Raw genomic sequence first — 281,443 nt, 5'->3', positions numbered from 1 at the left:
GGCACACACACACCGGGTTATTATTATATTTTCCCTTTAAAGAAAAAAAATATATTTGCTTGTTCTGACAATCCCCTTGGAAAGGGGGTTCCTGCTGTAGTGGGGTGGGGGAAGGAACTGAGCCAGCCCGGAGTACACGGAAGGGGAGAGGGGAGTTTGCTCTGGGAGTGTGTTGGTGCTTGGGGCAGGCACTGCGCAGGCAAACACCAGGGGGAGAAGAAAAAAGAGAAAAAAAATCCCTGTTAATGAGGCAAAAAAAGAGAGGAAGAGTACTTTTTCCCACGTATCTTCTAAAATGACATCCCTATCCGCATGCGTGTTCGTGTTCGTGGAGGGCTTCTCTCTTAACTGTGTAACTAATTACTGTTTTCCCTAGAATCAACTAGTTTTTACTTCAAAGTGACTTGGCAGATTTCTATCAGTCGTCATATTCGTGACGGAGGAGGGGAGCGCAACAGCTACGTGTAGCAAAACCTGTTTTTTGGGACAGTGGGTTGTGTTTGTGTTGAGGCAACCCATTGCAAACTTTCTGATCTCAGTTGCTTTGCATTAAGCTGCTGAGCTAATTATTCATTATAGAGCTAGAGTGCGAAAGATGTACTTCAGGGCTGGGGTGGCTGACTGTTTTTCTGTGTTCTGTTTATGTTCTCAGGACAATCCAGTTTTCCAGTTTTTTTTACTTACAGAGGGAAAAATGGAATCTGAGAAGAAACATGCTTTAAACTTCCTTAGTTACGTGATAACCCTGCAAAATATAGTCAAACTTGTTTTCAGTATTTATAATCCCCTACAAGTCAATATTATGACATGCATTAGTCAAAATCTTGTTTTATTTAGCCTTTAGCGTGTCAAAATACAAATTGGTATCTAATACGTGGTACTTATAGCTTAAATGGAGGAAAAAAATATACATGGGCTGTGGAAGAAAAAAAATTACAAGTGAGGTAAGAAGGTGTCCCGGACAAATATAAATCAAGTGTTATGAGGAAGAATGAAAATAAAATCTCATTAGCAAAATTACCACTTTAGCTAACTTTTTTTTTAATATGGAGCATCCTTTGTAACCTGCACACCATCTGTGTGCTGCAGCGGTTTGGGTGTTTTATTCTGAAATCTAATGGTAGTGATGTGTTCATCATGGCTTGAAAAAACAGCTGGAAATAAATAATATTCCATTGTAATCAATCTCTTCTCACTTCCTCTTTTCACAGCCCAGGCTTGTAAAGCAGAACAGGATTGTTTCAAAATTATTTGTCGTCTCACGGAAAACATCAGTTTTTCCAAATACATGCTAAAAATGCTCTCCCCCCCCCTTTTTTTTTTTTCTTAAGCAGGTTACCAGTCTGAAAATAGTTGGATTCCTGAATTTGGCCAACCTGAAATATGTGGGAGCACATGATTGCATATAGGGAAACATTTTGGCTGGCTGAATTTGGTCTTCAGTTCCCAGTGTATATTCATGAAGATTGAAGAAAGTGTATAAACAACAGTTACAGTACTTACCTCTCCTGCATATGGACATGAGACCACCTTTGATGGGATTTTTCTTTACTGAAATTCTCTGTCCATATGTATGCCTTACAGTTTTGCACGTAAAATTTGATAAACGGCGTTTTCTGTTTGGAGGCATGTTTATAGACTGATAACTAGGAAACAGTCCTTTGATATTTTACATACACATATAATATATGTGTAGGTATATATATTTTAGGAGCATAGCTCTGACTGCTTAGGAGTAGCTGTTTATTGGTGGTGAGGGTTCTTGTTCGTAATCCTAATCAAAATGATGAGGTCAAATTTATGGTTTGGTAAAGGGTGATTTTTCTGATGCAAAAACAGGGACAATCGCATTGCTCATGTATCACAGGAAACATTCGGCATATGTAGTTGCTTGGTAATGGGAAGCGTTGGTCGATTTAGCTGTTAGTCAGATGAACCTAGCTGTAAAAAACGCCTTGGGTGTCTGGTGATAGCCAGATGTCAATTGTTAGGCTTCTGGAATGGTAATATACTATCCCTCCTAAGGCTTTCTTAAAAATCTAGATAGCGATGGAAACTGCAGGGGGCAGAAAGTGTCCATTCCTCCTGCTTTACTTACACTGCTGCATTATGCTTTGGAAGACCATTTTAACGCTGCTTGCTGTTTGCTGTTCCTTTTTAATACGTACCTTTTCTGCAAATAAGCTTTTATGAGCTCCGGCTCTCGGTTCAGTACGCTTTACACCCAGAGTTTTGATAGAATGGCTGTGAAGCACAGTTTATAGTTGGATAGCTGTCTCCTGAACGTGTATTTGAATTCTCAGTCAGAAGTGAGAGGTAATTGTGTATGTACCTTTGTAGGTGCTGGAATTCTGGTGAAGGTTTTAGAAGTACGTTCGCTTCTGAAGTGGCGTACACCGGCATTTGAGCTGTCGTCATGGTGCATCTTTGTACCTTCAGGAAGGAGCAAGGCCGTGGCTGGCCTTACCTCGCTGCGTCTTGGCCAAGGTAGTAAAGTGCAGGAGTTGTAGTATGTGCTGTTCTAGGCAAAGGCTCTGCCGTGGTGTAAACACATTGCTGATGGTAAAGCCTAAGTGAAGGCAAAACCTGTCTGTCACCTTGTTTGAAGAGTGGAACAGGAAAAGGGGTAGAAGGAGAAGTCTGAAAAATGGCTCTTGAAATTGTAATAATTGTGATTAAAAGTTGGAACTAGATTTTGGGGCTTAAGATGTATGTGAAGTGGCTTAAAATTAAGGTTGACCGTCTTGGATTAGGACCGTGATCTGTAACTCTTGATTTTTAATTTGTGACAGTTAGAATCTGTTTAATAAGCTGATGACAAAGCTTGTGTTTCTGTAGGTCATGGACTTTACCTTAAATATTTTGATGTGGAAATTACCTCACACTTAATTAAGCAACACTGTATGAGAGGTCCTTAATATCAACATGGCTACCTCCCATTCAGGAATTACAGAACAGATAAAAAGTCCCACTGCCGGCCCTTCGTGTCAGCTTTTTCCATTTTTCTGTAGGCTCGCGCTTGAAACACTTTGCTTATTCCTTCAGAGCTACAGATGGGAAAAATCTGTTTTGCAGTGCTGAATGTAGTTTTTGGTCCCCGTCCGTGAGCAATTAAACACGTAGATGCATCTTTGCGTCTGGGAGTTGGTAAGTAACGGTTTCGGTGCTTGAAGGGCAACTGAATTTACAATTAAATCCTGTCTTACTGGACTATACGCCTCGGAGGAAGACTGCCTTTCTCATTCTGAATGGTTCTTATTATCACTGCTCTGAAAAGGTTCTCGATGATAAAAGTAAACTGCTCATCATGACCACAGTCATGATATGCACAAGGTCCTATCTGGAATTTCAGAATGTTTGTTCTGTACTTCTGCCAGTAGATCAAAGAATAATTGTCGGTCAGGGGTTGTAAGCTGTCACTGATGGCGGGTGCGTTCTAGCATATTTCTTCCTGTCGGAGAGCTGCTGTTGTTTCTTCCATTATTCTCTCTTTACATGGACCCTCCAGACTGATTGATGCTTTCAGATATGAAGAGCATTTTCTTCTGTAGGTGATGACCTCTCCACAGGTATCCTCCTCCCCACGTACTTCTGACTTCAGTCCTTTGCGCCTTCTAATATTTGACAGATAATTGAATCCTAGATGCTTAAAACTGAAAGTACCTTGGTTCATTTCCTAACTTGCAAAGTAGAAAAAGCTTAATATCTTGGCAAATAAATGCCATGTCATGTTTTCAGTAGCAAGTATAGTGGTTCACAGTGTAAAGTTGTTGCTAAAATGACCTTGCAGTCACAGGGTGAGCTAATGGAGGAACTTCTCATCGAATGCCTGTTGAGGCATGCTTGCTCGCTTGCTTTCTCCCTTACAGCCTTGCCTGTATACCTGTCCAGGATCAGGGAGGTGTTGCTTAGGCAATTTGCTTCGAACCATAACAGATGAGCAAGGAACCTTACCCGGCTGTGCCGCCTTCTCAGGCTCAGTGTTTTGATTGCTTAAGTTAATAAGAAAATCTTAGCTTGTTTTTCTTTAACATTTTTAGCATATGCACCAAGCTTCTGGATTACAAATCCTGTGGAGAATTTGAAAGAGGAGTCCAGGATTCAAGAAGCATGTCTCTTTTTCAGCTGCATACTCTGCCTTGCCTATGTGAACTGTCTGATTCACTCAGGAAGGATGTTGTTCTTTGCTGTGCGTTATGGGGACTGCCTTTTTCCTGAACGCCCATAAGAAGTGTCAAAATCAACTGCAAGCTTCGTTGTTCAGGAGGTCTTCAGTTTCATAACTGAACAATCTTCCTTAGCTCTTAACCTCTACGGAGTAGAAAGGTCCTTAGACCCACGGAAGGTAATGTTCTGTTTCCTCTTGGTGTGAAGACATGATCTTTGGTGTGAGAGAGAGCCAGGCGTGACATTTTAACTCCATGCACAGCGGAGCCTTGCGTATGTGGGAGAAGCCAGATGGAAAATGCTCCACTGAGCTTACGTCGCCTTTGCCGAAGAAGAATATGGTACAATGCCTTCCTCTTCCTAGTGGTGTTAATCCCTGTTTTGTATCCTCTGCCATGTCTTTTTTAAATGGTTGGTTTCTAGGCCAAAGGTTAGGAATTAGTCTTGTGCCATGAACTCTACGGTGGTGAACAGCAATTCTTGAGTTGTGGGATCTGAACCATGAGGACTTACCCGAACACTTGCTCGTGTCTCTCAAGTCAACACTTACAGTCTGATTTAACAGTTGCACAGGTCTCTGTCACTGAGGCTGACTCACAAATAGTAGTTGTATTGGAGCAGTTTCCTTCTTTTTTTTAAATATGGATGGAGGGAGAAATGAGCACAATAAATGCAGTTTCCTCCATGCTTTTGTTTGTTGCCTGTTGCAGAGAAAGAAGATGGATCTGCATAAGCTGACAAAGGAAAAAAATAGGGATATGCTCAACAAGAAGGCTTCTTTTTTTCTGTAGTGTTACCAGCAGTCAAGGCGGTCAAGCCAGGCTGTTTGTCAGTAGTTGTAGCATCTCTTAAATTTTGTCTGCAGTCAACGACCTTATTTGCTAAATGTTGAAAGCTTCCAACATAGAACGACAGCTAGTAGTGTGAAGGTGAGCAGCGTAGAATGGCTTTGTTTGATTTGTTGGGCTATCTGTTGAGCTTTATTTTAAGCCAGCAAAGCTTTAAACCCCAAACAAAGGCTAGCTGATATCCTCCTTTTTGTTTCAGGCCTTAATCTGTAGTGTTAACATGAAACTGGAGCTGCAAATCAGTTTCAAACCTTCCACTCTCCTTCTTTCATTTGAGGATTTTCTGTCTTAGTAACTGGAGTAACAAATCAGCAGGTAAATGCTACTGCCTGATAGTGGAAGTCGCCCGCTGGTGAATTGCTGACTCCCCTTCTCTTGACTTAATACAACTTGAGTCTGGGGAAAAAAGTGTGTTTTCCTTCGGGACATACTCCATACTCTGAGGATCCTGCATCATAACAAATGCTGTTGCAAACATTAGTTTGATTCCCCACGGTGGCTGTGGTGGCTGGTTTGTTTTAAACCAGAAAAAGATTAACTCTATTTAAAAGCTTGTGTTTCTCACCTTAAACCTAGCACACGTGTTTTTTCCTGTTTATGTGCGATTGACTTGGAACTACGGTTTCTTGGTGGCTTTTCCCTGGTAGGTGTAGGGCTTTTCTATCAGCATACCTTTCCCTTTCCTTTGGCTGATAAATCCAACACTTTCAAGTAGCTGGGTTCTTTTAATTCTTGTATTCCCGTGGCTCTCCAAGTACTTGTAAGGTGTCTGTAGCACGTGGCAGCATCTAAGGTGAGGAGATACGTAGGTACTCCTCCTTCTGTGTCAATTGCAGTGGCATCACAAGAAAGGCAATCTGAAGGGGACCTGCATGCATTTTTCTGGATTTATTAGAACTGTCTTTTAAAAATGTAATATTTTTTCTTTTTTAACTATGCAAAGAGTCATCGTGTTATGGCCCTTCTAGACTCAGACAGAAAGAGCGGCCTAGAGCAGCTATCTCCACTCTCTGGTTAACCTATGGGCAACGGAGCTGAGTGAGTGAAACGCTATGGTGACATTACAGTTTATTATGTTATCCTGGACTGTGTTGTCAGCAAGCAGTGCTGAAGTGTAGGGAGAGCCATATGTTATCCCAGAGGCCTGAGTTGGGAACCGTTTCTTAGCAGAAGCAGTTCTAGAAGCTGATAGATCTGTTCTGACTTGGATGCGAGCTCTGTCTTGGTAGTTGTATTCTTTTACATATTGATTTGGCAGTCCTTTATACACACTTTGCTTAATTCAAGATCAGAACTTTGCTGCATTGGCTAGTGATACAATCAATGTTGTAAAGAGTTACTCATTGCAAAATTAACCTGCCTTCTGTTTCCTTCAAAACATATGCAACTTGCATAGCAACTCCGAAATGATCTGTGGTTTACTTCAGTGCTAGGACAGCTTCTACCATGTCAATACCTCTCATTTAAGAAAAATTATAACTTTATCTATTTTAAGACCTATTTGATGATCAGTAAAGTGGACTGTTACCAGACAGCGGTTGACTCAAAGCAACCTGAGATTCACTTCATCAGTGGGTAACTGATTAGCAGTGTCTGACTTGTCACGTTCTTTTGTGTGTGAAATACAGCAAATACTCGACTTTTTTTTCAGTTCTCTACTTAGATAGAATGTTACTCAAGGTGGTTTTTTTATTTTAAAACTTCCCAGTTATATGTAACACTCATTCAAATTTTTTTCTGTCTCTGCTGCTTTTCCAAGTTGGTAAAGATTACTTTTTCCCCTTCTCCTTCCTTTCCTGTGTTTAATGGAGCTTGAAATTAACATGGCTCTTCTGGTCTACCTTTTGCATAGGATCACTGTGATGTCAGCATATCCCTAGGAAATATTTCTGTGAAGGTCTACAGTTTGTTAAATTTGTCATTGAATTAAAAAATCGGGAGTTAGACAAGGTGAAACTAAAAAAAAAAAAGTAGATGTGGTAACGAAAGTTGTTTTCAACACACTTCAAGAATGTAGTGTCTTTTCAGCATAAATATCGGGGCCAGTGTAAGTTCTGATGCCCAGGAACAAATTCTGACATTAAACATGTCAAGTATATTAAAAAGCCTTGTATGAAAAAGGAGTAGTGAGAAGCAGCTCGCTAAATGTGGCACCGCCTGAGTAGTAACTCTGAAAAGAGAACCTAGGTTTAGCTACGCTTACACGGTCTTGTTCTTATATCAGGCTGTTTTTGCGGTGTGACAGTTTGCACGCGCAGCCGAGCTCTTCTGCACATACATGTAAGATATAAAAATATAACTATTCATAAATTCAGGGAGTTGTATTTATGTAGAATTAAATCGTAGAGATGATTGATCTACATATCAGTTAGAATATCTCTCTTTCATTAGAGTCTTAATCTGGAGTTCTGTGGTGCAACCCTTACCCTAGTATATTAAACCAAGTTGTTTTCATCTGTGTGTGTGTATATATATACACACATATATCTGTGTGTGTTAATCCACAGCTTAAGTAGTGTGTCTAAATCTGAAAAAGTTACTACTAATTTTGTAATTTTTACTTATTTTTGTCTAAACACATGAAGGACCAAAGGACCCTGTAGTACTTGAATATAGGTAAGTGATGGGGGTGATGGAGTATCAAACAGGGATGTGACACTGAGTTCCATCTGTGGTGATAGCTTTGCTCGTCACTTGTTCATGCACCTAAGTAGCACTTTTTAAATAGGATTTGACTTTGGATTCATCTTACTGAATTGACTGCCAGGGCTTTTTTATGTATGTTTTGCTTCTGATTTTAAAGGACTTTTGCTTTGCATAAAGTACAGACTTGAATTCTGTTACTTCAGTGTGTGTTACCACAAAGAGAGAAAACAGCAGCTATAAACTTTATTCCCACCCCTCATTGGTCTTTTGGTGGTGGGTTTTTTTCCTTGGCGATTAATCTTCCCCTCCTTGTGCCTTCGAACCATCTAATGTTATTTTACAAAGTTTGTCTGATTATAATTTGGGCTTCTGTCCTGTGCATTCAGGCTTGTTATTGCATGCAAGTCAGACTTTAGAGACATTCTTTAGAATATACTTGGTAAATAAAGGGAAGATTTATTGCACAGCAGATGTATGATGACTTCATAAGTGAAGACAGCTGAGATAGCTGTCTGATTTCAGTACCTCATTTATGTTAGGTGAGGTTTTGTGACCCTGTGCCCTCCAGTGACAAATGCAAAATTTGTCTTAAGGTTTTATGTTTTTCTTTGCTGCGCTTTATCTTCATATTACTGCCCAGTTTTCTTCTTAAACTGGTTCGCTGCCCTGCTTGGCAGCTGGTAACCAGAGTGAAATTCTCATATAATCTTGTTTTCTGTACATGGCTGACTTTTGTCGTGCTCTCTTAGCAAGCATCCTCTCCCAAAAGCTAATTAATGGCTATGTTTATCTGAACAGTTTACACACAATTCTTTGGTCATTTGTGACTACCTTTGTGGCTTTGGTTGTGGGACGATCTTAATGATGTGGAGAACAGAATGAGGAAGGCAGTGAAAACAGTTTCAGGAGTTATTGCAATTATGTGCATAAAGAGGAGCAAGGCTCTCCTCTCATTATGAGGCTGTTCCCTGATGAAATTGATCTCACACTTTGTCCAGTGTAACTTTAGCTGACTGCCCTTAGTGGTGTGTTTCCTTGTCATATAGTAATTCTGCTTCTTATAACTTTTCTTGACATTTAAGTTCCAGTGTTACCTAAATAAATTTCTTCTCTGCATCTCTTCATAATTATTCCGCATTGAATCAGTTACCAGAATTGATTCAAAGTTGCACATGTAAAAGAGATGCTGTCAACCACTTGTTTGCTGACTGAAGGGATCTCAGTCAAAGTGCAATGGAATCATCCCAAAGTTCATAATTACATGGAGTATATCACTGTGTATCTGTGAAGTAGTGCCAAGTTTAAAAATGAAAAATATACATGGAGCATTAGAGAAATTGCTTTATAATGCTAAGTAAATCTTTTGTTCATCCATGCGGTTAAGTATTTCACGAGAAGGAAACTTGAGGGGAGAGATCTTGGTACATCTGGGGTCACAGGGACATCTTGTAATTGGAATGCAAGTTTTCAGGCCCTTATTGAAAGATTTTGGGCAGTAGGGGGTGGAGGTTTTTTTCTGTCTTAGACGGCGCATTGCAAAAGTCTGACTGTAGAATAATAGAACTCCAATTTAGTGGCAACCTACTTTATTAGAGCAATTCTCTATAAAACAAGCAATTTGATTCTGTAAGCACGTTGTACCTGTAGGTTGAAGCTGTTTTGCAGATGAGTTGCTTTAAGCAATGGAAAAAAAGAACACAAAATTACTTTAAGGAGGAAAAGGCAAGTTAGCAAATCTGTCAAATTTTAAAAGCTTGAATTAAAATTTTTAAACTAGCTATGTATGTGGGTACTAGTGAGACACAAGTATATGATGGAACTGGCAAACTGTGTATGACAGAGATGCCATGCAGACACAGGACAGGGCGATATTTGGCTTACTAGAGGAGAGCAAGACATGTGAAATGTGGACCTTTCTGTGCATTAGTGCTGAAGACTAGTGAGTGGGGAACATGAAATCCAGCCTTTCAGCTCTGGGTGTATGCATATCTTTCCTTAATGGTCTAAGGAATTACCAACTCTTGGCTGCATGTTCTTGCTGTTGTACCATTTGCTGCATTGTGTTGGAGTGATTGTGCTGTGAACCAGAAAGAACAGATAAGGATGAAAAAGCTTTTTGTCTCCTCTTAATAATATTTCACCTGAACTGGCTCTATGTTACGTGTCAACGGAGGGTTAACAAACAGCTGTAGCATTGGTAGCTTGAGGGGAGGAGTGCCTGGGTGATGGCAGAGGACCTGAGTGGTGATGCTTGGAGGCTGTGTAAGGCAGTTTGAGTAACAACTGCTGCCAGCGTGCAACGGCTGCCTTCCTCTGGACTTCGCCGCTGACAGATTGACTGTGTTTGAACATTCTCCATGTACTAATGGCTTCTTCTGTAAAGTGTGGCTAATGCTAATTTCATGTGAAAGGTTCTTTGAAGGTAGACCTCTGTTCCTGCTGCAGTTGTGTGATTGTACCTGCTATTGCAAGTGTTGCATACTTTCGCAGAGGTACTAGTGTGTGCTGAGCCTGATATGTGAAACTCGTCTTGTGTTTGCAGTCATTAGAACTTGTTCCTCTATGCAAATAATTTGCTTCTATTCCAGTTTCCTTGTGAAAAATAAATGAACCAGGCAGTGTAGAATGCCTGTAATCTGTGATCAGGTATTACAGAAAATCCACTTTTCACATTACATTTAATTTAATGAATAGTGTTTTTCTAAGTAATCACGTTATGAGCCAGTTGTTTCCCCTCTTTAAACAGGCCTGTCTCTAAGTTAAGATTTCTGTCTGCTATAATGAAACTCTGTTAAGATGTTTTAACTTTTTTTGTTGTTGTTGGTTTAAAGCATCTGGTCACGGAGCATGTGCCTAGATCATTCTCATGCTGCATATAGTCGAGGATGATGGGATAATGGGATTGTAAATTAGCTATTTATGGTATTGGTTTTCCTCTGGCCTGCTTCCTTGTGTAGTCTAGAGCAGCCCCAAGGCTGTTCTGAGCTGTGCCAGCTGGCTGTAGCCCTGCGGGACTGGTGTGCCAGATGGAGACAGCCGGAGAATTGCAGCACTCCAGTAAAACCCTAACGTGCTTCCTAGGGTCGAGAAGAGGTGCTAGTTCTGCAACCGTATCGGGTGTCCTTGGGCAAGTGGTTGTGCTGGTACTCGGTTACTCTTGTACTGGTGTGGCCATGGAAAGGACTGGAGTAGGGCATGTGAGGGTGATTTGTTTTTATTTTTGAGGCAATGCATAATACAGGATTCAGCTTTTAAAACACTTTGTGTGTTGTTAGCATCTCCTTTTTCCTAGCTTTTTGCTTCCGTACTGTATCTATGAAATGTTAAATTCCATAGCTTTTACAGATAATCAAATAGGAGAAAAAATCTATCTTAATATTAGGTGTGCTGTTTCCTGATGTGTTGTCGTGTTTTTTTGCTGACTACTCAAAAATGCTGTTATTTATAAGATATCCAGACAAGAAAAAGCTTGTCAATGCTGATGGTTTTTTGTTTTTTTATTATTAAAATGAAACAAACCCTCAAACCCTTCATTTTATTATCTGAGAATGACAACTTTAAATATGCTCAAAATGAAAGATAACAGAAGTTTTAATCTGCTGGGTGAGCTGGCTTTATAGTTTTTACTGAAAGAAATTTATTTCTGAGAATACCAGTGAAATCTGTTGTTGGTATTACTGCATTATAGTCAGGTAGGCCTGCTGGTCCACCTCAACCCTGTGGCCTTCTTTGTATTCAAGAACAAGCTTAATCAAGGTAGTCTTCCAGCAGCAGCAGAACAGCCTCATCTGCAAAAGAGGTACCTCGCAAAAACTGTGCATTTGAAAATCTCCATCTTATGGAGATGAGGGCAGTAAATGGGTGAAACTCCTTGAAGAATTGTATTACCTGATGGCTGCTCAAACAGTAGACGTTTTCTAGAGGAGCTGAGATACACCAACTTACCCGGTGTTTCATCACTCTCTTGCCACAGAAGCCTTTGTTTTCATTGCCCCATTAATGCAGCTAACACTTCTAATCCAGCAGCCCAAAATAGCTGCCAAGCCTGGATTTTACTCTGGTGGCATTTGCTACACAGATAGTTGATATAACCCAATGTGCTGAACTGTAGCTGGGGGAAAAAAAAACCCCAACTGAGGCGCATAAGCCTATTTTGGTCAGATATTTCAAGTGTCTTATTTAAATAACCTAATAAACTCAACATGATATTATGTAAAAAGGCCCCTCTCCTTGGAAGAACAATTTACTTTCTTTGAGACAAACACCCGCCCCCATCGCCTTCCAGAACTGAATGGATGCCAGTGGGAATAAGCAAGGAAGGATGTACCCTGTAGCCTCCTTGCTCCATGGTTATCTGTGCTGAAGGAGTGAACTAGGAGGATGGACCACAGAAAGCGGTGGCATTCATATTCCAACCTAAATAGTATCCATCTCTGCTCTTGAAGACAGAATGTGGTGGTTTTGTGATCCTGTAGGACATTATGTAGATTTGGGAGTCATCATTTTGTCTTTACTAACAAAGATTAGTGACTAAGGCTGTCTATCATGAAAGATAGGCTAATTTGGGGTAACGAAGTACTGGGAAGAAAAGTATGGTTAGAAATTACAAGCTGCTCTGGGGGAATGAAAACCAGAATTTTTTACTACATCCCCCTTGTAGTTTTGTGGGAGTTGGGGGGTAATGTATTTTTGTTAGGATTGATTTGGTTTGGTTTTTGTTTTCCTGAGTGATCAACCATAGATGGCAGCAGTAAGTGCAATCTCTATGAATAGTATTAATTAATTAGTGTTTCAGAGCAGTCCAGTGGAGCTTAAGTGATAGGACTCTGTCCCGGAAGACTGGAGTCAGGCCTCAGGACACTTCGCGCTAAACTATGCCCCTTGAATGATGGTTGATCTTCCCAGCCAATACAGCATTCATTTCACCATTACAAGCCAGTATTAAAGAGCTTTAGATGTGCTTCCCTGATTTCTTTACAAAGTAGTTTTTTCCAAACTGACTTAAGTTACAGGATCTGCTTCAACATAGTGTTTACTCCTCTTTCTAGGCAATGTTTTTGTTACCTTTTTACTTCCAGAGAAGCTTCTAATCTCAGGGAGTTGGAGCCAGTTTCCTAGCAAGACAGTAGATGAACTGTAATCACTTCCTTACAAAATTCTCAACTCATATTGTTCTTCTAATTCTCTCTCATGCTGTCATATTTGAGAGTTTGGAGGTATGTTATATCTACTTAAAGTTGTGTTTGAAATAAGGCTTTTCAAGGAAATTGTAAAATTTTCCTTTTGTCACGCAGAAAGCTATGTTCTATGTAAAACCGTGCTGATTGTGGTGCTCACTAGACTGTTCCTGTCACTTTAACATACTTTTATATCCAGCCACTATGGTTCATGATTTAGATGTCTTTTTTTTTGAGATTAAATCCTTTTGTCCTGGTTTTCCTCAGTGCTGAATCCCTAAGCCACGCGTATTCATACGCTTCAACTCAGCCTGCTTAACTTCTTAAAGTCCTCTCGAGTTAAGATCTTAAAAGTAGAACACATAATCTGTGAAATCAATTCTATCAGCATTAATATTATACATTTCTTCTGGTTCATGAAGCAAAGTATATTTGCATTAGAGGTGAAGCTGATGATTGGTGGAATCTCCTAATTGCATTTATAGAAAAACTTCTAGCAAAACAGATTGAAGAGCAGAAGTCATGCTTTACAGTCCTATCCTGCAAAGCGAAAGAAGGGCCGAGTATGTTGAGTGTTCAAGCAGGAAGGAGATTCCACCATGTTTTCTTCAGCTTCATGGCTTTCTTCACTTCCCCCTGCAGTTTTTTGTTTTGAGAAACTTGTGGTAAGGAGCTTTGTTTTCAGGTTTCTTCTTTTTGTGGTCAGTTAGCTGGAAAAGTGGAACGGATGACCATAAATCTGCCAGGCAGATCTCCTTGTAGAGTTGGTTTTGATGTAATGTCATCTCTGACCTTCCCATGAGGCCAAAGCTGGTTTTGAATCTGCACTTCACTCACAGGTAATGGCATGTACTGTCATAGAACACAAGAGATTTGACAAACTCTGTAACTTGGCGTGAGTAACGTCCTAAGCTGGACTGAGTGGTGGATTTTTTTTTTCTACACCCAGTTTTCAGAGTAGCTTATTTCATGTCTGGTTGATTTGACTGGATACTTTAATTTTTTTTTGTGTTAAACAGGAGAAATCTGGTGGGCTGTTTTCTAATTTTTGGTTTTGTTCTGTAACTGTTGTTTGGAGCATGTTGTCTTTCATAAGCCATACCTTGTTTCCAATGGCTGCTTTTCTTCTTTCTCTTCCATACCTCAAGCCTCCCTTGGTGTTCCCACTTCTTTGGCTGTACACTGCCTTTTTCCCCTAGAAATTATCTGTTTGTTTACAGTTTAGGCAAATGTCTGCATTTCTGTGCTCTTAATTTCTTAATGTGAGCCCACCCTTTCGAGTCTGATGATGGAGCACTACTCCTGACACACTATCTGAGCAGACTGCTCTTCATGCCAAGGTTGTAAGTGTTAATCTTGCTGCAGACCCGGGTGATAATTCATTGCTGTCACAGCAACACATGCTTAAAGTTGCTTCTTGCCAGATTTGTTGGCTATATGCTACACTAGAGAAAATTATTTCAAGAGTCTTATTGCATAGCCAGATGCTGTAGAACTAGTGCAATCAACCTCCCCTCCCCCCTTTTTTATGACTGTTCTGACTTGAGGGAGGAAAAACTTAATATAGTGAAACACATTCCTGTGGAGCACTAGTGAAGAGGTAGATGAACTTCTGATCATGGCTAATTTTTCTGGTTTTGCTTGTAGCGAAGTTCTGTTTTGTGTTCTGGTTAGAAAGGAAGGAAGGCTTTTAAAGTAGGGTGAGGGGAATTTAAAAGAATTGAATGGTGTCCCCTTGCTGTTGTAGTTGTGTGCTCTGCAGTAGTTGGGTGCTGTGGAAGTGTTACATTTTCTTTAAGAATATGCATGAATGACTAGATCAGCTTGATTCTGGAGAACTGTAACTTCTGCCATCTGTGTTCTTATGATCCTTCAAAAGGAGGAGAAACTTTGTGAACTTTTGTTTGCTAAAGGCCAGTATACCTAGGCACTAGCCTGTAAGATGCTGTTTGTTTAGTTACAACTACATTACCTAGCTTAGGTGGTTAGACTTTTCTCTCACTTGGAATTTTTATTCTATGCTGCTCTAAATGCCCAAGGATACATATCCTGTTCCTGGAGTTTATGGTTGTTACTTACAAACTCCTTGTTATTTGGGCTCACTGGAAGCTGATACTGTAAGCCAGATCACAGAGAACAGGTCACCACTGTTAGTTGGTCACATCTGTCCCGTGTAAGGCTTCTCCAAGCCCTTACATCAGTAGCTGTTCTGCCTCTGAGACCTTGCAGAGCTCTGAAGAGGAAAACTGGTGGCTTTTTGGTACAGGATCTGAGGTCCCCCAGAACAACACAATGTTTGCCCTCATATGTGCTGTAGAAAAAAATGCAAGTTATTTAACGGATAGCTTCTGAAAAAACTGCAGTTTGTATATGGTGGTGTTTGAATACCAGCGAAGTGAGATTTACTGATTGTTTAGGCAGAAATAAACTTGCTAGTACACTCTTCCCAGTGTATTTCCAGCATAAATCTCCGAACGTCCAGGGCTAGGCATTGTGTCACCAGTAACTTTACCTATAACTCTCCTATATTTTAAGAGAAGTTGTTGTACAAGTTACATTATTATGAATGTGTTCCCATAGGTTAAGATCCAGGCAAAAATGTGGTGTCAGAAAGCTTGCTCTAATATCACCCAAATTGTGCATCATGCAGCCTTCGCTACTCTTCATTCTTTGTGCCTCAACTATTTATGCTACCAGATTATAGGAAATGCTATCTTGAAAGTCAGAACTAGGAAGGACTTCTTTTAGACCTGAGTAAACCACCTCTTTATTTGGCAGTGGTAGCTTTTAAGCAACTTGATATTCTCAAGAAGGTCTGAAGCGGTACTCTCAAATTCTTTTTTAATCACACTGTAAAGCATAAACTGTGTATTTGTTCAGAAAACAATGCACATGTTTATAATCATAGAAACAAAGCAGGAGATCAGAACTAGAAATCTGTATGGGATCTCATGTAATACTTCTGCCTTATTCTATGTGAGGCTACTGGTGATTTGCAACTGACATATTTTCCTCAAGAACCCCCTGGTTTTGCTTCAAGCTCTTAACTGGTTTTTCAAGTGAGGTATGTCAAGGCAGTTCTGGTTTTTGCTCAGGTAAAAGACTTACTAATTTACTTTCTCCCTCACTGCCATATTTTCCCTTGTCACCCCCATCCCAATGCTGTGGTTTGTGCATATATATTAGCCTTTCATTTTTCAGTGTACAGGGGCTTTAAGAGCCTGGACAACTTTATCCTGCTGCGGGGGTAGCCTGCACAGCTCTTTGGAGCTTACGAGAGAAAGGTTCTCTGTCGTATTTCTGGCCTCCACTGACACGTCTGAGTTAATGATAGATTGAGGCTGAATCTGTCTTGCCGTATGCGTTATAAATGTTGAATTTATTACTGGTACCATTTCTGTGAATGCAGAAACAGGGATTTGTTTAGAACAAATTGCAAGATGAGTTCTCTGTTCCTACCAAAATGCAAATTGCACTGTGGTTATTTTTAATAGCAAATACAACTTTACTCTTTGTGTGTTTGTTTGTGTTTTTAAACAATGCAAAGCATGTGCAAACTTCTGCTATTGTGTTAACTTTGGAAAGGGGTCTGGCTCTTTAATCAGCTGTTATTATACCCAATAATCACTAACCAGCAGAAAGTGTTGGTAAGTCTGTCTTAGTTTTGGAAACAGGGACGACCTAGATCAACGGAAGAGCTTACTAAAAAGTATGCCTCATTAAGAAATATGCTTTGGCAAGTATGTTGGGAACAATAAATAAGTAAGAGTTTCTGAAAACTGTTCATGTTCCTGTAGTATGAGGAAGAACAAGGAAAGCAAATAATGATGAATACCCTAGTTCTCTTTTTTTTCCCCAGTGAGACTGCAGTTTCAGATCTTCAAGTCCAAAGCAGCTGTTCCCCCCCTCTCAAATTCAGTTGTTCAGCTGGGAGACGAGAAGTATTAATCTTATCTATTTGCTTGAACTGATTGATTTCAGACCTCAGTCATTTGCAGCTCTGGGGCAGAGCTTGTGGAGTCCTACCTTTTGATGATGTTTCCCTCTTGGAATGCAATGTGGTAACTTCTGAGATTGTATCAGATAGATTCCCTGCTTAAGGGGAAGCTGTGGATACCAGCAGGCCATCCGTGTTGATTTGAGGAGGGAACTGAAATTCAGAAGGGAAGGCAGGACATGTAGAACCCGTGCCGTCTGTCCTTTGGCTCGTTCAGGCTTCTCTGCAATTCAGTCTTCCACTTATATCCACTTGATACAAATATCACCTTCTAGCACAACAAAAAAACCTTTTGGTTTCTGTGTGGGAAGTAAGTAAACACAAAATATTGAGAGATGGAAGCTCATGCAACATCTAATACAAAGTGAGGGAAGGTAGAGGAGTTGGAAGCAAAGCCTCTTGTTTTGGGTAGGGAGATGATGGGGGAAGAGACTGTCGTAGTATGGACGGTTCAGGAAACCCCTGGTGTAAGCAGTGAGGATACACCAGGGAAGTAACTCCAGTGACTAGCTACTGGAGCAGCGTAGAACAAGCCAGAGTGCTGTTTGGATGTAACTGTCCCTCTGTATCTCCAAGGTGAAATATGATTTTGGCTTGATTCTGTCAGGGTGGGTTTTGGTGGTATAGCTGATTTTTGTCCATCCCAGCAATGTGTTCTCTCATACAAGATTGCTAACGTGAGGCCTTGGAGCAGACCCTGTTGGCCAACTTTCATGCCCTGAAGGATGTTACAATGTCAGCAGAAATTATCGTGTAGACTTAACCTCCCTGTTTGCATGAACACAGCTTTTTTTGAATGGATGGGCCTTCTCATTTTTTTAAATATCTTTTAAATGCTTAAATTCTGTGCAAAGTCTGTGTAGTTGCATGTTAAACATAACTGATAACTTTCTCTGCATGCGTGAGTTGAAATTCAAATTTAAAACCACTCAAGAAAAGAGAATTTTCCTATCAGTCTGAAAAACAAGAACCTGTCACTTTTGTGCTGTGGTAGCATATAAGATTTTGTGCTTCTACCACCATTCCTTGTTTTGCAAGAGACACTTGCAGTACCATTTTACTGGCTGCTGAGAAGCCAGTTGGAAATCGTATCTTTTTTTTTTAATTGGAAAACCAAATGAGTATACTCTTGCATCCCTCAAAAGCACTGCTCATGGTATCAAATGTCTGTTAATAATTTCTTTGGAGAAATTATGGAAATACTACTCGATGTACTAATTTTCTACAGCTTTTCTAATTACTCCGTTGGTTTTTGAAGCATAGATTTGTGCCAGGGTACACTGGGGTATATTTGAAGAAAATACAGAACAATAAAACTGTAATTGTAATTCATGTGTGATCAGGAAACAAAGCATTAATTTTATTAGTTTTGCTAGCAGCCTCAGTTTGAAGTGTGTGGTTGGTTCGTTCTTAAGCCTGTGCTTCATTAAACTTTTTGCACCGTTCTGTCTTGTCCATCAGGAGTGTCTCGCATTGAATTGGTGTTTTGTATGTAGATGTATGTGTATCTGTAGGTAATTTAAAAAATGAAAAGTAAAAAAATGTATGTAAAGGCTGATTTAGTGGTTACCTTTAAAGATTTCCCTTTCTCCATGGTATTATCTTAACCATAAAAGACGAAAAATGCCACTTAGGTTGTTGCAGTCAGTTTATGTTCAGTGTACCAGTGCTTAATAACTGAACAGTTGCTGTTCTGTGTATTAGTATCAATCATACAGTGACTTCATCTGTATTGTTTTACTAAAACTGCAAATATTTATTGTAAATACTTTTAAAATTTATTTCAGTTTAATGCCGGCGTCTCATGGAAGACTCCTGTTGAACTTTTTCTCATATCATGAGAGTCCAGAGCTGTGTGATGAGAAGATGTATTTTGGTGTTTAGAAGCCTATAAGAACACAGTTTGGTTTTGGTTTTTTTTGTGATGTTGCTGTTGGGTAGAGCTCAGGGGTGTGGTTTTGGCCAATATAAAAGTGTTTCCAAATCTTAACTTTTTAAAGTCTCAATTTGAATTTTGAGGTGTTAATACTTCATTGCACAGAATATCATTGCCATGGATATTTTACTTTAATTGTGGTTTTTGTGTGTATATTAAAAAATACATATATAGTCAATGATTTACTTAACCTTGGGAAGGAAAAGTGGAGAATGGTAATATGAGATACTTCAAGGTGTGTGGTATCCAGTATAGTACAGAATCTGTTTCTTCTCTGCCTTTCTAAGGATCAGATTCACTAATTTAACAATCAATTAAAGAGGATTCAAGGTCTGCTGTGTTTTGTCAGAGCAGCACAGCTAGACCACATGTGTAACTTGGGTTTTTTTCCCCCCTTGATCGTTTTTTGGGAATTTCTTTGGATGTGCATGACTGTCAGTGTTCCTCTTTCCTCTTGTTTGATTACAAGAGGAATTTAGTATTTCTTTTAATTACATACAATATTAATGGTTACTCTGAGTTTTTTCCCCCCATTTCCTAAGAGAATACTTGGCAGCAAAAGGGCTGCATAAAACCTTTGGAATAAAGAACTGCTATCCTTTGAAATAGCTGCTGTTTCTGGCTTTTTTTCCTCAGTAGAAGCAAAATCTAGCAGCCCAAGGGGAGAGAGTATCTTGCTGTAAAGATGGAAAGATGAAACTGCCACAAAGAACAGGTGAATGGAGGCGGTAGTGTTCCTGTAAATGCATACACCATTCCTCTGCTCCCTCCCCAAGCATCATATTCGTGAAGAACAGTGAAAATAGTGGCCACTTTGAAAGAGACTGAAGAACAGCACTCCACAGCGGTGACAATCTTTCCAAAGACATGTTGTGAAAAAACCAAAGGAGCTGGGCAATCTTTCCAGGCCTGTTCTTGTAATATTTTAGTCAACTTTAAGTTTGCAAAATTTTCATTATTATGCTGGCTGTTAGAGGTGGAGTCTGGCCAGTATGTACAATATGAAAGGACCCACCTTTTTAGTTAATTTGTAACTAAAATAATGGAGGATTTGTTTTAAATTCTCCAAACCCCTGTATCTGCAGTGCAGTGGCTGTGGGGATGGACTGCATGCTGAATATTTATCAAACATAACAAATCTGTATTTTAAGGTGTTGCAGCTGACCATCTTGTAATGCTTGCAAATCCTGGGTAGTAATAATCCCTTCTCTGAAGAACTGCAGAAAGATTTCTTATCTCTAAATGGACTTCTGGTTATTTCAACTCATTATCTGCCTGCCCAGCAGTCTTAAGTAACTGGAATTCATCTGTATAGGACTGCTTTCTTCCTCCTCTGCTTTTCCTAGCACCCTCTACCACCCCCCTTGCAAAGAAACAGGATTTCGCTTACCTCTTTTGTTTACATACTGACCTGTGAGCTTGAACTTCTGATGTTCAAAGAGCTGTGCCTGAGGGAGAAGTGTTGAGCTAGTCCAGGAATAATTTTTATATGAACTGTAAAAGCCCTTCTGTTTCAGGTGACCTCCTTGCATTCTAAATCAAATAACAGAGCAACTTGTTTGCATGGTGGATTGTGAGGCTTTGCAGCTACTGCTTTCTTTCAGGTAACGGTTTTTGGGGGTGTTTTTTTGAGAATTTAAAAGATCTGCTGTTCTGGTTTTCAGTTCAGTCTTTTAATAACATCTAATGTTGTGGGCAGTCTTACACTGGTACGCAGAATAGTTACACTGATGTTGGTGTAACTTACTCCACACATGCACAAGCCCCATGTTTTAGGATTATTATCAAGATGTTAGTATTTTCTACCATAGACACGGCAGTCATATTTTTCCAAGTACGTGAATGCTGGAGCCTTCTTTTCCCATCTGTTTTGGAGCATTATTTCAAATCTGAAGCTGTACTTGGAAGGGTGCTTGGATGTTGCCTTCCTGTCCTGTTTTCAGACTCAAGCAGGTATTTCCTAAACAGCTCCGAGTAAGCTCTGCTGTCCTTGAGCAAGTGTCCTGAGGAACAGTGGGGTCTGCTTCATTGTTAGACCCTGGGATTTTAGCTGGCAACAAGGAGACTTCCTCTTCTCGTAGCTTGTTTGAATCGAGGCAGCCATGTTAAAGTGAGATTCCATTAAACAGAATTAGGAGGTCACTGACTACGGCCCGGTCTGGCTTTGTAGATATCAGCGACACCCAATCTCTGTTTGGATGATAAAAAAATGATGGTTTGGTTTTGTCACAATTGCTGTCTGCAAATAGCTCAGTCGTGTCTGCCATAGGAGTTAAAAAGCAATTTGTTCCACCAATGCACGTTCCAATTTTGAGTTGTGTCTTTTTTTTTTAGTTGGCAGTCCTCAGATCTATGACTTTTCCGTTCCAAATAGATAATTTCAATCACACGATTGTTATATTTATGCAACTGAAGTTCTCTGCTGTGTTCTGCTTTACATGAAGATGCATGTGCACCCAAGTACCCTTAAACTCTTCTGATAAGATAAACTGTAAATTATATCTGAGTAATTTTTTTCTGAAAGGAGTCTGCAGCTTACTGTACAGATGCTCCCCATGTAAATTAAACACTACTTGTCTTAATTACTAGTGTTAATGGACATGCTGTGGGCCCAGTGTTTGCTAATGTCAGGTAGAATCTAAGTTATGTCTTTTTTTGCTTGACAAATGTGACAGTAACTGTAGTTCTGACCATCTTGTCTGAATGAATCAATGGCACATGTGTGAGTAGTTGCTGGCAATCACCTGTAAAGCATAAGCAGACTATCTTCTTCCCTTCCTTCAAGCATCTTCTGCAGGCACTGTTATTACTAAAATGCCACATGCTACTAATTTGTGAGGTGCGTGTGCTCTGGAACGCTCTTTGTAATGGATTAATGTCTTGTAGTTTCTCCTTGTGCATTTATCTCTTTTTAAAGGCCTCTCTGATCTTACAGAAGCTGATATGCTTCTGTCCAAGTGTGTGATGCTAACTACTGAATGTCTATGGCATAATATAGGTAGACATAAATAGAGCAAAGCCTCTACAAAAAAAAGATATCTTTTCCCATCATACAAACTGTACCTGTGTTCAGGTATCATTTTGGGATAGAAAATTTGCAGTGACTTCCTGGAGCTCAGTATGTACTCGATAGTAAGGGTCCATAAAGTACATACTGAAACCATCTTTACAGGAAATTGAGATTCAAATTCCCTTTTTTCTTCTGAGTAGAATGGTTACACTTTAACGTGTGTGTGTGTGTCTGTATGTATATGTACATAAGCTCTATTTTCATTTGATAAGGAAGATTCATGTGTGGGACAGTTCTTTTCAAAAGCCAAAGTTTCCCAAGGGCCAGTGGAGGAAAAGCGAGACATGAATGAAGTGGGCTTGAAACAATTTTGATCTTACTTGCAATACTCCTGTTTTGCAAGGTGTAGAGAGGAAAATCATATTTGTTTTCTTCTGGAAGCATAAAAACTGAGCTGGTTTACAGAATTTGAGGGGATATGTACGAATAACTATTCCAGCTTATTTGTTATCTTGGAAGTTATTTGGGGATTACTGTCTGTTTTCGTGAACCAGTTTAAAGTTTGGAGGACGAGCTGTATGTCTTATATAAAACTGAAGATGAATCTTTACATGAATGGTGAAATGAACTTTTAGCTGCACTAAATGCTTGAGTATTTAAACATTCTAGTAGCTGGACACTGCAGAGAACAGTATCTACATGTACTTCATGTTTCTTGTACCGAGTGCTAAAGGAGTTGCCTGCGATAGTGATACCTAAGAAGCTGTCACATTCACAAGAGTTCTGTTCACCCCCTTTCTTCGTAGCACCCGACCCGTCCACTATGGGATTTTTCTCCTGTCTCTTTTTAGTGCCATCATTTGACTTTTCTTTAGCCAAACTCTATAGTGATGAGTTTGCTGTGCAAAAACACTTGTCCAAAGGGTCACATGGAGTATGAATATATCTGATAAATCTTTTCTTCATTTTTCTTAGGTGTTAAGTTTTACCTGGGCTGGGTGAACTGTGGAGTGCCAATGCAGATCTTGGGCTAAGTGCGTGTAGGTAGTACTGTTCCCCGACCTCCCTCATCAGTTACTGCTGCTATCACTTGATTACCAGAAACAGAATGTCAGGGAATCCTGCTCTGATTAAGTCTTGTGGCACTTTAATTCCAAGAATTATTTCATTACTGAGAAAGAAATGCCCAGGTATGGGTTTGCTGTACTGATGAAAGGCACTTGAACTTGCCTTCAAACTTTCAGAAAAATTTCCCCTTTCTTAGAGAACCTTTTTCTGTGCATTCTTAATTTGTGTGATTAATCAAAGAACAACTGGAGTAATTCATTAACTTGGACAGGCAAATTGTCTTCTACATCAAAGTACTGTTCATCTAGCTCTCTGGCAGTGGACAAAATTAAATCTTTAATAGAAATCTTAATGTCTTCACTGAAAAAGTGGAAAATGTTATGTATTATGTAGTATGTTACTTTTTCTTGCTTACAGGGCACAGACTAACAGCTAGTAGAGCATCTGAAAGGTGAGCGTATTGTTTTGAATACTTCCACTGGTCTGATGCGTAGTAGAACCGGCAGGAGTTAAAACTGCTGAAGGTGAATCCATTTGCGTTTCTTTTTAAAATCAGGTCTTTGTCTTTCACTGAGATTCATAAGCTTTTTTCTTTTGATATAGTTTTAAGATGTTCTTTGACACCTTTAAACGTTTTCCTTTGCTGTCTCATAACTTGAGTTCCAGTATTTTAACTTAGAGTGTTCCGTTGTGAGAGTGTGAAGCAACGCGCGTATTATGCGTTCTGAAGTATTGTCAAAAAGATGCACCGTGGAGTGAAACAATGGTGTTGTGTGGAAAGCATTCCGTCCTGACAGTTCCTGTTCTGCAGAACCCTGAATAGTTTCAAGAACTGCAATAGTTCTAGTGTTTGTTTTTTTTTCAAGCTGTTAGCCTCTGCTTTTCAATTATTTAAGTACAAGCTGCGTTCCTTTCAAAAGGTTGCTGACAATTGTTTGGAGCTGGCTACCACGAATGGTTCTCAGAACTCCCCAATTGTTTTGTAAGATATGTTTTTACCCCATAAAAATGTGGTGGTGGTGTTAAGTTTTCTTTTTGTTCATTTTGGCGTGTGTGGTGGTTGGGGGGGTGGGTTGTTTTCGGTTGTTTTTGTTTTTCACTCTCTTCTGAAGGTCCTTAAATGGAGGCATAGAATTTGTCATATCTGGTAGCATGAGAATGATTTGGGTTTTATCTCACTGGGGTCGGGCAGCTCTTTGGCTGAAAAGTCTTCTTCCTTTCTATCTTTCTTAGTTTAATAGAGGTATTAGAATTTTATGAAACCTAATTAATTGAGAGAAAAACTGGTGTTTACACAGATTGTATAATGCTTATGGCTCTAGGTATGCTTTCATGCTTGATATCAAGGAAGGAGGGGATGTTTTAGGTCCTGAAATGAATGTTATCTGCACTTAATTATGTTTTCACCCTTTCTTCTGCAGCCTTTCCAACATCTTCCTTTGGAACAGTAGAGGGTAGGTGAAGCTTTCTAGAGATAGGCTTCTCTAAAACGTGGCTAACAAAATGGCAAAAGTGGAGATGCCTTGTTTTTGCTTTATTTTGTCCTTTAAAGAGCAAGGAAAATAGGAAGAAAGATCTGTTGTTGATATTATGAAATAGGCCTTCACTGTAATTAACAGTCTGGGAATTTTTCTGCTTGCTTTTCTTATCCCCGTGTTGCGAAAGCCTGCTGTCCTGCTGGGATTTCTTTTTGGAATGCAGAGGTGTGTTCTAGCTAAAAGCATGTGCTTTGCCTAATAAGCTTTCCTAGCCATTGAGCCCAGCTGGCTGCTGCAGCCTGTATTTGTTTTGTCTTAACTAATTTTTATATCCATGCTTTAAATTAAACTAACACTTTTTGCATTAAATGACAAACCAAGCACAATGTCCATAAATGAAACCGAACACTCTAATCTACTAATTCTTATTTTCAATGTGCAGCATTATGTAATCAAGCAGCCTACTAAAAAGGAAGATGCAGAAATAATACTGGTGGCGTGTAAATGGTGCTAAACTAAAGTGATCAGCCTTTGTTGAAGGGAATGTTTATAGAGTTAAGGGTTTAGTACTTCCTCTGATGATTACAGAAGACAAGTGAAGGGAGCAGGATCTAGCTGGTCAGCACAAAATGTTCTTGTCAAATCTTCATATCTTTTGCTGGAGGAGATCACACGTGCCATCAACATGTAGCACTTAACTGGAGTTTGCTGATGGGTGAATCTTCAGGGTTGTGGCGGTGTGAAGTAGATAAAAGTTCCAGGTACTCAAACTCTTCAGAATTCAGCTGTGTCTTTCTGGTTTGGTCCGAATTATGAATGAACAGAAAAAATGTTGGAAGGCAAAGCATGGAATAGAAGTCTGTTTCAAATAGTCATGAATCACTTTTTACAAGTCTACAACAGTGACACTGGAATTGTTGCTGCAAGATTGCTCTTCATCTATCTGTGGAAATTAAACTTCTTTGTTCTTGTGCCCCTTTTTCTTCTTGCCTCTCAGTTTTTGTAGCTGTGAATGATGTGAGATGTTTTCTTGTTAGGAAGACATTTGCCAATGGGAAAGGAATACTTCTTTGTCTTGTGTGTTTGCTCAGATTTGGAGACAGTTGGATCATGCATCCTTATCCTTAGCTGTAGACAGACGGACTTACTGTGGCTGATACCTGTAATAGATGTGTTATTGTAATGTGGGCTTCAGTCTCAAGGGATGCAGAGCCTTAGCTACAAGGCTAGCGCTACATATTCGGTGCTTTTTTAGGTAGTGCTGCTTCTCCACTTCTGCTGCTCTGGCCTTGTGGGTCACAGCGAGCAATTGTGTCACAGTTTGGGTTCTGGCACGGTTCCCCTCAGCTCCTTTCACTGTGGGTTTGGGTTGTTCTCCCTTCTTCCTTTTCTCTCTTCCAGACTCTCCGTGCCTGCCCTGGTTTACAGCTGCAGTTGCCACACGTAGTGCAATCATAGGCATGGATGAGAGGCGTAGGCTTGCCTCTTCTGTGGCTTGATTGCAGAATATGAAAATTTTTCATGTAGTACCAGTCAAATATACAAAGCTCTGGCCACTTCCCACTCTGTGGTTAGGTGCCAGAGGACTGGGGTTTTTTGTTTTATTTTTCTTTTTGTAATAAGATGCAGCAGTTGCTTGGAAGTTAAATAACAAAAACCCACAACAACAATAATAAAAACCACCACTGACAAAAATACCTATCTTTAACCCTGTTTGGGTATTTATTCTCACAGTAGTGAGACTAAAGGACAGACTTTTTTTCTTCTAGTGAATTAATGTAGTTTAAAGCTGCCATGAGTAGAAGCTTCTCCCTTTGCTGCTAGGGTGAGTGGCATCTGACCTGCACACAAATGCTCTCCTGTTCTCATATTCACTGTAGGCAAGCAGTCTGAGCTGGGTCAAGATGAAGATTTGAATCTATTTGATGGTTTCCCATGTTGGTTTTCAAAGAATTGTGTTGCAGTGAGGCTCTAGACCTTTTTTTTTCTTTACACAAATGGCAGTGGACACATTTAGGGCCTGGATGTCAGCTCCATTCACTTACAGGTTTGCCTCATGTTTATTAAACTCTAACTGATCATGATCAAAGTAAACTTCCAGAACTCGAAACTACTGATGATGACACATCAAAAAGATACAAATAATTGCATTTGTAATTACACTATTAAAGAAGGGCAAACTTTTGCATGTGACTAAATTAAATAAAAAATCTACCAACCTTTTTTTCCTAATAGCATTCCTTCTAGTAGTGTACAGAATAGACTATTAAAAATAGCAGGATGGATTTCTCTACACTTGCTTAAAAAAACTCAATTCAGGAATTTGTCTGTTTAGGTCTTCTGAACAAAGCAATGACACTAATACATGAATTGTAATCTGTTAATGGCTTACAGGCGTCTGTGAGAAGGGAATATATGGATTTTTGCTTAATGCTAGTGTTTGGTACGTTAAAAAAACCTAACAAAATCTCTTTAGTTGTAGTCAACAAATTAAAAAGAGGAAAGAAATGAGAACTACTCCTGCAAGGTTCTCATCTTGCACTTCAAGAGAAGATTTCAGCATTGTAACTGAAACTTTGTTAAAAGAAATAGTAAAAAAGGTAGTGTCTTTAACAGTCCTGACAGCAGTGATAGAAAATTCAGAAAGTACTCCACTGCCACTGTGACCTTTACAGTACTAAACCTGTGCAAGGATTGCTGTCCCAGCTTCTCAGTAGCACTCTGAAACCATCAAGAAATGGTGTCCTTGCTTTTTTTGAATTTGCTGCCAGTGCATATTTGAAGTTGTAGAGTATGGGAGGAGCAGAGACTTCAACCACAAAATACAAAGATTCTATATTATACTAGACATTCAGTTGAAACACAACTAGGTAAGGTTAGAGATGCTTCGTGTGTAATGAACTTAAAATGCTCTTTCCTGTCTTAATGGAACTTTGGCTTTGAGATAACAAAGTGCTGGGTAGCATCTGGGGTGGGGGAAGGAGCAGGCAGCTGAAACTTTGTAGCTTCTACACAAAAGGCAAGCATTTATTATGGCAGCATTTTTTTTCTTAACATGTGGACAAGATGCTCTAAACTCAGTTTCAAGAACTGAATCTTACTAGTGAAGTGCCAAATTGAGACTGTATCGCGATGTATTTTTTTTGTGTTGGATTTGGGGGGGGGGGGGGGGGGGGCAGGTTGGAGGGGTTTTTTGTTGCTTCTTGATTGCATTTAGGCCATTCCAAATTTCTTTACTTGGAAACCACCCGTTCCCGAGGCCCTCCTGAACAGCAGGAGTGAGAATTCCGTGTGCCCTGATCTTGAGAGGCAGTAACAATTTAAGCGTACCCCTCCTCCCAGTTCACTCCTTTGAGAGGCAAGGAAAATGAGCTTGTTTTGCAAAACAAGTTAATGTTCCAAATGCAGCATGAAGTGTTATAATAATTGGCTGTACATCCTCCGTAAGAAGACAGAAGCTCTTCGTTAAGAAACTATCATCCACCTTCCTACACATACTGTGATTGATTATTCTGTGGGACCCCAGCAATTTGCAAACTCTAAATGGATAAAGGAATTAATTTTTGTCATGAGAATGCTTATTTTTCAGTTTTTTTTCTGAAGATGCTTTCATTTATTCTACCGATTTTAGTGTGAGAAATCCAAACTCTTTTCCAAAAGATATATTGTGTGTGTCCATATTGCTTTTATAACAGTTTTTCTAAGCTGACTTGCTTGTCTGTAGAGTTCAGAAGATCCATCTGTCAAAATCTTAACTCTTCTAAAGAGTGAATTGCAGTTCTGACCACCTCTGTCTTATCTCCATAACTTCAGGTTTGCAAATTTGTATGAAAGTTTTGTAGTGAATGAAAGATCTCTTATTTTGCTCTAGTAAAATGAATTATTAATCTGTTTTGTACTGAGATATGAGGAAATTGTAAGCTTCAACTTCCTAGATATCAAAGCTTGTTCTGTGCAAGCATATTAAGAATTTGCTTTCATTCTCTGGATGCTTCTAGGCAGTAGTGTGCTAGTTGGCGTAGAGTATTCCTGTACGTAAACAGCTGGGTGAACGTAAATATGTCCTCAGATGCTGATGATTTAATATCATGAGTGGAACTAGACAAGCAAAATTTTTGTTGGTCCACTATAGTTCCATTTTATGCTTCATGCTGGAGAAAGCACTGTTGTTTGAGACCCTGTGAATGTTCTGTCTTATTTTCTCCAAAAGACTATGTGGTTTTAGAGGATGCGCTTGTTCTCTGATGAAGGCTATTTAGTGTGTATGGGTTAATGGTCTTTTCTGTGTCAGCACATTTTTCTGGCATGTTTTTAAAGGGGAATGTGCTTCTTGGGAATGGTTTGCAGTGCTTTGGGCAAACCGGTCTTTGGAAGGAGAATCAGCAAATGTTCTGTATAGCTCTTGTAAAACCAAAAGGGAAGTTTGTTTTATTGTTTTGTAATGGGTTTTTCTTGTAGGCACTGTGAGGGGACTAAACTTGTCTTCAGCTCCTATTAGACAAAGAGGAAGTTTTATTCTTATGGCAAGACGAGAGTTTGGCTTGTATGCCGTATTTGTTTGTTATATGTATCATTGAAACCCACAATTGTCAGAAAAGTTGAAGCAATGGGGTTAATTTCTGTACTACCAGTTGGCTCACTTTGCTACCGTAAATATAAAAATGTCATGTATAATAACTCTTAAAGTCTTGACACAATGGTGTATAACTCATAAGAAGCTTTTAAAAGCAGAAATGTTTTCTGTCAGACTAATGCTTTTTGGTTAGGCTCAACAATGGATCTACCCTATTCAGTGTGGCATTAGCATTGTCTTTTTTTTTTAGTAAAACAAATAGTCGCTAATAGATGCGCTCTGTCACTCTGCTGCTGCTCATTTTCTACTAGACTTCTTTTTTTGCTGAGAATATTTGTCTCATAAATAAGTCATGGCACAGAGAATCTGTGCTGTAGCATCTTCCCATCCATCTTTCCTACTAGCAGAACTGCTTTGACTTTGATGTGGACTAATTAAGTTCACATATTTTTATGGACATCTTAGAGGAGTTAAAGAAAAGATAGCTGAGATATCTGTGCTTTTCTAAATGAGGCTGTAGGACTCATTAGGGCTTTGATCCTGCGTATCCTGAAGTGTCTTTTTTCTTTTCTTTCTGAAAGGATGCTATGTAGTGAATTTCCATCAAAGTAGTATGGCAGCCTTCCCGAGAGCATACCCGTTTTCATATGAAGAATCTGATTTCTTAGTTCTATGCAGGGCAAAATACAACCTCTGCAGCATGGGCAGGGTTTAGTAAGACTCTGCACAGCATCAGGCAGGTTTGTCTGTTTAGCTGGCTTCTTGAATTGCTCCCCAAGTCACATGCTCACAGATTAGATCAATACACTACCTAATAAGACATTTAAAAACATTTCCATGATTTGCTGACATGAGGGAATGGTGAGGTAAAGTAATAGATTCTGTACTATATCCTAGAATACACTACTGCGGTATTGGCAGGCCCCTTGTTCTCGTGTGAAATTCGCTACTGCAGTGGTGCATTGCAGGAAATAGATAAAAATCAACACACAGAATGTATCCATGCATCATATATTCGGGGAAAGAGACATGCAGTTGAACCTTAGCAGCTTACGTATTTTCACAAGGCAAATATGCTTTCCACTTTTAAAAGAATCTTACTATGGAAGGACATGTGATTTAATTTGAACAAGATCCATTATTTAAATGGTTTAAAAACACAATAGGCTCTTAAATGCATCTTTTATAGAGTACTTGAGAAATCATTTAGATTTGTAAATGCCTAGTAGTGGAGATGAGCACCTACCAAAGGAGAAGCAAATAAGCAATTTCAGCGTAGTCATTTGAATTCTGGAATATTGCTTTGTTCTTGTTGAAATACAGCTCTTTACTACTGTGACTCTATATAGGAAAACCAAAACTACATCTTTAGAGCATCCTCTTATTTTCTCCTCTAGCTTGTGCTGTCTGTCTTATAAATTGTGCAACTCTTTTTTTTTTTTTTTCCCCTCCCAAGTTTCATTTCAGCCTTGTACCTTCTGTGGAATTTTGTGTGAAACAAATTGGAAAAAGCTGGTCCTTTAAAAAAAAAAACAAACCACCACTAAAAACCAAAACTGTGATTTAACCTCTAGCTCTTGGCATCATCCAGAGCAAGGAGAGCAGAAAAAATCTCTATGTAGAGGTTAAATGATAACTAGTCAGATCTCTGCTTCACCCCCAATTGTAATACTAAATTTCATCAAAGTTCTCAAGTTTCAGATAGACTTGCACAGCTCCCTTGGGAAGAGCCCTTGAACCAAAGCTGTGTTTTTGGAGCTTGGCTAGAGTTTGGCTGCAACATTGTTCTCACTTAAGAACATGTCTTCCTTGCAGAGTTGATTCAGAAAAATGTGTTTTCTCTCTTGTGAGTATTCTCCATACATATAATCCCTTACCTTCAGCGTGATGGAGCTTTAACTAATTCCCTTCAGCGTACAAACACTCCAAGCTGAAGACAGCAGAGATTGTCAGTAGAAGTAACTCCCAGCTGCATAGCCTAATTGTTTTAGAGCAAGAAGGTGTGATTACTGCACAAACAGCTGCAATTGCTCTAAATGTATGTCACTGCCCCTCGTTGGGAGATGGTTCCACCTACAGCTGAGCCAGTGGAACAAATAATGTGTGTGCTCCTCATCAGTGTGAAGTCACCTGTCTTAGCTGAGAAAAATATGTTAGGTGCAAATTGTAAGAGATGAAGCAGAACGGTTTTAAACCAGCCCCTTCCAGTAGGAAGGGGACAAATAAGCTGTTTACTGATGTTTTCCGTCCTGCCGTTTAATGCAGAGCCTTTCTGGAGCTTTGATCTTATTGAATGAAAGACCACGGTAAAAGCGAGTCATTCTTCTTGTTCTGAATCCTTGAGGAAAAATTGCATGAAGTAGCTCACTTGGGAATGGGAAAGGTCCCTTTAGGGTAGGGTGATCCTAGCATATAATGGCATATGATGTTGGCAACTACTATATCAAGTTTAGTAGATGAGCACTAAAGTATCTGTCCTCAAGGTCTGGTCCTTAATGGAAGGAAGGCCCTAGGTAGGCTTTTCTGACCCCTCTAGACCAATCTTTGTATGCATTAATCCAGTAGTTGTGGATGAGGAAGGGGGGGTGGTGGTGGAAGGAGGTTGTCTTTCCTGAAATAACTTTTTTTGTGGTTTTGTTTTTTGTTTGTTTTTCTGTGTCTCTCCCCCTTTACTGGTCTCAGAGCAGCTGTAGTATGTTTGGGCACAGTGGAAAATGGTTTTTAACAATATTCTCTAAATTATTGCACTCAAGAATTCAGAAAAGCATGTGGAGTCATAAAACCTACTATATTATCTGGTACTGTTTAGAAGCATTTTTGAAGCTTTTTATGTGGAACCTGTCAGTCGTTTGGTGGTGGAGTTTTTTTTTTCTTTTCTTAATGGACTCAAAACTGTTTCAAACTTGCTTCTTGCAGTTCAGATCAGTGAGTCTCCTTATTTTATACTGCACCTTTTCCCAACTGCTGCTTAGTAAAAAGTTACCCATATTTTCCTTAATCGGGACTAGGGCAGGAACAGTGCTGCCATGCAAATGAGTTGTTAATGCAAGTACTCACTGTGCTCTAGAACTGCTCAGTAGTGTCTACTCCTGTTTTGTGGTACAGTCTGGGGAAGGAAAGTGGATGGTCCAGCTATTGATTTGTAAGTTAGTGGACACTTTGTGAAAGTTTCTTGGGTAACTTAATCCAGATTTTTCATCCTTCAGCATGATGGATAGTGTTATTTCCAAAGGTGTTTGGGGTCCTTTCAGGTTGCTTCCAGCTGACATGTCTAGAAGATGCTTTCATAGATGCGTCCTTTTCTCACATATTATGGAACAGCCCCTCTGTATTGCTTGTGCCCTGCGAGCTTGGAGGGTTTACCTGGGTGTTTGTCTTGTGTCGTGTCTTTGGATCAGCATTCGTTCTTTGGTTCTAACAATTCACTTTTGTACAGAGCGTTTTTCTGGTGTTCGGCTAACTCTGGAAAGCGTGGTACCTTTCGTCATCTTCCCACCCTTTGAGCAGAGAATAAAAATAATTGTTTACTATGTCCACAGGCACAGAACAAAATACTGTCAGGCTTCCACAGTCATTTTTGTGGTTAATTTTACACTTGAGAAGACCTGTTCAGGAACTGGAAACAACCAAATTGGTTGGGTTTTTTCTCTCTTCTTTTTTTGGCTCTCTTTTTCCTCTGTCTTCTTTCTTTTTTTCCTTTTTTCTTTTTTCCTTTTTTAAAAAAACACCTTGATTCTACCATCATTATTTCTCAGGATGAGAATCCTGGTCCAATCAAAATATTTGGCCAGCTGTGCTTTGATTCCCGATGGGTTAGCCACGCTGCTGTTGTGGCAAGCCGTCACTCCTGCAGAAGGTAGCTCAGGCTGCTTTATTAGGATAAACTTCCGTTCTCCCCAGCCTCCAGAGAATTTGTCAGCCTGGCGTCAGAGCACCACAGAACACTTAAAAGAGGCTTGTCATTGCCAGATGAGGAAATTGAGATAATTTGTCAGAACCAAAAGATACAATTGAAAAAGGAATAGGATTAGTGTGCTTTTAAAACTTTCAGACCAAAAAGTGCTAATCAAGCAGATAATTAAAAATATTCTGATATTGGCCTCAAAAACTGTAAGTCTTGTTTCCCTTGTGTGGTTTGCTAGTGTCTTCCATGAAGATAGGAGGGAGGGAAAAGAAAAAGTGAAAAAAAAATAGAGGTGGGGGAAACTGCCTGCAGAATTTGAATTGCTGAAAATATTTAATCATTATTTCTCTAGCAGTAGGTACTGTGCAGCTGTTTTTTTCAAAATCAGGGTTAAATTAAGATAAAACGATCCTGAGGCTCGAACAGGTGACCGTAATGTACATGTTACTTTGCCTTATCAAAAGATAAGTAGCTGGTGCCCTTGCTGGGATGCAGTGTCTTCAATAAGGTGTAATGGAAAAGTTTCCTCAGCTTGGAAGGAAACAAAAAAGCTTCATCAAGTTGCCTTGTAGCATCTTTTGTAGTATGTTCAGTACTTTCACAGTTGCTTTTTTTAATTATAGGCAGAAGTAGGGTTTGTTGGAATTAGCCACAGGTTAATCTAATCTACAGAGGATACTGAGCTGCTCAGGTGGTCATAATGGCATATTTTTATTTACACTTAGTTTGAGAACTGTGATGTTGTTTAACAACTTAGGCTATTTCATCTTTAATTATAAATTGTGATATCGTTATCTTCAGACTTGTGCTTCGATGGTCAGAGCCAAACATCCCATTCCCAGACTAGGGAAGCTGCGTAGACGTCTTCCCTCTGCCACACCCGATGGCAATATGGGAGCCAGCAAATACACCAGTGCAGAGCAACCGCCTTAGATTTAATGTTTGCTGTTGAACAGCACTGAAATACTTCACTGTCTTTTTCTGCTGCTGTCTAAACATTTAGAATAACCCAGTTTAAGAAGTTGCCTGTACTTGGCTTTTTTATTTAAGGTGACTTTCTGAACACTTACCAAGCCACAAAAGTCTGTGGCCAGCGTACAGTTTTGCTAGTATTAATAAAACATTTGCTAGTACCCCTCACGCTACTGGGGATACTTTTTTTTTAAAAAAATACATTTCTAATGTGGCAATATCATAATTAAGACTTGGTTGCAGGAAGTGGGTGAACAATACTTAAGTTGATTTTTTTTTTTTTCCTAAAGCTGATGTGTCAGGAATGTGTGCTGACTCAGAGTAATTCTGAATCATCCGATCAGCATGTGGAGGAGTGATTTATATGCCATACTATGGAGGACTGTAGAATCAATTGCCTCTTTTTGTTTCTTGAAAACTAAGAACATGGTTTTGAAGTTTTAAGTATTTAAATTTATGAAATATCTCAGCCACTATACTAATGCATGATGGGTCTGTGGCATGTCTGCCTTAGGAAAGCAGTACAGTGAATCTTGAAGTAAATGTAGACTAAGAAGTGATAGAAACATCATGAGGCAGACTTGACCTAAATTTGTTACTCTTGAGGTGCAAAGGCTACTCGAGAGTAATAAATCTTGTCAGCTGTGGTTTAATATTGGCTTTCTCCTCCCACAAGGCAGTAGAAAAGCTGCTGTTGGAATAGCCGTAGGGTCTCCATCTTCAGCAAAGAAAGCAGCGGTGGCTGGTTATATGACCTTTTGTGATTATCTGTCCTTTTTTCTTTCAAAAAAAAAAAAAAGGGCTAAGGGATGCATGCCGTTCATCACTCACCATACGCTGCTGTGTCTACATTACATTTGGGCAAGAACTGGTTGCAACATGGATGGATAAGAATAAAAATCAAAATCTGTGCCCAGGCTATGGTCTAGACGTGGCAAAGGTGAATAGGAGAGGCAAAAATTGACAGAGAGGCTTGACTGTACCTAAAATGTGCATATTGGGACCATGAACTCTTACGGGAAATTTAAACATTTCCTTACATATTCAGAGTCTTGATCTGTGGCCCAGTGAGGGCATTTGCACTTCATATCTGAAAGGTTTCAGTGGAAAGTCTGACTTTTCTGGGTGGTTTTTTTTTTTCTTCCTTTCCCCCATTCTGCTGTTAAACTAATGAACACTGCAAACTTTAAACCCGCGTCTTCCCCTTTGTTCATGTGTCTGTAAGGGATTAAGAATTCAAGAAAGCAGGGTTTTATTGTGGGAGCTGTCACAGGTTCCTGAGGCTCTGGGCAAGCGGACCCTCATTTGTTGCTTTCTCCTGCTTGACTCTCCCACCAGTGTGTGGAAGCATCACTGGGAAAAGGGGATGGGACTTGAAAGGATGCGTGTGTATGTATGTGTGTGGTTGTTACAAGGTTAACTTTGGAATAAGTTCCTCAGGTTCTCACAGAAATCCTACTTGAGAATTCAACAGCCATGAGTGGGACTCCTCAGTGCCTCCTTGTGCCTGGAGTTCACCTTCTTGCAAGTCCACTTAAGTACTGCCTTGTAAGGAATAGTTTGGTCTGAAGTAATGCTTCTGGAGCACCAATGCTTCTGCTTGGGAACAAAGCAGCAAAGTCACAAACTTAGGCATGGAGGGAAAGTACCCCACATTCGCCTAATTCTGTAGAGAGGCATGTTTAGATCTCCACAGCAAACACCTTAATCTGTGTAGACTGAGATCAAAGTTCTTTTTTGAAGAATGAAGCTTGGCTTTGGGCTGGAAAGTGAAGCGTACCCCTCCGAAGACTTTCAATAAAGCTGATAATGTATTAGAAAATGAAATACTTTGTCGTCTTATTTCTGAAGTGTCTTAATGTTATGTCTGTTTCACACAAAAACTTACTTTAAAAGGTGTGGAAATAGAAGTAGATTTGTACTGGGAAACTTTTACTTGCCTAATACTAAGAATTTGGACACGATCAAACACTTGCAGGGATCCATAGCTAGTGTATTTGCTTTAAGAATACCTTAAGAATCTGCTTCTTTGAGTTACTTGTGAACACGTACAGTGTGGCAACACCTTCCTTATGATCTTTTAACCTCCCAAGCCTCCCACTGCCTTGTTAGTGTTACCTAGTTCATCTTTTCCCATGAACCTTTGTGGTGAATATGGTTTGCAGACTGTGAAAGGTAGGTGGTCTTTGGCTTGTAAGCTTGTAACTGAAAACAGCTCTATTCTGAAAGTGCTTTGATATATTTAGTATGAGCGTAAGACTCCTTAAGTATGCCAATAGAAAACTTCTTGAAAAAGATATTTTCCTCTCATTAAATAAGAACTGAGCTTCTAAAGCTACTTCTGAAACAGCTGAATATAGGGAAGGGTGATTTGCAGTAGCTGAGGTATGTCTCTTGCTTTCCCCACAGTTTGCTTTGCAGGGATAGGGTATTGCCACTTGAAATTGCTGTTCATTGATCTGAGGAGCCAAAATTACGTGAAGTTGAAACAGGTTTGTGGATTTTCGGAAGAACTGATGCTACCTGCCCAGCGTGACCTTCTTGCTTTAGGTGGAGCCAGAGCTGGCCGGGGATAGGAGAGCAGGAATGAGAACTGTCAGACAGAGAACTGCTAGAGAAAATTAATGCATCCAGCTGGCACTGGTTTTTTGCCCTATCACCGTTTAGATGGTAGGACTGTAAACTGATAATAAGCTATTCTGACAATTTGGGAAGACAAAGTGTCAGCAGTGTAGTTTATTTGACCTACTAAGGCCTGCTGCTTTCTTTTTAACTCACTTCATGTTGTAGCTCTTAATAACCAAGAGCAGGTAGCCTTCTAGAGATGAAACTACTGACCTGTGTTACAGGTCATTACAACCACGTCCCCCTTGTGTGTGGTGCACTAGACTTCACATCCCCACCCTCTAGGCTGTTAAAACCTCCTTTCAGGAGGGAAGAGAACCGTCGCTGGGGGTCTGCGTGTGTGTTACCACCATCCTAGTAGCAATAAAGCAGATTAATAGAGGAAAAAACACTGAAGAGGGAATTGGGCTATCTAATGTTGCTCACCCCTGCAGCCTTGTCACAAGCGTTGTCAGTTACTGTGTATGTGTGCACACACCGTTTGTATTGTGCAAGACCATTCTTTCCAGTTTTCTCTCATTAAAAAAACTGCTTATAATCTGCCAGAAAGAAAATGCTCAGTGCCTCTCCTGGTTTCTGTGTGCAGTTTGTTAGCATATCAAAGCAAACTTAAAGGGGATGGATGGACAGAGCTTTGGTGTGGACTGAAAGAAGACTGGCTGGGGACATAAGATGAGGGACCGAGTGTGTGGGGAGAGAGAATAGGGTTAAAGATGGAGAGTGGAGTGCTTGAGGGTGAGGAGGATAAGGGAGAGAAGTAAGTAGGCACAGAATAAAATGATGTGGGAGCAGAATAATAATGGGAGGGGGTGTGGAGCACTGGGAATACTCTACATTTATGTCTTAGGATGAGGAAGGGGTGTTCTTGTACCTAGGAGGACCTACCAGAGGAAAGGGGAAGTGACAGGTTGATTCTGCAGCAAGAGTGCTGGTTGACTTCCCTAAAGCATCTGCACCATAAGCCAGACCTAACTTGCTTTTCAAAAAAGCTGAGTCGTGTCTTAAAGCAAGCTTGTAACTGTATGGATCCGACTGACACTGATTACTCATTTGCTGTATTCTGTTTCGTCTTAGACTGTAGCCTCAAGAGATGTGAGCAGGGGTGGGAGTATTATGAAACAAACTAATTTCATTATTTGGGGTGGGGCGGGAGGGTGGCAGCTTTGTTTTAGCGTAGCAAATTGTTTAAAAGCACCGGCAGATGAAAAGGAGACAGCTAATCTAGTTAAGAATAGCCACTGTGGGTTTTTTTATATTGATTTCTTTCTTTGCTCTGTTGTCTTTTAACCTTGTTTTCTTACAATTTTAGAAAAACCATCTTGAGCTATTCTGAACAAATAGAGGATATGGATAAATAGCTTCCTTTAAGTGATTGAATGTCTCTTAACTTACCACTAATTTTTTTTTTACGTTCTCAGATTTCTCTTAATTTTCATTGAAATAAAAACTCTTAGGGTATGAATTTTCTGCCTCTAGCCTAAAATGATTGGGGTTTACATGCTTGTTATGTCATCTGTTTACAATACATTTAATGCTAAAAGATTTATTTTTAGCTGGCTAAGTAAAATAGCTAGTTGCTAGAGTTGTTGTCATAGCAGCAGTCTTAACAGATAGGCTGATCCTATTTAGCTTTTGCAGCCAAAGAGCAAGCGTTAGGCAACAGTTTGACAGTTCTGCAGTCTTTTTCTAAAGATGGAAATTGTGCTGGTGGTGGTGAATTTTTTTGGTCCTACTTTAAAATATTTCTTTCTGTAGGTGTGTGGAGTTTGGTTCAGCCAATCTATTTTCAACTAACAGAACTTAGGAGAACTTTGAATACACAACATGTGAGAGTCAGGATTTAAGTCAATTTGTGGAAGCTTGAAAATAAATTACACGGTGCAGCATGCTAGAAGCTTCTTTGGTTATTTTATTTTTTTTTAACAGCCATAAGTATTCTGAAAGAAAAATGCCAGACTAGAGAGCAGGATCGTTCATCATTTCTTCAGCACTAATTTTAAGTTGTGGCAGGCTGGGCAAATATTACTGAAGAACTTTGGGGGTTGGTTTTGATGAAATGCATTGCCTGGGTTAGATGATAGCTTAGTATTTTAGTCATTTCAACTCTTATTTTTTTTAACACGAAGAAAAAAGGGTGCTTCTATATTGACAAGCAAAGGAATAGTATTTTCAGATTAGTCTGTAAAATAAGGCGTACCTCTGTAAGTGATCTCTAGCTCTGAGCTGTTACAAATTTCAGTTAAACACGTGTCTGAACGCAGTTGCTGTTGTCAGAGATGAAAAGTGAATTTACTGTGAGGAATTTCTCCTGTCTGTATCTTGCAATCAGTTGGTATTGGACCTGAATTGTTTTCAGTGTTGTTGAGCTAAAGACTTACCCCTCAAACTCTCTTAAGTCTCTTACTAGGCATAGTAATTTTTCAAAAGATTTGTTGAACTACCTGAGTTTAATGCTGAAAGTGTTGGGTGTTGCTGGCTTAAAGAGTGCTTGAAATATGATTGAGAGTCAAAAAGTCTACTTAACCTTCTAATTGCCCTTTTTTCTTTTCCTCCAGGCCTGCTTGTTAAAATGTATTGTTATCATAGGAATGCAAACCATCATGTCAGGCGTACATGCTTATTAATGTCCAACGTATCATGGTAACTTCCATTGCATATGTCCCCATTCTGGGTCGCTCCAGGGAATAGTCAGCACATCGCTTCCCAAACTTGATTCAAAGCCAGTCTGAGAGTGGCAAAAGTGACATCTGTAACTCTCTGACTGGTATGGATTTGCTGTTGCACTACTCTTTTGTGGGCTGGTACCAAGAAATCTAATGAATGAACCTGGCAGAATCTCCCAGCAGAGAAATGAAATGCCATATACCCACAAGCATTTTAATGTTAAAGTTATATTAGAGCTCCTGAGTGGATCAAGGAGTTTGGTGCTGTGGAACAGCAGAGTTCTTGCTGTGGTCCCACCACCCAAAACTCCTGCCTCTTCACCCCTTTTACCTCCCTGCTGGGCATCTGCTTTCCCTGAGCTCTGATGTTCATCTGAGTCTACTCCGTCTCCCCTCATCTCCCCAAACTTAATAACCTGACAAAAGATTATTTTTAGTCTAGCTTCAGCTTCCAGGGTAGCAAGCTGAACTGGCTTAGCAAAGGGGCTGTTGAGCAGCAAAGCCTGTTGCTTTGAGGTAGGGACTGTGGGTGGGGGATGATTCTGAAGAACTGAACAAGAACAGGCGCATCAAGCCCTCCTTCCCCTGGTGATCGGCATCTGTGCTGCTGTAATGTTGAGCCCGTGCTGTGCTAGCCATAATGCCCAAAGGTTTTGCACCAGCAATGAGTGTTTACATGGCTCATAGTGAGCTGGATGGCGGAACTGATGCAGGTTAATCCGGGGGGAGTGGTAGGTTCATTTCAAACATGTCTGTCTCCCAGCTGGAGCACGTGGCTGTGATGGCTGTGCAGGTCATCCTGCTGGTACCTGGTTGGAATAGAAATGCACAGGTGGAGTGAGAGAGTGGTAGGACTGTGATATTCTGGCAGCAGTGCCTGCTTACCCTGGTGTGAAATGTTCATTAAGCTGCAGGCTGGGAGTTGTAAATGGGTTGACTGTTGTCTGCTCTGTACTTAGATGACACCTGGTCTCTATCAAGACTCTGAAATGTATTGGGTGAATGGAAGAGTTTTCTCCATTACTATGTCTAACTGGTGTTTTTGGCGTGAGGGCAGAACTCCCGTTTCCCCTGATGGTTTGCAGCACCGAGTAACGGGGAAAGCTAGCAGTTACATCTATGCCCGTTTGGCTGGCCTCGGAGATGTGTTTGTCACTCAGTATTCTTTGTCTGCTTCTCTATTTCAGGCAAAGTCGTGCATTTGTCATATGTGTGGTGCCCACCTGAACAGACTCCACTCTTGCCTCTACTGTGTCTTCTTTGGCTGTTTTACAAAGAAACATATTCACGAGCACGCAAAGACAAAGCGACACAATTTAGGTAAGCTGTCATCCTGATATACTCGCTGGTTCTTTTTACCTCGCTGTGTTATCCCTGTCAGTTCCAGGCCAGTAATGTGATATTTTCTTGTAGCTACCTAATTAGACAGGGAGATTAGTTTTACTTGTATTTTTTTTTGTTTTGTGTTAGTTTAGTGGCATTATTTTAAACTTACTGCTTAAGATTCTGTTGCATTATAGATAAGTGTTTTGCCTATGACTTAAAATTTGAATTATTACTGTTTAGTATCTTAGTATTTATGAATGAATGTCATAGGGGAAAAATAATAAATGTGTGTAGACAGAGTTTTTGTCGTGGTGGTTTTGGTTGGTTTTCTTGTTTGCTTGGTTTTTTTTTTATTTTTTGCTAATTGTGAAAAATGGTGGGTTTACTGCCTTGAACTAGAACATTTATTTCAGTAAACTTTTTTCAGGAGATCATGTTCACTTTTTTGTTGTTCTTAAGGAAAAAAAATCATTCCTGTCATAAAGAAAACTAATCAAGTGATAATCAGAATTCTTTAAACTTTTAGAGTTTGGTTTGGTCTTCCCCCCCACCAGGTGTTGGCTTCTTATTTCCAGTGGAGTTAATAACCTAGGTAATAGGAAAACAGTTTAACTGATACGGAGTATCTTTCCCTCAACTGCCTCAAAAATGTTGGTAGCAAGTTCTATTCTGTCAGCTTTGGTGCTACATAATGTTCAAAAGCATTTTAAATGCAATTTAAATTGCATATTGCTTATAGTTTAGAACATTTTAGAGTTATAACACAAAATCCTGATTGTTTTATATTAAAATTCTGGTTGTGTCAAAATGGGTGTATACAGTTTTGCTTGGTGTACACACACGTAATTTTTTCTTCAAATGAAGATATGTTCTTGGAGTGATACAAGAAACAGCAAAAAAAAGCATTATTTCATGGAATAAATTTTCTCTTGGCCAGTGTGGGCACCATTCTCATTTAATCTACCCTAAGTGCTTATGGCACAAGCTGTCTTTATCTTCCATGAAGACAAAGATGTTCCAGAGGGCCAACAGTGCTGTGTATTCCTGTGCTTAAGAAACTGGTGTGTAAGCTTACTATTTATGGAAAAGATTATCTAAAACAGCAAATTATTATAGTTTCTTTCTCCATATGTGTCAAAGTTAAATATTTAGGCTCCATTGTGGTATAGCTTAAGTTTGTAAATGTCTTGAAAAATAGAACACTGGAAAATAGTACTGAATATCCATAATGTTTATGAAATTGCTAGCCTTTGAGAGTGACACGGTTGTAATTCTTGATGTCAAAGTAAGCAGCAGTATTCAGTATAAACTGTATAGATAACTGTGTAGAGATAACTGTACTTTAAAATAAGTTCAGGGGGAAAAAAAAGAAATGTACTAGACATTGGAAATTGGTAAGTGCTGATAAGGCCACATCTGGAATCCTGTGTCCAGTTTGGGGCTACACATTAGGGGGAGAGAGATTGGAGCTACTGGAGAGTGTGTAGCCAAGGGCCACAGAGAGGGTGGAGGTCCAGGAACACCTCTTAGGAGGAAAGGCTGAGAGCACTGTGACTCCATAGCTTACAGGAGAGATGGCTCAGGGCAGTCGCATCAGTGTGTGCAAATATCTGAAAGAATGGTTAAAAAAATGTGGAGCCAGGCTCTTTTCAGTGGTGTCCAGTGACTGTACAAGCAGCAGTGAGCACAAAATGAAACACAGGAGGTTCTGTCTGATCGTCAGGGAACACGTTTTTACTGTGAGGGTGACTGAGGACTGGAGCAGGTTGGCCTGGGAGGTTGTGGAGTGTCTATCCTTGGAGGTATCCAAAAGCTGTCTGGACACGGTCCTGGGCAACCTGCTCTAGACGGCCCCGCTTGAGCAGGAGAGTTGGACAAGGTGACCTCCAGAGGTCCCTGCCAACTTCAACTGTTCTTTGAAAATGGAAAAAACCAAACCAACCCAACCCTGGATGAAAATTCTTTCCTTGCTTTTTACAGGGTGTAATCTCAAAGAGCTTTTGAAGTCAGTTCATTAGATGAAATTATTTGGGAACCTTTACCAACATAGAAGTAGAAATTACTCTAGGTAAACTCTATTTAAGGATTTCTGGTAAAGTGTGTGGGTATATATATAATTATTATTACATATACTATATTTATATATAATTATATGTTACAAATAAATAAAAATAAAGAACCATTTGTGGCCAGGTTTAAAAAATGACAGTGCTAAATTGAGACTGTAGACAGTATTTGCCTGTTTATCTGTGGATACCGTGTAAACGCTGTAACATTTTTACCATTAAACTTACCATATTTACAGAGGACCTTTTTAAAAAAGGTAGATAAAACAGCAGATCACAACATATGCAATTATAAAGCTCTATCTGGGAAGCCTAAATTCTTAAAGTTAATTTTTGCGCAAGGTAGAATTTGCTGGTGTCTGCTGTAGTGAAATATCATCTGTTTCCTTAAAGGAAAGATAAAACTGGGCGGAGGGGGGAGGTGCTTTGAGGATGCGCTCACTCTTGCTTTAAGATTGTGGTATTTATTGTCATGGTACTAGACAAGAGTGTGCAAGGTAAGGTACTTCCCAAAAGGACTAGCCTTTAGATAAAAAGGGCAAGAGTTAATTATACAAGCCAAAATACAGAATACAGTATTGTATCATCCCCAAAAGTATTATTTTGCAGTTAAATGTAATGTACTCGGAGCACAAATCCACGTAATGGGAAGATTGTACAACTGACTCCTTGATTTCTAGTTTTGGAGATTCCTTGTTTCTTTTTTTAATGTCTGTTTTGGTGTTTAATTTCCAGCTGCATGTGAAATGAGCTGTAAAATATTTTTGTGGTTCTACTGGTGCTTTTGCTTGCTTTTACTGCTGCAATTTTCGTTGGGGAAATAACATGTGATAGGCAAAAACGAGTTAAGTGCTTTGAAATTTCAAAACGAACAGGAATTATTTTAAAACACTTGGTGACTTTTTGCTGAGCCAACATCAGTCTCCATGGAGACTAGCAGGAACTGCACACTTAATCACAGTTCTAAGAAATATTATAGATTTCAGCTGTAACAGCTGTCTGAGCACTGGAAGCAATGTTTTTGCAGCTAACTGCTCTATGTTTCGGGAGGCTTCAGGATCATAGTCCAGAGTTCTTAAAATCCATCCCTTGTTATCTCTGCTTCCCTGAGCAATATAAATTAGGCACTCACACTCTGACCTTATAGTGATACCTGTGCTCTTGCATCTGCTTGCCTATTCAGTGTATGTTAATAATACTGTACTTACTTTCATATATTCCTGGAGTTGTAGATGCGGGTGACAGGTAGGTGAAGTAAGATCCAGCTATATGAGCTGCCTTTTTTTTTTTGTTAAATCTCTGCATTGCACAGTCTCTGTTAGTCAGTCACCACAGTAGGCTGATACTGCCACTGTGTTGGGAATTGTTAATGCAATGTAAAATTTTTATACGGGTGTGAAAACCTTTAGAAAGAGGTAGGTAAGACTGACCTTTCCAGGACCTTGAAGACTTGGGACTATTCAAATTAGCCTTTTCCTGTTCTGTTTCAGTGCTGTTTTCTTACTGCATAGGCATCCCTCATCCCCCCCAAATAACTGATACCATTTTCATGTATACCCATGGGTATGTCCTAGGACCGCTCAGACATGGTCTGTGTCAAAATATGTAGTATGCGAAGGAGTTGTCAGGAGCAGATAAGCCTGGGCTGTCTGTCCATACTCTCCTTGAGAATTGTAAGGTACGTAATCAAAGTCACTGTGATAGACATCTGATTATAGATGCTACAGGGCTGAAATCCAGCAGCTTAAGCAAAGCAGTATCTTAGTCTGTGGACCTTGTTACTTCAGGAAGTAGTTTCTGCTGTTGAAATTTTAATAATACAGATTCCTTAATATTTCCTTTTTTTTCTTCTTCTCCCAATTCCATAAAATGTCTTGCTTCTTTGTGGCTGTACTGGCTGATGCTGTATCATAAATATGCAGCCTTCTGCCTGGTAGTGGTCAACAGAAGTAGCTTAGAGGGTAGGCAGGAGTATAGTTATTAAGCACTTCCCTTGTCATACTCTCCCTTTTTCTACTGCTCAGCTCATCAAAAACTCTGAACAGGGACTGCTTCTGGGTGCTTGTGTTCCAGTAGCTGCCAGTAGCCTGTCCAGTGTTAAAGCCTGCTTCCTTTCTGGCACCCACAACATGCAAAGGCAGCGAGTTCCACCGTTTCTCTGAGCCATACGAAAAATGCACGTGTCTTTCCAGTTTGCTTTGTAATGGATCTTGTAAGTTTGCTCTGTATTGCTTTTGTGAGGAATTGAGAAATGGTGAGTAAAAAGTCCTCATTAATCTCTTCTGGGATTCTTAATCTTTCTGATATTGTCAGATGTTTCCTTTTCCCAATCTATTGAATCCTGAACTGTTCTTAGCTTTTGTTATGAAATCACTGTATGATTCTTGATGTACTCACCATACTTTTTTTAGTTATAATGTGTCCATCTGTGGTGACAACTCTTTGGATTAATACATATCTAAGAATACAAGTCATTAGTATAATACTTCCATGACTTCTATTTTGTGTTTCTTCATATGCTGTTCAACACTGAGCTGATGTTATTCAGGAGTTACACCCAGTGACTCGGAGTCTTCTTTCCTAAGCAGTAATTGTTACTCATCTGCTACCTTACTGGTAGTGATTAGAGTTTCACTCTTGGTGGTATCACCTGCTTGCTAAGTATCTTGAAATCCTTCTGGAGCTTTCCTCCAAGCTTCAGATTTGATTATCCTAAATGAATGCGTGCCATCAGCATACTTTTGTCACGTTCCTGTATAATCTTTCCAAATTGGGTTCCAGCACCTGGGGAATCTGCTGGTGGTTTCTGTCCTTGTCAAAACTGATGGTTCCTTCCTTATCTCTTCCACAGTTGCTCAGTGAAGGAAAAGACATAGTAAATTAGTCCCCGAGTAGCAGGAATGGGAAGATGACTCTGAACAGTAGCTCTAAAAAAAGAGGGGTTGGTGCTGTAGAGAGAGTTCATCTCAAAACTGTAACAGTGATCCAACCAAGAAACTGATAAAAGGGACTGAAAAATCCAAGGCAGAGAGCAACTGAAGTTTTAATATTCTTTCTGAGTATTTTCTATTGCATCGTGATTAAAACTTTTTCAGGGGGATATCATACGGGAAAACAAAAATTATGATTTTTGAGAGCGCGGTATTTATGTTAACCTTCCTTGGAGTTTTCCCCTACGTACTTTTTATATATATATATATGAGTATATATAAAAATTGTGTGTGTGTTTTATATATATAGGCACACATCACTTAGCTGCAAGAAAAAAATCACTGGTATGAGGCTTAGGAAAGTCTGTGGCAGATAACCATTCTGAGTTAGATTAATTCAATTATGGTATCAAAGCTCTGTGTAGACCTATTTAAACTCCTTGGTAAGGAGCCAACTCGTGCATTTCCATGCTGTGCTTGTGTCTGTTAGATGCACTTTTAGCACATGGATAGTACCCCTGAAACAGCACATGATGCAGTTTTTGGATGAAGTCTTGGTCTGCTTTAAGGCCCTGTTCTGGAGTGAAATAAAAAGGTGAGTGAAATAGCAGGGCTGAGGTTCAGTGGTTAAAAGACTAAACGAGAAACAGTTGGAAGATGGAAGTACCATTCGGTTTCTAAAGAGATTGGCAAACAATTGATTTCAGAATTAGTCCTGTTAGAGTACCTTTATTATTTATTAGATCACAAACTGTTGAGGAACTGTTTTTTCAAAGTGTACACTGATCTAAGGTTCAGTCCCATAAATACATTTGTGGTGAGAGGAACTGGGTGGGTGAGCATAATAATAATGCTCATAGATTAAGTTGAGGATTTTTTGGTAGAGTTCAAAAAACTTCTACTTCTAGAAAACAAATAACTAGGGGTTTTTTAATCTGATTTCAGAGGAAACAAGACAAAAAGCTGGTTTCTGTAATTGAAGTCAGTCAAAGGAACAAATCTGGTTACTCCTGTTAATACATACCTGTCTGTTGAAATTTAATATGTAGAAACAGAGAACACTTATGTAAAGGAATGACAATAAAAGTTACTTGACTTTCATTTGAGCTGGAAGGATTTGACTGTAGTGTTAACTCTACTGCCATCACGCAGAATTGAGTTCTTTTGTAAACAGCCAAGACTTTCATTATACTCTGGGTGGAAGGGGCAATTAAAGCACTTCCCTTGCAGTGTGTTGCAGTGCTAGAGTAGCAGTTGGGTTTCTCCTTTTCCATCTAGGCTCAGAAAGAGGTAGAAAAGGTCATCTGGGCATTCTACCAGCCTCTTGATTTGAATTCTGTTCTAGTGTTTTGCTTAGTGTGGGTGTTGAAAATAGTCTGTTAAGGAGACGAAGGCAAATAGAAAACAGGATACAGTGTGTTTTAGTTCTGTCAGAGATAGATCATGTCAGACTAATGTATTTTTCATAATATAACTGATTTTTCTTAGGAAAAAGAAATATGCTGGACCAAATTTGTCTGGATCAAGTGAAGAATTTGCCATTTTGCCCTCTTGGAAATTATTATTTGAGGTAGACATGACAGGGATTAACATAAGAATTGTGGTGCATATGAGGCCGGACAAAGGGAGACTGATGACGAATAAACTGACAGCAGAGTGCTGATGCCCAGACTTTCCTAGGAAAGCCAGTCCTGGTTTACGGTTTTCTAGTAATTGAAGATAGGGAACTATATCTGTGTATGAAATTCATGATTGTCACAAAGTGCAGCGGTATTGCTTATACTGAGGAGGACTGGGTAGTCCTGTGATAAGAATTAAATAGCTGCATTTACTACGGTAATAAAAGTGAGATGAAATTTGATAGTAGAAAGTACAAACTCTTTATACTTCAACCTAATAATATTCTTGTGATGCCGACCAGATGATCATTGATTGGAAGTGGTGGAGGAAGAAGAAAGCACTCTGTATATACAGGTCAGCCATAGCACATGGCTTTGAGCCTCCAATATTCCTCATAGCAATTAAAAATATCCGCTGTTCTAGGATGTATTGTGCAAGTATTACAGGCAAATTCTCATTTGCTGATGCGATGCATATTCCAGCATGGCATTCCTATAGCTTAGCTCAAATTTTCAACCAGCCTAACTTATAAGAAGACAGCAGGCATTTACTGATTATTGATTATAGTTGTCTTCTGCTAGGAGCTGCTCTGGTAAGTGAAGGCAGTTACGAGCTCCTGCAAGCCATCTCTCAAAAGTTCCTCTTGGTATCAGAAATGACTCCTGAGGAGTTCTCTGTACACCTAGAATATTCTTAGCCCTCAAAGCCAGCCTCCTGGATATTGCCAGCTCTGCGTGCATCTGCGTGCCTCAGACCCAGCTCAGAACTTCTGTGCAGTTCTGGATCTTACTACTGCTTTTATTGAAATTAGTGCTTTGAGGTAACTCTCCACTGATTAAATGAGAATATGCAGATGATATAAGCAGTTTGCATCGTGTCGTATGGAGCAACACAAATATTTAAATGTTTAAATATTTCTCTGCTTTAAACCTGAATAGTATTTCTGTGGGATCAAGAAAAGGTGCTTTAGCCAGGAGGATTTAATCCTTTTCACTTTTCAAAGGTTTGCTACAAACAAGGGAACTGTTAAAGTTAGTAGGGTCAGAGAAGGGAAGGGAGAAGACTGACGAAAGGCAAAACATCTTTTATAACAGGAAGTGCAGGGCAACTTAAGTATAGGCATGCTGCGTACTCCCCAGTATACTGGGTGCAGGCACATATGTGTAAGTAGCATGTGTGTGTATGATGTGTGTTTCTGAATGGGGAGCTGAAGTTATCATAATTAATTAACAAAATGTTTTGACAGACTGGTTCCTCTAAATCAACAGTTAAAAACATTTTTTGGTATCTAGATCCCACAAGGATACTATGACATTTTTCTTTCATCAGAACATCTTATCTTTCCTAGCTTGAATTCACATGCTGATGTAGGATGATGATACTCTAAACTGTCAGAGGCAAGCGTACAGCACAGAGGTTGGACATTTGGCACCTGGTTTTCTTTGAGAGGTTTGCAGTGTACTGGTGGGTACTTGCCATGTTTGGATTGCAGGCAAATCTGTCCCTTTAAACATTAAAATTCTAGATCCTTACAGGGCCAGTAGGCATCTTGGAGACTTCAGAGCACAGCCCACAAAAACACTTAGCTGTGGGCTGCTGGTTTAAAAGAAGAAAAAAAAGTATTTAAAGAACGGAATGGTTTTACCTTAAGTATTAGGAGAAGAAAATACCATTTCCCTTAAATATTGAATGTGGGAGGGAACGATAATGCTTGACTGTTTTTAATTGTTTTAATGAATATTAAAAGGTTGGGTATCTGACACTGCATTTTTAGCAACAAAAGGAAGTTTGGGGTTCCGCTTCCTCCCTGCTTCAAGTGAGTACCTGCGACTCTCAATTATTTTGGTGGAAGCTAGCTTGGATCACCATTTAGCAGGACTAGCCTTTTTTTAGATATATGAATATAAAAAATAAGTATACTTGTTTTGTGACTTGTAGAGCTGATAAGGCTGTGATTGCCTTGATAGAGGCTGAAATGATAAGTGAAAAGTGTGAATATTTTTTAATGTGTCTGCTCACTAGTTTCTGGCAACAAACTGAAATATGTAAGTTGATGGATGCCTCAGATGAGTCTGCTAGTGTGTTTTGGCTTTTTTTTTTTTCATTTCTAGGTCAGTAGTTCCCAAATGTTTTTATGGATTTGCGATCTGTTTCTGTTACTTTTGTGACCCCAAATACCAATGCAAATGAAATTTGTTACACGTGCATTCTCATACTTTACTATCATAGTGTTTTTTACTTAATTTTCTGGTCAAGTGGCTCAGTTTGGAGTAAAGCTTCACAGCAATTTAGTTTGGGGAGATTAAAAAAAAAGGTGTCAGCCTGTTGGTAACAACGAGGTGAAATTTCTGTTTTTCCCCTTCCCACACGCGGCCCCCCCCCCCCCCCCCCCAAAAAAAAAAAAAAAAGAAAAACAACCCTTGAAGGAGAAAGTTTATATAAAATATTGTCCTTTTGGTGTGGTGTAACTTCAGTTAGTGCTAATGAATTGCTTGTTTTGGAAGGATTTCTGTCAGTAAGACAGTCCCTTCAGTGGTTCCTTCATCGGGGACCCTCAGCCTGCTCCTGCCAGGTCCCGCAGGCCGGCTCCACAGGCACGGTCGCCTCATCAGAGTGACTTGGTAGTGGATGTTTTGCACTTTGCCCTAAAGGAAACATGCGTTTTCACCTCAAGAAGACCAGAATAATAAGGTTACAGTATATTTCAAGGGAAAAATTTCAATTACACTGATTTGAAGCAATTAACTTAACAAACTTCACTAGTGGACTCTTTTCTTAGGATCCTGAAACTGAGCAGTCGTGTTTTGGCTTTCATGCGAAACTCCTGCGCTGCCTTTGTGCTGTAACCAGGCCTGTATGGCCGCCTTGTCACTGGTGCTTGAGGTAATTTGTCCAAAACCTATTGCAGCCTTTTTAATGACATTGAAAGTGTTGGCATATATACAACTGTGTTGTTCACATAAGTATGCTGGAGAGAGGACGTTTTCTCAAGAGTCCTTAATCAGGCACTGGACAATTACAGCTTTTACTCTCCCAGTGTTTCTGTTAAACTTTCTGAGTCTTTAGACCAGAAATTCATTCTGCTTTGAACAAGTCGTTTGTGTAAGGTCGTCTCTTGTTGGTTTTGATCTTGACATCTATACTTTATCACTCATGCACATAAATCTAGAAAGCTGAGGAAAGCAAAGAATCCTCTGAGCACAACATATGCTTACCCATTCTGATGGTAGACTGAAAGTATTAGTGCTCACAGAGGGTCCTGTTTATTTAATATTCTGCCAGCTCTGTTCGGAGGGGGAGAGGGAGCTGTTTGTGGAATTTTTTATAAAAATATTTGGAGAGCAATATTTGATTTTCTGTTTTGAGACCAATACTTTGGATCTTCAACTATTCTTTGTTTGTTTTTGTTGTTTTTCTTTGAAAACTGTGCGTAATTGGTAGTGAGATAGATAATGGAGTAAATATTATACAGCTCTAATAATCTGTAGCTTAGTTGCGATTGTTTTATTTTGTTCCCCCATGGCACAGTGTTTTGTTACTGATCTCCACTGCAACTAAGCGTCTTATCCCCTTTTGTGATAATTTGCTAAAGGACTTTACCAAGTCCTCCAGGCACCGGGGTAAAAATTCTGGTGTTCAGATGTTGCACAAGGTGATGCAAGGAGTTCTTATCCTCTTCTGCAAACTGGTTGTGGTCCAAATAGACAAAAGAATAAAATAATGAAGCACATAAGTAAGACGACAGCCAATAGATGTTATGCAAACTTGTTTAAAGTAATTGTTCTATTATTTCTCCTATTACATAATAAAATGATTTGACATAATAATTGAAAAAGTTATTTTGGAGGAGGAGGAAGAAAGGGCATGCAGGACTAAAGGAGAGGGGTAGCAGGTTGTGAGAAGCATAGAGACTGTGAAGGATGGGTGAGATGTGGTTAGAAAGAAGCCTTACCAAGCTTACCAGCTTACCGACTGGCCCACTAACGGGGGAGAGCACAAAGACTTTGCCTTTGCCTGATGAGAGCGACAGCAGAATTCCTGTTGCGTGGCGTGTGGTTTGGCTTATTTATGACTTCAGAGTAGTTCAGTGCTGTTTGCAGGCCACCTAATGGGGTAATGGTTTCCTTTGTTTAAAACAAGTTTCCACTGTTGCGAGAGGTTATTTTTTTTTAAATAATGCTATTTATCTGGAAATAAAAGGAATTTGGAAATAAAATAAGTGGAGGATACACTCTTCAGGGAGAAGTGATGTCTTTTTCAGCTGTCTGCTAGATGCAGATTGTATTTTAGTAGCTGGCTAAGAATTTGTTAGTGCCCACTGAATTTTTTTTTTCTGTCTGTTGTGGTTTTTTCATATCCGCATACTGAAAAATCAGCAATTTGGTGTGATTAGTTTGCACTTCCTTGGTATATGTTTAAACAAAACGTCACTTCCTAGCTGCTGATTTATTTCATTTCTTGGCTTTCTTTTGTTTAGAGGTGTGTAAGAAAAATATTTTTAACATTGGTCAGCATTCATATGTCCACTCTAAAAGGGCATGTGAAACAAAAGAAACTGAGAGACATGTAACCTGTGGAAAAACTACTCTGGAAAATCATTCCCCTGGACAAGTATCTTTGAGCTTTCAGTGCTGCCTTCTATGTGAGTCTTCATTTGGATAGGTGCTTTCCAATTATTTTAATGGCTTTGCCCAGAAATTACTGAAGTCTTAGAAAAAGACAATTCAAACTTACATATCAAATCTTACGGCACTAGTTCTGCATGTATTTTAGTCACTGTAATTATTCCTTTTGGTTACTTATGTCTTTGAAAGGTATATTGTGCATTACAAACAACTTGAAGGCAGTTAATGCTTTGTTGTCTTGCACAGTTTTCTTGCTGTGCCAGAAGCAATTGAATAACTCATATTGTAACTGGAAAAATGTCCCTGTGTTGTTCCCCCCCCCGATTCTAAGGTACAGATTTCACTTTCTGTGGACTGCTAAGAAGAAAGACTGCCTGACTTGGAAGCCTGCTTTAAAATGTCTTCTAGTTTATGAACTCACGTCTTTTTTTTTTTTTCCTCCTCCCCAACTTCCCTTCTGTTTTGCAGCCATAGACCTTTTGTATGGGGGTATATACTGCTTTATGTGTCAAGATTACATATACGACAAAGACATGGAACAAATTGCCAAAGAAGAACAACGAAAAGCTTGGAAATTACAAGGTTTGGTTTTCCTGCCTGAATTTCTTGTTTCTGTTTTTAATCATACCTGTCCCTCCAATTTGTCAATGGCAAAAAACAGTAAGGGGAAGAAAGAGCTCTTTAGAGATAGTAGCGCAGGCCTTGGGAGAGAGCGATGTCTCGCTATTATTTTCCAGGAGTTAGACTGTTAGTTTAACATGTGCGCCACACCTAATTGTAGCAAAAATAGTTTATTTTTAATTGCAAAAAATATCTAACATTAATCCTGCAAAACTTGCTTAACAAAAGTCAGATCTGTATTAGGTAGAAAATGTAACAGTCTGCTCCTTTAGGCGAATTTAGGTGATACAGGCAATAAATCTGTTCCCCTCACATGAAATGCCACCCTTGTGTGTGATTTTTTTTTTTTTAATAGAACGTGCCAGCTTACTTACACACCTGTGCTTTCATGGTACACGCACAGTATCTATGTAGAAATATTTACACACAAATATGTACACACATTTGTTTTATTCAGTTTGCTTTCCCTAATTTTTTCTTTTTTAGCCTTCACCCCAACAGTGGTTTCTCACTACCAGTGTACAATGACAGGTAAGAGGCGTGGGCTGGCGACGCACTTCACTAACAAGCGTCCCTTTGCTGATTATCCTGCCATTTTAGACATGAATCACAGTTAAGAATGCCAGTTTTATCGTGCAAATTGTTTTCCTCTTGTTTGGATATGTTCCAATGATTGAATAATTACAGCAGACTTTATTTCATATGCCCTTTCCTTGATAGAACTACTCCAAAACAAACCTTTTCTCCTTTTTTTGGAAAGGAAGTAGCATTTACCTTTAACTGAATAGTTTTTAAGCATCAGTTATAAAAGCTTGTCATCTTCCATTTCCAGTGGCCTCTAGGGGGTATGTTTTCTTAAAGTGGGAAAGTCTGTATTTGAAAACAGATGACTTCTGTCTAGTAACGTCTCTTACCGAATCCATGGCATCCTGTTTCAATGTGACAGCCTTAGTCAGGGCTGATATGACTTCAAACCATTCTTAACCTCGTTTCCAATTTTAAAAATAGCAGCTATCAGCGTATTAACTAGAGCTTTTCTGATGGCGTATCAAAAGTATAGCTGCTTTTACTTGGTTCCATTCTACTTTCTGCGTGTTCCCCATTTTGAGGGAGTTGAGTCAGGGGAAGGGAGGATAGTGAGATTGCCAGTGAGTCCTAGGACAAGAAAATACAACTTAAAATGCTTTAGCACAAAGCACCAGTGTTCAAAGCAAGACAAAGTGGAAAAGTATTTTTAAACCTTTCATTTAGGCTATGCACCTCTCTGTAAAACTCCTTCAAACCCTTCTAAATTGTGGTGTTTGGGCACCAAATTAATTGACTACAACGTAACACTTCTTCATGATGCTGCGGAAGAAGGCGGCCCCCAGTTTCTTACTTTTGAATATGTAAATTCAAAGAGTGATTTCTTAATTGTGTTGTCCTTACCAAATCATACATTTGTGCCTTCTGGACTGAGATGCAGCCAGTTTGCCTGTTCTCCAGTGGACATCAGGCTGATATAGATTATATTCAAGGGTAATTAACAGCTACAAGATTGTTCATCTTATCATCTTGGACCACAAAGTTATGTGGTGAAGGGACGAATCACTGAGAAGAACTGCCAGGCAGAAAACCTTCTGTGTGCTGGTTAACTGACTGAGCGGCTTATTAAATATATATATGAATGCATATTTATGTGAATATGCACACTGCATCTTCTGTCCCTGGAGAACAAATCTGTAATGGCCAATGAAGATGTAAAATGAAGGAATAGACAACAATACACTTCAATTTACTGGAGTACACAGTATAGACATTTTTTTCTTTAAAGTTGTGGCATGGGATCTTTTTGTTCTATGGCTTGTCATCATGAAACCGTGTGTGTTTCCCCACAAATTTATCTAAGGAATAAGAGAGGGAGATACATGGGAGAAATAATGGAGAATGTCTTCCTTTTTCATTCTTTCTCCATTGATTCAATCCCTCCCCTTCTTTCCATAGTGATTCATGTTATCTGAAAGATTTTAAAGGGGGAGGGAACACTTCTTCCAAACTGATTGTCAAGATTAGTACAAACCCCAAACTTGTCGTCTTGGTTTTATATTTCTGCCACAGAGTTAGTTTACCTCAGATAGTGTTGCCAACCGAAAGAACTTAAGTGAATCCAGTCTGCAAAAACTGAGATTGGCTGAAAAATTCAAGTGTCAGTGTTGTATATTTTCAAACTTCTATCCGCAGTGCTTGAAGGGTATTAGCATACACTTCAATGGATGCTCACATAACAACATGATGCCTGGAGAAAAAAACTTTAAGAAAAACCCCAAAGATAATGAGAGTCATTTCATACTCCTGTAAAATTAACTCTCAGTGTGATAAGTTCCCATGTCCAGCTGTAGTTCAGGGTTATACGATATAACTCTGAACAAGTTGCAACTCTACCATTTTTTTTCCTCTACTATTGAATATTCTTTAATAACGAGGGAGGTGAGAATACATGGAGCCCTTCATTCTAATTAATGTTTGGATTTTTGGGGGAGGGCAAATGGGGATTTGCTGAAGTACAGCAGAGTAAACAATCTATACTAATGATTACTTGCAAAGTTGTGACTTCTGTGAACTAGAGCCTTCATCGCCTTTTCCTTCACTCATCCATATGTCCCTGATAGTCTCTGAAAAATGACAGTTTATGTATTTGACCTAATAAAATTAATTCTTGGATGGAGATTTCACATGCTGACTTGAATCTCTGGCTATTTTATAGCATTGTTTTTAAAATGGCGAATTTTCAGTCCTGTAATGCTATTTTCCTTTAATTGTCAATGGTAACCTGTGCATGTTTTGCAGATCTTTAAAGGTAGTTTATATTGGAGGTTTTGGTATGTTTTGGGTGTTACTAAACCATTTATTGAAACTTTTTACTTTTCTCTTTCTTTTGTTGTTATTTTTTGGGTTTTTAAAATTTTAAACACTGAACCATTCCTAACAAATGGTTCTGTCTTCTTTCCAAATTTTCAAAAGTAATAAAACCTCAATATTTTTGATAAATCATATAGCTGGAACAGAACACTTCTTGATTTCTGTTTCTGACTTAACTTGTGCTCTTTCTAATGAAAGGCTTCTGTAAGAAAGTTTTCTCTTTGCTCTGTTTTTTTATGGCATTAACTGTACATGATTTTCTGTTTGGTTTAATTTCTTTTTAATTGAACAATATTTGATTCACCCAGAATCCTGCAGAGTAATCCAGTCTGTCATGCTTAACTTTAATAGTAGAGTTGCTCTTGTGAAATGCTTTGGTCTGCATCCTCTACAAGCATTGAAGCTATATAATTATATATATATACACACAAATATATATGAATAGTCCCTCTGGCATATGAGGAACTCTTGCATGCCTCAAGTTGAGTGCACATGTGTTTTCAGGTGTGAATTTTGTTATATTTGATTTAAACCAGGATTTGAACATATCAAAGTTTTGGGGGTTTGTTTTCTGTTTTGTTGGGGTTTTTTGCTTAGGTGTTTGTTTTGGTTTGGTTTTGGGTTTTTTTTTACTCTGAGATTTCACCCCGTTGTTAGATTATACTAACTGGGTTTGGCCATATTTAAACTACAGCCAACCCAAATGCAAGAGTTCAAGTTTACAGCTGGCCAGTGCAGTAGCTGGTACTAACACGGTGCTGAAAATTGTTTTTAGCTTTTTTACAAACCAATTTATATAAAATCCAAAGGGAGTATTACAAATATGACAAGGGTTGGTGAAGACATCTAATATAAAACTTGTTGCAAGCCAATGTTCTGTCATATGTGAACTGTCCATATGTGCGTCTCTAAAGTTGCTTCATTCGTTTGCCTATGCATACTGTATAGTGTATTCAAAGCATTGCAGCTGTTTTATCTCATCAATCTGTTACACAGTAATTAGTTTCCTTTTCTGTTTTCCTGGGTGTGTAGCTTGATGCTGAACCTTGGATAAAGGAAAGGGACTATATGATTCTGGTATTCTTTCCTATGCTTCTTGCATAATCTGTTGTTGAATCAAATCAAGTGAGAGATGGGTGCGTCCATGTAAATAAGAATTTTGTAGTCCTCAAGAATCTGGAAATGAGACCTTTTATTACTAGAACCTGGAGGGTCAGTAGTAACTGTGAATTGAACATTTTTGGGTGGGTAGCATCTGACAAGCATAGCTATTTCTGAAAATGAAGATCAAAGAGCTATTAAAATTTAATGTATATTATGCAGAGTGTGTAAGCCTCTAGCTATATTTTCTACTCTCCTTCTTTCCTATGTATGATTTATAATTTATTTTCTGTAGCACAGCACTGTTTCTGCTCCATGCATTCTGTGAAAAATAACTCTTAATTGACTTTAATCCTCAGTTTTAGAATAGATTGCTTGTCATCTTATTCTTTATTTCTAACGCCAAGATGCTTTTGTGATTCACTATAATTGACCTTGCATAGTAATTTCTCTGTGTTACAAGGAATGCTGCAGCGGTACGTAGCTGGTCAGCACATGAGTATTCACTGTTGTGTTTTTCTTGTACCAGATTTACACTGACCACAACTCTGTGCTTACTTCAGATCTATTCTCTGTACTGCTTACCTGACTCATTTCTACTGTGCTTTCCCTTGAACAAATGTGTTGGAAATACAGAGTTGATGTTTAACGAGAATAATGACAGATTTTAGCTGCAGCTCATGAGAAAGGGTAGTTAAGTATTTGGGGAGTTTTGGTCGGTTGGTAGGGGGAGAGGGTTATGCTTAAACCTACTACTAATTGTGTTTTTAGGTAATGTTAAAGATACGTCAGTAAGGTGCATCTCCAGTATTAGAACTACTGGATAACCTAATATCAGTGGTTATAAGGAGAGGCCACACTCTAATGCTATATACTAAGACATGCAGTAACTGTTCAGTGTATCGAATTACTAAATTCTGCTGTTCATCTGTAAAGATTACGCCTGTATCTGTCCATTAAGTTGGGTCAGTTTCGATTTATTTAATAACTTGTCAAAGCTCAGTGATGAGATTTCATGGTTATCCTATATCTTCTAAAATCATATGGTGGTTCTGTCATTTGACCTCTGAGCACAAAGAAATGCATTTTTTAGTAGTAGTGGATTTATTCTTGTGCTGGAATTTCTTTAACTGAAAGAAGGATTATAATCCAGTAGTGGAAAACTTATTTGGGCTAGGTGTTCTCTATGAGGAAAGAAGTGCTATTCTTCTAGTTCTTATTTATTGGAAGATTTGTTGATACCCTTCTGAACAATATTTTTGCGGGGTAGGCATAAAAAAATTTGTACGTAGATTGAATCTAACTTAATGGACAGCACGTTGAAAAGTTTTTACTTAAACAGAGTGTTTAATCCTTTTACTAAACAATTTCCTGAAACTTTCTTTTCGTCCGCTTAGGCATTGGAGAGAAGTATTCAACATGGGAGCCAACCAAACGAGAGTTAGAATTGCTACGACACAACCCCAAGCGGAGAAAAATAACCACAAACTGCACCATAGGTAAGTTCTAGAAATCCTTTCCAAAGCTAATTCTCAGCCGCTTGTACGTTCAAAGTTCTGTGGTGTTCTCAGGGTAAAAATATTCATGGAAGTTGTAGTGGAGTTCCTTAACTCTTGTGATAACAAAATAAGTTCATTTTACACTACCTTTTTCTCACTTGCAGAAGGATATCTGCTCTGTCGCTTCAGGTGCTGCTGCTGATTGTGTAACAGCTACAAAACAGAACTTTTTTTTGACAATATGCATTTAAAGAGTTTAGCAGAAATCAGTGACGTTATCTCAACTCAGTCTTCGTCAGAGATCCCACGCAGGTGTCCAAAGGGAAATCCTGTAGTTAAGATGTATCCTTAACTGCAGCAATCTATTGGTAAATCTGTTTTTAGCAGACAGAATAAGCACAGTGGTGTCTTTCTACTTTGTTCTGAAGCCTAAGTGGGATCGCTTCAATTTCATATTGACTCTGAAAAGATGTAATTTGTTCTCCAGTGTGTGTCAAATAGCAGTTTTGAAATGCATATCAAATGTTTAATGTTTAGAGTTCAGCAGTCTAGAGCAAAGAACTCTGAAATGCAGACCTCTCTGCTTATGGCTGGAGAGTGTTTGGGTAAAGGCGGTGAAAATGAACAGCGCTTTCCTTTTTTTTTTTTTTTCTTCTGTCTTTAGTTTGGGGAAGTAGGGGGTTAAAACCAGCTTCCTGACAAGCTCTGATGAAGATGATTGGGCATTTTCCTATACTGCTAAATGCACAGTAACACTTTAAGAGTGAAGGTACAAGATAGGAGATGTAGCTGTAGACATTGGAAGCAGAAGACTGAGAAGTTTTTTCCTAGTTTTTAAGCGACTTACTGTTTTATGAGAACGCGTCACGCTTTCAGAACACCTGCTTTTGTCAAAATACACTGAACATAATTGCTAAAACTTTATAGTGTCATGTTTCTAATACAGTAAGTCATATTCAATCCAAAATATGTGTATATTTATTTGGAAAAATGGACCAAGAAGCACAGAGTAAATTTTAGAAAGTTGAAAATGCATACAAAATGGTAATTCTAAAGAAGGGACCTATGCATTTGCAGTAGTGGAACAAGACAGACAGTTGGGAAAATATCCGGACTTCAAGCAGCCTAGGAAAAAATAACTAGGCTAAGATTGCTTGCATCATGTTCACACTGGGATTTTGTGTTTTATGAAACTCCAGTATATTTTGTAAAGACTATTACAAATTAAGATAATAGAATTGCACAGGGCAAAAAAGAAGTTTGATAGAATTCTGAAGGTGAACGTGACCTTTCTGAAGAGTTGAAGCACATTTCTGTGTTTCCCTTTCCAATCTGAAGGAACGCTATGCCTACTCTTAAAGGATTTTAAATTTTTCAGTCTGTTTTAAAAGGACATGTCTTGTTGCATGAAATCTCATACAACGCTGCATGGGCGGGGGAGCACTCACGAAACACAGGGGATAAGGGAAATGACTGATCTCTTTACTTCTGCAGGCATGCTTTTAATAATTTCTCCTACTGAGCCCTGGAGCTGTCTGTGTGCTGAGATTTAGAAAGAGGAAAAAAAAATCAAAGCACCCAGGAGACATAATGCAGTTTTGGGCTACAGTTAAAAGCAAAAGACTAGCTTTCTTTCACAAAAATACATTGGGGGTTTAGCTGAAGGAAGAAAAGACCTGCCATTGTCCTTGAGCCTTTTCTCTCCATCTAACCTGCTGCTAAATATATATCTGCTTCAGAGTCTTTCCCTTCACTTTCCTCACATTGACTTGTCTGTTTGCAGTTTCAGATCAGTGAAGAGCCTATATGCAGACTGAAATGCTGCAATTATCTGGACATTCCCATTTCTCTCTTTTTCTAATACTCAATTCTTTTGACATCAAGTTTTTATCAGTCCCATAGCAGATATTAGTGAATCCAGTTTATCTTCTGAGGTAGGTAAATGGATCAGAGAACAGGCGTAATGTCCAGTTTTATTGGTTCTGAAAATGAAGATTATGCTGATAACAATCTATAAGCATTGCACATCTGTTGATCAGTTCTGTTTACAAAAGAGTCTGTTAAAGCGTAACCAGCTGCCTTTTATGTATAAAATGCTCTCTGCAAAGCTATTTTAGGAGGGATGCTAGGGTTTTTTGCTGCTTTCTGTCTTACCTTGAGAGATACACTGATGTCAGTTGGGAGACGGTGTGTTTAACTGCTCTGCGATGACCTTCTGAAATGGTTATTATGCCAGTGCCTGTTTCAGCATTTGTGGGAGACAAGTGTATTAGTGTTACAATAAAATAAGTGGGACAATACTGTGAAGCCCAGACACGCATGGTCTTGAAAGGATGTACTTAACTTGTATGTGAAGGGTTTGCATCTCGTTTTTAGCCCTAATAATAAAATACATTAAAATGGATATTATTAATATCTAGAACACACTTAGGTGGTAAAATATGTTTTGTTGTAGTTTCCTGTTACACATATTGTTTACATGACACTCATTTAGGTGAATATTTTACTCTATGTCAGAACCGTCTTCATACATAAAGGGATTTTTTTTAATTCCAGATTTGTAGCAATCTCATGAGGCATCTCAAACAGCTGGATGTCTTCTACTTTTTCTGAGCTGTTTGAACTTTTGTACAACTTGCAGGATCCTTTGTCTTTCATTGGCACCATAAATTAAATCTGAAGAACACTCAGTCATGAAATGGATGTGTTATAATGGAGGATTGAACTGTAGTTCATTAGAGGAAATACTCTGCAGAACTCCTAGCTTTTGATTGAGCGAAATGAAATGATGTTTCCGCTTGTGCAACCATTTGAAACCCACTGAAGAAGGAACTTCTTGTTCACATCCTCAAAACATAAAAAACACAACCAAACCCGCCAACAAAACAAACCTCAAAACAAAAAACTCAACAAAAGCCCAACTTAACAAAAACCCATAGATTTTGCTTGATTCTTTTGTGTGTGTTTCCGTCTCACAGATATTTCTTCCAGCTAGTAAGAAGATAGAGTAGGTAACTTTGCTTGAATCACTATTTTTGCCTTTGAGCAAATTGCTCTTCAAATGAAAACTCATGTCGGGCAATGCTGCAGGCTGTAGAAACTGTGCTGATTCCTGTCTTTTGGGATATAAACAAAGGGCTGCTCCCAATGTTGCACGTAAGCATCTTCAAAGTGAGTTGGAACACACTGTTAACCAAGTGGAAACATTGAGCTATTTACATGCAAGAAGCCGTGGTGAAAAATCCTCACATGTGCATTTTATGTGGGGCATTTCATATCCTGATGTCCTAGCACACTTGAAATGTTGATGGAGTTTCTGTAGTTCAAGACATTCAAGAAGAGTGTGTAGCGTACTCGGGCCATAAATATGTGCTCTTTGGTATTAATATCAGCTGAAGGCGTTCTCAGACCTTGTGTGCCCCCAGATGCCATAGCATGCTGGCACAGCTGTGTTCAGGGGAACTGGATCAGGCTGAAGGGATGGCATATTGCAGGGAATGCGGTGTGGGGTGGAAAGTAAAAAAATTTTGTTAAGTTTATTGTATGTTGTTCTCAGCAGCAGTACTGAATCGTGGCCTGGATTATCCAATTCATAGAATATTTCTATTCATAGAAATGCTCATCTCGATTTGGGTTGAAGCTGGTATTTCAAGCATCCTATAAACGCCAAAACTTTTATATGGAAAATTAAGTAAGACTTAAACTTAACAATTATTAAACTAAATTCTAATTTTTGAGCCTCTTGTCTGTGAAGCGGCTGGCCTCAGCAAGTGAGGGTGATGGCCAAGCTCCAAGTTCGTAAGCAGGTTTTTTTAATTACTGGGGTGTAGTAGAAGTGATGCAGTATCTTTCAGGAACTATTTTCCAAAGCTTGTCTTGCTCTGCTATCATTAATACTCCCAGCAGATCAGTTCTTCTGAGTACATGAAGTATTAGCTTGGGATCAGCTGGTCTCTTATTAGCATATGAAGCGACTTTGTGGCTAAAGATTGGTATATTAACAATAGGAAGAATTAGACTCCCAAAGCACATGGATAATTAGCAGGAGCCACCTGGGATTCCCATTTGCAGAGTTGCAAAAAGGCAGAGGGGATAGCCTTTATAGGAGAGTGAGCAAATCCTTCTCGGAAAGAATGATGAGGTGTGGGGGAGGTGGCAAAAACAATAGCTACATGGGAGTAGCAGGTGGTTTTTGCAGCTGTGCAGTGCTAAACAGTGTGAGGTGACAAAGAGCAGCATGAGCGGAATAAATATTGCAGCAGAGCTCCGATGTAAAGGTGGCAAGGGAAAAGGAACGGTGGCCTGGAAAATATTTCTGGTTCTCTAGACAAGCTACCAGGAGCATTGCTTCTGTAGAAGTAGAGTTAACTTGAAGGCGTTGAAGACCACATTGGTACTTGGAAGGTTTATGTGTGAATGTACCAGCTTTCTGGTGTACTTTTTCTAGGTGAAGGCTACTTAAGGTAGCTCAAATGGAAAAGTGGAATGAAAAATGTGGTTTGGTACAGCACCAAATTTTTAGCTCTAACTTAAATTTAAAAGTTATTGATTTGTAAGCAGTAATACTTTTGTATTTGAAATCTTGACCACATAAAGTACAGCTTGACTAGAAGTCGCTTTGGTTCTTAAATTTTTTTTAGACTTTTGTGTGATGAAGGAAAGGAAAACCATCTTTAAGACTTCTCAAGTGAATGTTTCCTCTGACTATTTTTTTTGTCTGACTTCATAATTAGAGCAGTTATCTGGTTGGAAAACTGTTTCCTAAAAAGTTGGATTAGTTAAAAAAAGCTACCCTTCTATCAGGGAGATATTTCTGTTCTTGTTTTACCTTGTCGTGAGCTCTGACCATAGGGCTGAATTATGTAATATTTTTCCTAGGCCTAAAATTGATAAACCTGACAGTAAAAAATAGATTTAAAAAAACCCTTTCCTCTCAAAGCTACCAGGAAATTTTAAGAAAAATCAGAGGGGCATGAATCTTTTAAGAATTCTAAAACATAAGCTGTGATTTACTTGCTGAAGTGTATGGAGATTTGCTTTCAGAAGGTCTCGCTAGACTTCCGAAGTTTACCTCTTTAGCAATATAAAATATAAAGCTTTCCTCTGCAAAAGACATTTTGAAAAGAAATTCCAGATTTGCCATTTCAGTAGCCTTTTTGTGTATTGATTGTCGTCTGAGAGCATGTCACCTCGTTTTTTCCAAAGCTAGTGCCAGAAAGCCATTTGCATCACTGCTGTAATGTCACTTTGTATGGTTTATCTTCACAGCAGTCATTGATTGAGTTATCTATGATTTAATTGCTCCTGGGTAAGATTAGGGGTGACCACATGATCACTGAGGTCCCTGCAGTGTTTACCTGCTTGGAGTGAACGAACTTGTGTTATAGAAACTTTCATTACAGAAAATCACATTTGAAGAGTTTACTAAGGAGCATCTGAAGAGATACTTAATTTGATCCCAGGCGAGCCTCACTGAGGAACAAGGGGCTTTTTCTGCTCCTACTACCTCAATATTCGTTTGAATATTTAGGCCCTCTTTCAGAAAGACCGTAAGCTGATGTCTTTCAGTATGAGTTTTTCTGCTTATGTTTTAATTTCCTGTCATAGTTTGGGCGTACTCTGTGATGTACATTAAGAGAACCAAACTCTAAAAAGCATTTCTGATGGAAGTAATAAGACTTTACTCTTTCCCTCTCCTCTTCCTCCATGTGGATGCTATGCTTTAAGCAAAAGAACTAGCAGTATACTTAATACCTGCTAAGGGTGAAGACACATGCTACAACTGAGGTGGACAGCTTTCTTCCATCAGGGGACAATCCTTTTTTCCTCTTCACCCTTGTGTACGCTTCCCCTTAATTCCAGCCACGTGGTCCCACCCTCTCCCGGGCATTCACTCTTGTGCTGTCAGGTTGATTGCAGAGTCTGTTCAGTTCATTAACCTGGCAGAAAATATTGTGCTTTGTGGTGGTGGTTTTGCAAGAGCAATGGTCTCCTGTGTTACAGCACTCAACAGCTCGACAAAGGTTCTGACGCGTGCACAAAGCTGGCGTGAGAGGGTGGCGGCACAGGAACGGCATGCGGGGCTGGGGGTTAGGGGGAACCTCCTTTTGCTGACAGCAAGGCACACGGCATCTGAGCTCCTAGTTTCGTTTGCCTACAGCAAAGCCAGCAAAGATTAACTACTTTTGGATTGTCACCTTAGTAAGGCTTGAAATTAGAGTAAGCCAGGAAGTCAGTTTTAAACAGAGAACAAACTTTTCTGGCTTTTTAGGATCCCATGTGAAGACGACAAATCCTTTGAGAAGCTGGCAACAGTGATAATGTGGCCTATATTGTTGCATATTTAGCTTAATATATTTAAGTAAATATTATGTTAACTCCTTCTTCTAAGATTCTAAGTCAGTTATCTTGTATTTATCAATTTAATTCTCTTTTAAAATCAGTCAGTAGTGAGGCTGAAATCTAAATGACCTTCTTGGCTTATGCCACTTACTGTTCCTGCTGTAGTCTAGACGGATAACCTTCAAGTTCATGGCTCTTCCTTTTCAGCCTTTGTACGTGGTCCCCTTCCCCAAGAGGGGGAAAAGGTCTTTGGAAGTCAAACATTTTGTATTAGTTACTATCTTTTGCTTGGTGACTGAAGAATAGTTGAAACTTGCAGGGTATGTTTTTCAGCTTGTAAAGATTAATGAAAGGAGGATACAGATTCCCTTTACAAAGAACTTTTTCTCCCCAAGGGTTTAGTCCTGTTTTCAAGTTAAAATGTTGTAACAAGTTGAAGTATAAAACAGTTAGCATCTTTTCTCCAAGAGATTATCAGGCAATAGTAGTGGGATAGCTTGGAAAAAACAACTATGTATTCAAGGAAATCATGGCTAGTTTTGGCCCTTGTCAGGCCTCCCAGTATTTTTCAGTTGACCTTCTTGCAGTAGTGTATGGATTGTTGAAGAAACCCCTAGATCAAACTTCTGTAGATCAGCAGTATTCTTAGCAGCTCTGAGAAATACTATACTTTGGTTTTTTGCACTATCTGTGTACAAAATAAATCCCATGCCTTTGCTTTGTTTCCAGTAAAAATTAACAAAATGTCAAAAACAATTTTGAGGAGAAGTTACCTTGAAGCTTGAGCTTGGTGGTAGCTTTTGCAGTGACATGCTAAGCGTGATCTGGAGGAGATTTTTAGGTTCAGGGGTCTGCCTGAAGGTTTTCAATTGCATGGCTTTACGTGGGAGCAGTCTAATTTAAAACAATAGTAAGCTGAGTAGAACTTTTGGGTGTATTTGCTGTCTGAAGAGTAGTGGGTTTTCATACAGGTTTTAAAACCTGTATTTTAAAGCCTGTATCGTTCTTTAAAACGATATATAAAAAATTGTGAATGGTTTAACTTTTTTCCTTCCCTGCAAAGCTGGTTTTGCATGTTTTATTAGCGGGGAGATAAGAGTAGATAGAGAGACCAATGTATGGGCACATGCGTAGCTGCCATAATATAAAATGTTGCATATGAAGAAATGTTGACACAAGCATCAAAGTATGTAAAGCCAGAATTCTAATCTCCAGCGATACTTACCTGAAATACAACCCCTGCAGACAGTACAAAGCTAAAAGTATTTGTATGTGGAATAAGCAGATTGCAGTTGGGGTTGAATTTTTCTGTTACCCTGTCTTGGAAAATTGCCATTCATATTACTTGCATAGAAAACACTTTAATTTTGAAACTCTAGGTGGCTCTTGGGGATTTGAGACAAAGGAAGACATGCTGCGTGTTTTCACAATGTGAAATTCCTTAGAAGACAGGGTTCTTAATCCAGGGCTTGGATCACATTCCAAACTTCTAACTCAAACCTGATTTTCTTCCTCTGGACTTTTAAAAAGTGGATCCATGGCCGTTACTGATCCATACACAACACTCTTAGTTTACAGGCAGTGTTTCAATTTGACTTTTCTAAAATGGTGTCCTGCACTTGTTCGGGTGAAACTTCTTCATTTGGATCCAGCAGCACAAAAAAGCCTTCCCCCCCCCCCCCCCAGATGCTGATTCAACTTTCAAATGTAAAATGTTTGCTGACTCAGTTATTTGTCTTGCCCATCTCTCTAATGGCAGTTAATATTTTTCCTGTGCTGTGCTTTCTTCGCTAAGTCGTTACATAACTCCACTATGCAGTCAAAACACTAGGCTTTTACCATGAAAAATGCAGTAAATGTTAGTCACTTGTCATCATCTGCCTGAGCAGGTTTTTATGGGAATGGGAGGTTTCTTATCAAGAAAAACCCAACAGCGATATATAGCCAGAACTTGATTCTAGCCCTCTAAGCAAGATACCTTCATTTAGATAAAGTATTTTTTGTTTGTTTGAAAATTAAAGAAAATTTAACAGCACACTTCTTTAAAGCAGTGTTTGTCTGGCTTAAAAAAAAAACCCTCATGGATGCTTACAGAAAAACCGACTTGGCCTTCTGCGTCTGTCAGAAGGGTAAGGTCTGTTTGTTCTTCGACTGCAAGCCCTGAGGTCAGCAGGCGTGTCTCCTGTTTTCTTGACCACACTACGCCAAGCTACAGATTATTGCTCTTTTTGTCAATATCATGCAGCGATCATCTAAAACCCAAAGCCTTTCCTGAAATGGAGGGTATATTTTTGTTGTATGGTGGTGCCGTCAATGCAAGGATACTTTTATTAATCTCTAAATCAAGAGCCAGATAAGGAAGTTCAGAATTAGCCCATGCCAGCTACACTGATTACAGTCTTAACGTGTGCCTGTCATGGGAAGACACATACTCTTAGCATGAGAAAGTTCTTTTTCTATTAAAAAAAACCCAAACCCAAGAAACAAAGTTTGATTTACCACTGTGTTTTAACCTGATTAACTTTGTGTCATTACAGAGCGCGTGGCATTTTCAACAAGGCCAATAATCTCATCTCAGTTTTGTTCTTTTGTGGATCACTTTTGGATTATATTTACTGTGACCTTCCGTTCTGCTCTTTCATATCTGCTTCTAGAGTTGGGCTTTGTGTGGACAGAAGGTAGATACAGTATATACTGAAACTAGGAATATGCATAAACAGCATGTGGCGTGGTTTGTGTGTTGTGGATTGTTGGAATAGATCTGTGCCAATTCATCAACAATAATTTGTGCATATTAATATATTTGGATGCATTTAATTTCGTTGGCAGTTAGCCTACTCCTTAAGTTATTAATTTGTGAAATCTGTTTTGAGGAAGGGTAAAAACTTGTCGGCAGCATATGGTGTGATATTGGGGGGAAAGGACGGCTGCGGGTGTGAATTTTATTTTGTCAGTTTAGTGGGAGTACCTCTTGTTCTTTAAAGATGCCATCTGCACAGGATTCTCACTGTAAGTCTTATGCTTCTGTGCAGATCATGCAAGATCTCACTGAGCTTTTAAGTTTGGCTGCTCTGGGGGAGGGCAAAGAGAATATTTTATTCTGTGCCACCTTTTGAAGTATTTTGTTTTGTATAAAGACTTTTTTTTTCTTTGCCATCAAGTTGCCATATAAAAACACCTTGAAGGGTCTACAACTTAACTGGCTTTGAAAGGCTACTTGTCATAATGCTCTGTATCGATCATTCGGTTGTTTTGACACACAGAATTCCAGTTCTTTGCCTACTACTGTTCTTTTTTGACATGGGGTGTCTTCTGCTGTCCTCCCTGACCTTCCTCCAGTTATCAGATTGTTGTTGTCACGCTCTGGTTCATAGGACTTTAATGTCTTGAACCTTGCTGTGTAGGGTGTGTGAGACAGTTACGAGGTTGCTTTAGGAGCTTCTCCATACCTTTATTCAACTTCTTTAAATTCATTCAGCTCTGTCTATCCGAGCGTACGATGAGCAGCACAGTGGTAACGGGTCTGGCTTCGTTGTTAAACCTAAGGCATTTTGAGCAATGCATGTACTGATAGGCGGCATTTCATGTCATGTTTTCTGCTGTGCAGAAATAGGCGCCACCTTGTTTCTCTGGCTCTTGATGTGACGTGTGCTTGGAGTGCGTCATGTTTCATCTTTCTCCTCCAGCTGATTGAACTTCAGGTATTACAGGGATCAGATAATCAAATCTATTGCTGAGTATTAAAGCATTATGTGATTATTTCCAGTGTTGTATATGAAAGATGTTCTTCTATTGCGTGTTCTGAAAATTTGAGATCCAGATTGTCTGTATGCGTTCCCCAATGTGTTCACTCACTGCTACGAGATCCTGACGGAGATTGGATCAGGTTGAAGCACAACAGACAAAATTTGTTCAGTGGGTCTTGATATGCCAAGATAGGAATTCAGAGAAGTTTGGAACAAGTTCTGCTGCAGAACTTAATGTCTCTTTCAGTCTTACTCATTTCAGCTGAGAGAATTGAATGGAGAGAGATTATTGCCATGGATGATTACATGCTGTATAGCTTTCTGTTTTTGAGAACACGATGCATTCATTTCTTCTTGAGACACCTGAGAGAGAGAAAAACAATTTCACGATGCAGATGGTCAGTAAAATTGCTGAAGATAAGAAATTATGGATATAAAAATCTTCCATACTCCTGAAGGGGGGTGGGCAGGGAAAGGAAATGCCTTTGTTTGCAGAGTGCTTGTGGGTCCTCCTCTTGCTAGGTGACTTACCAAAAGGTTCAAAACTCATGTTGCATATTGCAGAGATCCTTGGCTTTAGCACCCCTTTTCCTTCCCGTAACACATTTATTTTAAACTTAAGCTTGGCTATGGGATACAGTAAATTAATATAGATGCCAATTACATTTCTAAACATTTTAAAATCAGTTTTAGCATGGATTTAACTATGTCACCTTAGTTTATGAAAAGGTCTTTCCCTGAATTTTGGTGGGGTTTTTTGGGGGTTTTGTTTTGTTTTTTAATTCAGGTTATTTACACTTCTAATACAAGGCAGCCAGCATTAACAGGAAGAACAATTCAACTTCACAACCTGGCCAGGGAAATTGCTCCTGGAATGTTTGTTTTATCCTACCTAGATGAAAACCCAACCGTTGTGGATTTGTCACATGAAGCTTTGTGTGGTTGTGTCAGGCTTGTTGTCATGCTCTGCAGCCACAAGACAGCAAAATATTTACTCTAAAGGGAAGTATTTTTCCTTGTATTCTGATCTGTTCCTTTTTACTGTAATTGTGATTAGCCAATATCTCCCCAGATTAGATTTGGCCCACAGAAGGCTTCTGTCTAGCTGTTACCTTCTCCTTTTTGTGGGGAAGCATATGGGGAAATAAAATGGCTCATGCCATACCCACTCAGGTGCATGGGAGTTCCTAGTGGAGAAAACAAGTGATACCACAGTATCTTGGACAAGTTGTCGCCTCCCTCGTCTTTGGAGCTTTTCTAAAGCTATTGGTATTTGAAGTATTTAAAAAATTTATTCTCATTCAGAAGCTCTAATACTACTAGGAGAGGAGCTTATCTGTGGATTTCATAGTGTATGAGTATCTTCCATATTAATGTTGTTGCAGTTCTTAAACTCTGCATTAATTTATTTAGTCAGATGACACTGGAACACTTCAGAATACAACTATATTGGGATATTGCAGGATCTCATCACAGAGAGTTTCAGGAGCAATTAAGGGAAACATTTGTCAGGAATAATATAGGTAGTGTTAATTCTGCTTTAAGGTAGAGGGCTAGACCAGGTGACTTCTCAAGATCATCTGCAGCTATGTTTCCTGTGATTTTAGTGGAAGAGTCAATGCACACTTCAGTGGTTTGGTCAAAAATACTTACTTTGTTTTGTTTTGAAACATGTTTCTTAATTTAAATTCACAGGAAAAAAGTACTTGCAGTGCCTTGTCTTGCTTGAAACAGCTTCTCTATTTACACAGGCTATATGAAAAATAAACCTTAAGAGGTTTGTTTGTTTGTATTGCCAGATATTTTAGGAATGCTGACTCATTTTACCAGGCTGAGGGTGTGCACACATGAACAAATTAGCATCAAATCAGAAGGATGAGAACTTAAAGGACATCAAGTGCCTCATCTGTGTGCTTAGTCTTAACCCAAGCATACAGTTACTGCAAAGTAAATGACAGGCTGTAACCTCACAGCCTGGCTTGGCGTGCCCACACCGTTAAGAGAGATCACTTGCCTTGTTTGAAGTGTCTTAAGCCTGGAGGAACAGAAATAAAAATAAGTGTAATTGCTCAGTACCCTTCTGGAGAATCAGGGGCACTTGGTGCGTGCACATTACTGAAGTCACAACGTATCTATAGGTAGATGAAATGACAGGGAGCGTGCCCCAAGGCAAAGAAATGAAACTCCTCTGGGCTTGAAATGGTTTGTGTTTTGGCACCATTATTTTGCAGATTGGTTCAAAGATGTACATATTGTAAGTATAGCGTAGAGAGTCCTTTCTGTGTCGGGCACACTGTGTACACCTGGGAATCGTCTGGTTTGTGGGTTTTGTTTCATCTGTGCAATAATAATTTGAAATGCTACACTTCTTATTTTGTTTTATCATATACTCAGTAACTTCTTTGATCCGTTTGCTCCAAGGCTGTGACTTGCCCGTAGGTTCTTCCAACAATACGTGCCCGAATGGCATGTGTGGAAAGGCTGATCTGTTGCTCTGAGGTAAAGTCTGTAGTAAAGCCTTCTTTGTGGCTGATTTCATAGAGATGAGCATTTTTTTCTCCCAAATCTGGCAAAGATAAGGGTAACCTTCCTTGAATCTTATCTCTGTTTGTTGCTGTTTCCTCCATATCATTACTAGAAGTTCTTTATTTAAATAAGCTACAAGCACATATCTCCTATGCTGAGCCTTTGGTCCGGTGTTGTTAAAATGTTATGTGATTGCTTTTAATTGAAGGAACAGCATGATAGAGGGACACTGCAGAGCTCCTCCACAATTGATAGATAGCACTGCCGGTAGCTCCAAACTTAAACTTTTCTTGACCAGCCTTAGCAGGTGTGACACAAAGGAAACAAATTGAAATACCAGATCCAGGCGATCTCTTTGCATTATCCTATGACTCTTTTGTGTGTTACTAAAGTGAATGCATGATGCATTGAGCCACAAATACAAAAGCACGTATGCAGAATGTTTGTCATCTAAAAATGACATCGAAGGTAGTTAGCAGCCCTGCTTCTAGCAGTAGCTGTTACCTGTCCTCCATCCCTTCCTGAGTGGCAGTGGAAGAGTTGATTTTATTTTCCAGAGCCGTGTGATTAGGGATACAGGCATTAGGGCTGTGGCTGTTTTTGCTACCCAGCTTGTGGCTTTTAGACAACTGCCTGCACTGGAAGTTTGTTACGGTAGAGGGGATACGAGGGCTGGCTGGCTGAGACCAACGGTTCCTGCATCCCTCCCTCACTCTGGCACTGGCCTTTTGTCCTGACCCACGGTGAGCTGTGTGGCCCTGCACAAACGGGTCAAAGACTCATCATTGTTTGCAAGTGATGAGTTCATCCCCTCAAGGTCAGACTGCTTCTTCTGTCAGGCAAGGTGAACCACTTCACCGTGGAGTCAAGCAGATATGAGCTCGGTGCAAGGGGAACATCCCTTGTGGCATCAGTGAGCTGTTCGATGGGCTTAGCTGTCGTGTGAAAATGCCCTCACCTTCCCCCTCCCTGTCAAAACTGGTTCCTGTGTTTTGTATCGAGCCGTAATATTAATCTGGATGTGTGAACAGTCACGGGATGAAAAAGTGGAGGGGGCGTTACACATCATCTGAGTCAGGGTCAATGTACGGGGCCATTCCTGATGGCTGACAGAGCTGCTTTTGGAACCACGCCAACAACTGGGAGTCCCAAACTCCCCTGTTGCGATGTTTTCTAACTGTGAGACAATTATTTTTAATATCTAATTAAATTTCACTTCTTGTGAGCTCAGTCTTTTTTTTATTATTATTATAGCTTTGGTAGGCCACAAGAGTTAATTACAGTCCTCTTTGCAGTGGCCTGTAACATACTTAAATTGTCAGCCTGGCTGTTCCTCCATCAGCACTATCTTTTTTAATTAATTAACCCAACCAGTGGGTTTTTCAGGTTTTTTTTCTCCAGTCTCAAATATTAATTTCATGCAAATTTTCACTTACATTCTTGACTTCTCCCTGGTTTGCATAGATCTCTTACAATGGGTGTTCAATTCCAGATATCGGCCAGCTGGGGTTTTCTTGTCACCAGGGCAGAATAATTACTTCCCAAGCCTTCTCATATTCCTGTTAAGTTTCAAAATACCATTTGTCTCAGAACTACAGCATGGTATTAAGTTATTTAGGTCGAGTTGCTATAGCCATTGCTCCTTATTTTATGCTTGTCCACTTAATTTTTCTTGTTTCCTACTTTACAATTGTTTTTATTGAATTTAATTGATTTCAGATAGGTTCTTCCATTTAACAAGTTGCTCTTGAATTATTATTCTGTTTTCCAATTACGTTTGCACTATCTTGATGTAGTCGGTCCCTTCTGTAAGTATCTATTATGTGATGTCACTGAAGCTATTGAATAAAAGTAGTGTATGCAATCAATTCCCCGTTAACTAAGAGGGGTGGGGACAGACTAAATGCTGGAAAAACATTATTGGTGTCTCGATCCATACTAAGTCAATGCAAATTCAGCTTGGGCTCAGAGCGGTGTGAATGTGCGCAGTGTCAGCGTGGGTCTGTAAACAGTATGAACACATTCACGTGGCGCTGTGCCCAAGGTAACGAGCCTTCCAAGAAGGACCAGGGAATGCAGTGCAGAGGCGCTAAATCTGGTTGCATAAAGAATGTGACCACATTTACTTGGTCTGGACTACTTAATCTTGCCTGTACAGAACCAGTGCTGCTGTTTTTACATTGTGGTGTGAATGAACTAGATCATCCTCATAGAGAGGCTAGAAAGTATGTTAATCTTTGCTGCTCTGTACAGATGCTACAAACATTGCCCTGCATGTATCTTGGCAATTTAATGTAGGTAGGTTGTTATCTACTGGTAACTTCTAATGGTTTTGGGGTATTTTTATTAAAATAACCGATGACTTTTGAATGGCAATCCTGACACAACAGAAAAAAGGATAAAACTGAAGAGTCTTCCATGAATGTTGAGGTCCTTCCAGACTGCCCAGCTGCACACAAATATCCCAGAAATTACTGGGGCAGGGAGGGGAAAGGACTTTGCGTTGTCGTGTGAACCTGAATGAAGTACTGGAGCATGCATTTGTGTTGAATTTAAATCATAACACTAAATGTGAGATTTTTCTTTCAAACAGCAAAACTGGGAAATATGAACTGATGTTTTTGGGTTTTTTTGAACCATTCAGTAACCTGAAAGGTGGAGATTTGACTCTCTTCTAAAAGCAAAATCACCCTTGGCCAGTGATGAGTACCTTAAGAAAAATAAGTGAATGCAGAGCATCTAGTTAAGGTCACAACTTGCATTCAGTGTATGGGATATATTTCCTGGTGTTTTTTTGTCAGTTACTCAGCTATAGAGCAAATTGTGTCTGGTTTATTTCTTTACATGGACCGAGCAGCCCATCTTTGCCCCTGGGTGAGGTTGTGTTAATATGTGTTAAGAGATCATTGATGAGGATGAATTCCACTTACTCTGTACAGCAGTGACATACCGAAGGGTGATTCACCCATCAAAATAGGCTTTGTCTTCTGGTGCTGGTGATACATGCAAAGAGGAACACTTGCTATATTCTGGTTCTTTCAACAGTTAATGATTTTGCTATGCATGTGCCACCTATGGCACATACTTCTTTCCTCCAGTGTGCCGTCTTTTGTAGCTGGACTCCAGGATTTTCAACTGGAAACAAACTCAAGGGCAGTTTCCTTTTGTACACATAAGCAAACTTTTTTCTATTGAGTAATCTGTTATTTCAATAGTAATGGAAAAAATGCAGTGATCCAGAATCCTTTTGCCAGAAATTGGAAGGTTAAAGATGGGTTTTCATTTAGAATGCAAATATTTTTTTCCTAAGATGCAAATTTTTTTCCATCCAGAAAGTCTTTTCTGATGTGTTTGCATTTCTGTCTGTGGAGGGGCGGTGAACTTGCAGTTTGTGGGCACAATGCATAATGCAGTGTATCTAAAATAGTCCTGTAATCTATTTTCTCTGTATTAACAGGAGTTGTTCTTCATAGTCTTACACTGACTGGTTCTGTTTTCAGTGTCTTCCATGTTTAAAATTAGTTTTCTTATGCACCTTGGGTCTTACGTCAGAGTTTCCCGGAAGGGAGTGGTGGTGGGCAGAAACATGCCAACATTAGGTCAATATGTGTAAGGAGAAAACCCCACCTTGTTCTTCCTGTGTGTTTGGCTATGGTAAGCAGTGGCAATAAATACAGATAGATTTACTTTCTGTTCTAATGCCAGTACCCTACAGAATGGACTTAACTTATGGATCCCCCAAATGGTGTGTGCACAGGTCAGATATTTAATCTAAAGAATGTGTCCTCCAGCTGCACCGGAGTCCATGTGTGTGTGTCTGTTAGGGCTTCTGTTTGGAAGGGGCTGGCTTTTGATTTGACTCCTGTCAGTGCCAAATGAAAATACTTGTTTGTAATTAAAATGGGAAGAAGCAATCAAAATTTGCATGGCAATGTTATCTAAACACAACGTACTCTGTCATCGTCCCAGCCTCCCAAAACTGCAGGATTCAATGTGGCCTATGAATCTTCATATACACACACATATATATACACATGATATTTAATAGGTATTTTTAGATAATGGAATAATATAATACAGAAAATATATCAATGTATAGAATACAACATATATAGAAAATTGAAAACCTGTATCACAAATATCTTTATAACTTAAGAAATACTTATTAAGAAATACTAGAACTCCCTTCTGACTTGTGATTTAAAAGACTTCGCTTAAAAGTCAGGTAGAACAGAGGAGCAAGTGAAGTTCTGCAGGTTGTGCCTCTTGGGGATTGAATAGCTTGAGGGGGCTGGGAGAGTGGGTGGGTGGTGGTAGTGGTACCGCTCAAGAAAGGTGGTTTGTTTTGGAAGGGATTTACAGTGGTTCAAAATGAGTAATGACTAATCTAGTAACCTTGAATAACTGGAGAAAAGGAGCCAAGTCAGAAAATAAACACAGGGGAACTTCAACACATTTTTACCTGGTTCAGCAGTAACCCAGAGGAAAGATCATTGCCCTGAGTGTTCATCTTAATTTCTTTGATCGATCTCTCATGTAATCCCTTGCTAACGGTTCCTGTGAAAAATACTCTGTTTAAAAAATATTTACTGATTAACCAATATGAATCAATGTCTGGAGAGCACTTGCTAGAGCAGTTGCCCCAACTTCTCTGCTGGGGATCCGTAAGTACCAAGGAAAAGGGTGGTAATAAACAGTCTAGATTGTAACCTCCTTATGCTGATCAGCTGCAGGACAGAGCAGCGTGCGTTTGGTGAGGAAGAGCCCGTGGTGACTTGGGAAGGTGGTTTTGGTGGGAGGTCGAGATAAGCCTGCTGTGTGAGAGGGGGTCAGGGCAATGAGGAGATGCAATGGTAAGAAGCTTGGAGCTGCAGCCTCGTTGTCCCTGGTCTTGCTGCTCAGCACTGCTCGAGGGGGGTGGTCCCGTCATCTTTGTGGTGTTCTGTAATGTTACTGGTTTGCTCTTGTTACGGGAGCTCCTAGAACATTTTTGTGGTTCCTTCATTATTTTTATGTATCTGGATCTTGCCACATCTTTTTCAGTCATTTAACTGAATCGTTTTAGTCTAGTCTTCCAAAGCCACATATCCATTTTCCCTTTCTAGTACCTTTTCTGTTTAATGAGGGGTTTTTCTGTGTCTTGGGTGATTATATAAAACTGAGAAAGGTTCAACATAGGGATGCATGATGTTTTTAAGCTTAGCCTCTTGCAAATGTCTGTCATCATGCTTGCAACTCAGCAGTTTATAACTTCACAGTGTCTTGAATGTTTCATTATTTTAGCATAATGCGTTCTCTTTCGAAGTTTCTTCTGCGTTTTGTATCTCCTAAATTTTTACCCTTTTTGGAAATCCTTTTGGATTGACAGAATAGTTTTGCTGTTGTGCAGGCTTTTTCTTGAACGTAAGCTACGTTAACCAGCACTGCAGTAGTTTACTCCTGTTGTAGGTATTTGGCAGGCCTGCTACTAACTGGCTTTCATTTTTTTGTGGGGTGGGGGAGTGGTGTCAAAAGTTTATCATAATAAAAATCTACCATCTGACAAAGATGACTATTGACTTATTGAAGGAACCCTTCAGGGTTTAATGTCAGTGTCTGAAGTGTCCTCTCACCCACAGTAAGGCTGCAAGTCCACCTATGACTGCCTAAGAGGCTCACCTCAAAGCTTGAAAGTTGTCCTGTGTTGCTGCTGCTGACTGTATGGTGTTAGACCTGGGGTCATGAGACCACCTTCATTCCCCTTGAACAGCAAATTGTGTGCAAGTATGTAACTTGCTGCGAAATCATTGCCCTGTAGAGATGGCCTTTAACTTGCTTCTAGGCAGATCGTATTCATTTCAGGGTTATTTTTAGTAAGTTTTGACCATACTCTGAATTTTATAGATGTTGCAAAGTTCGTACTTGCAGAACACTTTTGTTTAAATTCCTTTCTCAAACTCACTACAGAAAGCTCAACATGGGTGAACAGTGGCTGCTGCGGCCAAAAAGGCCACCGGGATGCTGGGTTGCATCAAAAAGGGCGTCGCCAGCAGAGATAAAGTCGTCATCCCGCTCTACTCAGCACTTGTCAGGCCACACCTGGAGCGCTGTGTGCAGCTCTGGTCCCCGCTATACAAAAAGGATGTGGACAGGCTGGAAGGGGTCCAGAGAAGGGCCACCAAGATGATCAAAGGACTGGGAAGCTGCCATATGAGGATAGGCTGGGAGAGCTGGGTTTGTTCAGCCTTGAGAAAAGGAGGCTTAGAGGGGATCTCATCCCTGTGTACCAGTACTTAAGGGGTAGCTACAAAGGAGATGGAGACTCCCTTTTCACAAGGAGTCACATGGGGAGGACAAGGGGGGATGGACACAAGTTGCTTTTGGGGAGATTCCCTTTGGACGCGAGAGGGAAACTTTTCACACTGAGGACAGTCACCACTGGAATAATCTCCCCAGGGAAGGGGTTGACTCGGCCACGTTGGACACCTTCAAGAGTCGTCTGGGCAGGGTGCTGGGCCATCTTGTCTAGGCTGTTCTCTTCCTAGAAAGGTTGGGCTAGACGATCCCTGGGGTCCCTTCCAACCTGGGATTCTGTGATTCCTGAAGTGGTACTGCTGATGCAGCCTAAAAACCAGCAGAATATTGTGTGGGCATTTTTATTAACTCTTGAAATATATGTGAAAGGGGGTGTGGAAATCCTCAAACATTTCATACACCTGCTGTCTATGCTTCTCTAACAGCCACTGGAACCAAAGCCCGTAGCAAAGCCCTCCCGGTTGCTGCAGGCTTCCTCCTAGCAAAGCATTACAGTGCAGTCACTGGCAGGTGTTTCGGTTCAGCCATGTACCAGGTCACATACGTGTCTTCCATCCTTCTGTGTTCCTCACCAAAACCGTTTGGGGTCTGTGTTATTTTTGAATATTTTGGAACATTATTTTTGCGGTGTTTAAAAATCAGCCAAACAAAAAGCCCAGTTTCTGTCTTGGTACCTTTCTGCAATACAGAGAAGGCATAATACCTACATGTGGTGGCTCATTACTGAAGGACTAAATTCACGCGTTTGCCTTGTATCTTAGAAGTGGTGGAAAAAGTACAAGACGTGGTTGGCAGGCAGAACTCAGGTGAATTTCAAGAGAATTTCTGAGAATTTTATGTTCAAAGCTTCCTTTTAAAGTATGAACTTAACATGGTCAAACACTTTGCTTGTACCCTTTAGCAATAAAGAAAGGAAAAGAAAATAATTCTTCACAAATTCTAAAGCAAAGCTATGAAACTGTTTGAATTTAAAGAATACAACTTACACATTTTTGGAAATTCAAATTGTGCTCAAACACCTTTTCTCTTCCTGCCTTCCCCAGTTATTTTTCCTTTTATGGTAGATTGCATGCCGTGTGTTTGCTGGTGGTAGAGATGTTAAATTCTTAAGCTTTTAAGATCATGGGGTTGCAATTCTTTTCATTTTAGCTTGGCTGCAGCAAAAGTTTATGTAGCTTTTTCTTAAACTCTTGTCAGAATAATTTAATACATGAGCGTGTCATCGGTAAGTTTGTCAAAAATGTTCTGTAAAGACCTCTGAAAAAACCTTCTCTAATACATTCGACTCAGTATTTCTGCTTCTGCAGTTACATGTGGGTTTCATGCAGACACAGAGAAAGGATGCTGCAGCTGAAGTTGTGTGGAATAAATTCACCAAAACTGCATGGTTCTTTTTTTTGATAACGCACGCGATCACTGGTGTCACAGAACATTGTGCTTTTTCCTGCGTAGACTTGTAATTTCATGTATCTGCATACTGCTACGTTCTGAAATGAGTAGATTTTGGTTTTCTTTCTTTCCAAAAAGGATTGTTGTTTGAGAATAATTGCTGTCACTAACCCTATTAGCAAAACTGTGCTGCTTCTGGCACACAAGTGGAACAGGAGTGTATGGTCCTGGCTGGGGCTGGTGCTTGTAACAGATATATTCTGGTAATGTATGGCATGGTCTGCACCTGAAACTTGAGAGCTGAGATAGAATTTGGTTTTAGTTTTGGGTGCTAAGAAGTAGGGCAGTTCTTCCTTAAAATACATTGTCAGAAAGATGCGCTTAAATGATGTTGCAATTCCCATGATGAGCATAGGATGAAACCCCAAAATTGTTCTAGAAATCATCATTGCTGTGCTACGTGGTTTGTTTCCAAGGGTTATGGTGAACTCTCTTTAAATATTTCAGTGAGCACTTCCTCAGCTTGCGCTGACTTCTGATACTGTCTGATGGAGCTTCAGGGAAACAGCAACACCAGATGGTGAACTGGGAGGGCTGGGGGAAGGGGACAAAAAAAATTGCTCTAAGGTGTTGCCAACCTGTGTTTAATGTAAAAAAGATCTCAAGCCAGCTGTGCTTTAGTGCATCTGAATGATTTTCTGATTGTCTCACAAAGTCTCATTATACAGTGACCTATGTTCTTATTTCCAGAACCTTCATTCAAATAAATCACAGTTTCTGTGTGGGAACATTTGTTCAGACTGGTTTCTCTGCTGTCTTTCCTATCCCAGCACAAAGCCTAGTTCTGGAGACAGAGCCTCTTCCAAGAGAGCAACGTGGGCACCTGATTGGTTTTTCTGTACTTTGTATTCATGTGTGGTCCTCTCATTTCCCTGCTTCCCCACCTTTAATAGCTGTACAGTTGCATTTCACAGAGAAGTGGAATTTCCTTATCTTGTTTTGGTTTTTTCACCTCGCCTGCGTGGGTGGACTTGCAGAACCAGTGTTCTAGGTCTCCCTGCATCACAACAGGCGTTGCTGCCCAGTATTGCAGATCCGGTACTTTGAGCATTTGAAAAAACAGAACCCGTTACTGGAAGAAGACTGAAGAACTGAAGCTGACAAAGGTAAGCCAGCTGCTTAGAACCTAGTTTTGAGACTAAATGTAAAAAGAATTTCCTGGATGGGTTTACCTGTGCGCAAGGCATTGCACAAGTAGATTTCTTGCTGCTTTGCTTATGCCCTGCCTGTCCAGCATGTGACAGGATGAGAGCAGTGGTCGTATACCATGCATGATGATTAGAGAGTATTTTTTATGATGATACCAAACCTGACAACTTTGTCTTGACAGCAATATTAATTTATGCCAATATTTACACTTACATCAGCAAGGTTCAGAAGTACAACAGTGCTTTTCTGTTAACTACACTTATCACAAGGGCACACATTGGTGTGCAGAATATATTAAGTATCTCGCTGGTTGCTCTTGCTCGCTTTAGAAAACAGTTCATAAGAAACAGAAATAAAGATGACCCTATGAAGTGCAGCAGAAGCCTGCAAAATACCACAGCTTTATTCCTAGAGGTTGGATCCTGTTGGCAGTCCTTAGACAGTTAGCCCACTCCTCTGTACAAGTACTGTTCACTGATTAGATGCTAGTGGGGACGACTGATGCTAGCAAAAGGGGACTGCTGCAGTTGAGGTTTTGGCACGTTATTTTTCTGTTTATTTATGACCCACATGTTGTAATGGTTGACTACTCCAGTTAAATATTTGCCAGGCATTATTAATGGGGAAGGAATAGGTGTGGCAGGCACAAGTCTTTACATTCGTAGTACTTTATTGACCAGAACGCTGTATAGGCTGTAATTTTTAGCTAGTTTTCTTTCCAAAAAACTCATTTTTTCCCATAAAAGTTAAGCACAAGAGGGCACGGTGTTCTGAGTTCTGTCAGCTCTTTAGTTTATGTACATCAAATTTTGATGTTTTCCAAGATGCTGCAATTAGTTACGCAGTATCTTAGCTGTAGTTCAGTCTGTCATACCTGTTCCATTTCAAACGTCAGTTTAAGAGACAGTATAGCAGCTGCAGTCATTGCTGCCTCGGGTAAGGGTGATGTATGCTCCTTTACATTTGTCCCTTTTCAGCCAAGTAAGTTCTCATGTCTTGCTACATTCACCATTTTCTTATTTTTATTAGCGTTTGGAGTATTCACATTTCAGCCTTGTCTGTTTTGCAGGTTACTTTGTCTCGGTTCATTGAAGTGAAGCCATAGCGTATGAAGCACTCCGCTTAGACCTATGAAAAACTGACACCAAAAGACCAAGCAAGTAGAGTAAACCGAGGGAGCCTTCTGAGTTTGATGCCTGTAACTAGTCTTCTGGTGGCAACTTTGCGGAAGATTTGATTCTTGTCACAGGGAAAGAAGGTCCAGCCACAGGCATGTAATAAATGATGCTTAATAAATGATTCCAAAAAGCTGCCTTTATGTGTTTGCTTTTACTTGTGATTGCTCGATTAGATATCGAAATGAAAAGCGATAGGGTGAGTCTCTAGATGTACTACCGGTTTTCCACTAGTCTCCTGTGCTGTGCAGGCCAACTTTGAATTCTGGTGCTAACCAGAGGGACTGAGTTTTCCAGAGAGAAACAGGGAAAGACTCTTCTGCTTCTCAGAATACCCTGGTGCATCATGTCCAGGGAGCCTTAGAGGCTTCTGTTTGCACACCCTGATTTTAAATAAACCCAGTAAGTTTTAAATGGAAAATATAGAGGAGAGGTAGGCAGGAGGTGCGGACCAAACGTTTCTCCACTTGCACAGCATGAACACCTTGCTGTTGTGACGTTGTTTGCGGAGTCGTGTAGCCGGGGCATTGAAACAGGATTGTGTACAGAGCTGAAGCATCACGCCGTATTTTCAAGCCGCTACAAATTAACTATTTAACACTTCACTAATGTTGTGCGTACACTTGTTGCCTCCCAGCATGAAAAATAAAGCGAATAATTGCAATAAGCTTTCTGCCCAGTAGAAGTTACTGTAATATAATGAGAAATTTCCCTGCACTTTGAGGAAACAGAAGGAACAGGAAACTGTTGGAAGGAGGACGGTGTTGCATTAGATACAGGAAAGAAAATTTAAGAGGGCTCTGCGTCCATCGCCTACAGCTGAGTACGCAGTTCAAGCTGATGTAGTGCCATTTCTCTCTGGTAACATAGCAACTGGACCACACCTCCTCCTGCTGAAAGATGCTAAAGAGCCCTTTGAGCACTATCTGGTGTACTGCAAGGGAACTGCACCTTTTTTAATTACCACAGCATTGCCAGCCGGTACTTTTTCTTTTTTTTCCAGTGGAATGGCAAGAAAATTCTTTGTTCTCTGTCAATAATCCTGTTTTTTCATTCACCGTTTCTGTAGTAATCCCATTTATATTGCAGAAGAGGACTATGTTAATTTTAATTAATGCCAGAATTGTATCTATTGGTGCATTTTATCTTGTTTCAAAGTAAGTTTTTGATTAAAAATAAGCATTCTTGTCCACCTGATGCTCTTGTCGTTTAGCACTCCTGTATGGTGGTTTTATGTTAATATTTTGGAAGAGTACTCAAGGATTTGAGCATGTTTTTCTTCTCGCTTAGACTTCGCAAATGACTGAAAAGCTTTCCCCACTCCTAACCTCTCTTCTGTTGTGCAACAAAAGAGCTTTCCTTTAAGCATCTTGGTTTCCAAGCACAAGAAATCGTCTCTGGGCATTACTGAATGTTTGACTTAAGGTGTGATGAATCCTCTTATGCCAAGTTGAATTTTTTGATGTATACTGTAGATTAATGTTTAACTTAGCTAAAACAAGCGTGGAGCTAGTATTGTTCAGAGTTTCTTTTTAAGGTTGTCTTGTTTGGATCTTGGGTTTTGTACAAAAAAAGGATATGCTGAGCCTGCATTGGATGATGTAGCCTGACGTTGTTTCGTCAAGGCTGTTTCCTTTGCTGCCTGTCGTACATGACTGTTGCATTATAGCAGTACAAAAACCTTAGTCTGGCTGTATGACCTGCATGAGGGAAGGCCTTTTAAACTATCTGAAAACTTCTTTATTGATTTATTTAAATGTATTAGTTTGTACTGTAGTGACTTAACCAGTTATTGTCATTGCAGTTTGGTATCAGTTTGGGGAGGGGGCGTGTGTTGGTGATGTTTGGCAAAACAGCCATTGCAAAATAATGCTATTGGTGTTGCTGTACTTTGAGGCTTCCTTTTTTCTGAGAATTTTAAATAAATAAAAAAAAGATCCCTGTGTAGGTCAGAAAGCTTGGGGCAGCTTGTGCTGTGAGTACATCAAAACCAATAGCCTACCTAAAACAATATAAAATCTGTGTACTTGGAGCTGTGCATTTACAGTAAATCGGTGGCAATATTGTGAAAACTATATAAAAATGCAAATATACCCTTTTGGTAACTTTATAATGCTTATGCGTCCCCTCCCCCTTCTGTCTTTATAGGTCTACGAGGGCTAATCAATCTTGGGAACACATGTTTTATGAACTGTATTGTCCAGGCACTTACCCACACTCCACTGCTGCGAGATTTCTTCCTCTCCGACAGGCACAAATGTGAAATGCAAAGCCCCAGCTCATGTCTGGTCTGTGAAATGTCTACGCTTTTTCAGGAGGTGAGTGCTGTTTGCCACAATAGCATTGCCTGTCCACAGATGCTGGCTGTCCCTTACCCCAAAAGGGTTGTGTTCTGTTTGCAAATATAAAGGAAATGCAAAGTATGTTTCCCCTCACAGTGTGGCAAAACAAAGCCGTAAAGACTGAGCGAGACCCCACTGTCAAAAATACCCAACTGCTGAAAAAGAAACTACTGGCCTTTTAAGTCCTATTCTTAAGTCACCCTTGTTTGGGCAAAGCTGGTATTGGAAATAATTACAGTGCTGCCTTCTCTTCTGAGACCGATCTGCAAGTCTTTAGCCTTAAAGTTGAATGTGTGCTTAATTAAAGGTGCAAGTTGTAACTGGAAAATACGTCACAGGCTCTTTGGGTAATAATGGGAGTAAGAATAAAGCAATAGTATATAGCCTTGTGGGTTAAGGCAGTGGATTATGTAGGCCTGTATACTTTAAAAATATCGATTCAGTGCTTTCTAACAGGGAGAAACATCCTTATTATCATCTCTTATGTGGAACCCGTTAATGGCCAGGGGGATATAGAAGAGTGAATGTGTTGGTACGGTTTGTACCTTCCATGTATGAGCTACTCTTCGTTGCCTTTCTCACTCAGGTGACTGGCTTTGCAGTGTGCCTTTCTCTGCAGGTCCAACCTGTGCTGTATGAGACAGGCACAGTGTTTTCCTTAATAAATAGCCAAAGAGCTTTATTAACTTAGTTCCACATCAGTAATGTAAGGATTATGGCTAGACATGGGCTTCTACTTTTAAGGTGGGTCTTTAAAAACAAACAATTCTAGTCCTGTGCCTTTTCCTCAGTGATAAATCTGCTTTCTTGGTAAGTAAAAAAAAAAAACAAGCCAAAAGCAGCCAAACCCCTCAAAAAAGCTGTAGTACATGCTGTCACAGAGCATTTAAGATAACTGGAGATGTCTGTACGCAGAGCACATCTTTGTGTATATGCTGTCATGGAAGTTCATTCAAACTGATATCAACCTAAAATATCTTTACCTTTTATCTTGTGATTTTGAATTTGATTTTACTTCTGTACCTTTTTCACCAGAGATTATTCTTTTTGGTTATGGCAGGTGAGTTAAACATATGTGGAAGGTAAAGCCTCCCTTAGCCTTTCCAAGTACAAAGTTTTCTTCTCATACTCAGCACTCACGTGAATTTGCAACTTCTCCTGCTGCTTATCAGTCATTAGTTGTAAGTTATACTTCTTATTTTTTGATTTATTTTTCAATTATTCCTGAGCCTATCAGGAAGGGAGGTAAAAACAAAAGGCAGGCATACGAGTAGGTAGCAGCTGCAGGATTATTGAAACCAGATGTGCAGTTAAATGGGGAAATATCACTCTGTCTAGATAAAAAAAATCAGTCATGGTATAGAAATACCAGTTTCTGTACACTGTTAATATAGAAACCTATTTGCTTATTTTAAAAAAGGTACTAGTATAATCTTGATCTCTTTTCATCAAACTGTGGTATAAAGTCTCATTCCGATGACTATTGCCACATTCTGTTTACACACATGCATTTTTTTTTTTCCTGTAAAAATCCTTTGGGAAAGGGGAAATGAGTATTACGTTACAGATTGGGGGGCTGGAGAAAAGATCAAGACTGTCTAAGTAATGATTTTTCTTTCCACTTTTGTACATGGAGCCCTGTTGATGGCCTAAGATGCCTTTTGCTAGGCAATGTACAATCACGTAACAAAGAACAGGCTGTTATCCAAAATGGGGCTTAAATGTAGCTTTTGCATTAGTTTCAACTGTAATCGAGTTTAATTTCACACACAACTTTGGGAATCTCAGCCTTTATTTTCCCTGGTCAAAATGCATGCCTACACTTGCATTAGTTCTGATAATTAATGTTATGTGACGTGAGGGTATATGAATGAGGGAAGAGCCATATCTCTGAATATCAGACTGTGAAGGTAGCAGTTCAGTAGTCGGCGTCCTTATTTCATGTTGAAATACTGCAGCTGTGTGTTGTGGAAGGCCAACAAAAAGTGACTCAACCACCTTGAGGTAAAACTAGAGCTTTGTCCTCCACAGGTAAAACTGCAGCATCTGTAACCAGCTCAGTATCTTTTAACTTGCAGTAAATAGCATGTTATCTTTATAGCTCTGTCAGCACTCACTGTAAAATTCTGTTTCCCACTGAGTTTTAATTCCTCTACATTCAGAATTAAAACCAAAATCTTGCAGTTTTGCAGCAAACTGGTTGTCTTTCACGTTACCAACTGTATGCGGTGGTTATAATGGAGATTCCTACGCTGTCTTTGCAGAGATGAGGTCTGAATGAAGGAAAGCTAACCAGCAGAGATTTCAGTGCTATGGTTAAGAATTCCTTTATAATTGAATTACTGAGGAAACTTTGGTTCAGGTTCCGTCTTGTTTTTACGAAGCTTTCCCACCGGGATTAACTGATGTAGTTACCCAAGGCGTTTTACCCGGTGACAAATGATCAGGGCAAGGGTTAACTTCATCTCCTCTCCACCCTTCTTTTCTGAAGGTGTGATCTTAGGCAAATGGAATGCCAGGGGATCTGGTGAATGCTGCCAGTAAGAACTCTCCAGGAGAAAGAGAGGCTGTTTTGAACATGAAATGAGACTACGTAAATAAGCAAGTTTTGCTATTTTGCTGCTTAAAGAGAAAACACTTGTCCCTTTTGTTTTTTAGAGATCATTTAGATATTATAGGTTGTGTGATTTCTCTGTGATAAACAGGAAGCTACAAAGTTGTTCTACCTTGAAGTAGGTTGATGGTGAGTAAGGAGTGTCAGATGGTTCTTTAGAACTGAGGGTTTTTTTCCTGGTAGATTTTCTTGCAAATACGCCAAGCATGGAATCTCTTTGTTTTAAAAATATCTGACTACATCAATTAACATTCTCATTTCTGCTACTTGAAACCTATTTATCAATAGAATCATGATGTAAATTACACTGCACAAGAAAAGGAATTAAAAGAATTTGGGAATAACAGATAGTGGTGAAACTGGACGGAGGGAAGATGGAACACACAGAATCTGTTCATTGAGCCTTTCAGCCAAAATGGTTTCTGCACTGCTTTTTACCTGCTGGTATTTGTGTTTTAGTCTTGCTTCAGCAATGAAAATTAATTTCAAGATGGTCCACACGCTAAGGTTTATCTAACTCCTTTGCAGAATGACCATTCAGGATGGTAGGATTAGGAGATCTGTATCTCGGTGTACTCTGTGACTGGAATAGCAAGAATACCTGGGAATAGAGCAGAATGCAGTGCATCTGCTCAGAGATGTGAAGAGCAAAGCCTTCTCTATTCCCATCATTACTCGTGCTCATGAGCCTATCAAAGTGCACAGCACAACTACATGGAGAGTTGAGAAGTGAGGACAAAAAAGGAAAAACAATGAGACGATTTATAGCTTTGATACCCTAAGACGGTATACTGTTGAAATGGCTTACATATAAAATAAGTTACAACAAAGGTCCAAGGGAGAAAAAGTAGTTAAGGCTCTTTACGTAGACAGAGACCTTGCATTTTGTAATGGCAAATACAGAGGCTGTGCCAATTTAGGAAAATTGTTTCTCTGAAATAAGTGTAGAACATCCAGAGTGTGTGCAGGCAAAATGGGTTTTCAGGCTCCTTGAACCCTCTTTGTTGGGAAACCTCCAGTAGGTGTTCTGTTATTTTGAAAGACGCATGTATTACCCTCTCCCTTTACCCATTGTAAATATTCAGTACGCTTGAAGTCTTAATTGAGAACCAGTTTCTAAGAGGAAGTTTTACCTTCTCAAATTGGACTGGCGCCTGGAACGGGATTTATGCCTATAAATTCTTGATTACAAAGCTCGGGGACTGTCTAGTTGATACATATGCAGGATAGAGCAAATGTATCTGTTTGTTCACATAATTGGAAAACTTCCATGCATGTGTTTTTGGCAGGAGGAGGAGAAAGACATGCAGATGTGTGCGGTGGTGTTCTGGGCTGTTTTTTTTTTAAAAACCTGACTGGCATCTGTATATTTTTGGTAACAATAATGCAAAATACAAAGCCTAGAATCCTCTAAATCCCCTATAGATTCTTCCTTTTAGAATCCAAAAGCAAATGTTTTAAGTGCAAAAAAAAAGAAAGTTAATGTTACTGGGGTTGTGTGTAAGAATGGAGGCTTTGAATCCTGGTTTGGTTTCTTTCTTCTTCCCTGGAACAGCAATTAAACAGTGCATTACCAAGCATTTTCAAAGTGCTTGAACTAGTTGTCTCCAAAATAAAAACCGGATACTGCTGAATTGAAAACAACTTGAAACAGAAATTACTTTAAAATAAGTTTGGAAGAATTGTGCCATTGAAGTGTTTTAAAGGTCACTCGCAAATACAGCATTATTTATATTTGCACACTTTAATGAAAAGGTTTGTATAATAGTGACTGAATATGACTTCACATGGACTTTTTTCCTTTTTGTGGATTGGAACAGCTCTGATAGGCTGGTCCTCCCAGCAACAAGGAAATGTCAGAGATGGGATGGATGTTTTATACATTCCAGTTAAAATGCGGCTATTGAGTATGCTCAGATTCTTTGTTTCATTTTTGATTTATTAGAATAGTGAAGGTTTCCCCCACCCCCACGTATGCTCAGCAGCTTTCTTACTAGGCGTCTTTCTAGTTTCTCTGTAATAATAGCTAATAATTTCATAAAGCTTCTTGTTAGATTCTTCTAATCCTAATGAAGCACTAGAGAATGTAAAATCTGCTGGCAGGTCTAGTGTCTGCAGTGGAGTAATTATGGAGAGTGCTGTTGGTTAAAGTGACTGGAGAGCTCTGGGACTAATTGTAAGGAGTGACAGAACAGAGAAGTTTTATTGCCGCAGTTCCCTGAATTATGTTGAGCAGCAGCTGCGTCAGCAGATTTCAATTACCATACTACTGCTCCAGTCCCTTGGTGTCATTCTGGTTGGCATCAGTTAACTATTGATCCTTTTATTTATAGAAGCATTTTGTGGTGTTTGGCTGCAGAGGTATATCTTCTTGCTTGGAAAAAGTAGAGTTTGCAATGGAGAAATTTCTTTGCAAGGAAATACACTAAAACCCTTTAGAAAACCCTACAGATGTGAGGACTAGATGAGAAGACTGTACTACCTTTTGCTTACCTGTCCCTTAAAGTACAATATGTTTTATCTGGGCAGGTTTGCAGCACGATGCCTGTGCCTGCACTGGTATAAAATGCTCAGAGATTGGGCAAGGAGAAATATAAGGCTGGGGAAGGAAGCCCGCTTTTCCAATGAAAATAAGAAATTGTATACTGCTGGGGTGTTAAATCTTATTTTTGTCTGTGTATTTGCTGCTTACTGTCTTTTGTTGGGAAGAGTAACTGAAAATGAACCGCCATCGATTTGATAAGATCTTGGCAAAACATAATCGTGGTGTTGCAGGCACCCTTTACTGGCAAATACCTTTTCCAACGGTTAGGGAAGGCAAAATGACTCATAAATTTTCACTTATTAAAAATAAAATGTTACCCTGTTAAAGGCACGCCATGAGGCCTTTCCTGGCTCCCTGCAGGGACACCACAAGCATCTCTCCTTTGCTTTTGGAACAGGTATCACAGTGCAGGGGCTCATGAACGGATATGGAAGTCAGCTTACTCAAGAAGGGGCTGTTAGCTTTAGTCTCAGACTCTGGATGCCAGAATTGGCAGCAGAAGTGAGAACCCAGGAAGATGTAAGCAGAAGAGTTGCAGCAGTAGCACCTGGATGGGAATGGAGAGGGTAAAGGAAGGAGCTGAACCTTGACCCAGGGAAACCCAGACCCTTGGAGGGGGGGCAGTGGTGGTGGGTTGTTTTGGGTTTGTTTTGTTTTGTTTTTTAGGTGGGACCTGGATGGTTTTTATTAAAAAAAAAAACAAAAACAAAAAACAACACCACCAACCACAAAACCAAAAAAAAACCCCCAAACATGAGTTTCTGTAGGCAGTTATCTGTCCTCCTCTTCTGTGCTGATTTACCTCCGCAGCTGTGTGTGTCACCGCTCAGCAGTGGTGTTTCACATCACGGTTTTGCTGACTAAATAATTTGTCTGTGCGCTCTCTAATACGCTTCTGGCAAAATCACCTGAGGCAATTTCAGTTGCTACAGTAGCCAGCTCATCAGATTTTGACTGAAGCGGATTAAGAAGCAGATGTAGGAGCTGGTCCAGGACCAGAACTCCAGCAGTGACACCCTGCAGGAGTGGGAACGGGCAGCTGACTTTGGGGGTAGGTGAATGAAGGGGCATCTTCAGCTCTGCAAACAGCTGCGCTGAATAAAGTTGTTTCTAAAGCCTTGTGCTTCTCTAGCTGTGAGTGGAAGGCCAGTGCCGGCATGAGGCTGCTGTCCTGCTTGTAAATTTTCCGTAAGGTAGGATTGCGCACAGCCACTGGATGCTACCATGGCTTGGTTCAGGGGCTGGATGATAATCTCATCTTCAGTGTTAACCCTGAGTTTTGGGGGCATGTAAATTGTGAACGAAATTGCTGGTCTCTTGTAAATGTAGGAATTTCTCCCCCCCCCCCCCCCCCCCCCCCCCCCCCCGGCTATTCTAATAAAAGCCAATGGTATTGGTAAGGAATTTTTTAGTGTTGTTTGCCCCCCTGCTTTTTTTTTTATTTTATGTTAATCCATCACAAAAGGAAGGAATTTCACGGGAGAAAATTGAGATGCTCTGTTCTGAGATCACTTCTTTAGCAGTCTGTGATAAAAAGCTGTCTCTGTACTTCATTATTAAGGCCATCAGAATTAAATGGTTTAAATTTATTTGACTAATTGCACTCATTTAAGTTTTTAATAATTAAATGCACTGAGGCTGTGTAACTTGTTAACAGTTATGTCCTTTTCTTTGCTTTGAGCAGTTTTACTCTGGGCACCGATCTCCTCACATTCCATATAGGTTATTGCACCTGGTATGGACTCATGCACGGCATTTAGCAGGGTACGAGCAACAAGATGCACACGAGTTCCTCATTGCTGCATTAGATGTGCTACACAGACACTGCAAAGGTAAGGTTTGTACTGAGTCTTCAATCAACAAGGAATATTGGATCAAAAGGAGGTAGAACAATCTCTTCTTAAATCAAGTGTAGTGTTTTCCAGTACAGCAGTTTTAGCAAATTCCTTTTAAAATGTTTGGTAAACTTAACGGAGAAGGTTTATAAATAAATAAAGAAACTATTTCCATTGTCAAAAATTACCTAGAGTTAGAAGCAGGCAAGCCTGTACGTTGATTTGAATCACCATTATGTTCTTCTCTTAGTGGTTGTGAGTCACTGTCTTTTCTTTTAAATTGCCATTTTAATTCTATTTATATGTGAGGTAGTTAGGACTCTTACTCAGTATGTCATGGGACTAATGAAAATAACATAGGGGAGGCTATGGCTGTTCTGCTTAAATATTATTCTACTGTATTTATGATGCTCAATTGCATACAGAAATGTGAATAAGAAAAAAAATCATTCTTTTATCTTAGTCTGTATCCAAAAATACATGATTGCACAATACAGGAAAAATATTCAATAACATACTTTCAGAGATGAAGTATCTATAAGTCTTGAATTGATTCAGTGATAACATATAAAATTATGTATTTCATGTTAGTTAACTGAACTGAAAATTTCCTAATCTGCCAATATTTGATCTAGCTTGATTCATTTAAGCACAGAAAATTTTACTATTCCTGTAAGGGAAAAACAGTAGAATTGATACTAGCCAAACAAACAAAAGTCCTTAGTCACTAAAAATAAGCTTTAAGGCACTCAGCTTTCCTCTAGGGCTCTTAGAAAAGGCACTTAGAGATTAGTTTTTTGGCTTATCAGAGGACTGTCAAAGGGAAGGCTGCTACTGCTGCTCTGAAACATTTTGAAGTCTTGCTTTTATCTTTGAGATAGTCTTACATGGTAGCGGATGTGCTTGTTCAGATTCATAATAGGTGTCCTCCAAAAAGTCTTCTCCAAAAAGAGTATTTCTAAGGACAGGAGTACATAGAAGAGTTCTTTTGTAATTATTGATATCTGTCATTTGACAATCACTGACTGACATTCAATAAGCCTAATAAAGCTAGTGTCAAAGTACTGTAAGGAATTGTGTCTGTCCAAATGCTGACCCCTCACTTAACACCGAATAACCTCACCTGCAGACAGAAATACTTCATGGTTCCTGTAAAGTTTCTGAACCACTGATATAAAAAACTTGAAGATTTTGCATCACCTTTGATATCAAATCAAGTTTGTATTTCTTCTATACTTCCCAATTAGTTCATGAAGGAGGAATATTTTCTCAATTGTACAGAAAAAACGTGCAACAACAAAGGTCTCTGTACTCTTTTCAAACTGATAAAGAATCTGAAAAGACTTTTTTCCTTTTTGAAGTGTGGTTTGGCTTTAAATGAAGGAGCTATCTGATGTATCTTCTGCAGTTACCAACAAAATCAAGCTTTCTCAACAGTTTCTCTGTTCTTGGTTCTATTTGGTCTTTCTGGCCTGAATAAAAATGAAACTGATTTGTCCTATAGCTTTGAAAGAAAGATGTTAGACATTCTTTGGAAAGAGTGTGTGCATGTGTGTGGATTTTTTTAGTACTGGTTGGATATCATAGTTGTGTTGAAAACATTGAGTTTGAATTGGTATTGAGTTTCATAATGGTTTCAGCCAGCTTGAATCAGGGGTTTTTGCACCTCTAGTCCTGAGCTTTTTTGGGTTGTGGGAAAGGTACCATTTACATTCAATACAAGGACTGAAATTCATTTATTTAATGGATATCCTTAAGTTTGAGCTACCTGCATGGACATCACTAAGCTGTTACAGCACTGCTAGTGGGAAGGCATTAGCACTAGATCCCGGACATCTGTGCATCCAGGTTTTTAAATTTCTGTTTCTGAAGAAATAGACTTTTATTAAACCGTGGTAAATAATCTATACCACATCAAGGTAACTTTAAAAGAAGTGGTTGAGGAGTTGTGTGGGAACCAAACTGGTTCAGCTAAACCAGAATTTCATGTATGGTCATGATAAACCACTTTTGGAATGAACTAGTTACCTATGTAATGAGAGAGTTTTCCTACTTACGTACTTACGTATGCACACAGACACACACATGTGAAGGATACATATGTAAAAATATGATTACCAATAGTGAGAATATGTCCTAAGGCTACATTAAGCAAATAATGCCTCCCCTGCCAATATTATTTATTTTACTGAATCAAAAAAGCTTTTAAAGCTTCCAGTCAATAGTCATCAACTTCTGCAATTAACTCACAGTGAAGTAAAATAAAGGATGGGAAAATTTTGTCCCAAACCCGTAGCTTTTGGACGTTATTCATGATCACCAAGGCTTCAGGCATCAAAGTAAATCAAAGTATTCCATATGCTAAGAACTGTATAAATATCCAGTGATATTGTTTGGCTGACGTTGGTCATTTATCCCTTTTCCTTTCCCTTTACTCTGCTTTCAAGGAAGTGTCCTAATGCAAGGCAGAGGAGGCTATGAATGCTCGTTATTGATACCTGTCATTGCCTAAATTAGGAAAAATACATGATTTCGCATTTAAAGATAAACTTTGTAATACTGCATCCTATGAAACATAAAATTAACTGCTCTGAGATTTGTATATGGGCTGGCCCAGGTAGTTGGTTGGGTTTTTTAATGCTGGTTGAATATATACTTTGTTTTAGTGGCACCTGTGAAGTTTTGGAAGCCCAGGGTACCTGTATGATGACCCATGTAAATGACGACTTGGGGGGGTGATAGCTCTCCGTGTGCTAGCACTGTTGTGTTTTGTTGTGGCATCTGTGCAGGCCATATCCCGAACACTTAACAAGGCTTCTATATGCTGCTAGAGTAATATAAAACACTTCTGAATAAAAGGAGTTTAGTCTGTCCTGCCTACACATCACTATTTTTCGTTCCAACACCTGGAGAAAGATGGACTAACTGGAAAGTAGTATTTTGAGGATGGGAAGCTAAGCTATTAATTACTCCTCTCTCTCTACCATTCACCCAAAGTGTGCATAAGGTCTGTCCTTAAATACATACTCTAACTAAAAAAGCAAAAGCTTTCTTGAACCTGAATTCTTTTTCCAACATTGCTACTATAAATCGCATCTAAAGTTGTACCTGCATTTTGTGCTATTCCGGTCTCTCTTGCTGCTTTGATAGTGCTCAGAGTTCGGCAGTGTCATTGTACACTAGCATTTCTGGTCCTTGCCACAAAAGCTTCCAAATGAGATTCAGAGCTTACCGTACAACAGATATTAGCTGCCTCACCACGCTAATGCTATAAACAGCCTTGCTGTGTAGGTAATGGCCACGTTCTTTGTGCTAAAGTCTAACCATTTGCCTGGACGTTGGCATGTATTGACTTTGATCTTTAAAATGCACGACAACTTTGATTTTCAGTCTCTGAATATGTCTGGCTTATGGAAGATGCTGAAAATTATCAGACTTTGATCTGTTGCTTCTTGCATGTTTTCTTAGACTCTTCTGTGAAGAACAAGTACAAAGTATACCCCACTTTTCACGTGGGATCCTTCAGGAGTCCCAGGGCTCTTCATTTGTTAGAGGAATGTAAATAAATGATCTTTCTGCCTAGTGTGTAAAGCATTAGGTTAGCCGTGTCAGATACACGTCTTAATTATCAGTGCCCTGGAAGAAATCCAGGGTTCTAATTCTGCAAACTCCCACGACAGTGAGGTTTCAATCATCCAAACTCTTTGCCGTTCACTGACTTTGCCTCAGACATATTAACACTTGGAGAAACTTAGACCAGAGTCGTTCTTTTCTTGTATGGACCAAGACTGCAATTCAAAAGTTTTCAGCCCAGTGAAGCCACTACCTGTGGTTTGGGTTTTTTATTTATTGCAAGAACAATGACAATCAAGCAGCAGAGAGTGGCAGAGATGGGCATTTGTACATAAAGGTTCAAAAAGCAAGATAAGAAAATTGAAGTAATCCTATATTTTTATCCCAAACTCTATTTAGCCAATGTTATTCAGTTGCCTAACAAAAAAGGGGTAGTACTTTCAGGCTGATTATTCCTCATTTAGCTGGTTTTCATGAAGCATTTTGCATTCATCTTTAACAAGGACTGCCACAAAGCAAATTTGAAGCCTGGGGCTAGGTATCATGACAGAAAAAGAATGCTGTGCTGAGATTTGGGAGTAAAACACTACCCTGCTCTGTGAATTCTGCATGATATTCTTAGGAACTGATAAAGCATATGCTTGCAAAACATGTCATCTGCTATGATCCATAAAAATTTGTGTATACTGCTTTGTCATAAAGAATAACAAGCACATGTTTGAACTCTGGGGCCAAAGTAAAGCATTACTTTAACGTTAACGTCTTGTTTTGATAAATGCCCTTTTAAAATCTGGCAATTTTTACATTCCTTTTTCTCATTTAAAATACATAATGGAAGTTGGAGGCAAAACTTCTTCATCTCAAAACCAAAATTATGTTAAAAAGTAATCTATAGCTGTTCTTGCAGTTGTTACATATGGTTTACCTTTAGTAGTACATTAAATGCGTATATATTTGAACACAAGTCAATATGCTCAGTTATGGCACAGAGTAGTAATTTCTGGTTGGTTGGTTTAAAAGGGGTTGCATTTCATTTGAATCCAAACGTTTAAACTCCGTTTTCTGCCATTCTCGTAACTACATTAGTGTATACATTGATGTATCTTCAAGATTTCATTTTAGTCTTGTGCTGACCAATCTCTTACAAGAAGCTGCTGATTTCCCTAGTAGGAATTTTGACCCGCTTTAAAAACAAAAATGTATGGAACTAAAGCCTCCTTTGTAAGACAGAAATGTTGAAGGGAACCTTAACTTGAGCACAACAATCTAGCAGCTTCTACTTCTCAGCTGCATAATATACCTCCTCTTAGCATCTGTTACATATTGACAAGTGTGAGTAGGTGGAAATCTTACTTTTTTTTTTCTTCCTTTTTTTTCCCCCTCTCCAAACAAATGTCATGGGAAATAATGTTGAGTGGGTAATGCCCTTCTGTTTTGCTGGGAACAAGCTCACAGGATATTCTTTTGAGACCCTCTTGTCACTGATCCTAATTGACTTGTATAATTGAAAAGGGAGTATCCGTTCTCTCCCGCAGGCGGAAATGGCTGTCTATTAAAGGTGTCCAACAGGGGATGTTACCTGTGGTCCAGTGAAAATCACTAGACGCTGTTTCTCTGCTTCTGCCCCCTCAAAACAAAACAGAGGGAGATAATGTTTCATATGTTGAGATTACAGGGATGTGGCAGTTGCATGTGTTTCTTTTAAAAAGGAAAAGTGGAGCTTTAAAAACAAGGATAAAACCCATTAAATTCTTTTTTTGAAAATCCACGTCTTTAAAGTTTATAAGTGATCTTATTATAAAGGTGAAGAATGTCTTGTACAGTCTCGATACTGTATGCTCTGTTCATTAGCTTAGCATAACTGAGACCTTAAAAAGATCTTAAGCTCAGTAAGATTTAGCTGAAATTCCCATTAAGAAATGCCTGAGCCTGGATCTGATAGCCCCCAGCTTGAACCTTGTACATTTGAAATCTATTTTTAGAGCATTTCATTCAAGAGCCATTTTAAGGAAACAATATGCTTTTCTTGACAATTCAGACAGAACTTTCTAAAGCAGGCAGCTGAGAGCTTTTGTGAGGCCTTTAAGATCTAACTAACTGAAGTGACCCGTTGCAGCTTAGTAGGTATCACCTATGTCTGCTTTTCCACATGCAATATTAGGTGAACCTTTGTCAGTTTACACGGTATTTTCCAACAAACTTCTAAAGCTTCATTAAAAAAAAACTCATTCCTTTCTGCTGCAAAAAGACTCCAGCTAGAGCAGCTTAGACATAAGAAAAGTGATGGAATTTTGCCCCATGCTTTTAGTTTCTTTAGGTGTGTTTTTGACATGCTTGACTAGAAATTTAATTATTTTTGAGTAATAGCTCTGATTTGAGGAGTCGACATCTTACTATTTAATTTGTGAAACTGAAATACTGCCTAGTAGGTTAAGGATATTGGGAAACCTGGCAAAACTCGATTCTGTCTTAGCAGTTTCTGTTGTAGGAGATTGGAAGACATCGAAAGATGTCTTCACAGCTGGTGCTGTGAAGTAGTTTGTATAGGCATCTCTGTTTACAGAGCAAAACCAGGTGCACTGTCCTACCCAAGGAAATAAGCAGTACAGTTGGAAATCGAAGAAAAGGTGTATCACTCCTAGTTCACCTATGGGGAATAGAAGGAGTATGCTATAACGCTGAGAACTGTGCCAAGAAATTTTTGGCTATTCAATGCTCTGGTTAGTCTAAGAAAGCTGAATGGGCCTAATCTCAGCACTCAAATCATAAAAATGAATTGCCGTGTTCCTGAGACCTGCAATGACAGCTTATAATGCCTAAAAGGTGGGTATGCATTCATTGTGCCCCTTGGGAACTTAGAGGATTGCCATGTCTCTGAAGAAGCTGGAGGAAGACACAGCACTTACCCTCCCACTTCAGATAAGGACGTCTTTCATTTTCTCACAGAAGCTACATGTTGATGTTGAAAGGACAGGGTGCAGGCAGCAGGCTTGGAGGGTAATGGGTCTTAACAAACCACCTTGCCTGACTCTACTCTCAGAAGTTAACCAGGATTGGAATTAAAAAGTAGCGTCTGCTGACGCTTCTCTGTGTTCTTTTAGGAAAGTAACGTGCTATTGAATACTCTGCCTGAGTAGAAACTGGTGCTTCTGTGGTAAAGAGCTGGCCGTTTGTTTGGATACAAATGTTGCACGGTGGCCCTCTAAGTGAAGTTTAAATAGTCTTTTTCATGAACCACCTTGGTAACTCCTTCATCTTAGAAACTGATCTTTACACCAGCCAGTGCAAAGCAAATCTCTGTAAAGGGAGATAGGGCTACACCCTGAAAAAGGGGTTGGCTGAAAGCTTCATCTCTTAGGAGTTAATGGCATTCAGTCACCTTCTGATTATATCCTGTATTTTGCTATGCATTCTCCTGTCGTTTCCTTGTTTTTCTTTAATGCATGACATTTTCAGGGTTCTATATTTCCCACATGAACTTGCACTATGCTTATAAATTTGTGTTACAAAGAGTTGCTGGAGACACAATCCAGGTCAAACCACCGTTCACTAGGAGGATTTTTGACTTCTGCGTTTGTGTTTGCATTCCTCCAGGTGATGATAATGGGAAGAAGGCCAACAACCCCAACCACTGTAACTGCATCATAGACCAAATCTTCACAGGCGGACTGCAGTCTGATGTCACCTGTCAAGTCTGCCAGTAAGTAATTATTTTCTGATTCTGCAATCTGATTGGAAGCTGTGCACCCTCCAGTGCAACAGTGTACTGATTCTTGTCTTTTTGAATACCAATAAAATACCAGCAAAACTCCAGCAAGACAAAAACTCTTTAAATACAGCATCACCTAAATGCAGTCAATTACCAGTTAACTGTCATATATGAAGACATACCAGAAGAGCTACCTGGAAAGTACCACAGGCGTATGGACATAAGCTTTTTACTAGTCTGTAAAAGTTTGTTCTTTTCCAAGTTCATGAGGAAAAGACTTCCAAGAGCTCTCTGGTTTTGAAAATATGTAATTACCACTATATTTGAAGAAAATTCTGCTACGCAACCATATTTTCCTTCAGTTAGGAGCCTCGTGTATCATCAGGAGAGGTTTCAAAGAGGCTGATACTAATGTAATCTCAGGCACCAGCAAGTGAATGTTTTATAAGGGCAAGGAAAAATGTATTATTTGTTCTCCTCTGTGTACTGGAGCAAGTTGACTTCTCTTTCATGATTTTTGGTGTTGCCACAGCGCAGAAGTCAGAGTTCTTGTTTTTTGTTCTGTCTTGCATTCTTCATAGTTACGCACGCTGTCCTGCAGACGGACTGTTGTGCTGTGCTTGTTTGAATCTGCTTTTATTCTCAGTTTCCTGGAGAGATTTGCAGAAGATTTACTGTAAGGAAAACATATGAGATTTTGTTCTTTGCCTCATAGAGCCACAGAATCATTATATGATAATAAAAAGCTTGCTGTGTTATGATGCCATATTAGCATTGACGAAACTTTAAAAAAAGAAGTTTGCTTCCACAAATTGACAACTTTTGCACAAATGAAGCTGGAGAAAAGGCAGAATATTGTGGGTTTAGTGAGATCACAGAGTGAAAGATGCTAGTTTTAGAAGAAGAGAGAACTCAAAAAAAAAAAAAAAAAAAAAAAGGTAATGAGTACAGACAGAAAATTCTTCCAAGCTAGGAGCTTAGACCTCAAAGTTCTGGAATTCTCTTGAAAATGTAAATGCTGGAAGAAAAAACTTGAGTCAGTGCAAGAAGTTAAAATTTTGAGAAGCTTTTCCCATAGTCTAGCTGTTGGCTTGTCTTGTGGAGAAATCTGATTGAGAACATATACTACTTCTTGATGCAGTTATTCTTTGGCCTCTCAAATTCCAGATGCTGTGGGAGATGCTAATATGAACTGCAAAGCTTAATTCAGTGCACTGCTGTATAGCAGAACTTCTTGGCACGCACTCTATCGAAGTAGCCCTAAGCACCATCTTCCATGTCTTGACCAGAGAACCGTGCTTCTGAACGAGTTGGGCTCCTCATAGCTATCGTCATAGATGTTGGCTGGTTTGTACTGGTCAGTAGTATGACCAGCACCTCTATCTCCCAGTAACCCTGCGAGCCTTGTGTGAGTCACAGGGCTCCAGTGAGTGGGAGAATGTATTAAATGCATATATTTTGCATTTAGTACATAGCATACATTTTCTAAAACATACGGCTTTTAAATATTCAGAAAAACAATCAGTTGTGGGAAAACACTGTGGAGCAACTATATTTTCTGTCATCTTTGAGTGCCCTCTAGGGGTGATGTAGATCCCACAGTTCTTAAAAATAGGTATCTGGTGTGCACCCTAAAGTGAGAGAGGCTGTTAGTTTTACTTCCTTTAAACATATATTAAACTGCTTTCTTTTTCATAGTGGCGTTTCCACAACGATAGACCCATTTTGGGACATCAGTTTGGACTTGCCAGGCTCCTCCACCCCGTTCTGGCCGCTGAGTCCGGGGAGTGATGGCAGCGTCGTAAATGGGGAAAGCCATGTATCAGGCACCACCACTCTCACAGACTGCTTGCGAAGGTATGATATGAGACAAATACAGTTTTGGTGGGGTAAAAAGAATTTGGCTTCATTCTGTTCTCCAGGTGGCACTGAGGAATGGGAGTAAGCAATGCTCTGTCACGACATTATCCCCAAACAGCATTTTTGTACATATTTTAGGTTTTTTGCATAAGAGAAAGTGAGAAGGCAAAGCAGGCTGAGAGCAGCAGTAGGCCTAACAATAAGCAATCAAAACCAGTTGCCATACGATACAAAAAGAAAATAAATTTTACGTTGACTGCTGCCAGGCAGTGTGGTTCTTAATGATCGAAACCACTAGTGTCTGTCTCCATGTTCTTGGCTGTGTCAGCTAAGCAAGCACACAAAAAGAGTTCACAATGCGTTTAATATTTGTTTAAGTTATAACACCAAGTATGAATCTGATTTTGCTCTAAGCAGAGCTGAGGGTCAGCTACTGCCAGCTGAGTTGTGGGGATGGCATTAAGAATTAAAGGAATGGGGCTTTCAAAAAGAAATAATAACTCTGAGCAGGAAACTTAAGCATCTTGGAAACAGGTAACTGGAGAAAATGTCATTGCTTCATATACAATTAACTCAGATCTTTTAGCAGATCCGGAAGTCATTCTTTTGCAGCAAATGCAGATACTCATCAAAGATACTTGTCTGAGGAAGAGGTTACCTGTCGCCCAGGGCTAAGTTAATCCTCCTGAAATAAAAATTTATAGCCTTTGACATCTGATTGCTAACCTTCTTGATACTTTTTTTTAAGATCAGTAATTTTAAGAAAACAAGGGAATGAATACAAATGAGAAACTGGTGATACAGGAATGCATCTAGAGGCAAAACCGGTCGAATTTTGTTGATTTTCTTCAATGTGGGGATCAGAGAGGGATGATGATAGGGAAGGAAAAGCACCCAGATTGAAAGATACCCTCAAAGAGTGTGGATTTTAGGAAGAAGTTGAACGCTAATCGATAAAGAGGATAGGTCTAGGTTTTCACCCCAAAATTAGCAAGAAGGTTGAATATTAGATTCAGCCAGGGAAGGTGTGAAACTTCATGTCAACCAGTGTGGCTGTGCAACTTGAAGTTGGCTTGAAGAAGGAAGGGTTGAGCAAGAATACGACAAAAACAGATAGGTGCAGGCACCCTAACAACCATAGCAACAAATTTATAAGCCTTTTTACATACTTTAGAAAAGAATTAAAAAATAAAATAAAAAAAACCCCAAAACCAAGAACAGAGAACACAGACTAGGTAAAGGAAATCTTGTTAATCAAACAAGAGGGGAGAACAGGTGGCTGCGATGATCACTTAATGCTGGAGGTTACATTGTCCATAAACAGAATGAGGCAGGGTAGGGTTAGTGATGAGCTGATACCACGTTGCCCTCGCATGCTTAGTGTGTGCATTAATGTAAAATATTCAATTACATTTCCAAATATTTAATCTCAAATCCTGATTGTAAAGCAGTCTCTGGGGAGATGATTTATCTGCCCTGTGGAAGTCTAAACTTGGAGGAAAAGACTTAGCAGTCCATCCTCCTAGCCTTTTCTGTGCTGACAGTTTCTGAAGTGTGAGATATTTTGCTTTAGTGTGTTGTGAGAACATAGAGGCAGTATATTTTCTCTAAGCAGTTTCCTATTCTGTAATGGTCTCTTCCTATAGCTCCCTTGAGCAGTTCTGTCTGCAAATTTTGAAAGAGATTTTTCTAGTTGTCAACACTTGGGTTTTCTTGGAAGATATCTGTATTTTGGAAAAGAACTTTGTGTTTACAGCCTGTTCCATTTCAGAGCTTTGATCCTAGCCCTGGAGGGCTACATGCTAGAAGAGTGTCCTGCAGACTAGCATGCAGCTGAGCACAGAAGTTGCGTCATCGCGCTTCGGAACTTCCATGTTAATGTTTTTTGTTTTGAAAACAAAAGATCTTTGCTTTCTGTATGAAAATCAGCTGTCCTGTTGTAGGAGGTGAACTAACGTTTAGCTCCTTCCTCAGACACTGATGCACTTCAGTGCAATGCTCCAAAGTAGAGCAGTGATAAATGTCAGATTTGGATATCTGAACCAGAGCACTTTACATTATTATAGGTGTTCTTTTTTTTCAAAATGGCACTTAAAAGCTATGAACTCTGTCTCTTGTGGTGCTGGTGACCCACAAGTAAAAATGTTTCCAACATGTGTGGAAAATCGTCTAATCATTTTGTGTCCCTTTGCTTTTTAATATTTTTTTCAGGTTTACAAGGCCAGAACATCTAGGAAGCAGTGCCAAAATCAAATGTAGTGGTTGCCATAGCTACCAGGAATCTACCAAACAACTCACTATGAAGAAGTTACCCATTGTGGCCTGTTTTCATCTCAAAGTAAGTTCACAGGGGGCAGACAGAGCAGAGGATGTGTATTCCTCTCTGAGAGGATGGGCTAAATTCCTGGATGTATCTTCTGGCTTTCACTGACTAATCTTTTGTGATACAAATGACTATAAAGAACAGCTTGCATGCCCAGCTAGATTTTCTATTAAGATAGTATTACATTATCTATAAATGTAGCTTTACAGTATGTCTGTGGTGAACTTAACCGATCAGAATCTAGAAGCAAAATGGAAGGCTAGTACAATACCCGAACCAGCGTAGAAACCAATCCCCAGTAACACTCGTCCTGCGTGGTAAAATTTTTACCCTATGTTTCTACTAGAAGAATGCCACAGAGGAACTCGGTGTTGAAGGAAAAGCATGAAAATGTTATCTGTTGCAATGGAGAAGGCTTCCTGTATCTTCCCAACTGTGGTGTAGTTTTCAACTTTCCAATCCAGATTGTCAGATGCAACGATGGGAGATAATGTCGTAGTTGGTGCCCTCAGATAGTTTAGTCCTGTAGAATTTATAACTTAATTTGAGTATGTATGTGGTGCGAAGTAGGCAGCTATCACAGAAGATCAAGGTCATTCAGTGTCAAGAGGCAAAGGGTCCTTCAAAAGTGATGCCACTGGCCTTTGGAGAAGCAGCCACCACAGGAATTTAACTGCCTCTTTGGTCTGCTTAAGCTGTTCAGATGCAGACCTCTAAAGTCTGGAGTGTCTCCTGGGACAGAATGACAAAGTCCTCTCATTGCTAGGCTGCAACTGATGATCGCTGGCCTCAGCTCTTACTATGACCAGTGTTTCAAGAAACTGTTTATCTGATGATGATACTAAAGTCACATAAGCTACATAAAGAAAAGCACCGTTTTACCTACCACCATGGTGACTGGAAACAGATTTTAAAATGACAGCCTATATGCTCTGTACAAATGAAGGCTTGTATCGCATCTCTTTCCAGTTGGGGAATGGTGAATTGAAAGAACACATGGTCCAGCATTTTACTTTAGAGACCTCGTTCAGTTCCTCAATTCTTACATAGTTTCTAGGCTTTGAACTTTGGTAAAACACCTTGGTAATTTTAACAGTGTTGGAAGTCGACCTTTATCTTGTAGCTGTCATGGCAAAGTGCATGCTGAACTTTGCTGTAGCATGCAGGCAGCTTTTCTGGTTTATTTTCCAGTAGCCCTCTAGGCTAGGTCAGTACGTTCATACTGGAAAACCTAATAATCTGTGTAACTATAGTGTCATGGTCTCACGGACTGTATTTGAGAAATGATTGTGGTTTGGAATTGTTAAATTACATGGCAACTCTGTATCCAGTGTAGCAGCGATTTCAAATGTATTTTCAAAATCTGGCTTGTACAGAAGCTTGCTAATGAAATGCAGAGGTCTTGACATGAAAACAGAATGCCATAGGAAAGTCTGTATTTGTGAGAAAAGATTGATTCCACTCTTTACTAGAAAAAAGGTGTTACACGTGGAAAGAATTCCCTCTTCTGTAATTTACAAGCCTTTTCAGACTTCAGGACAGTCTTGCCTTCAGGTGTTCACCCCCATATACCAGCAGTTCTTCAGTCACATCTTGAGTATTAACCAAGATGATATGCAACGTTATACGCCAAAGATATTAGCCTGACTGGAATAGATAGTAGCACAGTTCCTTTGTTGTCCTTTGGCCGTCTGTGGTCTTCCTGAAGAGCATTCTTGGATGACTGACTCAACGTTTCAGGAGCACTTGGCTGGCTGCTTGGCTTTTGGGGAGAGTTTTGGGGATGTTGGGCTCTTGTTTTTATTTTATTTTTATTTTATTATTGCAGAGTAGTCAGCAAGACATACCTAGGTGATTCTGCTCTTTGGGCAAGGCAATGTGAATGTGCTCAGAGCTTTTCCTACACTCGCTTCAGTATTTGTGTGATCCAGAATGATGGAAGATTTTTTTGAAATAAATTACTTTTCCGAAGTGATTGTGTTGTCCAGACCATGCAAAATGCAAATTTCATTTCATGTGTTAAAGCAAAAAAAAAAGAAACACAAAAGATAAAAATTACAAAAGTCTCAGCTTTTCACGTCTGGATCTGTTGCTAGGGAATTGTTATGGCACCACAATTGGAAAATAATTAACTTGAAGTGTAAATAGAGCAGAATTTCTGAGAAATGGGGAGAGAAGCTGCCTTTAAATAGAAACTCATTCATCTCTTTCTGGTATTTGTTCCTGTTTCCATTTAATGTTCAATCGAGAAGATGAGGAGAGGATAGTGGGTATTGCAGGCTCCTTTTGGCAAAGGGACAAGGCTTTTTTATTATCATATTCCATTTTTGCTGTAATTTGAATTGGTATTCCTGTGTAGGCTTGACTCCTGTCACTTGAGGTGATTGGATGGGTGGATTAAGTGTGTGAATCTGATGGCAAACTCTCATTGTCACTGGTTTTGTGTGCTAGTGTGGGCAGCAGCCCATACATTTGAATAGTGCGTAGTACAAATGAGCACTGGTTTGGGTAAAGGCTGTGTCTGCTCTCTCCGTTTAATATATTTTTTTCTTAATGTTAGTTGGGAATAAGTTTGTATGTATAGATATTAAGGTAAACAATCTAATTAATACTGTATTTTTCCCACACAAATTGTGGTTTATTTTCCTGGTAAAAATGTGTTAGCATTTACACAGAGGTTCCCAGCCCAGAGAGTTGGTAGAAGAGATCTGGGGATGTCTCTGGATGCTGACTGCTAATACGCTTTCATGTTATTGTTCCTAAGCTTAGGACATTTATAAAAGACAGAAAACTTAGCTTTTCTCTAAAGAAAAAAAATTTCTTCAACTTTGTCTCCAGCGGTTTGAACACTCAGCCAAACTGAGGCGAAAGATCACTACGTATGTCTCATTTCCGCTGGAGCTGGACATGACACCATTCATGGCTTCCAGGTGTGTACCAAGTTCAAAATCCCCCAAAGACCTGGACAGAACTGTTTACCAGTTCATACATATGCCTCATGAAACATGGAAACCTCCTTGAATCAAGGTTATAGAACAGTATGTATAATGATACTTCTGCTGTAAGTTTCTCCTTGAAATGTGCATCTTTTCTAAACTAATTTTTAGATAAACTATTGAGTTTTGTGTGCCAGAAAAGGCTTTATATTTAAGCATTTTATTATTCTTATTTATTATTGTGTGTTATGTTTCTGGTTGCATGTTAAATTTATAGACTTAGATCCATCTGTGCCTTCAGATCTCTGCTTTGGTCCCACCACCTGAGTGCCCACCCACCAGTCATCTCGTGTCATTAGGCAGACTAGACAACCTAATGCCTAACCTAGTATTTCTGAAGTTGTAAAAATCCTTCCTCTTTATTCCCACACACATGCAAATCTGGGTTTGTTTGGGGTTTTTTTTCCTGTTTTGTACCTTCAACTTCTGTTAGAGAATGCTGCAGGAAAAAAGCACATGGTCCAGATTAAAATAGGTATTTCTAATTGGTATTTAAACAGAAACAGTAAGACTTCTCCCACCTCCCAGGTTTGTGAAAGACATGGCATTTGGATAAAGATACCTTTATGAAAGGTATTTAATCAGCTCAGTTGACAAGTTTTTGTCAGGTATTCCATTCAAATAAGAGGATATTTGTGTTGAATTTATATCTGAAGCAATGCAGAAAACCCCAAAACATGACATTTCTCAGCACAGGGCCTCTATTGGATGCTAAAATTTTACCAGTGATTTCAAGCTTTGCTGCCCCCTTGAAAAGTAGATGCTTTCGTTAAAAACTGTTATGTTAAGAATATATGGCTTACTCCAGTATATTTTGGAGATTTAGAGACTTCCCTGTTCCTCTGTGGTGAGCTGTCCCTGGATAGAACAGGCCCTGCTGATGAAAGGTATCAAGCATAATGGAATATAGATGGGATAATCAGCAGGCATAACTCAGTAATCTGAATTTTATCGGCTATGAAATCAACAGCATAATCCTATTGCTGCTGTCAAAACGCAAAATAAATGTACAAGCCAGAGCCAGGATGATTGACCCATCACATGATAAAGGATTGATGTAATTAGATATTTTTCCAGGTTTAAAATACAAATATTTTCTTAACCTGTTTTTAAGCTTTCTGGATAGGACATCTGACATAAACAGATCTGTATTTGCAGCTCTGAAGCCTTGACCAGGAGGGGAAATGATGTTTTCTTATGTAGCATTGCTGTGAGAACAAATAAAGCACCTTTAGCATCCTAATCAGCAGCCCTTCTCCGCTGCTAAGCAGCATTGTGCTTTTGAATAAGGACCTGGATTCGGCAAACAGGCTGTGTCATGTAATTCCTCGGTCATGTAATTCCACCTATTTCCTCGGTTTGGGAAGCCACTGCTTTAAGTGACTGGATTTTTGTGTGTGTGTGTGTTGCAGTAAAGAGAGCAGAATGAACGGGCAATACCAGCAGCCGACGGATAGTCTAAACAATGATAATAAGTAAGTGGTACATTCCATGACTCCTATTGTGAAAGGTAGTTGGCTTCTAGAAGGAGATACAGCCTGCTGTATCTGCTGCAGTGCGAGTGCATTACCGCGTTTGACAGCACAGTAACTTTGAACTGTTGCAAAACAAAGCTTCTTTCACTACAGTTGCCTCCCCTTCCGTGGCTTTGCGGCAGCTGAGCTTGAGATCTGAAGGCGATAACCCCAGCAGTCGGTCCATGAGCAAAATTAAAAGCTATGATTACAGTATTAAAAGGGATGGGTGTTTCCTTTAAATAATCCTATTTCTATTGCAATAGCGAAGGGAGTTCCAGAGGACCAAAAGAAACTTTATAGAACACTGACGCTCAAGTCCCATGTAGATGACTCCAGTAATTCTGGGATGTCTTGGTCAGGTATTGATTCCAGTCAGAATAAATGACGGGGGGTGATACAGGACTTGCTCAGGAATGTAAAGGGCGTGTAACCGAAACACTATCCATAGCTTTATGGGAATAGAGGTGGTCACACAAACCTTATCATTTTTCTTTTTTTAAATAAGGGTATGAGTTTGGTTGCTACATTTGCGTGCTGATGTTGTGTATTTAATTTCTTCAAGGCACTTCATTTGGCACTAAAAGTTTCGTGGAGAAACTGGAATCATGCAGTAGGTAGATTTAAAAACTAACTGGGTCTTAGTGCAGTGGTCGTACAAGCAGATACCAGGCGGGTGTTATGTGTGGTCCTGTAGCGATCGATTCATTAGATGCTTGGTGGTCAACAGTGTTAGCAGAGATCTGAAAGAAAACACAACTGAACACTTTTGAGGTTTGCACATGACTTAAGTTAGAGAAGTTGTTAACAGTGAAGAGGATTAGGAAATGAGGGAGCAGAGGCTTCTGGGCTGCTTAGTAAGCTGGATGCCGGTAAACATCTGGGGCAGTCTTAGAATCCTCCATCTAGGACTGGAGAGTGGTGTCCATCCCAGTTGGATTGAAGGACTCCACTAGGAAGAGGGTGACTTCATAAATCAGCGGCTCTGTACACAGTCAGCTGAGCAGGTGCCTTGCCACGGCACCACTGTGTCGAAAGAGCTCTGAGTTTTGAACATCAGTAGAACAATATCAAGTGAGATTAGAGAGATTCTCTTACCATTGCGCAGCTGTGTTTGTATCCCAGTTTGAGGATAGTATTTTAAGAAAGAGCTAGGGTTGAGAACATTCAAAAAGAGCCACAAGTATATGTAAGGCTGGAAACAGAATCTTACCTTAGAACAAACAAGCCAAGGATGTCAGTCTTCTCCTTTTTGAGAAAAGGAAAAAGTTAAGAGCAACTTGACCAGCATCAATATCTCTCTTTGGAACAGAGATGTGCCTGCTAGTTTGTGCATTTCAAACGCACAGCAGCATCTGAAAGCTGGAAGTTGAGGCTGAATATATTCAGTGTTTCAAAATAGGTACAGACTTTCCAGATTAAGGACAATCAGTACAGCAATTTATCACCAGAAATATTAGATTAGCTATATTTAAGATTACCTCCTTCCCCGTCCCCATACCTCGGGTGCGTTTTTCTGGTTCATTAGGGTAATTAACTCAGGCAAATAGGTCAGACTTAGATAATCAGTGGTCCTCTTCAGGAATGCATCACTATTGATATGTTTTAGGAGAAAAATACTTGGAGGCCAGTATTGGTAAGGCTGACAGCTGTCATCAGACTGGAGTGTTGCAGTAATAGCAAGGCAGAAAAAGAAAGATGTGGTTCTTGTCCCTGGGCAAGGATGCCCTCTTCCCAGTTAATGTGAAGAGCTGGTGTTTTATTGATGGATCAGATCCTTTATTGTTACTGTACGTGCTTATGAACACAAGCTTCTGCCTGTCAAAATATCTGTTTTTTTCCCTTTTTGATCCACTTATTCATTAACTCTTTTCTGTACCAGGTATTCCTTGTTTGCAGTAGTTAATCACCAGGGAACCTTGGAGAGCGGGCACTATACCAGCTTCATCCGGCAGCACAAGGACCAGTGGTTCAAGTGTGATGATGCCATTATCACCAAGGCTAGCATTAAGGATGTGCTAGACAGTGAAGGGTAAGTTGTGAAGCAGAAAGGGGAAAGGAAGGGAAACTTTGACCTTTGGGTTTCCCTTACTTCCATTTAAAAGACCCTTTTGTCATAGAGAACACTTAATTTCTCTCTTTGAATATGTAATGTCTCTCTCTGTGTAAGTATCAGTGCTTCAGAATGTTGCTTTATAACCCTGGATTTGTTGAAGGAAGAAGAGGGGAAGGACGAGGGACATCAGCTGACTCTGCAGTGTCTGTAACTGGTGCTCATGCCCAAACTCTTGCTTGCTAATGGGAAGGGACTCTGAAAACCCAAGTGGTATGATTGTCCAGTGTAGGAGCAGTACTTACCTCCATGACCCAATCCAGTCCTTGTCTGAAGAACCTTTGCATTACTATGAGTATAAAAGATTTGAAGAAAAGCCATTAAGAAAATGCTGTGAACCAGAGGGGCAAGGCTATAGGGAGGCAGGTATAGAACATGAGCTGTTTCTTAGCTCATGGCTTTAAACTGATTTCAAATTGACATTATGGTTTCAGATATTTGCATTAGACGAGTACTGGGAGTGCAGAGCGGTAGTTTGCAAGGGAAGCATCTTGGTGTGCCACATTTGAGGGAGGCATTGGGGACTCGTGTATGTTTCAAGAATAAGGTAACTTAAAATCTGAAGTCTTCATTTTGCATTTTCAACTATGGACTTGGTACCGGAAACATAAGCCTGTATTGGTTTTGGTTTAATTATTCCTGACGCTTCCATTGACTGTTGCAGGCACAGATGTTCTGTCTGTAATTTTTTTGGCGGATTTTTCCCTTTTTTCATTTTTTGAACCTCAACCAGGAGGTTAAAAAAATAAATCTGAATTTAAGCGTTAAATGATTTGACAAAGTAGCTTCTGCTTTGAGGTCAGCAGAAAAATGAGTTAGGTTTTCTTCAATAGCAAGTGGCTAGCTCTGGTCCTCCGACGGGGTATGTCTGTGGAAGGGCCTGCCAGAGGCAAGGAGGGGGAGGGTATGTGACGCAACTGCTGCCCATCCATCTCGTTAAAGGCTGGTTTGAGGTCAGATCCATTTTTCCCTCCTTTGGATAAAGGCTGATACTAAGCAGATCTGCATTGTATAAGGGAAGCTCCATAGGGCGTGAGATGGAATGATGATAACTGGGAAGTCTCAAAAGTGCTTTGAAGCATTTTAAGGGAGTCATGCAGGGACCCTGTCAGCGTGTGGCATGTAAAGAGTATGAAGAGATGAGTCCGCTTCCCTGACGCGTAGCTTCTTGAGGGCTGGGCTCCGTTACGTAGCGGTACGCATAAAGTAATTACGGGCAGGAAGAATTTCATCCTATTAAAACACCAGGTTTGAGTACAGATTGAGACATTAGATATTTGAGTTGGATTTGATTGGGACACAGAAGTTTTCACCCACATGCCTGGTTCTTTGCTTTGCTTCTGTAACAGTAAATGGCAGACGGTTTGCAATGATCCCAAGCGTCTGATGCTTTGGTAACGCGACTCTAAAGCAACAGTTGGATCTTAAAGCGCCTCAGTTGTATTTTGTGTCATGATAGTGTTAAATCACTAGTGCTAAATCACTGTCAAAGACAGCTGCCTGTCTGGGCACCAACACGGTCCAATCTTCCGGAGCTTTCAGGTTCTAAATAGATCATACAACAAAAGGGATTGACTGTTTGATGTACAACTCTCCAGTTTCCTCAGTTGCTGGTAAAATTATTTCAGCTGGCTTCCCTTCTCATCCATGGTTACTGTAGGGAAACTGGCACGTCCCTGGAATCGCTTCAAATTAAAAAAAAAAACAACAAAATTAGTCCTCATTTTTTGTCATCGCATCAATGGAAGTACTAATCTGCTGTGACGCATAGCAGAAAGCTGAAACTCTACCTCTGCTTTCTTGCAGATATTTGCTGTTCTATCACAAACAGTTCCTGGAGTATGAATAGCCTTATCCAGCAACTTGTCAGATATAAACAAGGAAGAAAATAAGCAAGCCTTCTGAATCGACACACAAACCTACCTGAAATGAAAAGACCCATTAAAAAAAACAACTAGCACTGAGCTGTAACAGGACCTACTTGACACTGAATCAAAGCCTGGTGGAGTAAGAAATGAACAATGTCCACCGTGTATGCAGTCCCGCAAGGACAGAAAGGGGGCAAAAAAAGAGGCTACAGTCAGTCACTTAACAGAGGAAATATAAAATGAAAGGAATGCTCTGGGTGGGGGAAATGGGAGCAGAGGAGTCCGGGCACTGGTACATCTCCTGTGTTCCTCCAAGATGTGTGTGGGAAGGCAAGGGGTTATACCCTCATCTCCATAAAGTATCTTCTCCATTTGGTGCTTCAGCTCCAACGACCAATCATATAACAGTTAAAAATTAAAAAATCCAAGCCCATTTTTTTATGCATATGGGTCTGAAAGCAGTAGAGTGGAGGAGGAGGGGATGACAGAACTAAAGGACTTTGCAAGTATCTTTTTATTTGTGAATTTTAGTTATTAAATAAATACAGTATGAAACTATTAGGCTCTTTTTTTTCCAACAAACATAAAAGAAATCCTGGATTGTGGAACTGACGCTTCAGCACTAAGACAGGTTTTCAAGCATGCCTGCTTGCACAGGTAATGTTTAACGCCATCGGACTGCTCATCAAAAGCATCAGCACAGATTATTTTCTGTTTGAGCCCTTTTTTGTTTTGTTTTCTATAAATAGCTATTTTCTTAATTTTTTTCCTTTTAATCCCTTTTTCACGAGAATGAAATTCATAAATGCAACCATCAGTAAAAATGAATGAATTGGCGTGTTTATACTGTAAGAGTGGTCTTGGTTCTTTTTTTTAAATCTTGTGAATAAGTTTGAATTTCTCAAAATTGCTTGGTTTGTTGTTGCTGTTTTTGGTTTGGTGTGTCCCGTCCCGTCCCCCCCCCGCTGCCTTCCAAAGGCATATCTATGACACTTGAAAGAACTTCAGGATTGAAAAATGTACCATCTGTTAGAAACGGTTGCTGCTGGGGGCAGCATTGAGCGATAGATCTGCTGCTACTGAGCACTTCTGCAGTGCACTCCGTTTTTAAGTAAACAACACATTTTCCTGGTATGTGCTAGGCTGGTATTGGTTCCTTGTATCCTCCCACATGCATTAACTCCTCACGTACTCTTCTCCTCCTCGCAGAATTGCAGTCTCCGTATCGGTGTCCTTAGCTTGCAGCATTGGGCACTCTTGCTTTGTCACAGGCGCAGGTTTGCTCCTTTTCCTCCCCCTCCGCCGCTGCCTTTTGAAAGCAGCTCGTTGGCTCATCGAGACAGCGGCAGGAGCTGCCGGTGTGCCGTATCGTGCTCTCAGGAGGCTGGGCTGCGGATTGAATTGCAGCCTCTGAGAGAAACCATTCAGAACATAGAGCTTAAACGAGCAAGAATAGCTTTGTTCTCCCTTCCCTATGGAGCCTGTAGGGAGTTGTGTGTGAGAGTCAGGCACTGTATAAATTGGTGTAAGAGCCACACCAAAAAGGTCATTAAGCTCAGCGTATGTATCCAGCCAGCCATTCCTCGACTTCACCAGTGTGATTAAAACCACGGGTGGCTCTAACCTTTTAGATTCTGTGCTCTAGAAGTGAGTTACAGGTGTCTAACTTGCCTGAGGCAGAGGTGGAAAGCAATCTCATTATCAGAAGTAATAGGAAGAAAATAAGGGAAGCGGGCTTGTTTGTTTTTCAAATGAGCATCTTATGAGAGCAGCTGGACAAAAGGACGGCGGAATTGCATTTGATTTGTACGCAGACCGAAGAGTACAAGGCGGTGTTGTACCTCAAGAGATTTCTGCGGCAGCTTGCAACAGGGAAGGAAGAAGGGACGAGCACCTTGAATACCAAATCAGACATAGAAAATGTACCGTACGGTGTGGGAGTTACCTAGGCAGCCCGATTCCTGCAGAAGTGATAGCGTACTCTGGTTTTGTAACTTGTCTTTCTCTACCATCATGCTTGAAATAATTTTCAGTTGTAATTGGGTGCTGCAAGATTTAACCTGAGTGTTCTTGTGGCAAATGAAAAATGGCTGGAGAAATGCAGATGGATGGGGCGCCTGCGGGAAGGGGGGGGCCCTCCCCTCCCCGAATTGGGCACGGTGTCGTGCAGATGCTTGACGATGCTTTCTGCTACCTTTTAATAATGCAGCAAGCTTGCAGAGGAAGACAAGAATCAGCCTTTCATTATTCCCAGGGCTGCTGCAGTTGGCGTTGCCACCTTGTCCCGTTGCTGGAGGAGGAGTGCCACCGTGCGGCGCGGGGATGCCTTCGCCTTGTGATGCCGAGGGCCGAGCCTTTGGCGGCCGCTTTTGATGCTGGAGCCTGAACAAAATGAATTCTGTTTTCCACAAGCACGCACTTGGCCACCGGAGCTAATGCAGTCTGTTTCATTAATCCTTTAGAAACAAATTGTTTAGGGGTGATGCCAGCCGTATAGATCAGCCTTCATTTTTCCCCCCCCCCACCCATAAGGCTGGTGAAGAGGGCTGCGCTCTGTGCGACTGCACCGGCGCAGATGGTTTTCAGTGGGAGATGGAGGGCGAGGTAGATTTCAGTGCTCAGTTTCTGGTTTCAAAAGCAGAATTCCTGGTGTATTAAAAGCTCTTATTGTTCTCTCCCCCCCGGCACCCTACCCCCTGTGTCTCTCCCTGAATCGTACCAGGCACGTTTCTATATCCAGTAACAGCAGATCAGCGCGGGTTGCTAGAGAGGGAGAGAGCATTTCCCTCTTCCTATGAAAATGGAAGAACAGCTGCTGTTGTACAAGCGGCGCTACCCCTCACAATGCTTTTTCTCAACCAGAGCCTTCTCTTACTCTTTATCTCTTCAGGAGCAGCCTCACAGCTCGTGCACTGGGTTTATTCCCTGCAGAACTCTCTTAATGTCACCTTTAGGAGAACGCCGACTGCAAAGCTCCTTGCTGTGCAGCAAGATGCTAGCGAGTGCCTGACAAGCTTGTGCCTCCCGAATGCGCTGGCAGACAGCAATGAGAGGCTGCCTCCTCTGTGGGTGCTGACTGCGCTGCTCCAGCCACCGACCCTCGTCATTTCGGGGAGCAGTTTGGGGTTGACTTGGTTTATTTTGAGGTACAGTTTTATATTGGCATAGCTTGGTCTGTTGTGCAGAAGCATCTGCAGAAATGACTGAAAACAAAGACTGGTGAGGTGATGCGGGCTCATGCTGAGTGTGTAGCTGCCAGCAGAGAACACGGCTCTACCTGTGGCACAAAAATCGCCAGAAAGCGGCTTTCAGTATATTTTCTTCTCTCTCAACCACTTGACTAGAGATTAAGGTTTACTTGATGCTGATGCCTAATGAAAACCTGAGCAAAAGCAGAAATATGAGAACTGATTAAACCCCCAGGTGGATGCTCTTGCTCAAAATCAATGCCCTTAGTTCCAGGTAGTTTAACTTGTCCCGGCTGTAGCCACTCGTGTCCCGTACTTACAGCGTCCCTCTAATATTCGAAGTGGTGTCTCCAGGCGTGCTCCAGCAGAGCTGTTGGCCAGTGATACCAAATCCATTGATTCCTCTTGGTTCTCCAGCATCTAAAGGTTGAATCTGGGAGCCTGTATGTTGTTCTCACTGCTGATTTGTTCAAGGAGCTCCATGTTACCTTTTATACGCTGATAACGGCAGTTACATTCCCTGAAGGGGGGGACGGCACGTCTGTGAGGGTGAGGAACGCTCCCCTCTTGCCTGTCGGGCTGGAGGGAAGGTGTGAGCGTTTCCCCCCGGTTTCTGGGACACAAACGATGCTGGCTGCTGTAGGGTGTTGCTGCTTCCTCCCTCTGCTGCAGCAAGAGCTGGAGGAACCAGAGACGCTCTAAGCAGCATCCTGATGACGGGGGGAACAGCCCCAGCCCAACACGGGCTCTGCCTCGGCGCGAGAAGGCGAGCGGCCTCCTGGGCCAGCTGGAGCAGGAGCTGCCGCTTGCCAGTGCCAGGCAGGGTGAGCTCTTGTGCTAGCTGGCATAAATGCTTTCCTAAAAGCTTTCTCATTTGAATAATTGATGCCTCTTGATCCTCAAGAGATCCCCTAATTGCAAAACTGGTGGCACATGTTCAGTTATTTCTATCCTGTTTTTAAATAAGGTTCTGAATCTCCTTGCACAAGTAGCGTGGCCGGGGGTTCCCGCGGGTGGCGGACGCTTGTCCCTGGAGGTGACACCAGAGCCGGGCTGAAGCCATGCGTCCCCAGCGCTGCCCGCAGGAGCTCCGTGCTGGGAAGGGGCAGCATGATGAGGTGCCGTGTCTGCTTACGAGGGTTTTCCTTTGCCTGGAGCCCCCGTCCTCGCTGGGAAGCGCTTGGGCGGAGGGGGCCTGGGGGCTTTCCCATCCCTGGTGTGGGGGGAATGTGCTGGGGCTGCCCCAGGGTAAGTGCAAAACCCCGTCACCGTGCAGAGGCTGCAGCGGGGGAAACCAAGAAGAGGAAGAGAGGCAGCGCTTTCAGTGCTGGGGAGGGTGGGAGGCCCAGCCTGAGTGCGAGGTCAGGCTGGTGGGGATGCCAGGCAGGAGTGGGAGGCCCAGGAAGAATGGGGGATATGATGCTGTAGGAAGCCATAGAGGGAACAGGACACTGAGCAGCAATTGAGGGTGCGGGGAGGTCGAGAGGCTTTAGGAGGCCGAGCACAAACAGGAGCCTGACAGAGAACATGGGCAGGGCAAAAGGGAGGCGTGCTCCAGCAGAGCTGTTGGCCCGTGATACCAAATCCACTGATTCCTCTTGTTTCTCCAGCATCTGAGGGAGGTGGAAGAGGAGCATGAGGATGAGCAGGAGTGGAGGCTGAACAAGAATGCAAGTGGAGACTTCTGGGGAGACTAAAGGGTGTAGGAGATAAACGGCAGAGCAAGAGCAGATGCCTGAAGACGGTGGGAGGGCAAAAAAGAGTAAGGCCAAGTTGGAATGGAAACCAAGGGACTGGAGGAAGGTGATGTAAAGATAAGTCTACACAAAAATGCAGGCTGAGGAGAAGGTGAGGCTGAAGAGGGTTGGAGGCCCAAGGAAGAGTTGAGGCTTTGCAAGGGTCGAGGCCAAAATTTGGGGGGGAGTCCAAGGAACAGTTGAGGTTAAGGGTTGAGGCCAAAAGGTGGTGGGAGGCTGAGGAAGAGCTGAGGCTGAGCATGCGTGTAGGCCAAGGTGGCTTGTGGGGCCAAAAGATTTCTGGAGGTTTAGAGGCGTTGGGATGCTAATGATGTCGTGGTATTTGGGGCCATGGTGTCAGAGCCTACGGGAGCTGAGGCCCAGGGGCAGGAAACCACACGACCAGAGACGTGGGCACTGACACCATGAGACCAGAGGCCATTGGAGCAGATTCCACAGGAGGGAAACAACAGGTGCCAAGGCCAGGGAAGATGATGCTGTGGCGTTGGAGGTCCCCGGGCAATGCTGTGTGAGAAGAGATGCCAAGAGGGTCCTCAGGTTGACACAGCGGGAGGTAGAAGAGGTATGGAGGGTGAGCGTGTGGGAGGCCCATGAACTGTGGGTGCCAAGAGAGGGGTGGAGGTGACAAGTGTGAGAGGCTCAGCAGGTGGAGGTCTGGAGGGGCCCAGCCAGTGGAGGCTACCGCTGTCGCTGTACCCTGCCCACAGCTTGTTTGTGGCCGGGGTCTGTGTTTTGTTCTCCGGAGCACGTGGGTAAGCCTGTGCTCTCCCTACCACACTGTGGGGTGGTGGCCTTCAGGGATCACCCATTGTGTTGGGGAGACCCAGCTGAGTAAAACAAGATTTCAGTTTTGAAAAGGCTTATTTTCTCCCCTCGGATGCAAATGCAGCCCAATGCAAAGCTCATTCCTCATGCTACCGTGGGATAAAGACTTTGCTGAACAGAGGGAAGAGGTGAAAGGCAATATGCAAGGAAAACGAGAGGGAGAATTGTCAGGTTGGTTCCTGGAGCAATTCAAGCCAGCAAAACTTTGCCCCACGTACCAACTGCTGGGCCACGTGTGGGATCTTAGTCCTCGCCTTAAACCACCTCTTGCACTTCCTAGTTGTAATGAGTTTCACGTGGTCCTAATGCCTTTCTGCTTTGTGACCAGACATCAGTCATGACACTGGCTTTGTCGTGGTTACCCCCAGGTGGTGCCTTCTTTAGTGATAAGAAAATATTGACTTTTAAAGAAGTACATATAGAGAGGGGACAGAGTCTGTTATAACTATCTGCTCATGCTTTCTCCATCTACTTTCCCAGAACCAATTTGTAGATATACTGTTATATTTATTCTTCCACGTTTTGAAGCTCTAGTTTGAGAAAGTGGAGGGGATGAGCTCCTACCAGGAGTGATTTCTCACCAAGCAAAAAATTCCTACACTCTCCTCCAGTGAAAATGAGAACTTCAAGTTACATGTCAAACCCCACATTTTAACATAGTAGCTTTCAAAGTCAGGTCAGATAAAAATCTTCTCTCAAAGCAGCCGTATCTCTAGCTGGTTCATCACTTTTACCAGCTATTTTGAGTAACCCAGACCAGACATACATAAGTCCAGTCTTTTAGAAAGTTCTCAGACTTGGATGAGTTTTCACGTTCTAAACTCTGTTGCGTCGGGGATTTTGGTGCCTGTCTCAGCTCTTCCTGTGCGGCATCGTGTCCCGTTGCGAGGCAGATCACCATCACCTGTCCTTCCCTCCCAAGCAGTGTTGAAAGCTGGCAGCAGAGCTTTCCGCATCGTGTCTTAACAAATATTCTGTCCTGTAAAGAAACTTCTGTTAAAGTCAGAAAACGCGCCACTCTTGAGAGCAGGGCAGTGGCATTCAGTGGACAACATGACTTCCATGAGTAACTTCTTGGGTCTGAGTCCACATCCGAGATGCTTGCAGCTCTGCTTGTGTTCCATGGTAGAGTTTTCGAGCAGGGCAAGGCGAGCTCTCCATGGGCACTGGTGAACACCGCAGCCTGATCCTGGCTCTGCATCAACACCCTTTGCAGAGACAGTGACGCTGATGGTGGAACTGGGATGAAAAGCCCCACTGAGACATCGCTCCCAGTGCCTGGGATGCGCCGAGGGGTCTGCAGGGGTCAAGTCGGAGGAAAACACTGCTAAATGGGAAGCGATTTCTATCACTGGGAGTCCACGAGAATAACAAGAATTTCATCTCCTGAGTAGAAGAAAACAGCACTGGCTGTAGCCTACAGCCCTTGGGCAAAGACTGTGCCAGGTCTGCCAGTCCTGGTAGAAGCTGTTACAGTCACTGGAAACGGAGGGTGAAGCAGCTGTGTTTTGGGGGCAGGGGGAGCGTCCCTCCTTTCTGATCCTGTGCAGGAACATGCACTACGGTCACACCATGAGGGTCTTCTCTTGTGAAGGAGAACATATGATTTTGAAGTGGCCATCATCAGGGCTGGGAATGGCCCCAGCGCTTCCCGTGCTGCATATCCCAGTGTGAGAGGGAGCAGCTCTTTCCCCTATGTGATAGGAGGTGTTATGGCATGATTTGGTCTCTTGTACAGCAGAGCCGTGTCCAGGGAAGCAGAAGCCACAGGTTTCCACCGGCTCCGGGACCCTGCTGCCGGTGGATCCATCACCAACGCTGCCCGCTTCCACCAGACGATCTGCAAATGAACAATGCGTATTAGCTTAAGGGTTTTGGGGAGCACCTTTTACCCAAGAAATGCAGTGCTGCGCTAGAGCCTATAAAAAGCTAGTCCTGGAGCTGGAGAGGACATCCACCTCCCACCACACTGATAAAGCCCACAGCACTGTGTGGCGTACGTAATACATCGCCTGCGTGCTCACACCTCGTCCTGCCACCCTCGGAGGTGAGACCTGAAGGGGAAAGTGGAAAGTGCCTTGAACAGGAAGGCTGGAGGTTTAGCACTAAAGCGATGGTTATAAATATAACATTACATGTAAATTTGTCTTTTCATTAAATGCTGCTTTTGTAGCATATGCAAATGCAGTGGTGCAGCACTGTGCAAGGTGCCAGAGCTCCAGCGAGCGCAGCGTGGCAGGCTGGCTGCCCAAAGCTGGTTCAAGGGACCCACAACACTCTGTGGGCTGCACACTAGCTGTCGAAGGGCTCTGCTCCGTCATCCGGCGTCTGATAAGCAAGGCTAGATTAGGGGTGTTAAAAAGCACACAGTAACTCTCTTTGAACCTGGCAGCCTCCCTTAGAAGTGAACATTTAATGTCACCGTGTCCTTCGACCAAAGCAGATGGGAATGGCTTGAATTACATTGCTCTGCTGGAGAGGGACTCTCGGGCTCGTGGGCTTTTTCTCTGTGATTTTTGACATCCAGCATCGCCGGCTTTGAAGTGTACATATGTAAACATGTACATGTACACATAAATAGGTAGACAGACCTTTTTATTTTTAAAGGCAGGGGAGGAGGGAAAATAAAAACATCTTTTCTGTGTTGACTTACTGCCTGTTATCCTTTCCCTATCTCTTCTCCCTAAAGTGAAGACTTGAAGCCCCTCTCGTTCCAGGGCTAAAACTCCAGCATTGGATGCTGCGAGATAATTCAGCAGCTCAGCTGCATCATTAGCCTGTTTGAAGGAACAAGCAGCCTGTGCTGCCATGGTCCTTGCCAGGCAGCAGTTTGCCCCAGCACAGCCCGAGTGAAGGAACCCAGAGCTTCAATTGCCACAAAAGCCCTGTTTTTCCTTGGGCAGGTCATTTGTTTTGGAAGAGGGTTGGCTTTTTGCAACTCCTCCTCTGCACGGCTCAGCCTCAGGATAGAGACTGGAGCGCTGCTGGTTGATGGTGCAGCTCCAGCCCTCAGCCCGGCCCCTGCGTGGCGGGGGAAGCTGTGCCGGTGACTTTGCAAGAGGGTGACTGAGAAGGGGGTTACGATGGAGAATCCAGGCATGGGCATTCAGTCCTATTCCTCTTCAGGCTCAGACTGAACCGCAGTGCATGTTCTTTGCTCTCTCCCCCTACCCCTCTTATGAACTGGCTCTGCTTTCCACCCCTCCCAGCGGTACCTGGGCACCTCCCTGCCACCCACCCCCCATCCTCTCCCAGTCCCCCCAGTGCAGCCAGCGCTCACCTTTGGAGGAGTCCTCCCTGCGGTGGCAGGTCCCAGCACTGGCTTGGCAGGAGACCACCTCTCCCTTCCTCCGGAGGTGGGTCCAGCCCAGGAGCAGGGAGCAGATGAGGGCGCAGAGGCAGAGCCCCAGCAGCAGGTACACCACCAGCCACGGCTCCTGCTCCGCGCACGCCTTCTGCTCCAGCACAGCCGTGGGCGGCGAGGCCGTGACCAGGGCGGCCGGCGGAGGGGGGGTGGCCACCAAGGCACCTGCTGTGGACCAGGCAGAGATGAGTGTGCTTAGAAACCCCTCGGGTACGTGTTTCACGCTATTGAGTTTTTGATAGGGAAAGGGTGTTGCTAGTAGCGTTTGTGTACTCTGCTTGGAAAGAATTTGAAAGCAGCTGTCCACCTCCTCTGCTTGCTTGCATTTCTATTCTGCCGGGAGGTAGAGGAGATCCCCTCTCACCCTCCATTCCCACTTTCCCCCTTCTCCAGTGATCACTTCCCACCCCAACGTGGGAATTGCAGATCGCAGGGAAAACAGCCCATCCCCTCCTGCTACCCCTCCCTGAGGGCTGGAGGCAGCTCAGCAAGGTGGGAAATGCGACTGCTGATCCTGCCCCTGGCTGGCAGAGCCAAAGGACGTGTCTGGAAAACACTGACATGCAAAAGGCACTGTATGATGGAGAAAAGCCCTGCCTTTCTTTTCCCCGGTCCCAGGGAAAGGGCAGCGCACAAGCACACAATCCCCCAGGATGAAGCGGGGGGCTTTGCTGTCCCTTCCCTGGCTTCGGTCCCATAACCTGGCTCCTCTTCCAGCCCAGCCCTGGGGTGTCCTGCCCCACATCCCCGCTCTGCCTGCCCTCACGCGCGGCCTTACTTTCGCAGGACGGGGCGCATTGCTTGGGGTGCTGCCCGCAGACCGTGGTGCAGTTGATGCATTTTTTCAGGAGCTTGTCGTAGTAGAAGCCATCACTCCTGTTGCAGTCCATGGACTCTGTAGGAGGGGAGGGAGACAAACGCGGTGTCCTGAGCTGTCGTTTGAGCACGAGGCTCCCAAACTGCTGCCCTCCCACCACCCCCGTGCCTGGCTTCGGGCGAGGAGGAGCCTGCAGCCGCTCTGAACAAGCTCACGGCTCCGACAGGCGCAGGGTGAGACCCGCACACTGCCCTAAGTGTTGACAGCATCTCCAGGGCTGGCAGGGTGACAGATGCACGTGATTTGCCGGGGTGTTTGACTATACGATGAGTACTGGGGAAAGGCATCTGCTGACAGCTGCACGGGAAGGGGATGGTATGCAGCCAGATGTGTGCAGCTATACCCACCTGCGACAGGGAGCTCCTGGTTGGTGCTCCTAGAGCTGCTGCTGCCCTGGGGCTTGCACAGCTTTTTGGGACACACCAAAACCTGCCTGGGCACTGGCTCGGGACCCCAGGGATGGCACCTCCCATCCTCAACGGGAAGACGTGACTTGTTGCTGCATGCAGCTCTGCCACAGGGCTGGGTCTCCTGTGTCCTAGGACAGGGTGCAGCAGTCCTAGACCGTGGCTTGCTGGGGAGGGAAGGGGCCATGCACAGGGTTGTGTACAAGGTTTGGGTGCAAAGTGCATCTGTCTCCCTCCTCCTCACCCGTTATCACTGCACCTTGGTGCCTGCCCCAGCACAGGGCTCGCAGTATGGACTTGCAAAAGTACAGCTCGAGTTTATAATCAGCTGAACCTGATGTATCTCGAGGCCCTGCCTTTGGAGGGTGGGGTGTCACCGACGGGGGATATGAGGCTTCCTGTGACCCCAGAAAGAAGAGGTACAGAGACATGGACGACTTGGTCCTAGTCTGTGCTGAGCTGTTGCCAGACCTAGCCCATCGCTGGGAAACTGTAACGTTCTGCAGCGTTTTTGGCTTGAAGCTCTGTTAGGGTGAGCTGGTTCGGTGCCTGCCCTGTGGTTCATCCCAGGGCCTGATTCCCCCTCCCAGCTTTGCCCCATCGCTGCCTGCTCGGTCCCGCAGGCTACGGCCCCTCGGTGCCCACGACCAGCCGCCCGGCACTCACCGCACACGGCAGCACACCTCCTCACTGTGGGCTGGCTGCATACGAGGCTGCAGGGGATGCACTGGCAGACGAGGGTGTCCCAGTACTGCTCATCGGTGCAGTTGTTCATGGCATCCCACCCGACGTGCGTCCCATCCATGGCTGTAGAACGGGAGGCAAGTAGGTACAGGGTGGCCCTGCAGCCACCTCGTGCCTTTGGTAGGGCTGGGACCCCTCGCAGGGGGTTGCCCGGCTGTGCCCCAGGCCTCTCTGGTCCTAGGCTTGGGCAAGAGCATACAGCAAAATCTCCTTCAGGCTTAGCAAGCTCTTCAAATTATAACCCTACACGAGCATGTCCTGTGCTGGTCCCCAAGAACATGCGGGGAGACCATCCTGGCTTATAGGTGGCCCAGTACTGTGCCCTGAGGGTGCACAAAACTGCCTGCAGGAGAAAGAGCATGGGAACCTCTCCTGTCTGTACATGCTTTTCTGAAAATAACAGAAATACAACCAGAATAACCACTAGCAATATTTTCTGAAACAATTTTTAACTCTGGAAACTTCTGAATTTCTCTCTGGGGTCAGGGCGGTTCGTGCCATCCTGTGCGTAATTTCTGACATCTCTCTTTGGTGTTCTGGCATCATAACGAAACCCAATTTTGATGCGTAAAACTCCCTGAGCAGCAGAAGGGGGGGCATCTCTCTGGAAGAGCTTTAAGCACTGGTTTAACCAGTGACAGCTGGGACGCCTGGAGATGGACCTGCTCTTGTCCCGGCAGGCGCCATTCATCCCATCCTCCTCTACAGCGGTTCACCTGTGCCTGCATGGGCTTGTTGTCACACCAGAGGCACAGGAGCGAGGCATTGGCAGCAGCCCTCAGCAGCACAAAAATCTAGCCAACAACTTACAGTTTTAAGAATCGGCTTGCTCGTGAGCATTTACTTATTAGCAGCTGAAATATTTGTGCACGTCCCCGTCTTTGGGTGCTGCATATCTCTGCCTGCACCCTCCCCTGTGCCACCGCAGGGTTTGGTCTTGGAGGCACCCCAAGTGATGGTCTCAGTCCCTGGCCGTGACCCTGCTGACCTCCCACTGCTCAGCAGTACCTGCTGCCGTACCGTGCCACGCAGAGGGGCTGCGGCAAGCACGACTGAGCAACTGCAGGAAGCGCTAACCCAGCACGAGGGCGGCCGCAGTGGAAAAGTGCTGTTTGCTGACCGAGAGGGCCCGTGGGTGACCGCATCCCTCTGCGGAGCTGCGCTGGGGAGCTGCAGCTGTTTCCTGCCCATGCTGACAGGACCCAAAGGGTTTAAAACCCACCGATGCCGCAGCAGGGTGCTGCCTAAAGCACCTCGGCCGGAGCCTCTGCGCTGCACCCGTTGCAAAGCCAAACTTTGATTTTTATATAGAAAACCCCCTGTACTCTGGTGGAGATCTGTTATGCTCTCTCTAGTACTCAGGAGTGTGCAGCAGTCGGGCACTTTGCATGTCCGTCTGTCCTGCTGTTGCCTGCACAGCCCCTTCCCTGCAGAGGGGCTGAGGATGGGCTTCCTCTGCTGCCTGCTGTGAACTGGCTCGTACCTGGGGCAGCACACGTAAAACCCTCCCATTCTTAGGGGTAAACCCATGCTGCACAGGGATGCTGGCCTTACAACCCCAGTCGTTCAATTAACGTTGCTATAAAATTAAATAGTTACTTTCTGACTGAAGATATCCCCCAGGGCAGAGCGAGGCTCAGGCTGGCGCTCTCCTCAGATGCTCTTTGAAGGTATTTTGTACCCAGAAAGAAGAAAGAGAAGAACCTCCACAGATGGTGGATGTCAGTGAGCCCTGGGGACGGCGGTGAGCCCTGGGGACGGCAGTGAGCCTGGCCATCCTTGAGCTACAGTGGGGTTTCACATGGGATAACAGCATGGGAGACGGAGATCTGGGGCTGTGTCTTAGCTGGGGGGCCGCAGGCTGGGCAGCTCCTTCCCTGCTGCCGCTCTGTTGCGAGGGCTGGCCCAAGCCGGGCGTTTGGCCCCATCTAAGAAAAATCCTGCCCGATGGCTGAGCTCCCCTCCCCGGGAGCCTCCAGGTGCGCGTGGTGCTCCCAGCGCGGTGCAGCCGGGCTTTGCAGCCACACGTTTTCCAGCAGAGCTGGCTGCGTCTCCCCCTGTGCCTCTGCGCACTCCAGGGACCAGCACCCCCAGCTCCCCTATGGACCTCTCACCCAAAGCATTAATGCTCACTTCATCTCCAGCCCCATGGCACTGACTGCCTTCAGCGTGATGGAAGCCCGTTGCGGTGGCTCTGCTCCTCCAGCGAGAGCCTGGGCAGAGCCTCTGCTCCCTGCCAGCACCCTGGAAATGTCACCGTGGCCCCAAGCCCTGGTGTGGACAAGCCCCTCACCCCCATCTCCCCACACAGCCCCTCCATGGGGTAACTCACATTTGACTCTCCTGCAGCGTTTAGTCCCCCTCGGCTCCTGCCATTGCACTGCGAGCTCCAGCCCCGAGCCCGCGCATTGCTCGGGAGGTTTATTATTAGAGATAGATTTGATTAATGCCTGGGCCATGCGTTTCCTGGGGTTTCCCCTTATCCCTTTGATGCAAATCGGCCACATGCACAGCGCACTGCATTGGCTCGCCGGACGTCCCCGGGCTGCTGGGGCGCGGGGGGCCGGGGAGGGAGGCACCCTGCGGGCCGCCTGTCACCAGGCACGGGGAGGGGTGTCCTGGGACAGACAGCCACGCTGCAGAGGGGCTTGCAGGAGCGGGGGCTCTGCGGCACCTGCCCTTGCATCGCCTGACTGCAATGGGGTGTTTCCTTCCACAGAAAGGGATGTTTTGCTCTGTAGAGGAGTGTTACCCTGGGTCAGGAGAGCCGGCGGTTGACCCTGTAGGTCATTGCTTTCCCAGGACTTGCTGAGAAGGAGCAGCTATGTCAGAGCAAGAGGCCATGCAGCCACAGGGGATGCCACTGCGAGGGGGTGCAGGTGGTGAGGAGCAAGTACCCCTCGCCGGGGCTCGGTGTCACGGCCCCAGAGCCCTGTGGGTAGCGTCCTGCCAACACCACGTGGCACCAAGGGCCGGCCACCCTCGCCTGCCGGAGCAGCTGCGGCTTGCCCTGCCTCCAGCCAGGACCAAGCATCGCGCCGTGCACCCATCCTTTCCCTGTCTGCAGGATGGTCAGCCCACGCCACTGGCCTGTCCCCTGCTCACGGCACCTAGAGCATCTCGTGGGCCCCAATAAGATGCTTTAAACACTGCTTTTCTCTAGCGTATCCGTGCCTCGGAGGCAGGAGGGTTGCAGGAGGGCTGCGCTGGCCCGTGCTGCCCTGCGTGGGCAACAGGGCTCCCGGCTGGGCTCGGGGCCTGGCACTGCCCTCACTGCTGGCAGTGGAGGTGCACAGAGCATTAATAACCCAGCTTGGCTTTCACAGAGGGAAAGAGCTTCCTTTGAGCTGCGGGCAGCCTCCAGGAATATAGCTGTATACTTATTTTTAGATCTAACCTCACCCTGCGAGTGGAATGGGCTTGATCAGCCAACCCAGGAAGGAGCAGCCAGGCAGCACCCCGAGGGCTGCCTCGGAGGTGGGATTCAGACCGCACTGCGCTGCTGAGAGCATCTGCCCTTGCTCAGCCGGCGCAGGACGGGGCAGGCTGCGATCGCTGCCACGGCTGCCCTGGTGCCTCCGACCAGCAAAATACCCCGGGTAGATCTGGCTGGTGGCACAACGCTCCTTCGGGAATGTCTGGTGAAAGCAAAGCCAGGCTGTGCAGTTACTGGTTTCCCCCTTTTCCATTGGCAGTGCAATCATTTCTGGAAGTTTCTCCCCCCGTTCCCGCAGAGGTGCTGGGCAGGGCTGTGCCGTGGCCATGGCCATGGCCGTGCTGCTGGGAAGGGGCGAGGGGTGCTGGGAATGCGCAGGAGAGTGACTCAGCTCAGCCTGGAGGGACCTTTCTGTAGAAGCAGCTGAAGGGGAAGGAAGAAGCAATACCTGCTACTTTCTATAAACATCAGTGGGGCAGCGTCAAGGTTTTTTCCGTTCAGTGCAGAAACTCCTACTTTGTGCTTACCATGGTGATCTGCAACTGAGAGACCAAAAGGTCACTTGCAGGGTGCAACGCTCTGTGTCCATTGCACGGACATCGGAGGCCGAACCTGCTCGCAGGGAGCAAAGCCCAAAGCAGAGGAACCCAGCACCTCGCAGCAGCTGCATGTGGCCCATCACGTCGCAGCTCCTGCAGGAGGGAGGGAGCCAGCATCAGCACCATCCAATGGATCATGGGGCTTGGAGCAAGGGCTGGGAGCGGAGACGGACCATGGCCACAGGGACACTGCGGCACCAGTGCTGTGCCACGTGTTGTAGCTCTGCACGTGCATCTGATGCAAAGGATGGGATCATTGCTGGGCGTGAGTCTCCCACTGGGAAGACCTGTGGAGGGTCAAGGGAGGGAGCAGGAAGGCAGAGGCATGGCTGGGAGGGGGTGTTGTGTGGTGCAAGGCCTTGGGGGGAAAATGCACCTTGGACTGCACGTAGCTTGTGGCCGTCCACTCCTAGACTCGTCCCACTAGCGCTGTGCCCTGGGCAGATGGCAGAGCCTGTGGCCCGTTCACCTGTAGAGCTAAAGCTGGTGGCAAAGGAAGTAATTTCGGCATTGCCTGCGCTGCTTGCGTGTGGCCGAGCATGTCCCTGGAGCGACGGTCCCAGCCCTGCCCTCCAGCTCTCGGGGTTTTGCAGGGGAAACCTGCCTCTCTAAATAGCAGCAGGAGACTTGCAGTTTCCATCCTGGTGTGCCGTCAAGAGGGAAGTGAGAAGCACTTGGGGGCGGTTTGTCCCTTCTCGCTGAGCAGATCATGCAGTGTGATTTCGGCTTTAAAATTCTTGGTGTGTGCTGTGAGCGGAGCCCCATCTCCTTGGCTGTGCGCCCCAGCAGCGTGACCCTCTGTGCCCCGAGCAGTATCACCCCCTCCCACGGCCTCCGAAGATGGCACGTGGCTCTTAAGCACCTCCAAACACGGTCCCCCCATAAGCTGCCCTCTCACAGCCAAGGCAGTGGCTTACAGCCTGCCCTGCCTGGGATCATCCCTGTGCTCTGGGACACAGGCAGGGACGGAGCAGCAGCTGCCAGTGCCCTGTTGTGGGTTCCTGAGTTAAACCCTTCCTTTGCTGTACGCCTCTGGTGGGAGAGCATCGATGGGTGGTTCCCTGTGCAGCCTCCCAGCGTGGTGCATCCCTCTGCATGGCTTTGCATCCCACAGCATCCCCCTGCATTGTTTTGCAGCCTTCAGCTCCATACGGCTCCAGAGGTGCCACGGTCTATTTGGGGTGATAAAGTCCAGTTTTGTCTTGACAATGAATTGTTTTTTTCCTCTGGGCTCTTGGCCCAGTGGCATTGCTGCAAGGAGCGCTGCAGGTAACAGGCAGACAGGGTGGTAATGTTTGGCTCCAAAATATTGGGCAAAAATTTTCCTCACCTTCCCTTTGAGCAGGTTTGCTGAGATATTTTCACCCCAGCCTCTCCTCAGCCCATCTGCCTTTTGCAGTCTCTGTGCTTGGGCAGGGCTGGGACTTGGCCAAGGCATTTGCTCGCACATGTGCTCCCTTTGGGACCTGAAAAAAGGGGCCCAGGGCAGGGGGAAGAGGAAGAGGAGTCATTTTGGGTCGAAACCAGTAACTGCGAGGCCAAGCTGAGCACAGATGGCTCCAAGCACGGCTGCTGAGGACTAATTTCTTTCACCCCCAATTCCCTGCGGATGCCTGCTCTAAAATGCGCTGGGGTCCGAGTGCGCCCGTTGCCTGCCCACTGCCCGGCTGTCCTTCGTGTCCTGCCACCGCCGCCAGTTCCTCGCGGTGAAGCGCAGAGCTGCTACGTGACCAGAGCCGCGGGGCTGCCGGTGCACAGCCGCCGCTGCCTGGTATTTCGGTGCAGGCAGGTGCAGGGCCGGGTCCGTGGCAGCCCGCTGGGTGTCTGTGCAGGACCTGCACCCGCACGCAGCTGCAGAGCCACGGCCATGCTGCGGCCGTCCCGTTCATGCCGAACCGCCGCGCCGCGCGTGCGGCCACGTCTCGAGCAGCCTTGGCTGCCCACCCTGCCTGCAACGCCACAGCCCAGCGGGAGCCGAGGGCAGTGGCGGCTCAGCCTGGGGGGGCTGGAGACCCCCGGGGTGCAGCTCCGGCTCCCCACTCCTGGAGCCCAGGGGTGTCCATCCTGCGCCTGGGTGCGACGCCAGGCCCAGCCATGCTGCCGGCTGTTTGGGTCTCTCCCCAGGAGATGGCACCCTTAGCTAGCCCAGCCTGCTCCCTGCTGGGTGCTCCGGCTGCCTTTGCAGCCGGGACACCCTCCAACAGGGCCACTCCAGCCCTGCGTTCACCCAGCAAGGCCTCTGTGCCTAGCAGGATGCCTCCCCACAGCAGCCAGGCTGGCTCCTGCCCGCTCTCCAGGGCCAGCCAGGCCCCAGTGCCTCCATTTGCACCAGTCTCTCATGAAAGGTGGGGTTCAGATGCCCCCATACACCCCACACTGCTCCATTCCCCTCCTTTGCACTGTGGCCTCATCCTGCTGCTGCCCCACGGGGCTGCAGTGGGGCATCGTCCCTGGGATGCTCAGCACCCACCAGGGTCCGGGTGCTGTGGCAGCCCCTGTGCCGTGGGGTCTGCACCCTCGTGGTGCCAGGGGGCTGCAGGCGAGCCCCAGGGCGAGCCAGGCTCCAGAGGTGCCCGTGTGCGTCATTGGGGCAACGCTGCAAAAAACCACCTTGCCAAAACCCAGCACGGATCAGCAGAGGGAAGCGTTACTGAAAACCAGGCTGTATCCAAGGCTGGCTCCCAAAATCCAGTAGGCAGCTAGAGAGCAAGGACAGACAGACGGGAAAAGACCCGACTTGGCTGAGGGCTGGCAGGGAAGCGAGGATAAAATCCTATAAATGCATAGCAAAGGGGCAGGGAAAGGAGGCTCCAGCACCGGGGCTGAGCGCTGAGGTGTAAGGCGTGGGTGGCAGACCAGGGACATGAGTCAAAGCACAATCTTTGACCAGAGCAGCTAATGGGATAACGCGGCGTTTTTAACCTGGCGGGAACAACTCCCCATCCCCACCTCCGGCATCACTGGATATTCTCGGGACGAGAGGCGTTTCTGGCAGGACACTCGCAGGAAGGGGCTTGCAGGCTGCTGAGGAGCTCTGCTGTTAATTTTTAACACTAAAACCCCTGGAGAAATTCCAGCGTGCTGGAGGGCGGCCAGTGGGAGTCTAATATTTAAAAGGGATAAAAAGGCTGACCCTGGGAATTACAGACCAGGTAGGCTGATCGCAGTCCCTGAGCAAATTATTGGCTGGGTAATTGGGGAGACTGTCAGCCAAAAATTAGAAGCTAAAAATATAATTAAGGTAGTTAGCTTGGTTTCATGGATGCCTGCTCCTGTCAAGTGAGTCGGCTTTGGTTTTTGGCATGACTCTGGGCTGGCTGATAAAGCTAATTGTGTTGCTGCATTATAATGGGTTTCTCCAAAGTACTTAATTTATGGCCATGTGACATTTTCGTTTGTAAAACTTGCATTATATGGAGTCAGCAGAGCAGACATCCGACGGCTGCGGCTGGCAGCTCAGGGGCGGTGGCCGAGGGAGGTAGCGATGGAGGAAGCTGAAGGGACCCGATTTTGCATGGGACAATATTTTTAGCAGGGATGCTGAGGCTCGTGCTGAGAGGGGAGTCGGCAGGACCGGCAGTCATTCCCCTCGCAGGGGGATTTGCTCTGCTCGGACGAACAGGCAGGGCCCAGCCAAAAGGAGAGGGGACGCGTGGGAACAAAAGAGCCGGATTTTCCCTGCTAAAGCACAGTGAGGTCCAATGGCAGGAAGCAGCCATGGGACCCAGTCACCGATAACCCGACCGGGAGCGTAATTAACCATTGGCCCAATTTTAGGAGAAGGGTATGAACTCGCAGGCATTTGGCGTCTCTGGACAAGAGGAAATCTCTGCTTGGTGTGACGTGATTTAATGCGGCTTCTGGGACAGGCTCGAGCGTGCGTGTGTGTGTGTGTGTGTGCACATCCAGCAAAGCAGAGCTGCGCTGGACCATCCTCGTGGTCTTTTTCAGTCCTGTGGACGCTGCATCCTCCTCTCTGGGCTGCATCGGCTGCAGTTGAGCACTGTGGATTTCCTCCAGTGGGTAATTTGGGCCCTTTTATTTTTCCCATTGCGAAAATTGGGCACAGGTAGGGCAGGGCACAGAAACAGTACCTGGGGCAGCCCGGAGGACTTTCCCTCTAACTGTGAGGGTGTTTTTGACCCCCAGACAGATTTCTAACTTGTGGGTTTCACCCCTATTAGATGCAGGGTGGCTTGAGGAGCATCCAAGCCTCCCCTGGCCAGTGCCTCCCCTGCCAGATACTCCCCAGGCAGGGCTGGAGTCTCCGGACCCCCAACAGCCAGCCTGGCTGATTCAAGGAGCTGCATCCAGCCCCCCACAGCTGGGACTCGGTGGAGGATGGGAAGGGGGGGGCCATCACAGGCGCCACTCGGTCCCAGCCTGCATCCAATGGGGACCCCAGGGCTTGCTGGCTTTAAACCATGAATCCTGCCCTCTCCCCTGGGCATCCATCCGTCTGGCTCCACTGTAATGACAGCGAGGTGGCGGCGCAGAGAGATTAAATGACTTGCCCGAGGTCCCGCGGGGAGCAATGGCCACCCGGGAGGAGCACCCAGCCGTCCTGCTCCTGCCCTGGCAGCGCCCGGCCCTGCAGGAAAAAGTGCCTCATCGCAGCTTCACCTGCAAAACAAGGCACGGCCACATGTACCATGACCCCATCCCGGTGATGTTCTCGTGGGTGGAGGTGGTGGATGGTCCTGGCGGGACCTCCACGCCGTGACGGGGAGCAGGTGCTGGTCTCCTCCCACCGGTGAGGTTTGGTGCCACCAAGCCCTTTCTAGGAGCAGGAGGGTTTTGCTGATGCGCTTCCCAGGCTGGGGCCGGTGCAGCCAGAGCCGGTGACTAACACCTCCTGGTTTGTAGCTTGTTTACCTGGCGCTGGGGCTTCGGTTTGGATCGCTGACTCACGGCAGCGCCTTCGCCCTCTGCTACTGCAGCTCCCTGACAAATACTTTCCATTTTCCCATTACTTTAATTGCCCTTGTTTGACAAAACTGCTCTGGACTGGCTCTGGGCTGAAGAGACCTGTTACGCATGGCTTCCCTGAGCAGGCGTCCCCAGGGCGGGGGCGATGGGGGGACAGCAGGGTGAGACACCCGCCTCCACGGCACACTTCGGGGACCTCCGTGTCATGGCCGTGCCGAGGCCTGGGGCATGCAGGGAGAGTCATCAGCAGTGAGTTTTCAGCGGCCCTGCCGACCGCACACGTCAAACGCGGCACATGGGTGACCGACCGACCGGCGATGCGCGGACGCCAGCTCCGGTGTGGCTGAATGTGGCCTGACAGGTTTGCGGAGAGACTTGTCCCGTTCAGCTGGATTTTTGGAGAGGCTGGAGCCAGACCCAGCACCAGCCGCTTCCCGCAAGGTGCTGCCAGCTCCAGCAGGGCCATGCAGGTCGTGGCTCCGAGCCACGGTGCAGCTTGGCCACGTCTGGGGGCAGACGCAACCCATGGCATGGGAGACGCAGGCCCCGGCTCCGTGACTTGTGCCATTGCTGTGCCCTTTTTGGGGGGACAGTGCCCCGTGGTGCTGGGGAAAGATCAGCCCCTTCACTCCTGGAGGGTCCCCCCACAGCCTCTGGGGTCCCGCCCCATCTGTGTGGACGTCCAGGGGGACACACACCGGTCACCCCCATTCCCCTCTCCCGCAGCTCCCCACCCAAAGCCCTTTCGGAGGCGCGTTGCCCTGTTCATCCCAGCCACGCTCAGGGAGCACAGGAGGATGCTTTGCATGTGGACCTTGTGTTGGCTGCAGGTCCTTGGTCTCTGCCAGCTCATGGGGACCCCCAAGGAGGTGGCGAAGAGCTGTGGGCAGCACACAGAGGTGCTCAGGGAGCTGCAGAGGGGCTTTTTGATGGAAAAAACATGCTGGGTATCTTTGGGACCTGTGGGATGCAGGGCACGCCAGGTCCTCAGGAAGGGATGTGGTGGGGAATAATCCAACAACACCAGGGACGGAGGGAGGGAGGGAGGGAGGAAGGGGAGATCAGGGCAGGATAAGAGCTGGTCAGGAAAACCATCCGTCCTCTGAAGAGCAGGCGTTCTGCAGTCATGTGCCAGGTGAACCCTGGACCCACAGCGAGGGCGTCAGGGTCTGTAAATCCCAGAGGGGAAAAGTCTCCCTCCCTGGGGAAGGGCCGTGCCGCTTTCACAATATTAGTGTCAAGGGAAAGGCGAGAAAATCCACCCAAACCAGTGATGGCGGGGGGCTGGTGGCCACCCCTCAGCCTGCACATCCCTCCTGGGAGCATCGCATGGGCTTGGACTGCCTGGGCAGCCGACGTGGGACCAGGGTCAGCCCCACAGCTCCACTGTCCCATCCTAATCCATGGCTCACCGGCCCTATGCGTGCTGCGAGTGGCAATGGCAGGAGGGAGAGAGATGATTAAAGCAGCCTTTGATGAAGTGAAAATTAATAAACAAGCAGGCAATTGTGCTCGTCTTTATTTACTCCAGGATGACAGCACGGAGCCGGCGCGGCGAGGCGGCCGAGGCCAGGCCCCACATCAAACGGCGGGGCAGCGCCAGGCACGAGGGGACCATGCCACTGCCTCTTCTCCGACAGGTTTTTCCTGGTCCCAGAAGACGCAGGGAAGTCTGCATGGCTGTAATAGCAGGGCCCCATCCCATGCCGGTGGGGGATACTGGGGTGAGCAGGAGACACTGTGGGCCACTGCGGCGTCCGAGCACGGCAGGACGTGCCGGGCTGGGGTGCATTTTGGAGGTGCCACTTGGCACGCTCGCACTGTCACCCTGCTTCAGGGCCGGTGTTCCCACCTCTCTCCTGCTCCAGTGATGCTCCACAGGTGCTGAGGTCCCTGCTCTGGCCCTTGTCTGGCTGATGGGCAGAATTAGGGCTGGGAGAGTAAAACCAGACCTGACGTGTGCCTGTGGGCCGGTCCCTCACCCACCCCCAGGGACAGAGCTGAGAGGCCAAACCCGCACCCGTGCACCGACCGGGTCCTTATCGCCTGGTTGGGCATATTCACCTGCCAATTTCCACTGGCTAAAAATGCACTGGACAAACAGGAGTTCCCTGCTGGCCCCGGGGGCGGTGGCAGAATGGGGGACGTGGCTGAGGCAGGATGTGCACCCCTGTCCCTGCTTTGTCCCCAGTGGGTCCCCAGCACTGCAGGTTGCAGAGCTGCAGGAGGGGCACGAGTCTGCATTGCACCTCCCCGAATCTGAGCGTCCAAGAGGGTGATGAGCCCCACAATGTGCTCACCTGTGCCAGGACTGGGACTGTGCCCAAGGTTGGGGGTCTGGGTCAGGGTTAATGGGGGGACTGCCTGTGCTGCAGCGGTTTGGCACCCCGGATCTGTGCCACCCGTGGGGCCATGGCACCATGCGCTGCACCCCCAGGCACCCCTCTGCTCTGCGGTGGCTGCAGGGGTGCAAACCCCACACGTGGCATCGTGTGTCTTCGCTGCTGGGTGGCCAGGAGGGGCCTGGGCTGTGCGCGGGGTCGTACCGTGAGGGGGGCAGGGGTGACTGCACTATATGGGGGAGCTGTGCACTGGGGTGGAGGGGCTCATGCGGGGTGGGGGGGGCAGTGCACGGCTCAGGGGTCATGACAGGGTGGTCCCGCGCATGAAGGGCAAGACAAGGGGTCTGGTGCACAACGTGGGAGGGGCCGTGCGTGGTGGTGGGGGTGGCTGTGCACGGGGGTGGGGGGGTGCACGGCAGGGCTGCGCAGCAGGGCAGAGTGTGGGGGGCTCCCACCCAACTCCACCTGCGGGGGCTGGGCCGAGGCGGGCCGGGCCGAGGCGGGCCGAGGCGAGCTGAGCCGGGCTGAGCCCGGCCGAGCCGGGCCGGGCCGAGCCGGGCTGAGCCCAGCCGGGCCGGGCCGAGCCGAGCCGTGCCGAGCCGAGCCGGGCCCAGGCGGGCCGGGCCGGGCCGGGCCGAGGCGGGTCCGCCCCAGCTGTCAGCGCGCCGTCCCTCCCCCACGGCGGAGGGGGGCCGAGGAGGCCCCGCCGCGCCCTCCCCTCTCCTTACATCCCATTGGCCAGAGAAGCCTTTTGTTAGCGGCAGATGCCCGCCTCCATTGGCGGGCGGGGACGTCAGTCGCGCTGAGGCGCCGCCTTCCTTTTCCGCCTGGCTCCGCGGCGCTGGAAACTTTGCGGGCGGCGCAGTCGGCGCTCGCAGCGGCGGGCACCCATCGGCGGGCACCCAGCCCCGAGCACCCCGCGGGGCCCCGCTCCGCGCCGCCGGGCCCCGCCCCGCCCAGCCTAGCCCCGCAGGGCGGGAGCACCGCGGCCCTTGCGGGCCCCTCCGCATCTCCCCCCCCCCCCCCGGGCCATGCGTGCCCGCTGAGCCGCAGCGGAGGCGGCCGCCTTGCAGTTTGCTCCTGTCCCCGGTTTTAATTTTACCAGGTTTATTTATTGGGGTGGTTTTAAATTTTTTTTTGGGGGGGGGTGTTTGACGCTCGCCGCCGCAGGCCGCGGGGCGGCGATGGGCGCGGCGGCGGGCGGGCGCTCCGCGGGGCGCTGAGCGGGCGCGCAGCGGGGCGCGGGGCGCGCCATGGCCGCCAAGGACAACCCCTGCAGGAAGTTCCAGGCCAACATCTTCAACAAGAGCAAGTGCCAGAATTGCTTCAAGCCCCGCGAGTCCCACCTGCTCAACGACGAGGACCTCAACCAGGTGGGACCTTCCCCCCCCCCCCCCAAACCCCCTTCTTTCTCACCCCAAAATCCACTCCGGGGTCCCACCCCCTGCTTGCTCCCACGCGTCCGGCCCCACGGCGCCCTGGGTCCCCATGGGGTGGCTGCTGGCCCCGTGGGCAGCCCGGGGTCCCGTGGGTGGTGTAGAGCCCTACGGGTGCCTGATGGCCCCATGGGTACCTCGGGGTCCATTGGGTAGCTTAGGGTCCCACGGGTGGCCGCATGGGTACTCCAGGATCCTGTGGGTAGTTTAGGGTCCCACGGGTAGCACAAGGACCCATGGGTGCTTGCTGGCCCCGTGGTTAGCATGGGTTCCTGTGGGATCTCCAGGGGTCCTGTGGGGTGACTGCTGGTCACATAGATATCGTAGGGTCCTGTGGGTGCCTGCTGCTCCCATGGGTAGTGTGGGCTGTCGGGTGATGTGGGGTCCTGTGGGGTGCCCGTTGACCCCACGCATGGCACAGGGACCTGTGAATGCCATAGGGTGTTTAGGAGCCCAGTGGGTGCTCTCTGGTCCCATAGGGTGTCCAGGGGTCCTGTGGGGTGCCTGCTGACCCCATGGGTGGTGTGTGGACCCATGGAGTACCTGCTGACCCCATGGATAGCACAGGGACCCATGATTCCCTTGGGATGTTTAGAAGCCCCGTGGGCACTCTCTGGTCGCATAGAGTTTCCGGGGGTCCCATGAGGTACCTGCTGACCCCACAGATAGCACAGGGACCCGAGGTATCCATGAATCCCTTGGAGTGTTCAGGAGCCCCATGGGTGCTCTTTGGTCCCATAGGATGACCAGCAATCCCATGGAGTGCCTGCTGACCCCACAGATACCCAGGTGTCCCACAGGGAACCCAGCATCTCCACTGGTCCCTTACCATGGCCCACCCCAGTGCCTCCTCCTCTGGGGCCTCACCCCTTTCCTGAGGCTGTCTGGGGACGGGCACCTGCAGTTGGGGTGATCCCATCCCCTCTTGGGGTGCGCGGCAGCAGGTTGGGGGTATCTTGTGGGCTCCATTGGAAGATCCCAAAGTCCTGGGAAAAACTCAGCTGCAAACAAAACATTCCCTCCTGGATGTGCTGGGCATGGCCCCCCCCCCCCCCTTTAGCCCCCCACTTTCCTGGGGGGACAGGAAGGCGACCCTTGCCCCTTCCTTGTGAGTGCCCTGTGTGGGCAGGCTGGGGGGCTGCCGGGGCTGGGCCTTCCTCTTCTTCCTCCCAGGCCTGGCGCAGGCCTGGAGGCCCACGTACCTGCAGCGGGGGGCGGGCGTGTGTTCGGGGCACGGGGGCCTGTCTGTGGTGTTGGGGTGCAGGGAGCAGGGCAACCCTCCCTCCCCTGCCACCTTTCTGGGCCGGGGCTGACATCCCCGCTCCCGATCCTATTATGGCAATGAGATCAGACATATTGCTGTGCTCGCTGGGGGGGCGGTGTGGGGGGGGGCATAATGAAATCTGAGGGCTAATATGGAAAAAATGTAACTGGAAAAAATGCCGTGGTGTGTGCGGGAAGGGGCGGGCGGCGGGGAGCGTCGCGGCTGTGCCCAGACAAAGGAGTCGTCCCGGAGGGGGCTCGGGAAGAGCCCCCCACTCCCGGCTGGCCCCTTCCCACTGCTCCGCCTGGGGTTCTGCTGCCTCCTGGGTGCAATGCTTTTTTTATTTTTATTGGGGGGGTTCAAAGCATTGCACGCTCCCCCCATAGCTCCTGCCTGCCCCTGCCACAGGGACCCGTGGCTCTCCCCGGGGACCCAGGGCCCAGAGCCGTGTTTTGGGCAGCCCCTCGTTTGCTTTGTTCCCGTTGGGGTGGCGGGTGGCACTGGGGGGCTGCCACCCCAGCCGGCTTCTGTGGGGACAGGGTCAGCCCCGTGGCCGGATCCAGGCCCTGTGCGGGGGCTCTGCTTGGGAAAACAGCGCGATCCTGCTCGGCTTCTCTCTTGCAGCTGGGGTGAAGTAATCCCGCTTCCCAGATAAGATGGTGGCTCTGGTAGTGTGTGATGCACGCACGCACCCTCCCGCCCTGCCGCGCAGCCCCCCATGCCGAGGAGCCCGCGGCCAGCCCAACGCTTCCCCGGCACCCTGCCCGCCTCCCCTCCGGATTCGTGCCCCTCTTCGTCATCGGAGGCTCCGTGCTGGATGTGGGGGTGTGCTCTCTCCGAAGCACACCCAGGAATAACGGTTCATTTAACAGCTCTGAATTTTTTTTGCCTTTTTAATTATTTTTTTTAATTTAAGCTTGATTTGGGTAGGAGGGATCCAACATCGCAGCGTCAGCGCTCCTTGCTCAGCGCGTCGCACTTACCCCATGGACAGGGACCCTGTTGGCGATTACCTAGAGTCAGGCTAGAAAAGTCCTTTTGAGTCATCTGACCTTTCTACTTGGCTTGCAGGAAAGGTGAAGGTACTTCACGCTTACGTACTCGTGTCTTTTTTGGATTTTTGTTATATAAAAATACCTGCGTGGGTGTTAGGAGCTGCCTCTCCTGCTTCCTTGGGTGCTCTGGGGCGCTGGAGCTGCTCGGGGCAGAGAGCGTTCGTAAAGCATCACAAATACTTAGTGGTAGTAGTGGATTCCCATCGTACTCGGGAACTGAATTAGGAACGGGGCTGGGAGGGGGGAATCTAGCCCCAAACATCAGGATTAATGAGCTGGAGCTCTCTAATAATAATCGGACTTAGTGCTTCCAACTTCAAAGGGCTGCGCGGACGCTAAGTCCCTAATCCCGGGAGCGCTGCGTTCACGAGTTGTTTTTGTGCGTGGCTGTGCTCCTAGCTGGGGGTCGGTGTGACCTGGGGCAGCTACGTGTGGTCCCACCACCCCTTGGAGCCTTGGCCATCCCTCCCCAGGGCTGCAGGTGGGAGGTGACGTGCCCTTGCCCCCCCCCCCCCACCCCCCCCCCCCCGTTTGACCTTCTGGGGTGCCTGCCTGGCATGGGGAAAAACTGGGTCAGCCACCGCATCTGCTCCCCCTTGGGAAAATCTGTTGCTGTGGCTCTGTCCCAAAGGACCTGAGCCCTGGTGTGGGCGCTCGGAGCCCTGCGATCCTGTGCAGCAGCAGGATCGGGCCCGTGGTCCCTGGCAGATGTGGTGCTGTTGATGGCTCTGCCCTGGCTGCTCCACCCACCCATCGCCAGCTCCCCTGGCGCTGCCCCTTTCCTGGCAAGGGAGAAATTCCCTTTTCGTGGGAATTCCCTCTTTCCTGGCAGGGCGTGCCTGCGCTGGCACCACACGCTCCCCTTTCACCTCCTGCAAACCTCATGTGGAGGTCAGCTTCCCAGAGCCTGCCCTGGCAGGATGGAGGGTTCCCGGGAACCCTCTTCCATCTCCTGGACAAAGCCAACCTGCCCAGGGGGGACGTTCTTCCCAAGGAAGCCACCCAGGGCTCTGCATTGCCACGGGGGTGTCCCCGTGGGCTCCCTGCTCTCCATGCCGCTGGCCTGGACCGAGCCGTGCCTGCACTCATGTGCCTTTGGTTCATAAGGAAGACGAAGCCCCCCATGGCAGGAACAGGCTGGGAATTAACCTCAAAATTACTCTTGGCCTGAATTGGAAGGAGAGCAGAGTGTAAAGCAGTTGCTTTTAATTTTCTCCATGCATGTGCTCTCTCGGGGCATGGGGACTGGCACAGATAGAGGAATTTGAGGACGTCTTTCCAGCTACCAGTGCCTTCTTTTTCTTTTTCTTTTTTTTTCCTTTTTTCTTTTTTTTTTTTTTTTGAGACTGTGGCATGGATGCCCAGAGGACCACCCAGTTGGAAAATGGAGCTTGCAAACTTTTCCCACTGCTTCCTCCTGCCCAGTGGCAGGGTGGGTGGTGGTTATTTCCATCGCTCCTCCGTTGGACGTTATCGCTTTCCTACTGTTCTGGATGCCGAGCAGCGGGCTGCCAGCAGCCCCGAGGCTGGAGAGTGTCAGTGTTGGGTCGCAGGCTTGGCTTTGCTCTGGGGCATTGCATCGACGGGGCTGCGGTGCCCTGGGCTGGGGACTTGTCCTGGCTCTGTCCATTGTCCGAAGGGTGGCAGGGTGAGGGATCATGTCCCGGGCACGCTTTCACCTCCACCCCTTGTTCCTTGGGGATGGAACAGCCCCCTCTTTCCTGCAAAGCAGCCCCCGCGCTTGCATTCCCTGCTCCCGGCTGCTTGTATCATGCTGCAAAAATCCGCCTGTACTTGACTAATTATTAGGACTGAACAGGGGGAGATTCTCTGCAAATGTCAAACCCGCCTCTGTCGGTGGCTGCAGTGGGCAGGGAGGTGGGGGGGCACAGCCGAAGGAGCTGGGGTGGCCAGGGTTGTGGTGGCTGTCCCCTACGGGCAGCATCCCACCCTTGGAGAGTGGCGTGAGGGCAGCTGGTGCTCAGGAGGGATGTCAGGTTGGGCACTGGGGTCAGGTTTGGGTGCACTTAATGTGGCCCAAGGGAAGGGGCACGGTGGCGCCTTTGGGTGCTGAACCCTTTGCACCCTTATTTGCTGCTTGTTTTTTGCATGGCGCCACACGTTATTTGCTCTGGCACCTGAGGAAATAAATGCCCTCTCCAGTGCTCTGAAGATGTGTCGTGGCTTCTCCCAGGCGCTGAGGAAGCCCCATCGTGGGAGGCAGTTAGATACCCCTGCTTGCTGTGGGGCATGCCAGGCTTGGGGCTGCTCAAGGAAGGTGAGATAGGATTGCACAGACCATTTCTTCCCACTCCCATTTTGCTGCCGCTTGACAAATTGCCCATGCGTACTGCAGCCGGCCTCCTCCAGCTCTTGCTCCGACTGCCCAAGCCGGTGGCAGTGCTGGCTGTTTGCACGAAGGGTGAATTCAACCTTTCCCCTTCCTGTTCCTCTGGTCGGTCACTCCAGCTGCCTGTGCGGCAAACTGCGCCGGCAGCTGCTTTCTTTGGGGTTTGCCGGTGGCTGGGTCGGGGCTGCCGGTGTGCCGGGAGGGCTGTGCTGTGCGTGGTGCCTGCCAGCCGCCCCACGGCAGTGGCACCTCGTGCTCCTCAGGCCCCAGGTCCGGTCTGTCCAGTCTGGTTTGGCCTCTTCTGGCACGAGGAGATGTGTTGGTGGTGAAAGCCTGGCCTGGGCGATTTGCAGCCTTGGGAGCAGCCAGCTCGTGCCTGCACCCGTGCTGTGCAAGCGTGGTTTTGCAGGAGAGTGGGAGGTGGATGGAGAGGCGACTGTCCCCACGTATCCAGGGCTGTCCCCAGGAGCTGCCCATGTCTCAGGCTGGAGAAAGCTGAGCTTGGACTGAACCCGGGGTCAGCAAGCGGCCGTCTGGTTGCAGAGCTAGGGGATGGAGAGTGCTTTCATGCCAGGAGTGGTTGTGGACGCCCACTGGCAGCACAGCAGCCTCCCGTGCTGGGGTTTGGCCCCGCTCCGCTGCCCGTCGCCAAGTGACATACAGCGGAGGGGAAATACTGTACGGGCAGGGAAACCGAGATGTAAGCAGCTTAACCGCTGAGGCTGGGCTATGTCCCCGGCCCTTGGGATTGCCGCCGGAGCACGGGTTTGCACAGCGATGTTTGCAGAGCCTCCTGCCGGCCGGGGTCGTGGGTCTCCAGCGGTCCATGGGGCATCCTGCTGGGAGCATGCAAAATGTTAAGCGATGCCTGTCTTTCAGTTCCTAGAAGCCATGCTGTGGGCAGGAAAGCCTGCTTGGGTTTCACATCCCATTCCTGCCTCAAACACCATGTTACCTTCCCCATTCCTGCTGGGTAACAGAGGCTCCGACTCACCCATCAGCGATGTTTTCTCAGGCTCCAAGGTGCGCAAAACCGAGAGCAGAGCAGAGCTGAAACCACCCAGGTTTCCTCTTTTGACATTGCAACCACAGCGTTTGTGGTGACTTTCCCCTTGAGCTCTGCTAGAAACTGGTCCCTGCCTCCAGGGAGCTCTGAGCGGTTTGGGAGTCAGTGCACAGGGGATGGTGACCTTGCTGTCTGTGCTCTGGGACCGTGGTCCCCTGTGTGTCCTGCTGAGAGCTGTGACCCTGTTACTGAGTACCCAGAGATGCATGCAGGGAGCAGCAGGCGCTGCTCTCAGGGAGGCCCCTTTGGCGAATATTGGGAGTAAACCCATAAAGGTGGTGGGGTGGGAGTTACCGTGGGTTCACCCACAGCCTGGGTCAGGCTGGGGCTGTTGTTTTCTAGCGGGGCTGCTGGAAGCACTGGCACAGCTTCCCTGGTGCGCAGGGTGCACTCTGCATTCAGCGTTGGAGGCAGAGGCTAAAGCTCTGCTGCAATGGTCCTTTTTTTTTCCCCCCTTCCCGCTCAGTTGCCAAGCCTGAACAAAACAAGCCCTGCCTCCACCCGAGACGGGCTGATTACGTCTGCCGGCAGCCTAAACAGATTATTCCTCCTGCCACGCGCTCGGAGTCAGGAGTCTCTCCTGGCGATGGATTCGGACTTTCCTCAGAGCATGTTGGGGTGGGTGGGGACTGGCTGCAGGAGCATCCCCAGCCCACCTGGGTGTCCCAGCAGCCCCCTGGGGGTATGGTTGCTCGGCCATGGGGCTGAGTCTGGACCCTACGAGGAGATGTGGATGTCAGCAAAGCTGTCCTACCTTTTGCAATGAGCCCGCTGAGCACCATGCTTAGCCGGCTGGTTTGCAGGGGGGAGGGAAGAGGTGAAGGTACCGCCGACAAACACTGCAGGTGTGAAAGCCCATCCAGCGGATGCACTGGTTGGTGTCACAGCCCGCCTCCGGCCCTGTGCCCAGGTGCTCCATGGGCAGTCAGGCTCCTGTGACCCGTCCTGTGTGCTGGGAGCAGGTGACTGTGCCCTCTCTGTCCTGCAGCGCCAGGGATGTGCAGGGGATCCTCTATCACCCTGTGCTTTGGAAAGTGCTGAGTGGCTCTGCCCATCCTTCGAAGCCAGTCTCCTGGCTGCTGGGAATCACGTTGCTAGTGCTGGTGGAGCTGGTTGGGGTGGGGTGGTTTGTCCGTGCCTGGGCAACATCAGTGCGGCAGCTTGACAGCTTCGTGTAAACCGAGCTGGGGCCGCTTCCTTCTCCGCTTCCTCCCACCCACCGTGCTGCCAGCGCTGGCCCTGGGCTGGAGGCAGCCTCCTCCCTGTTGATGCAATGCAGGCCAAGGGGATGGATGCAGTGGCCGGGGCAGCGACCAGAGGGGCAGGTGAGGGGCTGCGGAGCACCCACAGCACAGCCCCAGTGATGGGCCCTGAAGCTCGTCGGGGCCGGGCAGGACCAGAGGTGGGATGGGATTACCTGGGCGTTCCCAGAGGTGCGACAGGAAGCGGAGCGATGATGCGAGGGCATTTCTGCCTGAGTCAGCCTCCGCTAGTCCCACGGGATGGGACGGAACCGAGCGCTGTGGGGCTCCAACCCTGCCGCACCTCCCGCACGGTGGTGCCCCTGGAAGGTACTGTGGCTAGATCCCTTTTCTTTTGGGTGGCGAGGCGCTTGCAGATCTCTCCCGAGGCAGCGGCTTTGGCACCTTCTGGCTGAGGCCGTGGCGGGTGGTTGGCTTCGTCACCGCGAGCCGTGCCGGAGGAACCGGCTCCGCTCTTCGTGCCCGCCCTGTGAGCGTTGCCCCACCCCGGACGTGGATGCACTGCGCTGCCAGCAGCTGCCCTCCGCTCTGCTTTCCGCATCGTTTTGTGGTTCACCCTTTGGCCAGGTACTGTCTGGATAAAAGCGAAGCCGCCCAGCACCTGAGCGTCCTGTGGAGCTGCTACCTACGGGGAAACTGCCTGGAGCCACCCTTCGGACATCACTGGAGCTCACGGGAGGCAGACGGGGCTCTGCGTGGTCAAAGGCATTCTGCGAACCCCGGGGCCGCTTTAGCACCATCCCTTAACGTGAGATTGGACAGATCTGCTTGGACAGGGGAAGTTTCTGCTCTGAGCTCTTGCTCAGTGCTGGGCGTTGCATTTTCCTCCTCTTGTTGAGCTCTCCGGAGGAAACTGAGCTGGTTCAAAGGGACGTGCAGCTCCAGCTCCATCCTGGTGTGGTAACGCTCCCCTGGACCTGCCTCCCGCCGCGGCATCGAGCAGGTTTACTTTAAACCTCACTTCAGCAGGGCCATTCCAATGCAGGTGTGATGGGTTTATTTCGGACACCTTGTGCGCTACTTCATATCCCTTTTATTTAGGCTTGTACCTCTCTGGGCATTTGCTTAGTTTTAGCAGTAGCTTGTTTTGGTTTGGCTTTAAAAAGTGCTGTTGCGTGTTCATCTGTTGGCGGGTGGAACCGGGCTGCCCACGCCGGCTGGCTCTAATTCCTACCTTTCAGCTATTTTCGTTTCAATATCTGAAATTGGACGCTTCTGCTGAAATAAGTATAGCCCACTGGTGCTTTTTTATGACGCTGGTAAAGAAATACTTGCCCTTAACATAGAGCGTGATCATTTCAGGTGCTTGGTGCTTTATATATGGTCAGCTGAGCCAAAATTGGAGTGGTTTAGGGGAAAATAGTGTCTGCTGAGGGGTGTGAGCCAGGCTGAGGTAGGGCAGAGCTTCACGCCTGTAATACAGGGTTAAGGCTGCTCGCTGCTGACCCTGGAGGTGGTGTCCCCTGTTTGGGTTTCACGGTTACTTTGTCCCTGGTGTGGCACTGGGAGTTGCCCACTGCCTGTCACACTGGGGGCTGCGTCGGGCTGGACACTGCGGGGATGCAGTGGGGCGCACGGGCCGTGCCCAGGGGCTGTGCTGGGGCATGGAGGGGGAAATTGGGGGTGGGAGGAGGGTTGAGCTCTGCAAGCAGCTTGGCTGCCCATCACGTCGCTGCCGAGGGCTCCTTGGGGCGCTGCCTTGGCGAGGCAGTGCCAAGCCTTGGGGGTGCCTTCGCTGTCACCCTCTTCCTTGTTCCTGGGTGATGGAGGCTACTCGCAATATCTTCTCAAGCACCAGAGCTGGTTGCTCAGGGCTCACTCACTCCTCACAAGAGGGAGTTTGGGGACCCAGACCAACCCCTTCCCTGCCAGTGACCTGTTGGAGGCACTTCCCGGCTCTCTGGTGGATCATCTTTAGTTACTTATTTGTAATTTTGCTTCCCCCCCTGTAAAACAGACAAGAAATTCGGGAAAGGCCGTCGCAAGCAGACCTGCCGAGGCCACGCAGGTGGACACAGCCACATCCCAACACTGTGGGGAGCGGTGGGAACCCCTGCTCCAAAGTCCTCCCCTTGCATGGGCCCGGATGCGTCACGGGCACCTTTGGGTGGGGGCGTGGGGCGGGCTGCTGGCGGGGCGCGCCAGGGCGTGGCAGAGCGTGGCTCACCCCGCCGGGCGCTGTCAGCGTGGGCGGCGCGGGGCCGGGCGCAGAGCGGGTGCTGCGCCGGCCGGGGGGCGGCATGGGGGCCACGGGCGAGCAGGGTGCCAGCACCCAGGTGAGTGGGCTGGGGCGAGGGGCTCCTCTCCGATCCTGGGGTGGGTTGGGGGCTGTGGTACCTGCAGGGTGCCCTTCTGTGCCAGCAAGACCCCTGGTGTGGGTGAGGCTCATGCTGGTTGTGGGTGCAGGGGTGCCCCGGGTCGCAGAGGGGGAGGGAAGCGACTCCCTAAAACTAGATCCCACTCCAAGCACTCCATTTTCATTGGGTTTTTTTTTCCCCTTTAAAGAGAGGGGGAAGGAAGGAAGGTCTTCTCAAATCATGTTTTCCAAGCTGCTATGAGAGCAACACCTATAGCTCATATGTCACGTTGTGGGGGGATAGAGATTTTGTTATTTCTTTTCACTTTATAAACAGTAAAAGGGCTCCTCCGGCTTGTTTCCAGTTTGCTTACTCAGTGCTTCATGCATTTGACAGTTTTTGGTGCATAGGCAGTTTCTTCTATTGTTTGCAGGGATTTTTCCAGAGGGGAAACTTTTTTTTAACATTACAAAACCACAGAAACTGGCAGGAGGAATCTAGGGGAGGTACCGAATTGGAAACAGTTTTAAGCTTTAAGGAAAAAAAAAAAAAAAGAAGAATGAAAGCAACAAAATTAACCAAATAATTTTGAGAGGAGCTGGGAACATGTGTCCTTGTTGCTGTGCGGCTGGGCTGGAACTGGGCTTGCACAGATGTTTCATGGTGGGAAGCAGCGTCCCTGGACCCAGGGGCTCCTGAAGCTGGATCTGCCCTGGGTTTCCTCCCTCCTGGCCTGTCCCGATGCCTCCGCGGTGCCGCCTCGATGGTGTGGCAATGCCTTGCCACTCTTGCACCAGGATTTGGCCCCAGCCCTTGCCAGGAATGGGGTTGGCTAATAGTTTGCAGCTTGACAGACAGCAGGAGCAGTGCCCGTGGGACTTTGTGGGGGAGGACATGCCCGGTGCCCATCCCCATCCCACCGCTCGCCGTGGCGTCGGTCTGCTTTGCGCCGGCCACTTCTGCGCCCAAACCACCAGCGGAAAGAGCCTGGATATTTTTTTCTTTCCACTGATAAATGGCAGTGCTGTAAGGCATTTCTTTCCGGGTATTCTTTCCCTTTCTCTTCCCGGCTGGCTGAATGAGCTGTTTTCCCTCCGCCTGGCTCTGACCTTCCTGTGTGCTCGGCCTGGGCTGCTGGAAGCCACTGGCAGGGAGGAGCGGGCTGGCAGGGGCCGCCCCTGCGGGGAAACGGGTGTTGGATGTGCACAGCATGGGAAGCGGCTGCGAGCTGGAGAACTGCCAGCACTGGGTAGTTTTTCCTCTCTTAATTAACAAAAGGAAAACATCGAGCTCTCCTTTGGAGAATGTTTTTGCTTTAGAGTAGAGGCACGCTGCCGATGGTGAGGGGAAGAGCTGTCAGTGAGGACGGGCTCTGCAGCTTGGCAGTAGCCAGGAGGTTGGCGCGCTCGTCGCGATGCCATGCAGAAGCAGCCGAGTGTGGTGTTTGTGGCTGGGGTTTTACCTCCTCCTGAGTCCTCATCTCAGTCCTGTTTGCACACAGTGTATATAACACCATGGGTTGCTATCAGGCATCATGTCCCCTGCACAGGCAGGGCTGGGTTCATCTGCGTGCCTGAACTTATGCAACTGTCTTTGCGCGGGGGGCTGGTGCGGTGTCCCGTGGTCCCCCACCATTGATCCCTCGCGGTGCTGGTTCACAGTGAGCCGGGTTCTTCTGTGCCTGATGTGTTTCTCTGCTGTTTCTTTGCAGGCCAAACCCATTTACGGTGGCTGGCTGCTGCTGGCTCCAGAAGGAACAGACTTTGACAACCCTGTCCATCGCTCGCGGGTAAGCAAAGCCAAGACACCCTCTCCCCATGCCACGGGTGGGGGTGGCAGGAGGAGTGGCGAGGGCTTGTCCCAGCCTGTGGCGGCAGCTGTGGCCCCAGGAGTGCTGCAAACTCCTCCATGCACTCATCCCCTTGTGCAAACCAGGTAGCGAGGAGATGTTTCCTGCAGCAGGGCTTAAATGCCTTCTCTGGGATGTGAGGTCTCCCATGCTGGGCAGCAGGCTGCGCACTGCAGGTCCCGGTCAGTCTCAGTCCGTGCAGTTTTATTGCTTGCTGCTGTTGCTTTTTGATGCCTTGATGCTCATCTGGTTGGCCTGACACATGCCGTGCTGACAGGAGGGCTCTCAGGCTGGTGGGGTGTGGGCTGTGTGGCTCTGATCTGTGCTGGGACCATCAGCAAGGTACCCAGTTTCCCTTTGCTGCTTGGAAACCACTACTTTATTTTCTGCAGCTCATCATGGGCATGCCAAGAGCTTTGGAGGGAGGCTGCATCCCATCCCCTAATGCAGATATCCTTGTGTCAGGCAGGTCCTGCAGCAAGGAAGGGGCTGAGAGGTGATTCCCATTTGCTATAACCCTGCGGAGCTCTGGAGCAGAGAGTGTTGGCAGCAGAGGCCCACAGACAGAGCAGGGCACGTTCAGCTGCCCAAAGGGGTTTGCTTGTGCCCTGCAGAAACAGCAGCATCGTGTGAGGGTTGGCGCATCCCCCACTTTCCTGCCCTGGGGGGTGTGAGGCCCAGAAGGACGTGGCCAGGCTGATGTCCTTTTGCTGCTGGCTTGTGACAAGGACTCCCAGCCTGTCCCCAAGCTGCTCTTCCAGGCAACTTGCTGTGGAGGCTGCCAGGACAGGGCTGTCTTGTGCATGGGAGGGATGGCAGTGGTCCGTTAACCCTCTGTCACGCAGCCAAAAAGCTCTCAGAGCTACTAGTAATAAAAATTTTTTCTCCTGAGCGAACAAGAATCGGGTTCTGAGTTCAGCCTGGGGTATATGGGTCATTATTTGGAGTCACAGCTAGCTGCAGGCTTGCTGGCCCAACAGCGTGGGGACATGGGACTCTGGACCCCCCCGGAGCAGAGGCTGCCTGCTAAGGTGGGGCATGTGGAGGTCCCGCAGGGTCCTTGGTAGTTTCGCTTGTCCTTGAGCACCTTGGACTTTGCCTGAAGGGCTGAGAAAAGTGAGATAAGAATTGCTGCACTGGGGCTATGAATCTACGACCTTTTTATTTCAGCCTGCTCAACCAGTTTTTGCTCTTGGCTGAAAACAACCTGGCACACACAAAAAAAAAGAAGGGCAGTTTTCCAGCCAGATCAGTTCTCCAATCTGGTTTGCTGTGCGGCTGCAGAAGCGGCAGTGCTGGGGGAGGCAGGACCACCTAGGCAGTGTCAGCCCTGGAGGCGCAGCCACCGTCCAAATTCAGCTGAAGCACTTCTGGGGGACATCCAGAATGACACCCTGTCACCCTGCAGCACCGGCTGCTAGAATAGACCATGCAGGATGAAGCTGAGGATGGGGAGCACTTAGTTGGGGGATCCTTTTAGTGTCCTGTAGGACTTCAGTCTCTTGGAGAGCAGTGACGGGGCTCGTGGGTGTCCTTCAGGAGAGGAGGAAAGTTCTGGTTCCAGCCTATAGCTTAGAGTCTTTTGTCTCTGATTATTTTTGTCCCCTCTATCGTTAAACCAGGCTAGTGTGGGGTCTGTCTGAACGCAGAGAGGAGCAGCATGGGGAAGCAATCCCAAAACAGCCTCTTGGGTGCCCACGAAGCCAGGCAGTAAATGAGCATTGAGTGATGAGCTGGCGTGAGCAGACCTCTGTCAGAGCCCTGCTGTCAGAGCCCTGCTGGATGGCCTGGCAGGACCTTGCTTTGGAAAGCCTGCAGCACCCCACATAGCTGGGTTTGGGGTGTGAGGGGCTGAACAGAAACACTTCTGCAACATTCATCACCCTACAGGGACTGTCCCCACGATGTTGAGGGTCCCTTCTGCTTTTTTGGCAACTGTGGTCTGGTGCTCAGTGAGACCTGGGCATGTGCCCTGTTGTCATGAGTCCCCTGCCACGAAGGAGTTTCAGTGACTTTTCTCTGACCCAGCTTTGTGGGGCGCAGCTCCGGTGCCCCTGTCAAGCCCAGGGGCTGGTGGGCACAGCTGTGACCCTCCTTGCTGTCTTCTCTTGCAGAAATGGCAGCGTCGCTTCTTCATCCTCTACGAGCATGGGCTGCTGCGCTACGCCCTCGACGAGATGGTAAGTGCTGCCCGGCGGAGGCACGCGGCCATCTTCAGGCTGTGGGGATCAGCTGGGGCCACCTCTGCTGCCCTTGGGGGAACCTCCGGCGATGCTCGTGGTGTGGCGTGGGGAAGCCTCTGCTGAGGAGTTTTGCTCTCTGGGTTTGACTTACTGCCAAGCTGGGTTTGCGTGGGAGCTTGGTGGATGGTCAGTGGAGGATGATGGGTGTTTAGGAGGCGTGTGGGTCCCACCTGGCTTGGGGCTGATCGGTTGCTGGCAGATACCGTGCTGGTGGAGTCCCCAGGGTCCCCCCACTCCTTCCTGCCCTGCCCTGTACCAGCTGGGGTTTGGTGGCAATGAATCGCCTCGGCAGTGCCTGGGAAGGAGGCCCTGCCTAGCGATGCCCGTGGAAAGTAGGTCAGCTGGAACGCCTTCCCCAGAGCTGCGGCACACTGCCGGCACTGCTCCCCTCGGTAAAACAGAGTGGGGAGACAACCAGACGGGAAACCCGCCCGCCGCAAGCTGAGAAGTGGGACTGATGGGGCCAGTGTTGCTGTGACTGCCCGGGGCTGCTGATTTATCCTCCCGGCCACAGCAAGGCTGTGGGAGGGTGCCCGGGTTTGACCACGCTGGCGCGGCATGGTGTGGCACAGCACGACAGGCACCGGCGTAGTGGGATCCACCTCGGTGGGAGGCTCACAAAGCTGGGCGCACTGGGATGCGGGGCAGCGTATGTGCATACGTGTGGGGTGGGATGTGTGGGGACACGCAGGGAGGCTCCCTGCGACGCAGCCTGCCTTCGTCCTCTGCCGCTGCCTCCTGCAAAGGCACTGTGGGCTGGGGAGGCAGGGCAGCACAGCGAGCATTGCTCGAGTTTCATGCCTTGTTTGTTTGTATTTTTTCTTGGAGTTGATCCAAGTGCCCTAAATAATTTAAATGTCTCGGGTAGGAGCGGTGGAGGCTTTCAATACGTTTTTAGTGTCTCAGCATCCTGCATCTGAACTGGGCTGGTGTTTCATGTCCTACAGCGACAGGAGAGTGGTGTGTGCCTAGCTGGGGTGGAAAGATGCCCTGATCTGAGAAGAGGTAGAAGGGTCTTGGGCAACATGATTTTGAACTTCTTTTTGGGTTTGTGTCCTGGAGAGGCTGACCTGCCCCAGGCACTGCTGCCTCTGGGCAGGAGCAGATGGACAGTGCCCTGCTCTCCAGACCTCGTGCCACCGCTTGTCATCCCCCAGCAGCCCTGTGCCACAGGTGACTGTTGCCAGAGAGCATGCAGATGATGAGGGAAGCATCCCACAGTTCTTCAGACACCTTTTGAGCTTTTTTCCCCTTGTGAAGGGTAAAAGTGCAAAAAAAAAACCCATTGGGAGCATGCACATGTGCAGCATGGGTTGATCTGTGGTGGTCCCAGGCTGGGACCCCCTCCCTGGCCGCTGCTGGGTCCCTGCACCCCTCCAGCCCTGCATGTCCCGTGGGATGGCTCAGACCCAGCAGGGCACTGCCAGGATGGGCACTGTGACTTGCTGCTACTGTGACTCTTCGTGGTGCAACGGGTACCACAGGAGGAGGGCAGGAGGGCTCAGTCCGACCCCTCCGTGGCCATAGATGGAGGAGATGGTCATGGCTCCCTCCTCATCGGGGTCTGACGCATGGTGTAAAAATACCCTCCTGACCTTTCTGCAGAGCACATCACTGTGTGGGATCCATGCTGCTCTTTGCACCAGCTCTGCTAAAGGTGTCCCCGGGCCATAGTTGGGCACAGACTCCCCTGGCCCCTTCCAGCCCGTGGCACCGGAGCACCCCTGCTGCACTGGCTGGGCTGGGGCAGGAGGAAAAGCCCCTGAGCAGGAGGAAATGGGGGTTGTTTTTGGTGCTTAGCCCATGCAGGAGCAGGGGCCGGGAAGCTGAGGAAAAACAGACAGGGACCATCTTCTTTCACATGTGGGAATATGGCCTGTGTTGTGTCCTCTGCTTGACCTTGGGGAAAGTTGTTTTTTCTGCCAAACTGCCGGTCCCTGACCCCTCTGCATCGGGTGCCGGCACGGCTCTGCTGGTGGGACTGCACGCCCCCCCCTCCAGCAGCCTGCTGTGCCCCCGCACAGTCCTGCCCTCGCCCCGTTCCCCGCGGCAGGGCTGGGCTCGCTGGCTGCGTGCTGGGAGGCTGTGTTTACAGGAGGTCAGGTAACTCCCACACAGCTTTTGTGCTGGTCCCTGGGGGTAACCCGTGCCTGTTGCAGTGCAGATTTCCGCTCCAGCAGGACCCTGATCCCAGTACCGCCAAGCTCACAGCAAGCCCCCTTGTGTCAGAACCAAGTGCCCACGCAGGTGTTACCATGGTCTGGACGAGGAGGGGGGACCGGTGGGGAGCAGCCGGCTGCGGTGTGTTGAGCGCATCGGGGCTCAGCTGTGCTGCAGCTTTCCTGCCCGGGCAGGGCCAGAGTGTGGCTCAGAGGGTGCCACGGCTCCGGTGGGTTTTGGACCCGCTGCCACCATCCCACAGCATCGAGCTGTGATGGCTGAGTGCCTCGGGGTCACTGGAGGGGACTGGTGGCACTCAGGCTGTCAGCAGGCACGTCCCCAAGGGGGATGCGAGGACCCAGCCCCGTGCCCAGGCATTGCTGGCTGGGGTTACTGGGGGACACTGGTTTCTCCCCTGAGGTGCTCACCTGCTCCCTGCCTGTGGCTCTCCATGTCCCCACCACCTCTGTGGGCCAGGACCTTGCCAGCAGGAGCCTCTCCCATGCACAGCAGGGATGCCTTTTTTTTGCACGGGGATCCTCTTTGCAGCCCATGCGTGGACAATCTACACCCAGTGTGCCAGGAGTTGGGTGGGGGTCCCATGGGGGCCTCGGCATGGGGGCGGTCTCTGCAGCGTGCTGGGAGCTGGGTGGCAGCTGGCCGGAGACCTCCCAGGCTGTTGCAAGTAGGGATTTAATTGCTCTGCCTTGAACCTGTTAGACATTAATTTTGTGGGTTTGGCAATATTCTGCTCTTACTGAAGTGGGAGAGGAGGGAGGGGTGGGCTCGTGAGGGGAGACCCAGGCTGGCAATGGCGGCAGAGATGTTCCCATGCCCGGCCAGGGAGTCTCTGCTTCTCGTTCCTGGGGGACTGGAGTGCAGTGGGGTGTGAAGGGGTGGTTATAAGCCCGGCCATGAGCTGAGGAAACCTCAGGGGGACCCCGAGACATTGGTGCTGTGGCACACAGAGGCCGTGGGAGGGGACAGCTTTGGGCACAGGAGCCTTTTGCAGTGGGGTGGGTCAAGTTTGGTGTTGGACTGGATCATTTTGGGCACAGAAATCCCTTAGCAGAAGGTGGGACAAGCGGGCACCGGCTGCCCTGCTGGCATCCAGCTACCTCCTGAGACCTGCACATGGGTGTCCCTGAGCTGGTCCCAAGTCTGTGCTCTTGCTCAGCTGCCTTCTTTCTGTACCTCCATCCTTTCATCCATCTGTCTGTTCTCTGCCATATTTTCACTCTGAAAACTCAAACCAGTTCTGCACGATGGCTGCAATGGGGAGGATGTGCACAGGCTATGGACCTCCATCCCCTCGGACCCAGGCCAAGCTGCCAGACTCGCTCCCCGGGGTCTCCCTCTTTCATGCTGGGTGCCGTTCCTGCCAGCAGCCCCAGCCTCGTGCTGGGACCCAGAGCCTGCCTGGCCGCTGGGAATGCCAAGTGGAGCGCATCCCTTCCTGTCGGTGGGGAGCATGCCAGCAGCCGTTCCCGGCTCTGCCGAGCCCTGGCTAAGCTGAGCCTGTTGAGACGTGCAGAAATTCCTCCCTCCCAACCGCAGGTGGATGTGAGGATGTGTGTTTGCTCGGGGTTGCCTTCCCATGCTGAACTGCTGCGATTACCCCTTGGTGCCGGCTTGCTCCTGCTGTTTGATAAACCTCCGTGCTGGGCTGGATGATGTACAGGGCTTGACGTTTCTCTGCAGCAGCTGGAGGATGACAGAACTGCTCTTACATTGAGTTGAGGGAAGGCATGAAAGAGGGTGACAGGGAGTCGGGGACAGGCTTGGGACAAGCTGCTGTGTTGTGAGTGCCTGAGGACGTTTGCCCCCATGTGCTCCCCAGTCCTGTGGCACTTCCTTGGTTTTCCTGAGATACATGTTCCCTGGTTCCTCATTGCACTGAGTGCGAGACTAAAGCCAAGCCAAATGTGTCCAGAGACTTGTTTTGGAGGTGGAAAAGTCACTCAAAGAGCTTAGACCTTTGGTACTTTAGGATATTTGAAACTAGAGAAGATAAAGTCCTTAGCCTGTAGAGAAGCTGCCCTGCCTGGGCTGGGAGGGATCGGGCTCAGTCGCTGGAGGGGATGGGGAGGGACTAGTGCTAGGACGGTGAGCAAAACCTCTCCTGGCTGCTGCCTGCCCAGCAGCTGCATCCCAGCACGCTCTGTCCAAGGGGAGATGCCCAAACTGGTGCTGGCAGCAACACCCTCCGATGTCGTCCCATGCTGCGCAAGGTCTCGGTCCTGGTAGAACACCCTGTGGTCCCCAGCGAAACCACCGCTGCTGCTGCAGTGGGAGAGCAGTGTGGTGCCAGGACGGCTCGGGAGGTTATGGTTGAGGTATGTGGGAGCTGCCACAAAAATAGTGCTGGGTTAAGGGGATGGAGCCAGAGAGTGGCAAGTGCAGAGCATTTGCCTCCTTTTGTTTTGATTGCTGTGATCTATAATTAGTGGCCGAGGTCTCTATAAATAGAGCCCTGCTGTGTGGGAACGTAGTGGAGAGGGAGTGGGTGTGCAGGAGGGGTTTCGCAGCGCTGGAGAGCTCTGTCCTGTCCCTCCCCGGGCCTGTGGGTGGGTGATGGCCTTAGCCATGCCTGGGGTCAGATCCAGCCCCGTGGCTAGAGCAGGTCAGAGCAGAGGGTCTGGATCTCCAGCCCAGCTTCTTATGACTCATTGCACATCCATAGGCCAGGCCTAGTCTCTGTGCCACAGTTTACTCTGCCACTTCCCTTGGGCTGGGATTTGTAGTAGGTTGGCATTTGTGCCAGTGCTTTGCTCCTAGCAAGAGCAGAGGGGCAGCTGCATCCTCCTTGGGGATATTTTTTTATCACTGGAGGCCTCCTTTCAGTGGCTGCCTGAGACTATTAATTTGGTTTTTCTTAATCTTTGTGGCTATGCTGGTTTGAAAGCAGGACAAAATTCAGGCTCACCTGGGAGCGTCTCAAACTTGCTGGTGTTGTGGATAACATCATGGTGAGAGCATTTTCTGGATGGGCTTTCCCATCTCCTCTGCTGGGGGATCGGGAAGAGCATCCCCGGACATGATGTGTCCTCCCAGCAAACTGGTCTTGCTCCATGTCTGGTGCCTTCCAGCGTGGCGGGGTGAAGTGTGGGGATGGGCTGTGAGCCCTTCCTCCACCATACCCTTTATTTGCTTATTTACCCCAAGTTGCTTTCTAAAAATGGAGGGGGGGGCCATTAAGACCACTGTTTGGGGGGGTCTAAGAGGGTGCTTAGACCAGTACTCAGCCGCCTCCACACCAGAGTTTGCCCGTATGTATGGGGTTGGGTGGTTGCATCCTCTGCAGCGGCATTGCAGAGCTCTGCCTGGGCTTGTAGCACGGTAATCCTGCTCCTAAGTCAGGAACTCAGGCGGATTGTGATAGCGTTAACATCAGTGCGATGGAGCGGACATCCCTGCTCCAGCCCGCGATGGCTGGGAGGGAGGTCAGGAGGGAGCTGGGAGCTGATGGGACTGGGGTGGGATGAAAAGCGAGGCCAGCCCAGCGTCTGGCAATGGTTAGGGGAGCACCGGGACCCCTGGGCCGGGTGTATAAATAGAAGAAGAGAGGCCAGCTTGGAGGTGGGAGGTCTGGCACCGTGCAGGGGGCTGCTGGGTCACATCTGGAGCCCGGCATGGCCTCAGGCCCTGGTCCTGGCCACGGAAACCTAAGGAATTGATCAATGGGTAAAAGAGGAGAACGCTGTAAGCGTCAGTGGGTGCTGGTAAGGGATCAGAGGGAGAGAGGGATGCGTGCGTGTCAGCGCTGTGATGTGCAGATGCGTGTAATTATTATTTCCTAATCACCCCCCCCCTTCAAAATTCTCTTTATTTGGAAGAAAGGGGCATTTTAAAACGTCATCAGCAGCAGAGCTGTGCTGTGTTAATTTTCATCGTAGTTCTCTCCGTTGTCATCTATATTGTTTTAAGAAGCCAAGAATCTGTGCATGTGTTTTTTTTCCTGCTTTTCAGATCAAAGCAGTTTACTTCAGTCTTGGCACGGAATGGAAATTCATTGGCAGGGATTAAAAACGAACCTTAAACATCCTGGCCTCTCTGTCCTTACTTTTTCCACACGTTTTGCCATTTAAGTGTTTCCAAGGTCTCCCTGCCCCCTCCTCCATGGGAGCACCAGGCTTTACAGACCCCTGTTCTTCTGTCCCTGGCGTTTCCCGCCATGGACACAATTTTGCCGGTGCCTCTGTTCACCAGCTCTTCAAGGGTTTCAGTTTCTGTTTAGGATAAAAAGCTTTTGGCTTGAATCAAAGCGTTTTTCAGATTTAAAGCGAAGTGAGAAAGGTCTGGAGGGGAGCGGCTGTGCAAGGCTCGGATGGCAGCAGGGACCCCCACCCCAGATTTTATCCAGGGTGCGGGTCTGACTTGGTCTTGCAGCGGGAAGACTTTCTTTCCAGCTCCTCTGGTTTGCGGTTTGACACCAACGGAGGGGTCATGGCCACATCCAGCGATGGTCCAGAGATGGTTTGTCACCTTGGCAAATGCTGGTGATAGTGCCCTGCCAGTCCCACTGGTTTTTGCAATGTTGGGGGGAAATGGGTCCATGCAGGAGCTCCTTCATTCATGGTTGTGGCATGGATGGGAAATCATGTGGGATGTGAGCTGGCTGGGATGGGAGTGACGGGCAGTGGTGGGCAGAAGAGATGGGGAAATAACTGGTTTGTTGGGGAGTGGGGAGGAAGATGGTCTCTGGGAAGTTTCACTGGGGATGTTTAGTGCATATCTCAGAGATGGTGCAGTAGAAGTAAGGAAATGTTGGGAATAATTGGGGAGCAGTGATCCTTTCTCCTCCAAGAGCTGGGCAGGGGAGGGACACCTGAAGTCAGAGTGCAATGGAGAGGGGACAAAGCAAATCCTTGTCATTGCTCTACAGGAGATTTAGAGACAGCACAAGTGCTGGGGGTTCCCGGCAGCTCGGAGATCTTTGATGGATTTGATGTGCTTAATTTTCAATATTGCTTTTGAGGGAAAAACCCCCGTGAACCTACGGGGATCCTTGTGCACCCATTCCCCAGGACATCACTGATGCTGGGACCAAGCAGCCTCGAAGGGGTTGGGAGGATACGTGGACCTTCACTTGTGGTCTTTCTAATATTAATATCTTGCTTGATGCTGTCCAGTGTCATTTTGTTTACTGGAGCTGGGCATGAGGATCCTATAACCGTGGCTTCAGGGGAGTTCAGGAAAGGGTCTTTCCTTTTCTCTCTGCTCAAGGTGTCCAGCCCCAGTAGCTGCTGGAGGTGGGTCCTGCTTTCAAGACACCTGTGGGCACCTCTACAAACTGTTCCCTAGCCTCTTCTATTTTATGTCTTTTAGTTTGCTTTAGTGTGGTGTTTTGGGAAGTAAAACTGCCAAGCTGCAGAAGGGCAGTTCGTGGGGGCTGAGAGAACGGGGAAGGGGTCCTCTAGGGATGGCTCCAACACCAGCCCTGGCACCTGGATCCATGGCCAGGGACCATTGCTGGGACCCCAAAAGTGCCTGGGTTTCCTGTGAGCTTAAGTGGATCAAGCTGGCTGTTTCTGCTCTCGTCGTCTTGAGTGTGGATGGAGGATGCTGATGTCCATGTCCAAGCCCCCTGAGAAACCCACTCAGGGGAGGCCCCAGTGTGAAGCAGTCTGTGGTGGGAGGTTTGGGAGTTAACAGAAGGCGAGAGGATGAAAGCGGAGTTGGGAGAGCTGGATACAGCCAGCAAACCTCCTAATGAACGAGCAGCTTTGATGACCTGGCCCAGGTGCTTCCTTCCTGGAAACAACACAGCCCCTATTGTCTTCTGTGGGGCGAGCTGCAAAGCTGGAATTGCTCTTATGCTGAGCAACAAGAGCAGGTTCAAGTGGCTCTGTCCTTTATGCTTTTTCCCCAACTCCTCCATCTCTTGAGACCTAGCAAAGGCATTTGTGTAGAAGATGTGTGCAAGAGCAGCGACGGAAATCAGCTGGATTTTAAATTGCATTTATCTAGTTTCTGGGAGGCAGCAGAGTGTTCCAGGCGCTTGCAGCATCTGGAGTTTCTCCTTCATGACTTCTGGAAACCTGGGCTCTGTACCACGGCCTCCAGCCTGGCTGCAGGCTCTCAGTGAAAGAAAAATCATGATCCGCTGTAAAACGTTAATGCAGAAATCAAACCCGCCTCTAACGGCACTTAGCAGTGAAGATGTCAGAGCTGGTAGTGAAATGACACAGCTAATTGCCGAGCGCACGATTACCCTCACGTGGGCCCTTCGGGCTCCGGCTGGCATTCCCACCCTCCGTCTTGTGCGGGGACCTCGGACCTGCCTTCCCTCTGCGTCCCGCCATGCCGTAAATGTCTGACAGAACACAGCACTCCAGCGACGGCACCCAATACCGCAGCAGCGAGTGACAGATGGTAGCACTGGTATTTACTACGGGCAGTTGCACCAGTTGCTTTTTCCGTGTTTCCTTTTGTTTTCTTTTTTCCCCCCCTTTTGTTTTCTTTTTTCCCCCCCTTTTGTTTTCTTTTTTCCCCCCCTTTTGTTTTCTTTTTTCCCCCCCTTTTGTTTTCTTTTTTCCCCCCCTTTTGTTTTCTTTTTTCCCCCCCTTTTGTTTTCTTTTTTCCCCCCCTTTTGTTTTCTTTTTCCCCCCCTTTTGTTTTCTTTTTTCCCCCCCTTTTGTTTTCTTTTTTCCCCCCCTTTTGTTTTCTTTTTTCCCCCCCTTTTGTTTTCTTTTTTCCCCCCCTTTTGTTTTCTTTTTTCCCCCCCTTTTGTTTTCTTTTTTCCCCCCCTTTTGTTTTCTTTTTTCCCCCCCTTTTGTTTTCTTTTTTCCCCCCCTTTTGTTTTCTTTTTTCCCCCCCTTTTGTTTTCTTTTTTCCCCCCCTTTTGTTTTCTTTTTTCCCCCCCTTTTGTTTTCTTTTTTCCCCCCCTTTTGTTTTCTTTTTTTTTTTTTTTTCTTTCTGGTAGAGCAGTTGAAAAGAATGCAGTGGGAGCTCTGCTCAGCTAGGAAGGGGCTGCAGCCATGGGTGCCTGATCCCAGCCCTCTGCAAGCCAGGGCAGTGCTGGGCTGGGTCCCTGGGTGACCGTGCCCATCCACAGAGACATGAACGACCGACCCACGCAAGGAACCACCAAAACCACAATGTTTTTGCCCCGCTGTTGCTTGGTGCTGGGGAAGGGGTGTGAAACGAGCTACCTGCAGCACGGCCCCGTACCTGCCAGCTGCGTTGCGTGGCTGTGGGGATGGGGTTGGTTTTAATTCTTTCCAACCCTGCCGTGGGCCACCGGCTGAGGTCAGCGAGGACCACCAGCGGGCTGTGTGGGCTACGGATTGGGTAACACTGGGCAATAGCACCTTTTTTCCCCTTGCATAAAGAAATCCCTAGCAGAAGTGGCATCCCATAGGCTGGCACATCCCTGTTCCCACCGAGGGTCCCATCTCTGCTGGGTGGCATGGGAAATCCTGGCCTCACTAGTGGGCTTCGGTGCTGCAGAACCCTCGGTGACAGCTTGGAGAGGAGGATGAGGATGTGAATCGAACAAGGCAACAAAGCTGCTCCAAAAATCAAAGCGCCTTCCCCCCTTTTTTCCCCGGCAGAGATCCTGTATTCATTGATTGTTGACATGACATATGTGGGTTGGAGAAAGGCAGCGGCGGCTTCTGGCAGAGGAGGAAGGGGCTGGGGAGGCCGGGGGGGGGCTCTGCAAGCCGAGATGCTGATTACCGGGGGCAGCAAATAGCTTGCAGCTGCCTCCGCTCAACATGCTCTTTGTGACGCTTGCAGCCACTCTTTGGACGCAGCTATTTTTAATTTCCCCAAGCGCGCGCACAAAGCAAAGGGGGTGGGCGATGCCGCCGACGTCCCCCCTTCCTGCCCCCCGCTCCCATCCCCTTCCCGGCCAGCCCTGCGCTTCCTGGCTTCCTCCTGGCCTCCAGGGAATCGGGGGAGCTGCACCCCCCTGGTTTTTTTTTTTTTTTGGGTCTGCCTTGGGAGCTGGCCTTGGCTTCCCTCCACCCCGCGCCAGTGTGTGCGGGGAGCTGGGAAAATGCAGAAATAAATAAATACGCAATTAGGCAGGCGTCCAGCCATGGGTGGGGGGGGCGGTGCTGCAAAAGGAGGCTCCGGCCAAATTTTGGAATGCCTGAGAAAGTGGCTGGAGCTGTGGGTGAGCGTTGGGTTGTGGGCTTCCCACTGCCACTCTCCTCCCGGCGGAGAAGGGGTGGCTCCGGCCCCCGAGGAGGAGGAAGGAGGGTGGCAGCTCCCAGCCTTGCTCTTGGGGTGGTTTCCCCTCATTGGTATCTTGGACAACGGACAAGGCGTGTTTGTGCTGGAGGTGTGATGAGAGCGGGGGGGGTCTCCGCTAGCCCTCAGCATGCTCTTGCCACAGCTCAAGAGCAGACTTTCTGCCTGTGTTTTTGGGGCCAAAAGCCGAGGTATGCACTCTGTTCAAGCAGCAACACAGCTTGGGGTTAATAAATTACTTATTTGCAGTCCTTGTTTCTCTGCTACGGGAAGCATTAGTGAATATTATACTTCTGGTTTATCCCAGACATGCATTATTCATCAGGTTTGGAGTCTGTAAAAGGGACATTGTCAGGTTAAAACTTGCGTGGAGACAAGCTGAGGTCTTCAGTGAGGTTTTGTAAACGGCTTTTCGCAGGGTTTCTGAAAGCAGGGGTTTTGCAGAAGTCTTCCACCTTTTGTCTGCGCTGTTTTGAGGCATTTCTGGTGAAAAATGAGAATTCCCAGGCAAGTTTTATTATTGGTCTTGTTCATAGAGTTACCATGGGCTGCGAGATGTATGAGGTAGAAAAAAAAATGCCGGCAAAATACTGCTTGTCCCTCATGCAGGACCAGGTAACAGTGTGTGAATGTGCGTTTGCTAATAGGTATTTCATAAGACTTTTTTATTTTGCCCTGTTGCTTCAAGGCTGCAGAAGAGACTTCCCTGCAGCCACTGAAGTCTGACTGCAAGCAGGCAACAAGGTAAAACAGTCAGACTTGCTGAAAGTTAAAATTACTGTAGGTAAATCACATGTGCAGCAACGTAACGTTACCCTTCACCTCTTTCCCGCAGGATCCAGGTGCTGGTTCGCCTGTGCATATTAACACAGCTTGCACCTTGGCACCTGCCGCGGGCAGCACCGCTCCTCTGTGACCTCTTCTGCTTTTAAGGTAGAGCAAGTCCCTGGGGCAGAGGTGCTGCGTTGGGGCTTGGACTGCTCTGGGGGCCAGGGAGAGCTGGGGAAGGCTCCCACCTACGAGGGAGGTGTTTTTTCCCCATGTTTTCCTGGCATGCACCCCAGGGGCACGCCACGTCTCCCCTCGCTGTGGGGCTGCGAGGATGTGATCCAGGGGTCCCCACTCCTGCACGTCACGTGCCATGGGTGCTGTGGCTCCAGGTGCCAGAGCTGTGGCTCTCCGTGATTTTCTGGCCAAACAGTGCCCTGGGGACCCGCAGCAAGGCCGTGGGCTGCTCTCTTGCTGCAGCCCACAGTTGTCACCGCTTTCCTCTCGGTCCCCATACGGTGTTGCTTGTAGTGTTTCCTTTGCCGTGGGTGACAGGGTCCCTGAGGAGAGGAGGCGGAGGGGGCAGGACATGTCCAGCAGCACCCTGAACTTGCACGGGATTTCCACCCGCTGTGATGCTGCGGCTGGGGAGAAAGGGTGGGTTTTTGGAGCGTGCCCAGCCCTGGCCCTTTCCTCCCCATTTCATCAGCCCTGCTGCAACCGCATCAATAAAGTCACAGCAGATCACCGGGGCGCTGGGGAGCCACTGGGATATAATTAGGGTTTTGGTTCACTTTTCTGGCTGCTTTCCCATTCGGGGAGGGACAGCGAGGATTATGGACGGAGCAGATGTGTGGAGGAAGGGGATGTTTGGCTTGCATGGGCAGTTAATGCCATGCACAGGCTGATGATGGGGGGTGAAGTCTGTTGTCCCAGACACGGTGGGGGTGGGGAAACCAACTTGAGGTCATCCCCCTTGGGTGCACCAGCCCCGCATTGGCCTCTCTGCTGGGGCTGAACGGCTGCTCCCGAAGGACCTTCGGGAGAGGGGAGCGCTCCCAGGAGCCGCTCACAGCCATGAACTCGCTCCTCTCCATGGACTCCTCTGCAAGTGCAGGAGCCAGATGGGAGCAGCAGGTTTAGGGAGAAAATGCTGCTCCCCCAGGACGCGGGGATGGCTCCGGCAGCCTGGTGTGTTATTCCCAGCCTTTGCCCCTGGCCGTGGCAGGCACTCAAAGTGCTTTTCCCCCTAGGTGCCACTTGCTGTCTGCATCGGTGCCTCCACGGCACCTTGCATGTGGCAGCAAAGCCCAGCTCGAGCTGCTGCTGGGTGGTCTCCTTGCCCTGCAACAGCTGTGTGTGCCTGTTGGGAGCTTTTCTCCTTGAAACTGCCTTTCCAAAAGCCTCCCATTTTGTGCCATTTGGTGGGATGGCCAACGGTCAAAGGTTGGAAAACACCTTCTGGCCACTGTCTCGGCTTTTGGGAAGGTCTGCAGAGTCCGAGATTGTCTGGAAGCTGTTGGGAGCAACACAGAGCAGAGCAGGCATGGGGTTTTCTATACGGGTGAGGTGTGGGGTGCAGGATGTGGCTGCTGCTTGTTGGCCAACCCAACCTCTTCTGCTTGGGCTGGCCCTTATGCCTCCAGATGCAGACCCCCCGAGCACCTTGGGAGCCTGGCTGCATGGTATTCCCAGCCCGGCAGGAAGCTCTGCAAAGCTCATAAGAGCAGTTATGGGGAGTAATGAGATTTCCAGACTAATTTGTCCGGATTCAAGAACTTCCACTGAAGCATCTGCTCGCATGGGAGTTGCCTGAGCCTCCGGTGGATCTGGTGCTGCCCGTCCCTGGGGTTGTCCTCACCTCCTTTGCAGTCGTTGAGTGTTGGTGCAAGATGCTGTATTGACAGTTCTCAGGGGTGAACGTGAGGGCTTGGAGGAAACCCTAGCACAGCAGCAGCACCATAGTCTATGGCTCCCACAGGAGATGTGGAGAAGGGGACATAACCAGCGTCTGCTTTGTAGCAGCAGGACCAGGGCCCGCTGTTTCCCTGCAGAAGGGAGGGCAGATGGGCGCGGGGTGACCTGTGCATGCGTGGGGAGGTGGGAAGAGTGTTGACCACAAATAAATTGCCTTTACCTGCTGTAAAGCAAAATCTGCCGAGCAAGTTTTCAGTACAGCTGAGGCCAAAAGGGATCCAAACCATGGAGAAACAGCAGCTGTGGCCCTGCAGTAATGCGTTGGGTCAGCTGGTTGGATGGAGTGGGTCTAACCCTATGGCTTGTGAGAGTGTTCAGAGAGCTTTGCTGGGAGGCTTCTGCTGATTTCTGTTGCGAGGTGGTGCTTTCTTTTATTTTTGTGTTTTAGTGAAAATATGAAAATTTTTCATTCATATGGAACTGGAAGTTTTTTCTCTTTCTTCGACTGAGACATCAGGAAATGTCTTGCCATTTTATTTACTCTTGTTGTGGGAAGCACTTGCCATTTTTCACCTTGCTCTGTGTGCAGTTCATTGTGCTTCCTGAGCTGGCGTAACGCAGGGCCTTAAGTTATCCAGAACTCAAGACGTTGACTGTTGGAGGTGACTTTGCCCTGCTGTGACGGTGCTGACGGCTCAGTCTATTGCCGTGTGTTTGCTCTGATTCCTCTGCTTGGGTGCGTTTGCAGGAGAGGTTGTGGGATGGCTGGAGACCAGAAGACCCGTCCCTCCTTCCCCTCTAGGCTGGAGGGGAGATGGATTCACTTAGGGAGGTTCAGGGCTTTGATTGATTTAATTTGCTGCTTTCCTTGCATGGCTCTTACCTTAGTCATGTCCATCCTTGATGGTTCAGAGAAGATAGAAGCCGCAGCTCCCCTACATAGCCCTTTCTCTCCTCTCAGTTTTCTGGTCTGAATCTTCCTGAGTTGCTCCACACAGTCTGATTTTGGGTGCCACATGCAGTGGGATGGCCTTGTTTGTACGTCTCAGCCAGTGCCCAGTTTCTGTGCCCTCTGCAGCACAGTCCATGCTGCCAGGGTGGTGGCCCCTCAGGTGGCCCTTGGCCATGGTGGGAGTTGCCCCTAGGTCAGACCTTGGGAGTCATTCCAGCAGCACATGGTGCTGTAAATAACAAAGCCCCCATCAGCTGCAGTTATTTTCCCACACTGTCCTGGGTTCATTTCCTAAGGTTTTTCCCAAGATGTGAAGCCCTTTTGACTTAAATGTCTTTTGCACCTTTTTGTGGCTGCTGTAAGGATCCTGAGCAAGGGCATTGCCCCTCTCGCCATTTTTTCTACCCAGCTCTAGGCTCAAAAGTGAAAGGAATCTGGAGAAATCAGTGCAGCAGCCTCAGCCCTGGTGTGACTGGTTAGCGGAGCCAGCCTGGGCCGTTGGGCAAACCCTGCCCTGGTTTGGCCTTGGGTCTCCAGCACAGCTGATGCCCAGGTGGATGCTTGTGTTGTTTCCCTCACCCCCATGAAGCAGAAATCCAGGTCCAGCTGTGGCTGAACAGGCCTTGGGTGGCTGGCCGACATGGGCGGAGGCCATCCTGCCTCGATCCAAGCTTTCCACCTCCTGAGCTGTCTTCAAAATTGGCATCGCCGTGTCTATGACCATGTCTGTACGCGGGTGACCATACGAGTCCTGCTATGGGGATGTGGTTTCTGATGTTTTGGTGAAGCCTTTTGGTCCTGGGGAGGGACGTGTGGGCCAGCATGCACAGAGGTGGTGGTGAGCTCCTGCACATGTGTGCCTGGCAGCGCGCAGTGCAGGGACCACCTGGGACTTGTTTCCTACACTGAGGGGGTGGAGAATAAAGTTGACAAGGCCAATTTGGAACAGTGCGTTTAAAATTCAAATATTAAGATGCGAATGAAGCCCTCCTTTCCTTCCCACCCCCAAGCGACTGTGTTTCTCTCTCCAGGCAACTCGCCTGCCATGGTCCCTGCACCAAGCTCCGGTCCCTTGCCGTGTGTACTGTCCCAGTGCATGGTCTCGCCAGGCTTTTGCCATTGGGCTGATTACCATGACAACTGGCTTGAACGCTGCAGATATTTGCTTCCCCTTTGGCTGGGTAGCTGTTGTGCCTGTGCGTCGGGGAGCGGGGAAGATGCCATGCTGACAGCTGCAAGCAGATGGGGTCAGATCCATTATTATGTATTCCTCCTACCCCCTTCCTCGGAGGGGAGGAGGACATTTTGCTTTTAAATGCATTTAAATCCCAGAGAGCAAGAGGGAAGAATAACTCAGGGGTTTGCAGGGCTGCAAGATGGTGCCTTCAGCATGACGGGGCTGGCAAGTGCCTGTGCAATACTGGGCTTTTGCTTTGGCCCCCAAAGAGCTGGGATATGGGCTAAGTGGCTGTTCCAAGCTCTTTGTGCAATGCTGAGCTTTTGCTTTGGTTCCCAAAGAGCCGGGATGGTGGCTTGGAGAGGCTCCTCAACCCCGACCCTGGTGGGACCTTGCTCTCCTTCTGTCACGGTGCCGGTGTTCTCTGCATCTTCTGTCCCTCTTCCCCTCCAGCAGCGTTGGATGTCGAGCATGCGGGTGCAAGCCCCCCAAAAGGGTTCCCTGGATTTGGGGATCCTGCCGAGGACCCAGAGGGTCAGCTCGCAGCACCGAGGGAGGTTACACCCACTTGGTGACCACCACTGGCTCTGTTGACCCTCGCTGCCCAGCGCGGGTGGTTGTGTCAGGACAGGATACGACCATCCCCGTCGTGCACGGACCCCTCGGAGGCCATTCAGCAGGAAAGAGGTTAACAGGAAGGAGGCAGGCTAGGCGCTGGCTGCCAGCTCCCGACCCCGCTTTGGGGTGGGGAGCAGCTGGGAGCTGCAAGAGCGGTGCGAAAATCGCCATATAAGGCCAAGACAAGCCAGCTCCAGCCTCCCGCACAGCCCCGGCCGGGCTCGCTCCGCTCCAGCGCACGCTCCCCGGATGGGCTCCCGTGGGGACGGGGCTGCGGAGGGGATGCGTGGCCCCAAACCTGCTGCCTAGGCACCCCCCGGGATGGGCGCCTCGCTGAGGTGGCGCTGGGTGGGAGAGGAGCCTGAGGGTGCTCGCGGCCACTTCGCAGGCAGCTCGAGGCCTCGCTCAGTGTTTAGACTCGCTGTCTGTGGATGTAAACACCGACTAGGCTTAAAAGCGGCCCCTGGCTGAACTCTCCTGCCCAGCCCCTGTGCTTCACCCCCTCCCCAAACTGCTCCCAGGGAAGAAAATTCCTTCCCCCTGGCGAAAGTGGAGCTGCTGTTGTTCTATCTCCTGGTAGAGGCTCGGGAGGGCTCTGCAGGGGCCTGGCGTGCAGGGACCGGCGTGCATGGGGCTTGCTAACCCATCCTTCAAGCCCACCTCCCTGAGATGGTCCCTTGGGGTGGGTGACCTGGGGTGGTGGGGGGCTCCTCCGGCTGTCGGTGCGCCCATGATGCACAGGCAGGGGCCAACGGTGGGGAAATGTGTGATGGGGCTGGGGGAAGGGCTACGGCGTTTCTCCAGCCGGGAGGGTGTTTCTGCATCGCTGGCTGCACACCGGGGCAGGTGTCCTGTCCCCTCCTCGTGCCGGCGCAGGGCGGCTGCTGGCAGCACCGCGAGCCAGGTTTGCTGCCGGTGCGGAGCCATGCCGGCACATGCCAAGGCCACATCTGCAGAGCACTGCTTGTGCCTCCCTCTGTGAAAGGGGGCGATGGCTTCTGGCTGGTTGGAGAGTCCAGGCAGCAGTGAGATTTGGGGGCATCTTCTCCTGTTCCTTGCACAGGGGCACAAGGTGTGATGCAGAGGGACACGTGTCGCTTGATACCTCCGTGGCATTCCCTTGCCCGTGGTAAAAACCTGCTTTTCTATTGCCTGGTGCATGGCCTGTAGCAAGCCAGAGGTTTCTCAGAGACTTTGCTGAGCATTAGCTGCTGATACAGGAAGGCTGCAGATGGGAAAGGTGAGCTCAGGTGGTCAAGAAAAGATACCTGCCTCCTGCTGGGGTGGCACAGGGAAAGCAGAGAGCTGCTGTGGGGACAGCAGGGATGGGGGAGCATTCCTGCTTGCAGGGAGGTGAGGGATGGAGGAGCACAACCTTCTGCTCCCCTTTGATGGGTGACTGCTCCAGTCCATCCTTTTGCATAGACCGCAGAGGTTGTTCTCAAGAGCCTTTGTCTCATTTAATAAATCCAGGATGCTCAGCCTGTTAGACGATCTATAAATGTAATAAAATCTGCCCGCTGCAGAGCACTGGTCGCGTTGCAGCTGTATCGATAGCCTTGTGCCTAGTGGCAGGAAGCCTAAAATGCTCATTAAAGCCCTGCTGCTGTGCCGGTCCCGCTCGCCCAGTGCCTGGGCAGCTCGGGGCACATGGTGGCCGCCCCACCAGCACTGGCAGGCTGAGCGCCCCAGCAGCAGCACCCGACCGAGCCTGCCGGCGGAGCCAGCTCTGCTGCGTGCATGGTGCATCCCCTGCTGGGGTTTAGGGAGGCCGTGCATAGCCTTGCACGCTGCAAAAGGGAGTTTCCTGTGACTTCTCAAGGAGTTGGTGCTTTCTTGCTGATGGCCTTTAGGTGGGAATGGTGGAGGTGGTGCTGGTGCGGGCTCCCTGTGCCGCAGGGGTGCTGGGAGCTGCCTGTCCAGGCTGCGCTGCTGCCCTCGCCTAAGGCATGGTTGTCTCCATGTTGCTCTGATGCGCCCATGGTGACGGGGCAATTGAGTCTTATTCCCTCCCATTGCACAGCCCAGCCAAGATCCTGCTTGCATCCTGTCTCAAGCACCGTGATCAGCTGAGATCGGGCACCAGGGATGAGTGAAGCTTTTAGCAAACACGGCAGCTGCCTTTGCAGAGCACTCAGGAGTGCTGCAGATGAGCAGCGTGCTCGTCCGCAGCCACCCTCATGAATATTTTAGCTCAGAGAATTAACATTTGTCAAGAAGCATTTATGAAGGCAGTGTGGATGTCTCTTCTGCAGGCACCGCAGGCTCGCTGCTGCTCTGGGGTGGTGCTGGGAGCCAGGGCAGAGCCAGCCAGAGCCCGAGCCCTCCCTGAGCAGCGTTGCAGCAGAGCTGTGATCTCCCCACCGGGACGGCCGGGCCCCGGTGCCAAGGCAACCAGCCTGCCATGCGAGATAGACAAATGGTTGTGTTTTTGTTGGTTTTTTTTTTTCTTCCCCTCCTGGTTCTTGGCAGAAAGTAAAATGTCCCTTTTGTTTGGTTTCCTCCTCCCCCTGCCCCATCGCTGTTCTTTAAAGGTTGTGTTCCAGATTTCATCAACCCACGTTGTGTAATAGCCCTGGAGAACAGCGTGGGCATTGGCCGTGTCCCACCAAGGCCGTGGCAGAGCCACTCCTCGGGAGCTTGACCATGGGGTTACCTGCTCAGAAAACACCTTGTGTACAGCTGCTGAGCGAAGCCTCGTTGTATTTTGGGTCGAGCTCCTACCATGCACACACATTAGAAATGATGGGGAAGGTGCTTGGAGAAAATTCGGAAATTTTTGAATCTAAATAATCCCGTATTTCTACCTCAGTCCCGCAAAAATATATGGAAATGAAGGACTCTTGCAGATAAACCCCATTGACTTACAGTATCAGCCCCTGCGCCTGGGCGTTCATCACCCACAGAGCGTCCAGCACTGTGCATCCTCCTGCCACAGTGCCTGGGTGTCCCCAGTAATGCCCCGCTTGGGATTGCTTCCTTCCGCCTGTAAGAGGTTCCCATTCTTTCTTTCCCTCCTTTCCACTGCCAAGGTGGGGGATACTGCAGCTGCTGGGCTCTGCATCCTACGAGCATCCATCTAAAGTTCCCTGCATCTTGTCCGGAGGCTGCTGGCGTTGTGGATATGGAGAGCACAGCGTGACCTGTGTCCTGGGCACCCAGGAAGGGAGAGGAGGAGGAGGAGGAGGAGGAGGAGGAGGAGAGCGTACTATAGGCTTTGTGTAGTGTGGAGAGGGACGCTGTGAGCACGTGTGTGTGTAAATAAGGATCTGTCATACCAGAGAGAAACAGCAACGTGATTGTTTCTTGGCTCCGGTTCCTCTGCTGATACTGGCAGCGTGGAGAGCTGTAGCTGCTCATATGGTGCGGGTGCTGCCTTCCCCATGCCGGCACGCGGTGAGCAGTGGGGGGCTGCTCTGCTTGCGGGGCTGGAGGCGGCCAGTGGCACTGGGGAGAGCTGCTGGTGGTGATGGTGCCCATAATGGTGTCCTCTGCTGGTGCACCCTGCTGTGCTTCTACTCCTCCCTCCAGTTAAAAGACATACCCAGGCGTCAGATCCAGTCGCGGGGTAGCTGTGTGCTCCACCCATTGACAGCAGCATGGGATATGGCAAAGGCAGGGCCAGCGCCTGGGGACGGGGCTGTCCCGAGGTGGGGACCAGCAGAAGCCAGCAGCTGGAGGCAGAGCTGAGCCTGAGCATCCACTCTGCCCTCACCTGGATGTGAAGCCTCCCCTTGGCCCCGGGGCCCAGTGCTAGGCTCGATCTTGTATCAAAGCATCTGCTCTTCAAAGGCTCACAAAGTCCCAGCCTTGTTATTGTTTCAGCGTCTCCGCTGTATAACACCTCCCTGCTTTTGCATTTATTTATTCCCTTCCAATTGCCAGAGCCACGCAGTCCTCACCTGACCTGGGACCAGCCCAGGGTCCAGCCCTGCTCATCCTTCCGTGGGGATCCCCAGCCCTGAGAAATCCCCAGTGCAGAAACAGGTGCTCAGAGGCAGGGAAGGGGTCCGTGTGTCCTCATCCCCTGCTGCAGAGCCTCTCCCCTCTCCCCTGCTCCCACAACACCGCCCCGCAGCTTCGGCACCGAGGGGCTGTCCCTGTTCTCCTGGTTCCTCGGGGAGAGCAGCCGTGCGCCATTGCCAGCTCCTCCGCTGGGGGTCCCCGGCCGGTTTCGAGGTGCTCCTGGGGTGCAGTGCTGCCCGAGCTCCGTCCTTTTCCTCGGTGGCGTTTGTGTGTGTGCACGCGTGTTTCCACCTGGTAGCATTTGCATTTCGCTTTGCTTCAAAGTGCCTGAGCTGCCTCCAAGGAAGGAAATAAATGGTGTAAAGGAATTTACATCCCAAGCAAGCGAGGCTGCTGGTCTGTCAGGTTTCATCTGCTGCCGAGAGGTGTGGGGGTGCAGGGGGGCTGCTGTGGCGTGGAGGGTTTGTCCCTGGTCCTGGTGCAGGTGCAAGGCGGGCAGTCCCAGCTTTGCTCGCAGCACCTCTCCTGGCATCCCGGCTCGGAGGTGCAGTGGTGGATGGGGACCCACACATCGAGCTCTGCGAGATGCCAGTGTTCACCTTCACAAGGAGAGTTGTGCATCAAAACCACTTCACAGGGCTGGCCTGGCGGCGTGGGGGCCCCAAACCGGCTCCTCCGCTCTGGGCGCGCTTGGGTCAGGGCTGGGTGTGAGCAGTGGGGGAAGCCGCCCTGCACGCTGCCGTGGGGTTAAAGAGGGAGGAGAGCAGGCGGGTTTTGCAGGGAGCCATCTCATCCTCTTCTCCTGTGCCAGCTCCCTGCCAAATCCCTGCAGGGCCTCCCAGGGAGTCGATGGCTGTCTGTGGCAAGAGGGACCAAGTGGCCCAGGGTCCCCGTGAGGGACGGGGGCTCCCTCCTGGAGCCGCCCTTATCCCCTGTTCTGGTTATGTTCCCTAGTGCAAAAATGCTCTGAGTGAGGAAGGAGGTTGGACTCAGACCTTATAGTCCTGGAAGCCTTGGCTGTGCCGAAGGCCAGGGAGACAAAAACGTTTCTAAGACTCCACTTGGAGCAGGAGAAAGTTCTTCCGTTGGGTTTTTATAGCTCCCGGAAAGCGGGGTTTTATTTTTGTTGTCTAAGACAAAAAATCCTCTTAGGAGCTGACTGCCCGTGCCGGTGGAGGGCGGGTGGCTGTGCATGCGCCGTGCTGGGTGTCTGGGCTTTGTTTTTCCTCCCTCCCTCCATCCTGTGGAGTCTGTGGATGCTGACGCCGGTTTCCATGAAGGAAAAGGAGGTTTTTGTGTCCCTGATGTGCGAGTGGTCCTGTTCGTGCGCTCATGCTGGGCATCAGTGCTGCAGCACCCGTGATGGCTCCGTGCCACCCTGGCTGTCGTAGGATGCTCCCACCCAGGGACGCAGTTGCAGGGAAGGCCCTTTCACTGGGGAAGGGGGCTATTTCCCACAGCCCGCAGATGGGTAAACCGGAAGCCTTGCGGGGCTGATCTGAATTTCCTGGGATTGTAGGCTGAGGCCATCAAGCTCTCCCCAGTCAACCCTTCTTTGCCTGACACAGGCTGCTTTTGGAGGGGTTTTACTGGTCAGGGAGCTTGTTTCCATAGTAAAAACCTTTAACAGCAACTGCCAAAAATCTGTCTCCCCGTTGGTCCAGCCATCTGGAGCGTGCAATGAGGCTTTGGCGGGGTGAGGAGGTGGTCGTGGACTGCTTTGGATGCTCCTTCAGTGCCTTTGGCAGCTCAGAGGGGTCCCTCTGCCTGGTCATTTATGTCCCAGGTTCATGTCAGGATGCAGGGGGGATCCCGGTGTTACCGAGCCTGGTGAGGCACAGGCAGGCTGGGGATGGGGGAGACATGGCATTGCTGTTCGGCGAGGGAGGGCTGCGGGCACCATGCACTGGGAGCTGGTGGCCATGCTGTAATCAGATAAACTGGCGCTGCTCCAGATGGACCTGTCAGCTCTCGTCAGTGCTGACACCCCTCTGCATCCCTCTGCGTCCCTTCGGGCCAGGGTGGCCACCGCCTGTCCCACTCCACTGGGTCTGCTTGGAGCAAGGCAGCCAGGAGGTGACAGTGTGGTGGCAAAGCCCATCAGACAAAAAAGGTGCCTTCCATGCTGCGGTCCCTCCCTGGCAAACTCCATGTTTTGTTAACTTTAATGGGAAAAACCTAGCATGCATGTCTGTCTGTCTGTCTACAGCGCCTGAGACACCCTGCACTGAGGGCACTGGGGCCTTTCTGCTTTGCCACCCCCTGTCCCCAGGTGCCACCCCACCACCCCAGATGCTTTGCAGCTGCAAACTCAAAGCTGGCCACTCGGTGCCTTGCCTCGGTGTCCCCGTGCTGCAGCGGGGCAACCATCCTTCCCTGGGCGTTTGGCATAGGAGAAGCGTCTCGCTGGCAGCAGTAGGCTGGGCTGGGCTGGGCTGTGCCGGCAGGAGTCATGCCTGCTGGTCTGTGTCCCCAGATGTGTGGCACAGGGCTTTGCTGTGTGCTGGCATGGCGCATGGAAGGGGCTGGGTACTCGTGGGCATGGTTTGTAGGATCCTGGTGTCCACCAGGAGATGTTTTGGGGATCAACTCTGCACTCATCTGCTCTTCTCTCCTTAAATGTTACTCCTTTCCTCCTCCCCTCGCAGCCGACAACCCTCCCACAGGGCACCATCAACATGAACCAGTGCACAGATGTGGTGGATGGGGAGAGCCGGACAGGGCAGAAATTCTCCTTGTGCATCCTGACGCCAGAGAAGGAGCACTTCATCCGGGCTGAGAACAAGGAGATCATCAGTGGGTGAGTGCAAGTCCAGGGCTGAGCTGCCACGGGGCTCTTCCCTCAGCCTGGAGGAAGAGGAGGGTGGGTAGGAGTAGGTAGGCTGGGTGCTGTGGCAGTGCGTACCCAGGCTGACCTCTGAGTGATGATCACAGCCTGCTGCAGGGACAGTCCTGGGGGCTGGGTGTAGCTGCTGTCTTGCCATCAGCTCTGGTCGTCTTCGCCTTTTTGGCAAAAAGGCAGGGTTTCTTTCCCCTGCCATCACCTGGTGCTCTGCAGCTGAGTGGGGGTCTGAGCATCCCCTGAGCCCCCAGGTCTATGGTGTGAGCATGAGTGCTGATTTCAGCAGAGACCTATGCAGCGGCAGATGATTTAAGTCCTTCCTCCATGCCTAGTGTGCATGCTCAGCTGTGCTAGGCTGGAGCCTGAGGCTTCCCAACATGCTGGATATCTTTCAGACCCAGTGCTTAAGGAAGCTCAGCCTCTGCCGGGAGCCTTGGCCAGGCCCTGGAGCTGAGATGCTCCTGAGTCACTCGTTACTTATGAAGGCCACCATTTTCAGGTCGGTTTTGTTGTCTGCTGTTGGGTGATACCCTGCTGCCCACTGCAGAGCAACACTCCCAGTGGCGTGTACCCCTGCGAGTGAGCTGAGCTACACTGGAGCGTTTGTGGGGTGTTCAGAGGGTGCATCTGCTGCTGAGATGCTCCTGGGCTGGCTGCGGCAGCTTCAGTCCCAGTAGAAAGCAGCTGTTTACTGGGTGGGGGAAGAAGCTTGGCCGCAGAGTGAACAACAGGATGGGGCTGGAGCCAGTGGGTGCTGGGGTGACACCACAGTGCTTTTAGGACAGCATCCGATCAGGCACTCAGCCCGCTGGCACAGGTCCTGTCACCACACCAGTGGCAGGTCCCATAGTCCCAGGGCTGGCGTGTCCGCCCCGAGTGCCATACGGCCTCTGGTCCTCGTTCGTCCCTGGGCAGACGTGGCCTCCTGGGGCTGCCTGCTCTGCAGTTACCCTGTCCCCATTCGGACTCACCTTCACAGCACCCACCTCACCCCGCTCACTTCCTCCGGCACCCCCTTCATCCCAGTGGAGCATCGCTCATAGGGGCATCTGCTGCTGGGATGCAGTCGCTCAGCAACGCTGAAGATTAGGCCACTAAAATGAGGAAATCTCGGTAGATTTCCCGACTCCAGGTGTTAGATGGTGACCTAGAAACCTCCTTGTCCATTGTTCGCATGCCGGCTTGGGTTGAAGCCGGCGCTGGTGAGGGTGCAGAGCTGCAGGAGAGCCGAGCTGCCGGCATGCAGTGATGGACTGCGAGGGCGCTGCTGCTCACCTGCGAGCATTTCCCATGAGGGTTGTCCGGAGCTCGGGGCCTCCCTCGCAAAATTTGTTGACATTTGAAACTAGATCAGAAAGTTGAAGGGATGAAGCGCTCGCTCTGTCCCACTCTTCCCAAGGCATGGCATCTCCTGCTTGCCCAAGCCCTGGCAGCAGCAGAATCAGGGCTTTCTATTGAGATGATTTCCATTTCCAAGCATTTTCTTTGGTTGTGACTCCCCCCCTTTTTGGTAAGTACTGGTTGAAATAGGCATTTACCTACCAAGAGCTTGGGATTTTGATCAGATACATGTTTTCACACCTTGAAACTTTCCCTGCCCTACTGAGGCACGTGAGCGTGGGTGATTCCCCTTCTGTGCACCCCTCGGGCCAGCAAACCTGTCCTCCGGTGGCACGGCCACCCCCTGGCCCCATTTGCAGTGGTGGGGTCACAGTGGTTGTGGAGCCGGGGTGCAAAGGTACAGGGGAATCGTGGCACAGGGGAGCCGGCTCCTCTCCTCCAGCCAAGGCAGGAGCAATGGCTATGCCCCAAAACACGGCCAACCCCCATGCCCTGCTCTTTTCAAGCTCTCCCCACACTCCGGTTCGCAGCTCAGCCTTTTGTTGCCGGTCCTGCCCACCACACAGGAGGGAGAGGCATTGCAGAGCAAGGTGGGGCTGATTTATTGTTCATTGGCCCGGCACTGGATTTTGAAGCAGTGCGTTTGCTCCTGACTGCAAGCATTAATCATCCCAAAACAGCCCCGCTCTGGGTCCGAGCCAGGCGGATTTCATTTGCAGTTGCAGCACGACAGGAAGATTTCCCCAGCTGGGGGAGAATTTGTTTTACGTTTGTTGCGTGCTTCTGGCATTTATTGCTTAACCAAAACCCACTTGATGTGGCCATCTCAAAACGCTTTACAGCAGCAGTGTGCGAAGTGGGGGGAACAGGAGAGGGAAGCAGGGACATCTGAAGCAGGAAAGTTTCCTGGCGGTCCACAGATCCCTGTGGAGTTCGCAGAGATGCAGGGGCAGGTCGTCAGGTTATGGTGGGAGGGCACAGGAGGGTCCCCAAACAAGTGAATTGTGCAGGGGATGGACTTCTCAATGCCAAGTTCATGCTGCTCTTTCTTGGACAAAAGCGCTTTTATGTGCAGTGTGAGGGCATTGGCATCGATGAAGGGGGAAGGTCCTGCCGGAGGCTCTGTCCCTCTCGGCTGTCTTTCAGGATCCTTGAATCCCTGTCCCCTGGCAGCCTTGGCCGTGGCCTCACTCTTGCAGTGAGTGCGGTTTGAGCCAAAGCACCCTGGGGTCATCCCTCCTCCCCTCCTGTCCTGCCTCATTTTTCTCCCAGGAGCTTCTTGGGATGATTTCTGAGTACTATTTACCACGTTGACCAGAGCGGAGAAGCCAAGCTCCTCCTTGTGCCAGCTCCAGGTTGGGGCTGTGCTTATGGCCAAGTTACAGACTCCAGTATGATGGGGTTAAGAGTGAAATGTGGGTGCTCCATCTCTGGAGCTTGCGGGCAGCCTGCCCCAGGGGCTGGATGGGGCAGCATCTCCCCGGGCAGGGTGGTCAGAGCAGCTTTGGGGTCGGCAGCCTGTGGGAAGATGCGTTACACCCCAAGATGGAGTGCAAGCGTCACACCCCGCTCCCGTCCCTGCACGCTGTCCTTTGGCACACACCTCACTTTTTGCTTTCTCTGCCTGCAGGTGGCTGGAGATGCTGATAGTCTATCCGAGGACAAACAAGCAGAATCAGAAGAAGAAGAGGAAGGTAGAGCCCCCAACTCCCCAGGTAACCCTAGGGGTACACACACTGTCACCCGGTCCCTTGCCTCCCTCTCAGGGCCACAGCATTGCTCTGCTCGCAGGAAGGATCCCCCCAAAACCAGCCAGACCAGCGGGCTGCCAGCCCTCTGATGCTGCCTGCTCCAAGGGTGAGAGCCAGGGCAGCAGGACAACGTGAATTAATTCCCGGTCGTCACTTCCCAGGGTCACACGCTACTGCTGCTGCTTTCCTGGCTGCTTTGGGGCCACGTTTCACCCCCCAGCCGCTGTCTTGTGGCACCAGCCCTGCACACGCTGTCCCAGGAGCGGCTGCAAAGCCGTGTGGTCCCCATGGGGGTCCGGGGAGAGGTGCTGGCCATTCACAAGACTTTTCAGCAGAAACAGGATGAAATTCCATCGGGCTCCGGTTACCCACTTTGAGATGACCCCAGAGATAATGGGAATGAAAGGAAAATACTAAAGGCCAGGGCCAGGCTGGGAGCTCCGGGGGCCGGAGTTGGGCTCTCCAGGGACCTGGCGGTGGCTTCGTGCTCACTTTGACTATAAATGGTAAAAAGCGGGGCCAGCCGTGACTCACTCGTTCCTGCGGGGCTCCCACGTGGCCGGAGTGGGGGAGAATCCCACAGATGGGGAACGTGACCCCGAGGCCACCCTCGTCCCTTGCCGGGGCTGAGAACAGCCGCGTTCCTGAGGCTGCCTGACCTCTGGGCGCGCGTCCCACCGCTGCAGGGGACGGGCTAGGAGGGCTCCTCCAGCCGAGCCGGGCTGCGGCACTGGGGGACTGAAAATAGCATCGGGGCTCCCCTGAGCCCCGGTTTTCAGGTTTCCTTTGATGAAGTCCTGAGGCTGGTCCTGGTGCAAACTGGGCCATGGGTGGGTTTTGTACGGTGTTTGTTTGAATCGAGTTTCCACTGCTCCACTGGATAGAGGTTCTGGGCAATGGGGAAAAAAATTGAGGGAAGATGATCCTTTTTTGTATACCAAGCTGGAAGTTTGATCCACCCCCTGCCAAGGGCTGGGGTTGTCACAGCCCCTCAAGTGCTGGCTCCGGTGATGCTCCAGGGAAGATGCCTCCTCCCTCCACAGCCAAGAGCTGACGTGTTTTGAGTTGCAGGTCCTCAAGCCCCAGGGAGGGGGCTGCCACATTCGGAGCACCCCAGTGAGCTGATGCAGCAGGGCAGGGATGCTCACCCAGTCCCTGGCACAACACGAAACCCAGGCTGGGTTCAAGATGGGGACGGGGCGGAGAAGAGAAGGGGCGCAGAGCCAGAAAACATCATTCTGGGTTACATTTCATCACCATGGCAACTTCTTGGAAACCGTACAGGATCCAAGCTCCTGAGCACCAAATAAGGGAAGCGGTTGTGGGAAGGATGCTGGCTCCCCGCAGGCGGACAGGCTCCCCAGGTGCCTGGGGATGGGGTGAGCATGGAGCTTGGTGGCACTTTTACCCCCCTTGTCTTGGGGTGGACCTTTAGCTTGCACAGGAAGGAGTGGGGAGGTGCGCCCCAAGCCCCATTCCGCTTGCTACCCTCCTTCCACCCTCTCGATCCCACTGCTCCTGGTGCTGTGGCACCACTGAAAGACTCAAATTCACTTTTGTAAAACCAACCTCCATGTGGGACCTGCTGCCGGATGGATGCTGCGCTGTGTCGGGAACTCACGAGCAACTTGCAAAGGCAGAAGTGTCTTTCCTCTGTCTCCCGAATCGTGCTGATGCAGGTGGCTAGTCCGGGGAAGGAGAGAGGATGCTGGGGAGAAAATCAGCACCAAACCCCCTTCTCTGAAATGGCTTCTCCTGAAGTTGGCGGCTGTTCAGCTCGCTCTCTGTGTGCTGGCCAAGAAAGCCTGATTTCTTTCTAAAGACGGACGCCTGCTAATCCGGCAGTGGATCATGTGTGAGAGCCACTCAGGGAGGGACGGACACCTTTGTGATTAAAAAAAAAAAGTTAAAACAATAGATAGTTCTGCTTTTCTTCACCCCCACATAGTTTTTCCTTCTGTGCTACAGCGGAGCTTGGCTGCAGCCAGGTGCTTGTTGGGCATCAGGGCCATTTTCAGCTCCCCCCATCGTTTTGCATCTTCCCCCTGCAAAATCACCAGGGTGGGAGCAACGCAGGTGAAACTGGGAATATCACTCCAGCTGCAGATTTTTGGGCAGGAATTGTTAGGTGCAATCCTAGAGGTATTTTCACCTTGGCTTTGCAAGCAAGTTGTGATCTTAGGGGAAAAAAGGGCGGGTTTCTCTTGCAGCTTTAGCCATGCTTCAGCAGAGAAGTGCAGGCAGCGGGAGAGACTGGGCTTGCTGCCTTCACCTGCTTGCTGTCCCTGGGAAATCAAGACAGGATTTGGGGCTGAAATCTGGGATTTGAGGCACTGCCCTCTGTTGCAGGACAGGTTTGCACAGGGCTGTGGCAAGCTCAGGTAAGCAGAGCGTGCCCAGACATACTTAAGGCAACTGGAGGCTGGTTCTGCCGATTTGGTGCACACTCCGTTTTGGAGCTATTCATACGTTGAGCAGCAGAGAGTTAATTTCTCTGCTTGCATATAGACTGCTTTTTGGCCCTCATATCTCTGTCTAATTAAATACTTATCTACAAATAATTATATGGGGGTGTGTGTAAGGAATATATAAAAATATATATCCTGAGCTGGCGATTAGCTTTGCGCTTTCAGATCAATGACTGAGAGTGGCTGAGGTTGGAAGGGCCTTTGGAGATCGTCTGGTCCGACCCCCTGCTCAAGGAGCATCCCCTCGAGCAGGATGGTCGTGAACTCTGGATCGTTTACCTCCAAGACTGCATTCCTTTAGAGTGAAATTTCCAAGGGGATTTTTTAAAAAACTGAGGTCATTTGCTGCTTGTTGTGGCTGTGCACGGAGCCAGGACCCGCTCCCTGGGAGATCCCCCAGCGGTTCCGGCACAGGCCTGCGAATGCTGGTTTGGAGGTGCAGGGCTAAAACCCACCGGTGGCTGACATGGGAGGGGGGACGAGAGATGCTCTTCGCAGCCTGTGTCCCCAGCCCGTGGCTGCTGGCTCAGGCGTTCCTGGATTCCCCCTGCTCCATGGAAAGGGAACAAGCAGCCAGAAAACTTCCCACAGTCCGGAGGCTTTGGAGGGGGAGTTAATTGTCATTGATTTATTGGTGGCTTTAAGGAAAATAATCTGCTAATGCAGAAGCTTAATATGACAACAGCAAAACATCTGCTAGCAAACAAAGCCAAACCCTAAACGAGTTGTGAAAGCTGCTGCCTCTTCTGGGCTGGGCGCCGAACCTGGGCTGCCCGGGCTGCGGCCACTAAAATGGCATCCTCATCTGATGGACTCCAGAGCCCCTCATTAGCTAGCAAAGCGTTTAAGGTGATGAGTATCGTTTTAAAATAGCATAAAAATAGCATAACGCTCAATCTGATGTTGTATTTCTTTTTAAAGAAACAGCCTGTTAGGTAACCAGAGCACCCGGGAAGAGTAAGCGCCGGGTGGGTTTTATTCTTTTTTATTGGTGGCCTGTAGCAAACCAGCTGTGACAAACAAACAACACAGCTTCTGGTGGCAGGGAATTAATTTTCTCCTCCATCCTGTGTCCTTTAGCTTGATTTCTTTTTTTTTTTAATTGACATTAGTTATAACACTGAGAAAATTCAGTCCTGGCAAACGGGCCCCAGGAGAGAAGCCTGATGTCGGTCTGCATTTGTGAAAGGCGGCGGCTGCCCGCGAGCCAGCCCGCAGAGGGACCGGGGACGTGCAGAGGGAAATGGGGGATGCTGTGGTTGTTTACATCACTTACAGAGGATGCACTGTCACCCCAAACTGGGTTTTGGCAGAGGTGAGGGGAGCATTTCCAGGTTCCCCGTGAGCCAGGACCTCACAGACCTGTTTCTCTGCCGGGTCTGCAGCGCTGCACCTGAGTTGGGGTGCATAGCCCCACGCGTGCACCACATGGCTTTTGGGAAGAGCTGCTGTGCTGGAGCGTAAGCGGAGCTGCACGGGACCCCGAATGCCGGGGAAGGGCTGGGGCTTCACTCCGCTCGGGACTGGGCTACACCAGCACGAGATGAGCTTTTCCCAAGGAGTTACATAGCGGTGGCCGCAGCATCCTGCGCACCACACCAGGAGGGGCAATTCCTATCTGAAAACAAAGCCAGCGAGTCCCTCCACTGCCACAGCACCCAGCTGAAGGTCTCGTTCATTTGTCAGCTCGCCTTTGCATCTTTTCCTAGCTGGATGCATGGGGAGGTGCAGCCAGCTTCAGGAGCCCTCCCCAGGGAGGGACGGTGAGGGATGTTTCCTCTTTTGCGGCAAGAGCGGCCGTGGTCCCTTTGTCCGAGGAAGTCCTGACCCATCCCTGCCACTGCACTGCCCTGGGGCAGGGTTTCCACCTGTGAGCTTGTCCTCTTGGGAACGTTGCGGTAGCGCATCCCGTCCCATTGTGGCACACGTAGTGGGCAGCACCCAAGCCATGTGGGACCTCCTGGGATAGCCCGATGGGGACCCTGGGTGCGGAGCTGGGACAAACCCCCTTAACCACGCTGTCTCCCCTGTTCTCCTTAGGAGCCGGGTCCTGCTAAGATGGCCGTGACCAGCAGCAACATCCCCAGTGCGGAGAAGGTCCCTGCCACCAAGTCCACGCTTTGGCAGGAAGAAATGAGGGGGAAAGACCAAGTGGACGGGGGCAGCGGCATCAGCCCGGCGCAGAGCTCTGTGCAAGGCCAGGCCGGGGCTGCCAGCTCCCTGAAGGATCCTGTGCTGGACAGCAAGGAAGGTGAGGGACCCGGGTGTGAGCACTGGTGTGACGCTGGGGTGACTTGATTTGGGCAGCTGAGCTGGCAGAAAACCAGCGTAGAGGGAAAAGTTCTCTGCGGGTTTGGTTCCTGGAGCATCCCAGCAAGGAGGGGGAGGCAGCCCTTGTCCCTGCTGTGTGGGGACTGTATCGAGGCATTACAGGCTGGCATTCAGGAAGGAAAAAATTTGCATCACGGACTGGAAAATCACAGTGTGGGGCCCAATCCTGCCCTGGCAGGAAGATGGGGCTGTCTGCCCTCACAGGTGACATTGCCCTTGCGCTGGGGCAAAACGAGGGGGAAAATGCCATTTCTAGTCTCTCCGCATCTCTGCCTGGGGGAGTTGGAGGGCACAGGGCCATGCTGCGCTCAGCCCGGCTTCAGGGCTGCCAAGCCCTGAGCACCGCTTCCTCCTCCAGCCCTCGCATCAGGGCCCAGTTTATGTTTGGTCTCCCCAGTGAGTCCCTGGAAGGCCATGGCATTGTCCTCCCTGGAGCAAAAGGGGCTGGGGACTGTTCCTGCCGGGGCTGTGGGCACGGCCCGCGCGCTGCAGCCATTTCCTTTATCTGCCCACTTGGATGGGGGACGCTTTCCACCCACTCCCAGCTGCAGGAGCGATGTATGCATCGCCTTGCGTCCACGGAGCTGTGGTTGATGCCAGGTTGGGAAGGACAGGGATGGAAATGGGTGAGGAGTGGTGACTACAGCCATCCATTCCTTGATTTGAAGGTTTAGGTCTTTCATCTGTGCAAGCCCAACCCAAGAGCTGGACTGGCATCCCCAGTTTCCTGCAGGCTGTCCCACCATCTCTATGGGCACGAAGGGTGGTCAGGGTGGAAAAGCCAAGGGTGCAAGAGGTGGCACAGCGTGGGGCTGGGGGCCCAGGCTGTCTCTGCTCTTGTTGCCTTCCCCTGTCCTGAGTGGGATCGGGTGGTTTTGTTAAAAACAGAATTCCTTGAAACCAAGTGTGGTGACTTTTCTGTCCCTTAGACGAAAGCTCCATGAACGGAGACCGGATAGACTGTGGGCGGAAGACGCGTGTCGAGAGCGGGTACTTTTCCTTGGAGAAGACCAAGCAAGACTCGAAGCTGGAAGAGCAGCAGCTGCCGCCCCCGCCGAGCCCACCCAGCCCCAGCACCCCAAACAACAGGTACAGTTATCCCAAATCGCCCTCGCAGGAGCATGCCCAGCCCTTTCCTTCCCCAGGTACCCGATCAGGCGACCGAATGATTCACAGCTTCTCTCTGAACTCCTTGGACTCGAAGAGCAGTTGCTCCATGCACAAGGACTCCAGCAGCAGAGATGTAGGAAGGGGAGCTGAAAAATCGGGGCGTCCCCTTTCTTTTAAAGCCAGCCGGCAGTACACCACCCTGGCCGACGTTCCCAAGGCCATTAGGATCAGTAATCGTGAGGCCTTCCAGGTGGAGAGGAAGCGGCTAGAGCGGAGAACCCGGGCCCGTAGCCCTGGGAGAGAAGAAGTGGCCCGGCTCTTTGGCAATGAGAGAAGGTAAGGGATGAGTGGCTAATCTCCTCCTTGCATGCTTGCAACGGCAGTGAGGCTGGGTCCCTGCCGCAGCCCTGGACGGAGCAGGCAGTATTTGCTGGGTGAAGCCCCTTTGTGTTACAGTGCTCCTGGGTTTAAGGACGCCCATCCACACCGACCAGGCGGTGGGATGGCTTTAGTAGTGCCAGCAGGCAGGTGTCACCCTGCCTGGCCACTCTGGGGACAGCTGGCTGGGGTGGGTAATGTTCGGTGGCTGTATTTGCAAGCAAGCCGACCCTTCCCATCCCCTCCCCGGCATGGCACACGCTGGCAGCTGGCACCATTAATTAGGTTAGCTCTAAATGGTGTTAGTGCCGGGTGCGTTACGCAACTGCCTAATGAGCTGAGAGAGGTTTGAAAATGTCATGGCATTAATCTGGGAGAGGAGAGGCGGGTGCAGTGCTGAGGCAGGGTGCAGCGGGCTGCAAAACAGCTTAGTGCGGAGGAGGATGGGGAAGGGCGTCCGCACGCGCGCCTGCACCGCGCACCGGCGTGCTCGGTGCTCTCCGGGCGAGGTGAGGGACGGGCTCGACTTGCCCTGGGAGAGACGCATTTGTGCTGTGAGAGCAGCAGAGCAAACCAGGAGACGGGCCCCGGGCGAGAGGGCTGCCTGCCAGTCTGATTTTCTTGCCCTGGTTTTCCTCTGGGCATGTTCTCTCTCGCACGGTTTCAGCAGGCACTTCTCTGTTTCTTCCCAGCCCCTAAAGGACTGTTTTCCAGCCTGGCTTCCTCACGCCGAGAGCTGGGAGCGGGTCTGGGGAGGGCGGTGCAGCTTTGTGCCGGTGCCGCTGGTTGGCAGGAGGATGCCGAGCCCAGCCCGGCCTCGGCAGCGTGCACAGCGAGTGCCAGGCTGGGGATAGAGGAGAAGAGCATAGATTTGGCTTTGTCTGCCTGGGCAATTGGGTGGGAGGAGAAGGGTGCCATGCAGGTCCTCTGGCCACCCCGGCTGGGGACGAGGCTGAGGAAGGGCTGGGGACTGCTGGTTTGCAGAGTGAACTGGTGTTGGCCCAGGTGTGGGCGAGATCGTGGCCCCGCTGGGTTTGCTTGCACAGGGTGCCCTGGCCAGTGCCTGCCCCAGTGCGAGAGGACAGCAAGTTCCTCCCGTGCCGACAGTGCCTTGCTCCAGCCCTGGGTGTATTGTGCAGCACTGGGATGTGCCATCTGAGGACAGGGAGGAGCAGATTTACAGGCAGATAACGGGGGCCTGGAAGAGGATGTTGCTGCCAGACACTGTCCTTTTTTAATGTCAGAGCCCCACTCATTGCCTGCTGATGGGTGCCTTTTCCCAAGGAGTCTGTTTTTCCCAGCCCAGCTGGGCTCCTGGGGCCGATAACAGGTTTTTATTGCTTTATCAGTATTGGCAAAAATTCCCCTGTGTCAGCTCAGGGCCTTTATCCAGAGCAGGACGGGTGCAGGGAGGACAAGCAAGACAGAGGTCTTGCTGCCTGCAGGGCTGAGCCCGGGCCAGCATTTGGGAGGGGGGCGATGGCAGAGAGCAGGACGAGGGGTCCCCACCTGCCGGAGGGTTTGGCCGGGGATGGCGGCCCGTGGTGCCGGAGGAGCGTGCCATGAGCAGGGACGGCTCAGCGGGCAGTGTTTAGGGATGGGCACGTTTGCTTTCTCCTGATAACCTGGGCATTGGCCTGTGTGGGTGGCGTGGGTGGAGGGGCCATGTGTCCCAGAGCTCAGGAGGACTCGGCGGGGTATGGAGAGGCAGTCCAGCGTTGCACCAGAGAATTAACATTCGCCGGCACCCTGCTCAGCTTGGCTTGGCTGCTTTTTAAATTTGAGTTTACTTAGTCCACATATCCCTCTCATTTTTCTCCTCCAAGCTCAGGCTGTGCTGTTTGAGGTTGAGCAGATACAATAACTCACTTCCGTGCTGCGGGGTCAGCTTTTTCCCCTGGGTTTAACACCATTTCTAATAATTCTCAGTAACCCACTAACATGTCCGGGAGCGCTTGCCTGGCATCACTTGCCTACCCTATAGGTGCCAGCCGGGCATTGTTCAGATTGGCCTTTCATCTCTCAGTGCAGCCAGAAGAACTTGCTCTGATTCTGTTGGTATTTTCGGCTCTTCCTTTCGTTTTCCATTTACCCACCGTAAATCAGTTATAAGTGTCAGCGCTATGGATAGAAAAGAATTATTCTAGGTACCCAGTGCTGCACCCTGAGTGACACACCGGCAGGCTTAGCTCCAGATAAAGCTGCTTTTCAGGCTTCTTGTCCTGTTTCCTTATAGTAAGAGATATTACATGACTTATGTCTGGGACTTGTGCTGAAAATTTTCCATGTTGACCATTTATACCTGACGCTGACTCCACGCCCCATGCAGACAGCTGAGCTCACAGCCACTCAGAAATATGAATCAGAAACCAGGAGATAATCTCCATGATTTTGGCGGAGCGGCAGAGTGCGAGTTCCCTCTGCTGGCACGCAGCAGGACGGGGCTGCCGGCACCACGCTGCCAGCACCGCACAGCAGGGCCCAACCGGGCCAGGGGAGAGGGTCTGTGTCCAGAGAGGTCAAGCCATGCCTCCAGTCTCATGTCTCAGACCCATCCTTAGGGCAAAAGAGCAGGGGCAGATCTTTGGAAACCCTGTGGATAAATCTTGAAGCCTGTTTTGCACACAAAATCGCAGCGGAGAGGGCTGCAGGGACAACACTGGATGCTGGTCCTCATATCCCAGCAGAGCTCTGCAGCTGCAGGGATAAATCCTGGCACATTTCAGGAAGGTGTCAGCAGCTTTGGGAAGGAGACCACCATCATCAGGTGGGGTGCAGAGACCCAGAGCCCCTTCCTCCGGGAGTGTGGCCCCAGGCTTTCCCACCTCCTGCAGCTCCCCAGGGAGCATTGGGATTTCTGGTGGGAAAACTTGGGTTTTCTTGCACACTTCCAGGGATACAGCCTCTAAAACGGTGGCTTTCCCAGTTGACCCCATGTTCTGTTCAGGCTGGCAAGAGTCTGCTGTGGCGTCTGCCAGATCTGCTGTAGGAGTGTGGTCAGGGGGCTGAGGAGTATTTCTAGCCTTGATAAATAGCAGAGCTGCCTGAAATCGCTTAAAAGACTTTTCTTTCTCAAATTCCTTCTCTGGAGCTTCTTGAGATGTAAGGCTCTTCTCTAAATGCTGGTTCTACCCCTAGAGAGAAGTTCCTGCTCTCCCAAATATAGTGGGATTTTTTCGTGTATAACTATCCTCTTCATTTTTGTGGACCTTTTGGGGAAATTCCTCTTCCTTTTCCTGACACTCGCTGTCTTTCTTGCTGCTCAATAATGAATCCAATAAAAACAAGCCCTTCCAATCAAAGAAAATCATTTAACGATAGCTCATGCTGGTCCTTTATAGCTTTCCTTCCCACCACACACACCCCTCTACCTAACAGCCGAGATCTGCAGCTCGGGTTTAGTGGCCTGGAAAAGATTAACATCCTGCATGGCCGAGGAACTCCTTGGGACGAGCTTTGTAGTTGAGCAAGCACTAAATGGCACCACAGCTTTTGAAATGCTTCTTCCTACCTGTCCACAGCCTTCTTTTGTCAGCATGGAGCTGCTGTTCAGAGGCAGCAGCTCTCTCCTCGGCACGGTGGGGAGTAGAGGAGAGCCCTTCCCTTCCCTGTCCCCCCAGGATCTCTAGCAGTAACCTCTCTGAAAAGCTGAGCTAATGGGAAAAAACCCAATTCTTTCCTGTAATCCGGATGATATTAACCCCTGGGGCTGTGATTTGGTTGCAGTGATTTATTTTTCTTCTCCCCTTTTCAATGACGAATTACTGGAATGATTTTGATTTTGTTTTGTATGTAGATGCAGATATGTAATTTCCTCTTCTGTTCATTCATTTTCCAGCCTTGTTTTCTTCCAGGTCTTGTTGCTCTCCACCTTCTCCTGCTGTGTTGCTGTGTGACGTGTCCGCCTTTACTTCGCCTGCTTCGCTACCATCTCATCTCAATCTCAAGCCGTAGAACAACCTGGTGGTGCAGCCCCTTTCATGAGAAATCAACCTGCTTTTGATTTTGTTTTATGTTTTTTGGTTGGGGTTTTTTTTTCTCCTGATTTGTTTTTCTTCAGGCCTTCACCTAGTAGGGCACAGACAATGTTAATTCACGGACCTCTTACTCCCCTCTAAACTGAGACTCAGAGAAGGCTGGGCCAGTGTAAAAAGGGTTAAAAAATTGTAACTCCAAAACAGTTCCCCATCTGTTGGTGAACAGAGGACGTGGATTTATGCTCCGCAGGCTGGCTTACGTGAACGGACATTTCATGAGCAGAACATCCCAGGGGGATTGGGAGCTCTGCGTGAGCCCGGGATCTGCCCGCTCCCAGTCTGCAAACTGGGAGGCGGCAGGGGCTGAACAGATGCCCCGTAAAAACATCAGAGATATTCGAACTTACAAAGCCAAGTCTTCCCCACCGATTTTGTCCCTTCTTCTTTGGTTGTGGGCTTCAGCGCCTGGTCCAGGCAGCCTGGCGCTGAGCAGCAGTGGGGGGCCCTCAGCCTGCCGGGGGATGTGATGTGCTCAGACTGTCTCATTTACGGAATTTGGTGCAAATGTTGGTTGAAAACTGAACATCTCATGTTTTTTAAGTCCTTAACTTGCTGTTCCTTTTTGTGGGAAGTGTTAAAAATGTTTTCTGGATAACCGATTTCCCCTCATGTGGTTGCCATTGGGATTTTCATGCGTGTTAGAGGTTCACACAGATCAAGCAGCCCCGAGTTTAGACGCAGCACGTGTGGGTCCAAATTTTGTGTCAAGAACCCAGCTGGGGAGGTTCAAAATTGAGCTTTAAACCTCACAGCTTGGAGCACAGCTGGCATGTTGCTGGTGGTGGGTTGTTACTTCACATTCCCAGGTTGTGATTAAAGACCTGAGGTTGATACTTGCCCGAACTCCTGGGCCTGCAAACTTAGACACCAGCAGGTCCTTTGAAAATTCCAGCATTTCCCCTCCTGTGGGTCAATGAGAAACTTTTCATGCTGAAATGATGCTTTTAATTCCATCTGCAAAGACCTGTAGTTTGCTGGTTCTTAGGGGCATCCCATTTGGGTTTGGTCGGGGCTAGCGCCTGCTCCATCGCATTTCTTCGTAGTTCTCCATCCTTAGGAGACATGTGTGCCACGGTGCGATGGGCCGCCAAGGCGCTGTCTGAGAGCCCAAGTTGTGCTCCCTGCTGTCCATGCTGGATTTGCAGACCGGTTTGAGAGGAGGGTAGAGCCCCGAGGCTTTGCAGGGGATGCCCTGCTGTGCCTGCACAGGGTTCTCCTCATCTCCTCGTGCCTCTTCAGCTGGCGCACCCTGCGAGCCAGACGTGTTGTCTGGAGGCACCTATGGGACTCCTCACTCAGTGCAATCCTGTGGATGTTTCCCGTGTGAGGCTGAGTTTTTACAGGGTATCTATTGCAGGGAACGCGCAGGGTGACCCATAGGTACCTGTTACCTCCACACCCAGCTTGGTCTGATGTGTCTGCTCTGTGACCTGGGGGGCACTTGATAGCTGCAGTGCTAGAGAGTAAAGACAAAGCTTAAGCCAAAGGTGCTCAATAATCCCTGCTTCTCAAAGGGCTGTAAAATTTACAAGTAAAAAGCTATTGCTGGTTTTGCGAGGGTTTTCTACATATTTGAGAAGATACTATTTGTGGAGCTGAGTAGCGTGAGGTTTTCCCCCACTTTGGGGGCAAGTAAAATGGATCGTGTCAGACTGGGGTATTTTGCCCCGGATTTGTGCACGCCAGAGCTTGCAGAGAAACAGGGACCAAAAGCCAGGTGTGCACGAGCACTGGGTCAAGCAATTCTGCAGCCTTAAATTTGTGGGATTGTACAGCTCAGCACAGTTGCTGTCCTTGTGTTTAAACTGGCTCTGGTTTCCCCTTTTTCTCTGTTTTCCAGGCGATCCCAGGTAATTGAAAAATTTGAGGCATTAGATATTGAGAACGCGGAGCACATGGAAACGAATGTGTCGCCCGGTGCTGCCCTTTCCAGTGAGACGCGGCAGGGCAGGAGCGAGAAGAGGGTTTTCCCACGAAAACGGGTAAGCTGCTCAGCCAAGGTCTCATGGTGGGCTTTGGAGGATCTGGGAGCCCAGGATAGAAGATTTAACTAGAGGGTTTAGCTCTAGGGTTTGTCCCTGGGTAGAGCAGGGGATCTGGAGTCGCAGGCAGGCTCGTACAGGAGCCAAATCGCTGTGTGTGCTCAGTCTGTGCAGGTTTGCCGCTTGCTGCTCTGCTCCCTTTGCCCAGCTGCAGATCAGAGTGGAAAATCCAGGCTGTCTTTTCTCCTTCCTCCAAAATAGAAAGAGGGAAACTTCAGATCTGGCATAGCAGGACACATCAGGATGGGGTGAAGTAACAAAAGAAACAGGCGGTTGTGAGAGTCCCAGATATGCTTAGTTATACTGGGAACTAGTTAATGCCTGAGAGGACAAAAAAATTGTATTGCCAATGAAACAACGCTTGTTCTGAGCCTGAGGTGCCCCTTAAATACACGGATTTTTATGCCGTGAGCCAAGAGAGTGGGACTTGCTGTCCTAGTTCGTGCGCTGATCTGGGCTAACGCTGTTTACACAGGACTTCACTTGTGAAGGTGCAGCTGTGGGCTCTATCCTGGATGTATCTGCGTCTCCTCTGTCCCCGCATCGCCGGGCAAAGTCGCTGGACAGAAGGTCCACAGAGTCCTCTATGACGGTGAGCCACCGGGGCCGTGTCCTCTGCCTTGCGGGAGGACATCGGACGCCCTTCCCAGGCAGGTCTGGTGAAAACTGCTGTGCTGCTTTCCCCATAGCCAGCACGTAGGACATGGGATACGCTCAGATTCGGAGCAGGTTTCAGTGACTTGGCTTCTCACTTGGCATGTTAAGGAGAGCTAACACGTGCCCTGGCTTTCTAATGACTCTTCCTTGATGTTTATAGAGTTGCAAGTGGGTGTCAGTGGGATGAAGGCTGCGAGGAAGGGCTGAAGCTGCCGTCCTGAGCTTTCCCTCTTTGCGTATTTCAAATGCTCACCAGACCTGGAGGCAAACAGTACAGAACAAACACAAAACGCTCTTCTCTCACTCACCACCCTTCTGTAGGAACAAAACAAATACACTCGCTAATCTCTCAAAAAGATTACACAGCCATTGTAAATATGAGCTGCATTTTTTGTGGATGGGCAGCTTCTATTCAAGGACTTCTCAGAAAAATGCAGTAGCTTAGCATTTCTGTAGTAGCTTTTCACGTAGGCTTGTACAGCCACAAGAATGATTTTTAAATTCTTGGTGGCAATAAAAAGGTGCAAGAAGTACACATTAAGTGGTGAGGCATATTGTCTAATGAAAGCAAGAAAATCATGCAGTTGGTGGGAAGAAAACCTTTTCCTTGCATTAAATACGCCTTTATTGTGCCACTCTGCTGCGAAAGTAGCAACATAAGAAAAAGCCGCATGCTTGCTGCCTTGCAGCCATGACGGCAAGACTCTCCCTTGCCCATCAGGTTTGCTGTGTCAGATCAGGTCAGTTATCTGTCAGGATAAAAGCCGAGGGAAGAGTTCATCCCTTGTTAGGCTCGGTGGGTTACAGCAGAGCTGTGGCTTGCGCTGCGTGGGTATCTTGTCCATCAAGTGCTTTATCTGTTTTTTGTTTCTAATGTCTACACCCTTCAGTGGCAGCTGGTCCCACACTTTTTGTGCTTCAGCAGCTTTGCAGCTTCGGGCAAACCCTGTGCTCTCCTGCCTGCCTGAGCACTTGGAGGAAAGCAGAGGGGTTTCCGTGGAGGAGTGGGACCTGCAGGAGAAACCCTCCTGCTCCGGGCGCTTCTGTAGCGTCTCACTGCAGCCCAGTCTGAAACCTCCATGTACTGCTTAGCAGCACCTTTCCTCTCTGGCTGCTTCTACACCTTTGCTTAAACTTTAAGGAAACTCAGAAGTGTAGTAAAGTAGTATGAATGATGCTAAGGAGGGGTTTATCTGCTTTTGCAGGAGGTTCTTGCCCTGTGCTTCTTCCCAGTTGATAACAAGCCCATGAGCAACTGTAACACTTTTACTACTTCTCTTTTCCTTCTCTGCAAAGTGCATGGTTGGGAGCAGGTTGGTTTTGATCCACAATGTAGATCCTTCACTTGATGCTCTCCTGTTGTACAAGAAAGAGCTTAAACAGGACGTAGACCCAGGGACCATGATCCCACCTGCACTTTGACAGAGGAGAAGCAGGCAGGTGGTGGTGTCACTCTCTCAGGGTAAATTAGGGCTGAGATTAGAACTTGCCGCGCTCAGCCTACTGCAGAGATGGGTGTAGTCACTGCAACTGCTATTTTCTCTATAGTTTGTTCGTGGTTTATCACTGCCTTGTCAGCAGAGCCTGGTGGGGCTCAGTGGGTTTATTGCCTGCAGCCACACCACAGCCAGGGCTGCTCAGGCTGGCGTCTGCCCGCTCCTTCTTCCGACTCTGTAGAGCTTCAGGAAGGGCAAGGTGGCATTTACTTTCCCATGTGTTTTTGTGGAGTGAGGCTGGCTTCCCACCACCACGGAGGCACTCAAATGTGGGGTGTGCTGCCCCACAGCATTTGATTGAATAGGCTTCCCCAGTTTTCCATTGCTCCCCTTGCTATAGCCCATTTCAGATGCTACAGCTGCATTTCACACACTGCTGTCCTTTCCTCCTCCACTCTGCAGCACGTGGAGCAGCTGGAGGAGCTCAGCCTCGAGGGAGTGAAAGCATTTCCACCACATCCTTCCCTGCGCACAGGCAGGGCTGGGAGGAAGGGCTGGCAGGAGTTATCCCACGCTATCTTGGTTGTTTTTTTCAGAGCTTCAACATCCCAATGCACCCGCTTTGGAGGAAAGAGCAGGTGTCGTTTGGGTGGTGCCGTGCTCGGATTCCCTGTAATTTCCAGCCTTGGGAACTCAGCCTTATTTAGAACCCTGCAGCACATAGTTTTTCCTTCGTAGTATATAAAAGAGGGACAAAACTGCCTGCACTCTTGCTAATTCCTTGCTGCTTCTTCCTCTGTAATGCTGGTGTAACAGTAGGAAATTGCAAGAGAAGGGGGCAGCCTGAGTAAGCCATACGGCAGGTCTCTCTTCCTCCTGGGAGCAAATGTTTAGCTCCACACAGTGTAATGTTCCAGTTTAACTGTTGCTGGTCTCTTTTATTGCTGTGCTGTGTTTTATCAAGCTGCTGCTGTTGTCTGCCAGGCGCAGACACTTCCACACCCCCCCCTCTGATCGCCTCTCTCCTTTCCTGCAGCCCGACCTGCTGAACTTCAAGAAGGGCTGGTTGACAAAGCAGTACGAGGACGGGCAGGTGAGTCCAGGGGAAGCTCTGCCCTTTGCGTCGGTCTTCAGTGCCGCTGACGCTCACTCCGATGTCCCAGCTGCACGTGGGGCTGCCCTCGGCACTGACAAAGCCCCGATGTCCTTGCAGGGTAGATCAGTATTGGGCCGTGCTCCAGGTGGGAGAAACCACATGTAGGCGCTTGGGCAGATCAGCGACAGCGAGTTTGTACAACCCTGGAGCCAGGCAGCAGTGGATGTGTGCAAGCCCTGTGCAAATGGTGTTTGTCTTGGAGCTGGAATAGCTGGTGCTCTGTCCTGGGGAAGTTTCAAAGCCCTACAGCTGGATAGTGTGTTGTGGGTTTCTAGGGAGCCGGGGCAGCTTCAATAGCAGCACTGGTTTCGTGTTCCCATTTTCTATTAGCCTCATCTCCCTTGTGACCCAGCAACTTCTTCGGTGTCAGTAATGAGACTCAGATAAGCTCTCCTGAGGGCTGGGGAAATGCAAGAAACAAATAAATGCCTCTGAGTTGATGCTGAGGGAAGCAGACACTGCTGCTTTCCTCCTGTCCATTCCAGGAAGGATGCAGGATGTACTGCTCTATCAGAGCCTTAGAGACAGGCACTGATGCCAAGGTGGCGTGAGTGCTCTGGCTGTTTGCAAACCACCCCTTCCCTGGATTTCCTGCCCTCCTGCTCAGCCCATCAAGGGAAAATGAGGGCAACTCGCTCACGGCTGTGAGCGCCGTGGCCCAGGCTCCGCTGCGGGGACCTGCTGGTACCTTGGGCCCTGGGGCTGAGGGTGTGTCTGTAGGCAGCCAGAGGAGGAATCAGCTGCTTTATTAACTGAAAGCTGCCTTAGATAAGCCTGTGCCTTGCTGGGAGCATGCAGAATGCATATTTGTATAGAGCAAGGGCCAGGAATAGGCTCCAACTCAATTTCCAGGTACTGCAGATAAACCAAGAATATTTTACTGTGCTTTTTTTTAATAAAAAAGGTCCCTCTGAGGCTTTAAGTGCAGCCACTAAAAGCATCGCCTTGCCAGTGGAGCTAATGGGAAGGCTCCGACTGCCCTGTGGCTCTCACGGTGTTTCACCGTTACATGCAGGGTTGGTGCCGCTGAGGTCCAGCACTGTGCCAGTGTGGCAGTGCTGGGGAAATGGGGAGCCTGGCGGTGCAAACCGTTACTGTGTCCCTTGTGTTGCTGCCTGTTCAGGTCTCCCCTTTCCCCTGGGAGGGCCTCTTGGTGAAGCCGGGTGCAGAGCTGGGAGAGGAGAGCTTGGGAGCTGCCTCCTTGTGGGGCATCTCTGCGGGTGACTTGTGATGAGCTGCTCGGGCTCTGCTGGTGGGGAAGGAGCAAGACTGTAACCGCCCCATCTTGGTTGTTTCCTAGTGGAAGAAGCACTGGTTTGTGCTGACCGACCAGAGCCTGAGATACTACCGGGATTCAGTGGCAGAGGAGGTGAGTGTCTTTCCCCTGAGCATTCAAATCACTCTCCACCCAGGGGAGCCCCAGGTGCTCCCAAACTGACCCCAGGCAGGTTGTCTTCCCAGATGCCAAGGTCCTGGAGCATCACTCTTCGGGGCTTTGTCCTTCTCGAGGACCTGCTGCATGCTTCCCTGCAAGCCCACCGCACTTTGGGATTGCAAAATATTACAGCGTATTTTACCTCTTCCCTCTCCAGGCAGCTGATCTGGATGGAGAAATCGATTTATCCACATGCTACGATGTTACTGAGTACCCGGTTCAGCGAAACTACGGCTTCCAAATCCACGTAAGGAATATGTGGGGAGGAGAAAGAGTCCAGCTGCAGGACGGCCAACAGGGCTGCTCACGCTGTGCTGCTGCTTGGGGATGCTTGTCTGTGGCAAGGGAAACATCTCCCCAAACACCTAAGAGAGGCCACCTGGCATTCCCCCCAGTGCTCCAGAGAGCTACGGCCTTCAGTTTGAGAGCCTGGTTTTGGTTCAGAAAAAATGGAGGGGGAAAGGGAAGGTTTTGTCTCAGCCTTAGGGGCTCAGCTGTGGCAAAACTAGCCTGATTGCTGAGAAACGCTAATTCCCACTGTGACCGTGCTGGGGGGATGGAGGGGCTGGGTGCAATCTCCATGCAGCTGGTGAGCAGTGCTGGGTGCTTGGGGCTGGGAGCAGGGTGGTATTGGGTGGGGTGGGAAGGTGCTGGTGGGCGCAATCAGCTGCTCTGAGCCAGTCCTCCTCCCTCGCCAGACGAAGGAAGGGGAGTTCACCCTCTCCGCCATGACGTCGGGCATTCGCCGCAACTGGATCCAGACCATCATGAAGCACGTTCGACCCACCACTGCTCCCGATGTAACAAGGTAAAGGAGGGAGTTTAGCAGTCCCTGCAGTTGTCTGGTTTGCTGTGCAGGAGTAACTCTTCCCTTATCCCCTTTCTTTCCTCGTTCTGAGCCCGTCCGTTCCTGAAAGCTGCGGCTCTTTCTCACATCCCTCTCTCTGGGCTTAATTTGGATACGCTTTGTGGGGATGCTGATATGCTGAGTTACTCTTACGCCTGCAGATTTCAAAGAGGGTTGAAAATGTGGCTTTAATTTGTGCATAGGAATATGAAATACTGTTCCTATATCAAGGCTCCTCTGGATTCCCACCAGGTATTGTGAAACCACTTGGATTCAGTTGTGCTGGGTTCCCCCTTTCCTCTGGCTACTGTTCAGCACGAGCTGCCCATCCCCTCCGTGGGTCACGGCAGCACGAGCCCAGGGTTCAATTTAGAAGCTTTTTGGCTCTGATATATTTAAAACTCCAGCCAGCAAATTGTCTTCCCTCCTCTTTTGATCTTCCAGATAGCTGCCGCAGCTCCTTCCCCTTACGCATTAGTAATGCTCGTGTCTCCTCCTGCCGTCAGTGCCAGAGGAAGGGACCCCTCGCTTCACAGAGTACCTTCTGTGAGCGCTTGCGGCTGTGGGTAAAGGGTGTTTGACCTCCTCACAGCTAACCGCGCCAGCCGCACTCGTACGGGCCACCTCTTACAGGCTTCATGGACACGGCCGCACCATTAACTCCGTCTCCTGTCCTTATCGTAGCTGCAACGAGCAGGTTTTTGCCAGGTTTGTCCCTGCATTGATGGAATGGCTCTTCTCACCCGGTGCTGTTGACCTGGAGGCGCTCCAGTCTCTCCTTCCCCATCCCGCTTGGCACTCGGCCACTGTTTCCCAGCCCTGCCCGAGCTCTGGTGGATCTCGCGGGGGTCTCGGGGAAGCCGCCTCTCTCCTCACTCCTGTGTATGTTTGATTTCCATGCAATCCCAGGAAAAACTTCTCTTTGAAACTATCCGTGCTGAAGCCCAGGTTGGAAAACTGTGTTCTCTCCTGTATTAACGTTTTGTGGTTTGTATATCTTGTGATTCACTGCATGCTCCTCCTTTTCTGCACCTCGGATGGGAAGTCCTGCAGTTTCCATTTAGTTTTCTTTTTTTTCTCCCCCCTTCCCCCCTTTTTTTTTTCTTTAAATAAAAGCCAGAGAGAAGGGAAGAAGCAACCTGGTCTTAACACTTGATTTCCTCACACTGGTATCTTCCGATGTGACTAGATATGAAGATGAAGACCAAGGAAATTTGAGGGGACCTCTCTGACTTTAAAGAGCCAGATATATTTATAGCCTAACAGGTTACTGTAGCACAATAATCCTGCAGCACAATAATCCCATACAAAATGGTTTGACTTGGCTTATCCCAGTGAGAGGGTCCAAGCGCAGGTACCAGTTGGGCAGTAACTTGTTATGCTGCATAAATAGACCGGGAGTCTCAATCCTGAGCTGGGGAAGAGGGAATTACAGGTGCGCTTCTGTTGTTTTCCACCAAGCTGGTTTCAGATGGGGCAGAGTCTGATGCGGGTTAGTTGTGTTGCTGAGAGGTTGTTGCTGTGAGCTGAAGGGCTGTGCCGTGCGTGAAGCCGGGATTGTTCACCCAGTGCCTGCTGCGAGCCCTTTGCCGCGGTGCGTGGGGTATCCCAGCCCGTGCTTTGGGCATGTCATTGACACCCGTACCCGGGGAGCGCCTTGTGGACGGGGCTGCTGGAAAGCCGAAGGACAGACTGCCAAAGGCTCATGATGGAGAGGTGGCAAACGTCTGCACAGCGCGGCCGGGGTGCGAGAGGGACTTTAGTCTGGTTGCTTGGCTGTGCCGGGAGGGTGGTGGTTTCACCCCATCCCCAGGCTGGTCTGACTCCGCACGCTCCTGCAGCCCTCCGCTGCTTCTCGTTAACCCGCAGCCATGTCTCCGCCGAGCCAAACCCGTTTTCTCGGTTACTCAAGTCCTAATTACTGTTTATATTGCTGCGTGTGTCCGCACCCGGGGTGGGGGGGCAGGTGCTGCGCTGCTCCCTGCCCTCAGCAGTGCCCTGCAATCTGCAGGGCTACCGATTACACCCTGCTAACGATGACCATGAAGATATAAAATACCCACAAGAAAGAAGGTGGCCGCTTCAGCGCTGGGTCCCTGTTCAGCTCCCAGCCCCGGTGAGGCTGAGTTCCCCAGTGTCCTCCCAGTTCCCTGCAGCCTTCATGTACTCCTTGCACGCTGCGGCAGCATGCTCGGCTCACAGCTTGCACTGCTCCCACAGCCACCTGTCTTAAAAAAAACCCCAACCTTTTTATTTTGACCTATAAATACCATTGCGAGGCAAAGAGCCCCTCTCCCATGTGATGTGAATTAATTTGTCTGGGATGGAGGAGATGTGAAATGCTTGAGCAGAATTTAATAGCCATGGGGCACTTGCGGGCGATGAAACGAGAAACTTCAGGTCAGTCTTCTGAGTCTCTTAACGCAGTTCCCAGCAGCCGTCCCTCCGCTCCCTGACACACATCCCATGCCCTTTGGAAAGCAGCAGAGGAGAAATGAGCTCGCGAGAGATGTCCCCTCTAGAAATGCCGAGCTTCTTCACTGTGGTATTTAGAGCAGCATAATTTCTGTCTCTGAACAGCATCCGAGGGAACCCCAAACCCTGTTTTTTCCTAGCTCTCTTCTCCATTTTAAGATTCCATTATATCCCCACTTTACTTATTTAAAATGCAGCTGTAATCACTAACTGACTCCAGACTGAGCGCCGGGATTTGGAGTCGTGCAATATCTTCTAATGGTTGAGGAGCGAGGAGGTTTCATCGTGGTGCCTTTTGGGTTTATTTTATTAGCTGCAAGTGACAGACCTGAAGAAGGAATTACCTCTGAGCTGGTTTTAGCCTGTAACTGCCAGAGTTTCTTGAAACCCAGCTCTACTGAGCCTATAGTTTGATCGTGGATGAAATTGCATCGGAAGATACTAGCCCCGGACCCATGCAGAGTCATCTCTTCTGCTCCATCCTTTGTTTTGGGCACATGCACATATGTGAGGTTGTTGGCTGCGGGAGCTTGGCGTTACCAAGGTGGGAGGAGAAGCCGTGCTGCTGCTGCTCCCTCCCGGTCACGGCAGTCTCGGTGCATGCGGTCCCGTGGGTCAGAGCCCCGTTAGCGGTGGTTTGCCTGCAGCGAAGGGCCTGGGGAGCTGCTTTCCAGCTCTTCCCACTGCGTCCTTCCAGAAAGCTTGTCGAGGCTGTGCAGGAGGCTGGAGCCCCGGGGGATGCTGTGGTTCTACTGGAAGCAGGGAGAGCCAGGAGTCAGCCTTGAGCAGCAGGGCTGTGCCTTGGGAAGCATCTTGGGGGCTTCTGATAGCAAAGACGGTTCATCAAATGCCTGCCAATCCCTGAGGATGGGCTTCCTCTGCAAACTTAGCATACTGCTATTTTCTTTTTTTAGTTTTGATCTGCATGTTACAAGGCTGGCATGTCTACGTTTAATAAGCTAATACTGCATTATGGATTATCCATAGGTTGGAAACGGTATTGCCTTCCCCTATTAACTTTCCCTGCCTGACAAGTTTGTCTCCCCTCTCAACCCACCACCCTTTAACTCAGCACTAAATATCATTCCTTGCTTGAGAAATCAACATTTTCAGTGACTTCTGTGGTATGTTGAGTAATTCCTGCTCTCCTAGCTGCACCGACAGCTGCACATCTGGCGTGCAGCCCCCGTGGGGGGTGGCTGCCCAAGCTGCCCGCAAGGCTGGTTTCCCCAGGGGGAGATCTGTGCCTTCAGTGCAGATAGTGGCATGGAGAAGTTTTTGACCCATTAATATCTTGACTTTGCCAAGCTCGAGGAAAACCTTCCCCCTGTCACCCAAGACCTCTAGGAGCTGCTCTGTGCTTCTCCGCCCTGCAGCTCTGAAGCCAGACTGACTTTGGTGGGACTGGTGGCATCTTCCCCGCAAGCACGTGACTATGGCCGTGTTGACCGGCGTGTGTGCATGGAGCCCGCAGCCGGGGGGGCGGGCGGCGAGCCACCCGGCGGGTGCCGGACGAGCTTTCGAAGCCTCTTCCCCGCCTGGCAGGATGGTTCCGGGTCGCTGCCTCGGCCATGGGCTGCTGCTGGGCCATGGTCACCAGCCCCGGGGCAGCTGCTGAGGAGGAGCGAGGTTGGGATCGGCCGCTCTCTGGGGGCCGGGGGGTGCCCAGGAGCAGCCGGGGCCGCTTGCACCAAGGCTTTGCACACCAGCACGACCCCGGGGAAGGGCAGCGACGGCTCCTGCGCCCGAGAGGCGATGGGAGATGGAGGGGCAGGGGGGCACCCACATGGCATTGGCTTGGGCTTCCAGCAGCCCCTTTCCACCCAGCTCTTCGAGGCATGCGTGGGAGCACCTGGCCATCTCGAGCACCCACTGACGCTTTCCTTCACCCTCTCTCTGTCCTCACAGCTCACTGCCAGAAGAGAAAAGCAAAACAAGCTCTTCCTTCGAGACTGGTCCAAAGCCGAGTGAGAAGCCAGATGCGGAGCAAGCTGAGCTGGACCCGGAGCAGAAGCGGAGCCGTGCACGGGAGCGCCGGCGAGAAGGACGGTCCAAGACCTTTGACTGGGCTGAATTTCGCCCCATCCAGCAAGCCCTGGCGCAGGAGCGTGCAAATGCTGCAGACTCCTCCAAGAGCGGCTCTGCCGCCTTCCCCAGGGATGCCAGTGCCACTGACGCCGACCCGGGAGAGCTGGAGCGGGAGCGGGCCCGGCGGCGGGAGGAGCGGCGCAAACGCTTCGAGATGATCGATGCTGTGGATGGGGCAGGGTCAGAAGAGGCTCTAAGGATGGAGGTGGACCGGATCCTGCCTGTCCCGGTGGACATCAAACCGCAGAACGTCCACGTGGAGATCGAGCAGCGCTGGCACCAGGTGGAGACCACCCCGCTGCGGGAGGAGAAGCAGATCCCCATCGCGCCCCTGCACCTCGCCCACACCGAGGACCGGGACGAGGGGCTGACGAAGCAGCACTTGACCACTCTGCTGGAGAAGGAGGTAAAGCGGGGTGCGTGGGGTGCAGACTGCCTGTCAAAATGGCCTTCAGACCACTGCAGGAACTGTAGGAAGCCTGAGCAAGGCTTAAGAAAGCTGTATTTATTCCTACTTTGCAATAGCAATGAGTGGGGATGCTGTAGGGCTCCCTGGGGAGCTGGCAGGGCACAGATCCGTGTCTGTTCTCGTACAGCTCTGCCAGATGCTTTCATGTTCCAGCAGCTGCAGAAAGGGCTGTTCTTGCAAGGGTGATATTTCGCTACCCCCTCCCATTTAACACAGCCTACGCTTTTGTTGGTTGTTAGCCAGCCTGCCTCTGATGAGATGGGTTCAACTGATGTGCATTAACCGGACTCTAAATTCAAGCTCATAATTCTGTGTGCCTCTACAGCTGTAGAGATTTGTGTCTGCACTTACGCCTACAAAACTATAAACTGGCTTGAATTATAGCACACACCACAAAGGTTCCCTTTTTGTGGAGCCTACATCAAGCAATCTTACGATTTTAGGGAAAAAAAAGGTGGAGACTCAGCTCACTTGGAAGAGGTCCATGCCTGGGATAACAAAGGGTGTTGTTAGCTGGGATTAAAGTGTATTAGCAGGAATGAAAGGGGTGCGGGCGTGGAGTAACGAGGAGTATCGCCAAGCTGAACTAGGCTGGGATTTGCCTGGGTCATGCCTGGCACAAGCTGGTGCCATTTGTCCTCTGCTGCAGTGAGCTTTATGAACTAAACTAACGTGTAACTTAGTCCTTTGGGGGGGGGAGGGATTTTGGCTGGCAAAATGAAATCCAGGTTCCAGAGCAGAGCAAAGCAGCGGCACCATCAAAAGCCCTGTTCATTCTGCTCTACATCCCCTCCGAGCTGCTTGCTTCTTATGGCAGACCCCCTGCCCACTCCCTGGACGCTGTCTCTGTTCATCTCCCTCCAGCTGGAGCAGAAGCAAAAGGAGGCCCTGGAGCTCCTGGAGCAGAACCGGCACCTGCAGGACCAGCTGAAAGTGGCACTGGGCCGGGAGCAGAGCGCCCGGGAGGGCTACGTGTTGCAGGTAGGAGAGTGGGGAGGACAGAGAAATGTGCCTTCCTCTATGCCCGAGGGGGACCCTGGTGGGCTTCAGTCCAGGGTGTTCGTGGGGGCATCCTGGTTGATGCAGAGATGTGCACCACTGAGTGGGCTCCAGGAGATTTGACCTTCTTGCAAATACTCATTCTGTGGCCTTACCAGAATCATCTGCTTAACAAAACCTCTGATCTGGGATGCAGTAGACAGAAGATAACATTACCTACTGGCGTCCCTGAGGGAAAATGAAACACAGCCATGGCAGACAGAAGGGATCCCCGTCTACCTCTGACCCATCCTATTACTGTCCATCTCCCTTTTTCTGTGCCTCAGATATTCCCCTCAGGCAGTGGGGCGCACATAAGGCTTTCTAAGCATCTTGCAGCCCAGCAGTTGCTCCTGCCCAGGGGGTCTGTGTGGCAATTACACGGGCAAACACAGCACGTGCAGCGTGTGTGGGCCCGTTCCCCGCAGCCAGAGTGGGAGTTGCGCTGGGACAACCTGTTGTCTTGGGTCACTTGATGGTTTCTTCTGTTACAACGTGCCTTTCCTCAGCAAAGCCTAGATGTGTGCTTTGGAGGTTCTGGCAAAAGAGACAGGAGGGTCTCTTAGGAAGCCTCTCCTTCCCTCCTCCAAATAAAGCAGATTTTTCCAGCCCTTCCTCTGGGAGCGTCCACGCCCGCAGGAGCCGTGATGCCTGCAGGGCAGCTTCTGGCTGCTCTCATGTGTCCATAGTCCTGTTTTTGTGCAGGGGCAGCATTTTGACCTGCTCAAATCTACTTGGCCAAACTGGCCCTGGATCGAAGTGGCCGTGCGTGACCGCACGCTGCGCTCCCATAGCGGCAAACCTGGTATCGACGCTGAACTTTGCGTCCTTATTTCTCATGGGAGAAATTTCCCCCAAAGAAGCTGCACGGGCAGTGGAGCCAGCCCAGGTAGAGGGGCATCTTGCCTTCCTTGCTGGTGATCTCCTTGGAGGAGTTATTAATGCATTTATTTCTGGAGTCCCCAAAGCTGACAGTGCTTGCTTGGAGCAGTTCCATTTTCACTTGGCAGTGTTGGACCAGTAACTAACTCCCACTTCCCTGGGGCAAAGGCATCTGACCTCCCTTTGCCTAGAGCCCAGAAAAATCAGGGAACGGGGCTAAAAGCTGGATGCTGAATCCACTCTCAGATTGCCTGTGTTGAAGTTGGCTGTAGCGCCTCGATACGAGGGCAAGAGGGCAAGTCTGAAGAAGGGCTGAGCAAGTCATCGCTGCAGTGAGAAGCGACCCAAATTCTGACCTAGAAGTTGGAGAGGGTTTTTGGAAGGGTTGGAGGCTTTTGCTTGCTCCAGTCTAATTGTTCTGGGGATTTCCCTTACGTTTCCCTGGGAGCGGAGGGGTTAAAGTCCTGTAGCAGAAGGGAGTAACCCCACCAATCCCTGCTGGGGTGGAGGGATTGGGATCGCTGGGGAGGATTCTGCAGCCCCAGACTGCAGGCAATCATAACAGCATTTTTATGGATGGAACCTCTGAATTTCATGTGCCCCCCGCCTCCGTCATGGCTAATTCTGGAGAGGTTCCTGTGCTGTCTATGGGGAGGGATGATGGAGGAGCCTGACTGCTGCCAGCCTATCCCTCCCGAGCTGCCTGGGGGGCACCACCCCCTCCTTGGCAGCATGACCAGCCCCATAGAGACCCCCCCGAGCGCTGCCCCAACATAAGAGATGCTGCACATTTCGTAAGGCAGCTGCTGAGATACCCACCCCAATGCATGTGCTGTGCACCAAAGCCTCTCTGGCCTCGTGTAACCCCTCTCTCGCTCTGAGCTTCCTCGGGATGGGGCACCCCAACCTTGAACCCTACTGGGAGAAACAGCAGGGGCTCCTGCTCCTTGCAGACAGACTGGAGACATCCCCCGGCTCCGGTCACGGTGGGCGGGAGGGGTCACGTACTAACCCATTCCGGGAGGATGTTCTTGCATGTTTTTGGTGTAAAGCATGAAATTTAACTTAACATAACTGAGTGTCACATCTGTGGGCTTTCCTTATCAGCAACCAGAGTACAGCAAGGCAGGCCAAATTCCTAGGCTTAACGCTGTGCTTCTCTCGCCTCTTCCTGTCTGTGTATATTTTTTTAAAGATACATAATTTCTGTCGCCTTTTGCATGACTCTCTCTGTGAGTTTTCCCTTTGCATGCTCCATTGCTTTGGTTTGAATCTCACACAGGTTGGTTTCTTTTATTTTACATTCTCATCACACCTTTTCCCTCCCTTCACTTGTCGGGCTTTTTATTTTGTCCTTTGTTCTTTTTTTTTTTTGCAGGTAGAGAAATTAGATCCTCCCTAGCCTTAAACTTTAGCGTAACAACATCTCTTTAATGCAATGAGCAGCCACTAAGTCCTGTTTGGCAGTCACAGAAATGACATCGCCACGCCGGCTGTCCTGTCTCCCTGCATTTGGGTGGGATGTGATGTCATTTGCTGTCACCTCACTTTCTGTCGTTGCTTTTGGTCGGTAGGACTGTGTTACCTGAACTGTGCACTTTTTGTTTCACAAAACGAACAAACATGCTGAAAAAGCAGTTCCTTTCTTCTCGACCTGTTCCCATCCCCTCCTCCTCCTCACCCTTCCCGTTTTTCTCTCGTCTGTCCGTCTCTGTTTTACTGCTGGTGTTTCTTTTTCATTGTTTTTTTGGTTCTGTTTGATTTTGGTGGTTTGTTTTTTTTTTTTCGTTTAGCCTGTTACTGTACAGCTGTTTTGATGTTGTGGTCCATGTTTTCTGTTACTGGAAAGCAGTTGTCGCTCATTCAAAAAAAAAAACAAAAAAAGAAAAAAAAAAGTTGGTTAAAACAAACAAAAAAAATTGTGCCAAGAACAAATCATCCCAATTGGAGCATGTGGGTAGCAGCCAAATCTCTGCAAGGAGCTTTTCCGTGGCCTGCCTGGCCAGAGGTGTGACACTCAGAAGGGAGAGCCAAGAGTGTTACTAATCTAGTATTTAATCGATTTTTTTAAGACCGAGGTGGCCGCCTCGCCATCAGGTGCCTGGCAGAGGCTCCACAAAGTCAACCAAGACCTCCAAAGCGAGCTGGAAGCCCAATGCCAACGTCAAGAGCTGATCAATCAGCAGATTCAGTCGCTGAAGCGCAGCTACGCCGAGGCCAAGGATGTGATCCGGCACCACGAAGCTGAGATTCAGAGCCTGCAGGCGAGGCTCAGTAACGCGGCGGCCGAGCTCTCCATCAAGGAGCAGACCCTGGCCAAGCTCAAGAGTGACCTGAGGAGCGAAAAAGAGAAAGCCAAAGAGCAGCTGGAGGAGTGGCAGCACGGTGAGGCCACGCTCAGCTCCCAGCTGAAGGCCAGCGAGCAGAAGCTGAAGAGCGTGGAGGCTCTGCTCCTGGAGAAGACCCAGGAGCTGCGGGACCTGGAGATGCAGCAGGCTTTGCAGAGGGACCATCAGAAGGAGGTGCAGCGTCTCCAAGACAGGATCGCAGACCTGAGCAGGCAGCTGAACGCTAGCGAGCAAGCACGGATCCTCATGGAGGAGAAGCTGCAGAAGAATTACGAGGCTTTGCTGGAGAGCTGTGAGAGGGAAAAGCAAGTTTTAATAAGGAGTCTGAAGGAGGTGGAGGATAAGGCCAACGAGTATGAGAACCAGCTGCAAAATAATGAGCAGCAAATGGAAATTCTGCAGAAGGAGAAGCTGAGTGCAAAGTTTGAAGGTAGCGAGCTTGTCCACCAGCTGGAGGAGCAGCTGGTGATGAAGGAGGCCAGCATCCAGAAACTCGCAGAGCACATCAAGGAGCTCGAAAGAGAGAGAGATCAGATCAAATGTCGGTTCCACGAGCTCATGAATCAGGTTGCCGAGTCAGATAATGAAGTTGCAAAGCTGCAAGCAAAGTTGAAAATGGAAGAGACCAACTACCACAATCTGGAGCAATCGTTCGAGGAGGTGTCGGATCAGTTCCAGGGTGTGCAGAAGGTGCTGAAAGAAAAAGAAGAAGAGCTGAGACAGGTTAAGGAAATGCACTTGAGAATTGTGGAGAAGAAAGATCAAGATCTCAGTGAGGCTTTGGTTAAAATGGTTGCTTTAGATAGTAGTTTAGAGGAGACTAAAGTAAAGCTAAAGGCCAAGGAGGAGGCTTTAAAGAAATTAGCTAGTGTCAGCACAGGTCCATGTGCTGAGGACACGGAAGACCTTGGCCCCAGCCTCGAGGCTGATGAAAATCATCCATCCCAACTGGGGCAATCTCTGCAAACTCAGGATGTCCTCCCAGCTCTGACTTACACGCTGAAGGAGGAGGAGGAGGAGGAGGAGGTTCTTGAGAGCAGCCAGAGGCAAACAGAGGAATTCGGCTCCCCGTCCAAAGCTGTAGAGCTCCAGGACCAAGAGTTAGTTCAGAAAGCCTTAGCAAAGCCTGATGTAGGAATCATGGGGACCAAGAGGCAAAGAATCCGTTTCTCGAGCATTCAGTGCCAAAAATACATCCATCCAGATGGATCAGAGAAAAACTGGACAAGCAGTACGTCTTCAGACACAAGCCAAGACAGATCACTGTCTGAAGAAAGCATGTCATCAGAGCCAGCTCTTGGTTACCCCTCGTCAGGGACAAGCGACTCTGAGACCTATCTCTCAATCATCCATTCCCTGGAAACCAAACTCTATATTACAGAGGAAAAACTCAAAGATGTAACGATGAAGCTTGAAAGCCAGCATGGCCATAATCAGGAGACGCTCATCGCCCTCCACCATCAGTGGGCCAGCACAGAGTCTCAGCTGCGGGAACAACTTCAGACCAGCTTGTCCCAAGTCAGTGCTTTGATCTCACAGCTGGAGAGTGAGAGGCAGGAAAAGTTCAAGCTCATAGAAAATCACGTTAGTGAGCTGGGAGGTTTCCAAGTGAAAAATGATCAAGCGCTGACTTGCTTAGAGAAGTGCAGGGAGCAACTAAGATCTTTGCCCAAATCAGACAAGGGAAAGGAGGGTGATTTGTTCCATGTTACTCTGTCCAGCATGGAAACAACCTTATCAAATGCAATCCAAGCCTTGAGAGGGGCACCAGTCCCGTCGGAGCATCAGCAGAGTGAAAGCCTTATCACAGAAAGTCCCGCTCCAGAAGGAGGTTTTTTGGGAGAAGAGGAGCACGTCTCCAGGGAGCAGCGAGCGGAAATGTTTGACGCCAGCCAGCTGAGATGGCTTTCTGAGAGGGTGGCATTTGAGGCCTCTCTCATCAACCAAATAGCAGAGTCTTTGAAAAATGCAAGCTCTGAGATATCTCAGCTTCTGAGGCAGATCCAGGGAACGGCCGAGGTGGTTTTGTTGGAGCCAGCAAATGTTTCTCATACAGCAGTTGACTTGGCCAGTGTCCTATCTAAGAAGCTGCTGCTGGAAGGGGAGTTCTGGAGCCAGGTGGAGGAGCTGAGAGTGCACTTGAGCACCAGAGAAGGAGAAGCCGAGGGCAAAACAGAAACAACAGGTTTGGGCTTTTCTCCATGTTTTCTCAGTGCTGTAGCAGATGCTACGTTGATCAAGGCAGAACTTGGGTTTGTCGCACAGAAAATGAGAGAATCTTTTCATCAGAGATTAAAAACAATCGAAGAAGACCTCCATAATACCAAAACAGCTCTCCAACAGCATAAATGCATGTTGGAGGAGATCATCAAAGCATACAGGACTCCTGATTTTGATGGAGTTATGCACCAGATTTCTGAAGCACTTGAAATTCAGAAAGTTGCTTCAGAAAGAACCCAAATCTCCTGGGACGGGAGCCATCTGCAAATGGTGCCGGGTCAGGAATTAGCCAAGACAGAGGAGATTGGCAGCCTGCCGGACCGTAGTAGTGAAGCTCTTGTTTCCATTCAGGAAGATCTTGCCCAACAACTAAAGGACAAATCAAATGTACTGAAGGAAATATCTGTTGCCTTACTCTCTCTGCCTCCTGAGGAGGCAATGAGAGACTGTCAGAAGCTCCTGAAGATATCTCAGAGTCTTTCATATAATTCGTGCATGGGTGACCTTGAACGGTATTCCTCTTTGTTAGTCCAAGATGCAATTGTTCAGGCTCAGGTTTGTTATACCGCTTGCAAAGTCCGACTGGAATACGAGAGAGAGCTGAAGTCTTACAAGGAGTCCTTGCAAAGCATGGACGCGCTCTGCCAAGAGCGTGTGAAGACTGTCTCTCTCCTTCGGGACGAGTATGAAGACTTGCTTAGAAAGCAGCAGGGTGAGTACGGCGAGGTGATCGCCATGCTTGAGCGGGAGAACGCTGATCTCAAGGGAAAGGTGTCCCAGCTTGACAGTCAGCGAAGGGTCTTGGAGGAAGAAGAGCATAAACACAGCAAGAGCTTGAGCGAATTGCAGGGACGGTATGAGGAGGAGATTCGAAATGTGATAGAGCAGCTAAACAGGACAGAGGATGCTCTGAAGGCTGAGAGGACAGAGGGCCTCAACCAGCTGGATGCCATTGTCCGTGACAAGCAGAACATGGAGCGGTATCACCTGGAGCAGATGCAAATGCTGGAGGACAAGTTCCAGGCCAAGATCAAGGAGCTGCAGGTCATCCATGGCGAGGAGCTGCAGGCGTTGCAGGAGCACTACAGCCAGAACCTGCAGCGCCTGCAGGAGACCCTGGACGAGTACCAGAGGCAGCACCCAGAGGTGTCCCCGGCGGCGGGCCCGGGCGGTGGGGACGCCTGGGCGGCCGGTGAGGTGGGTGGCACTGGGCAGGGCCCCGGCAGCGACCCGGACTCCATGCACGGCCTGAGGGAGCGCATCCAGGAGCTGGAGGCCCAGATGAACGTCATGAGGGATGAGCTGGAGAACAAGCATCTGGAGGGGAACGCTTCCACCTTGAGGGAAAAATACCAGAAAGACTTTGAAAACTTAAAGGTCTTGATACATTTAATACTTTACGCTTCACGCTTACACCCTGCTGAGTGTATGGGAGGGTGCATTCGGTCCCAGAGTTCGCTTGCCCAACTGAGGGGTGTCTCCCGAAAGAGCCAGCGTGCCAAAGCAAGCCCAAAAGTGTTAGAAAGGGCTCTGTAAAGCATGGCATTTCCCTTTTCTTCATACGGGGGTATTCTAAATGCATTGCCAAGGGCTTGGTCTCGGTGGGAGGGTTGATTATCAGAGGCAGTCTCTGCATGTAGAGGGGAGAAGGGTTTTGAAGTACCTTGATAACTTCACGTTATCCTTCAGTATGACGACCATAGTGTTTCTCCTCGTACCTGAAGCGTACATTCTGTTCGTGACTTCCCTTTAAAAGCATTCCTCAACTCTGTCTTTCCCAGTCTGATCAAATCTCCAGTCTGTCTCTGCTGCCCTCAAAAATGTAAGATGAAATGGAAACTTAAAGCTCTCAAAACGGTCCTAGGGAAAGCAGCTGCACACAGATACCGAATTCTGTAGCAAAGCAAAGCTCCTCTGCAGGAGGCGGCACACCCTGGTGTCGCACACCAGCGATTCCTGACACAACAAACAGTGCACAGTTACGGGGAACCCAGGCTAGGTGCAGAAAAACCCAGTGGCAATGAAGTGCCTGTGTTCAGATTGTTCCACCAGTCAGGACTGCTGTAAAACTAGCCTGAGATGGTACAGTGTCTGAAAAAAACCCTTGGGTTTGGTGTTCTGCTTTTGATCAAAGAGCATTTCCAGTTAAGAATTGGGTTGAGGTCAATAGAGGGCTCCCGGCAGCACCCAGGGAGGATTCCAGGTTGAACCCGCAACCGAAAGCAGCGATGCAGGCTGCATGTAGAGGTCGTGCCGGCGAGGTTTTCCTGGAGCAGTCATTCTTCAGAGTCAGCAAAAATGTGGGAGAGCTTGCTTCCAGCCACGAGATCTTCAGCACACATTTGGGCTGGGGGTAAAGCACGGCTCAACTCTAGCCAAAAGCTGGTTTCAGCCCTGGGAGAGCAATAGTTCTGCTGCGTCCCGTCAGGTGTCCAGTGGAGGGAGCGCTGCTGGGCACATGGTGGGGAAGTGGTGGTGTTCACTGAACACTGTCTCCTCCATCTTAATCCTTAGGAAGTAAAAACCCTTCCTAACTCCCCACTCAGGGTGGTGGGACACACGGGTAATGCCTTGTCCTGCGAGCCAGGCACCAACAGGGTTGCTTTTACCGGGGGATGTTCTTGCTTTGGAAGAAGCAAAAAGGCCAGAACCAAAATAGAGACTGAAAAATAACAGCAAGCAATGAACTTGACCTCCTGCCTCTGTTTTCAGCTTTGCTCTGCCAAACTCAGGGTTTGCCTGGCGGGAAGGTGAGCAGCATCATCTGGGCAGAGCAGTCCAGGAGGAGAGCAGGGCGAACTGGCCTCTCTCTACACCTCTGTGGGAAGCAGAGGGACAGATGGCAAAATAAAAACTTCCCTTGGTTAGAAAGCTAAGCAGGAGATTGCAAACGTGTCTGATTTGCAGGTTAAAATGTGCTTGATTCTTCCCTTCTGAAGCTGATGGAGAATGTAACATCAGTTACACAAGATACTGGTTTGTACATGTTCAAATGTCCTGGGTTTATGGCAATGCATTTACAATACATTAAATACTGAATCCTCAGCCAGACCAATGGAGGAGCATTCACCATTTTCCTCCAATATTAGAGGTGTAATGAAGAATCCTGCAAGGCTGCTTCATGCCTTTCCATAGTCAGCCAAGTCCAGGCAGGTTCTGGCACTGAGTTATGAGTTCCAAAAAAATAAACAACAAAAAAGGTTGAGAAAATGAAGAATGCCTCAGGATTCAAGCTTAAAGGGGAGGACTAAAAGCATGAGAGCTGAAAATTGGGAATGAGAGTGGCACAGGTTACCGAGCATCAGACAACAGAGTGATGCCGAAGAGCATATGTTAGCAGAGGTCAGCAGGATTTAGGCTGTATGAGCACTTTTGTCACTGGGGGAGAGAATTTGTCCCCCTTAGGTTTCCCATGGACTCCAGTGGCTCCCTAGGTGACAGTTCTCACTTCCTGTGGAAAACATGAGTGTGAATCAAGAAGAAATCCATCAAAATCAGGAAATAAAGCCAGCCTGTAACATTAAGAAGGAGAAAAGCCCAGTGCAATGCTTGGCATCGGGGTTGACCCCCAGATGTCTGATGGGGCTTGTGCAGTGCACCCCCAGTGCGTGCCCCTTCCCAGCTCGTGCCTCAAGCCTGCCTGGGGCTTTGCTGTCCTGCCTCTGTCCTGCAGCCATGTGTCTGTCCAGGATCGCAGTGGGCTTGGTGGGGCAGCTGGGCTGGCGGCTGAACTGGAAACAGGCTTTTGCACTTGTCCCGCTGCAGAGGCAGGAGTGGGGCCTGTGCCTGGGGCAGGACCAGGTCGGAGTTCAGGATCTCGCTGCCGGTGACTCCTAAATCCCCAGAGCGTTGCTCCCCTGTCCTGGCCTGAGTTCACTCCTTAGTAATTCAGTTAGCAAATACTGGCTGTGCAGCATTTGAAGTGATGCTCGGTTGGGACTGAAGATCCTGTTGCTGTCACGAGTCATTTGTTTTCCACCCCAGAGGTGGTCACATAAAATCAGGCATTGCAAAAGAGAGCAGAAGGGGAGCAGTAGGCTTTTGTTGGTGGTGGTTTTAATGTATATTTGCATTCCCCAATCGGGTCTGACCCCAGACCTACTCTCTCCTTCCCATTCACTGGAGCTGCCAGGGGTCGAGCAACTGCGGGACAAGCTCTGACCTCACGTGGTCCATCCTTGGCTGGCTCTTCCATGGTTAGGGAGGGAGAAGATCCCCGTGATGGAACTTGAGTGCCGACCTACCTGCTGGTGTGCGGCTCCTGGCAGTCTCAGCACTGCTGTGACACCGGCCCCGCTCTCCCGGGCCAACCCCTTCCCCTCGTCCTTTTGCAGGCAACATGTGAAAGGGGCTTTGCAGCTATGGAGGAGACACACCAGAAGAAAATTGAGGACCTGCAGCGGCAGCACCAGCGGGAGCTGGAGAAGCTGCGGGAGGAGAAAGACCGCCTGCTGGCAGAAGAAACGGCTGCCACCATTTCAGGTATGGGGACACGCCAGAGGGTCTGCTGTGGTGGGGCTGCTCCGTGTTGATGGGGACATGGGGATGGTGTTTGCTCTGGTGTGGCGGAGCAGAGCATGGAGTGGGATGAGGGCTGGCTGGGGATCACAGGGAGATGGGGAGAGGCTGATGGGACATACATTTTGGATGGATGCCCATCTTCTGGTCCTCCTCCAGGCCTGGTACCCCTGTCCTTGGCTGTAACACGGTCTGAACTCCGTTCCATCTCAGGAAGGCGTTAGTCATTCTTACAGTTAATCTGTTACCAATTCCACACTAAATTCATTCTTCAGCGGCCCAGGGAGTTTTAAAGCACTGGAGCCCAGGGTCTCTGCATTAGCAGTCCCACAATCCAGGAAACAATGTGTGAATTGGACAATCATTTGGACAGTAATTTTTTAATGAAGATTTGCAAAAGCCCCTTTGCTGCTTTGCAGCCAGGGGCACAGACTGAAGGGGCCGCAAAGTAGTGGGATGTTTGCTGTGATGACTCTGGTTTTGATCCTTTAAAAAACAAAGAAAAACCACCCTTGGGTGGAGCAGTGCTGAGAGCTAACGCTGTGCTGTCCCACACAGCCATCGAAGCCATGAAGAACGCGCACCGGGAAGAGCTGGAGCGGGAGCTGGAGAAGTCCCAGCGCTCCCAGATCAGCAGCGTCAATGCCGACATTGAGGCCCTCCGAAGGCAATACCTGTAAGACCATCATCATCCTCTGTCTGTCGCTGTGTCTCGCAGGGGGATCACGCATGTGGGAAACCCTTTTGTCCTCTTTGATTTCAGCAATGAGTTAGGGGTGGACCTGTCATTGCAGGGACCTCTTCCCACGGTCCCAGCCCAGCTGGGCCCATCGGAGGCTCTTGGTTGCCCATAGTCTTTCAGGCTCCAGGTCAATGTCCACACACTACCCAAATTCAGCTTCTCTGTCATCACCAGAAGTAGCAGATATGCAGACAAGGTTTTTCATGCAGCTGCAGCAGGACGGTTGCTCAACCAAATCTAACCAGGCAAGGAGAAAGCACTTAGCTTTTCGTGGCAAGGCTGTCCTCACGTGGGAGCCGAGCAAAACAGCCAAGCAGCTTGATACATCTCCCCAAGACCTGTGTGGGTGTGCAAATGCACCCAGTCCCAAGTCCTCAGAGCATACCTGATAGCTCTCAGCTCAGTTTTTGGAGGCTTGAGGAAGGCCAGCCATTTAACCTAGAGAAGGACCTCCTCTCCCTTCTGGTGCCAGGAGAAGGACGGGTTGGCCCCCTCTGGGCTTGAGATTTTTCCGAAATGCAAGTCCTCCTCCTCAGTGCTTAGATCCCTGTTGGAATGTCCCAGGCTGGCATGGGATGCTAGAGGAAGGGCGGGCACGGATGGGTGTGTGTGGGGAGGGCACTACCCAGCGTGTGTTTCGCCAGGGAGGAGCTGCAGTCGGTGCAGCGGGAGCTGGAGGTGCTTTCAGAGCAGTATTCGCAGAAGTGTTTGGAGAACGCCCACCTGGCGCAGGCGCTGGAGGCTGAGAGGCAGGCCCTCCGCCAGTGCCAGCGGGAGAACCAGGAGCTCAACGCCCACAACCAGGTGAGGGTCCCCGCTGTGCCCGGGGCAGCCGGCGCGGGCAGGGTGTGACGGGCAAACCGCCTGACAGGCAGCGTGGTGGGCTCTGCGCCGAGCCGTGGCCACGCTCCCCCTTCCCACAATGGCTCTCCTCCTCTTCCCAGGAGCTGAATAACCGCCTGGCTGCGGAGATCACGCGATTGCGGACCCTGCTGACCGGGGAGGGTGGGGGAGAGGCTGCTGGATCGCCTCTCACGCAGGGCAAGGACGCCTACGAGCTGGAGGTGAGCTCTGCTGCTGCCGCACCGAAGGTGTTAGTGGGCACAAGTGCCCATGGACACCCCAGGACGGTGCTGTAACCATGCATGTCCCACCCCCATCGGGTCTGTGCAGCCCGTCGGCACCTTGCATCAGAGGTGCAGTGGGGCCAGGAGTTCTTGGAGTCCTAATCTTCCCTTCTCATGTGTCAAGCTGGACACCCGCTCTTCCTACTCCAGCCCTGCGTGTCCCCTGGGATTCAGGCTGCACAAAGCAGTGCGGAGTAACAGAAACGAAGGGGTGTGCAGGGAGCACATCAGCGGTGCAAGCCTGGGCAAGTTCCCAAGAGAGCCAGGAGTTATTTTCTTGTGTGAACCAGAAGATGGGTGAACCAAACCAGCAGCTTTGCGGTGCCGGCGTGGAGCTGGCGCGGGGCTGACCCTCCAGCCCTGGCTCGGTTGTCACTGGGCGCAGTGGGCGAGCATCTCGGGATCGCAGTCTGTCTGCTCAGGTGCGAACACATGCTGCTTTTGTTCCCACAGGTCCTGCTGCGGGTCAAAGAATCAGAAATCCAGTACCTGAAGCAGGAGATCAGCTCTCTCAAAGACGAGCTGCAGACGGCACTGAGGGTAATACCCAGGGACATTACAGCAAATCCTCTTACAGGCTGTGCTCTGCTCCTCCCCGTGTGTGCTTAGATTTCAGCTCACTTAGCCCCAGATTTGAAACAATAATTAATTTTTCAACTGAATAGAACCAAATACCCATTTCTGTGTCAGCAGTAAAGCGCTCCACCACTCTATCAGCTCAGGACTTACCCCTTCTCCTTCTTGTGGGAAAACATCCCCTTCAGTGTTTTTCCCTATTTCCTATCACATCAGATCAGATTTGAAATGGCAAAAATAATCGGTGTTAGAGATCTGCCCAGCCTCCCAGCATCAGATCTGGTTTGCTCTGGACAGCCTCTTTGCCAAGGCCATTTGTGGGAATTCTGCTTGAATTCTGTGTCCTCGCTAAAATTAAAACCCACAAACAGGTAGTTCTGTACTGAAGGGGCCCGTGTTCACGGGCAGCGCTGCGTGCTCACCACGGGGCTCGCAGCTTTCTGCCTCTCTCAAATGCTGTGTCGCTGTTAGATGCGGCTTCAAAAGCGTGTGTGAAATGTGTGCGTTGCCCTGGCCGAGCATTTCTCCCCACTGCCGGCTCTTCTTCCGTCAGCGTTTGCCAAGCTCCTCTTCAGTGCATTCACAAACCCCTCGGCTCCAGCTGTCTGTCTGACTCCGTTGGCTTGTTCTTGTTCCTTTGCCAGGATAAGAAATACGCCAGCGACAAGTACAAAGACATCTACACGGAGCTGAGCATCGTGAAGGCCAAGGCAGACTGTGATATCAGCAGGTTGAAAGAACAGCTGAAAGCAGCCACAGAAGCTCAGGGAGAGAAATCCCCTGTGAACACCACTGTATCGGGATACGGTCAGTCCTCCAGAAGCTCTAAGCAGTCGTGGGTTTCCCGAGCTAACACATGCATCCTGGCGTGCAAGCCCTTGTGCAGCAACGCGTCTGAGTGGTGCCTGTTTTGCCCTTTCGTGCTGCTTCCCACCCCTGCTCCTTGCAGATAGTCTCACTGGAGACGGCAGGGATCGGGTGGACCTGAATTACCCTCCTGTGGCCGTTTCTCCTTCTAACCCACAGATGGGAAGCTGGTGGGCTTTGGAAGCCTTCTGGTATTTTACATTGGGAAAACCTCATGCAACATGCAGTGCAGGGGAGCGGAGACGCCCAAGAATCCCCCCTGCTCTTCAGGGGGGGACTTCAAGAGACCCCTGCAGCACTGCTTGAGTCGGGCTCATCAGGGCACTTGCCTAGGCTGGGAGGGAACTTGTCTATGCAGGAAGCCTGTGGACACAATGCTAACACTGTTTCGTTTGCTTCTACCCAGATATTATGAAATCAAAAAGCAACCCTGATTTCTTGAAGAAAGACAGATCCAGTGTTAGCCGGCAACTAAGGAATATCAGGTCAAAGGTGAGCTCAGATCTCCTACCCTGTGATGAAAACGCCCGGCGTTACTCTCCAGTGGGGCTCCCAGGTGGGAAGAAATTGGTAGGAGGAAAAAAATGAGAATTTCCTGGTCACTAGTGCTCGCCTGGATGGCACTGGGCAGAAGAGTGAGCTTTTGACTGTGAAGCAGCTGCCTGTGCAGCCAGGCAGGGCCCGCTCCCCTCCACGATGCCCGGCAGGACGCACACACCCTGCTGAGATGGAGGCGTGAAGCTGCCTCCCCACTTGAAAAAAACAAAAGGATGAAGTTCACCGTGTTCTTTGGTCTTTCACAGGAGGACTCCCAGTATTTGCTCCCCGTTTTCAGTTGAAATCTAGGTGGTGCCAGTAGGTGGGAATGTGCACATCGTTTTAGGTTTCACAGTGTTCATCACTGCAAGATTTTTGGTCTATATATGGAATAACGATGCCTTTTGTCCTGGGCGTATTTAACACACGGTTTCCTTGTGTGTTAACGTGGTGCACATGACCCTGTGTTTCTCTGGCCATTCTGTAGTTGCTGTTTGTCCCAAAGCCCAGTGGTGCTGTGCCACGCTCGCCCGCTTGGCCTGCTGACAGCCACTTATGTCATGTTGCACCCTGGCTGTTGCTGTGGGGACCACAGGGACAAATAAAGGGACCAAAGAGCAAATAAAGCTGGTCCAGAGTCATCGTTAAACATAGGTTAGTTGGAAAGATCATCAGCATGGGCAAAACTCGCTTTGCCTCACACCACTGGATACCTGGTGTCTCATGCTGATGTTTGAAGTGGTTGGGACCTTGGGCAGAGCAAGAAGCCGGGCAGGCAAAAGGCTTCTAGCTCAGTGCCCATGCTGGGGAAACAGTCACCACCCGAGCTCTGCGGGCGGCAGGTCATCAGCTTGGGGTGTCTGCGCTGCGCCGAGTAAATACAAAGAGCATCTCTGTGCGTTTCAGGGGCAGCCCAGACCTGCTGGGCCAGGTCTGATGTTGGGTTTCCCTTCACCACTTCAACTCAGACCACTTAATCTTGTTGTCCCCCATGTGTGTTGCTTGGTGGGGGGCAAGGAGAGGAGAGCAAGCATGGGCTCTGCCTGGGCGCATCGCTGCCGGGGCCGGGGGGCTGGGGCTGCGTCAACACCAATGCATTTAGGATTTATGAGCTTCTTGTTTTGTTTTGTTTTTTTCTTTATTTTGCTTTTTCCTTCAACAGTCCGTTATTGAGCAGGTCTCATGGGATAACTGAAATGAACCCGAGTCCAGGTTCCCTGCCACGTAGGTAAACAAACGGGCACCCACCAAGCGACGCAGCTGCCCACTGGAGCGGCCCACTTTTGCATGCACTGCTCACACCTCCATGGCAAACGAAGGCCCTTCTTCTCTTAATGACTGACTGGTTTATTTACGGCTAATTATTTTACCGGGGATGGGGGAAGGGGAGGGGAGAAGTCAGCAGGCCTAAGATCCTTACGAAATGCAGTCTCTCTGGCTCTTCCCTGGGGAACATGGCTTTCTCGTCTTCCTGCTCCTCCCACCCTCGCCAACACAGCTAACCATCACGGAGAGGATTTGGATGCAGTGGGGCACGTTTTCCTCTTTGCTGTGTTGGGAGCGTGGGACGTCAAGCGTGCATGCTTGAATGACTCTGCATGCCTCAGACTAAACTTCAGCAACATCCAGGCCTTGCAGGAAAAACAGCCGTTTTGCTGTTAGCCAGGTGGAGGAGTGGGGCAGTGATGCCTATAAAAGCATTTCCCACAAGGGCCTGTAGCATGTAAAATGGCAGCCCCCCCCCCGTCTCAGCTGCAGAGGGGAAGTCCTGGGCTGCCCTACATTTCCTTTACCCATAATTGCTGCTTCTCTAGGTTGATCTGTGCCTGAGCATGAGAGTCCTCCTTGCCCAGGCTTCCTCCAGCTCCCCAGTGTCCACCCCGCTGCTCCATCCCTTGGCGCTGCCCCTCCGTCCCACACGCTGGCCTGAGGCTTCCGAGCTCATCCAGCAAAAGGAGGGAACTGATGAGAAACGAGGCCTATCCTAATGACCCAAATATCTTGAGTAACTGGAGCAATAGTTAATTTACTGGGCCATGGTAAAGACCAAGGTTAGAGCACTTGCAGAGGGAGGTTAGAGAAAAGAGGGCCACAACCCAGCACGGTGGTAGAGGGGTGGCTGGAGAGCCCCAGGGAGTCTGATGGAGGATCCCTGTAGCACAGATTTCATCCTACAGCAGTCTCCCTTCATCAGGCTCTCCTCATCAGCAACTCAAATGGGTTTTGAGGCTGCCTAAAGTGTGAATTTACTGAAATTTGTCCGATCAGGCAGAACAGTCTGCGAGTTTGTGTTCTCCTTCCATCTAATGAGAAATCAGCTGCGCAAACTGAAATGCATGGGTTGCTGCCTGTTTAAAGAGGCCCAAAGTAAACTTCCTTTAGGAAGTGTGTGCTCAGAGACTCGCATCCCAAGAGACTCTGCTGCCCGTTGAAAAGAAAGTACACGGCATTTGTAAATTCGAATCAATCCGTTTTAGTGCTTTCATTTCCGTGCTGCTTCCCAAAGCCGTTCTCTATTTGTGAGCCTGTGGGAGGAGAAACATTTAAAGAAATACAGTAACCATGGGAATCTGCACAGCCTCAGGCAAGTTTATCATGGAGTCCTGCCTTGATAAACACACGTTAAAGAAAACCCAGCCCAAAAGTCTAACCTGCTGCTATGATTGTACAGTTCTTTGGCACCACAGTCAGAGAAGTAAAAGCAAAAGGGGAGATGGCTGCTTGTTAACAGAAGGCGTTTTGTGTACAGGTCTGTGCCTTTTGAAGCTGCCATGTCTTGGTCTGTAAAGCAAATAATGTTACCTGCGGGCTGCGTGCAGGCAGCTGGCCGCCTGTCCCAGAGCAGGGACAGCCCAGCGATGAAAGCCCTTGCAGCGTGAAGGGGCAGAGCCACTGCTCTGTGGGCCTGGCTGTTGGTTAGGGAGAAGCCTGTGCCTCCTCAGCAGCAGCAAGCAGGGAAAACTCATTGGTGCTTTGCTTCCCTGAGGCTCTTATGCCACAGTTTCGGGGCTGCAGGAAGGAGGGAAGGCTGGCTTTAGGCTTGTGTGTCTCCTTGGGCTAGTTTCAGATTAAAGCCGTCTTACGGGGGCAAGCAATTTGCTTCTGGGTTTCTACCCCTCACATTGCTGTTTTCCTGGGTCCCCACATGTAGGCAAGAGTAGAATTCACAAATCCAAATGCCAAGGGCTAGCGGGGCAGGCTTTTCTGTTGGCTTAGCTGAGTGTCCTGCCTTGAAATCTGGATGCTGCATCTGAATTGGATCAGCCATCAGATCCTGCTGGACCTGAAGCACGCATTTAGCAAGTCCTTTGTCTAACCCTGTGCAGTAGAGGCAGCTTTGGCTTGGGAGGCTGGGGTTAGAGAAAGGGTGGGATTGTCGCTGGCAACAAAAACTGCAGTTTCCAGGGCTGCTTGCGCAAAGCCTGCCCACTGACCGGAGCCAGGACGGTCCCAGATGCACACACATTCAGTCAGCGCGGCAGTGACCGACATGCAGGTCCTGCTCAGCAGCGCGGTGCTTTAGCATAGCAGGTCCGAGCTGGCCTGCCCGGGGCTTCCGCAGTGCCGGAGCTCTGCTGAAACTGCCCCAGCTGCCACTGCACCACAGGCTCCAGGGGTCATTTTCAGAGTCAAGCTAATCCCACTTGCAGCATGGTGTGCCTCTCATTTGCTTCTGGTACGTCGCTTGGTTCATTTGCAATCTCACCCTCTCTCTAGGCACCATTCACCGGTAACCACCCTCCATAACTGTGTGTTTTCTCTTAGCATGTCCCACTAACCTCTCCGCCAAGGATGCCATTCTCCCGCTGCTCACGTCTCCTTTGCCTGAGCATCGCACCCTTTCTGTGTGCCAGATGCCCGCTGCCTCCCACTCGTGTCCGACACTGTTTGTCTTTTGTCTCTCCCAGAGTCTGAAGGAAGGCCTGACTGTGCAAGAACGCCTGAAGCTTTTTGAATCCAGGGACTTGAAGAAAGACTAGTTCTCCCCGCTCCGCTTGACCACGCGCACCTCCCAGCTTGAGGCAGCACAGCACCAGCACCGTTTGTCTCTCGTTCCTTACGACTGTCCTTGCTGTAGTTCGTCTTGACGCCCCCGATGGGACCTGGCGCCGCAGCGGCAGTGCCCCCCGCCACCCCCTCACCTCCCCAGCACCTTTCCCTGCTTGTGAGACGCTCCAGAGACTCTGAGAGGGAGAGGAAGGATCGGGGTGGGGTTTTTTTCCCCCCCCTCTTCGGCGCTTTGTAGGAGAATCCTTCCTTTACTGTAAACCATTACACTAAGTGTCAGTATTAAGGCTCAGTAGCCTGTTAATAAGCTAGCTCTGTCGTACCAACCGTTTTGGTATGTAAGCAGGGCCTGGGTGGTATCGGCCATACCTAGCTCTTACTGCTGTCAAGAGACCCAGTGCTTAGAGCACGCCAGGAGCCTAATCTAACCATTGATCTCGATTGCATTACTTGCACCTACAAGGGGGGAAAGCCTGGGGGGAGCTGTCGGGGAGCGCAAGTCCGTGCCGGCGTACACAGCCTGGAGGTACAACACTGACATCTCGCTGGAGAAGGATGCAAGAAATGATTCTCCTGCCCCGTGACTGTGCCGTATCCTGAATGTAGGCACTACCAAAGCCCGGCGAGCTTTGGTGGCTGCCCGGGTGGTTATGGATAGGGAGCTGCAGAAACTCACATGCACCGTCGAGTCCGCCCCATTGGCGTGTCTTTGCCTCGCGTCTCGCTGGTGGTTGGAGTCGGTGTTTCGTGGGCTGAGCTGTAAGATCACTTTCTTGCCTCTGTTAGATCAATCCCAGCACTCTCTTTTATTGCTGTTACTCCCTTCCTCTCATTGAGTCCCGTGTATCCCAGGGTCTGTGCGCATTTGGAACTCCCTTTTCCTAGTCAAAGGAAAGTAGAGTAGAAAGTAGAGCCAATATTGACTGAAAATGCACAGTGCTCAATGCATATAATGCTCCTTTTTTATCAGCTTCTTGGATTCAACTCTTCTTGTCAGCAGGGCAGCTCCTATTTTAATTCTTTTATCTTTTCCTGAAATAAAAATCTCAAAACCAGTATGTGCTTCAGACCTTCTCAGTCCTAAAAGCTTTTGTATTTAAAGCAATTTAGCACCGTGAGGCCAAAAAATGGATACAAACTAAGTGAGGTGAGGGAGCTGGTAGCACTAGATGCAACGCAGCGCACGGCCAGCCGAGCAGAGGTTGTCTTCCTAGAAGAGGCCTATGCCACCTTGCAGCATCAGGGCTGGCCCGGCACGGTGGCTTCATCCCGGGGTAATGAGAGCATGTCAAGATGCCACCTGTAAAGACCCCCAGTCCTGCCTCACCAAGCGCCCTCGCCGGGAGGAAGGCTGAAGCAGCACTGTGTTGGCTTCCCAGCCCCGTTTAGCCACTGAGCAACCGCAGCACGTCGGGCTGGGCTGTTAAAAATACCCCCTAGCTTTTACGTGGAGCGAAGCTTCCGCTTGTCTTTCAGGTGCTTATCACGTGGCTGAAGCAGGCAGCGCTGTGTCTTTTCATGGCTGATTTTGGGTCTGTTAGGTGGTACAAGCACAGCTCTCAGAGCAAACTCGCTGCAGCTCTGGAGCAGTGAGCACCAAGGGGCTCGTGACAGACATCGCCAATCCTGCCAGGTTGGACCACAGTGGGTGCCGGAGAGTTCACCCTCATCCTCCAGCTCGGACCAGCAAGTCACTGTTTCAGCCACCAGACCCTCATCAGGAGATGGTGGCATCTAACTGTGGTGTGAATCAGGCTGTCGTCCAGCTCATGTGGCCTTGCCATGGCCAAGCACTCAGCGTGACACCTCCTGGGGCACTCGAAGCAGCGCATCGCAGACATCCGATTCTGCCCATAGGAGCCCCACTTGTCTCCGGCCAAGATGCCAGTGCCGTGCAGCGGGCTGCTTCTCCCACTGAATCTGTGCCTGGGTATACATGGAAGTCCTGGAGATAGGAGCAGGGTAGGAAAGATGCTCAACCACTTGGATGCAAAGGCTTTTCCCTCATCCGCAGGCATGTGCTCTCTAAGATGTTTTGATACGCAGCCACTCGCCCTAATCCGAACTCACCGTAGTGCTTTCTGTAACCTGAGCATTGGAGGACCCAGGAGACTTCCCAGCCATGACCCACCTGGATCACCTCTCCTGTCAGCCATCAGCTGCTCCCAGGAGTCACGGCGCTGCTCCTTGCATTGCAGCCGTCAGCAGCCGCCTTAGGCCTCCTCCCATCCCACCATGGAGGAATGCGGCCTGGGCGCCCAAAGCTGCTTGCCGTCAGCGTCTTGTCTGCATGGTGGGAGTCCAAACTGGAGACCCCTAAAGTAGAAATGGGCATCTTAGCGCTGTCTGGGGGCTGTGGAAATAACTGCTCTCACCATGCTGGGCTAGCTAACAGCCAGCTAAAGCAGAGACTGGTATTCATAAACCCATGTATGTTGGTAATGCTTAGCAGTGGCTTCTTAGAGCCATGGCATGGGGTTCTGCTTCCCTTCCAGCTGAGGAGATCCAGCTATAGCTCTCCCTGGTTGTGGCCCTTCCCAAATTCATCCTCCTCCAGGTCAAGTGCACATGTATTATGCTTAGAAGTCCACTTCTGGAAGAAGAGGGTCCTTTGTTACTAGTCATGCAGGGGTTTTCTCTCTCTCTGTCCCCCCCCGCCAGCATCTTGCACTTGACTGAAGTGAGAGGTCTGGACCTCCAGTATAACCTCACAGTTGGGTGAAGGGTGCGTGTTCAGGTCTCCATGATCACAGCAGCTGGGAACATGGCACTTCAGTGGCATCTACAAGCAGTAGAAGGCAGTCTTTGCGTTAAAGCAGGGACACCAATGCCTGCCAAGCGGAGTAGAGCGCGGGACCAGCAGAGATGTCAGTGCTGTGGCCTAGGTTCTTCGAAATACAGGCTATTACTTGGATGGCAAGGTGACTCCATCCACTGTGTTTTGTATAGTGTATATGTCTTTCTGACTGTGTCAGGGGATGGTCACCTGGCCCAGGTCCCTCGCTTGGTCCCATCCAAAGTCATCTGTCCAGCTCTCAGCAGGGACTATCTTTACACTTTGTCCCTGGCTGCTGGGTCCGTGGTGAGCCCTGCTCCCTGGCAGCTGCAGTCTCCTGGCCAGAGGCCTTGGGACGCAGCATTAGGATGGCACGTAGGCCTTGTCATTGCCATTGTTCTTCCCTTACAAGATGTCACTGGATCCAGGAGGATGCCCTCCTCTTCCTCCTCCTCTTCTCTGAGGACATACGGTGGGACTTTGTCCTTTTTAGTCAACCGAGCAGAACGTGTGCTGGTCTCCTTCGCGCCATGTGGACCCTGACCTTTCTTATGTCCCGTAGCAAATCCTGCTCGTTCTTTGCACGCTTCATTTGCTCAGGAGCATTTATTTGAAGCGTGAGGCCTAGAAGTTACGTACCTTGCTGTTTGCATTGGCACATCGGTGGCGAGGAGGCCACAAGATGGACCCTTTCTGATACAGGATCATGCCACTGAGCATCTTGAGGCTCCCCATGGAGGGCTGTTTTCTGCTGTACGCTTGCTTGTACCACAAAATCCTCTCTTGCAGCTTAGTGTCCTGCCTGGAACGAGATACTGAGCCGAGCGAGTAAGAGCACTTGATTTCTTTGTCAGCATTCCTGCTTCGAGCCTTATTTCTTAACGTAGTGAGCAGCTGGGTAAGTGAAGGGTACACACGGAGCAATGAGGTGGGGGTTCATGCCTGGCTTTTCACTCAGCATGTGTAAAAACATAAATATGATTTTAAAAAAAAAAAAAAAAGGGTGAGGATGGGCAGAAAGGCACTGCAGTGTCTTAGCAAAGGTGGCAGCACTTTGGTCGTGGATAGTGCAGGAAGGCAGCAGAAAGTGTGATGAAAATGCAGTGGCACAGGGAGCTGTGCAAAGCACGTGGGTACTGAAGCCAGGGAGGGTCCGGAGATGGGCTTTCTGCTTGTGCTCTGGCCCTAAACTGCCCTGTGAAGAAAGACTGTGGGAGGAGAATTCTTATTTATACATGCATAAAAATATACTGATGTTTATTAGGGAGGGCAAAAGTCACCCAGGAACACTTGTACAGCTCTTGCTCCTTTCCTGTAGATGTGCCCGTACACTAAGCGAGGGGTCATCTATAACTTCTGGGCCACGTGTGTCAATTCTTCACCCGAGGCAATGCGCACGGTGTTTTGCCTCTCTCTGGTGAGGCACTGCCAAGGGACCGAGCACCAGCAGGAATGAAGCTGGATTTCCATTTCCTCTCTTTCCTCTAGTTTGTTTTTACCTTATTGTACCGAATATGTCAGTCACCGTGTCACCCCCCCCTTTTATGGGCTCCCTGAAACAGCTTTAGAATGATTTGAATTGAGCTTTGCTAGGGCTGCTGTACAAACAGGCTCAGACCCAGGGATCAGCTGCTCAGAGGGTTGCTGTCGGGGAACTTCTATTTAATACATATCGGCCAGCTTCTCTGGACCTTCAAATAGCTGAGAAAAGCAAAACAGGCGAATTTGCTGGGGGAAAAAAAAAAAACAATCCCAGGCACTAACAACTGGTGTAGCAGAACAAAAATGTGTTGGATGGCAGGAGGACAGTCACAGGGAACGCGGCGTGCGGAGGGACTGGCCACCACCGTCATGGTTTTAGCAATGTTTAATAAGCCTAATCATATAATCTTATTGCTGAATTTCGTGGGTTTAAAATATTTATCGCTAAGCAAAGGGGTCTTTCTTGACCATAGTGGTGGTGGTGGTCTTGTGCTGTAGCTTGTAGGAGCAGCTATCTTCCACTGGGGAGTTAGGCTCCTTTGCAAAGTAAAACAGCCTGGCTCTGCTGTACCGAAGGCGTGTCGGGGCTGAGCAGTGGCCTCTTGCCATCGCCAGGATGAGCTGCACCCTCTGGGGCAGCACTTCGCCAGTGGGAACACTGCATACGAGCTCCTACAGCGGTAGCTGTGAGTTCTGGGGGTCACAAAGCGGGAGGAGGGAAGATGCCGTGGTACGCAGACAGCTGTTCTGAACTGCTGCTGCAGGCTGGGCTCCAGGCTTCGGGCTCTGCTGCGCTTGCAGCCTGGCAACTATCTAAGCATCGCTCCAAAGCAAGAGGCAGTACATTACCTGCCTTTACATTAAAGAAAGAGGGAGAACCTGCAGCACCAATAAACAGCCAAAACCTGAAATATTTCTGCAGAGAGCAGCGCTTTAAAGTAAGGGGTGGGGAGGAAAGCCAGCTGAGAGCTTTTTAGTGATAGCAATAGTCCTCAGTAATCCTATCGCTTCTTCCTGCTCCAGGCTTCAGCCATCTTTCAATATAAATCCGTTGTTATTTAAATCAGAAAGTGTTTGGGGAGGCGGGGGAAAAAGTACAGGGAGGAGAGGCTGAGCTCCCCGCTTGCACTGGAGGCTTTCAAAGGCCATCTGCATCATCGCACGGTGGCACGGCCCCGGCCGCGGGCTTCGCCTCTTGCCGTGGTCCTGGTGTGCACGCCGGGGCGAGGCCGCGGAGGCGTCCCGCTTCAGACGCTTGCCAGGGCACGTCTACACACGGCAGGGCACGCGAACCGCAAAGCCGCGGCATTTGACACAATTCAACACTATTGAGAGCACTGAGATGTGAGGTCTAGGAAAAGTCAAGTGCAACGACGGTGCAGACACAGACACCTTCTAATTGGCTCCAAGTGATTTTTTTGTTTTCCTGCGTAAAATTTTCCTACCATTCGCAGCGTCTCCCCTGAAACCAACTGAATCCTTCCTTAAAGCGCACCTTTTCTTTGCCCACGTGTAAAAAAAGAAGCAAATTGTGTTAGTTTGCTTCAAAAAATGGTAAAATTTTCCTACCATTCGCAGCGTCTCTCCTGAAACCGACTGAATCCTTCTTTAAATCTGACCTTTTCTTTGCCCACTTGTAAAAAAAGAGGCAAATTTTTTTCATTTCCTTCAAAACTAGAATTGTGTGCTGACTTGCAAACCAGAGAAGTCGCTTTATTCCCCGTGTAACAGAGGTGCACCAGACTGCATTAATAGTGCAAAATGCGTCACTTCTGTACCAGCTCTACACCCGATTGCACTTCCACTAGACCTTCACATTTTTTACGTGGTTCAGACACGGTATTTAGGTTGATGTGAACACTTAAGCACCTGCACGCTCCGTGTAGCTTGCCTTTCCTCTGTAATTTTTTCCCTTTTTTTTTTTTTTTTTAAAAAAAAGCTTTGTCAGTCTTTTAAAAAAAGTAATTTAAAAACCTGTATAGTATTCAAAGCACGCAATGTAAATATTTATTACTCAGAAATTAGCGGAGGGTTCTCTTTTGTGACTAAGTTGTGGTTTTGGTTTTTAAATCTTGTTCTGACACAGACGTCCCACGCGCGGGTTGGGAGAGGAGCGCCGAGTGTCATGTGTCCAACCCACCGCATCCGCCCTGATAAAGCTGTTTTGCTTGGTTTTGATGACTGTTATAAATACCTTTTCAAACCTTTTCTGCTGACCTGTACTTTTAGTTTTGACGATAAATGTCCAAAGATTTTGTACAGTCTGTTTGAGAATTGTAACCTTACTGCGCTATAAACTCGGGGTTTGGGGCTTTTTTCCCATTCAGAGAACTCGGTAATCTTGTTTTTGATAGTGGCGTTAGCACCGCGCGCGTGCAGACTCTCGGCTGTCGCTACACAGAGCAGCGGCAACTACTCGGCGACCGAGCGCGCGCAGCCCTCCTTGCACAGTAGCTTAGGGCTGGTGCAGCGAGTCCCCGGGTGCGGGAGGCGCCGGTGCGATGCCATAACTCGCTTGCGCAGCGCGTTCAAGGTGCTCTTGGACTTTACGAGGGACCGACAGACCCCGCCGTACAGACACACGTCCCACAGCAGCACGGACGCGCGCCGTAACTTACAGTCCGTAACTGTTCAGACATAACTTTCAGTACAACGTGGTTACTACTGAGTTGAACTTACGTGATCCTGTAGTACGGACCATTTCTCACAAGAGGATGCAAACGTACTGCTGCGGGAGCAGGCTGGAAGCAGCGCAGGTGTCGGCCCCGACGGCGCCTCGGTTTGAGACTACTAAAAGAAAGAGGGGGTGTGGGATTTACTGGCAGAAACCTGATGAGCCGGACAAGTTTGTACCAACTGAACTAAGCCAGCTGGCCAGGAACTCGTAAATAATGAGTGCAATTACCGTTATTTCCTTCGCGCTGTCTTCACACGCTGCCTGTGTGCAGGACTGACAAGAACACTCTTTGTTCTCAACTAGACACAGCCATGTATGTTGTAAAATACTAAAGACTAAGGTAAGTAGGAAGCGGATAGGAGCACACAGTCGTGTCCACCCTCCTGGGACCTGGAGGTCTGGATGACTTGAGATCTTAAAGAATCATTTATTTGCAAGGATGACGTTTTGGAGAGAGAGAAGGGAGCTCTTGCAAGTCTGCGGGTGGTTTCTAAAGTGGCACTGGCCGTTCGGGTACTAATGGTCAGTCTTCCTCCATCGTCCTAATGGGCGGCTTGTCTGAGCGCAGCTTTGACCGATGACTGACCTGTAACCGAGTGGGACTCATTCTGGATTAAAACCACGCACACATCACGCTCTACCACCTGTACTCTGGAAACAGCCCAAGGGAATTGAGAGTAACGAGGACGCAAGAGTAACTCCCCAGTTTCTGTGACGATGTGACGCAGCAGCCAGCTCTCCGCCTCGTGATGCAGCCGAGTGGCAAAGCGGCAGCGGGGCAGGGACAGCGGTACCCGGGCAGCGCCGGGACGCTGCAGCCTCACAGCTACTGGAAATCCCTGCGGCTCAAACCCAGGAACGATCGCAGCGGGGCGGTGGGGACAGGAGGAAGCAGTCGTCCTCAAGGTGTCCATCCATAGGGCGGAGCGGCCTCTTTTAAGGGGCATTTTCCACACAGATCAGTCCGGGAAATAATGTCTTGGATGTGGTATTTCCCCTCTGCAAAGGGGAATGGGTGTTGGAAGCTCCTGTTTCTCCATATGTGTGAGTTCCTCTCTCCTTCCCTTCTCCCTTATGCTCCAGTTTATTTCAGTGCTTTTCTAAGAGCCACCGTTCCCGATCAACTGCTCACTGTAATAGAAACGTCACTTTTTCTCACAGTATTTATTCCTTACAAAAATCTTGTGTGACACGCTAGGTTCCCATGGATGTAGCTGATCATTTTTATTTTGTAAATATAATTACCTAACTTTACATTAACTATATCGTAATAAACTATTTTTGCACCACCCTTTGCACGCTGTGTAGTGAAGTGTTTCTTTCAGCAAGGGCGCCTACTACAGAAAGAACAGAGCAGAGGCCAGAGCCCAAAAGCCAGTGAGCCGTTTGATTTTATAGTCACGCTTCACAAAGAAAATGCAACAGGTAGCATTTTAATAGCAATAACATGTTTAAAGTAGTATAAGTCTAACACTGCTGAACAGGAGTTACTACGTAATGAACTTCCTCAGCTGCCTCTGAGCTGCTACGCCACAGATGACAGAAACGCAGGTTTTTTCCCCCAGACCCGTGCCAGCTTTCTCAAACAACAGAGCAAAGCTGCAATCTGTTGATGTACGCCATGTATCCTACATAACACCTAATGACCTACACGATTTTTAAATTATTTGGATCTTTGGAACGACCAACCCACAAGGGCTACCTGGAGTGCAAACACCAGAAGATGCTGGTGAGCTTTTCTGTGAAAACCGTTTATTTAATAGTGCCAATCAGCACTACTGCATCAAGCAAAACTGGTAACAAAATGCTACGTCCTTTTTTCATTTTGAGAGATTCTGAGGCACTTTATATTCAGCATAAAGTAATTCTTACACAGACACTACTTAAGAGTTCTGGAATTCTTATGTTTACACTCCTCTTTGTTCCACCCCGACCCGTAGGGCCAGAGACCTTACCTCCCTCTTGCTACCCACTCGCTGTCCCCCTCCCTGCTGCCACCAACACAGGTGGTCGAGGTCACCGAGCCAGAGCAGGACGCGGTGTCCCCACCTGACCGAACTGGGGTTTCCCTCCACCGCTCTGAAGTCAGTGACCCAGCTCCAGCCCTGTCTGCTCTCAAGACCGACTGATCTCAAAGAAGAGTTTCCCTCATTCTTTTCCAGACTTCCCTACACTTGCTTGCTGGAAGACGAGCTGCCAGCACTGTGTTCTCATGCTTTTACGCTGGAACTCTGCCAATCTTAAACCAAAGGAAACGTGTCCAACTGAAATGTACTGCTAATTCCTGCCTTCATATTTCCCACAAATTCCCATTTACAAACTCGCAACAATTAATGCCAACAAGAAACGCAACTAGGGTGCTTAATTGCTCTATGCAACCTCTAGCTTTGCTGTAGCCCTCTTAACTCTTCTTTAGAGTTACTCATATAGAGGATCCTTTGGGCTCCAATTCCATTCTTCAGTATGCCAAGCTAGAAAACGCCCGTTTCACCATTGAAAACGCCCACCCGGCACCATGCAAACATACCTCACCTGCGCCAGGGCACGGCAATGAGCCTGCCTGTAGTTTTAAGCTCTATGAATGCTGTCCTATCAGAAAACAACTCACCAAACAGTTGCTAGAGGGAATGACCCACAGCAAGGGACCTGGGGCACTTTAGGGTAGAGAGCACTTTGCTCCTCCAGAGTAGTTTACCTAAGTTACACCCAGATGGATCATACAATGATGTCTATACATAATAATGAAGTCCACAGATGCTAGCTGCTGAGTACTCCACCAGCCCTGTGAGGCAGCTTAATCATTTATTGCCTTTGGAAAAAAATCTGTAGTTGATGGGGTTGTACTCTTCCCAAATCCTTTCAAATTCATCCAGAAAAGGCTTCACATACTCGGCGTCCTCCATGACCAGCACGTTCTCCCGGTTGTTCTGGATAGCTTGGGTGGTCCAGTTGAGGGAGCCTGTGATGAGCATCCTCCCGTCCACGATGGCAAACTTGTGGTGCATGTAACCGTTCTCCTGGTCATGGCGCACCTGGATCCCTACAAAGACACAACCACCTATTCAGTGGGAACCGGAGGCGTCACCCAGGGCCCACAGCCACCCCGAGCGGCCGGCCGTGCCCTGCCCCGCGGGGAGCCCTCGCCCAGGGGAGGCCGCCTCACCGGCGTGCCGGAGGAGGCCGATCTGGGAGCCCTGGAGCCCCATGTACTGCGCGTCGGTGACGACGCGGACCCGGACTCCGCGGCGGTGGAGGAGCTGGACGGCGCGTCCCAGTTGCGGGCTGGAGAAGGCGAAGAGGCAGATCTCGAGGGAGCGGCGGGCGGAGAGGAGGCGCCGCAGGAGGCGGCTGAGGGAGCAGTCACCGCGGGGCAGCGGGCAGGGGCAGGGCCGGGCCGCCCCGCCGGGCTCCGTCGCCTCGGCCAGCAGCGCCTCGGTGCAGCTGGGAGGCGAGGGGAAGAAAAGCACCTCACGGAGGGGCCGCCGCCGCCGCCACGCCGCCAGGGCCAGCACGGCCGCCGCCGCCGCCGCCGCCGCCGCCGCCAGCGCCAGGCCCGCCCGCCGCTGCGCCCCCGCCGCCCACATGCCGCCGCCGCCGCCGCCCGGGCGCACGCGCAGTAGCTCCCCGCAGGGGAAGGCGGCCGGGGCGGGAAGCTTCCTGAGGGAGCCGCCCGGGCGTGGAGGGCTTCGCCCTCAGCCGAGGCTCACGGCTAAAGCGGAGCCCTCCATCCGCCTGCCCCCCGCCCCAAAGCCGCCCAAGCCCCCGTGGACGGTGAAAGTGGCGGGCTCCGGAGATGGATCTGACGATTTCAGCCGGACCCTGCCTGGCTGGGGGAAGCAGCGCCCCAGCACCAGTGGCGGGCGCCGTCAGCCAGCAGCTCCCCGTCTCCCACCACCCTCCCACGCGTACCCTGCCCGACCGTGCACAAAGAGGAAATCACACCGGAATAAAGAAACATCCTGCTTTAATCAGTTTGTCTTTAAGGCATATCGTTTAGAGGGAAGGAGGGTGGTGAGAGATGGCTGCAGACATGCTTTTTTGTTAATTAAGTTGTGCACATTCCAGCTATGGCTGACGGCAAAAGGAGCACCCACGGCCTAATCTGCGAGCTGCAGGAACTTGCCCAATTATTTGGTAATCCCACATCTAGATCTGTTCTGGCAGGCGAGCACAGCTGGTTTCATGCTACGCAGGAGCCCTGGGTTCACAGACTTGGTAACTCTCCCCCTTCTTTCCTGTGGTTTCCTTGCCCTGGCTCAAAAATGGTACGTTATCCAGAGTTTGCTTGTCTGTGACACAGCCCCGTTTCAGATGAGGACGATCAACATTGCATACAACTCATTGCTTACACAAGCACAAGGCAGGAGATGAAGCCTCAGGCTTGACCTTGTGACCACTTTTTTGCTGTTTCGGAAGAAACCACACCTCTGTTCAGAAACACGGGCTTTGCTAATGGGTGCTTATGCACCGACTGCGGGCTGGTAGAGACTAGGTTTTCATGTTGGATTGCTTGGGAGAGCTATTCTTCAAAAGATAAACACAGTTCAGCAGTCAAGAAGGTCTAAACACCAAATAATGCCTTACCTGTTCTGTTACACAGCTCCAAATTGGACCAGAATAGCTTTCAAGTACAAAAATGAGTACTGCATCACATAAAAGGTAGCCACAAGAGCGAGCACCGACCTAGCACTGGAAATTCTGATATACTAGTCCATGCTTTTCTAATTGCTTCTGTCACTTTTATCCCACTATCATGACTAGCACCAAGGAAGCAACATGTATATATTATTCAAAGCTTCCTTTTCTGTGGATGGAGCTTGAGCACCTCTTTTGTCTCGTGTTTCCTTACTGACAAGTGGGAGATGCAAGCCTTTTTGCAAACCCTGAAATTAAATAAGTAGTTAGTTTTTGAAGTAACAGAGCAATACCTTTTTCCAAGCATCTGTTTGCTGTTTGAATATCCTGCAGTTGTCTATGACCAGTCAAGCATTTTCAGTTAATATATCTGAGCATCTCTTGCTCCATATATACAAGAAACTAATACATACAAAGTGAAGAAGAAAAGACCAGTTAAACTCTGTAAATTAGATCAAGGCTAAAATGCAGGAATTACCTTGTGGATCAACACACACACATACACACACACTGAAAATCAACACAAAACTAGGCTTTGTCCATTTTACAAAAATAGCTCTTAATGAGATTTAATGCCTGTCGCCATTTTACAGATGTTCCAGACAAAAAATCAACCTGCATATTTTATATTTAAGAACAGAACTCGTGACAAGTTGGAACATCGCCTCTGAGCTCGAGTCTTGTTTGAATGAGTGTAGGAGGTCACCTGGTAAAACCTGCCTCTAGCTTGTTAAAAACGTCTACGGTAATGTCAAGTTTTCCCAACAATGATCCAGAAAAAAAAAATAAAAAGGAAAAAAAGAAGACTTCACAAGAGAAACAGTAATTCCTTACAGATAAGGAATATCTGTTTAGGTAATTAAAAAAAATGTACCAATGTTTTGGTGAACTGTTAAGCAAAAATGGCTACAATAGTTATATAAGAAGGGAGCACCTACAGGTTGGATCTGTTCTGCTTAACTTAATTAGGAAGCCAGAAAACTATTTCTGAAGAGAGAAGAACACCAGCAACAGTGTCCTGGCGAGGTTATCTTCATTGCCTGGAAGTTTTGCAACTGCAGGCAAAACAAGGCGAGTATTTTACCCTCTAGAGAGGCAAGCAGGCTGCATTTTGAGACTTTATATATTACAATTCTCCCTCCCAGACAAGATTTCAAAAGCAAATGCTGAATCTGTCTCAAATTAAGATATAAATAAATAAAGTGGAGCGACGTGACTCCAATGGGATATCCTGATTTATGCTACAGCAGAAAATAGTCTCTTCTTAAATCCAAGCATAAAGTGGTTTGAAATAATTTACACGTGATCCATACCCTGTGACGTGTCACTTATTTTTGGATCTTGTTCTATCAGGCATTTAGGCAACTTATGTGGGATTCGGAGAGATTAACTGTATCCACTCCCAGGAGTTCTCGATGTTGTCACAGGTATCCAAGTCTTGCCAATGAAATCTAAAACTGAGGTCTACTGCCACACCGTAATGCTTAGTGAGGACAGTATGGGATTTTAATTCATTCACACTGATTCTTTGAGTCTTGCTGTATTTTAGTCTTGAGCGTGGAGGTCTAGATTTAGAGTTGAGTTTCAGGACAGACAGCAGCACTATTTATTAGCACTTATTAGTCCAGTCTCACAGCAATTAGAAAAGACTCAAGTGACTCTTCAAGTTAGTTTGAGGACCAGAAGAATAGTGATGAAGTTTCACTATCCGCTTAATGCACATGCTGCAGGCTCAGCAGTGGTAACTCGGTGTTCCCTGCGATTATCCGAAGGCAGCAAGTGAGGTTGGGCACCCTTTAGTTCCGGGACTCTGAAGACGTTGGGCTGCGAACAGTTGACATCAGGTGGGACTTGTATGTCTTGCTCAGGCCAGTCATCCAGAACTTGAGGAGCTTGACATTGTCCTCCTCAGCAGCTCCCAGAATGCTCAGCAGTTTTTGGGTATCCTCCTTGGGTCTGCTGTCCACTTTGGTGAATTTGAAGAGGACCTTCACTTTACTGCAGGAACAAGAAACTCCTGTCACTATCACAACAGACTCGCACACATCAGACCGAATGAGCAGTAGCTGTAGCTTTCCTCGGCTCTAGCTGCTCTAAGAGTTGCTCTCTCTGCAACTAAATGTTAGTAAAAGCTTCAAACAATATTCCATGGCACCTATTCTCACGCTCTGAATCAAGAAGGTGTGGGAATAAGAGTACAAGAAAAGGGAGGATTAGTTAGCGGGATTACTCATTTTAGTAATATGCATAATTCTTGTCTTTTTTCATTCTAGCAAAAAGTAAAACAATTAATTGTGACAACTGGGAATCTCCCCGGGAGACACATCCAGTGCCCACCTGGCCTTCAGGTAAATTCACAAAATCGTAACGTTCTGTGAATTATCTCACATGACTGTCTGGTCTTCCTTTATAACTACTTGCACCTTTGAAATGTAGCACCTGAAGGCACAATCAAAACATCTGTTTGGCATGTTATCTGCGCTGGAATATAGCGCACATTGACAGGCATATATATATTTGCATACTTAATCCCCATAACGTATAGAAGGCAGACAAGTACTGTCATGTAGGTAACCTACAGATGCATGAACTGAAGCATAAAGGTTAAGAACTGCTGAAAGCCAAAAAAAGAGTCAGGACTAGAGCAGAACAACTCCGATATTCTTAGCTCCCAACAGTAAAGCCAACTACTGTCAATACTACAGCAGAAGTTACCTGACTACAGTCTTGCCCTGCACTCTGCTGGGCACTAGTTTGGGGACTACTCCCTTCCAGGATTAGTGCCAAAGCTGTTCCTCTGGAAGGAATGCAGTCGTACTTACTTCATCCACTCCTCCTTTAGGCAAACAAGGCACTGCTCCACAACATCTACAGAAAGGTTCTGGTTGGTCAGGGCAGCTTCGATCTTGTTCAAGATTGTAGGGCCAACTATAGGATCAGAAAGAGGGGAAAAAGGAGTAAGAAAGAGGACACACACTCTACAGGTTACCCACTTACATGTTTACTAGTAACTTTTAGCAAGGACTAGTCCATTTATCCTGGGATCTAGGCCTGAATACCTGCTGGAATTACAGACAAGAATACACCACATTTGTTCCACCTCTTACTCTTTTCAAGAGCACCAGTCTGCACTCATTTTTCACCAGTGCTTTGGTCTGGTGCATTAATGCAGCTTCCTCTATACGCAGAAAGCTACACTATTAATTACAGCACAGCCAATTTCAACATAGAGTTTGGCTTCATTAGTTCACAGATAATAGCCTTCCTTGAGTCAGGAAGAAACCTATCTATTCTACAAGGTGGAAAAACATATCCCCCAGTGACCTGCCTCGATTTCATTTCCGTGGAAGAGGAGCTAAAGATCATCCCACTAGGAAAACGTCCAATCCAAGCAGCAGCATAGAATTTTGTGAAGGATCCTAGGACATGCACACAGGCTCAGGGGCCTTTGTTTTCTTCTGACCCACTTTTAAACTCTTGTTTAGATTTTGCTGTTTCTAGTTCCCATATCAAAAGCTCACTAAAAAATGCAAAGTTATGAAAAAGCTTCATCCTTTGTACAATATACATACATATAAAAATATAAACCCTCAATTTTAAAGTCTCCAATTACTATTGATTTAATGTTCCTCTTGTTAATGACAGTTCCAGGATACTTAGTAAAAAAAAAACAAACAAAAACAAAAACCCAACAACCAACCCAAGGCATTCCTCTCCCAGACCACTTTTGGAATTCCCTAGAAGGCTTTTTTCCCAGCAGTCCATGGCCTAATAAATTTGATGCTGTGGTGGACGACAAGACTTTTCAGTGACTATTTTTGTCCAGAACCTTCTGGACATGCCACTGGTTGGATGCAAAAGGAGACTGCTGTAATTATACATGTGGGACCTACAACAGCTGCTGGAGCATGGGAAGAACATTACAGGGGGAGTATGTCTCTGCTTTGCATTGCACCTGTATCTTCAGGGGACAGAGCAGGAAGGATTATCCATCTGCCAAGCCTTTTGAGACAGTCGATGAGGCCCATTCACCTAAATTAAGACTTCCCAGAAAACACGAGATTGATGGATCTGACTCAAACCACATCTAGGTACAAGTGCTCAAGCCCTTGAACAAAGTCGGGGGGGGGGGGGGGGGGGGGGACGGACGAATAAAAAGGTCTGGGCATTTCTGCATCAGTTGCACTTGTCTATCAGGTGGAACATGGGAGATGAGTAACATTATGGTCCTTATAAACTAGACTTACTCAAAATAAACACACAAGTATTCCAGGATAGAAAATGTTCATTGTGGGTTATAGAAGAATTTCCCTACAATTGCTACTATACCCATTACAGAATTTATTTCTCGTTTCTGAAAATTAATAAGCAAAATAATGATCTGGTAAAACAAACCCTTTATAATTAAACAGACTGTGGTAAACCTCACCCCAGTTGTATACTGACCTGGCTTCTGCTCAGACTTATTTAAGGGCCAGTATGTGAACAGCATAAAAACCAGTTAAGATCAGGATGCCCTTTCAACCTCAGTGATACAGGTTCTTTCTGCTTTCAAAGCACCCACCTCGATCTGCTGCGACAGGGCTACCGCTAGTGACAACAAACTCGTACTTGTTGAGGGACTGCTCCTCATCGAACAGAGTCGGGTAGAGACTGGACCGGGTAGCAGTGCGAACTTCCACAAGGACCGCAAACTCTAGAGCAACGGGACCCCAAAACAACATTAACTTTACCAGTCCAGATTCTAAAATACAGCTACATACCCTGCTCCGAGAAAGCACAGCTCTTTCAGCTTACAATATTTGACCCAGCATTAACCTTTCCTCAACAGGAACCGGGACTGTCAACTATGGTACAATCAGTGCTTGAAGCAGGTGTCACACCTTCCAACTACTGATCAGGCAAGGATATGGGGAAAACAAAATGAAGCGGTACAGGTTTTAGCTCATGCAGCATTGTTTGACTATCTGACAATATTTGATTAAAAAAAAAAAAATATGTCTTGTGCCCCATAACATGTGATGATAGGGAAAGGAGAGGGTTCTGCAACATGTTCTTACCAGATGATAGTATGTGGGATGGGATTTGGACATGTGGCCTGAGCCCTAGGAAGTTACACCGATATGCCTCTTCATACTGGTCACTGTAGGGGATGATCCGCACACAACCAACAGGCAGCATCGTCTGGAGAAGGAACGAAACAGGTCAGGAGAAACACTGGAGCTAAACCAGTGAAGTACAGTTTTCTCCCCGACTTCCAGAGCCAGCCAAGACTTGGAGCACTGCTCAGGCAGATGCTCCAGATTTGAGGGGGATCAGAAGTATCTTAATCAGCTTGAAAGATTATGCAGTTGCCGAGGAATATCAAGACATCCAAAGGTTGAGGTTTTTTTTGTTTGGTGGGTGTTTTGGGGGGATTTTTTTTGTTTTGTTTCATTGTTTGGTTGTTGTTTTTTTTAAAAACCCACGTAATTCAGAACACATTCTCCACAAGATTACCTGTCAGAGACAGGTCATTATGGAGGCTGGACACTACTAGAGAAATATATGGAAAAATATGCAGCCAGGAAACAAAAAAATTTCTACCCGTAGCACGTCAAAAGCAGACTGGACAAGATCCATGTCTCGAGCTTTCCAGATGACCTGGTTCCCCATCAGAACATGCCAAGCCAGCATGCGGAATGCTGATGCCCCAAGAACCTGGGAAAAAAAAACCAAACAACAAAAAACCAACATTCTGCATTGAAAATTAGTGAAACGTCCAGTTTGTCCTGTCAAAAACATAACTGCCACATAAGAAAATGGCTAGAACTGAACAGCAGAAATGAACATGAAAATTTAGCAGATCCGGTGCACAGAGTAACAGCTCTAAACCACAGCACCAAGCATTTCTGACAGGTGTGAAAGGCGTCAGACTGTCACGCAGAGCGATATTCACCCCATCTATGGTTTCAAGGACAAAGAGCAGCAAAGTACCACTTTGCCAACATGCCTAACCACTCATCCAATTCAATATCATGCACATTAAGAGAACAGCAGTTTCATTCCTAGGTTGTTCCAGATTCCTCAGTGCTCTGGCTACACAGCATCAATCAGCCCACTTGTTGGCCAAATTAGCAGCTTTGTTAAGATGGACGTGGGCCCATTTGGGACAGGACTGAACTATCTCTGTTAGATCACAACAACTTTCAGGCATTTCTCTAACATGGGTTACGTTCACATCAGCCATTTAGGCATGAAAGGTGAAACGATATTCTTAGACAAGCCTCCAAAGGCACACACTTGCACAACACAGTGGTGCAGTTCAATAGCTTCAAGCATTCTAAATTAGGAGACAGTAGAACAAAAGGAGGCTAAAGACAGAAAGCAGGTATTTGCCAGGAGTGGCCAGGGGAACAGGCTGGTGTGAAAGCGACTGTTGATCCAATGCACTGAGCCTTCCCCCTCAGCCCGGTAACCGGAAGCACTGGATAAAAGCTAAATCTGTACAGAACCATTTGGTTTGTAAATTACTTCCCCCCCTCCCCGAAACAAATAATACTTGGCTTTGAAGATGCTGCACGACCTCTGTATTAAATTACTGCCACTGCTCTTGGAAAGAGGAAAAGTGCAGAATTTGAGAGAAATCATATGATCCCACCCACATGACCGATGATCACTAGCAGCACGCACGATCTCAGAGAAAGGGAGCGCCCTCAGAGATGCTGTTAACACCATATTACCAGCTGTGTAGGCACTGTGTTGAACACAGGACCAGGAAAGAAGCGCAGGCTGCAGGAAATAAATCTATCTTTTTTAAAACCATTAGTCAGAACAAGAGGTTATTAGCTTGTGAATTCAGTACCGATGTGCTCCCCTCTTACCTGTCTCATGTGCCTGAGAGAGCGAAAGACAGACAACCTTCTGTGAGCTACGTTCCAGCTGTTGCAATCTGGCAGAGATGTTTCAGGTGAGCATTTAGACAGCTCCTGCCCTTCCACAACATCTGGCTGGGAGGAAGGCTTCTCTTCTTCCTCAGAACCATCCCACCCTTCCGACTCTTCTTTCAGGTCTGGCAAAAAAGGGCAGAGTGGTCATAAGAGTTGCTGCCCTCTAGGCATGGGAACCGCCTCAGAAGTGCCTACACACACGGCAGCCAATTGATTTTGGCTGTATGTGGGGAGGCAGAGTTCAGAACACAGTAACTGAAAGCACTGGCATCACAGACACACCAGAACCGTTAATGAACTTTTGTAATTCAGCTATACAATAACTGCTGAAGGGTCAAGAAGGAATTCTCATCTTCTACAGAACACAAAGTCACATCTTTTGACCAGCTATGTGTTCCCTATTCTTGCTTTAAAGGTCCTGGCCAAAGCTTTAAGGCAGGTTTTGTAGATTCTAGTCTAAATGGATTAATAAAAATAATTCAACGCAAGAAAAAATTATGATCCTTTAGTTTCAGCAATTTTGTAGAAAAAGCAGCAAGAAGAAAGCCCTGTAGGTTGAGACTGCAAATTCTTCTGGCCATAGAGATTCATCGCGAGAGCCAACCCAGCCAGACAGAACAATAACCATGATGATGCAACACTCCTACACGAGTAACGAACACCACATGTGTGTGCAGAGAGCCTACGAGGCCAAAGGCCTTGATTTCACATTCCTGTCGCAGTCATCTCCATCTGGGCAAGCATGTCAGCTACTGTGGAGACTACCGCTAAGGTAAAGTCCATGAGAGATGGCTGCACTGCGATGCTCACAAAAGGACTCAGTGTTTTACCATCCAAAGCATTCTCAGAAGGTGTTCCAGCTCTGGAAACTTCTCTCTCACCTGCAAGTTTTTCCATCTGAACGAGGGTGTCTTCTGTTGGTGCTCCCTCCAGAAGCTTCTCTGTAAGTCGGCTGCCACAAGCTTTCAAAAGCCTAGCGACATTGAAAGAAATGGAAGTAGTGCTCATTAAACCTGCCTGCTAGGTGCAAAAATCCAGTAAGAAACTTGGTGCTATGGGCTCAACAAAAAAAATCCAACCACCAATCAAGTTTCCTTTCAACACATCTCTATGCTTTCCTCAGCGTGGTAACTATCAATGCATCTTACAACTGCTGCCATTCAAAGTCACCGAAAAGCCTACCATTTTGCAATTACTTTGTGCAACATACTTATCCCCCATCCAAGTCACATGCCAGTGTTGCAACCCCCCCTGTGGCTTATTTCCAGGAAAGTTTGATGAGCAAGTCAGGCACTGGAGCAACTGGACTCCCACAGACATACAGCTGTGCCAAATGGCTGCACCTCCCACACTGCCTACCACAATACACCGGCACTTCCCCCTGAACCACTGCTGTATGGCCAAGTGTGAATCTGAGGTACAACACCCTGGGCATAGGAGCATCTTTTCTTGCTTTCTTCCATATTTACTTTTATACTGCAAAGCCTTTCCATCTAGATTGACATGGTTTCCATTAGCAGCCACATTAGCAGGCTTACTTCACAGCGACAAGGAGATTTGTTTGTCCTAAAGGCATCAGCCGGCCGCTGTCTTTCTGTGCTTAGCTCTTTCCAATTCAGAGACTACTTAGCAAAGCCCAAGTTATTACCTCAAGAAAAAAAATACCCAAACACTCAAATCATATATCCACCCTTTCAGAATACGACAATATTATCTTCTGGAAGGAGTTGTAGAAGCTAGAAACGCAAGGGGCTTTACCAAGCAAAGGAAGTATGCAGACATGCCCACAGGTTTTCATCATTGGTCAGCGACGTTAAGGAGCGGGCTGCATTGCCGTTCCGCTGGTGCAGGAAGGGAGTGAAGGCTGTGTTCATCCGCTGGGCACGCTGAGGGCACCCATACTGCTCTGCTTCGAACACCTACACCACGGAAGAAGGGCAGTATAAGAGACTGAAAAAGATAAAATGCTTCCAGTAAAGCCAAGCCAAAAAACCCCAACAAAAATATGAAGTGAATAGGGTGCGTCACACACAATCATCCAAACTACATTGTAAATTACAGGAAAAGAGAGGGAAGGGACATCTTATTCTTAGGCTGACCAAAATTATCACTAAATAACGCTAGTGCTCCAAAACCATTGTCCTTCACAGCTTTAGTTACTTGAATTTCTAACAGAGCTACTGTCTAGCATTTAGGCCTGTCGAAAGCGTTATGACTGGCTTAAAAAGCGTGAGGTGTCCTGTTGATTCTCCCCGACACCCCCAGATACGCACCGTCCTCTCGTCCCTTGTGTCCCTTAATGACCACCCTGGCTGCAAAAAGCTGGATCAGCTTTTTGACTCAGCTGTAAATCAACTATCATAATGTTTTACAAACGTTGAGTCAAACAGCCTCTGTGCGCTGACCTACCTTAAGTGCTTTGCCCTGAAGCTCATCAATGATGCCTCTGATTTTTCCCAACAAGAAAGGCCAGGAGTTGATGAGGTAAATCCGGTCCATCATGATAGTGATGATGCTGTACCAGCGCTGGAAACCTCGAGCCAGGCTGTCTTTGATAAAGAAGGTGTGGCTGAACACAAAACCATGCTGTTCATCTCCAAAAAAAATAGGGCCTTCTCGTCCTGGGCAGACCTGAAGGGGAGGGACACACACACCAGAATAGTTAAGCACATCACACGGCTACTATCCAAAACCCAGGGTCAAAGAGACCTCCAGAGGTATCCTACAAACACTACAAAACCTTCAATTTAACTGTATTTTAAGAATTCAGCTCTATTCAACTACGATAATATTGAGAATCCACAAGGGATTTTGCTGATCCTGACATGCAAATCCTCGTTAATCTGTAAGGTTCTCCCTTCACTACTATGAGATGCTGAACATTAATGGCCTACAAAGATAAAATATTTCTTGGCATTAAACAATTGATTCCAATGTTTTTACAAAACCAGTTTATCTTACAAAGAAAGACAACAAACACATAGGAGCAAAAGCAAGAAAGGGAAACTTTTGGTCTCACAAGGTGAGAGGAAAGAACACTCAAGGTTATCAAAGATCAGCCTTAAAAATTACCACCAAACCTGGAATGGACAGACTTGTGTTTCTGTCCTTCCACTTCCATTCCCTTGTTTCAGGCTGCAAAGAGCAGCCAGGATCAGCAAAGCACTACCTTGGAGTCAAAATGATACATAAGTCCATAAACAGGTTTTCTGCCTGTTCATCACAGTTACCTCACAGCTCAGACTGCGAACACAGGCCTGGCGCACGATGCTGAACAGCTGCGGGTGGTTCGGGTGTTGGTGACTGACATACTTGATTGAAGTTTCTTTGTCATGGCTGACATACCCAGGATGTCCTCCTGCAAGAGAGCGGCAACCCTGAAGAGAAAAGCAAATCCAGCCATAAATGAGCATGCAGTTATCTAAGGTTCCCAAAGGCCTCTGCATATTCCCTTCAAAACATAGGGAAACATTATTTATGTATATAGGTAAGGAAAACAAGAAATATGAGTCAGGGTCAGGATTTGAACCCAGGTCCTCAAATAGAACTCTGTGCCATATACTTCCTCTGCTCTTATGCTCATTTTCCGCTATTTAGTTTGACTGTGGACTTGGTGCTGGCTCTACCAGTGGTATAGTTCAGTTAACAGCAGCTGTGAAACCAACTGGCCTAACAAAACCAGCCATAAACTAAAGGAAAGTAAATCACAAATACCTCAGAACAAGTACCAATGGTAGATGAGTACAAGAATGACTGAGAACATAAATTTTCTGTGTTCTTTTAATTGCTTTTGTATTTTTTCTCTTTCCTAATCAACACTGCTTTTAAAATCACTGTTAACAAATGACCAGACCAAATCTAATAAAGTAAATGCTCTTCAAGGACGAGAAAAGCATTTCTCAGCCACAAGGGAATCACAGATCACAGGGCTTAAAGAGACCTCAAGACACCGTCTTGTCAAGGTCTATATACTCAGTAACAGTTCCTTCATCCTCTTATCATGGATCATTACAGTTTATGAGGACTCAGAGACCTTCTGGCACCAGCAGTCACATAAAAACAAGTGCCGCTCACATTTTTTTTTCTCTCTTAAACAATTCAATTTGCATTAGAGTATCCAAGAGCCCGTCAGTTAAGCCAAGGGCCACTGATGTCCGCACACAGAACTTCACACTTGCCTCACACATGTCTGACTTCTTTGGCCCTGGGCTGCTGGAGTCGGCGCTGGCACCTTCTGCTGGGCTGTGCGAGCGGATCCGACTGCTCATCTGAATGCCACCTTCTTCCTCTTCTGCCTGCTCATTCTGCCCAGAGATGTCCCCGCTGCTCGCGCCTTGGGGAAGCGGTGAATGCAGAACCTCGGTACAAAAGAGGGTGCGAGGACCGTGGAGCTCACAGAAATGGCAGAGGGCAACGATAGCATTCATAGTGAGAGCTCAGCACATACGTTAGGCCTCCTGCAGTAAGGGAGAAAGCACAGAACATCAGCACAACAGATATTAAAGCATCTTAGGCCCAACTCTACACGCCTCCAGGAGTGGCTGGCCTTAAGCTCAGCCTAAGGGACCAGCACAACTCCACCATGGGGCAACCTAAGCAACGACCAACCCTTCATGCCCGGATGGGATGGGAGTGGAGTAGGCCGGACCCCCCCCGCGACCAGGTCCCTGACTCCGAGCCGGGACACCTCAGGCCCTGCGGGGGTGGAACAGGACCGGACCGGACCTCCCCTGCCCGGTTACCTGCAGTCTTGTAGGGACAGGCTGGGCTCTGACAGACCAGACCTCCGTGCCCGGACACCTCGGGCCCTACCGGGCCCGGCGCTGCCTCTTTTTACCCGAGGCCTCAGGCCGTAACGGGTCGGGACCGGCCCTGCTCAACGCCCCCGGACCCGATTGCCTCGGGCCCAGCCGGGCCCGGGCCTGCCTAACTCTTCCGGGTCCCGGCCTCCCCGCTACGGGACCGGCTCGGCCCCGGTTCCCCGTGACCAGACACCCACGGCCCGGCCCCGGCCTCCCCACTCCGAGACCGGCCCAACCGCTGCCCTCCGTGACCAGACACCCACGGCCCAAACCCGGTTCCCCGTGCCCGGACACCCCCAGCCCGGCCCCAGTCCCCGCTCACCGCCGTCCCCGCCCCGTCCCGTGTCCGCGGGCGCCTGACACTGACTGACCCACCGGCGCGTACCACCCCTCCCGGCAGCTGAGGGCGGGGGGGAGAGGGACAGACAGCTTCCCGCCTGCCCACCCACCGCCGCCACAGAGCGGCGAGGAGAGAGACGAGAAGGCAGAAGAGAGGGAAGAGGAGGCGGCCGTTACGTACGGCAGTACCGAGCCGGTCCTTCCCGCCGCTCCCCCGAGGTCCCCCGTCCGTCCCCCCCCGTTGCGGCAGTGACCCGGCCCACGGCCGCCCTGGCCACATGGGCTGGGCAGAACCATTACCTCATGACGCGAGGGGGGAAGACGAGAAGGTCCGGCAGATGCCTCCTTCCTTCCCCCGCTATCCCCTGCCCCACCGTCGCGCCGCAGGCAGAGAACGAGTGTGTCCGACCGCCAGGAACCGAGAAAGGTCCGATCCACGCCTGCCACCTGCGGGCGGTACACTGGGGGGGGGCCGGGCTCCCCCCGCTGAGTGGTGAGGGCCGCGCGGGAGGGGAGCCGGGGCGGCCGGGGCGCAGGCGCCGTGCGCGGGCGGGGCCCGCCCTGCCCTAGGGCGGGGCTCGGCTGAGGGGAGGCGGTGGCCGGGAGCGGGCGTGTAGGGGGGCTGCGCGCCCGGCTCCCGCAGAGCCCCGCTTTCCCTCCACGGTCACCCCGCGTGGCGGCTGGCGGGCCGACCGCGACTTCCCCCTCAGAGACGGGCGGTACAAACACTGGCGGTACCCCTCTCGTGTGCGTTTTAACTCTTTAAACTACTGAGGGCAGATGGAGGCTTCCATGAAGCATCTTTTCCCGCTCCATTGATAAAGCAGTTATATCACAGGTAAAGGCCAGGTTACAAGTTTGAATGAAGGGAGTAGACGCTCGAGTTAAACAAGCCTGTTCCAGGCTCTGCTGTACAGATCCTCCATTAAACTACTCCAGTTTCTCTTTAGGGTATCAAGTTTTATTGAATTTATTAGTTTTCTAGAGATAAATATGATGGGAGAAAAAAAAATTCCATGTGAACTAGTAATCCTTTCAGACTTCAAAATAAAAGCACTGGATTCCCCCCCTTCCCTTAACATTGGAGTTGACCCCTACACAATTTTAAATACCCAAGTCTGAACAAAAGTTGTAAATCTTCCATCAGATAACAACATAGATCATTCGGCTGAGTAAAACTTGTACTTAAATCCCAAGAAAGAGTAGCTATGATACTGCCACAAAACACACCTCTGGATCCAAGCAGCCATGCATGGACTAATAATTACGCCTCAGAAGAAAACAATACTCGGACGGTTAGTGGGATGGCTGATTATTGTAACACAACGATCAAATATGAACACAAGTGTTTGATCCAAAGTCCATCTAATCCTGGAGCGTCTTCGCAGGGAAGACGCACTGTTTGCACAAGAAGAACTACTATTTCTACTTGAGATATCTCAGGAGAGCTCCGAGAAGCCACCAGCAGAGCTGGAATGACTCCAGGGCAGAGGGCACTGCCACACGCAGCAGACAACTAGCAGCCTCCCACCAGTCAGCCAGAATCACATGTCCTGAGAAGCGATAAGAACAAAAGATCCCACCCCCTCCACCCCCACCCCAAAAAATGAAAACAACTAAGGAAAAGCCAGATCAAAAGACCTACTATCTCATTTAAGACAAACTAAGAAGAACGACTCATTTGTTATCTTTATTTTCCAATGGTACATTTAAACAACTTCTCAGGACTAACCTCCTCAGCCAGTTCGGCCATGCAAGAAAACATTTCCTAGGTTATACAGTTCGCCTATGGCAACACATACAACGGGTCACGGTTGTACTGTAGAACAGAGAAGGGAAGTCGTGTAGGAGGAGGCAGCTGGAGCTAGGCAAAAGCATGTGGCGCGATGGCAGTGCTAGAGGTGTTAGCAGAGGTCAGTGACTCCTCAGTGGCACAAAAATAGGAGGCGTGGTTGTACACAAACAGCTTCTAACCATTTCTTTTTAGAAACATTTTCTTACCCGCTAATAATAACTGAACTAGAGACCCCTCCTGTGGCTAAGAAGTGTAGTTGCACGTCTAATGCTACCTTCAGAACTGCATTTTGTATCTTTGCTAGTTAAGATGCATGAAAGTAGTAGTTAGATATCGATACATGCACTCAGTACTTTGTGAACACATTTCATAGCCATGCATGACAGGAAGAACTAGCCACAGGACCTCCGAGAGGCTAAGCTGGGAGGAGCATAGCACATGGTGTTCTTCTATTTGATTAAAAGCCCTTCCTTCCAATAAATTCAAATTAAAACCAGAAAGCTCAAGTGTTCTCAAAGCCTCTCAGCTGACCACAGCCCATGCAATTAGTTCCAAGACTTGAAGGAGCTACTTAAAATCTGACTTAATTTTGCCAGTATCTCAAGACATGCAGATGCCAGACCGTATGCGTTCATCAAACTATTACTTAAAAGCCTTTCCCTGGAGCACTTTCGGTGAATGGTTTTATCTACTGATTCTACAGGTGGGACCTGACTTTGAATTTTCAACAGCGATAGGAGTTTAACAGCACAACTATCCACGTCAGAACGGGAACCGTAGCAGTTTTCTAACTTCAAAAGCATCTCCCCTCTTAAAAAAATCAGATTAATAGTGTAATATATAATTTGAAACTAATACATAGCTATTTCTACTGTCCTTTTGACGTGAGCATGGACTTCTTTTATCTACTTGAGGCAACAAAAGAAGAGAAAATGTCGCTGCTATTTGGCAGCTGCACATATTAGTTTGCTTCTAATTTTCACAGATGGAAAGCCATCCTGCAGCTCTGGGCAGGTAAGTCCACGCTCACCAATAGGAACCAGCAGTATAAAAGCTCAGCCACTGCGAAGCGAACCGTTCTGGTTCTTCTCCGACTTCATGAAGGAATCCTGCATGTGCTCTCCCCCCAACAAGCGAGCCCTTGGCAATGAAAGGCGAGCCATTCACATTTTTGTATAGGTGGCAGTTTGGGGTTAGTCATTTGCAGTACTTTATGACTCCCGCACACGGCTGTAAACACTTTGACAGCCCAGCTTTGTGCTTGAGCCCACAGCATTACTAATCTACTAATTTAACACTTCCACAGTACCAGAGAAGAAAATCACATAAGCATGTTCAGCATTGAAATCACTGCAGGATTAACTAGGAAAAGATACTTGATTTTTGAAGGCTTTTTAATTACAGGACTGGTAAGGCAAGTAATGGAAAAACAAACAGACAAACAAAAAAAACACAAAAAAAACTCCCAAGATTTTGCTTTAAGATCAGGTGTAAAAGCTGCCTTCAATGCCTTCTATGATAGGAAGCACAAATACTCAATGGTGAGCTACTAACATGAGGGACCTACGCCGTGTTCAATACTAAACTGCTATTTTATACTTTTAAAAATGTCATTCACCACCTCGACAACAACCTGGGGACATCTCTCTTCTACTAGAAAGCATACTGCTGCCACAGAGGCTCTGCTAGAATTAAGACACCAATGCTTAAGTGAAAACCCCAACAGTTCTGTATCAGCACTGGAAGCACAAACGGAGTATTTTCAACCACAGGTGACCTCAATACATACAAACTTGACACGGCAAGAGCCAGAAATGCTGAGCTCTCACCTAGGCTCCTGATAAAAAGCTGGCAGGTTAGCAGTAGCAAGGAGCTCCTAGTCAGGCATTTAAGTAGGAAGCACTGGCTGCTGAGCTTCTCACATTCTGACTTGATGACAGGTTTATTTATGCCCGACAGTGGGAGATTTGCACTGACATGAAGTGTTTCAAAGATGTTTTAACACCAAGAATCTTCAGATACACAAGAGCTACAGAAAATTAGACAGCCCGTTGATTTAAGGGGTAAAGCACTTAAAGAATCGAACGACCAAGTTTTTATGTTTAGTGAATGAAAAACCAGATAGCATTCCAGCACGTTATCTCCAAATAAAATCCTGCATTTTGAGAGCTATATAGAATTCTGTGTTCCAGGTAGAATTATTTTCTCTGGAAACAAAGATCTATAGCATGGCCTTCACTTATTTCCACCACAGAAAAGTATTAGCCTGTTGAATACCTTCATGCCAATTGTATAGGAACAAAAAGTTTCTTTTGGTGTGAGCAACTCCATATCTAGAATCCTCCAGTATGCCAAGATCTTTCAAATATCCTTTTGTTGAGGTCTAACAAGTTTGATCTAAGAGCAAATGTTGTTAGGAGATGCTTTGTACCAGAAACTTAAAATCATAAATAGCTGCCATGTATGGACTCCCTATAGCGACTTCTGCTTTTCCGCAAAACTGCCTTCCAAGGACTCACTACCCTGCTCATCCTTTTGGGAAGAGCACAGTTCTTACTTCATTCAATAGACAGCAGCCAGCTACACTGAGCATATGCAAATTATAATGTAGGGAATTTACTTAAGCTCCACCCCTCTCCCCCCAACATACATATGATAAATCTGCACTTTGAGCCAACTTTAAATACAGAATAATGAACCAGTAATTATCTTGTAAGTGAACCAACACTAGTTTGTATTCTTCCCTGAATAACACTTTTTTTTTTTTGCAGAAGAGGAAAAAAAAGACTGCTACAGAAACACAGCAACATTCAAACCCTTTAAAACAAAAGGTAGATTATTTAATGCATTAACGATGTTAATCTGAAGATAAATAAATCCACAACAGACTTAAGTTTCTTTTGAGATTTCCTTTTTCTTTGCAGAGAATATTTCTGATATTATACAGTACTGAGAGGGTGTTCATTTTTTTTTTTTTTTCTTAATGTCCAGGTGAAAAGCAAAGCTCAGTTCTCTCTGCTCTCTTCGTGGAACTCCTCAATGCCCTATTCCAGGCGTGATTCTTTCATAAGCTTTTACTTGAAAGCGGAGTGGTGAGCAACATGAATTTCAGGAATAACTGGATGGTTTGGTCCCTGAGTCATCTTCTTGAGAGCCCATACTCTGGAAGGGAGAGAGTTATTTCTTTTCAAAAACAGGTCTGAAGGTTTACCTTTGAGACAGACAGTTCTTTGAAGTTAACAGGTAGGAAAATAAAGCGCATATGAAGTAACATGCACTTCCTGTTTGTTTTAAAGCATGGTGTTTATGTACATTATTAACACATAATTATTAACACTGTAAATACCGACATTCAGTGCAACACATGCTCACTGCCCTGAATCCCTTACATACTCTGACAAGACACTACATCAATTACCTTCTGCACAAACTGAGGGTTCACAGTGATCTCTTGATCCATGGCTTTCAGTCGTTCATCAAGCTCTATACATTTCAGCATCTTAAAAATATATATTAAGTTGATTACTGTGTCCAGCTTGTGAATGATCTTCAAGATACTTCAGGACTGTGCTATGTAAAAGCAGTAACTTCTGCCATCACAAAAGCTCCGTGTCAAAATGTTCTCATCCTTCATCTCCCAAACAAAAGTGTCAGACCTTTTTTTTTAATTCCCTTATTTTTATCCATGTCTTCCTAACAATCCTTTTTAAGGCCACTGACAGACAGTCCCGTGTGGGTCAATCACCTCAACCTACTGTCATGTTATCGACAGCCAGCGGAAGCGATCCTTGAAGTCAAACTCTAAACCCAACCTTTCTAATCCAGTCACTTCAAGGAACTTCACATGGCCAACATTAAGCAGTCAGCCTACTGAAACATCTCAAGCTGTACAGGAGATACAACAGGGAACGCACTGACAGTAAATGACTGTCAATCTAAAACCTTTAAATACTGGTACTGTGAAACAGTTGAGTAACGATTGCTCAGTCTCATTAATGAGCCCTCGAGCTCTACGTCTAAGTTACCTACACTGGCTTCTCCCAGCAGCTCTCTGACTACAGACTAGGGCTCTTCAGTAGGAATTCCAAAAGCAGTTAGTATCTTAAAAGATTTACCTCCTGATCAATGTTATGAAGCATAGCTGGATTGTTATATTTTTCAGGATTATCATGGAAACAGACCATACCATCCTTCTGATTAATACTTGCAAAGATTTCACCATCTTCTATCTGAAAGATAAGAGGGTTTAATGTAAGGTATCACTAAGAGCAGGATTTCACATAACTACAACACACAGACTCCTTGTGGAATCATCTTTAACTTGTTTGGTTTTTGTTTCCTAACAGCTTCCTGAAGACAAATGATGCATGCCTTATCTTAGGCAGAGAATATCCTTTAAGGTTTTTTTGAGAACAGTCTAATCACCACAGCAGACTGACAGTATTTCCTTCACCCTGAAAAAGAACCGTTCATCAGCCATTCAGAACACGCGCTGCCAATCCAAACACTTACAGAGTCTTAAATTGGATCAGTTTTTAAATTAGGATAGTTTAGCCAAGTAACAAGTCTTACCATGTGGAGGACATATTTTTCTGCTTCTTGGGGCCCCGACAACTGCACTCGACTTGCCATGTCTTGTAACGACAGTGTTAAAAATGTCTGAAATTGAGAAAGTATTAAACGGTTAAAAACTAGACATTAAGAACTTTCCCATATCAATCCTTCATGGCCTATACAATCTTATTTTGAAGATGGATGGGAAGAAACAAGCAGATCACATAGTTATGACTTATAAAAGCACCATGAGTGGAGTCGGTTCTTCCTCCAAAGATACCAGTTTGTTATACCACATGTGTGTGCAGGCCAGACTAATGAAGTCATTACTCCATTTCTGTAATTCCTTTTTACCCCAGACACAGTCCCAACCACAGCGAACCTCTTCCCTCACCTTTCTACATGAGTAAGGTGACTGCCCATCCCTTGAATTTCCTTCAAGAGATGCACATATTGTGTTACTTCTGAGGTTAGTTCTACTGCGACAGACATCATTTGAGCTTGCAAAGACAAGACCTTTCCCTGATCATCTTTAATCAGATTAATCCATCTGATCTCTCAGCTGAAGGAGCACGTCACTCCACTGCTGCTGGCTTTCCTTTTACTTCAGACACTTCCAAAACCTGTCCCACTCACTCTTCTCTAATGAAGTAGCCTCTAAAGTTCAGGTTTCCTGTTTTTCAAATAGAGACAAAGGTCATCTGGTAGCAGTGCTCACAACTTTATTTGATTATGCATGAAAATCTCATGGGCAAACCCCTCTGACGGACAGGCATATCAAACCATCTTCTAAATAAGGCATAAGAAGCCAACTGAACGGGTTTTCCATATAGAGCACTTTAGTCTCATTTGTTTCAGACACACAAATCTCAGTTTTAGGCATTTCTCTGACGTTACTACATTATCATTTTGCTGCAAACTGAATATGTTTCAGAGATACACTCCTCGAGAAAAGCTAAACACAATTTCTCAGCAAAACAAAACCCCTACATCTTACCTTGGTTAGCCTCTGAATATTCTTTTTGTAGAGAGATGACAAGCATTGCTTAACCAACCCCATATTGTTATCCCTTGTGAACGTTTCACTGTGTTTGTTCACCAGATTTCGAAGCTCCGAGGGTTTATTGGTTGAATAAACTTGCGCTAATTCATGGTAAGCATTGCTAAGGGGCTGCAATTAGAAAAAGCGAGAACCCTTCTTAAAGAACACAGTGTTCAACCAGCCTCACAAAATCTATTCACTACTTCAACATTAGAAGCCATGCAGGCATAAAAGTACATTTAAGTAGCTCAAGCATCTCTCATAAAAATTACGTGATGCCCATACGTGGCTTTCCAGCAATGACAGACCCTCACACACAAAATCTGTATTACTGCACCATAAGATTTAGTAAACATCATTCAAGGACCTCTGTATGACAGTTCTAGTTATGGCAGTGCAAGAAAAAATGCATCAGCTGACCAGCACACGAAGTAAGCTGAATTCAAGGGAAGTAGCTATTGACAAGTGACTGCCCACTGATGTATTTTGTTCTACCCTCTAAGACACCATCATCCCTAACCACAGTGCATCACAGCATGGACAGCAGAGAATCGTGGGTTAAGACTAGTTCACCTAAATTACTTCAAAATGGCAATTGTTTGAGCTTGCTTATTAGTAGCTGAAGTTTGATGATGATTTTTTGGAGCTCTCTAAAATTTTGGTCACAAATCAACAAACTCAGTATTAAATAACAACTAACTAACTTTTAGAGGTGTGTTATTTACCTAGGATCAGAGCTCTCTGGCTAGCAGTTTTGTCTTCCACCCTACACCTCCTGATCAGAATGCATACAGACTACACACTTGCAGCTTTTTCAGAAGCTTTTACTCTTTATAAAGCTGAAGTTTTGGAATAAACTATTTAGCATTTCATTCTTCAACTAGATGAAGTTACAGGTTGAATGCTTTTACAGGGACATTGCATACTGAAAGCCAAGTGAATTCTGAGTCTTGTTTGAGTTCTAGCCTAAAATGCTGTCAAGGGACGTGCAGTATCAGTGAAAAGAATATTGGTAAGTAGTATTCAGCCCTAAAGGTTTTCCAAATTTAAGTTTAAAAACCCTGTGCCACCGATACGAAGACTACGGTTTCTTTGTAATAGATGTAGAAGTTGCCAGAGAATCTTTAGCTGTTGTACCCTAGAAAGGTGGCAAGAGGTTGTACTCTGGGCACACTGTGCATTATTTCCCATGACCTGCAGTGTTAAACAGTACCAGCAAATGAGGGTAGGAAAAAAAAGTCATTTACAAATTCAGATTTGTTGTTCTATCATGTAGCTGGATTTGCAGGACTTACCTTAATGAATCTACCAACTATCTGGGAAGTGTATTTTGGTAGCTGCTGAACTTTGCCAAGTAGTATCAAAGAAACTAGAATATACTTTTTATATGATTCCAACATAATATGACTGACTGCCATGGCTGGAGTAGTTATTGCCTAAGCAAGAAAGAAAGAAATGGAATAGAAATTTAGTACACTTACTGGTAGGTCCTGGTAGCTACTGCATTAACAAAAATCTCAGTTTAAAGCTGCATGCAGAAAGGATACATGACATGTGAGGTTCACCTTCGAGCATTAAAGCTTAACTAACTTCTATTAAAATTAATTATCCAAAAATGTCCTAAAAAGTAAATTCTATACAAGCTACTCAAAACATATCATGTTACAGTGACGCCTACCTTAAAATAGCCCTGTTAAGATAAATTCAAAACTGCTTTCCTTGGTTTATATCTCAAGTTGTACTAGAGATCAGCTGTCCCTAATTGTTACAAGGAACGATTATACAGTCCCTGTAGAACCTGGATTTACACAGATCCTTAAAGAGGTTTTACAAAGCTATTGCGTCATCAGATCTCATATTTAAGTATGCTGAAAGAGGTCTGCAGAATAGGGAAGAGGGATTTCAGTTTAATATGATACCGCCGGCTACTCAGAGCTGACCCTTGTTTACAGAAAAAGGCTGCACCCATTTATTTTGCACATTCGACACTGTTTCCCTCTCATACACACACAAAGTTTTCCCAATTTTACAGTTTTCTTTCACAGAGAAAGTAAAAGCAGCAAATACTGTAATAGCCTTGAAGAAGTGTAACCCCCCTCAAAATCAACAAAGCCACTGAACTATTTTTCCTTTAAGAATACACATTTCTGAATATCAGCCTGTGAGCTGTTGCCATGCGAGCAGTAATAAGCGGGCATCTGAAAAATATTTATAGTGAGATAAATTTAACATCAACCTTTGAGTTGCATAGTTTTATGGTGCAATAGCTACTTGGCTGTAAGAGACCTTCTTAAAGGAAAATCCCTCTAAAGACAGTTTGCTTCTTACCTCACTTTATGCACTAAAGAGCACCATTCAGGCTGTACCTTTCTTAAGAGAGCCAACAGCAAACGCTAACCCAAATCAGATTTTATGTGTTACTACGATGAACACACGTGCGAAAGCAAGACCTATATGAATGATGGGTCTTGCTGAATGATGAACAGCAGTACAGATCTGTTAGTAGAATCATATCCCTAAGGTTAAGAATGAGAATAATTGGAGACTGCTTGTACTTTATGTTCATGGCTTTTACTGCTATCCTTGGGGGCAATTCAGAGACGATATATTCTCCCAGCGCTATTACACATGCTACTGTTGCCTTTCAATTGATCACACTTCAGACTTACCATATTATTTAAAGTTACCTGTTCATAAAAGTAGAGTGCTCTTTCAAAGTTCTTTAGCCCAGTGTATATCATCCCACCATAGTAGTAGTAACATAAAAAGTGCTTCGCATCATATGCCCCATTCTCTTTACAAATATCCATCATGTCCACATCTAGATACGGGAGGGCAGGTTTAAAGCATTTTGCTAACAAACAGAGCTACAAGAAAATAAATTGAGTTTTCATAAATTAGCCATTTCCATTCAAATTTTCATGAGGAAGAAATTGAAACTAAATTCATCTAGTACTATTTAATGAATCTCATTCCTCCAAGAGTGAAAAAACTGCGCACATCGGTAGTACTGTAACACTGATCATTCGCTGTGCCATCAAATTTGGAAAACCCTTACCAAAGATTCTGAATTGTTACAAATTACCTGAATCCTAAAGAAATTAGACTCTGACAAAGCTGCTTGAAACTCCAGGCCTTCCAGACTACCGTGCTGGCAGCGCTAAATATTGCGCTAAACATTCCCGTCCAACCCTAAACCCCGGGAGCCAAGAATGAGACAGAAGTGCAAATCCAGGCCAAAGACACCGGGACAAATGTGCCTTCTGTCAAACTTGAGCAAGCAGTTTCTGGATATTACACTTACACTGCCTGAGACAAGCTGTGTGTGACTTTCAGCCCAGAGAGAAGGGAAGTCAAAGGACTTTCAGAAACCACCCACAAAAGCAAGGATCTGGGGCCATGCACTGAACATCTACAATTAATGGAAGGGGATTTTATTTCAGTGCTTTTATATTATTTATTACTAGAAAAAAAAAACCACCAAAAGTTAAAAGCCATTTTTACATTGAAATTTGTGAACACGCATTTCCTCAGCAGGTTACAGGTATTTTATAAGCTTTTACTCTGATAAAAAGCCCTTATGCTCCCCTTACCTGGCAGAGATCTGCGTGTATTGAGGTCAGCTGGTTTGTGTTCATCTGCATCTTGTCTATGGCTTGTCTGAGAATGCTAATTCCTCGCAGGGGCTGTCAGAAATTACATCTCTTTCAGATAATTTCTCATAGATGGCAGCACATTGGATCTTATGTTGACACTTACAAATGAAAAATAACACTAATTGACAGGTTCCATTAAGTAATAGTTAACTTGAGGTTCCCTTTTTGTAGGACACTGCAGTCTCTCAGAAAATAAAATTAACCTTGGCTATACAAGTTCTCCTGACAAACTAAAGTCATCATTTCAGCTCCACAAAGCCAACCTCATCAGGAATACAGTCATCTGTATCAACAACAAAACCTTTTGACTCCTTGACACCATCTAAACTCCCACCAAATAACAAAGGCAAGGGTCTTGCTTTACCCCACTTAGACCAGACTAATCTCGACTTCTATTTCAGGCTAGAGTTCACTGAAACGGCCTGAAAAAGTCAGTATCTTAGCAACAAAAACATTGGTCAAATATTTCTTAATCAAGTTTCCTTTAGATTTAAAGATATTTCATTAAGCACATTGTATAACTCTGGTGAGAATAACACTGAAGCTAGTATCTCTGACTCACCAGCGCTAATAATTTTTGCAGCTCTCTCCTACTCACGCACACATTGTCTGAAGAATGTTCTTGGTACTACAGATTTCCTAGTTCGTGTGTGAGAACACATCTCTAGGTGACTCTCCCAAAGAAAAAAAAATTATCTTCTTTACATTTTCCTTCAAATCTTGGTTTAGGTTCATTACCTCTCAGCAAACTTGACAAGTAAGGCACCGCGCAAAAATACTTAATATGAAGTTAGTGGCAAATCTTTATGAAGTGAGTAAGAGACTGGTAACATCCCCTTGAAGAGCATGGATATGTAGGTAGTTTATTTCTACTAGATGATACTTGCTCACCTGTTTTCTCTCCACAAGGGCATTTGTTAACTGGTGGCACAGGCCAGCAACTAAATACGGTAAAAAGAAAAACACAACAAATAAAAAACCCAACACAATGAAAAAATCATTAATATAAAACTACCAAAAAATATAAAGTCTGAAAGTAAGCTTAACTTACAAGTGTCTGTTGCATATCTAATGTGTTCCCCATTACAAGTGCTGATGAAAAGCTGCACCTGTGAGAATAATGTTTCGAAATCAGGGATGCTGGGCATAGAAAACTTCACAAACCTAAAATAAAAACAACAAAAAAGGTTTAACACTTGACATTTGGAGATTAATAAATAAAGCTTCATCTTTGACGCTAAGTCTCTGCAGAAGCACATAGATGCTTGCAAACAAATCCAAAGTGTTTACAACAGATGGCATACAATTTCCCCAGGAGCTGCACAACACTTGAAAACACGCTTTCCTTGTACACCCCCATTCTCTATCTAGTGCAAACTACTATGTAGAACAAAATATGGTGAACAAAGATCATTTTAGCTGGTACAACAGTTACAGTCACAACAGACACACTGGCTAACGATGAGGAATCGTAGTACTCGGCCACACAACTTCTCTGGACAATTTTGCCTATCCTACAGCCATCTCCTGCTTGCATGTGCTCAAGATTTTTCAGCCATTAGATTACGAGATGTTTATCTCTTGTTAGGGGCTGTTTCTCTTCAGTTTCTCTCTGCCTCCGGTGGTTCCTTAGCACCCTATCCGCTGTAGCCTTGCACATTGCTTCTTCTGTAAGATGCACTGTGATTATGCTCATCTGAGGGCAATGAGAACTCCAGCTATGCATCCCACAAATGCCAGGAAAAATTCTGTTTAATGCTGCTGGAAGGTACCCAACCCTGTCTGGGCTTCCGATGCTACACACTGCAGTACGCAGCTCAAACCCACCCAGATCATGAACTGTCCTTCCCCACAAGGCCTAGGACTGCCCGGGTTACGTGCTGCCATCCCTGCCCTGTCTCTTCAGAGACTTGTTCTATCAGTACAGGAGTTTACCGTGCCACAGTTTCAGCCAGGAGAACTTTACTATATTCTCCACTGATACAGTCTCTTCAAATAATACATTTTACATATTATTCCTTATAAACAGTTATCTTCCTTCCTCCACTTGTTAATAACTGTTTCCTCATGTACTCCGTGGTACGATTCGTCTGCTAACGCAGTACCGATGCCCTGTTTTTTGTAAATTCTGTAACACATTTTTAGTGAATTGTAAAATTAAACGCATGATCTCTGTGTATTACAGTCATTTCATTTCATAAGTCTACTAGAAAAACTCCTAGAATCCTGGTCTTTCCTTTAAAAGGGAACCTGTAGTCACTTCACTTGCAGTTAGGTACAGCTAGAAACAACAGTTTGAGCTTCAGGGCCAAATATCCTTACCTTACCTCAGCATCACCAAGGCAATTCAAGGATTATCTTAAACTACAGAGAGCAGCAAGAGCCTCAGTGCGGTCTAGAGACAAATACCCAAGAACTATGGTAAGAACCCACGCTTCACTAAAAAAACAAACAAGTGTGTTGCTTCATGCTGACAGTTCAGCACACTAATGCCCCGCCAATCGAGTTTTAAAAGCTGGTTGTATACCTTTTGGCTGAACATGTATTGAAAAATACCTATGAAGGCATAAACAAGAGAAATTGATACATCCTTAAGGAGAACAGACACCCAGTGTTACCATTTACAAGCTCCAGAGTTTTTTTCTTTGGAAAATACAAATTTGCCTTGGTATTTTTTATTAATAAAATGTGCATCACCAAAGGAAACTAAGCACCATTCTCAGAAATGGAGACTAAAAACATTTATGTCCAAAAGAAAAACATTTGGTTGACAGTACAGCATGTTGCCTGAAGTTTTAATACTAAGATATTTAAATAAAAGAAAGCAGCACTTACAAGACAGCAAGAACGCCTAACGAGTGTTCCTGCACATCCAGGGCACCAAGCACTGTATCCAGATGGGAAAGATTTTTTGCGAGCAGTTCTCCGCTTTTATTGATCAGTTCACAAAGCTGGGTCATTTGCCCTGAAATACAAAACATCGTTGCCAAATTCTAATGGGAGAGCACTCATGCATTCCCATACTTCATTACACCTTGCTGCCCTAAACAATCAGAGGAAAAAGCATCACACAGAGAATTTACTTTTCTGGACTGCGACAAGCATTGATTTTCAACAAGCAAGGTACCCACAGTATGGTTTGGTTGAGATTCTTTAGTTTTTAAAGTGTGACAGCTAAGCTTCTGGCCTTTGGGACTGGAAAGGAAATCCTCAGAACACAAACACAACATGACAAGCAGCAGCAGCTCGCCTCATCAGAGAGGAGGCTTCAGGGTCACACCAAGCCTCCAGAACTTTGATCAGTGCACAGTGATGCAAAATTTTGCCTTGTGTGGATACATTTGTCTACATTCATGTCTCCTAGGTGTTACAAAGGGGAATCAAACCAAAACAGCACCAAAAATAGTTTCCTCCACTTTCTAAAAAAAATCCCAATACCAGCACTTGTTCCTTGCTGTTTCTTAAGTGCCTGATCTGCTTTTCAGGTCGGCTCATAAGCATTTTTTGAGCTAGACATGAAAATTACAATTAAGTATCAACAATAATAGGGCTTATAAATCTGTTCTTAAATTTACTTCGTGTAATTAGAACTACAACGTTGGTCTACTCATTGTGAGCTATGAGCACAGCGTGAGAGGCAACTATCTTGAATTACAAAGGTACAGTAAGCCCAAAAAGCCTTACAAAGAAAGCAGACTGATTATAGCTAACTGCTTTCAGAGTCTTCCCCCACAATTATTTTAATTAAAACTACGCCTTCCTGAAGCAGAGCACTGTTTCAATGTTTAATCCTTGCAGGTGAGAGACAAAAACCAGAGGTTCTCTCATCCTTACAAAAATCTTCATAAAATGAGGAATAGTGGCTCCATTCATAGAGATTAACACTATTCTCAACTCTCTGGCCTTTTCCTTTGAAACAGAAAACCTGGGAAGTGCTAGCAATGAAGTGTTAGCTTCAAAGTAATGCAGGGATCAAAAGTCCCAAATGTGGAACCAGAGCCCAGGAACCCCAGAAACCCATCCCTAAGACAGCACTCTCCATATGGAATTAAAACTCCAGGCATAAGCATGGAAAGGAACAGGGCCTGTAAAATGCTCTGAGGTTTAATTCAAACATCGAAAACCTCAGTTCTGGTATCCTCCCTAGTACAGAAGTCCACCCATTCCACAGCTATCATCAAGCAGTCCCCTAAAAAACAAAGCAAAAAAAAAAACCCAAAACGACCCTCTACCCAAACACCCACGGAACAACTCACACGGTGTAAGTGGAAATACCCCACCAGGCCCCGCTAAATGTCCGTTTATGTCACCTCCCGTGCAGCCGAATGCTGATAACCAGAAACCAACATCACCACCACGCGTACACAGGCTTCTCCCATGCGCTCTCATAACCTCCTGTCTGGCATCTGGATTTACTTTCTCACAAAGAACGTCCATCTGGCTCGTCCCTAATGGGAGAACTTCCATAAAGTCAACCAGTCTCCCCATGAACCTGTCGCATCCCCAAAACCTCGTAATGGAGAGTTCTCCAGCTAAACTACACACGTAAGAAGAATCATCTTTTATCTGCTTTATACCCACACCTTGCGTGGGTACAAGAGACAAGATAATTTGTCTCTTGTATCTGATAGCCCCAGTAAGTATGCTCTGTATTTAAGTTAAACCAAAGTAAGAGAACGTTGGAGCTCCACCCAAAAGTAACTGCCAGAGATAAAGCCTGGGGCCATAGAGGAAAGCATCAATTCTTGATCAATTCCAGATCAGAAACACCAAGATCACATTTTGAGGGTGCATCAACACAGGCAGAAAGTTCAAGAACTAGGAAGCGCTGTGCCCACACACGGGAAAATGAGGAGTTTGGCAACAAAACTAAGGAATTCTAACTATGATTATTAAAACACTTTCAGAACACTTGGTTATGGCAACTCCGACGTGCAGTCTCAGGCCTCCTGTCACACGGTGAGGCACGACTCTTCTGGCTGTGTCCTACTGCGTCCCCAGGAGCTTCAACGCTTCTGAAATGTATTTTAAAACACACCCCCCAACCTGCACGCCCGCCAGTCAGGCGGGGCTATGCGCTCCCAGTTAAAGTCCCTCCGCACCCCCCTGATTTTCAAGACTCAGATGTTGGTACAACCGCCGGAGCCGGCTCCACTCCGCTCAACCGGTACCTCCGGCTACCGAAAACCGGCACCTCGCCACTGCCCCGGGAGGGGAAGCGAGAAGCGGTGCAGGGGCACGGCCGGCCCCTCATGGCCTGTCAAACCACCGGCGGCGGGATCCCCGGGACCCCTGCGGGTCCCCCTCCGCGGTTACCGCCCGCCAAGGGCGAAGGAGGAGCAGCACCACCGGGCCCGCGCCTGAGGGAGAGCCGTGAGAGGATCCAAACCCCGACTCGCGGCCCCCCCCGGGGCTCCCCCGGCCACTGCCCCCCCCTCAGGCCCCGCTGTCTCCCCGCCGCCGCCCAGGCTCCCAGGCGTTTCTCGCCCCGCCCCCGCCGCGGTCACCTTGGGCCGAGAGTTGCCGGACGCTGTTGACGAACTGCTCCAGGGCCGACGCCATCTTGGCGGCTGGCGGCGCGGCCGCGCGCGCTGCGGGCGGGGCGGGGCGGGGCGGAGCGGAGCGGGAGGAGCCACCGCTACAGGCGCCGCGGCCGCCGCCGCCAGCCAATCAGTCGCCGCTGCGGGGGCCGCGCCACGGCCCGCCGCCGCGCGTCACTTCCGCCTCTTCGCCACCTCTCGCGAGAACAGAGGTCGCTATGGCAACGGCCGCCTTTCCCCCCCGGCCCGGAAGTACCGGCCCCGCGTCAGGCGCGAGGGAGGCCTTCCCAGCGCGAGAAGCCGTGACTCAGCAGAGTTGGGGAGGGAGGGGCCGGTGGCGTCATGATGGCGTCACCTCTCCGCCCCCTTGTCGCGGCGTGAGGGGCCTAGCGCGACACGGGGCCCTGGGTGAAGGCCCGCACCGCGGGGCGGCGGGAGGCGACGGCCCGCTCGTGTGGTGAGGGAGCGGCTGCGCCGTGCGAGGGGATTTAATTCCTTTCATCCCCCTTGGTGGGGACGGTGCGGTGGCCGAATGTGGTGGCTTGTCATCTGGCCCTGTGCGACGTTGCCCTAATGTCAGGGAGCAGGGTTTGCATTCCCAGTCAGGTTAACTGGAGGGAGCAGGGTTTGCATTCCCAGTCAGGTTAACTGGAGGGAGCAGGGTTTGCATTCCCAGTCAAGTTAACTGGGTTTATATGAACGGAAGCATATTTTCCATCCCTACAGGAGCCGCGGCGGCGAAGTAATGCGGCCTTTGTGCTGCTGCGGGCAGGACGTTTGTCAGTCCTTTGCTACACCACCAAGAAGAAAACCTTTTGGCCTGTCACAGAGATGTGTATGTATTCTCTCACTGCTTAGTCAGAAACTTCAAGTTGTGTTGAAATCCCCTGCCTTGCAAGAAGCAACATGCCTCCGGCGCATGCGGAAGCAGAATTCAGGCTTGAATCTTCACATGTTTTCCCTCCCAACATCACTGTTACCGTTTACTGCCACGTACAGCCTGGCTGCCGGCTCTGCTCCTCCCTTCATTCTCGCTGCGACCTTCCCCAAACCACCCGATCTCTACAGCTCGTTTGCCCTTTCTGTGAAACAAGGACAATATATTCCACTGGAAAACATTCTGGAAGTAAAAAATGAAATATTTTGGAACCGCTAAGGCATACCATTGCTGTCTACCAAAATCTTTTCTTTCCCAGCTCAGCAGTTGCCTAATCCTGTTAGTCACACTCAGAGGCCTCCCCCTTCTTCAGCAGCTTTAATCCCCTGAGTGTTGTTTGACCAGAGCGATCTTTGGTCCCGTGTCAGAACATACAGACCTTCACAGTGTGCTGTCAGCACTTCTTTTGGGTCCGGGGATCATTTTTTAAGGTTTCCCATCACCCGTGGGGACAGAGCTGTGTCCCATCGAGTGAGATCCTGGGCATGAGTGTGGCCCCCTCCCCCCGAATTGGTAGAAATGGGTATATTTGATGTCAAGGCTTAGCTGTAAAAATCACCACGTTAAGGTGTGCCCCCAAAGCCCTGCCTACCTGCTGCAAATCCCCACCTGCTGCAGGCAGGGACGGGCAGGGGGCTGAGGGGGGCCTCGGCAGGGGGTGGGGAGGGAGCAGGCGAGGGGAGGGGACGCGGCGGCGGCGTGGGGTGCCCCCCGAGGCTGAGTTAGGGAAACCGAGGCAGGGGTTCGGTCCCCGCCGGTCTCGGCACCCCGCAGAGCCCCCGCTCCGGGGTACGGGGTGGGGGAGCGGGGTTAGGGCAGGCTTAAAGCGGGCGGGAGGCGCGGTGGAACCGCTCCGTCTTAGGCTGTTTGTGCCGCTTTAAGGCGCTCCCGCCGCTCCGGGCTCAGCCAAGCAGCGGGAAGAGGAACTGGGCTTTGCACTGCCGGGTCGGGGCGAGAGCACTGCCGAGCTCCGGGCGGCCCCGGGGCCCCTCCGCCGCCGCCGCCGCCGCCTGCTCCCCGCTTGCTGCAAGGGAGGGATGGGGCGGGAAGGAGGAGGAGGGGGCGCTGGGAGCGAGGACGGGCCTTCGCATCCCCCCCGCACCCCCGCTGCAGCCCCTCTGCTCCCCGTTGCATCCCCCTTGCATCTCCCCCCCCGCGCCTTGCTTCTGCTGCAAGGGAACGTGCTTGCCAGGGCTGCCTGCTTGCAGGGTGCGTGCTTGAAATAAAGCCCCCCCCGTCCCCTGCCCGGAGATCCCCCTCATCCCATCCCCTGCCCTGAGCCCCCCGCCTTCTCCACCATGATTTTGCTGAGCAGCTTCTTGCACCTGCGGCCTCGGCGCTGCGGCCCCTTTGCAGGGCTGGGCAGGGGGGCCGGCCCTGCAGCGGGGTCCCGCAGGGCTCTGCGGGTCCTGGTGGACATGGACGGGGTGCTGGCCGACTTCGAGGGAGGCTTCCTCAAGAAATTCAGGGCCAGGTACCCCGACAAGCCCTACATTGCCCTGGAGGACCGGAGGGGCTTCTGGGTGTCGGAGCAATACGGGCGCCTGGGACCTGAGCTGAGTGTGAGTCTCTGCATCCCCCGGCTCTGCGCGTGGCTCTCGTTCGCTCTGCGCCCTGCAGCTGGAGCTCCGGCCCCGCGGGACCCACTGGCCCCCAGGTCGTGGGTGCAGCGCTGGGGAGGGCTGCGGGTGCTGGCCGGAGCTCCCGCTGAAACAGAGGTACAGGTCTGCACGTAGGAGGGCTTCCAGCCCTGCGTCCTCCCCCAGAAATCCAGTGGTTTTCATGCACATCTATCTTTTCCCTGCATGCATGGATGGAGGTAAAGGCAAGGAAAAGAGATCTTTGAACATCTGATTGCTTTAAAATACCCCAAATTGCACAAATGTTTTTTTTCTAGCTCTGATTTGGCCAAGCTCCGTGGATCAATCCTGTTCCTAGATCGATTATTTAGTTCCCCAACAGCAATGTGAGGGGTGGGATGCAGCAGAGAAGTTGAAAGCAAACGGTGCAATTGACGCTTCATGTGAGGGCTGACTTAAAACAATCCCAAGCTCTCCCATGCCTAACAATTATTGTATTCATTTTCATAATTAAAGCCTAAAAGCAGAAGCTCTCTTTATGTTGTACTTTATCATTTGATGAGTGCTGCAGAAAGTCAGTTTCAGCCTCTACAAGTTCCCATCTTGCTGGGATGTCTGTGGTCTCATCTGCTGATTGCTGTTGCACTAGTTGAAAGGTGTTACAGAAAATAAAGGTACTCTTGTCATTAGTGGTATGATGGCTACAAGGAAGGGAGCGTGAATAAGGTCCGGGGCTCTCCCACTGGCAAAGTCCTAAAGAGCTTGATGAGCTGAAGGAATAATGTGTCCGCTCTAGCTGGGATGAATGAAAGGGAAAGGGAGGAAAAAGTGTGGCGGGGGTAATGCATGATAACTCATTTTTCTTGACCTTAACTACTTTGGATGTATTAGATGAAGTGAGCTCACCTTGTGCCTGCTGTCATTACATAAAACCACCAAAACCTTGGGCTGAACAAGTAGCAAAACTTCCCCAGACAGACCTCAGGGCAGCCCTGATTCCACCATGGTTTCAGACCAGGGATAAAGAGAACAGGAGCTGCTCTGTGTCTGCTGGCACATGGGCGGTTCCAGTCCCCTCTCGTCAGAGAGTACCATCGATGAGACCAGAAAATAGGTGCAAGAGAGTCCCACGAGCTGAAGGTCCCAGCTCTGAAAGGGAGAGCAGTGGCTCAGCAACACACCACCCGCACAGACCTGGAAGGATGGGGAGCCCTGGATGGGCAGGGAAATTGCTTATGGGGAGAAGATAAGAAGGAAATGCAGGGTCTGTCCTGCCTGGCATGTGGTGGGATTCCCAGCCTGGGGGACTTGTCCATCTGCTGGGCAGCGTGCTGGCTGTGGTGCCGCAGGGAGCTACTCTGGCTCTGGGAGCTGAGTGGGTCTTTTCTTCAAGAGGAGCTTAGTTCTTCCCCCATTGAGCTTGATTGCAAAATGCTTTTTGATATAAGTGGAAGCAGAATAGCTACGGAAGTCCTTGCTGAAAGAAAACACTTCAGTGGGGTTTGAAGTGCTTTGCTGCATCAGGCTGCGTTTCTCAGATGTCTCTTGTGGAACTACAGTCAGTATCTTAAAAATAAAACATCACAGCTCACCGGTCTAAAGCAGAGCAACCAGAGTCTGAATGTTTGCCTGGCCCTGTGGCAAACTGCTAGGGTAGCTGCTCTCGTCCTGGTGCCAGGAGGCATTTCTGCTGGCTCTCTTGCACCGACTTAGTGTGTTTCATTTTGAACACGTATGGAGAAGGCTTTTCTTCCCTTCTCTGAACCACCGATATTTTCTGCTGCTCAGGCAAAAGGGAAGAGTGCAACAGCTGATCTGAGTAGTCTCTCCTTTTAAGTTGGGTGTCTGGTGTCCTCATGCTATCTGGGATTTTTTGAGAAATACAGGGTTTAATTCTGGCACGTCACGCTAAATGCTCAGTGCCTGAATACGTTATGGGTTCGTGCATTCATCTTCCTGAGAGCGGGCAAGGTGCGCAGCCAGCGTCTCAGCACAGGCGGCCAGCAGGATGAAGCAGAATATGACTCCCTGAGCGAGTCCTGTGTTCACTCTGGGGCGTTGCTGCCCTGAGCCTGGAGTTCCCAGCAAAGTCCCAGTTGCTCACCGTTGCCTGCTTCCTTCCCCCAGTACAGGTGTAGTAAAGGCAAAATATGGTCATTACCCACTAGATTCCACCTCATCAGGCAGGAGGGAGCTGTAAGTCTAGCTGGCGTGTCCAACCAGCCTGTTGCTATGAGCTGAAAGAACCAGCGTATAGGGATCGCTGAGGCTGCTTTGCCCTACCCTGATGCTCTGCTGGCTCCTCCATACTGTGCAATACAAGGCCAGGATGGGCTTAAAGTTCCTCTAGTCCCTACTCCCCTTCCTCAAATACAGAAACAGAGGTGCTCAAAATCAAGATCAATCTTTCAGGGCAGGATTGATCTCCCAGCCGCAGCCTCAGCGGCTCAGCTGCATCGTAACACTGGGACAGGGCTGCTTCCTCTGCCCACAGCCGCGGTGCTGCACTCCGAGGCTCTCCTCCCTAAGGACCCAGTGTCTGTGCAGAATAATTGCTTTGCTTGGCGGCTGACAAGCCGTTACCTGTTTGAGGGAGTGCAGGGGATGCTGTTCCTTAGAGCTGTGCTGGACCCATCGCAGGCAGCCCCTGGACTCTGCCCTCATCCAAAGGTTTTGCTCCCTGTGGTCTCGCTCTGCTCTGCCGGTGTGCTGTACCAGTGCACGCCGGCTGCTGACCTGGATGTTCAGTGTTTCAAACCCTTGCCTGGAGATGCTCTATTTGCCTGGTAGGCCTTGCCCAGGCATCCCTGAGGAAGAGCATCTGCATTCATCCTGACATGTAGTCCATCCTATAGTACACTTTCTCCTATGAGAGCAGCCCGGCTGCTATTTTAAGTGATCTGATTGAGACATATAGGCCAGACAGCATCTGTGGCTGAACAGCGTCACATTACAGCAGAGCTACCAGGCCACGTCAGCCAGATCCATGTGGAAGTGGCCCTCCAGATGCAGCCCTGGGTTTGGTTCAGCTCTGGACAGTCTCTTATGTTTTGCCTTGAAGGAACGTGCTGCTCCCTCTGTGTCTGAGGCTGCACAGGCAAAACCAAGCCTGGTCCAGAGCATCTCCAATCTAAATTGTATGGGACAGGTGCAGGTTGGCAGGTGGGGAAGAGAGGGACCCACAGAGGCCAGATGGGTTAGCAGGAGGGGACCGGAGCCAGGGCTCCCACCTTTCTTACTGTCACCATCCTCTGTTCTAGCAAAGGGAAGATGCACAAGCAAGGAGAAGTGTAGCAAGAAGCCCTGTGCAGTAACTGCTCTCTCTCCCCTCACAGGAGAAAGCCGCCAGTATCTGGGAGTCCAAGAACTTCTTCATCGAGCTGGACCCGCTCCCTGGGGCTGTGGAAGCTGTGAAGCAAATGGCAAATTTGGCAGAGTGAGTAGGAACCTGCCTGTGGTATTGGGGAATGGACAGGGGAGCAGCACTGGCTTTTCAGGCTCATCCTCCCTTTGGCAGAAGCACTGCATGCAACATCAGCATTAAAAATGCTTACAAGCCTGCCAGGCATGGGAAGAAAGAGGGGGCTTTGACTGCTGGAGCAGTCATCAAGAAAATCAGCCACGTGCAGGCCCTTCTTCAGCTCTCTGTTCCCAGCAAGGGTGGTGAAAAGGGGAGCGTTCGTATGTCGTGGGTGTGGGTACACATCCCGGAGGTGGGATCCTGCGATATGGGGGATGAACGTCTTAAATCACCCCAGTTTGATCTGTGTGTTGCGGGGGTCTCTGCTTTGGGTGCCTGCCTGCCTAGGCACTGAGTGGGGTCTTGCAGAGTCAGACGGGTGCACCTCAAGGGGGAGCAGGGTCTGACCAGCGTGTTTGGCCATGGACTGACACTCTGCCCCTGTTCCTCTCCTCATGGCAGCACCGATGTGTTCATCTGCACAAGCCCGATCAAGAACTACCGCTACTGCCCTTACGAGAAGGTGAGCAGGTCCAAATCCCAGCTCCCCTTCTCATACTATGCCGCCCGGTGAAAGCCAGCTGACGCCCGCATGCCTCCAGCTGTAAAACAGCAGCGATATTTCCCTCCTCCACCAGTTTCGTTCCTGAGCATCTTTGCAGAGCAACAGCTCTGCTGTTGGCTGAACTCTGCCATTTGCGTGCACTGAGGCGCTTGGTCTTAATATTTCATCTCGATGACAAAAGCTGCTTGGCTTTAAAAGAACTTGTGCTCTAGCAGCATCCGAATCCTTCCCACTAATGAACTCATTAAGCGAGATGTCCTCCCTGCGTGGAGGCCAGGGCTCGTGCTGGGCTCTGCTGCCGCTCTGCCGAGCAGCCCCTGCCCCATCCGTCAGCCTTCCCGTGCCCGTGCTCACCGCTCGCCCCTCGCCTTCCAGTACGCCTGGGTGGAGAAGCACTTCGGCCCCGAGTTTCTCGAGCAGATCGTTTTGACGCGAGATAAGACGGTGGTTTCTGCTGACCTGCTTATAGACGACAGACCTGATATAACAGGTAAGGGAGGTGCAGGGTGGCAGGAGTGACCAGAGGCAGCCCCAAGGGGCAGACGGCATCGGGAGGTGATGTGCGCTGGTTCCTGCCTGGCTGATGGGGCTCTCGTTAGGGGTTTGTGTCCACAGGCTCCTTCTGTTGGAGTAAGGTCACCCTCGGTGGCTCATGGAGGAGTTGTCCAGAGAGCTGACCTCTCTCCTTGCTTTTCAGGGGCTGAGCTGAACCCCAGCTGGGAGCACGTGCTCTTTACAGCCTGCCACAACAAGCACCTGCAGCTGAAGCCCCCCAGCCGCAGGCTGCAGTCCTGGACTGACGACTGGAAGGCCATTCTGGACAGCAAACGCCTGCCGCCCAGCCGGGCCACCTAAACCCTGGCCTCCTTGCAGCCACCCGGGGCTGTGGCCACCCGCTTGTGTCCCTGCGGAGTCCTGCTGAAGGCTGAAACCACAGATGGACAGACAGACACATGCTGTCCCTGCTGCGGAGAGGAAGAGGAGTGGGACCTGAAGTGCCATGCGGACCCAGGGCCTGGACCCCAGCCCATCTGTGCCACTAGGGGCTGGCAGCAGGACTGGCCTTGTGGGCCTGGGAGCCCGGTTGGGGGACACTTCCCGCCAGCTTTGGGGGCCTCTCTGCTGTGTCTGCGCCCCCCGTGAGGCCAGCCTGGTGCTTCTGGCAGACGAGGTCACCCTCAGCGTGTCACTGCCCTTGTCCGGTGCACTGCACGGCGCACACCAGCTCCCCATCCTCCTCTCTGTGTTGCAGTCGGGGATCACACAGGTGGTTCGTTGCACCCTCGCAGGGCTTCATACCAGGGGGCTGCCTCGGGGGACATTTCCCTCCCGGCCAGCACCTGGTCCAGGGAGAGGAGCGGCTGGAAGGGCAGAGGGAGCTGGCGGACGCTGCTCAGGCTCCATGCACCGGCTCAGCTGTGCTGTTCCTTGCAGCTGATACAGCAGGATGACTACGTGATTCCCTGCAGGAAGAGGACCTGCAGCAGGACACAGGGACAGTACCACTGCTCCCCTGGATCTGGCCATGGGGAGGGAGCCCTGAGGCACTGTCATACCTGAGACGTAGCTGTCCTCCAGCTGATGGGAGGGATCCCTGATACTCTCATCCCTGAGGAGCTGCCACAGCTTCAGAGCTGGGGCTTTAGAGCTGATGTGGGATGAAGAGAGGGGCTCTTCTCTCACCTGCTCATTGCTCGTGGGCTGCTCACCCAGGGCATCGCTGGGGCAGCAGGCGGGCAGCAGGCAGGCAGCAGCGGTGCCAGCACCAGCCCTTCCTGGGAGCCAGGCAGCTCTGCAGGAGCTCATGGCTCACCCTGCCAGCCAGTGATCAGACAGTAGCTCCTTGGATTTCAAAGCCGGGGAGGTCCACACATGGAGGCTGCGTGATCTAAGTGCCCCATCTCCCTCCTCCTGGTAGTGCCTGGCATCAGCCTGCCAGGAAAGCTTTGGGTGTGCATCCACTGGGTACCCTGCTTACACGCAGAAGGTCCTGGGTGCTGCATCCCACGTGGGTCAGGTGCTAGGACAGTCGATGCCACAGAGCATCCTGAAATCTGCAGTGTGGAGCCACCTGGGAAGGAGCCGCTGGGTGGGAAAGGGGTGCTGGTGGAGGAGCTACGGCATTACTGAGAAGTGGGTAAAGCAGAGGCACCATGGGTTTTCAAAGGGTAGGGTGAGGGTTGTGTTGATGGAGGATCGGAGGATTGTCATGGCCACATCCATGGATGGTGCTTTCAGTCCTCACATACCACAAGGGAAGAAGTTGGGGGGATGATGTTGTCAAAGGCTGGGGAGCTCTTCAGAGGTGCCCGCGAGGCTCTATCATGAGGTTAGTTTGTTCTGCAGCTGCCTGCGGCTCTGCTGCTGTCCTGGCTCTGGATGTCTGGGGACAGAGTGTGCTGACAGCCCTGCTCACCTTGTGCTGGGACCCCTGCGGCGAGGGCCAGTGCAAAGGGCCTGCAGCATATGCGGCTGTCCGTGCCAGCCACCGCTGCCAGATGACTGTGCCGGCACTGCTGAGCTCTGCAAGTGGCCAGTGCTGCTGGGCAGCTGCAGCTGGGCACCAAAAGGAGCATTTGGACCGAGGGGCGCCTCCAGGAGGGATGCTTTTTGCATAGATGTGCCCATGGCCTCTTCCTCCACTGCTCAGCTCATTCCCACACCCGCTCATCCTTGAACTGCAGCGATCTGGCCGGCACCGGCAGCAGCACCAGAAAGCAGACACCGCAGCTCCTCCTCCACCCGGCCCCGGAGAAGAGCCATCCCAGCTGCTAGGGAGAGCTGGGCATCCCTTCCCTGCCTACTGCGGGAGCCGGTGCTGGGCTGCCCCGGGCAAAGCCCCGGGGACACTCTGGGTGCGTCAGGGCCAGCGTGTGCATGCGTCACTCCTGACACCCTGGAGGCCACCCCGGAGGCCACGCAGCCTCCGCTACCTCCTGCCCCCACGCTGTCCGGGATCCCACTGCATGCTCCTGCTTTCCTGGCCAGAGGACTTGCTGGCTGCAGGAGTAAAATTCCCCACTGGGACACACAGCCCCACGGGCAGGGGCAGTTGCCAGGATTTGGCTGGGGTTAGCCACCCCGTGCTGTTCGCTCACACCTTTGGCTTGTCTTTCCACTCTCCTATGGGCCCCCGTCAGCAAAAAACTATGTGAGCTTAAAGCTACATAGCCAACGAATAACCTATTTCAGCAGCGGCAGCCAGCCCCCCACCGTGTCTGGGGCCTGGAGGGGCTACTGAAGTTGGTGCTTTCAAACCTGTGCCTTCCCCGGCTGCTGCAGGGCCAGGGACAAAGCCTGCATCGTCTTGGGTCTTTCTGAAAGCTGCCATGTCTCTGGGATGGGGCGAGTGCGTAAAGCTGGCGTGGTTGGCCCGTGGTGGTGGGAGTTACATACCACAAGGGTCTTTTCCTTATATTTTTTTTTCTGTTTAAACCACTGTGTGCTTCTCTGGGTGGTGGGTTTGGTTTGGTTTGGGGGGGTGGGTTTGGGAGGGGTGTTTGCAATGTGCAGCCACCTGAGATGCAGACCCTGGCCAAGAGCTGCCTTGGCTGGGGGTTTGCAGGCAGGGAGCTGGGACAGCAGGTGGGCACTGTGGGCAGCCACTATGGCTGCTGAGCATCACGTACCCCTTGGCCCTGCTGGCTACTGGTCCCTTCGTGTAGCTGGGGTGCCTTCATGGGGTCCGAGATATTTTTTTCCCGGCAGCATGATTTAAACATGAGTTGCCCAAGCTCTTAGGAGCCTTCTAGCTGCCCATCCTTGAGCCAAAATGAGCTGACACATTGCTACAGCAGCTGCCCAAACCAACCATCTTCTCCCAAGGCTGGGGTGGACCCGAGGGACAGGGGTCTCTGGGAGCCAGCGGGTCTTTCCCCCTTGGTGGGACGCGTGATGCCGGAGAGACTGCATGGCTTCACGCCAAATATACTTGAAAGCAGAGCTGTTGTTTCTTATGCATGAGGCTCTGCCTCGACGCACAGAAATCCCGAGCAGGTAGTTGGCCTCTTTGCTCCTGCCGAGCTCGGAGCTGGGAGGTGGCTCTCCACCTCCTGACAGATCGGCCCTTTCAACATTCACGCCCGTCTGTGGCCAGCTAAGATGCACAGAGCTTTTATTTTTAAACGCACATCTATAAAACTGAGGCCGATGAGGAGCACTGCAATAAACACTGGGTTTTATTGACATCCAGCTTACTAGAAACCGAGTCTGGGTTTTGCAGTTTCCCACCTGTGGCTCTGCCCTCTCTGTGGGGACGGGGAGGGGTTCACCTGTGGGCTTGGGCAAGTCCCTGTGTCCAAAAAGCTGAAACCAGCCCCCAGCAGTGCCATTACCCTGAGGTCAGAAATAGGGGTGGGTTTAGGTTGCGATCAGGTTCATAAAGATCTTCTATAATAAATAAAGCCATAAAGTGTGTCTCCTGTTGGGCCACAGGGCAGAAGCAATAAAAGCGGATGGAGCTGTCATGGGCTGGCTCTCCCTGGGATTTCGTACCTTGCCCATCGCTGCGGGCTGATCCACATCCACGCATGTGGGCTGCAACGTGTCCACAGGCTTCGCCAGCCTGCCATGGGGCCGTGCCACGAGTGACCCCTGTGCTTAACCAGCACTTGCATGCTGTAAGCGATGCCGTGGCCCTGCCAGGCAAGGTGGCGAGGGAGGACTGCAGGACCATCCCACCAGGGCTGGGAAAAAAATCCCCATTTCTGGATCGGGCTCCAGGGAGGGATGCTCCAGCCAGGCAGTGGCCCATCCCAGGCTCTCCTTGCCTTGAGCACAGCAGCCAGGATCAGCACAGCATGGAGGAAATAAGCACCAATGCTGGGAGAAAGCATGGAACTTGGGATTTTTTCCCCTGATATTTAGTGCAGCACTAACTCACTGCCATGTGCAGCTCTAAAGACAGCTTGATTTTCCTCTTCCAGCTGAGAGTGCTGCATTAGGTAGTTGTAAGCACTCAGAGGTTAAATTAGCCTGTTCACTGGTGAGTCCAATCCTGCCACAGCTCAGCCCCTGCCTAGATGCTCCAGCAAGGAAAAACGTAGTCTGTGCCATAGCTCATGCCTGAGATGTGTGTTCCTGGGCCTAAACTCTGCTCGGCTGCAGCTGGACAGTGCGAGGTCTGACTCTTCTCCCACTGACGAGGCAGGAGTGTCCCATGGGAGTCAGTGGCCTGCGCACCGTGAGACAGTGGGGAGGACAAGGCATTTGCACTGGGGCTGGGATGTGTGGTCTTCAGACTGGTTTGACTCCAGGACATGACACAGGGTGCCAGCAGGATTGCACCCTTAAGCTGGAAGAGCAGCAAGCACCTCTCTCTGCCCTTGCAGCTCCTTTTGGGGGCTGCTGGCAAGGCCTGGCAGCAAGCATTGGGCCCCAGCTGCGTCTCTTTCCCCACCACCCTCACCCCATGCTGGAGGCCCCAGCTCCCCAGAGCAGAGGCTGTCCTTTCCCCAGCACAGGGACAGCGGCAGCAGGTTTGACACCAGCCCTGTCCCAAGCTGGGGCTGCCATGGCAGTGGCAGCAGGGAAAGGGCCATACGTTTCCCAGCAATGGATGAAGCAAGGTGGATGGTCTGCACCCCTCACAGGCTGGCAAGGGCTGGCAGAGCATCACAAATCACTGGCATGGAGCTGACCTGTGGGTCTGCGGCTGCATCCACTCCTCCATGCTCTCCTGCATGGAAAAGCCTCAGGTTGCAGATATCATGTATCTTCCAGGTGACAGGCACACTTTCCAAGGCAGGTAGAGGCGGAGGGGAGGGGGAAGGAGGTGGTGGTGACCTGGACATGGCCCTGAGCACAGGGGAGCACTCGGGGATGGTGCTGGAGGGAGCCTTCGCAGCCTTCCCACAGCCAGCAGCTGCTGGGTGAAGGTGGCCCTGGCCAGAGCAGCACCTCCAACCGTGGAGGAAAGGATGTCAAAAGCAAAGACGCCGTCTCTAATATCTAGGCACTGCCTCAGCCGAGCGCTGAATTTGGGCATTGCCCAAACTCACCAGAAAAGTTCCAGGAGGTTTGGGTGCCCTCCTGGCCGCTGTCACAGCCACTATGAAAAACCCCTCAGCCACCCGGAGCAGGGTGGGGGTGCGAGCACCCAAGCGCCTTAGGGAATTCACCCCGAGAGCTGCCACTTCACCCCGGTCCAAGCTGGACCAAGCTTGCAGGACCTGGCAGGGTGGGAGCAAGCGATGCTTGTGCCTGGATCCCTCCAAAGCTGTCGCCACGAGGGTGTTAGCTCTTTCTCATGTTGGCCGATGCCCAAATAACTCCGAGCTGGTGCAAAGCCCAGCAAAGGGGGAGAGCAAGGGCTGCAGGGGCCGGCCGGGGCCAGCCCTGACGCAAGGGCGGCGGGTGGTGTGGGATGGGGCCAGGGCAGGAGACAGCGGGAGGATGAGTCACCCAAATACGCAGGAGGAGAAGGAGCGGAGATAGCACCGGCTCAGCCCACGGCAGCAGCCGGACACGGCTTTGCTTCTGCAAGGCCTCCCTGCCCGATTTCGGGTGAGGAGCAGGATGGTGCCCCAGGGTCACTGCTCAGGAGCATGACCCAGAGCCCAGCGCTGCCCACGCACCGTGGGCAGGACAGCCGTGTCGATGCGGGAGAAATATCCACTAGAGGGGACTGTGCGATCGCGTGTGGGAGCGTGCAGCTGCCAGGCTGGCTGCAGAGCAGGACCTGGCTGCTCCAGCTGCAGGGCCAGTCCTCCCTCCAGCCCTCAGCCCTCCGGGTTACCCCATCCCAGCCTCCCAACGCCCTCTGCATCCCTCTTGCCGGGCACTGCAGCCCGGGGGGCACAGTTTACCGGGGCCAACAGGAGCACCATGAGCTACCAAGAAAGCAGTTGCAGCTGCAGGCGCTGGGGAAATGTGCTGGGACGGCCCCAGCCAGCAGCCAAGCCCCCACCCAGCTGCTCGCTTGCTGCCCCCCAGCAGGATGGGGCAGAGAATGAGATGGGCAAAAGCATGAAAAACTTGTGGGCCAGAAGAGGAACTGGGGGTCTACAGGGTCAATATAGAAAATACCTCTGGAAAAAACGCAGGCTGCAGGCCCCCAGTAGTTCACGGCATCCCCCTCCTCCTCCTCCATGCCTCCCCGCTCAGCTCTGCCCCTGACCCTCCCTGGGTCCTCCCAGCTCTCCCAGCTCTGAGACGGTTCATCTGTAAGCCTGAAATCCCCCGAGGACATGGACTGTTGCTTTGCTTCTTCCACCTGCTCACCCTGAAGCCTGAGCCCGTTGTGGGGGGCAGAGGGGGGCAGAGCCATGGGTGGTGAGGGGAGGCAGAACCAGGGAGGCTTCTGGTGGTTTCCTCTCACCTTCCCTGTCTCCCCTAGCACCATGATATAGTTTCCCTCACGGCAGGATTAATGGGTTTTGCTTCTCTATTTGTACACAAGGACTTAAGTAATGTACTCCCCAGAGAAGAATAAAGCGTCCCTTGCCCCAGCAGTGCTGGGGAGGACAGGTCAGAGCCCAGGGTGATAGGCTGCATCAGCTTTCTCGTGTTCTTCAAGGCTCCACACATGTTAAGCCTGTCCTCCTGGCAAGGATCCTGCAAAATGTTTGTTTGTGACTGTGTTAACAAACACACTTGTGGAACATGTTGTGTTTAGACGTGAACCTGTCACCCTATCCCTGCCTCCCTGGGGCTGAGCCTGTAGGCAATGCGGGGCTGGGGCTCACGGCTGCCAAAAAGCAGCTGCTGAGGCTGTGCCCATGCACGCTGCCGTGACCGGCAACGCCGAGCACCAGGCCACCTTGCCTGCCATTCCCACCAACAACCAAACCTCCTCGCAACGTCCCACCAGCAGCTCCTTCCTGGAGGTTCCCAGCTCACAGTCCTGGGGCGGGGATGCAGCCAGGGGAAGGGTCTGTCCATGATTTCGTGCAGCCCTGGTGTCCTGCAGCCGCCGGGGCATGGACACAAGGGCTCCAGCAATCCCATCTAGCTCCATAAATACCCGTCATAGGGGAGGACACTGGTCTCAGGCCACCCCGTGGGCAGACACCCATGGAGCTGAGCTTGCACACCCCACTCCCATGGCCACCCTCAATGGGTCTGAGCCCATCCCCACCCCCAGTTCCTTCGCCTGCCCTCTCCTCCTCAGCTGGTAGGTGCCAGCAATGCTGCCAGGATGGAGAGGGTGCATTAGGGACATGGTGCTGCTCCTCTCCCAGAACAGACTCACCCTAAATATATACTATTTTAAACTCTAACTTGCTAGACTTTGGGGGAAACTTGCCTTGACTGTGTCTGGGTCAAGCCTAGCCCAATCCCCCATGTCCCAGAGCATGCATTCAGCATCCCCACGTAGCTGGGACTGGAGCTGCGTCTGGTCTCTTGAGATCCAGAAAAGGGAGATTAACAGCAGCAACTGAAAGGCTGTTAGTGAGCTATCAGGTGAGAGTGCTTGAGGGTCTATGGAAACATAGCTGGCTGTCCCCAGGCCCCACAGGTCTTGGTGCCCGAGGTGTGTTTCCATCACACCAGCCCAGTCGGAGCCCCAGGTGGGTAGCACCTGCGCTGCCTTCAATGCTTGCACGTCTGCCGGCGATGGCGGTGATGGCGGTGAGTCATCCAGCGGCTCCTGGGGATGGCTCCAAAATGCCGGCAGACTTGGGGAAGCTCCCAAAGGTGCTGGGAGATGCAGGGGGGCAGCTGTGGATGCTGGGAATTGGCCTCTGTTTAGTAATGGGGAGGCAAAGGAGGCCCCACTGCATGTGCTGGGGGATGCACCAAGGCGGGGGCAGCTCATGCGAGCCGTTCCTGGGCGAAGGGATGGGAAAGGCAGGGACCTGCTGCGCTTGGTGCTGCAAAGCCTCCTGCACACAGTGCTGGTGCCACCTGAGTGAGGCTCAGTGCCATCACTGCCAAATCACTGCTGAACACACCAGCCGGGAGCAGGCAGCCACCGGTGCCTGCTCTCAGCCAGCTCTTCACCCTAGCAGGGCTGGGATCGCTGGCACCCATGTCGTTACAGCACCGTGCCTGCCTGCACGAGGCTTTTGGCCAGGCACCGGCTGGGAACCACCTGGCTCATCACCCCAACCCGGCAGGGGCTGCTGAGGGCGAGTCGTGCCCTGTCCTGCCGCAGGGCCCTGCTTGCTTCCCCTCCCAGTTGCAGCCAAGCCAGCTGGTGACTCCATCAGCCCTGCAGAAGCATTGCAGGGAGCAGGTCCCCGAAGGTTTTCAGGTGTTAACACCCCTCCTCTTGCAGGCATTGCCTTTGCTCTCAGTCCCAGACCGCCCCCCAGCTCCCCACAGCCTCTGGAAAAGCAAATACATGCCTTGGATGCCCATCTTATAACAGATTTTCCCTTTCCAGCCCAGCAGCGCTGTCTCATGGCCATACTCCTTGCTCATGCTTCTGGTACACATCCTTTTTTATCATGGGGAAAGTGTTCCTGGGCTGGCTCCTGGGGACGGGCACTGGTGCAGGTGGCAGCCACAGCCCGGCCAAGCACAGCCCCTCGCTGCGGCTCGGGACAAAAGTGCTGCTGTGTTGGGACTGTTTTGCCCTCGCAGTGGGGCTCATCTCTACAGACGCCAGTTTATTCTCTGCAAAACATACCGGCCTGCAAGGAAACACATCTGACCATAAACCTCGCCAGTCCAGCACCTCCTTGGTCCAAAATCAATCTCTGGGTTACCCATGACTTTTTGGATTATGAAAATAGAGGCATAAAATATGTTACAGTTCCTTCACATATAGTGGAGTTGGGACTGTTCACACCTATGGGTGACAGGAAAACAGGGAGGCGAGTGTCCCACCCCAGTCAGCACGGGTTAGGGCCCAGCTATGTGACGGGGTCCCTGCTTTTGGGTGTTCGCAGAGACCACAAAGTGACCACAAAAAAGGGCAAAGCACCATTTCTGCTCCGTCTGGCACGGCCGCAGGGCATGATGCCGGACTCCGGCATCCCCTGCTCAACGGACCCTGACACACAGGGCTTTTGCAGCAGTGCTTCTTGGTTAAAAAGGGTTTCAGAAGTGCCTGAAGCTTTAGGGCTGTGTGTTCCCAAGAAGCCATAAACCCTTTTGCATCTCTCCCCCAAAATTTGCAGCTTTGCAGCCCTGGCGATAACCCAGCACCCAGCCAGCCCCGGGGACTCTGCTGTTTTCTGCGCCGCCCAGCTTTGCGATGTGTCTATCGAACACATTGAACATGCCAGGAGGAGCGTTTCTGGTATAGCACCTGCTTTTGCCATGCAGCATTGTTTCCCCAAAGCCCAGGAGAATAGCAGCAGCTCGACGCAGTCTGACCCCCGTCAGACCCAACTGGCTCCATCCTGCTGGGAGGTGGTTGCTTCCTCCTGAACTAGCTAATTCTTGCTGCTTTTTTTTCTATTCTTGCTTTTGAAGGAGGGAGGGGAGAACAAAACAGCCCTCGGGGTGAAGTTACCTTCTTAATTAACGAGGCTGAGAGCTTTGCAGATATTGTGCGGAAGGAGAGAAAAATAAGGAAAACTGGGCAAAACCAGAAAGGATTGGGTTCAATTGTCAGACCAATTAACCTAGTTCTGCGCTCTCCCTCTGGATGAATAGCTCGTTATTATGTAATTGCTTGGGCCCAGCTCCTGATTGAGAGAAATTAAAATCAGACACTTAACAAGGCAACCTGGTGTGGAGACGGGATGCGGGAGCTGCCCGGGGAAACCATCTGCAAGGCAAAACAGAGCAAGAGCCGGAGCTGCGCGGGGTGAGCTTGGACCTCAGCTTAGAGGATCTTGCTGAAGTCAGTGTTCTCTGGACCATTTGCACCATCCTGGACCCAAAACGTGGCCAGGCTGGTGATGATTTGGAAAGGCCCTGGAGATGGTGAGCGGGTGGGAGGCGCTGATTTAGCCGAGCACTTAGGCATCTGCATAATTGCAATGTAGCTGCAAGTCTAGCTTAGCTCAGCAAGGGATTTAAGTGAGATACGTGGTGTGCTCAGTCAGGGACAAAGTGATTTGGGAACTCTTTTGTCTGCAGAAGGAATAAAATTAATTTTAAGGCCTATTTGACCCTTTCCTTTGTGCTCTGTGTTAGGACCCGTCTGCCCAGAGAGGAGGAAAAAAATTACATCATTACAGATTTTAAAATCTATACCTAATTAAAAAAAGCCACTAATCCTAATAAATGGGTATAAGCAAACTAGCCAGTGTCATAGCTGAGCAGGCTTTTCCATCTGTGGAGCTGATGAGTTCCTATGCAGCGGGAAATTTAAATGCAGTGTTTGGGAAAGGGCTGCAACTTTCAGTATTAGCTTAAGAGTAGACGAACATGTTTTTCAGCTGCTGAAGTGGAAAGGGATCTCCTTGTGGGAGGGTTGGCCTTTCTCATCCCCTGTGTTTTCATCTACCTCTTTTCCTGCCTGCAAGTTATCCGTAGAGAGAGTGAAGCTGCAGAAAAGCACCATGCATGGCTGCATGCCCTGCATACCATTTGCACCGCTGTCTCGAGGCGCAGCAGCAGCTTTGCTTCCAACTCAGCCATGCCAGCACCGGCCGGCTGCCGCTCGCCCTCTGGGCTTGACTCCCTGCAACATCTGCATTTCCCCCAGCACTTTTTGGGGTTCGGCTCCTGCATCTGGCTCATTGCTGGTGGTAAATTTGTTTCCAGCCCCTTGGCCAAGACCCCAGTCCTGACCCACGTCTTCAGCAAAATCCCAGTGCAGCATGTGTTGCAGGGATGTTGGTTTTTGTGTGATACACAGCAGGTATCTTTAAAGAAAAAAGCACTGGATACCCTAAATCTGGCAGTTTTAGCTTATCCTGGTACCAGGCATCCTCAGCTGCTGTAGTCAGTGCCCACAGTGTCAGCCACGCATGTCGCCAGGGCCAGGAAGGCCACCCCACAGGGCTTAGCCCTGGGTACAGCTTCAACCAACTCTCCCCAATCATTCTTGGCAGCTGCTTTCATTTTTGCTAATGAACTGGGTGTCCTGAGAGCTCGTCAAAACTGCCACAGGTCAAGCAGAGACCAGCAAAGGGCGAGAGGAGCCCAGACAAGCCCTCTGTCCCTGGCTGACAAACCCTAAAGGCTCCAGCAATATGTGCCTTTAGGGAATCCACCAGGGCTCTGGCTACACCACATGTCTTTATTGACATGGAAAACAGGCGCCCTGTGTTTTCCAGCTCTGTGCTGAGGGCACAACCCACAGCCACCAACACCCTTCAAAACATCCCTCTCACGAGATGCTCGGCATCTGCTGCCCTCTGAGAGGGTCTGAAGGGTCCGCACACTTTTGGGTGGTTTCATCTGCTGCTGAAACAGGCACAGGATTTTCCTGGGAATGCCCCAGGATTAAATTTAAAAGGATTTAAGCAGATGGTCAGTTCTCTGCTCTTCGTAGTTGGCAAAATGGGAACCATATCACTGAACTGTCTACCAGCACTAATTAATGTTTGTAAAGTGCTCTGCTCTGCAAACTGCTGCCTATGTGCTAAGTGCTATCATTAGTATTATTACTAAGCTATTTATGCCAGTTCCAGCGCTTTCTCTTCGTTGTCCCAAAGGGCTTTTCCTCTTCCCTGTGCAGATGTACTGGTGCTGGGAGGAGGAATGAGCCCTCCCAGGCTCTGGCTGGCTCTAGCCCAGGCTCAGATCCCCGCTTAGCTGGCAAAAACCCTCCGGCTGTGCCAGCACCTCTGGGCTGGAGCCACTGGCTCCATGGTGAGGGCAGGAGCGGCCGGGGACTGGGAGGGTCTGCCCAGAGATGGGGTTTAGCATCATCATGCCCAAACACGGGCGACTTTGTTGTCTCGCTGCCTCTCCTGGTTGTGAAATGGACACGATGCTGCTTCCCTGCTTCCTTTGTGTTCCCACGGGGAAAAGCTTTCTTGTGCTCATAGGGGCTATTTGCATCCTTCTCTCTGTCACTACGTGGAAAAGGGTTTGGCAAGAGAAGGGCGGGATCACTCATCCTTCCTAATGACCTAAGAGGAGACAAAGGCACAGGGGAGGTTCAGTGATGGATGAGCTCAGCCATGGTCTATGACAGGCCCTCATTCCCATGCAACAACCGGGCAGTGACGTCTGCTGCCACCAGCAGATGGGACAACGCGTTCCCTACAAACAACCATCCTTGCAAGACAGTATTTTGCAAAACCGCTGGATGGCTTCTCCCTTTCCCGCTCGGTGAAGCCTTCATCAGAGAAGCAGCTCGCAAGAATTCGCAGGTGCTGCCTCTGGACAGCAGTTGGAAAGCAACGATCTGCTTGTGGGTGCACGGAGCAGCCAACGCTCTGCAAAGCCCACACCGAAACATCAAGCACAAGATCTTCATCCAGATCAATGCTTCTGAGACACTGCTTTGAAATCCTTTGCTCAATTAACCAAATCAGGCAGGATGTTCCTGAACAACCCCATGACATCTTTTTGATACCAGAGTGGCTTTCATGACTCAGTCAGGAAAGAAACTGCCCAAGACAAGAAACTGGGGCAGCACCCGAGAGGGACCGACGGAAATAGAGAATGAGTGGAGCCGGGTACCCAATCTGCTACAGGGACACAGCGGGCGGCATCTGCATCCCCGCTACTTCGGGCTGACGAGGGCACCTTCACTGCAGCCACCTGCACAAACAGCAAAGTCGCTGGGCTGAGGACCGACGCTGTGCTTCCAACGGGAGGTTTAGGGCATGAATCATCCTTATTGTTTTTTTCACCCACAGCAAGTGCATGAGATGAAATGAGACTCAGAAAGCTGGATGTGGGTTGCAGGCAGAGCAGGCAGGTCCCGGAGCAGGAGCAGAGCTCGCTCTGGCCAGGGCAGGAGCCAGCACAGGTAACACTGACCCACTATTGCCCTGGGCCAGGGTGCATTTGCTTTGCAGAGGTTGTTTGGGCCAAACAAAGGATAGCAGAAAAAAAACAGCTCCAGCAAGCATGTAATCAACATTTTCTGCGTGGTTTGAATTATCCATGACTTTTGACCCAAGATTAAATCTAGTGTGTAACTGGTGGTTATATATTGAGTCATATGAGCAGGCTAATCTCAGGAACCCCATGTTCTCCAAACAGCCTGCACCCCACCGGGGCCGACTGCAAACCGCTCACGTTTTCTAGCTGAAGCACCCTGCGGCTTTTGCATCATCCTTTTAATTCAATACTTAAAAAGCATTTTTTTGTTCGACCAGTATCTCAAGCCCAGAACAAAACAAACACAGCGACGCTGCGAGCGGTCAGCTCAAGGAAGCCACATTTCCCATGAAGTTTTGCCACTCGGGGCTGCTCCAGTGTCTAGTAAATGGCTGGGCTCACGCTGCAGTGTTTTTCTCAGCAGGAACTGCCTCTCCTTTCCATTGGCAATTCTCCTGATGCGCATAGAAATAGCCTTTTGACTTCTACCTCTGTGCGCAATTTGGGTGAAAATGAGCACTGGAGTTGGAAAATATTAGCAGGGGGTGAGTGGCAGGTAAATGGGCTCTCCCAGGGTGAGATGCCTGCCTCGATACCCATTGGGAAGGCAGAAGGGCTCAGCACAGCCTGGCCCTGGCTCTCCCCAAACTCACTTTGTTTTCTTTGTGCCTCCCTCCCCTCTCCTTGGGGCTGTGGGAGGCTGAACCAATTCACCTCTCCCAGAGAGCCCAGGTAAGGGCCGTAAAAGGCTGTTATCAGCAACGGTGATCGGCTAATACTTCTGTGAGTACAACTGTGCAGGCTCAATGGGTTGTTTTCCAGTGACTGGGATGGGGCTGGCACAGCCCATGTGTGCTGGAGCCCGCTGCCTTCCCTCTGCCCCAGGCAGGCTGGGTGGCAGGGCCAGCCTGGAGACGCAGGGAGTACCCAAAATAGGGCTGATCCAGGGTCTTCCAAGGTCCCTGAAAGGCTCCAGTGAGTGAGAAGTGTGTTGGAAGAAGCCTGCAATGCACAGGGCGTCCCTGTGTACCAGCACACACCAGGTTGGCAGCGGGGACCTTGCAGGAGCAAGGCAGCGAGGGATGCGCGGGGGGAGCGGGGCGAGGGTCCCACTGCCCTGGACATGCTCAGACTTGAGGCCACGGTGGGAGATGCCTGGCTCTTTGCAGCAGGGTTAAATTAAGGCTAAATCATCTCTTTCATTCTGCAATAACTCACTGGCTGGTAGAAACCCAGCAGAAAGAGCGTGACCTCAGCGTGGGCTGGTCGTGTGTCCGGCCGCACTGGTATGGAGCTGCTCAAGAGGCATTTCATCACCAAAGGCTCTTTGTCTGGAAGGCCAGCCACTGTCCCCGACTGTCCCAGGAGGGATGCTGGTGACGTGGGAAGCAGGGGACACTTCCACCCTGGGTTCAAAAGTGGGACAGCCCTGTCTTGATGGCCTCAGGACCCTCCCGAGATGCCCCGCAGGACGGTGGTCCCCAGCAGTCCCCCAGCCAGTGCTGGCTTCGGTGTGACCCTGCATGCCTCAGCACTCCAGGTATCCCCCAGCTCACAACAGCCCCCAACCCTGTACCCGATCCTGCTGCAGGGACCTCGCCATGTCCCCTCGTGTCCCATCCCACCCTCTGGCAGGATGCCTAGCTCCTTGCTGGTCTGAACTGGTGCAGGCATCAGTGCTGGGCTTTCACCTGCTCTCCTCCAAGGTGGTTCTGCATCGCTTTGCAGCAAAAATAAAAAAAGAGCTGGAGGGAAAAATCCATGGTTAGTAAACAGAGCTGAGCAACCGCAGACCTCTCACCCAGGAGAGAAGGAGGGCAGGGAAAGCGGAGCCGCCTGGGGGCACACAGGGTTGGATTTCAACACCCTGCAGAAGACAAGATGCTTTTATTTAATCGTCTGGGTCCCAACCCTCCCCGTGCTGCCCCACGTGCGGCGGCAGCAGGGGCGGATGTTTGGTCTGGCTGCAGAGCCTTGCGCTGATAAGGAGGAGCCGGGTGGGAAGTGGGCAGCAGCGGCTGAGGTTGGGGTTGGGGTTTGGGGTCAGCTCTCAGGGCTTGCTTTGCCGTCTCGCCTCCGTACTTCCCCTAACAGCCTCTGCAGAAGAGGATGATGGTGTAGGGAGGAGAGGCGGGGGGTGTGTGTCCCCAGGCTCTAGTTATTTGGTACACCCTTATTTCCATAGCCCTCTGCTTTGCTTTATTGCTCAACTGATTCCCCCAAGTCCAACACCATGTTCACTGCTGCTCATCCCACTTTACGTCGCCTTCAGGTCACCCAGTGTCCCTCCCAGCGGTGCCAGCTCCCACCATGTCCCTCCTGGATGGGGGGAGAGGAGTAAACCCCTGAACTAGAGGCAAAAATTTGCATTTAAAAATCTTATTTACATCTGTTTTTTTCCCAGGAGGGGGACAGGTGACTTTGAACATGTGCACCATCCTGTGAATGCCACCGCTGTCCTCAGGGGATGCTTCTCTGTCCCCAGGGCTTTGCACCGCATGGCCAGGTAAGGTCATGCCAGGACAGCTCTGCTGTTGGGTCCCTTTGGTGCCGGCTGCGATGGCTCCGTCCCGCTCCACCTCCAGCATAAATCACAGCAAGTAATAAATCCCTACCAGCCCTCAGGGACCCGTCCCCAGAGAGGGCAACGGTTCAGCCCTGAGGCAGCAAAACCAAAGATCATGTTTTTCATGGGGATGATATTACCCGCAGGCACAAACAAAAGCCTGGGGCAGGGGGATGCTGGCACTGTGGCACCTTGGGGTGGCACCGATCCAGCTGGAGCCATGCAGGGACTCGGGGCACGAAGCCTTCGTCAGGGCAGATGCTTCCAGCCGGAGACGGTCCGTGACCTGGCTCCTGCGTGAGCCCTTGTGCCAGCACAAGAAAAAGGGACTCACCAGGGCAACGGGGATGTGGGGCAGGAATACGCGGTGTTGGGGGGGGGGTGTTCAAGGCGATGCCGTGTGTTACTGTGCTGTGGAGGGGCTGTGCCCAAAGGGGACAGGGATCGAGCTGCCCCGGCACATCCCTGCCTCTTTCCCAGCCCCTTCCCCAGTCCCACGCTTTACAAGCCCTCCTGTTCCCAGCCCCATAGTGGCTCCTGGCCCACAGGGACCAGTCCCCACCCAGCCTTGGCTGAACCATGCCAGCAGAAGGATTTGGGGAGATTTGGGGGGATTTTGGACCAAACACCACAGGACACACAAGCAGCCTCACGCCAGCTTTCTGTGGCACTGGCAGTTGAGAACGGGCTTAATTTTTTTCCTAGTGAACTCCTAGGTCCCCACTGCTAAGAATACCTGAGAATCTTGATTTTCTTTTAAAAAAACATGTTTCCCAGCTGTGACGGCTGCTGCAGAAGGCCTGAGCCTGCAAAGGGTGACATGAATTTGTCACTCAACAAGATTAAACAGGCTCTTGGCACATGAAAGGGGCAGGTGACCCCAGCAGGTGAGTGCAAGCGGCTCCCGGGGAGTTACTGGGCACATCCCAGGGATTTGCCACGAAGTGCTGGAGGAGCCCCCGTGCCGGCAGTGATTGCCACGCACACCGACGTGGCAGGGCCCTGGTCATTTCTCATCACTGGCTGGCTCCACAATCTCTTCAACAGGAAACCGGCAAAGATTATGGTGGTGTGGGAGGTTGATAAGGAGCAGGGCCGGGAAGCAGAAAGCCGCTGAGCTTTTTCTCCTTGGGGCTGCTCCAGGGCAGGCTGTGGGTGACAACAAGGTGCCAGGTCCCCACCAGCTATTGGAGGGACATGATGATTTGCCTTTTCTTCTAGAAATAGCTCTTTCCACACCAAAGGAAAAAATACCCTCAACATCTGCTGCCTTCTTGCCTCGTGGTCAATATACTGAGTAGCAAACTAGTACCAGCTCTGTGCAGGGAGAGGCTCCCCACGGGCATCTTCCTAATTTTTGTGGTGCAGGGTCATATTGTCCCTAACTCGGTGACTTGAAAGTCCCCAGGTCCCTGAGTAAGGACCAGCCGACCCTGCTCATGGCTGGATACAGGGCTCGACCCCATTTTTCCCCATGTGATGGGCATAAGCATGGCCTTGCTTCAAGCCACAGCTGCTCCCTGCCCTCCTGCCCCCGGCTGTGTCCCCACAGCACGGTCCAGGATCGCTGGCCAGGGGCTGCTGGGTGGCCACAAGCTGGGTTTTAGGGGTGAGACAAGGTGGGGGCACCCACATTCCTCGTACGCTGGTTTTCTAGTTCAGTGCCCTGCGCCACCAAGGGCAACAGTCACGTTTTGCATCGAGCAGTGGCACAAACTCCCTGACCTCCACAGGGCTCACTGGGCACATGAGCTACGGTGAGATCTGGTGGTGTTTCCAGCTGAAGGCGGTCCCTTTGTGAGAGCCGCTCGTCCTCGCCAGTGGCCCCAGGGAAGCACCCCCAGACGCCCTGGCTGCAGGAGAGGACGGGGAGAGCTTTGGGCTCTGCCGCTGAAGGACGAACTGGGAACAGTGCAAGGGTGCAGCAAGGCTGCCCAGGGTTGCGGAGCAGTTTCTCCCCCCCTCCCCATAGCATCCGGGATGCCGTAACGTCTCAGGAACAGCCTGAAGGTCCCGTTCCAGCTCCTGAACTGAAAACAAAAGTGCGTCTTGTTCCCGTCCTGTTTTCAAAGCCAGAAAGGTCGGGGCTGCAAGAGCCCTGACAGGCTGGGTGGCACTGCCAGCTCCCTCCGCCTGCCCCGACCTCGGCACATGTGGGGACCGATACGTGCCGCTGCTCCTGCCCAGCCGCACGGCTCCCTGCCACCGGTGCTGGGCTAGTGAGAGCAGGGGGCCTCCCCAAAAGCCCTTGTTTAGAGAATCTTGCACCCACGTTCATGCTTTTGTTCCTGCTCCTTGCACTGCCAAGGCGTGCCAGAGGGAAGGGAGACATGGGGGAATGCTGCGTCCAGGAGGACCACGCCACAGAACCCCTGCTCCCAGCACGGCCCCAAAGCCCTGCTGCAAAACACCATCAGCTCCCAGGATCTGCCCTGCCGCTGTGAAGGGATTTCCTAATCCACCTCCAAATCCCCCAGGCCCCAAGAAGGCTTCGTTCTTGTTAGACGGGGCATTGTTAGAGGGCTGGTGCTGCCAGCATCAAGGGCTTTGTGGGCGGCCCTCCTGATGGGATGGGTGGGGGAGAAATGCAAAGGGTCCCTATGGCAGGAAGAGCAGCTTGGCCCTGCCATCGCCACGTCAGGCTCTGAACGATCCCCCTCATCCCCATGCTCAGTGCCTGCATGTGCTGCTGCCTGCTCAGCGGAGATTATTAGCAGCGAAAATCATTAGGCACAGGGCTGGGAGCTCAAGGGACACACAAGTGCTTCTGTCACTTGGAAATCAATCCTAGCTGGCCACTCAAGCCGAATTTCCTCCAGCCCAGCTTGAAGTGAAAGCAGTTTCTCTCTATCAGGGAGGAGGTGGAGATCTGACCGGGGCAGATGCTGGTCTTGCTCCAGCCTTGAGCCCTGGGTGGCTGCTCCTGGTCCTGGGGCTCTGCGGGACTCACCGCCCTCCGGATCCCAGAGCAAACAGCTGCGTTTTGCCCATGGACAGGAGCTGGCGGAGCCCTCAGAGGAAAATCCTGCACCAGAGCCCTGGGGAGGAGGCAGGGCTGGGCTTTGGAGCCAGAAACTGGAGGAGGCTGGGAGGATGTGGAGGGGCATCATGACCTGCTTACCCCCATGCTATCCAGGAGTGGAGATGGTGTGCAAGAGACCTCCGGGCTGAGCAGGCAAAGCTGTTGCACATCATGATATTATTATGAGGGACAGTTGCCCTGCCTGACCCAGCAGCAAGCAGAGCGCTTTTGGGGACCCTGTGCCCGTTGCGTAGGGAGCAGCATGCTCAACAGCTTCAACTCTCCCTCCAAGCACCCTGTGTCCCCGAGGCAGCTTTGGTATTCTTGCTGACTCAAGCTGACAGTGTATTGACATTCGCTTTGACCTTTTGAATCACAAGGATGTTCTGTCCTTCCCGGCCAAGTACAGCCTGGATAACCTGTGGGTGGATTATACTGTATATACAGTGGCTGCAAATATGGAGCTGGCAAAAGAGGAGTGTGTTTGTGTGCTTGCAGGGGTGCGGCAGTGGTGGGATGAGAGCAAGGAGCTCTTGCCAGTGTCTGGTTTTCCTCCCAGGATGCCTGAGCGGATGTGGAAGGATGGGGATAGTGGCCAGAGAAATGCCAGCAGCTGGTTTGGTGAGGGGGAGATGGGCTCCTGCAAAAGTGGGAGCTGCAGCCCGGACCTCGAGCAGCCGCCCCCTCACTGCCAGCTCTCTAGGCTGCTCCCGGCTCCCTGCATTTCCCATCCTCTGGCTAA

At 48.2% G+C, this 281,443-nt stretch overlaps 7 protein-coding genes and 1 long non-coding RNA gene across 19 annotated transcripts in view; 4 read left to right on the top strand and 4 right to left on the bottom strand.

Moving 5' to 3' along the window:
* USP22 (ubiquitin specific peptidase 22) overlaps window positions 1-110,575 on the top strand; it is a 111,601-nt gene extending 1,026 nt beyond the window's left edge. Inside the window, exons 2-14 of one of the 2 annotated variants that reach the window (XM_064461500.1) lie at window positions 40,252-40,384; window positions 52,100-52,213; window positions 52,739-52,783; window positions 57,649-57,750; window positions 82,580-82,749; window positions 89,617-89,764; window positions 96,935-97,040; window positions 98,748-98,906; window positions 101,121-101,247; window positions 104,071-104,162; window positions 105,641-105,703; window positions 107,625-107,774; window positions 109,662-110,575. In XM_064461500.1, coding sequence (XP_064317570.1) covers window positions 40,252-40,384; window positions 52,100-52,213; window positions 52,739-52,783; window positions 57,649-57,750; window positions 82,580-82,749; window positions 89,617-89,764; window positions 96,935-97,040; window positions 98,748-98,906; window positions 101,121-101,247; window positions 104,071-104,162; window positions 105,641-105,703; window positions 107,625-107,774; window positions 109,662-109,704 — 1,452 coding nt within the window. In that variant the 3' untranslated portion in view covers window positions 109,705-110,575. The remainder of the gene's footprint in view (window positions 1-40,251; window positions 40,385-52,099; window positions 52,214-52,738; window positions 52,784-57,648; window positions 57,751-82,579; window positions 82,750-89,616; window positions 89,765-96,934; window positions 97,041-98,747; window positions 98,907-101,120; window positions 101,248-104,070; window positions 104,163-105,640; window positions 105,704-107,624; window positions 107,775-109,661) is intronic. The other variant, XM_064461501.1, reaches the window with a different exon arrangement.
* A 5,100-nt stretch (window positions 110,576-115,675) lies between these two features.
* TNFRSF13B (TNF receptor superfamily member 13B) lies at window positions 115,676-120,946 on the bottom strand. 2 transcript variants are annotated; one of them, XM_064461503.1, is made up of 4 exons: window positions 120,808-120,946; window positions 119,636-119,752; window positions 118,774-119,022; window positions 115,676-117,333 (listed from the first exon to the last, which is right to left on the bottom strand). In XM_064461503.1, the coding sequence occupies exons 1-4, from the start codon at window positions 120,944-120,946 to the stop codon at window positions 117,059-117,061; spliced, it is 780 nt and encodes a 259-aa protein (XP_064317573.1). In that variant the 3' UTR covers window positions 115,676-117,058. The 2 variants fall into 2 exon arrangements, with proteins under 2 accessions (XP_064317573.1, XP_064317572.1); XM_064461502.1 differs by lacking the exon at window positions 120,808-120,946 and having other exon boundaries at window positions 115,678-117,333; window positions 118,774-119,025; window positions 119,636-119,946.
* A 12,052-nt stretch (window positions 120,947-132,998) lies between these two features.
* On the top strand, window positions 132,999-220,681 carry MPRIP (myosin phosphatase Rho interacting protein). Of its 3 annotated transcripts, none has more exons than XM_064461497.1 (24): window positions 132,999-133,564; window positions 144,633-144,710; window positions 146,885-146,950; window positions 169,422-169,573; window positions 172,587-172,671; window positions 177,216-177,426; window positions 178,436-178,952; window positions 184,872-185,013; window positions 185,549-185,665; window positions 188,203-188,259; window positions 189,623-189,691; window positions 189,915-190,004; window positions 190,456-190,565; window positions 194,988-195,573; window positions 196,501-196,617; window positions 199,629-203,501; window positions 206,459-206,606; window positions 207,201-207,318; window positions 208,029-208,188; window positions 208,329-208,448; window positions 208,965-209,051; window positions 209,732-209,894; window positions 210,361-210,446; window positions 214,400-220,681. In XM_064461497.1, exons 1-24 carry the CDS (start codon window positions 133,445-133,447, stop codon window positions 214,469-214,471), a joined length of 7,344 nt encoding a protein of 2,447 aa, XP_064317567.1. In that variant the 5' UTR covers window positions 132,999-133,444; the 3' UTR covers window positions 214,472-220,681. The 3 variants fall into 3 exon arrangements, with proteins under 3 accessions (XP_064317567.1, XP_064317566.1, XP_064317565.1); XM_064461496.1 differs by lacking the exon at window positions 199,629-203,501 and adding an exon at window positions 211,654-211,719 and having other exon boundaries at window positions 133,007-133,564; window positions 178,436-178,595; XM_064461495.1 differs by lacking the exon at window positions 199,629-203,501 and having other exon boundaries at window positions 133,007-133,564; window positions 178,436-178,595.
* A 2,126-nt stretch (window positions 220,682-222,807) lies between these two features.
* Window positions 222,808-225,048, bottom strand: PLD6 (phospholipase D family member 6). Its single transcript, XM_064461499.1, has 2 exons — window positions 224,598-225,048; window positions 222,808-224,474 (listed from the first exon to the last, which is right to left on the bottom strand). Exons 1-2 carry the CDS (start codon window positions 225,016-225,018, stop codon window positions 224,233-224,235), a joined length of 663 nt encoding a protein of 220 aa, XP_064317569.1. The 5' UTR covers window positions 225,019-225,048; the 3' UTR covers window positions 222,808-224,232.
* A 333-nt stretch (window positions 225,049-225,381) lies between these two features.
* Window positions 225,382-238,459, bottom strand: FLCN (folliculin). Of its 5 annotated transcripts, none has more exons than XM_064461493.1 (12): window positions 238,440-238,459; window positions 237,177-237,455; window positions 236,229-236,375; window positions 235,408-235,629; window positions 234,757-234,917; window positions 233,880-233,971; window positions 232,933-233,120; window positions 231,656-231,769; window positions 231,130-231,253; window positions 230,634-230,765; window positions 228,892-228,997; window positions 225,382-228,067 (listed from the first exon to the last, which is right to left on the bottom strand). In XM_064461493.1, exons 2-12 carry the CDS (start codon window positions 237,423-237,425, stop codon window positions 227,866-227,868), a joined length of 1,737 nt encoding a protein of 578 aa, XP_064317563.1. In that variant the 5' UTR covers window positions 237,426-237,455; window positions 238,440-238,459; the 3' UTR covers window positions 225,382-227,865. The 5 variants fall into 5 exon arrangements, with proteins under 5 accessions (XP_064317563.1, XP_064317561.1, XP_064317560.1 ...); XM_064461491.1 differs by lacking the exon at window positions 238,440-238,459 and adding an exon at window positions 238,321-238,373; XM_064461490.1 differs by lacking the exon at window positions 238,440-238,459 and adding an exon at window positions 238,123-238,259.
* A 4,280-nt stretch (window positions 238,460-242,739) lies between these two features.
* Window positions 242,740-254,836, bottom strand: COPS3 (COP9 signalosome subunit 3). Of its 4 annotated transcripts, XM_064461486.1 has the most exons (12): window positions 254,694-254,836; window positions 252,022-252,151; window positions 250,238-250,350; window positions 250,078-250,127; window positions 249,124-249,216; window positions 248,218-248,397; window positions 246,826-246,966; window positions 245,486-245,659; window positions 244,507-244,593; window positions 244,050-244,163; window positions 243,353-243,433; window positions 242,740-243,096 (listed from the first exon to the last, which is right to left on the bottom strand). In XM_064461486.1, the coding sequence occupies exons 1-12, from the start codon at window positions 254,746-254,748 to the stop codon at window positions 243,043-243,045; spliced, it is 1,272 nt and encodes a 423-aa protein (XP_064317556.1). In that variant the 5' UTR covers window positions 254,749-254,836; the 3' UTR covers window positions 242,740-243,042. The 4 variants fall into 4 exon arrangements, with proteins under 4 accessions (XP_064317556.1, XP_064317557.1, XP_064317559.1 ...); XM_064461487.1 differs by lacking the exon at window positions 245,486-245,659; XM_064461489.1 differs by lacking the exon at window positions 254,694-254,836 and having other exon boundaries at window positions 249,124-249,284; window positions 250,238-250,295.
* A 76-nt stretch (window positions 254,837-254,912) lies between these two features.
* LOC135315161 (uncharacterized) lies at window positions 254,913-255,886 on the top strand. Its single transcript, XR_010374594.1, has 2 exons — window positions 254,913-255,183; window positions 255,453-255,886. It is a non-coding gene; the product is annotated as an uncharacterized LOC135315161 (long non-coding RNA).
* A 471-nt stretch (window positions 255,887-256,357) lies between these two features.
* Window positions 256,358-265,459, top strand: NT5M (5',3'-nucleotidase, mitochondrial). Its single transcript, XM_009502593.2, has 5 exons — window positions 256,358-257,225; window positions 260,579-260,679; window positions 261,166-261,226; window positions 261,644-261,758; window positions 261,966-265,459. Exons 1-5 carry the CDS (start codon window positions 256,962-256,964, stop codon window positions 262,121-262,123), a joined length of 699 nt encoding a protein of 232 aa, XP_009500888.2. The 5' UTR covers window positions 256,358-256,961; the 3' UTR covers window positions 262,124-265,459.
* Window positions 265,460-281,443: the final 15,984 nt, after the last annotated feature.

Source organism: Phalacrocorax carbo, chromosome 10 (genome assembly GCF_963921805.1).
Source record: "Phalacrocorax carbo chromosome 10, bPhaCar2.1, whole genome shotgun sequence".
NCBI classification, from domain to species: Eukaryota; Metazoa; Chordata; class Aves; order Suliformes; family Phalacrocoracidae; genus Phalacrocorax; species Phalacrocorax carbo.
This window is presented reverse-complemented; position numbering and strand designations above follow the sequence as displayed.

Bases quoted from the DNA above. Each gene is read 5' to 3' on its own strand.
- COPS3 (XM_064461486.1), bottom strand. From the start codon at position 254,748: ATGGCGTCGGCCCTGGAGCAGTTCGTCAACAGCGTCCGGCAACTCTCG. The intron at 250,128-250,237 runs GTAAGTTAAGCT...TACCGTATTTAG, and splicing joins TAGATATGCAACAGACACTT to TTGCTGGCCTGTGCCACCAG. The intron at 243,434-244,049 runs GTAAATCTTTTA...TATATTTTTAAG, and splicing joins TTCATAACATTGATCAGGAG to ATGCTGAAATGTATAGAGCT.
- TNFRSF13B (XM_064461503.1), bottom strand. From the start codon at position 120,946: ATGGATGGGACGCACGTCGGGTGGGATGCCATGAACAACTGCACCGAT. The intron at 119,023-119,635 runs GTAAGGCCGCGC...GGTCCACAGCAG, and splicing joins ATGCGCCCCGTCCTGCGAAA to GTGCCTTGGTGGCCACCCCC. The intron at 117,334-118,773 runs GTGAGCGCTGGC...GTTCATTTGCAG, and splicing joins CAGGGAGGACTCCTCCAAAG to ATCGTCTGGTGGAAGCGGGC.
- MPRIP (XM_064461497.1), top strand. From the start codon at position 133,445: ATGGCCGCCAAGGACAACCCCTGCAGGAAGTTCCAGGCCAACATCTTC. The intron at 133,565-144,632 runs GTGGGACCTTCC...GTTTCTTTGCAG, and splicing joins ACGACGAGGACCTCAACCAG to GCCAAACCCATTTACGGTGG. The intron at 207,319-208,028 runs GTAAGACCATCA...GTGTTTCGCCAG, and splicing joins GCCCTCCGAAGGCAATACCT to GGAGGAGCTGCAGTCGGTGC.
- PLD6 (XM_064461499.1), bottom strand. From the start codon at position 225,018: ATGTGGGCGGCGGGGGCGCAGCGGCGGGCGGGCCTGGCGCTGGCGGCG. The intron at 224,475-224,597 runs GTGAGGCGGCCT...GTGTCTTTGTAG, and splicing joins CGGCCTCCTCCGGCACGCCG to GGATCCAGGTGCGCCATGAC.
- FLCN (XM_064461493.1), bottom strand. From the start codon at position 237,425: ATGAATGCTATCGTTGCCCTCTGCCATTTCTGTGAGCTCCACGGTCCT. The intron at 233,972-234,756 runs GTAAAGCCCCTT...CAATGTCGCTAG, and splicing joins CTGCATACTTCCTTTGCTTG to GCTTTTGAAAGCTTGTGGCA. The intron at 233,121-233,879 runs GTGAGAGAGAAG...CTTTTTTGCCAG, and splicing joins TCAGATGGAAAAACTTGCAG to ACCTGAAAGAAGAGTCGGAA.
- NT5M (XM_009502593.2), top strand. From the start codon at position 256,962: ATGATTTTGCTGAGCAGCTTCTTGCACCTGCGGCCTCGGCGCTGCGGC. The intron at 260,680-261,165 runs GTGAGTAGGAAC...TCCTCATGGCAG, and splicing joins CAAATGGCAAATTTGGCAGA to CACCGATGTGTTCATCTGCA. The intron at 261,227-261,643 runs GTGAGCAGGTCC...CTCGCCTTCCAG, and splicing joins GCTACTGCCCTTACGAGAAG to TACGCCTGGGTGGAGAAGCA.